The sequence below is a fragment of the Copadichromis virginalis genome, linkage group LG11 (genome assembly GCF_057382275.1).
Source record: "Copadichromis virginalis isolate Kocher_CV1m ecotype Utaka linkage group LG11, C_Virginalis_male_GT1.1, whole genome shotgun sequence".
Lineage (NCBI taxonomy): Eukaryota > Metazoa > Chordata > Actinopteri > Cichliformes > Cichlidae > Copadichromis > Copadichromis virginalis.
Genome location: NC_140628.1, coordinates 21,923,499 through 22,211,856, shown reverse-complemented (window position 1 = coordinate 22,211,856; position 288,358 = coordinate 21,923,499). Strand labels below are relative to the sequence as shown.

The window sequence follows — 288,358 nt, the reverse complement described above, 5'->3', positions numbered from 1 at the left end:
TAATAATCCAAAAAACAATAACACAGTAACAGTAGAAACAAATTTCAACTTCCTTGGGTAAAGACTTTGTATGACCCTTAAGAGTTTCCAGATGTCAATACAAAGTCAGAGCAGAAATAGTATGAGTAGAGTTCCAACCTCAGTATTTCACTTTATTACCAATGTAATAAAGTGAAATACTAGCTAGATAAGGCTGAATATGAGTTTATTCCCTACAGCTTCCAATCAAGTAGAAGCATTTAGGAATTTGATTTGATTTGATTTTTTAAAATAATACCATTATGTGTCAAAGGTGCTCTATTGGATTGAGATCTGGTGACTTCGGAGGACATTTGAGTGCAGGGATCTCACTGTAGGAGTGGTCTTCTGCTGATGATCTGGGACAATGTTCCACGTTTTTTGCATTCAGAGATCCGATTCTTCATACCTTGGTTGTAACAAGTGGTTATTTTAGTTACTGTCAGCTTCCTTCCTGTCAGCTCAAAGCAGTCTGGTCATTCTCCTCTGACCTCTGCCATTAGTGTAATATTTCCATTCCCTGTAAACCCTAGAGATGGCTGTGTTGCAAACTCCCAGGAGATCAGCAGTTTCTGAAATAGACTCGCTTATCTGGAGCCATCAACCATGTCACACTCAAAGTCACGTAAATTGCTTTTCTTTACCATTCTAACAATTGGCTTGATCTTTAGCACATTTCTTGACTTGGTGCAGTGAGCTGCTGTTATGTGACTGACTAATTAGACATTTGTGTGAGCAGGTGTAGTAGAGGCTGGTGTGTTTTCAACAGCAAGAAAAGACATTAAAATAAGGTCACATAGCTGCTGTCTCAAATGCTGGTTTATTTTGCCAAAATGAAATATTATGCAATGTGGCAATAGAAAATACCCCCAAAAATTCTTGAACAGGAAACATTTGTTGCATTGAAACCAGTTGAGAAAATGAGCCAACCCCCTCTTTGTGTGTGTGCACGAAACCAGCTCTGTCCAATTTGTACATTTGCATGTTTATGCATCTACAAAGAGGTCGGAGACCGCAAGCACCGCTGTTAGATTTGTTTGTGTGTGTGAGACAGAAACCGAGTATAATCTTGCCATGTAGGGTGTTGACTCTACAGGGATGTGCAGTAACATGCTGTCTAATTAACAGTGTCCTCTCTGTGGTGGTGACGGTTCCCACAGCCCCAACGGCCATGATTAAAAGAGATGCTCTCAAAGGATGGAAAGCTCTTCCAATTCACTCCAGATACTTCCTGGATGCCGTCCACACACATTCAACCATCTCATCTTGACCAAAACGGATGCTCTGTCTTACTCTGTGACTGGGGCCCTCTCAAGTATGCACACATGTTTCTGTGACTTTCTATTTCCCTTCATCTGTGTACCACTTTTTTCCTCTCGACTCTTTATTGCCTAAACTCGCTGTGCTTCCTCCTCTCTCGCTGCTCTCACCCTCGCTGTCTGCCAGGCTTCACATCAAAGCTGATGATTGGTTCCTAACTGTTCAGCAGGCAGTATTTTATCTTGCTTTGTGTGAAGAGACCAAAATAATCAGCATGAATATGGAAAAACCTGCTTCTATGGTAATATCCAGCCCAGTAATATCCATATCAGTCAAACTAACTTGGCTTAATTTGACTTACATATAAACGGATGGCAACACTTTACTCCAAAGTCCCCTTGGCTTAGAGTCACATTGTAAACACTGCCTTTGACTTACGATATAAATATACCAACTTGTCAAGGTTGTTGGCAAGTTGCTGAAATTGACTTGTGTTCAGAAAGCAACAATTTACTTCATTTCTGCTGTTTTCTTGGCACCAGAGCCACTTACTGATGTAAATACTCACCTTTGTTTGACTTCTCCATACACTACCAGTATTCAAGGTTGTTGGTGGTTGTTTTCACAAGGGTCTTCAACGAGGCCCCCAATTCTAATTTTACAGTGAGGTTGAATGAGACTAGTCTTCCGTCCTCAGGTTTTTGGTTTTACATGCACAGCATTAAAACCCAGGGCTAATGGTTTTCAAAATAGATGAGAAAAGTCCTATTTGAGCAAATTGTTATTAAATGGTTGCATTGGTACTAAACTCCGTACTTAAACGTCCTTCAAGACATCCATGTTCTCTGTGTCAGGGTGATCTCATACATTACCATTAAGAGAGTGTCTGTTAAGCCTTTTTTAAATTAGAAGCACATATTGTATTGGTGTAAACAGCATATGTGTAAATAGGTTGGAGTTGAGAAATACCTTTGGTAATATACCTACATAATGAAATCTTGATTAGTGCTCATGTTGTGCATGCTAATTAACTGTTAATGGCTGGTTGGAGTAAGACAGAGTGGTGAAAGGCTGTAAGTTTTTAAAGATCCTTCACCTAAAGAGTGAACAGAAAATACATCAGAGTCAAAGTAATAGATGTTATGTGGAAAATAAATAAAAACTCCACAGTAGCTAAAATCATGGACAGTCGTGGTTTTAATGGCTGGTTACTATGGTTATAGGAAAACTACATAGCTTATTTCATATACATATATGAGGCAGGAAATCCAAAGTGTGGGGTTAGGATGAACTTTGGCCAATTCAGTAGCCTAACAGTAGCACCATAGCATGGACACTTGCTCAACCAATAGTCTGCCTGCTGGTTGCTACCACTTCTTCAGATACAGTGATATATGTTCCTATTTTAAATGTTTGTTACTACAGTCGTTTATTTCCTTGCGGTGCACCACAAACTGTTATTATTCGCAGTCCTGGAGCACAAACCATTTTTTGATACTCCTCAAAATTACACGTTTGAATAATTAAATGAATAAAATAAACATGCACCTACAGCAGCAAATGAATGGCAACCACTTAATTAGCAAACCTTTGGGGCTTGCACAGTAAGTTGAATCGATTATTAAACATTGCTGCCCTGACTAGTAAATACCAGTTAGAGTAATTGTTCATATTTTATTAAAATACAACAACTGGCTCTAAGATGTTATGCAGCCACTTAAGGAACAGGAAGCTAAGCATTGGTCAATAATGCCAACCCTCTCTTTACCTATGACAGGAGGGAATGTACAATTGGGTAAATAATAGTTTGAGCCACTGCTGGATTAATAAGTTTGCTCACTTTCAAAGAAATTAACTTTTTAATAGTAGCTTCTTAATGGAGAGAGATTCAGGGGGGAAAAGAACAGAAAAGTTATAAACTGATCTGCATGTCATTGAGTGAATGACATGCTCTCTTTAAATTTTTTAGGTTTCTTCATTGCCGCTTGGAAACTTGAAGGTTCAGCTTCCTCCAGGATTGAGCAACCCAAAGCATAATGTTTCCACCTCTGTGCTGAGATGGTGATCTTTGGGTCATAATCAGCATTTCAATTCCTTTAAACATGTCAGGTTGAGTTGTTGCAAAAGAGCTTGTTTTTGGTTTCATCTGACCACAGCACTTTCCCCCAAGCCCTCTCTGTATTATTTATTGTCCAGTGGCAAACGTGAGACAGACCTGTACTAGACTGGACTGCTCATTTCTCGAAAGTGAAGTGAGCCAACTTATAAATTCACAGGGGTAATTAAGTAAGTATTCCCCCAAATGGCAAATCATAGCTGTCTAAACAAAAATAATTCTGTAATGGTTGGCTGGACAAATGTTTGTTTAGATGTGAGGCATGGGGCCAGTGGCGCAATGGATAAAGCGTCTGACTACGGATCAGAAGATTCTAGGTTTGACTCCTGGCTGGCGCGAAGCAGTTGTTCTTTTTTTTGGGTGGCTGAAGCTCAGGATCTCGAGCAGGTCATCTACTGATCACTACCAGAAGGTAGTGGTTCCACCCCTGCCTCCCCCAGTCTGCATGCCAAATATCCTTGGGCAAGATACTAACACCAAGTTGTGTGAATGTTAGTTAGAAAGTACTTAAAAGCATAGAAGAAAGTGGTGGTGTGAATGGCTGACTGTGGCATGTTGTTTAAAGCGCTATATGACAATCAGGCCCATTTACCATGTAGGCTGTGTCAGCATAAACATGTAGCCACTGTTGTGTAAATGTTAACCTGTAAAAACAGAAAACTTTTGGTGTCATGTACGAACACTTATTCTAATCTCAAATGTACTTTTACAAGACTGTTACAGTTTATGTGTCTGTAAGTATGACAGGTCCACTGCTGTGAATTTTGTCATCAGACTGTGATTACAAGGATCCATGCAGGTGTCCTGTCATTTTTTTTTATAAAGTAAGTACATCTGTTGTGTCTGTAAAGCAATGTAGTAGCTTTTTATTTGGCAAACTATAACTATATTACACACTACAGACAGCTCTTTGAGCTAGGTCACATGCTAACTGATGGCTGCAAACTAAGCTAGCACGGCCGCTTTGTCCCCAGTCTGCGCTGTCCTCAAGGAAAAAAGCTTAGTGTTTGAAAAATATGATTTCAAAAATTACTTTCTCCAAAGGATGATACCGGCCACAGCTGGTTGCATCTATCCCCAATGAGTCACACGTCACAAGAAAGGCTGCAACCTATTCTAGCAAGGAGGCCTGGTTTTAACTAAGTAAAAGCAGGGAAATGTCCTTGAACATTGGAAAAAGGACAAATCACATGTGTAGTTTGCGAGACATTTTATGACTGACGTCAAAACAGTCAAATCAGTATGCAAAAATGGTTACAAAAGTCTGTCTATTTAAAGTTTTCTGTGGTGGTACCTGGTATTGTGTTAAAATACAGCAGCTGGTGGCCCTTCAAATCTGCCACCTGCAGTGCATCGTACAGGCCTCAGATTAGCAGCTACAAATGACACATTTCAGTATATTGCTTGCAGTGCTTGGGCTTTAACTTCAGTCAAAGTCTCCTTCAAACCCCAGCCTCAGTGGGAAGCTATACCCCCGTTAATAAATTGTCAGGTACAGATAACAAACTGTCTGAAAGGAGGGAAGGTATCTGCCATTTAGGGTCTTTACCTCCTGATATAATATGTTCTGAGTAAGCATATTTTGATCCTGCAGTATTAGGAGCAATGCATAATGTTCAGTGGATTAAGAAATGTGACATGATGTGAATCCTCACAATCACTGTCACATTGTCCTTTTTTCCCGTTGCTCAGTGAAATGAATTAAGCAGAAATGCTTTCATGAGACAGGAAAAGAAGGGAGAAATTCAGAGGCGCTGCAAACAGATTGAGGGAGAAAAGGGGGGAGGAGGGACATATTTCTCTCTCCAAGATTGATAAAAGAGATATTTCTGTAACTCCAGGCTAATTCAATGAGTAATGCCAGATCTCGCTGGGGATCTGCAGGCCTGGCTTCAAAACAATTAGCTGGAGAATGGGAGCCGTTTAAAAGACAGGGAGATCTTAATACAGCTGTGGGGATTTCCCCATGGAGGACTAATTTTTACAACCTCGTTCCAGGGTCTCTCTCTCACTCTAATACAGCTAGTCAATCTCTGCTGTCTCATTTCACACAGAAGACAATTTTGTGAGAGTTGCTTTAGGGAAAAGAAAGAGAGCAGTGAGGAAAAGAGAAGGGACAGCAGTGCAGACGGAGACTGCAGGGAGATAAGGAAAAGAAGATATAAGACAGTGTGAGGTCCGAGACAGCGTTAGAGAGAAGAAGAGAGAATGTTATGGAGGCAGAAAGAAATACAAAAAGACAATTTAAGAGGAGAAAGACAGAGGGTGGAAAAGAGAGAAGAGTGAGCCTAAACAGTAAAACAAACAAGAACAAAAAGAGACAGGAAGAGAAAGCAACGCCTGTAGAAATAGATGAGGCTCAGCAGAAGTCAGGATGCAGTTGTCTGGGGAGCTTGAAGATTGAACACCCGCTCTCTTTATGAGGACTTCCTGCATGCTGCCCGCTGCATGCTGTAGGCCACTCAGTGAATCCGTTTGTCCAAAGGGACCAATCAGCCAGAGCACCAAAGAACTTAGTCAGCACGTCCTTGTCCACACATGTAATCAGAGTTACTGTTAAACCCTTACCATTGTAAATCACTCTTCACAGGCTCTTAACCCACAGCGTTTTTCACTCTGTAAAACTAAGTTGCTGCCTAGTTTAGCCTCTGTTTGCAAGGCAGCTGCCATCAGCTGAGGTATTCTAACTTGTTTTGTTAGGACTAAAAAGCCAATGCAGAATCTATTAGCTATAATTACTAATTCCTGAACTACAAGTATTTCATTATACCTCAGAAACTGGCTTTCCCTAAAGTTCTCGGATAAATAAAGTCCTTCCTTATCCTACATATGCTAAATAATACCGAGGCATCAATAGACCAGTGTTCCCCGTTCAGTTTCAATTTCCAAGGGGCATTATTAAGAGATACAACGCAAAATGTTCCTGGATACAATTTGACATATCTACAGCTAATCTGAGCAACAAAATGTGACAAAGAAGAATAAGAAAAATGTCGCACAATGTTGTTTCCTCTCTCTGACACTTTTTATTTTGCTTTCTATGCTAAATGTCTGAAAAATGCTTGAGAAACAAAAAATGCAGGAATAAAACTTCAACAGGAAAAGCCGGACACAGTCACACAGGACTGGAGGCCGGCTTGAAACCACTTGGTAACCACAGGTTGTTAGGAGAAATGCGTAAAGCCTGGCAAGGTTTCGAGTGGTTGCTGGAGGTTGCTCAGCAAGCCTCAGTCATGCAGACCTAGTGACCAGCTAGTGATGCAATTCCGACCACTGGTCGCTAGTGAAAAACATGTCTTCCCTGAACCTTTGGTTTGAGGGTGCTATTAGGAAAGCCAACCAAAGAAGTAAATAAGTAACAGTTGTGCCTTTAAAAAAAGTATTGGTTGCAGTGGTGTGGCACAACTTTTATTTCAAATGTGAACATCCACCATTAACAGTCTCCATTGCACTTTTTGAAGTTCACTACTGCTAGTTAGCAAGAGTTCGCAGAAAAGTGTGCAACTTTCATGCAAATTGAAGGTGACAGATTTCACCTGGCAATAGCCAGCAACTTCCAGAAACACCAAGCTAACTGGACAGGGAATATTCATTTAATATTGATCATCATGCTGGGAGACCTTACATCCTGGCATTCATGTGACACATACCGCCAACTTAAAAAATAAATCCACAAATTTATTTCAGCAAAATCGTTAATTTTAGACATATTTTGCACATCCTGTCAGCAGCACACATACAGCAGCAGTTCTCTACGGTGCAGCAGCTCGTGTCATCAAACTACTCCCACTCACAGCTTCGACTCTCAGTATGATAAATGGACTTTTCCCTCGAGAGTAAACAACAAAGTCATCCAACCTAGACCCTACCAGTCACTGTCATTTCAGGGATAGCAAGTCACAGGTTGCACGGAGCGGAAATACAGTCATTAGGCGCACTGCAGTGAAAGCATGTAGCAAAAGGTGATCATGACCTTAGGCTGCATATGAAATGTTGTGAAGTTTGCTTTCTGTGATATAACAACAGGTTTTTAGACAGCATATGTGTCTTATTTCTGTTCAAGTTCTGGAAAACTTGAGGTTATTTTTTAGTATCATCATCACACTATCACATTCAGAAGCTCTGGCTGGTGGGAAGGTAACTGTAAATATATATATATAACAATCAGAAGAGCTATCTGTTTTAGCTAGTTGCAAATTAACTGCAAATTAAACGTAAAGCCAAGTATTTATTTAACTTTAGCATGTTGCTCCTTTTCATCGTGACTGTTGTTTCTGCTCTTTGTTGTCAAGCTGTCTCCAGCTGATGAAACATTTGTACGAATTTGGCAGGAATCATCAACACCACGAGGAAAAAAACACACGGACACACAGACACACACACCTTTTCTCACATAGCAGACTTCTGGCTTCCTGCTGACTTGAAGAAAATTGAAAACTCTTGAAGCAAGAGTACCACAGTTGTCAGCCACTTGTGCATTCAATAGCTTCTCCGTGTTCCCTGCTTCTAATTCACAGTTTCGGTATTATTTGCATGTTAAGGTGTCTCTCTCACTTGGGACCAATTAAATGATAAAGCAGCGCTGTACAGGTTTATGTAAATGCACCCCGCAAGAAGCTTGTATTGATAAATGGCGTGGAATTACGAAACAGCAAATAACTGCGGGTGGTGTACGTTATTTTGTCTTTTTTAATTGATAAGGCTGCAGCAGAAAATGTTGTCTCGGGGAGGGTAGCAAGCCTTTCTCAAGGGTCGTTATGTTTAAAGAGAAAAGGGAGCAAAATAATAGACGTGCAGTGGGGAGATGAGGAACAAATACATACTGAAAATTAATGCAGGAGCTCAACAGCTTGTTCAGTTCAGGAAATAAGTGAAAAATGGAGTCTACTATTGTTGCAGCCAAGATCATTAAAGCTACATTAAGCAATATTTTTTACATGAACATTGAATCAGATGGCTCCCCGAATCAACATCCCATTTTGCCTTAAGCTACTTTTTCAGCTCATTTTCCTGTTTTGCCTGACCAAAAACACCAAAACAATGCCGGTTCATATAAAACCATGCACAGATGCTCTCAGCCTAGATGCTCACATAAGCTGAGATACACCAGATATTACACAAGGCTGTATTAAAAAGAAGACAGCGGTGAAGGTTTACCATTCAGCAAGCCCAAGAAACTACAAGTGCGATATGTAACATAACATTTTTGCACTGGCCCGGAGGCGGTGATGTACATCTTATTAAAGTTTATCATGACAGCTGTGAGAGATAATATTGCAGATATGGGAATAATTTTTTTTTTTTTTTTTTTTACATTTTTTACACTGTCTTTGACAGATTACATTCCTTCACTGTTATGATTAAACTGACAAACGCTCAAAATGGTGATGTACTCTAACTTGAAACTATCAAGGGAACAAATAAAACTGTATCCTGCATTCATTTAAGCCTTGTTTGCACCACTTAGTGTCTTTCTTGTATGTTTTTCTTCGGTAAAATCTTTTATATCACTGATTTTCAGTATGCAGCAACCAGCTGTATATCTCCTTGCCCATCAAGGTTTGGATGCAAAGGGGAGCAGTACAAGCCTGTAACAAAACAGACTGGTTTTGTGCTTCCCAGACTTTGTGTTATGAATCCTGTAACAGCTGTAACCATTAACACTGGCTCCTTCTCCAATTCAGAGGCAATAAAATTTTGAAGTTTGCAAGATACGTGATTCAGAGAGGGCTATCTCTGAGGGTCTGAACATAACTTCATGTCTTACACATTTCATGTTGTGTTGCATGAGTTTGGGGCAGTTTGGTTGAGACCATGATCAACTAGTCTGCAAGAACTGTCAAGGCCCCCCTTGCCAGCAAATCAATAGAGTGGTTTGACCACTCATGTTCTTGTGTATCTTATAGTAAGTAGAAGAAAGACTACACGGTTTGTAAAGTCAGATGAAGCAATGACATTTTCAATGAAGGCCAGTAGTAAAGCAACAGCAAACATAAAAGCCCCAAAAAGAGAATCACAAAGTTGTTTTTCACAGCAAACATTCTGACACAACACGGTGGGGAAATCACAGGTATAATAAGTAATACAATCAATCACAGCAATACAGTCACAGCTGAAATGTGTTTATCTTCAGTTTTGGGATCCTAATGTTGTTAAAGCAGTCCCACTGTTATGATTTACATGACACAGGAAAGTAGAAGCCATTGTCACACATATATAACACTGCAGGGGTAGTAGCAGAAGCAGTAGTAGTGGTAGTAGTACAGTGCTCTAATACAAATTAACTGGCAACATCTCCAACTAGTATTTTGTCCTTTTTTTTTTACTTAAAACGTGAAATATAGTTTTTATCATATATCAGCACTGGTAATAAATGTACACTCTGTTAGGCTCTTCAAGCACTCAGAAACATTTTCTCTGACATTTAGCAACCCAAACTCCTCAAATCAAATCACTTATCGATTAAAATGCTTGCTAGCTTAGCTACAAAAACCTCATGATGCCACAGTTTTCTGTAGTGATTATGAGTAAATAACATGAGCTCTAAATACAGCAGTGAGATACTATTCAATCCTGTCAAGTGTTATGGCTGCAGTTAGCTAATTGTTAGTTAGTTAAAAGTTGTTGAGCTTTTCAGCTCACAGCCCGACAACACAACAGTAGAGAGAGCACAGACTTTAAGGCGGCGAGGCGTGATTATGCAGCGGCGCTGCAGACCACGCCCCGCCACACACATTAACTAGGTAAAATACATATTTAGGCAGAATTTTGCAAAATATCTATATATTTTTTTAGCAGCATAGTGGTTTTTTTTCCAATTATTTTTTAAAAGTCAGGTCAAGGCTCCAAAAGCCCAAAGGCGATATAAGGGTGGCGGCTCACAACAGTTTTTGTTTGCTACATGGATCATTTTAGTTCAGCTGGGTGTCTTTCCTTTTGTTATATTTCTTTAAGAGTTCAAAATGTGTTAATTACATAAATAAAATGCAATTTTCTCTGTAGCACTTCATGGATTTCACAAGCAACACACCTTAGTTGCTCTGTGGATTCTTTTAAAAAGCAGTTAAAAACTTTTCTGTTCAAACAAACCTTTTGTTGATCTACGTATTTTATATTCTTTACATTATTTACATCTAGGTTCTAGGTTCTAGGTTCTTTATTATTTGTCACATGCATAGTTATACAAGTATAACACACAGTGAAATCTTTTACATTGTGTATAATGTCTATTGATTGTATTGTTTATTTTAATCTTTGTATACTGCGCTTTGTGACTGCCTGTCTGTGAAAAGCGCTTAATAAATAAACTTTACTTACTTACTTTAGTTGTTCACACAAAGCATAAAGATAAAAAAAAAAACAATATATACAGTGTTTTCTTCATTTTAGATGTCAAAAAGTATTTGCGGCTCCCAGTGTTTTCTTTTGCGTGGAAACCCGGTTCAAGTGGCTCTTTGGGTGTTAAAAGTAAGTAAAATGCAAAACGCTTAGCCGTGTCTCTAATAAAACCGCTGTAACTTCAGAGGTAATGTTCATGTGTTGATTAATGGTTTTCTTTCGTTTTTGATGTACTGCAGATTATTTTTATAAAATCCCAGGCCAGGAAAAATCACCTTCATGTTTTTCTGTGTTTTATCTTCAGCTACTTTGACACAAAGGCCTCTGCTGTGATGCTCACACCTTTGATAAAGTCTTGCGTGTGTCAGCTTCCTTTTAATAGATACAAAAATATGTAAATGTACTGATCTGAATTATAATATTTCTGACTGTCAAAATTTCCCAGATTCAAATCGACTCGAATCGAATTAAATCGAATCGTGGATCGAATCGATTCGGGACCTTGTGAATCGGAATTGAATCGATTCTAGAAATCAGTGACGATACCCAGCCCTAATGAAAACAGACCAGTTAATCGACAGTGCGTCTAATAATTCAGTGCGCACAATGGTCTGAAAAATACGGTACTCAGTTCTCAGTGTGCAGTGATACGGTTGTTTTGATTCTTGTGTCGTCTTGGCTTTAAGCACCTTTTACTTGAAAAGGATGTGGACATCTCCATACATCTCTAACTTGTAAAAACAACTGCAGCCTTGTGTTATTCCACAAACTAATGATATAAAATATTTGTGGAATTCTTGCTAAAGAGCTTTTTTTCCACACACTGGAATAGCAAGAATAGCGTGTGCTTATAAACGGTGAAGAATTAATTTTAATTTCTCTTTTAACCCCTCTTCATAGCAAACATTTTTTCGTAAGAAATAATAATTGGATGAACTAAGATACTATAATGGGCTCTGATTAACTCCAAACTGGTCTAAGATCAATAACGCCGCCAAAGCCACACTGAAGGGACACAATTAACTGGTAGGATTGACTTTTTGATAGGATTAGTGTTACATTCCCAAGTAAGTTCAGAGGATGTGAGGAGGTAACAATAAAAGTGTCTGTGTGAAAAAGTAGACTGGGAGGCAAAATTGGGAATGAAGTTTTTTTTTCTTTTTATCAAAAAGCTTAAAGACACAGAAAAGCCAATGTTATAACTTCAAAGAAAAAGTTGGTCACAAACAGAAGAGTGAGTCAAAAGGTTAATGCAATAAATGCTTCTACCTAAAAACTAGGAGGCCACAAACACATAGTTCAGACGCTGTCAAGAGATTGGCAACTTTGGCACAGTAGCTCTACTCTCCCTCAGCTTAAACACTCTCTCGCCTAATTGCTGATGAGCTAGGAGTCAGCAGCACAGAGGGCCTACCAGGACCTTTAAAATTGGATCAGTGTATTAGTCCCTACAATGACAGCAGATGTGGATCAACACATCGACATTCCTCTTTGGACAGAACTGCAAGATGGTACCGCATCACTTATTAAGGACAGTTATCTTTGGTACTCGAGTGTCAAAAAAAGCAGACATGGTTCAAATATGTACACAGGAGTCTGACCCTCTGATAAATCCAAGAACAGTATATTGTTGTGTGTAGGAACAAAAACTAAAGAAGTGGAGAAACGCTTCAACAATGTCACGTCAAGAAAAATCTGCAAGGGTGGGTGGTAAGTGGAGATTGCTGTGATAAGCTGCCACAAAGCTCTACACTGACACTCTACCCATGCAGGAGGAATTCAGTGAGGAAAATGTGACATACAGTACAGTATCGTATGTAGAGACCTTGCAGCTTTGGCAACACAAATTGTATTATGAGTTTCAGACTGGACTGTTTCTCCCCAAACACTTATAAATGGATAATACATATAGAAAAGTGCTTTTTGAAGAATATTGCAAACATTTCTTGCCCAGGGCATTACCACCAGCATATTTCCTGGTAAAGAGACTGACAGAGGAGAGAAGTGATGATTGAATTCTCAATCAGAACATTCAGAGGGAATATGTATACTTACATATATATGTATACTTACTCCTTTAAGGCCTATCTTATGAAAAAAAATTCCCATCTCATTTCACCTCACCACATGGACTTTGCTCACTTTTCAAGAAATATATGTATAATGTATATTATATATGTATAATATAATAATGACCAGTCCTGGCATATGCTGCATGTAAAGGACACTGTTTCATGCTCGTTCACTACAGTTAAAACAGCACTCTTAACAGATATTCCTTACAATTCAGGAGACGCCCTGCATTTCTATCATTCTAACTGTTAGAGACACTCTGCCACTCAGGCTTGAAGTTAGCTTCTGTGTGCCTGCGTATGTTGGCTTCAGCATACGTCTATTGGGAATGGGTTGTGGGAGCTGAGTCTGAGTCTGCATCTGTGTGTGTGGTCCAGGTATTACTCATATTGTGGGGACACAATCGCATTATGGGATGATGGCTTCCTTACAGGGAGAGAAAGCAAATCATTAGACACGTGTTACAAGGTTAGGTTAAGGTTACAATTAGAAGATGTTATGGTAAAGGTGAGGATAAATCCCCAGGAAACTGATGTCAGCCAGTGGAAGGTACTCTCAATTCATGGATACACAACTCAGTGTGTGTGTGTCTGTGAATGTATGTGTGAGTGTGTGTGTCTAGCAAAGAAGGAAACTCAGGGAGACAGTTGCCACCACCGTTTCAGCACCCAGCAGTAAAGTATTGATCTCTTATTTCTGTGGCTCTCTTTTCTATCCCCATCATCAGTCTTCCTGGTCCTTCCTTTTTTCACTCTCTAGCTCTTTCCAACCATTTCATTGTCAGCATATTTTTTAAACGCATATGTATACTTTTTATGTATTTTATTTCTTCTATATAATTAGCATTTACTCAGCTTTTTTTCCTGATATTTTCTACCGATATCATTGTATCTTCACCTTCTTTTCTATTTCTCTGCTCTTTTCTGATATTCTCCCCAATTTTTTTATCCTCCATCCTCTTTTCCTCATTGCACTTTTCCTCTGCCGCCTTCCCTCTCTTCCTGACTCCTACAGATGTTAACCTTGTAGCGCAGTTTCTTCAGGTTGCAGAGACAGATGGAGAGAAGGCATTGTAGAGCTCAATACCTCCACCCTCAGGTGATGAAGTGAACTTTTGTTTGCACTGCGTTGACTGTAATAAAATCAAACCCTGATGATTTGTGGATTTTTACAGCAGTGCTTTAGAGGGCTGTAAATCACTTTAAGAAATTGTCCTCATAAACTCTGGCAGAGAATCATCATCCCTATGCAGACAGAGATGTATAGCGATGGGGTGCTGTTTTCATGAGTCCCCGTTGTTCACCTGAACACTTTGAAGGGAACTTTAAAACATGTTACTCAAGCTATTATTTTCAATATAGAGCTTGAATGCGATGCAGTTTTATCCTGCAGGTAGTTTAAGACTATAATGAAACAGACATGAAAAAGAAAGTGGAGCCTTAAAGAGGATAACTGTCGGTTTAATATATACTTACATATTAGTGGTTGCAACGTAAATGACTTAGAGGTTAAAAAAAAATCACAGAGACAAATGAAAAGGTAAGAAAATGCTTTCAAACCTATAAATAAGGCATCGATGTAGACCTTTAACAACTGGGCATGTAGCATTGTTGTCGCTTCTATCGGTGAGGCTTAGAAGGGAGGTGTTAGAGATAAGAGAAATGAGAAGCAATAATGGAAGGGGACAGTGGGAGGATGAAGAGGAGACGGGAAGAGAACTGAGTAAAAGAGGAAATGACTGGAGTGATGAGGAATACATGACTTTTGTCAGTCTTATTGCTGTTTCTGCTCAACTACTGCCCAGCATCGTTAAAACACAAACAACTAGCATTGTCCCTGGGACAACGCACGCATCTACAAAACTATTTGGGCTTACAAACACAAAAGCACACAAAGAAGAAAAGAAAGCCATGAATGCACACTGAAAATCTCCATGTTTTCTCTCTATAAAACAGGGCTTGCAAACATACAGCTGCATTTTCACTGTTGCTCGTCTCCTTTCCTTTTCTTCTGCAATAATACATGCACCTATGCCAGTTTGAGTCCTCATTATTCTGAACACCCACATTGACATAAAGTGTGATTCTTCCATTTACATATTAATTTCCTGCACCTCCCAGGACAAATTTAAATGACTGAGGTCTTACATAGATTTTTCAATGGCTATTATTTAAAAAAAAAATCTAATGTATATTACCATAATTACTTTATTCGGTTTATATTTCCTTTTGTAACTGGGTTATATTTAATGCCACACAAGCTAATGAAAGTCAGAAAGAAATTAAATTCCTGCAGATATAAAACAGTTAGCTATACTGTCACTACAATCAACTAACCCGTCTTAATCAGGCTAATCCCTGCAATGTCCCTGGTAGCTCTTCTTCAAATAGCTGAAACACACATGCACGCACACGTGCACACACACATACAGTGCAGATAAATACATACACAATACAGACACACATTTGAATATAAAGGGATAAACAAACACGCACATAAAACACACATAGAAGATTTCATGCACGCACCTTTTCTGGCAGCAGAAGAAAGCTTGTGTATCTGTGTGTGTGTGTGTGAGGCCGTGTGCTTCTCTGTATTGTGTATTTGCTTGTATGGAGACTCAAAAGAACGGCTTCTTGGACAAATCCAGTCTAAATAATCATCATATCCTGGCTGTCCAGATACCAACACTGTGTCCCATGTGGCTTCATTACGGTTGCTGCTAATTAAGCAGCTCCAAATAAACACCATCTTCTGCCTTCATTAACACAAACACAGCAGAATCATCACATGCTTAAACTGGATGCATTTGTTGTTCCTGATATGGAGAAGTATGGAACTACATGGCACGCTGTTAATAGTGTAGACAATTAGTATTATATCATATAATATGATATACAATTCCTGTGTGTACACATTGACTTTTTTTGCACTGTCTCACTTGTTAGTAGTATATGGCTACTAGCTTAATGTGGTTGCCAGACATTTGCTGATTTGAATTTGTGGAATATGAATCGGTTTAGTAAAACTGTAAACAAGTTTAAAAACATACAATTAATTAAAATAAAATATGCAACAGTGAAAAGATTTGAACTATTTTGCCTTTTTATTAGAATGATTCTATTGAAAAAATTGCTAATAATAACTTTGAACCAGTTTAAGTCTGGTCTGATAATTGCTTGACTGTTTAAATTATTTTTATTGCAATGAGAATTTTCCCTATTAACACAACACATAAATAGAGTTTGTGTTTATTGGAGCTGTTTGGACAATGTTCAGTTTTAATACAGTTGACTTTTGTTTATGTAGCTCATTTTGGTGACAGTGGAAAGGAAAAACTCCCTTTTAACAGGAAGAAACCTGCCGCAGAACCAGGCTCAGGCGGGGGTGGCCATCTGCCCCGATTGGTTGGGGAGCTGATAGCGTGTGTTATGCACTTCTTGAGTGCACTTCTTTTTGTTTCATAAAGATATTTCATCCAAAAAACTTCTTCAGTTCTAAAACAGCAGATAGAAAGTCCAAATATTGAAGTCCTAGTGTGGATGCCTCCCTAGATGTGGTCCTCAGATGAAACATCTTCATCTTCATGTCATTTTCAGACTTCTGTTCAATGATGATCAGTCACAGATGTCCCTTTTTACTCTTCTCTAAATCCCCATACTTTATTAAGTATCCCCATACTTTATTAATCTTGCAGGAACCCTGCAGGATTAATAAAGTTTCATCTAATCTAAATACAAACAATTCAGCAAAAAAGAAAAACAACTAAATAAACATTTGGTACAGTTATTTGAGAAATTTAAGGGTAAATTAAACAACCACACAATCTGGGGATTAACTAATCATTAAATTTTAGTAGGCAGACATTTTTTTTGAGGTAGAGTTTGTTACTATAATGAATAAATGCAGTTAGAGCCACAGTAACAACCCACTACGCTCTTCTTTATTGGAAGATAAAGCTGCCCTAAACCCATTTATTAACTCCATGACCGCTTACTCACTGTATGGATAATGAAAGAGTCACAAAATATCCACCTCCTTTACTGCATCAGAGGAGAATACTGGATGGTTATGTGATTTATCACCAGCCGGCAAGAGGGCAGACAACAACTGAAGATCTAGATTAATTAATTGGAGTCTGTAGTTAAAAGTGTGTAATAACAGAAGAGCTGAGTGTGGAGAAATCATCACATTGGGGAAAATTGCATCAGAACTGCTTGAACAAAATGCTTTAGAGTGTCTTAAGGAAAGGATGCACATGTTTAAAACTGTGTTTCTAGACAGCATTTGTGTTGTGCTCTTTATGTCCTTCTGCATCCATACTCTGTGTCTGCATGTGTAGATCTGTGTGTAAGATAATGAGCAGGAGATAAAACAAAATTGTATGCTGAAATCTCAGCACTTCAATTTATTCCTCTATCACAGCTCAGAGTTCAACACGGTGCAGGAAGAGAAAAGCCTTTGATTATGAAGCTGTTAAAAACTAGAACACAATGTAAACAACAGCAGACCGCCAGACTGAACCGGTGCTTTTCCCCTCATCAAAAGAGAATTGATCCCAGATTTGCATAAAAAGATAATTTGGCTACAAAATGCTTGGGGATGTATTAATGTTTGAGGCATTTGTTTGAAGACTGCAGTGTTGCTGTTTTTTCACAGAGTTTTGCTGTCACAAAGTGCGAAGTTGATAATGTCAGAGGAGCTGCAGAGTCAGAAAAAAGCTGTGATAAAATGCTTCATAACCCCGTGACTAAAGGACACCTCGCCTCTCTTCTTGTAACCCTTCAAATCTCCATCTTTCCCATTTCAACCGTTTACCCTTGTGCACGCTCTAAGGTAAGAAAACAGTTGTATTACTGCCCTGTTTAGAAGTAACAGGAGATCAGAGAGAGCTCTGGAGCTAAAGGGTGCTATGTTATACTGCTATACCTTTACAGAGGCTCAATTTAGCATGAACATCTCATTTTTTACACTGAGCACATTTAAACATGAAGATTCGGGGAAATTATTTAAGCTGAAGCTATTTGGAGTTTTCCTACTGCTTTCCTAAACAAACAAATTAATATGTTGTGTGGAATTTGGTGTTGCTAATGACTTTTCCATTGACAATTATCTCAAGTTGACAAATTCGTTGGAGTGTTGTTTGTTCCCTGATAGTTTCTAAGAAGCTCTGAAGCAAATGTTAAACTAGCTCAAAGCTGAACTTACATTTTAATATAAATTAAGTTCATACACTATTAAAAAGGGGCATCTAAAATTAACACAGTTTTCCATGCATTTATCAAATCACGTTAAATATATTCGTGCATACATTCCTCAAATGTCTCTGTGAGCTGGAGTATATGCACACAGACTTAAGCTGGTTTTCCACCCTGAATGAAAATTCTTGAAACCTCAAATGGGTATCTTGACATTTTGAATTCAAATCTGTTTTCATCACCTCAAACTTTTTTTTCCAGCTGTCTAGCTGCATTAAAAACGATTCATTTGCTTGCGTCTACCTGCAGAATACTTACTTACTGTATTTTTATTCATGGATACTAAATCTAATTTGGTGAATATTTTTCCAGAAAAGAGTGTTGATCACAGCGACAGATTAAAAAAAACACACTTTTGTGATGTGCATGTTTTAAAAACTTCTACAGTTAAAAGTAAAATCGAAAAAAATGACATAAATTAATCAAATCTGTTGCTTGCTGTTTAGACTTTTGTGCCTACTTTATTATGATACCATAATGTCATGCTGTATTGAAAATTCATGAGTAAGAATTAATGAGTGCAGAGAGTGTCACCTCCAACAAATCATCATGCTGACATATTTCTGGGTAGCATGTGTGAGATGAATATTATTCATTTCCAGTCATAAAACAGCTACTGCTGACACGCAACAAGAGGGGTGACAAAAAAATCAGACCAACTGGAGGGATATTTTAACGGCCATGCGAAACAAAGACTGCACATACAAGCTGGCTGGAGTGTTGGAGCTCTCTTATCCTACTGATATACAAATGGCATTTTCCTTATTAGAAAACTTTTTGATAAAGCTTGGGATGCTGTGTGAAACCCTGGAACACCTTACAGCTAATTAGGTTAACTGGCAACAGTTCAGTAACACAACTAAGCAAACTTCAAAAGAAGACGTGAATTCCATCACCTACTATGCACAGTGCTGGGGAAAACAGTGGTTAGAGACCACGGCATGACCAAAGTTACTGTCACTGTGAGAAATGAAATTGTGATCTTGTGAATTGTGAACACAGGGACTGTGAGTCAAGGCAACTTTGTTGCATCAAGATGGGCTACAAAACAGCAATAAGATGGAGTCAGTCTGCTATGAGTTGTGAATGAGTGGCATCAAGCTGATAATTGCATGCAAACTGTTTGTGATGAATCACTGTTGCAATCTACATACACAGAAATTTGCATTAACTACTAACATACATTCAGGATCTGGCCAAAACATATAAATCTAAAAGAGAAATTTGCAGTTGCAACATGACATAGGCACGCGGTATCCTTGCTTTTGTATTAATATATAACCCAGTGTTTCCCAACCACTATGTGCCGCGAGAAATGATCAGGTGTGCCGCGGAAGATTATCTGGTTCCACCTGATTAGTACTCTCAATTACATTCTCTTCCATTAGAGGGCAGTGCAGCTACCTTCTCTAATTAAATGGGTTGCCAACTGTCAGTAAAACAAAAGAAGATGAAGAAAAAATTACATAATAGTCAAGCTGTGAGACGGCGCAGCGCGTAATAGCAATAGATAAATTGTTGAAAAGAAAAAGTTGTCAATCTGATCTGGGTCCTGAAGAAAATGCCAACGCGGATGAAGCCCCTAGCATGAGTAGTGATCGGAAAAATGCAAAAAAGGTATACTGGGGACAAACTGCGCCAATTCTGCTATGCCTGATGCATCACAAAAAGCAAATTATCAATATGCTTTTTGTGACATTTCTGTTTGGTGGTGCGATTTTTCAAATGTGAAATATGTGCTGTGGCTCCAAAAGGTTGGGAAACACTGACATAACCAATATAGTCAGAAAAGTGCCAGTTGGAAAGCAGCTGAGTTGAGTCCCCTATTCCAAAGAGATGCATCGTAGATGAGCTGCGTTCATCGTTGCAGACTGACTCAGATTGATTGCAACATGTTGACGTTCTGCCTGCGTTTAAAAAGTAGACAGCAGTTATTTGCAAACCTTTCCCAATCAATCTGAATGTGACTGCAGTCAGCCAGAATCAGTCACACCTGTTTGGAGACAGTCTGCCTTCCACCAATCACCTAGTGGTCTAAAGGGGTCTCTGTAACAACTTGCAATCTGTCACCGACTGTAAAAAAAATTCAGTGCACTCACTGGGCACCTTTGGGCCCTCGAGTGGCACTGCAATAAAAACAGGCACGATTCTGTGGCAGGAGACACTAAAAAGCTCTCAGTAACATTTCTGACGACTGTTTCAACATGGGTTGACGCCACTTCCACCAATTCAAATTAATACAATAGATGACAACAGACCTGTCACCTACTGAAAACATTTGAGACACTACTGAATGAAAAATATGTCAAGACTGAACTATCGAGCAGCTAAACTTTGATATGGAGTAGAGATAAATCCAGCAGGAGAAAAAAACTTTGATTTCAAACCTACAGCAATTGGTCTCCTCAGTTCTTAAAAGCTGACAGAATTTTGTTAAAAGATGTGATGCAACACCATTGTAAACATGCGTCTGTCCCCAACCTTTTCTGGCATTCAAAAGTAGCACCTATTCAAGAAAAGCCAGTTTTTTTGGTGCCAACATTTGATATTGTGTTTCTGTAAATGAATTATAGGCTATGAATAATTTGCTGATAACTGCAACTCACCAAAGATTGCTCCCAGCTGCTCCCAACAGGCTTTAATGCCCTTCCAATGAGTTCTGATCTAAAGATATTTTTTAAGGCAAGAACAACAAAATTACCTGTTTCACAGTAGGGCAAACACTGAGGCTACAAAGAAAACAGATAAAATGCTGTTCCATCAGTCCCATCTAAAATAACTTCCCTTTTACATCACCTCATGTAGCAAGTGGTGAATGACATTTCCCCGGGCCAACTGTTAAACATGGTCTGCTTCACATTCACACGCACAGATAAAATGGATGCTTATGAAAACAAACTGTCTTGTGCCTCTCAGCTTTTTCTCGCAATCTAACTCCCACTTGTGCCCTTTAATAGGCAAGTCAAACCGTGTTAGGCGGCATTAAACTCTTCCTGCTGCTTGTGTTTTTGATGCATATCACAACAGGAGAAAACTGCTCTGACGGTAACCTTCCACATGATATAATTATCTTTGAGTTTAGATTCAATATTTTGAAATCTTTTTCCATAACACAGAAGGCTGAATGAACGTGGCATCTGACAGGCCTTGATTCAGAGTAAAAGTGACAACTATGTCAACATGAAGCATGTGTTTGCAGACAAAAATACACAGGTACTCATCAAAACATCAAAATGCACTGCTGATTATGGTAAAAGGTAAAAATTAAATATATTTTGAGAAAAGTAATGCATTACACATTGCTTGTAACGTTTTTTTTTTAAACATAATGCGTTATTTTACTTATTTGCTCCCTGTAGAAAATAATTCCTCGCATTACCTTTGCATTACTCTGCACTAAGGTCTAAGATGCACTGTTACTTAATTACCAGATAACAACATAAACCTCAGGCTACAGTACTGCACACTGATACAATTTCCTATCAACACAAAACTCTTATTTTAGCTTCAGCATTAATAGAAAGCCAAAAGACCACTTAACTGTAGAAACCGCTACTAGCTGACTGCCCATCTCTGCTTTTGTTACCTGCTGAAAATCAAGCTTTGGCTGCTCGGTTGGGCTTGGCAGACACTCAGCTTTAACATCACTCTGGGTACTTCACTGCGAGCTTTGTACTCACATGCTGTCTGTGCAGTCGCTGCATGGTAGCTGGTTGTGGCCTGGGTGCAGTTTACACTTTACTGTCATTTTTGTGTGCTTTTTGTGGAATAAAAATGTAATCCATGTTCATGTATCTGCTCCTCAAATATTGTTGATTGCTCTGCTATATTTCTCTTGTCTCTGTGGGAATAAGCGCACAGGAAAAGGACATCTTTAGCAAGGAGGGGGGGATAAGTAACAAAGGACAGTTGAATAATAGAAAATCCATCGTGGACATCAATATAATGAATATTAAATAATGATGTAAAAAAGTAAAGATGCAAAAAAGCTAGGTTGAGTAACTACACAATATGGCCTACATCCAGGAAGGCACACATCAGGTTACGGCATAGGTTACTGTCCCGCGTTTCAGAGGGATTTGCAGTTATGATTAGTTATGATATTTCACACAGTTTAAATCCCTGTTACACCTAAGACTGATCAGGATTGCATCCCATCCACTACCAATAACTCACACAAATGTATTATTGCAGGGTCTTTATCTTACAATATAAAGCCCCTTGTTGTGATTTGCCGCTATTTAAATAAAATTGAAGTGAACTGAATAAACATCCAAAGAGTCAGGGTCACAGTTCTCAGGTAGGAGATTTCATGTTTCTGCAGTAATAGTAACATAAGCTAGTATGTACTAAGAATAAAATACAGTAGCTATCTAAAGACAAAACAACTGTTAGTGTGTTGTGACTCTATGAAGAAGGCTTCTTTAAAGAACAAGAGCTCTTACTCTGTGGTTCTGACTATCATAGCAAGGTTATGAAACTATAGAAAACCCCAAAAAGCAAAGACTCTGTCAGCAAGAAGGGTTCATTTTTCTACAGGAAAAGGTGAACTAAGTACTCAGTAACTCAGCATCCTTCAATGGCTAAAAAAATTAAGCTGGACTATGATTGGGTCAGAAAAGGGCGCGGCTTGTTTGGCAGTCGTACAAGTGGATCTATTGCAAGGTATTTGAGCAAACAAAGTTTGGAATCAGTCATTCCTTCATCCACCCATTTCATATTCTCTTCCCGATTCCAGCCATCTATTAGACAGTGCATTCATCTTTTCCCTCTTCCTCTCTCTCCCCCTCTCCCTTTCCCTCCATCAGAATTGTGGAGACGGATGGACAAAGTGTGCACGAGTCCTTGGCTGAACTGCAGAAGTGCTGACGTGGCGCCAAGCCCTCTAACTGCGTGGTGACGCCTCTATCTGTCTCTCTATGATGCAGTCGCTCGTACAGACACACAAGCGCGTTCATACAGAAACACACTTGCAGGTGCATGCTTATGCTGGCACTTGCAAAAAACACTGAACTTACACGCAGAAAAATGCCCGTGTTGTATCGGCACACAGAGTTATACTGCATGGTAAAAAAAAAAACAACTCACACACACAAGGGCTATGTGCACACTCCAACCGTGGAACACATCCACTCTCTATCTTTGTCTGTCTATCTAATGACACCTTTATCACTCCATTCAGTCTCCCATGCAATCAGCATTAGTCTCTATTGTCACACACACGCACACAATCTGGCCACACTCCTACCATCACCACCACAAATACACAGGATCTCATATTAAATGCACCCACACACAAACACTCTCAGGTCAGCTGAGTGATGTTGGATTGTGTATTTCTCTTCTGCCTGTGTTAAAGTGAGTCATCTATCCTTCCACAGCTTCATTACAACCTGCAAGGGCAAACACTATCTTTTGCTCGCTCTGCCTCTCCAGATGAAGGGAGAGAGAGAACGAGAGATACAGTATGTAGTAAGTGAAATTCCTCTCTCTCTTTATATCCACCCATCTCCTTTCTCTCTTGTTCCCTTGTCTCTAAATTTATCATCTATCTCCATACCTATCACCTTATACCGTTTCTTTTTTCCCCTCCAAGTCACACAGTGTTTCACTCTTCCTTTTCCATGTACCTTTAAGCAAGCACCAGAATGGTTAAAGAGCTTGATGTAAACATTTGATGGATGTGATGCAAGAGAGAGCATGTCTAGGTAGATATAACCAAGAGCATGTGGACTCCATTTTCCTGCTATTTCTACTTTGGGGCACTTTAATGGTCTTGGAAAGGCTCGTTCTACCTTGTCCAGTTAAGGAAACGTTGAAGCAGCAACAAACAACACTTTAGATTATAGTGTGCCTCCAACTTGCTTGCAACAATTTAGAAAATGCTTTTTTCTGATTCAGTATAATTCCCCTGTGCAATGCCCATGACGGAGTGAAGTTCATGTTGACGAAAAATCTGCAAAGAGCCCCAACTCCCAGAAGCACATTAAAGCCCTTGCTTGGTTTTTTTTGGAGTCCAAAATGTTGCACATGGGTTTATTTTTCATATTCAGATAGATAAGAGATTAAAAATAATCATGCTTCTATAGCAAGACAAGAACAAGAAGAGAGTCATTGAGAGGAGAAATTTGTTGTGTTTCTACCTGCCTCTCTCAGCTCTGAGTTTTTCAGGGCCCTACAGAAACCATGAATAATTCATGGATAAAACCTCTTATTCTCTAAATTTTAAATGGCTGGCTGTTATCAAAAATAACTTGATCTGTGTAGCATTAGTCAACTTGCACGCAACAGAGTGGCTTCAGTGCACTACAGGAAAGAGAGGGCATTGGGTCCAAGCTAAACAAGTTCCATATTTCTCACCATGCTTACAAAGCCCTCCTTGTGATGTTTCAAGAAGGGGAAAAAAATCATCTCTCTTACAATCATTCATGCATTTTGAATAAACAAATACTGTTTGACTCACTAACACAGCATAAAATTGATATTTTAGTGCTGAGTTTAACATGTACGTTTTCACAAATCTCAGCCTTAAACTGGAACCCTCAAATAAGCTTCTGACTCACCACAGTACAGAGACGGGATTAAAGCCTTGGACTCCCTCTACTGGTTTATATGACAGGCTGATAGAAAAGGCTGTGGACTTTCTAAGACTGTTGAGATGTCCCCTTAGAAAGAGCATTCCCCGTGGAAGATTATTACAAGTCATTAGGAAAGACACTCAGTGGAAGCAATGGGGATTTGTGCTTATAATCCACAAACAGGGCAGCTTTTGATATTTTTACAGTCACTCCAAGGGAAAAAAAAAGGTCTATGACAAATTCGTCCAGGAGTTTGAGAGTTAAAACAATTAGTCATAAGTTTCTTATTGATCTTTCCCCAAGGTCTCTTATCCCGCCAACTGCAGGCGGGCTCATTACTCTAAAAGACAACCTTAAGGACTGATAAAGCCGAATCAATGCCACTGATCAGCTCTCACCTTAGTATGGATAAACACACTGAACTAGAACAGACAGAAAGGGCATTCTCATTAAAAAAAAAAGCTTTCAAACAGTCTTTTACATCAAGAGTACAGTAACTTACAGGGTACAAGAAAAGTTGGTGCAGTTTCCATGACATAAAAAAATCAGTGTGGACAGAAGCACTTGATCACTTGCACCCTGATATAAGTGGCTACAACTTCTGGCCCAGCTATTTTGTGGTGTCGGTGGCAAGTTGCAGCCTTTTGGCATTTTTTTCCCAGTAGGAATGCGTGAAACCGGTTCTAGATTAGGCATCGGTGCCACATCACTGAAAAGAGATATTCATCACTTTAACAATTACAGCTTGAAACAATGGCATGCCTATGGATAGGCCTTGGACACCCAAAGGAATCATCTAGCCACTGTATTTAATAAAAGAAAGCATGGCTGCACTTATTCAGTGCTTCTTCATTTTATAGTCAATCACAGCACTTTTTTCACCCATATGGCACAGACATGGTTAAATGAACTGTTCTCCACGGTCCAATTAAATTGGTTAATGCCTTTGATTTTCACTCGCTCTTTCTTTGGTTCTTAAAAGTTGCATTAGGGGTCTTGTGCACTCTGGTTTCACAGCTGAGCTTGTACATGTTGCAAGCTGTGTTTCTTTGAAGTTACTCAATCCTAGTTTACCACAGAAACAACTGCGCTGAAGTATTGTTTAATTTTACTGTTGTAGTTCCCCATTGACATTGATGATTTTAGCGGTAAACTCAGCATTCAGCCTTCACATGGGTCTGTCCTTGGCAGAAGTAGTTTAGTTCATCACACAGATGGACACCATACAGGCACAGCTTTGGAGTATGAATGTGTGTAAATGTTAGTTAGAAAGCACTCAGGTGTAGAAAAAAGTACTCATATGGATCGGTTTATGAGGCATGTTGTATAAAGTGAGTGCTCAAGTAGAGTAGAAAAGCACTATATAAGAACCAGTCCATTTACCAGAACCAGTGCTGATTCTCTGTTTTCTGTTCATCATACAGTCTAACTCTTAGCATGTATCGCTGTGCTGAAGGAAGGATTTGGACTCATAGTACAGGATGCAGGAGACAGGACATGAAAGCATTTGACTTTTATTACTGCTAATTTACAAAGACACAAAAATAAACACAGAGCCAGGTCAGAGCTACCACATACACAACGGGTATGAGGGGACAACGCAACAAGGAATACAGACAATCAAACGGTTGTCTAAACAAAAGGGAATAGGGCAAAGTGGAAACATCTGGCAAGAAACTGAATACACTTAAAAGAGGGCACAGACCAACATGGGGATAGAACGGGATCAAGCAAGACATAGCTAGCAGAAAGCAAAAAATCACCATAATAAACAGAAGACTAAATAACTATAATTAAAGATAGATAGATAGCTAGATAGCTAGATAGATAGATAGATGTGGATGCTATTGTCCCACCTCGCCAGCCCCTTCTCAAAATGAATTTCTAGACACTTGCTTAGTCTACTCTTAATCCAAATGCCCATCAAAACATGACACCCCTGGCTTGAAATTAATCAACCTCAGCCGCGTGTTTGGCACTTAAACTTGCAATAAAAGTTCATTTACATCTTTAGCTGATACTTAATTATTTTGGAACTCAACTTTTAATTGCCCAACATGAACTACAAGAAAATTACACTGATCCTCTAATTAACATCTTCTAATAATAAAGCCTCGAGAGTGGTGAATGGGAATGAACTGATGGACTATTTTGTCAACTTGTTATTCTGCTGGTCTTCCGTCTTGCTGGCGTTTAGTATGCATCACATGTCTTTATTATTGCTCAAACCCCGCATTTCTGCGCTGTGTTGTCTCTAACATGCTTACATGCTGTTTGGGACCCGGATAATAGCTCATTACGCCTCTTCCATGAACCGCCTAAGCCCTCAGAGTAGACTCTGACTCACCTGCCACACAGTGTGCAACAGTCAAACAAGTTACAGTGCTTTCACCATCAGCGTTATGAATACACTCCTACCTCTGTGTGTGTGTGTGAACTGTACTGAAATCTGAGCTTTGGGCGGATTGTTTTGCAACCCTTTTACTTCCCCTTCTCTGTACTACTACGCCTGGGTGTCACCGTTGCTACAAGCATGCTATTATCCGCAGTGAACGGTTGAAGTGGACTTCTGTGAGTTATTACTTGGTTTTTCTATACCATCGCTGTCTCTCTGTCATCATGGGTGACTACAAGCCAGCCGAAGCATTAACCCACAGGAGAAGAGCGACTCTCGCAGTGGCGAGAGCTGCGACTCTCCAGCCGATGAACAGGAGGTTTGAAGGGGATCGTCAGAGCTTGGTGGCCGCAGACATTAGCTTTGAAAATGAACATAACAAACATGACCATTCACTGGAAATAAGCCGGAATAAAACGAAGAACGATAAGAAGAAACGCAGGAATGATATAAGTGACATGTTGAGGTGAGCTGGATAAACTTACTGAAGTGTTGCCCAGTTTGAGGAAAGTGGGAAGAGTTTTTTGTTTTTCCTTCAGGAAAGATATGACAACATGCTGCCCGTAGCTAACGGCTAATGTTGTATCTAGCGTTTCTTAATGCTAGATACGTGTCCTTGTTATTCATTGTCGGTAACGACTTGGTTCAGGGTCGTGGGGGGACGATCTGGACCAGAGCCTGTTTATTTTTCCACAGTTGTCACTCATTCATTCATACTTACACTCCCGCTCTTCTTTAGTGCTGCTGGGCCGAGTTCCAGGAACTTTAAGATCGGGTATATGTGTCTCCAATAAATAAAATGCACAATGTGGGTTGTTTCGTGGGAGGCTGTGTAAAGGGGAACCCTATGAATAGGCGTGAATTAACTTAATCTTCTCAGACCAGTTATGTAACACAAACAGCCGATATAACACTGTTTGGTTTGCAAAAGTTTCGCATATTCGTTTATATTGCTGATTGCTGAAGCCTCATCAGAAATGGCCTGGGTGGAAGGGTGTAGTCAAAAAGCAGTTTTTAATATAGGGAAACAGGGAGGATAAAAGTCTGAGGAATGCCAAACTACACAAGAACTCCATTGAAAATCAGTGGCAACAGTTTCAATTAAGTGATGAATCCAAATTTGAAATTCAAATTATCACCAGTATGTACAGAGGAGGTCAGGAGAGATGCACAACAGTGAGTGTCTACAGCCATCGGTAAAAGAGATCTGTGCACATATGAATGTCTACAAACCTCAAGCAATTGAAGCAGTGCTGTAAAGAAGAGTGGGACAACATTTCCCCACAGTGATGTGAGATAATAATAAAAACAGACAGGAAGTGATTACTTAAAGCTCTTGTTTCTAAAGGTGGTTCTACAAGCTGTTGATTGGGTTTTACTTAGTTTTACACAGGACATGTTTGTTGCAGGACTATAAAAACCTTCACAGAGCTCCTAGCGCATCTCACTGTGTATTTAACTTTGTCCTATTGTTGCAGCTAGAGTTCGAATGAAAATCAATGCAACATAAATACATTCATTTTTAATTGTCTCACTCATTTACTGTATCCATCTGATTTATTTCAGTAACTGTCACAAGACACAGGAGTCCCTGCTGAGTTCAGCCAGTGGTTATAAAAACTACAGAGGAGTCCTCAACTGGTGTGTGGTAATGCTGGTAAGACACAGACAAAAGGAAACATGTGTTACCATGAAAATCCTAAAAAAAAAAGCATTTGACAATCTTGTTTTGTTGTTTGAGCACATAAGATGATATTTTTGTTGATATTTCAATGAATTTCCAAACATGGCCAACATGTATCCAGTGACATAAAGCCAAGCGTCTTTCCCATCTCTATTTCCCACTCATGTTTTTTCTTTAATTTTAATTCCAGCAGCTCTTAGTGTGGGTGTAATTGTCAGTTTTTGTGTTTTTGACAGATGTATTGTATGAAATTATGATTTTTATGATTACAATGTACATGGAAGTAAATGGAAGTCAGGATAAGCAGTCGAAAGAAAACTGGTTATCAGCTTGCTTTCAGCTGCAGCCCCGATGGTGTTAGGGTTGCAGCATAAGTTACCACGGTGATGTACCCCAGTAAGATGGGAACCACCTTCATAATACAAAAACCCAGTGTTAGCCCCCAACTGACCTGTATACAATGATATCCTGCTTCGCAGTACAGGCCTGTCAGGTGGACACCTCCAAGCTATTAGTAGAACAATCTGTCTAACCACACTTCCTGTAATTAGACTTTTTGATTATTGATTTTTTTCAGTAAGATAAATCTTATTTTATTGCATATGACTTAATATCAGTTTAGCAATTAGTATAGATAGTAATGGACTTTTGTGATACAGACCATCCACTGTCATAGACTAATACACTGAGATAATTCAATATTGCATTAAATAGTAAACAAAACGATTGTCCGGATTAAGACCCTGATTAACTTATCTTCTGATATATGGGCATGACCTCCGACACTTCTGCTGACCCTTGTTTGTACTAATGGTGATTGTATAAAAATGTCACCAGCGTTTCAGCCAACATTCATCCTGATAAAATGCAGAGTTTTCACTGCATTTCATCCAAGTGAAGAGGAAAAAAATATGCAGAGTCACGTTTTGCTGTCATTACTGTTGTGCTGCTTCTGTCCACTCATTTCCTCTTTGTGCAGAGTTTCCTCTCAGGCGGGGCTCAGCAGCTTTACCACAGACACACACACAGACACACAAGACTCTAAAGTATTTTGTTCAAGTTAAATAGTTCAGGCAGATAATTTTTCACTCATCAATAAAAAAAACCCTATGAGCTTTAGCCATAGTCAGGAATCTGTTGTTCATCTATTCCCCATTCACAAGAATGGCTGCTTCTCCAAGAGTATTGGTCAGATTTTTAGTGAAACCTCAAACAGTTCTTCATTGAAACTGTTCACAAGATGAAGATCACATTTGTTATTTTGCGTTGCAACGCTAACTGCATTGTGATGAAGTGTGAACAGATGAGCTAACTAGCTAATGTGTATTTTCTAGAGATGTCGAATAGTGTACATCCACCATAAAATAACTGACCTGTTAGTGTCAAGCTTAGCACATTTTGCAGTTCTTTCTCGCCCGTGCTTGGGAGAATGGGCCAATTATAGCAGGAAACGAGGAGATTCAGGTGGTGAACCCCGCTAATCCAACAAATCATTGTGTTCATTATAGGAGGTTTTTCCTTCATTCTGACAGAGCCAGAGATTTTGTGTTTGGTAATAAGATATTACAATCCATTTAGCTGAGGAGAGCAAACGGACAGGATACAGCAAGGAGTGCAAAAGAGGGGAGCAAGAGAAGGAGATGACCATGGAGGAGAGAGTGATACAGAACGATGAGGCAATTCAATTAAAGCTGAAGGCTTTAAAATGAGAACCATGAAATAAATGTACATGTGGAGAACAGTGTAAGGAGGATTGTTGTGCAAGAAATATTTATCATTGTCTGTCTTTTTGTTACAGGTACTGAGCAACGCGCGCCTCTTCTTAGAAAACCTCTTACGGTGAGAATGTTTTATTAGCTATTATTTCAAAAGGCTTCATGGACTACTTTTACCCAATGTGCCATTCTTAACATTAATGAGGGTGGTGTTTTAAATGTGACACGAGGTTCATGTAACTCATCTCGTCATAATGTCATTTGTTACACTTGTGGGGGTTTTTTCCTCTCAGAAGTTAAAATAACCGCTGTGGAAAATATTATATATGAAGCAGAAAACTGAGCCAGCGCTCAGTTTTCTGCTGCATCAGTTGTTACTTACATTGAAGCTCAGATCTGTAAAAACACACCTGTCTTAATTTGGATCCTGGCTTTTCTTTTGGCCATCGTTCTTTGTTTTGTTTTTTTTAGGTACGGTGTTTTGGTCGATCCTGTTCAGGTGGTTTCCTTGTTTCTGAATGATCCCTACAGCTGGCCAGCAGCTTGCCTAGTGATTGGTAGGTATATTTTCTGTGTAACACTTCAAAATAATGGAAATGATTCAATATTATTTTACACTGATTATATTATTTCTGGGTTTAAAAAAACATAAAAATCTCAGCTACAAAACGTGCACGAAATGCTTGTATAACCAAGACCAGGATGACCAATTTTAAGTGATCTTAAGCAGTAGTATTCCAGGTTGTATGAAGGTTGGTGACTTTTTTCACTCATTTTCAGTCCACTCCTTGTACCTGAACATGTTCTGGGGAAAGTTTTAATTTAGCAAAGAACCAGTTTTAAAATAAAATCCTTAGAAACGTAATAACATCCTATCACCAAAACAAGTGGGGGACAAAAGTGTGATATGTAAGTGTAAATGTCAGGTCATGCAAAAAAAGTTACCTACAGTAAATGAACAATGTTTGAAAGTCTTGCCCTTAAGCTATAGGACAAAAACAGAAACTGATAGATCCATCTGGACCTTAAGTTTATTGATCTACTGCTTATTAGAAAAGGTCTCACGGGAAGGGTGTCTGCCAAGAAGTCAGTCATAAGGAGGAGAAACTGGGAGACAAGGCTGTGGCACGCCACATTGCACAAGAACTGGATAGAAAATCAGTGGCAACGAACTAATGGATTGGCTTAAATTATTATCACTATGTGTGGAGAAGGTAAGGAGAGAGGTACAACAGCGAGTGTCTGCAGCCATCTGTAAAACACAGTAGAGGCTCTGTGATTGTTTGGGGCTGAATTCAGTCAGTGGTGTTGGGGATCTTGATGGATTTCTGTATACAGAAGAGTACCGTACCACCAGATTATCATCCACCATGCAGTACCATCGTGAAAGTGTCTGATTGGCAACAGCTTCATTGTTTTCACCATGAGAATGATTCCAAACCCACTGCCAGAGCAGTCAAACACACAACGGAACAATTTTAAAACAAAAGGCAGCTAACGTTCAAGAGCTTTGAATGTCCTCAAGAAGCCTGGAGAACTATTCCTGAATGACTGCTTAAAGAAATTGAAAGGACTCTTGTTTAAGAGAGGAATAAAAATGATAAAGAATAAACAAAATATTGACTTTCAAGCTTGTTAGAATTATACAGACTCTGTTTTTGCCTTATGTACTGTATTTTCTTTTATGTTTCAGTAATTCGTTGCGATTTGCGAACGACCTAGCAAGAACGTTTCAGAAAACTAGGTGGAAAAAACATTTAAAACTGATTATAGAGCCACTTCCTTTAAGGCCTACCCTGCTATAAGACGAACACATGCAGTTTTTTTGTTTTCCGAGTACTTACTTTTATAGTATATATTGCAGTGAAGGTCTGCAGTAGTGCAGCTTTCAGTGTCTCTAGAGGGACACTCACCTGCCCTATATACTGCACACTGGTGTTCTCCTGCAGAGAGGAGGAGGGAGTAAGAGAGAGGGATGAAGAAGAGAAGTAAGGAGGAAGGATTTAATGGAAGCCAAGTTAAGTAAGTAAATTTGTATAGATGGTTGGAAAACAGGACAAGAACAGGCAGAGAGAGACGGGGTAGAAAGAGCAGGAGAGTGGTGGAGTAAAGTGCTGCATCAACTCGGGACCGGAGAAGGGAAAGGGAGGGAGGAGGAGAGAAATGGATGGAGTTAAGGCAAATGACTGCACAGACAATAGGTAAGAGGCAGGTGAGGATGGGAGTCTGTTTACAGTGGCATGGACTGTAAAGCAGCCTATCCCCCGAGGGCATTCAGAGAGTCACTGCAGTAACTTACGCACACTCCCACACACACAAACACAGTCTACACTTCATGAAGCCTACCAGCAAAATGGGCAAACTTTGGAAAGAAAGTTAGACATTAAGAAAACTCTATTGTGAGTGATAAATGTTATTTTACTTTGCTGTAGTAAGTGCATTGCTTCTACAATATATACCTGAAGGCACCAGATAAAAGGTTTGTGTGTCTAACAGGTGCTAAATTGAGTTGTTTGTTCCAGTTTCATGCAGTTTGGGCACAATACAGTAGTTGGTATTTGGCAAAGAGGCTCAACAGATGCTTTGCAAAAGAAAAAGCAGTAGGGAATAAGATTTGGGCTCTTCTCAGATGTTCTTTTGTCTGGTTTCTCTTCTTTGCATTTAAAAGTCTCTTATTCTGTGAATTGTTCTTATTATTATACAACGACAACGATGGCAATAATAAAATTGTCAAAGAAAACTGTCCTAGCAATAAAGATCCTTATTTAAATGTATTAAATTGTTTAACTTTTTTATAATTTAGCACCAATGATCTTGATACACTCACAGTACTTTGTAAAATTTGCTGTGTTATCCTTTGCGACACTCTCCTTTGCATATTTGCTGAAAGCGTGAGTTGTCCTTATGTTAAACGCAGCCTAGTTAGAAGACAGGTTTCCTGACTCCATACTTTTCTTTTTCCTTCCTATAGGTGCATTTAAAGATGAGTATAATGGGAGTGTATTGTGAGGTCTGATGAAGTGATGCCTACAGGCTGATTAATTGCTTTCGTTTGTGCACAGTAATCTTACTGTATAGACTCTGCTGTGCCTGCAGCGCATTTCCTCCTTCCTGTCTTTGATGTGCCGTGTATACCACGAACTCGAAAACAACCATGTGACTGAATGACTAAAGACATTGATTCATAATGGCAGTTATCAAGGGTGACACTGTTGATGATCACATGATGAACCCCCCCAAAAACAGAGTTTATACAATTCTAACAAGCTTGAAAGTCAATATTTTAGCATGACCAACGTGATCTTCATCACTGCCTGAACTCTCTTAGACAAGATTTCTTGTCATTTCTTTAAGTAGTCTTCAGGAATAGTTCACCAGATTTGTTGAAGTCCATTCAGAGCTCGTCTGTGGATGTTGGCTGCCCTTTATTCAGTTTTCTGTCAAGATGATCCCACACTGCTTCAGTAATGTTGAGGTCTGAGCTCTGAGGAGGCCAGTCCATGATTGATATTGTTTCATTTTGTGTTTTGGATCATTGTCTCCACCACTGGCTGAAATGCAGCCCCAAACCATGACAGAGCCTCCTCTGTATTATGACTATAGACCAGGGGTAGGCAACTCCAGGCCTCGAGTTCCGGTGTCCTGGACGTTTTAGATGTGTCCATGATCCATCACAGCTGATTTAAAGGGCTAAATGACTCCTCAGCATTTCTTGAAGTTCTCCAGAGGCCTGGTAATGAACTAATCATTTGATTCAGGTGTGTTAACCCAGGGTGTGATCTAAAACCTGCAGGACACTGGCACTTGAGGCCTGGAGTTGCCTACCCCTGCTATAGACAGTCAGTGATGTACCTTGGTCCTGATCTGTACATACTGACAACAATTTGAACCAGAAAATTTACATTTGGACTCATCGCTCCGTAAACCCCATTGTCACCAATTTTCAGTCCAGTTCTTGTGTAATTTGTCATACCTCAGCCATTTCTCCCCATTTCCCTCCTTAAAAATGTCTTCTTGATGGTCACCCTCCCACTGAAACCATTTCTGAGGCTTCAACAAACAGATGGATTATCTGAAGGTCCAGATGTACCTCGCAGGTCCTCTGTCAAGTCTTTGCTGGATGTTTTTTTTTTTCCCCATTTCTTAACATAACTTTTAGATACTGAAACAGATATTGATACAGGTAGATGCAGAGACAGAAGTAGATTTTCATCTGATGTAAGTGATATGAAACACTGTATATCATCCAAGATTTTGGTTGGTAGCTCTTTGGGAATCACCTCGTTGCTGCAAAAATATTATGTTATGCCTGTTAAACCATGTTATCCTTGTAATTTTGCATAGTTTCACCTAATAAAATTGGAACAAATGGTGTGATTTTTGTGAGAGGCTGCAAGTAATAAAAGGCCTAAAGATATAATTTTTCTAATTTTTCTATGTTGAAACAACACTGGTTTAGCCCTTGAGTTAGGTGCTTTTTTACGGTATAAACAAAAAAAGAATAACCTTCCTCTGATGGACTGAAAAGGAGTGAAAAAGCAGACAGTATCCAAAGGAAGACTTTCAAAGACTCTCAGAAAGCCTTGAGAACTATTGCTCAACACCACTTTAAAAATTACAAGAAGTCTAGTTCCTTGGAAGCAAAGTAAAAAAGAAATGAGGTGTTGCTCAAGACTTTTGCACAGTACCATACATCCCAAAATTAGACCTGTCTTTCTGAAGTCTTGATATGAAATCATACTGTAGAATATCTTCTTTTTTATTTTATTTTATTTTCTAAAGCTTCACTAAAGAATCTTCTTGATTATGTTACTTGATTGATTCACTTGGGATTTTTCTGTCACAGTCATTTGCTCCATGGCCTTTTTGATCTTACATATTCAAGTAAACAGTTTAAAGTACACTCATTTATTTGATAACCTCCACATCATACAAGTTGTCAAAAGAGCAGCAGACACTGAATATGGAGATGGATATACTGTGCAGGAAACAAAAGATAAAGAATAAAAAATGATGTGATTCTTTGTGTGTGTGTGTGTGTGTGTGTGTGTGTGTGTGTGTGTGTGTGTGTGTGTGAGAGAGAGAGCTTTTCCACACACATCGACTGGTCTAGTCACTCAGCTGTCTAGCAGTTGGTATATGCTGTGAAACACATATGCTCTGTTATTGCCGGTTCATTTCTTTCATCAGGTGTTGCTATTTAATCATGTGAAAGTCTGTGTGTGTCTGTGTGTGAGAGACACCATGTTGCTCAGGTTTCAGGAAATTTTCAGTCAAAACATGAAATTGGTATATTCTCTCAGCACTGCTTTTAAAACGTAGAAGTCACTGACTAAAATGATGGAGTTCTGCTGAATACCAGTGTTTTCGGAGCCAAAATGTCTTCAGTTCATGAGCTCCCTAGTGTAAATACAGGCTGAAAAAATGATCACTGAGCATCAGCACTGACATGGTTCATTTTGTCCGACAGTGTCCAATGTGTTCATTCTGGTGGCTCTCTATACCGAAAGGCAGCTGTCGAAGGTGAGGAGAGAAACCCTGCTTGCACTAAAACGTGAGAGCAGTGTGAATTTTAACCGGACTGCTGAATTCAGAGCACTTTCCCAAGTCTCGGGTGGGATTATTTTCCTAAAACTGTTCTCTAAAGCTGACTGTGGAGCTGACCCTCCCCAGTTGCATCTGCAAATGTGAAATGGTAAAATGAGAAATTAGTTTCACCATCTACATTTGGGCCACATTCAGTTATGCTCTGCCTGTTTGGCACGAATTGGAACAGTTTTTTGTTGTTTTTTAACTTAACTAGGCCAGAATAACTTAAAATGTGATCTGTGGTGGGGTGAGAAGTAAAAAATGGTTAAAACATTTAGTTTCTGTAATAATTGGCAGTGTTTTAGAATTAGGTCACCAGTAAATACCCAAGGCTAAAAGCATGCGACCAAAACGGAGGCAGTTTTGTAGAAATGGATACATTGTTAAGATAAAAAACTCCTGCTGTTCCTATGTTTGTTTGTTTTTTGGACACAGGGTTCATTCAGTGAACTTGTGGGATTTCTGGTCCATTTCATTAACATGGCCGTTCTGCTAACGTTCCCTGCAGCAGTGGTCCTATTGGTTCCCTCCATGACCTCAGGTAAAATGTGTTTCCCTATTATTCAACTGTCCTCCCTGCAATCTTGTTCCTAACAACTGTACATTACTGCGACAAATAATTTACTAAAATGGTCTCATCTCTTATGCAGCCAAAACATTATCCGTTCACTCGTAGTTTACAATGTAGAAAATAATTTAAGGGTAATAAAGATTAAGAGAACATCCACTTCCTTGCCCTTCACAGAAACACGCAGCCAGTTCGGCAGTGCAGTAAAAGGCATCTCTGATACAGAGTCATAATTGGAGTCGGTTAGTGGTAATGGACCAGTTGGTCATGACTGGATTGTTTCCAGCTGGCTCTGAGGAGAGGAGAGGGGAGGAAAGGAGAAGAAAGGATAGGAAAGGAATGGAAAGGGGTGTGGCTTGCTGTGCAGGGTTATTCAAGGTTCACTACCTTCTGTCTTCATCATACACGCAACATGATTGACCCATGATGAACTGGGAATACAGCACGCCGTATTTTTACAGGAAAGACAAGTAGACAGAAGTCCTCATAAATTTAATGAGAAATACTCTTTAAGCACCTTTTTTTTTTTTTCTTTTACCATGAAACAATCACATTAATGTGCATTACTCTGTATAAAAACAATAGATTATTGCATCTACTGAAATGTTATTGCTTGATGACAATAATTTGCTGTGTCATCGCAAATTTCTTGATGGTGGTGGTGGTTATCCAAATTTCACTGTTTCCGCCGACTGACTGGTTTATACTACGGTAAAATCTTAGCCTGTACCGGGGTGTAGAGTTTTAGCTGGAACACGTAACGAACTTGACAAATATTTCACCGACAAGGTCATATTTGTCACTTAATCCACAAATGTTCCACGGTAGGAGTGTTTTATGTCATGGACTTGATAAATGTATTTAGTTCAGTTGTTTTGGCACAGCACCAGTCCTTTTCTCTTCAAGCTTTAGTAAGCACACCTCTGACTTTAAATCAATCAAAGGACATCCATGTTGGGAGTTTCCTATGTAAGGCTGGTTTATTTTATCCCAGAAAGTCATTGTTTCCCCTTTTGGGTTATTTTTTTCTCTCCTCTTCTCCTCCCTCATCTCATCTGTTCTCTCACTGGGAGGTGTAGAAGTAAAGGAGTCGGTCCATCTGTCTGTCTGTTTTCTCTGCACTGCTGTTCGCACAGGAAGGACAATTGACAGAGGGCAGGTGTGTGTATGTACGAATATGTGTGCGTACTGATATTAGGTTTTGGGGGCATATATTAGGGATGTTTTCATAGTCACATTGTCAATTATCATGTAAATGCAACGTCCTGTTACAAAACACAGCTAATTTTGTGTGTCTGTGTGACAGACGGAGAAAAAGAACACATTTATAGATATTCAATCAAATTTGGTAACATACTACTAAACTTTACTGTTATCTGCTGACATCATTTCATTATTTCCAAAGCTTTGGATTGGTCCTTTAATGCATCATGGCTTTAAGTGTGTGCACCTGGGTTTGAGTGTCCTTACAGCAGTGTTTCTGATAACAGTGCGAATTTGAAAAACTGAAAAATAAAAATCACACAGATATTCAGACGTCCACATAGATGGTGTAAAGTGCAGTGCCACATACATTGTGTATTTTTATAAGCAGGTGTAAACCACCCTCTAATATTCTAAAGCACGCTCTTACTCAGCTTATCAAACGACGACTCAGAAACTGCATGCATAAAGCTGTCAAAGCTTTCTTTGCATAGTGTAGTACAGCGTTAGGCGACACCACATCTGAGAGGGGGCTGGTTTTGGCATGTTTTTCCCCACTCAGGCTCGCCTCTGTGTGCTTATTATTTATTTATTTTTTTACGATTCCTATCTCTTGAGTCACTGTCTTGAAGAAAATCTAGCAGTTTAGGAGCCACACTGAGCCAGAGAGACAGATGGTTAATGGATAAGATCTGGTATGGTTTGCTGCCAGGTGTGCTGACCTCCTCCTCACCCTGCTGGCACAACAGGCAGTTTTTGTTTGTGCGTTTCTGAGTGTTTGTGCACATATACGTGTGCGTGTTTGTTCTCTGTCCGGCTTGATCCCTTTCTATCAAGCATATGGTGACTATTGATAAAGCCCTGGTAGGCAAGCTGGTGTAAGCGTGCGCTTGCAATTTACTAAATATGTTTATTGATCTCCTTTCAAATCAGCTTTTCCTCATTGGCCAATTAGCACAAACTTTGGCACGGGTTTCTGAGTGCACATTCTCTCAAAAAAACAACAACAACATGGTGACTATGTAATAATGTCCTTGGCATAGTTAGACTGCTTTTATACTTTGTGTTGAGATGATTTATTCAGCTGTTTGTTCCAGATCAAATGACAGCCTCTCATTGTCTGTCTCCTTTCCTTTTTCACTCTCCTACCTCTCTGCTCTGTTTTCCATCCTGTCCCTGGCTCTGCTTCTAACGTACATCCCATAATTTTTTTTTCCTCGCATTGTTCTTTTAGTTTTTATGTCCTCATCCATTCTTCTTCGCTAATTTTTCCTTACTGTTAGCATCCCCTCATATCTTCCTCCTCATCTTCTTCTTAGATCACATATGAGCTAATTACATGTTTCTGCATTAGTTTATCCACAGTGCTAATCCTTACCTCTTTTTCTCCCTCTCCCCATGACAGTTGGTGGTTTATTCGTACTTGGTACTTACACCATTATCTTACTTAAACTGTACTCCTATAAGGATGTCAACTTGTGGTGCAGAGAGCTGAGCACTATGAAGGCAAAGAAACTGTCCAGGTCACTGTCTTGTAAGTCACACATACGCATGCTTATTTAGATTTATATTTTACACTCACTGACATCATAAGAAAGTAAGCAATATACATTATCATTTTGTTTTTATACTCGAAATGGCTTTTAATGTGATTTAGTTTCTACCCAGAAAGAGGTTTCAGTATATCGCTTGTGCTGTTATGGTGACATCTACTGGCAGATAGTTGACATCACAGCTTTCTGATGAAACTTACATGAGTGGTGTAAATTTTATTTATGTTTGGTACAGGCCCGTCAGAACAGCGTTTCTATGAAGGTGAACGCAAAGTGTGCTATCCTGGCAACCTCACCCTCCGAGGTACTCAGAGCTTTTATTATCATTACTGTTTGCTGGGATGTGAGTTGATCGTGTTTCTGTGATGCACCACTGTTTCTGTTTTACTGTGTCACATGTTCTGATTAACACACTGACTTTCTCTCCACCTCTGTAGACATGTACTACTTCATCTTTGCACCAACTCTGTGCTATGAGCTCAACTTCCCCCGCTCTCCAAACATTCGCATGAGCTTCCTGCTAAGGAGACTCTTTGAGATGGTGAGGAAATATCTCATGTCAGCATCACCCATTAAACACCTTTAGTGTAGCTGTGTGTTCAAAGTAAGCACAGACACACACTCAGACGATTAGAAGTATCACCTAAGAGTGCTTAAGTGCTAGATCACAGTATAAAGGTGGCATATTTCTGCAGAAATATTGGGTTATGGATACGATGCAGTGTATGTACAAGTTTGATCAACAACACCGGGCACAATCCCAACATGTCACACAAACAGGTGCATCCTTTAAGAGTGGAACTGAAAAAAGGCCATTTATATCACTGAAATAATGTCACTCTATCAATTTGTGCCTTTCTCCTCAGCTTTTTTTCACCCAGCTGTTAGTTGGACTCACTCAGCAGGTACAGTCGGATAAACCTAAACATCACCGTTTAAAATGTGTACATTGCAGCTCATGTCTTAAAGTAGCTTGAGTATTTTTTTCTCTTTCTGTCAGTGGATGATTCCCATCATTCAGAGCTCAATGAAACCACTAGAGGTAAGTCAGGCAAAATGAGACAGACGCTACAAGGGTGAAGTGGTTTTAAACCAGATGTGTAAAATCTGTTCAAGTATTTTGTGCCTTAAAAATAAATTCTGTAACGTTCACACCAGCTGCATAATTTTGCAAATTTTCAACCTTATTTGCAACCAAGCTCAATTTTCCGCTCAGATCTGACCAATCAGACCACAGCATTTGGCAACAAGTGCGCTCTAGGCTCAAAGCTCCCACAAGTGTTGAATTTACAAAAACATGTAAATAGTAAACTATAATATATTATTATTTTTACCTCAGACAACGTTCCAGATCAGTCGGCTCAGTGGAGGAAATCCTCCTTGCTGCTGCATTCTCGTGATAATTGCATGAAATTGAAGTTATGCAACAAGTTCGGATTTAAAAATGCATGAATTTCTTCTCACTTTTTAGGAATGTGCTTGGTGTGTAACGACCTTTACTGTGTGTTTGTCAATTCACGCCTCGTGTTTTCTCTCCTGTAGGACATGGATCTGTCCAGGATGACTGAGAGACTCCTGCGACTGGCTGTGCGTAAACACTATAACATTAAGCACCGTGACATCAAAACAGAGCTCCAGTTTTGATAAAAATGTGAAGCAAGAGATCAGAACTGTTAATTTCCAGTTCTTGTACTTGTCAGTGTTTTGGACTTGCAGTATAAAGCTACAGTTTATTTATGACCAGAGATCATGCTACAACTGTAGTGCAACTTCTCAGTCATCATTAAAGCAAATACATGCATGTAGTGTGCGCGCATATGCCAATTTATATTTAAGCTGTAAACAGTTACTGCGTATACTGAGCATGCAGCAGCATGTTGGGTGAGGGTCATGTGTTGTTCTTGTTCACGAGACTTGAACTTGTCTTTCCAGGTTCCTAATCACTTGCTTTGGCTGATGTTTTTCTATTGGTTCTTCCACTCATCTTTGAACTTCACAGCTGAGCTGCTGCGCTTTGGTGACAGACAGTTTTACAAAGACTGGTGGTAAGTTTTTGTCTGTGTTGTTTGTGATTTTTATGAGGTGTGGTGGACTGTGCTCAAACACTTTTTCAGAGTAGCTCCATGCGCTAATAACTGCATGTGTGCATAAGAGAGCGGATTTATGTGCATTCTCATGAATGTATTTGGTTTATATCAATGCCATTTGTATAATCAAAGCAGTAAACTTATGAATCAGTTTGTGTATTTCTAATATTTGTAAATAGGTGTCAGTCAGTGGACTGTGGAATAATTGCTTTTATTTCCTCCTTTCTCATGAAAACAGATTTCCTTATGTCTATCAATATTAATCAAGCTGCTTTAAATTCATTATTTAGAGGCTGTAATCCAGCACACTGTTTGATGGCTTTTTATTATTATTTTATTTTTTTTATAGGAATTCGGAGTCGGTGACATATTTCTGGCAGAACTGGAACATCCCAGTGCACAAGTGGTGTCTACGGTAAAGTGAATTATTCACACAGTAGGACATTAGAAGGGAGGAATTAAATTATAGGACTCGGCACAGGAGACGGCGGTGAATTTGATGCAGCGGGATGCGCTTAACAAGGCACACTGATGTATTTAGGAAGTGGATTCATCTGGCTATAATTGAATAAGCAGCGGTGGTAAATACAGCAACAGGAGCAAATACATTTCTATTAAACAAGATGAAGTGAACGCGGTGCTTTCTAAAGTGTATTTTCTCTTAGAGAGACAGAATTACAGCAGGTCTACTGTAGTACACACGGTAAACAAATTCTAGTTTACTGAAAAAATATAATTTGTTCTCAGAATAATCTCTGTGATTTGAATGTAGGTATTCACACATTTTTATATCTGTTCTTCTGTGTCTTGCAGCCACTTTTACAAGCCGCTTCTGAGGAGAGGATTCAGCAAAATGTTCAGCCAATCAGCTGTCTTCTTCTTGTCAGCCTTTTTCCATGAGGTAAGAATAGAGACCAGAACTGCTTTTTCTGCTGAGCTTTCACTGTCATTCAAAAAGGGAAAAAAGTAGCAACCAGGTGCTGCTAATCAAATGCACTGATTGGTTAACTAGTAAAGAAGTGTTAGCACCTCTATGAGAGCAGAAATTTTTCCTCTTCGCTCATCCGGAGCATTTACTGATGTTCAGGACATTACAGAAGTTTTGTGGTTCAGACCACAAAACTTTTGGAACAATGTTGTTTAGACAGATGAGACCAAAGTGACCAGAACAAGAACACAGCATATCAGCACAAACTCTTCATACTAAATATAAAGCACAGTGGTGGAGGGGTGATGATTTGGGCTTGTTTTGCAGCCACAGGACATGAGCGCTTGCATTCAGTGACCTGACCGTGACCAGTGTCTGGGTCATGCAACAGGACAATGGTCCCAAGCACAGCAGCAAATCTACAACAGAATGGCTGAAAAAGAAATGAATGAAGGTGTCAAAGTCCAGACCTCAATGAACTGAAACAATGTTGTAAATAAGTGTGGCTCAAAATGCCTCCATGACTGATAAAGTCATACAGAAATTATCTGCTTCAAGTTATGAATCATTGGGTGTGTTTTGTTTTTCACAGGATTGCATACAGTGCTGTGAAAAACATTCTTTCTTACATGGCCGCACGTTGACCTGGACAAAATACAATGTACACAGTGTTGTACCTCTTTATCAGTGTGGTGCAAGTTGTCAAGCATATTTCTAGAAATTATAGCTGAATATTGATGATTCTGATCTGATTTCTTTCCCTGTGTGTTTCCCTATCTGCCAGTACTTAGTGAGTGTTCCCCTCAGGATGTTCAGGTTATGGGCTTTTATGGGCATGATGGCACAGGTAAGACAATAAATATACAGCTACAGTTGACACAAACTGCCGTGTACTGAAATTTTTAATGTAACATGGGTGCGAATTCCTGCTCAGTGTTTAAAAATGCTAAAAGAAAAACAAAGCTATATGGAGACCAGATGTCATCATTGTATATAACTAAGTCATACAGAGGGTCAAAATACAGACGTTTTTATGATATTTCTTTGAACTGTTGATGGACATCTTGCGGTGTTGTCAGTGTTTGACCCCGAAATAATTAACTTAATAAATAGCCTTATTAATGTAGCGGGGGATGTTTGATGTACCAATGATAATCGGCTATCATGGGCTGTCTCTCTGGGTTTAATATTTACAAACAAAAAGAAATAAGAAGTTAAATAAATTAGAGTTAGGTTAATTAGGGCTGTCATTAGTGATATGTCATGATTACTCCTTGTGGGCTTTTTTTAATGATGTTTTATTCGCTCACCAGCTTCCGTTAGCCTGGTTCGTTGGCTGTTTCCTGCGTGGTAACTACGGCAACGCTGCAGTTTGGATTTCCATCATTATCGGTCAGCCGTTTGCTGTCCTCATGTACGTCCACGACTACTATGTCATTCACTACAGACAGGAGGGAGACTAATACACATGTATATTCACACAACTTGCAACACATCTTTCTTACTCAAGTGTAAATACCACTAAACTAAAGCACTGGTAACACATATTGTCCGCTACTCCTACATGTCAGGATGAGCGGGTCACATCGACTGTGTTGTGGTTGTAGTGTGTTTACATTAGACACACTAACTTTTGTGTCTTCCTGCTGGAAAAGCTGAGAATACAGTGGGGGAAAAGCAGAAATAGTTAAATGTCCATCTTGAAACACTACTGTAACATAAGGAGAAAGGTGATGTAGCATACAGCATCATACTCAGGGGATTTTTTTATTTCAGTGCCTTGTAAAAACCTGATGGTTAGTTTGGGGATTCATGTTTATGGTGAGTTTGTCGTTATTGGTACTGTGAGAACAGCAGACACAGGGTCTTCTTTACTCTATTTCCATAAAGGGTTTACTTATCTTTAGCATGTGAATCACAGTGGAGACACTGTGCTTGAACACTATGAAATGCTAATATGACACCATGATTCAAAGGGTTGTTGTTGGTTAGGAAAGAGATCTATGATCCAATCATTTTTCACTTTGTGACCGAAGGGGCCTTAAACTGTTTGGTTTTACTGTGAGGGGAGGATCATAAGAAGAATGTATACTTCTAGGATTTTATTAATGTAACTTTCTCTTTCAAATTGTGGTTATTGGTTATAAAGTCTGTGTGTGTATGTTTGGGGTGTTTTTTAACTGAGAAGCTGCCATGTATCAATTGCGGCACCACTTTTTTTTGTACTGACTTTTTTAAAATTTTGTATGACAACAAAAACGACTAATGTGGTAAAAACAATTACAGAATGTGCTGTATTAAACACCAGACTAGTGCCAAGTAACGTCTAATGATAATTCAAACTACATTTTGTGTCTGAAAATAAAGTTTTAATTTAAGTCTTATGAAGTGTGTGTTATTTAGATTTTTTTCCCATTTTGGCATGAACATGGTCTTTCTCATTTTAGTTTAAAAGTAAAAAAAAAAGATTAAAAGTAAATAGACAATATTTGGTATTGAAAGTGAAATATACAGAAAACAAGAAGACAAGTGCAGCGTTCTCATAGCCTTCATGTATTTTCTTTCCTCCGTGCGGCCATATGTAAATATATTGCTAGAAAGGGAAGTTGAGATTTTAACTTTGTAAAAAATTTCTTTTGCACATCCTGTTTACACTCGAAAAGCCTTGATAGCATTGGTTTGGACTCCTTTTTGCACTCAGAGCTGCTTTCATTCTTTGTGGCAAATACTCAACAAGGTGCTCAGAGATTTTTGACACAGATTTGTCAGCTGCACATCAATGATGTGAATCTCCTGTTCCTCCACAATCCAGAGGTGCTCTGTTGGTAACTGGAGGCCAAATGAGTGAACTGATTGTAATTTTTAAAAAACAGTCTGAGGTGACCGGAGCTTTGTGTCAAGGGTGCGTTACCTGCTAAAAGCAGCCTTCGGTATCTGTGTGCACTGTTCTCATAATTTGGTTGTATAGTCAACAATGCTTAGGTAGGCTGTGGTATTTAAATGGTGCTTGCCTTGTACTAAGGCGTCCAAAGTGTGCAGAGAAAATTTATCCCATGTCATTACACCACCAGCAGCCTGAACCTTTAATACAAAATATGAGGGATCCATGCTTTCATATTGTTAAAGCCCAAATTCTGACTGTCATCCACATGGAAATCGGAAATCCAGACTTGAATTACAGCCTCAGTTTCCTATTTTTAGGTGACTGGAGTGATACCTAGTGTCAGATCAGCTGAAACACTCAGTTTATTTAAATCCAGGTTGAAGACTCACCTGTTCTCAGCTGCATTTGAATAAAGCACCAAATCCACACTTTAAGCTTAAATTTCAAAACTTACATTAAACTACTGATTTTATCTACTGTTCTGATTTTATCTGTTTTGATTTTATATACTGTTGTTTGTTTGTTTGTTTGTTAATTAGTTAGTTTATTTGCTTGTTTTAATCAATTTTAAATCATGCTTTTTATTTGTTCTTGTTTCTAATGTCTCTGTAAAGCACTTTGAATCACCTTGTTGTTGAATTGTGCTATACAAATAAACTTGCCTTGCCTTGCCTGTGATCTGCTGCTGCTGTAGCCCATCTGCTTTCAGTTTTGTTAAGGTTGTTTTAACTATGTCAAGCCTAAATGTGCTGCTGTGTGTTGACTCATACATACTTGCATTCATCTTCAGTTGAATGGTTGTATGTAACAAAGTGAGTGTATATTTTAGAGGCCCAACTTAAAGTAGATCATTTAAGATCAATTATAACTTTCACTCAGCTTCTCGCTGTTAAACTTTCCACAATGGTGGAAATTTTTGCAAATATCTGAACTTGAAGCAGCTTTTGGAAGACGATGTTTCAGAGCTGTACTAATTTACTGTGGAACTGTATTGCCTTATCTCCTTAGATTTCTGTAGACTAGGCAGATATTTAAGTCTATGAGAAAAGACAATCTCCGAGTTGGTGACTAATTTCTCTTTCACCTGTTAGTGTACAATTTGAAGGTTTGTAATAATTAGATTAGGAGACAGTAATTTAACATTTACCAAATTAGAAGGCATACAGTGGGGCAAAAAAGTATTCAGTCAGCCACCGATTATGCAAGTTCCCCCACCTAAAATGATGACAGAGGTCAGTAATTTGCACCAGAGGTACACTTCAACTGTGAGAGACAGAATGTGAAAAAAAAAAATCCATGAATTCACATGGTAGGATTTGTAAAGAATTTATTCGTAAATCAGGGTGGAAAATAAGTATTTGGTCAATAACAAAAATACAACTCAATACTTTGTAACATAACCTTTGTTGGCAATAACAGAGGTCAAACGTTTACTATAGGTCTTTACCAGGTTTGCACACACAGTAGCTGGTATTTTGGCCCATTCCTCCATGCAGATCTTCTCGAGAGCAGTGATGTTTTGGGGCTGTCGCCGAGCAACACGGACTTTCAACTCCCGCCACAGATTCTCTATGGGGTTGAGGTCTGGAGACTGGCTAGGCCACTCCAGGACTTTCAAATGCTTCTTACGGAGCCACTCCTTTGTTGCCCGGGCGGTGTGTTTTGGATCATTGTCATGTTGGAAGACCCAGCCTCGTTTCATCTTCAAAGTTCTCACTGATGGAAGGAGGTTTTGGCTCAAAATCTCACGATACATGGCCCCATTCATTCTGTCCTTAACACGGATCAGTCGTCCTGTCCCCTTGGCAGAAAAACAGCCCCATAGCATGATGTTTCCACCCCCATGCTTCACAGTAGGTATGGTGTTCTTGGGATGCAACTCAGTATTCTTCTTCCTCCAAACACGACGAGTTGAGTTTATACCAAAAAGTTCTACTTTGGTTTCATCTGACCACATGACATTCTCCCAATCCTCTGCTGTATCATCCATGTGCTCTCTGGCAAACTTCAGACGGGCCTGGACATGCACTGGCTTCAGCAGCGGAACACGTCTGGCACTGCGGGATTTGATTCCCTGCCGTTGTAGTGTGTTACTGATGGTGACCTTTGTTACTTTGGTCCCAGCTCTCTGCAGGTCATTCACCAGGTCCCCCCGTGTGGTTCTGGGATCTTTGCTCACCGTTCTCATGATCATTTTGACCCCACGGGATGAGATCTTGCGTGGAGCCCCAGATCGAGGGAGATTATCAGTGGTCTTGTATGTCTTCCATTTTCTGATGATTGCTCCCACAGTTGATTTCTTCACACCAAGCTGCTTGCCTATTGTAGATTCACTCTTCCCAGTCTGGTGCAGGTCTACAATACTTTTCCTGGTGTCCTTCGAAAGCTCTTTGGTCTTGGCCATGGCGGAGTTTGGAGTCTGACTGTTTGAGGCTGTGGACAGGTGTCTTTTATACAGATGATGAGTTCAAACAGGTGCCATTCATACAGGTAACGAGTGGGGGACAGAAAAGCTTCTTACAAAAGACGTTACAAGTCTGTGAGAGCCAGAGATTTTCCTTGTTTGAGGTGACCAAATACTTATTTTCCACCCTAATTTACGAATAAATTCTTTACAAATCCTACCATGTGAATTCATGGATTTTTTTTTTCACATTCTGTCTCTCACAGTTGAAGTGTACCTCTGGTGCAAATTACTGACCTCTGTCATCATTTTAGGTGGGGGAACTTGCACAATCGGTGGCTGACTAAATACTTTTTTGCCCCACTGTATCTAATGGCTCACATGGCTCACGAGTTGGGAGTTCGTCTTGTAATCGGAAGGTTGCCGGTTCGAGCCCCGGCTTGGACAGTCTTGGTCATTGTGTCCTTGGGTAAGACACTTCACCCGTTGCCTACTGGTGGTGGTCAGAGGGCCCGGTGGCGCCAGTGTCCAGCAGCCTCGCCTCGCCCAGGCTGTGGCTACAATGTAGCTTGCCATCACCAGTGTGTGAATGGCTTTTGGGGTCCTTAGGGACTAGGGACTATACAAATACAGGCCATTTCCCATAATTGCCACTGTATAAGATCACACTGCTGATAAAAGTTACTCTATTAAAGGATTACTTTTTTCTCAAACTACCACCCTACCGAGACTTCACCATTCAGAGAATCATACCTCAAAGAACATTGAGGAAAAAGACAACTACTGCAGTTTCCTTCCAGCTTTCTCCTAAGCACTCCTTTCACCCCTTAACAGTGTTCGATGTACAGCAGTGCATAGTAATTTTACACCTGTATGTACCGCCAGTGGCTCCTGTCATTAAATTCAAGACCCTGTTGTCTGAGGCTCTGAAGTAATCAAATATTAATACCTCCAGGCAGTGGTATAAATCTGTAATCAAGATGATGATGATGATGTCTGTGACACTCACCACTTAGCTCTTCTTTCAGCTCCTTTATCAAGATTAGAACGATCGTGTGATGCATTCAGAAAAGCAAATTTACTTCCATCCTTGGATGATGGGTTAATGCTTCACTTCACCTGCATCCCAAATTACAGTGAGAGTCATATACATCATGTATTTTCCAAAATAACCTCAAATCTTACTCTCCTATTTCTTTTACCAGTTTATTTTTAATGGTTACTATTTAATGTGTGTTTGGATGATAGCAAGGTAAAAGCAGAAACTGCAAAGATATAATAATACATCCAGACACAGTCATTAATACTCATACACTTCAATCTTTAGTCACAGACATTTACCAAACCAGGGTTTAAGGACTGATAGTCATGATGATCAGGCTCACTGCCTACCTGGCTAAATATTCAGTGTAAGACAGTGAGAGTTTATTTTAGTTTTTTATTTTATCCAAGGGCACAAAACCAGATCACATTCTCACTTTCTCTCCATGTGCTAGTAGATTAGTCATCCATAGGTGTGAGGACAGGGCTGTGAACCTGCATTTTGTCAGGTTGACAGAGAGTTAAACATGAAGTCTGGGACAAATCATAAAGTTTCTCAAGTGTGACATTTGGTTAAACAATCATCACGGGTGATTAGACTGTAGATAAGACAGGGGACTTTGGATATGTGAGGCAATCCCTTCAAAACAAAAATAAACAGGTATAATTTTTTCTTTAAGGACTTGGTAGGAAATTGTACAAGGCTAGTTTGGTTCCTGTCTTTAAGGATATTATTGTTTCTGTAGAGACTCCACAAGTAAGTTCACGTTTTCCTCTTGTGCTTGTTGTCATGAGGGATACATGTAGTTGTTTACAGAATAATTTAAAAAATCTCCTCATTCCCGTTAAACAAGGAAGGCAGGAGACTTTACTTTTTTGCTGCAGATGGCTGCACCAATGTAAGAAATGCAAAAAATGTCAACATCTGTTACGAATCATCGGTGTTCAGAATGATATAAACCACACCTTCCAGATCCTCTTACCCACAGATTGATGCACCATCTCTATAACAGCCTTCATTCACAAAGACATTATATACTGTAACGGTCTGTCTTCTGTTTACCCACATGTGCAGACATATATATTTACTCCATGTTTTTCTCTGAGTATTTCTCTAAAATGTTCCCGTGCCCTTGCTCCATGCACTTCTTTCCATTCTGTTCTTACCCTGCTCGTTCTAACAGGTTGATCCATGGCGCTTCTCTTGGCATCCGTTATTCCGGATCTTTTCTAGCTAGCCTGACAAGTTATGAGTGATGATGATTCTCCTGCCAGGAAACCAGGAGACCTAAACCTGTCCCATTCTGCAAGACTGATGGATGCTTGAACCAGGACTAGTTATCAAGAGACAGCCCGAGTTTTACATTTGAATGTGATTTTTAGTCAGACCAGTGTATTTACTTCCTGTATTTAGGTTATGGATAAAAAATATAAGATATGCTAAATGCTGCACATTACAGGAGACATGATGACAATAATTAAGCATCCATCAATTTGAGTACATTACATTACATGAGTTTTTCAAAGTTTGTAATGTAATTGTTGCTTGTAAATACATGTAAAGCAATCTAATCATGTCTTTATACATTTATCAACACATTTAAGAAATGTCTACAAAATACAGTAGATGTGTCTAACACACACATGTGCGTGTGCATATCCACACAAATTTTCACACATTTTTAAAAAATCCAGTGAAGAAAAACAGCAAACAATATTTAGCCTCTAATTTTCCTTCATACAAGTTCACCAATATTTTTTATTTCGATTGTAGTAAAGTGCAGATGAGCCAAATTTATATGTATCTTACACTATGTCTCTTTGCATGCCCTTAGTTCATTTTTCTGAAACATCTGCCTTTCCTGATTGGCCACTCAGCTCAAACAAAGGGTTTGAACAGCAGATGTATGTAACTCTTGTGCTTGAGAGGACTATGTTAAAGATACTCCTTCTGTTTGACATCATGGAGAGCCAAGTCTGAAGCCTGAGCTTTTGGTTCACAGGAATGACTTCAAACACTGACTAAGCTTTTGAAACTTTGGCCATGTTTGATATAAGAATCCATCACTGCGCACTCTGTTTATATGAAAGAAAGTCACAAAATCAGAAAGAAAAACCCCTAGAAAATGCACAACATTTGTTACAGAATATGTTTTATGTGTGCATGCTTGTGCTTTACACTGGTGTGTGTGTGCATAGTGTATATGGGCACATGCATGTTCCCGGGAATGTAAACACATTTTAAGACTTCCTGTCCGGGGATGAAACTGAAGAGAGCTTTAGAGAGTGAGGGAGGAAGGTATTAAGCCCGAGCCGCTGAATGAAGAGAGAGACTAAAAATGATGGAAAAAGAAGGAGAAATAGGAAAAGAGAAAAATAAGAACACACTGACACAGGTGAGATTTACAAACACAGATGGAGAGGCCAATAGACAGGAGGGTGTTTGAAAAATTTGGAGATATTCAGAATGGGCAAGTACATCTCGTTCACAGATTTACGCACAAAACAGAAATGGAATTCTACCTGATGATGAACTGCTTAACGCAGAAAGACGACTTCCAGAAACGGGGATGAAGATACAAAGTTGCAAAGGTCACTGAAAGCTGAAGTATCCTTGGACAACGATGAAGGAATTTTGGATTAGGATTTAAAGACACCCCAGTTTCATCATAGTTGACTTCAGAGTTACTCATTTGACTGATCTCCTTTTTCTCAGCAGGTATGTCATATAAAATTTCTATTTTATTAAAAAATTGAAAACTTAATGAAGTGTTTCACCAAGTTAGATTTTTGTGAACTGTTTCTTAATCAGGGTGTGCTGAAACACCAACGGCAAGCTTTTAGTCCAATCGCGAGTACATATGTCTCTAAAATCAGAGTTGTCTTGAAGGGTTTAAGTAAAACTAGGAAAAAACATAATATATCACTGTCACACTCCATAATTTTGCCTTATTTGTTTTCTTGAATGCTGTCTTTTAGATGATCAGTAGCACACACACACACAAACACACACACATAAAGCCAGACTCCCACGCTGCTAGGATTTATTTGCACAGTGTTATTTTGGATCTTCCTCTGAGCCCTCTCTTTTCCTCCCAGTATCATTTTACAGTTATTGCATCATGACTGTCTTTGATTTCGGAAGAAGAGGAGCAACAATAAAATGGAAACAGCGATGCATTAGATTACATCTGGGTTGCCAAATGTTGCGGTATTACAGTACAGTTACACTAGGCAGTATTTACAGTTTATAGCAGATAGAGAGTCATTTGGATCCCGTGAAGACACGGTTTATGAACAGTGTGTAAGGGCAAACTAAATGCAACTGGCTGTAGTTACGGGTGTCACAGGAAAATGTCTGACTACATTTCTAAGAGTGAAATCTAAGTGGAAAAACTTTAACAAACTGAAAAGAAAAATTCTCAAAGAATGTTTGGGAACAGTTTTTAAGTAACTCTTAAATGCACAAGTTATTAGAAATAAAGAAGAAATGACAACAGGGCTAACTTTTTTGCCATTCTGCTGAAACTTACACATAGTTCATGGGTTGCTTAGGATGAATAACATTCATATTTGTGCATATATCATAAAAGAGAGAGAAAGAAGCAAGTGCCTAAATAAAAACATTCCTCAGAGTGCTCCACTATAACGCTTGTAAGCACTGTTAATAATGATGAACTAGGTCAAATAAGCTGACTAATATCAGAGGGCGTCACTGTGAAAACACTCATTTATTTCCTTCAGTGCTCTTAATGTTGTGTGGCTAGACTGCTCCGGTTCATGCAGATGAATCACATTATTCATGCCTCACCCTCAGTTGAGCATGTTATTCCCATTAGCATGAATAGACTACATTTTTCATCAGCCGGATGATTATTTTGCTAAGAGATTTGTTGTAAGCAAGGAGCACAAAACACAAACTCCGGGCATCACATACACTGGGCTTCTTAAACCTTCCCAGTGTGGCACTCACAGGAGCAATTAAACTGCATTTGTCATGGAAGACAAAGGATGCAGGAGTGAAATCCAGCTCATTTATGCGAAACATCACGCGACTTTGGCCTTTTTTAGTGCTTTAAATGCCAGTAGATTCTCCATGAGATTGATTCTGTAACCTAAGCTTTTGTGAGCTATTTAAATGGAAAAGAAAACAAATGATCTATCTCTTTTTTATTATGATTAAATGAAAAGGTCCCTGGATGTCCAGAGTAATGACATGTTGTTTCTGTACTTTGTGAGAGGGTTATATCTTGGCCAATAAGAGCAAAAGTATTTATTTTTTATTTGTAATAATAGCTGGAATGAGAATTAATCCTAGCCCCTCAGGGAGTATTGCTGTAGTGATAAATAAATATAGTTACATTATAAATATATGGGTTCAACAAGCCAGATATTGGTTTAAAATAGCCATGCCAGTGTATCTGTGACAACAGCAACAGCCAGTATGAGGTCAGAGACAGAGAGAGTGAGCATCAGAGAAAAGGAGGACAGTGTGTGTCCCTATGTTTCTCTGTAGATGCTGAAGTCAAACATAGAAAAGAGGAAGTAACATAGTACAGCAAGGCAGGCCTTTAGAGATGATGTAACTGTAAAACTGCAGGTTTCTGTTTAAACATGAAAACTAATGCAACTAATGCGTGGATCTGTCAGTAAATGTGGTGTATATATCTCTCTATAAAACTTGTATTATTCTCTCTGACAGTTTCCACTTTATCATCCGTGTCATCCTCACAATCCTCATCAGCATCATTAAGGCGGCTTATCACCTCATCGCACATCATCATGATGATGAACATTAATGGTACAGAGTCCTGGCTTTTCATCAACACTTCCTTTAATACACCTCAAATATCGGGTCCAGCAAACACAAGTGGTATGGAAAGATATCTTCAAAGACTGGCACATTTAGATGAGGGGCTCTACAATGACTTCTATGGCCTTTGGATTGCACTGGTGGTCATAAACTCCCTTATTTTCCTGGTAAGGTGTTTTGACGAAGGCTTTTTAATGTTGCACATAATTTCTATGTTGAAATTTAGTACCTCTTACTAATTTTCCTCGCATCTATCTTTTAACTCTTTTGGTTTTTCAGGTGGGCATGGTGCTCAACATAGTTGCACTTTATGTTTTCTGTTTCCGCACCAAGCAAAAGACCACCTCAGTCATCTACACCATCAACCTGGCCGTGAGTGACCTCTTGGTGAATCTCTCTCTACCGACTCGCATCCTGCTCTACTACAGTGGAGGAGCTTGTATCACCTGCTCATATCTGCACATCTTCAGCTACTTTGTCAACATGTACTGCAGTATCCTGTTTCTAACCTGCATATGCGTCGACCGGTACCTTGCCATTGTGCAGGTGAGTGTCGTCTGTAGCTTGGTTACACAGTCGTGCTTTTGAAAATGCTAGACACTTACAAGGCTGCACATTCTGCTCTGTCTTTGTAGGCTGAAGCCTCTCGTCGCTGGAGGAACTCCAGTGTGGCCAAATGTGTTTGCATTTCTGTATGGCTGTTTGCCATTGTGGTTACCTACTCCTTTCTTTCCACCGCTTTTCAGCACACAGGCTGCTGTCTCTCAAAGCTCCTCTTTCTCACCATCACTGAGTTCTTTCTACCACTTGTCATCATTGTGGTCTTCACTTTGCGCATTATGTGGGCCTTAACAGACCGTCGTCTGATGCAACAGAGCAGGTAGGTAGAACTAATATTACACTGACAGATGGCGGGAAAGAAAACTAAAGTTGTTTTTCTTGTATTGAAGAAAATAAAGTGCATCCACAAAATATTCAGAGGAAATCACACACTGGCTCTGAATACTTATATACATGTTATGTTTTTGTTTTTTGTTTTAAATTTGCAAGAATTTCAAGCAAACCTTTTTCACATTGTCATTATGGGGCATTGTGTGCAGAATCTCGAGTGAAATGTAAATAAATCGATTTTGGAATAAGGTTGTAACATGACAAAATGTGGAACAAGTGAAGCGCTCTGAATACTTTTAGGATGCACTGCATTAACTGTTTACATGGATTCTCTCCAGTTATTCCAGCTTCACCGTACAGTCCTAAGATGTGCAGGGGGTTTGTTAAATGTTGATTCTGAACTGAAATTGGGTTTGAATGTGAGCCTCTTTGTTCCATGTGTGTATGTGAGCCGTCTGTCTGTCTTTGACTCACTGACACATAGGATAGTTTATATCCCATAAAAATATGCAGATAATGGTATCTTTAACTTTATTTTCTCAGGGATAGGAGAAGGAAAGCTGTCCAGCTGTTGACAACTGTGCTGATCATCTTCACAGTCTGTTTCACACCCTTTCATGTTAGACAGGTGAGCAACAAGTATTTGAACAAGTAAAAGGCCAAGTAGTATTAATGATTGTATTCTCCCTTATGAAACTGTGGATGCTTTCAACTTTATCCTCTAAAAGGATTACAAATGAACAAATGTGAGGCAGAAAACCAGCCTTTGCTTGAACTGCTCATAAATTATGTCCATGCTTGGGTGAACCTTGACCCTGCATTGTGGGTCACCGGTAGGTTCAGGACAATTTTGATTAGACAATATTACCAGGTGATAAAGCAACAAAAGAAAAATCTATATATATATATATAACATAAATATATAGACAAAAATACATGTACAATATTTCAAACCAATATTGACATGTATTAAAAAGACAGAAAGTTTATGTATACACACACATACAGTATACACACAGTACACAGTCCTCCATTTTCAGCAGCTCAAATATAATTGGACAACTTCCTGATAAATAATTTTATGGTCAGATGAAGCCTGTTTCCTCACTAACACTCTCCAGGAGGTTCATGTATCATTGTCAGAGTCTGCAATCAATGTAAACACAAAGGGTTTACAGCAAGGTGCAAATCCACTGGTTAAACTTAAGGACAGGAAGGGCAGATTAGACTTTGTCAGAAACCATCTAAAAGAGCCTGAACAGTGCAGGAAAAGATTATTTGGACAGATGACACAAAGATTAACTTGTACCTGAATTGTGGGAAGAGAAAAGTATGGAGAAGCAAAGAAAAAGCTCATGATCCAAAGCATACCACGTTATACGTCAAACATGGTTGGAGCCAGTGATATCGCATGGGCATGTATGGCTGCCAGTATAACAGGGTCATTAGTATTTATTGATGATGCAACTGCTAACAGAAGCAGCACCAAACACTTCATGGTGACAAAAACCTTACTGCAGAAGCAACCAGAGCGTTTCCCAAGACAAAGAAATCGGACAATGTTCAATGCCCAAGTCAGTCAACCCAGTAGAGCAGGCTTTTCAGTTACCAAAGACAAAACTGAATTCAGAAAGATCCACAAACAGACAGCTACTGAAGATGACTGCAGTAAAGTCCTGGCAGAGGAGAAAACTGAGCATTTGGATATAAATGGCTTCTAGATTTCAGGCAGTCATTGACTGCAAAGTTAACATAAAATACTAAACTAAAATACAATAGAATGTTATTTTAAAAAAGCTGAATACAAAAGTAGGGAAAATAGTAAGGATCTCAAAGTTATAATTTTAATAAAATACAACAAAGATAAAAACAGTAAACAGTGAAACACAATAAACATATTAATGAAATGAACGTTTTTGTTTGACTTAATGAGAAAAATGTATTTGCTTTTATGGGAACATTTGGCATTGCCTGTTTGTGCTGCAGGTGGTGGTATACTTCTACCCTGACATGCCTCACCATGTGATAGTGTACCATCTAACTGTCACCCTCAGCAGTTTGAATAGCTGTATGGATCCTGTTGTCTACTGTTTTGTTACAAATAATTTCCAGGTAAGACTGAAGCACTTTTCCTATTCTCTTCCTCCACGTTCTTTAACTTAACTTGACATTTTTCTTCTTTTCTCCACATCCACCTGTCCCTTCAGGTGTGATATGCCCATCATCATTTTTTTACTCATTGATTCTCCAAATAATTTACTTCTCCTGCTGTCTCCAGGCCACTATGAGACATCTTTTCCGCCGCGCAGAGCCCAAGCAGACCAGTGGTGACATTGTCAGTATGCAGCACAGCTCTAAAGCCTCAGCAGGGACGGACAACGCCATGACTAATAATGTTATATTGATGACCAAGATTCTCAGATCACTGCAGAGCAGCAACACAGGAAAGGACCGCACACTGTAAAATATTTTACAAAGGGTGCATAAAACTATAAGTTATAGGGATGGCACAGTTAAAGTTCTGAGTTCTGCAACTTGCTGACCAGCAGAACTCAACACAGACACTCAGTGCTGCCATTGTTTTTTTCAATGATGAGCGCCAACACAATAACATGCAGATATTCACATGTATATGATATTCACACCAAGAAACATTGCCATCACTCTGGACTGACTTTTCATTTGTCAATGTCTATAGACACTTGGTCAATTTAGCCAACTGCCCTCTGGATATTATTAGAAACTACACAAGAAAATGTCTCAATAAAATGGTAAATATTCCAGTGTTGTCTGTTTTCCTTTTATTTCTGCCATTCAATTTGGCAGAAATAAGATGCATATTCATCAGTGGCGCGGTGTCACTCTTACAGAAAGGTGAGACTCTTTAACAAGACGAACTGGACCAGATTAAAACAGTGTGCTCGCAGCCTCTTGCTGGACTCTTCCTGGCTGAAAAATTGTAAAATGTTATTCTTTCTATAGTTTTCATTTAAATACACTGCTAAACAAAATGTGTTTGGCCTCTGACATTTTTCCCTCATCTTTTCTGGCTGTTTTTTTTTTTCATCAGTTTTGCATGTGACTAGACTCAGTGTCATTGCTGGTAGCATACGACAATACCTGGACCCTACAGAGGTTGCACGGGTAGTCCAATCCTCCAGGATGCCAGAAGGTTTGCTGTGTCTTCCAGCAGAGACTCAAGAGCATGGAGTAGATTCTAGGAGACAGACAGTTACATTAGAAGAGCTGGAAAGTGTTTTAAAAAGTATTTAACCCATCAGCAGAACTGGTATCTGCTCCTTTGTGCAAAAAGCAGATATCAGGAAGAAGACTGCCAGAGCCCTACAAAATGACCACTAGCAGGCGTCCAGTATGAATGTCTCTGACCAATCATTCACAGACAAACTTAATGAGGGTAGCTTTACTCAGTGGGCCCTGTGCTTACTGTCAGGACATTGGAGCCTAATTGATGTTTACTGTATAATATCAAAATTTGCCACTGCGGCCCTGAACTTTTCGTGCAGGGTCACCTTGAGGATTAACCCTGAGGCATGAAAGGTTCTCGAAAAGCCATGGAGAACGTTATACTGGCTTTAACATTGTTCAGCACGACTGGTTTGGGGATGGGTCAGGGATGAAAAGGCTTATGGAGGGATGCACAGACCTCTACAGGCTAGGTTACCCACCCTGACTGATATTTGGTATCAAAATGAAATCTTACGCTCACCTGACTTAAATTCAATGGAACGCCTCTGGGATATTATGTCCATCCAAGTTGTCCTGTCCTGTCGAGTAGCTCAGTGATGCCTTCGTCCAGATCTGGGAGGAGATCCTCCAAGGCACCATAAGTTTCCTCATCCTTGTTAGGCATGCATGCAAACAGGCCATACATAAAGCCATACAACATACTGAGTAACATTTGAAATTGTTGCAATGAAATTTCTGAAAAACGGACTAGGCTGCTATATCATTTTTTCAATTTGGTTTTCAGGGCGTCTTTAAATTCAGTTCTCTGTTGGTTGATCGTTTTCATTTCTGTCAAACAATGTGGGATCCTTTCTTTCCTAACACATTACCCAGTCCACATCAGTACAGGCAAACTTTTGAGCAGTGTCGTTACCATTTATAGAACTATTAGTTTAGCAAATGAAGCAATAAAACACTTAGAAAATACCTGACTGCCCATTAAACTGTATCAATGGAAAACTGTACATTAGGTGTGTCAAAAGTAAAAGTACTCACCCTGCACCAAAAAAATTCCCCATCAGTGATATATGGATCAGTATTGCTGCTCCTGATATTTAAGGTGGAGCTCATTTTAAACACTTGTTCTCTTGACTGTTCACTTTATAGGTTGACAAAGTGGATCATCTGCCTCCATCTCACCCTATATCTAACATCCTCTTCTGTCTGCATTTCCTCCTTCACTACATCCACGAAACTCTTCTGATGTCTTCCTCTTTTCCTCCTGCTGGCAGCTCCATTTTCAGCATTGTTTGTCCAGTATATCCATCATTTCTGCCCGCCATGTGTCCAAATCATCTCAGCCTTGCCTCTCTAACTTTGTCCCCAAACAGCTCAACTTGTGCTGTTCCTCTGATACATACTAATTTCTAATCCCATGCAATCTTTAACCAGCTCAGAAACTGAGATGTGAATTTAAAAAGTATATTAAATACGTTTTCTCTTCTTGTCTTTCTTTAATAGTGAGGGCATTTTCCTCCTCAATCCCCAAACAAGTAATATAATCAGAACATATTAGAGAATAATAACTACTGATGTACACCAGGGAGCAGCATTGCCTATTCTTTGAAAAAACCAATGGAGAACGAGCCCGAAGGAAACTTCAGCGCATTGGAAACCGCTTGGACGAATGATTCTGTGAATGTAAGCACAGGGTTGTTTGTTTGTTTATGTATTTATTTATTTTTTACAACAGAGTATAATATTATGCGATTTTTAAATAGCCTGAAGAACTGATGGCTTCTAATTAATCAATCTTCAGAGCCTGTTTTTGAAGCTCTAGATCGCAATAAATGTATATTGGAGCAGGGAGGAAATTAACCGAATTAATGGTCAAGTTAGTCAAAGTCAATGATTTAGGAACAACATATAGGAACATATATAGAGCTATAGGACCAAGTTCTAGGAAGAGTCGAAAGCGTGCTAGCTAATAAACAAAAGAGTAAATGAATTAATGAATTATGAATAAATAAATAAATATCCTCCATTATGACTTTGTGAATTGTCTTTTTTTTCCAGTTCTTGAGGTCCATTATTGTTGACATATTTTCATTTCTTTATGTTATCAATCCATGCAATTTTCCATGCAGTTGGTTCCACTTATATCATGCTAGCTAGTTGCCCTTTCACCGTCGTCCATAGGTGAGGCGTTCGCTGACGTCACGAAGGTTTTCTGATGGCCACGCCCCGCTGTGTTAATGTGGAAACCATTGAAATTGGTGAGTGTAGTAAACCCTATGGTCATCCAGTTAGCTTGCAAAGGTTTTGCAAACCTAAAGAAGTGAGAGGGTTTTTTTTCTTATTATTATTTTTTTTTTTGTGCTAACACGTCATAGAAGTTTTCCACAACGCGGAACTGGCTGAGCTTTACCACAGCGCTGTAAAATCTCAGGTACGTTACACGTTCCTGTCTGTCATGAAAGTGGGTTTCTCCGCTATTAACTCGCTAACGTAAGCTGCTTAATATCAGCCAAGCCTAGCTTGCTAAGGTAACTTTTTGCGTCAGTCAAAGTCAGGTTAACGGTAATGCGCCTGAATTCTGGTGTTTTTCCTCTCAGTCCAGACGAGAATACACTTTTATCGCTGTGCGCCTTATTCGCATAAAACGGCAAATAATTTTTAATATATTAATTTATTATTTATAGACTGGCAGGTAGTTCAGGTGAGGCAAAACATGTCATAACTGGTCCAACGAGCCCCTCGGACCTTCACGTGTACACACAGTCCTGTGAGAATTCAGCTCACACACCTCGATGAAGTTTAAAAAAAAGTTACCTTTCTACATTAATTTGTTCGGATTACTAACTAAACACAAAAACACTTTGATCTGTCTCTTTGTGAAAATGACAGAAAACTGCACAAAGCTCTCATTAAACATCAACTTATACATGATCTAAGCTTTTTTTTCATATTGCTCAACTCAGAAGAGCCAGGCAGAAAATGAATAAGTAAAGAATAGAAGAATGGTCTTTGCCATGCTCTCTTGTAAGGTATGTGTCAATAGGATCTGCTTGCTTTCTGCTCCACTTACGCAACAGCAATAGTGGTGTAATAATGGTTTATTTTTTAATGTGGCTCTTGTCTATGAGTCTGATTTTGCTATTATGACTTCAAGGTTCTAGATAGTGGCGATGTCACTGGATTTAACAGAGCAATCTTGGGTTAATTCAGTCTAATTTTTTTGATCGTTTGGCCCTTTATTTGAGTCTATGATGCTTATACTTATTGTAAATTATTTGTTATGTCTTACGGCTTAATTTATAAAAACCCATTATGGGGTGAACCTCTCAAACCCTAGACTAAGGGAATCAGGTGTCTCTGTTCGAACTCTTAGGCCTTTTGTTGGCAGTGTCTGGTTCCACTTATTCCCCTTGAAAAGAGAGTTGTAAGATAAGAAAATTAAATCCTAAGGGCACTGATCTCTTCCAGGATGATGATAGATATGAGAGTGCTAGGAGTCTATGACCTTCACTGTCACCAGATCTGAACCAAACTGGATACCTGTGCATTGGTATGGGTTGATCTGATTGACCACTCTCTCCATCAACATCATCTTATCATTAAGGGAGGTATTATCTCTTTGAGTAGTGGCTCTGGGAGTTATACAATTAATATAATGTATTGTATTCTAATTTTTGCTACATAACTTTTGTTTTGTCCACTTCCTGCTGTGACAAAACAAATTTCCCACGTGTGGGACTAATAAAGGTTATCTTATCTTATAAGGAGGGAATAAAGCAATTCTGGGGGAAGATGTTGCTACAGCACCCTTCTAGGACAGTGGTGTATTTTGTTTTGTTTTTTCATTCACACTAGAATTTACTTGCAGAAATAACAGTTCATTAAAAAATCTACTTAATAATAATAAGACTTCTGTATCAGCATTTGGAGACTGAACAGATTTTCTGGAAAATGCACTAACAGGTTTCCCTGTTTAAATCAAGGCAAAGCTACATCCTGTGTTGTCATAGCTTTAGCTTTTTGCACAGCTGGTATCTGTTTTTCTTGTTTGTTTTGTTTTTGCAGGTTAATTTGTAACATTATTAGTAGGAGTTTACTGAGAAATCTCAAGATATTTTAACCCGGACTTGCCTGACTAGCACTAACTTTCTTAGTTGGACTTGCCCAAACTTCATGCACACAGCCACTTCTATTCAGGAGTTCACTGCAGGTCACCACCACAAACATCTGCTGGAGACCATAAAACACTTATCACCCCACCTCGCCTCTCTTACACTCTTCCCTACCCATCACCATTAAATACTTTTGGAGATGTGCTAAAACTGTGATTGTTCTCGCCTCTGTGTTTCTTTTGCTTTGACCTTAGTAGTGACTTGTTAGTCTTCTGAAATAGCTTTATCTTCTCATGAGCTATAAAAAATCAAGGTGAAAACTATGCCTATTACACTTTTTGACAGTGATAAGATGGTAAGATTGTGCTTGCATTTATAGGAAAAACTGTGGCACAAAGACATATATACTGATCTATAACAGCCACAACAAATGGTTCCCCTGAAGTCAAACCAGACTGAAATGGAGATGGCAGCTGAGGGTGGAGATGCTTCTCGTCTTCCAGAGATCAGAAGACCCAAAGAAGAAGAAGCATATGACAGTGAGAGTGAGACAGACATGGACGAGGAAGGCAGAGGAGTACGAATCCCTCTGCATCGCTGGGTAATGCACGGGACAGTGATGTTTGGACGTGAGTTTTGCTATGCCATGGAAACCGCTCTGGTAACACCAGTTCTGCTGCAAATAGGTAGGAGACACAACACAGTTTTTTCCTTATCCACTAGTTAGTTATCTTAGTGACACATTTGTGGCAGCATTCTCCTAATCACTGTCAAAAAACTTGAAGATTGGTTGCAGTGTAGCAGCGATTATGCTGTGTTTGGTTCACTATCTATATAACAATAGCTGGATTTGATTTGCAGTGAAGCTAACCACTGTTATCCAAACCAGATGCACATCAGTCTGTGGTTGTGGTAGTAGTCAGGTAACAGTGGTGACTTTGTGGAATTTGATTGTTGTCACAATTCATTGGTTTCAGGGCTGCTCTTCTGTATCATGTAGCCCGTGTCTCTACTCAAGCGGGGAGCTTTGTGGTTTGATGTCAAGTTAGCAACCATAACAGACCTGGAACAAAAGCATTTTTACTGGTTAGGTATGAGAAGAATGTTTAACACAGCACATTTCACTTTTCTGCTCCATTAACAACATGATAAGACTGACTGATTCTAATTAACGTGTCTGATTGGGTAGTTATTTTTTCATATGCCAATAAAGTTTATTGCTAAACCTGTTGAATGTAAATGATCTACCAAGTGATATTGGTTATAGATGACAACGGATTATTGACATAGGATTTTTTTTAAAGTTATTGAACTGAATCAGCCTCACTTATTTTTTGGAATGGATACGTTTTAAGCTAATTACATTAGAAAAGGAGAAATCTTTATGCTTTTTCTTTGCTTTTTAAAGCTTCAGGACTTGCAAACGATTGTGTTAAGACTGAAAGACACTGCTGAGCTGGTGAAACATCAGGATTTGTTTTGTCTTACCACTCATACTCTTGCTTACTTTGCCATAGCCAACACCTTTAAAACAAACATTCAGCAAGTGCAGTGCAGTTCATTTTATGCTGGGACAGGTTGTAATTTTGAACTTACCTTTGATTATTGCCAAATAAATGCATCCATAGCTTGTTGAAATCCCAGGGTTCTTGACTGAACATGTGTTTAGAAAACTGTTTGACATTGCCTTTAAGCACAGTAAATGTGTTTTATTAACTTGTTGCAGATACACAACTTTGTTCATGTTTCTTTGTTCACAGTGCACAAGGTATGTTTGTAACCTAAAACTCAAGTGAAGTATAGACACGATTTTTCTTGTCTCATGGGTTTATCATGCTTTTACTTACCGTATGTGTATTCTTTAGCTCAGACAAACATTTAGAGTTTTCTTCCCCATGTACTTGTATTGGACACACAGAGACACACTCATGTATAACTACTTCATTAGTGAAAAGTGTATAAAGCATCTCTGAGCTTTGCTGCATAAGTCTGTTGAAGAGGAAATAAGCAGTAATGGAAAAGACAGATGGAGAGAGAGATATTTTTCATGCTGTGAGAAAGTTATATTCGCTTTTGTTGACTTAAGGGAGAAGGAAGGCAGGAACAGAGCATAATGTTCCCTTGAGAATTATCCAGCTCAGTCAGCCTGCTGACATAATTCATCAGATTTTAAACCTAAAAGTCCACTTCTTTTAGAGTTGATGTACACTAAAAATGGAAATGCCTCTCCGGTTTGGAAATGGGTAAAAACAACTGAAGAGTAGTGTTTTGAGATTTGCAGACATGCTGTAACATAGTTTTGTCTTCGACATGCACAACTACAGGTTTCACCACTTTCCTGTTTGTAGCATATTTTTGACTGTGTTGATGTAACTGGCCGCCATATTACCAAAAATGCTTCTGCTAAGTTAAAAACCACTGATAATGGAAAAGCACTAGTGGTTCTTCAGCTGTGGAATGCAAGTCATGTGATATTATTAAAACATGGGAAAACTTGCCCTTTGTGTATTGAAATCATAATGAAAACGTTCTGTGCCTGTTCCTGCATCTAAATTTGGCTTAACTTTGACTTAACTTATTCAAAACAGAGCCTGGTAGATAAGTAACTTATTACAAAACAATCATCAGCTTTTTGTCAGCATTTTTATTTTATTTTAGTGAAAGCTAAAAACTGGTTTGCAAACGAGTCAAAATACAAATATCTAATGCAAAAGAGTCAAAATACAAATATCTAATGCCAAAGCCTGATAGATCTCAATATTTAAAAGAATAGACAATGGACAAATACTGCCTTGCATCAAAATAAAAATAACAGATAAAGGTATTAAATTCTGCAGAGTATGTTTTATTCCCACCACCGCCTAAATAAAATGACAAATATGAGACATTTACTTACATTTGGTTGTAATACATTAAGTATTAAGTTTTGTGGCCTGTCAGAAAACAAAAACACTTGCTCTTAGATCAGATCAGATCAGATTGCTGTTTTGCAATTTGTCTTTAAAGCTCTCTGTGGCTTTGCTCCAGGTTACATTTCAGATCTCCTTAGCCTGCACCTAACCACTCCAACTCTGCGTCCTCCAGTCAAATACTTATGTGGGTCCCATGCTCCCATTTAAAATCTAAAGGTGACAGGGCTTTCTCTGTTGCTGCTCCAAGACTCTGCAAGTCTTCCCTCTTTTATATAGTTCTCCTTCTCATTGGAAATTTTCAACTCAACTTGAAGACCTACCTATTTTCACAGGCTTTTAGATCACTTGGAAACACACAGTCTATTCCGTCTCATTTATTTTGTTTTTTTATGTTATTTGATGATGTATGCGTGTGTGTGTGTTAGTGTGTGTGTGTGTGTGTATATATATATATATATATACATATATATATATATATATATATATATATATATATATATATATATATATATATATACACACACTTCACTATGCTGTGGTTGTTTTTTAATTCTTATATTAGCTTTAGTGTAATTGAAAATACTTGAATGAATCAATTGTGTTTATTTTCCAGGTCTTCCTGAAAAGTATTACAGTTTAACCTGGTTTCTCAGTCCTATCCTGGGTCTCCTCTTCACACCTCTGATTGGCACAGCCAGTGACCGCTGTAGCCTGCGATGGGGCAGGAGAAGACCGTTCATTCTGGGTCTTTGTGTAGGTGTACTGCTGGGAGTGGCACTGTTTTTAAATGGTTCATTAATAGGTGAGTGCAAGGCTTCAAGGGAGATAATCTGCTAACAAATCATAAAAAATGCAGTTCAGCAAATCCGGTCTGTGTATATTTTGTGGTATTCTCTTCAGGCCTTTCCGTCGGCGACACTCCCAATAAGCATACTATCGGCATCGTTCTTACTGTGCTGGGCGTGGTGGTGCTGGACTTCTGCGCTGATGCCTCAGAGGGACCAATCAGAGCTTATCTGCTGGATGTTGCAGACACAGATGAGCAAGATATTGCGCTGAACATTCATGCATTCTCTGCTGGTAAGTCTATGTAGATTTTTGGAGGTTTCGTTCTCAACATTCACAAGACTGTGAACCTGGAATTCATTCAGCGGGGATCAGACTGTCAACATTCTTAGATATCTGGACACCAACACACAGTTCACCACGCATACTACAGCTACTTCGTCCTCTTTCCCAGAATGAAATTTAAGTTGAAGGCTCACCTCTTTGACACAGTGGAGGAAAGACATGGACCGTGTAATTTGAATGTTCACATGGATGCAGAAAGCGAATGTTCTGAATATTATCAAATCTGAATATATGCATAATGTTAGGATTACAGTTGCACAACCCTCCATACATATTTACAAATAATAATGCTACACTAATCCCCTTATACCTGTCTCTTTAGGGCTTGGTGGAGCAATAGGATACATGCTTGGAGGTCTAGACTGGACTGGCACAGCTCTGGGCCAAGCATTTCAATCACAGGAGCAGGTTCTCTTCATGTTTGCAGCCATCGTCTTTATTATCTCTGTCACACTGCACATGTTCAGTATCCCTGAGCAGCCCTTCAGTCCATCAAACCAGGTTAAAGACACAGAAAATGGGGATTCTACTGGCCAGGTATCTTTGAAGCCAGCTGGCCGCACACTGGATGTAATTACAGAAGAGGATGCTTCTGCTCGAGCTCGATCCAGAGACGACCCTGAATCAGATCCTAAGGAAGTGGAAATTGACTTTCTTGCTGTGGAGCCAGTAAGGAGTAAAAGTGATTCAGTCTTAGCCATGCCAGATGCTACAATTGAGTTAGATGCAGACCTTGACCCAGACACACAAAATTTCTTGCCAGAGACACACTTTCAACCTGAAATGCAAGAAGAGCTTGAAGATGTTTTCAAACTATCAGATTCCAGTGCTGAAGCCCCACCTTCTTTCGGACCACAACCCCCTCCTGATGGGATGGCCGACGTGACGCCTATAAGTTCAGTTTTATCTGAACTTAAAGATTCAGCAAATGGTCATCCGTCCTTCCAGCAGACCAACTGGGGCTCAGAGGATTCCCAGTTGAAACTGGTAAAATGGCTGCTGTGATCAAATATGGTTTTTGTTTGTTTTTTAGCTTATGGTAACTTTGAGACAAACAGTGTTCCTTCAGTAATTTGTACCACACTGCCTCTCTCTTCTGTCCTAGCAGGCCAAACCTGCCAATGGTTCTGAGTTCCCCAGTGTTATGAAAACCCATGGCACCAAGCCGGGAAACCATACATCCAGTACACGGCCAGGCAGACCCACCTACTACAGACAAGTATGGTTTAATTTATTGTTTAATCTTTAATTGACAACATAGGTTATTTTGCAGATGTATAAAAACTGATTTTGGTGGGTTTTTTCTCTTCAGCCCTCATTTACCTTTTCATATTATGGTCGAGTTGGAGCACAACGGCATCGAATGCGACACACAGGACATTTCACCCCTCGGCCAATCACCACGTCCCAAAGTTTGAATGATTTAAGCATCATCCAGCGGCATACAGACAGACGACGGTTGCAGCTTTCAGCCAGCAGTGTGTCATCTGAGGGCTCAAGCAGTGAGGGAGGAACAGACAAGGGTGGGCGTGTACGGCTGCTGTGGTTGTCCATGTTGAAGGTGAATTTCTTCTTCATTCTCCTACTACAGCACTGGATTATGTCAACAGAGATGATTGATGTTCCAGTAATAAATACTGCCTGTATTACTTTCACTCTAGATGCCCAGTCAGCTCTGGAGATTATGTGTGTGTCACCTGCTCACATGGTTCTCCATTATAGCTGAAGCTGTGTTTTATACAGATTTCATGGGGCAGGTTATTTTCCAAGGAGACCCCAAGGTATACACACAAGCACACACATACAGATACCTTCCAAATCCCATCTGTATTGTTGTTGAAGCACTACCTGACATCATTTGGTATTTTGTATTCCTTGGAAACCACACAGTAGTGCAGTGGACTTAGCACATTTTACAATTTATGAGTATGAGGCACTAAAATGTCAGTGGAAGTCAAATCGTCAGTGTTTCTACTTTTTTTCTTTTTTCTTTAAGGCACCAGCCAATTCCACAGAGCTACAAAATTATCACAAAGGAGTACAGATGGGCTGCTGGGGACTGGTGGTTTATGCTGCTACTGCTGCTGTCTGCTCTGGTAAAACTCAAACAGCTTCATTTTTTTATAGAACTATTCAGCTAACTACTCAGTGAATGACAGTTTTTCTCCACCCAGCCATCCTTCAGAAGTATCTGGATCATTTTGATCTCAGCATTAGGGTCATCTACATTCTTGGGACTCTGGGATTCTCAGTAGGTGAGCTGACTTATTAGAATAGTTGAAATATGAGTATAAATGTTGTTAGCCTCTGTAAAGTTACTTACGGATTGGATTCCCTCTCATCTTAGGTACTGCAGTCATGGCAATCATCCCTAATGTTTATGTTGCGATGGTGATGATCAGTACCATGGGCATCATCTCCATGAGTATCTCCTACTGTCCCTATGCATTACTTGGCCAGTACCATGAAATAAAAGAGGTATGATCACACTTATGTTCCTGGTGCATACTAAAACCATTATGGTCAAGTCTGAGGTTGTTTGACCAAATGTGCTGTAATTCAGTTCAATTCAGTTTTATTTATATAGTGTCAAATCACAAAAATTAAAAACAATCCTTATATTTAAAATTATGTTAATATCCCCAATTACTTTTGAAAATGATTGATGTGTCTATAAATGGCTCCAGTTTTTATAGTTTCTAAACAGTTAATGCAATAATTCAATTAAACCACTTTAATTAACTAGAAAGTGCATTTTCTGAAGAAACTGCAGTGTGAATGCTTGAATCTGAATGTATGCATTGAAATGAAATAATTACTGAATTTAAGTTAAAAATTTTGAATGAGATAAAAAAAAAAAACCCGAATTTAACCTGAAAACAAAAGTGCTGAACTGCTAAAAGCTGAAGGTTACACAGAAGAAGAAGTTGGAAAAAAGCTGAAAATGTTTTAATTGTAAATTAGAAAAACCTAAGAAATGAGAAAAGAACATTTAGAGTCAGAAAACATCTGAAAGAATATTAAAAGGTCATATTCTTTGAATCACTGAATGACTAAAATGTGATCCCTCCACTTGGACCCACACAGTTTAAAAAGTTTACATCTCTGAGCTTTGAAAGACAAGATGTTGGAAAAAGAACAACGATGGCGACGTTTTGAGGGTAAAATGATGGCTTTAACACTGTGGACACAGCAGCAGTTGAAAGAGAAGTGTTTAAGATTAATTTTGGCAGAGTGGCAGAGAGAGCTCGTTAAGCAGGCAGGTGTGAGCCTGGTTGCTATAGTGACCGCACCCAATGGCTCCATACACACGGACACAGACATGCACCTCACTTTTGCTGCTTAAAATGAACAGAAAAGTCAGGCCGAAACAAATCGTTCCCAAATGAAAAGTAAAAGTCGTATTGACAAAATTCTTTCACTGTGAGCGACAGCAATGTCTAGTCTACCAAATTCTCAGTTTTCATGTCTGTGGAGTTTATTATATGGACGTGGTGACAGTGGAAAGACACCATGCTCTTCTGATTTTCAAACGAACCTTCTGAGCCATTTTAACATTAGAGTCTATGGAAGAGTTGGAGGTAGGAGGCTGTGCATTGGTGACATTTATGAAAGAACCATAACACCTAGTACAATAGTAAACACATTGGATGAAAGAGGACAGCCATGGCTACGTTTTGAGGGTAAAATCATACCTGTAGAGCAAACGCTGCGGACACAGCAGCAGTTTTAAAAAAGATTTTAAGATTATTTTTTTTGCTCCTCTCACTCTAGCAGTTGAGCTGCCTCACTCTAGCCCCAACATTCCGTCCCATACACACCCATTATAAACTCTGAAACGGGTGAAAAAACATCATGAAACTTAAACTGGAACTGAAGAAAAAGTATAATAGATATTGAAAAGATAAATGCAAGTTGAATAGTTGAATGTCTTGTCTTCGTTTTAAAGTTTGAATGGTGGCTCTATGTCAATGTATGTGGAAGTAGTAAGAGTTTAAAAATGAGTAAGTTGAATGAGGATTTGAAGGGTCTCCCCATTGAAATACATTATAAATTTTTGTTGAATAAAGTTGAATAAAATTAAAAATATAAATGTTAAAAATATGAAAAATGGAAGCAGTGTTGTCCAAAAGAATAGGAATCTAACGGTGTTTGAATGGTTTTTCTAAGTTGAACGGTTTTGAAGGAGTAGGATTACAAAAAACGTACGGAATACAGAATAAAATATAATAATAACTAGAAAGTGCATTTTCTGAAGAAACTGCAGTGTGAATGCTTGAATCTGAATGTATGCATTGAAATGAAATAATTACTGAATTTAAGTTAAAAATTTTGAATGAGATAAAAAAAAAAACGAATTTAACCTGAAAACAAAAGTGCTGAACTGCTAAAAGCTGAAGGTTACACAGAAGAAGAAGTTGGAAAAAAGCTGAAAATGTTTTAAATGTAAATTAGAAAACCCTAAGAAATGAGAAAAGAACATTTAGAGTCAGAAAACATCTGAATGAATATTAAAAGGTCATATTCTTTGAATCACTGAATGACTCAAATGTGATCCCTCCACTTTGATCCACACAGTTTAAAAAGTTTAAATGCCTGAGCTTTGAAAGACACGGTGTTGGAAAGAGAACAATAATGGCGACGTTTTGAGGGTAAAATGATGGCTGTAACACTGTGGACACAGCAGCAGTTGAAAGAGAAGTGCTAAAGATGAATCTTGGTACAGTGGCAGGCAGAGCTCGTTAAGCAGGCAGGTGTGAGCCTGGTTGCTATAGTGACTGCACCCAATGGCTCCATACACACGTACACAGACATGCGCCTCACTTTTGCTGCTTAAAATGAACAGAAAAGTCAGGGCGAAACAAATCGTTCCCAAATGAAAAGTAAAAGTCGTATTGACAAAATTCTTTCACCGTGAGTGACAGCAATGTCTAGTCTACTGAATTCTCAGTTTTCATGCCTGTGGAGTTTATTATATGGACGTGGTGACAGTGGAAAGACACCATGCTCTTCTGATTTTCAAACGAACCTTCTGAGAAAGTTTAACATTAGAGTCTATGGAAGAGTTGGAGGGAGGAGGCTGTGCATTGGTGACATTTACGAAAGAACCATAACACCTAGGACAATAGTAAACACATTGGATGAAAGAGGACAGCGATGGCTACGTTTTGAGGGTAAAATCATACCTGTAGAGCAAACGCTGCGGACACAGCAGCAGTTTTAAAAAAGATTTTAAGATTAATTTTTTTGCTCCTCTCACTCTAGCAGTTGAGCTGCCTCACTCTAGCCCCAACATTCCGTCCCATACACACCCATTATAAACTCTGAAACGGGTGAAAAAACATCATGAAACTTAAACTGGAACTGAAGAAAAAGTATAATAGATATTGAAAAGATAAATACAAGTTGAATAGTTGAATGTCTTGTCTTCATTTTAAAGTTTGAATGGTGGCTCTATGTCAATGTATGTGGAAGTAGTAAGAGTTTAAAAATGAATAAGTTGAATGAGGATTTGAAGGGTCTCCCCATTGAAATACATTATAAATTTTTGTTGAATAAAGTTGAATAAAATTAAAAATATAAATGTTAAAAATATGAAATTTAGAAGCAGTGTTGTCCAAAAGAATAGGAATCTAACGGTGTTTGAATGGTTTTTCTAAGTTGAACGGTTTTGAAGGAGTAGGATTACAAAAAACGTACGGAATACAGAATAAAATATAATAATAACTAGAAAGTGCATTTTCTGAAGAAACTGCAGTGTGAATGCTTGAATCTGAATGTATGGACTGAAATGAATTAATTGCTGAATTTTGAGTTAAAAATATTGAATGAGATTTAAAAAAAAACAACAACAAAAAAACGAATTTAACCTGAAAACAAAGGTGCTGAACTGCTAAAAGCTGAAGGTTACACAGAAGAAGAAGTTGGAAAAAAGCTGAAAATGTTTTAATTGTAAATTAGAAAAACCTAAGAAATGAGAAAAGAACATTTAGAGTCAGAAAACATCTGAAAGAATATTAAAAGGTCATATTCTTTGAATCACTGAATGACTAAAATGTGATCCCTCCACTTGGACCCACACAGTTTAAAAAGTTTACATCTCTGAGCTTTGAAAGACAAGATGTTGGAAAAAGAACAACGATGGCGACGTTTTGAGGGTAAAATGATGGCTGTAACACTGTGGACACAGCAGCAGTTGAAAGAGAAGTGCTTAAGATGAATCTTGGTACAGTGGCAGGCAGAGCTCGTTAAGCAGGCAGGTGTGAGCCTGGTTGCTATAGTGACCGCACCCAATGGCTCCATACACACGTACACAGACATGCGCCTCACTTTTGCTGCTTAAAATGAACAGAAAAGTCAGGCCGAAACAAATCGCTCCCAAATGAAAAGTATAGGTCGTATTGACGAAATTCTTTCACCGTGAGCGGCAGCAATGTCCAGTCTACCTAATTCTCAGTTTTCATGCCTGTGGAGTTTATTATATGGACGTGGTGACAGTGTAAAAACACCATGCTCTTCTGATTTTCAAACGAACCTTCTGAGCCGTTTTAACATTAGAGTCTATGGAAGAGTTGGAGGGAGGAGGCTGTGCATTGGTGACATTTATGAAAGAACCATAACACCTAGTACAATAGTAAACACATTGGATGAAAGAGGACAGCGATGGCTACGTTTTGAGGGTAAAATCATACCTGTAGAGCAAACGCTGTGGACACAGCAGCAGTTTTAAAAAAGATTTTAAGATTAATTTTTTTGCTCCTCTCACTCTAGCAGTTGAGCTGTCTCACTCTAGCGGCAACATTCCGTCCCATACACACCCATTATAAACTCTGAAACGGGTGAAAAAACATCATGAAACTTAAACTGGAACTGAAGAAAAAGTATAATAGATATTGAAAAGATAAATACAAGTTGAATAGTTGAATGTCTTGTCTTTGTTTTAAAGTTTGAATGGTGGCTCTATGTCAACGTATGTGGAAGTAGTAGGAGTTTAAAAATGAGTAAGTTGAATGAGAATTTGAAGGGTCTCCCCATTGAAATACATGGGAAATTTTTGTTGAATAAAGTTGAATAAAATTAAAAATATAAATGTTAAAAATGAGAAAAGTAGAAGCAGTCATGTCCAAAAGAATAGGAATCTAATGGTGTTTGAATGGTTTTTCTAAGTTGAACGGTTTTGAAGGAGATAGATTACAAAAAACGTACGGAATAGATAATAATAAAATAGAACTAGAAAGTGCATTTTCTGAAGAAACTGCAGTGTGAATGCTTGAATCTGAATGTATGGACTGAAATGAATTAATTGCTGAATTTTGAGTTAAAAATATTGAATGAAATTAAAAAAAAACAAAAAAACAAATTTAACCTGAAAACAAAAGTGCTGAACTGCTAAAAGCTGAAGGTTACACAGAAGAAGAAGTTGGAAAAAAGCTGAAAATGTTTTAATTTTAAATTAGAAAAACCTAAGAAATGAGAAAAGAACATTTAGAGTCAGAAAACATCTGAATGAATATTAAAAGGTCATATTCTTTGAATCACTGAATGACTCAAATGTGATCCCTCCACTTGGACCCACACAGTTTAAAAAGTTTACATCTCTGAGCTTTGAAAGACAAGATGTTGGAAAAAGAACAACGATGGCGACGTTTTGAGCGTAAAATGATGGCTTTAACACTGTGGACACAGCAGCAGTTGAAAGAGAAGTGTTTAAGATGAATCTTGGCAGAGTGAGAGAGAGAGCTCGTTAAGCAGGCAGGTGTGAGCCTGGTTGCTATAGTGACCGCACCCAATGGCTCCATACACACGTACACAGACATGCGCCTCACTTTTGCTGCTTAAAATGAACAGAAAAGTCAGGCCGAAACAAATCGCTCCCAAATGAAAAGTAAAAGTCGTATTGACAAAATTCTTTCACCGTGAGCGACAGCAATGTCTAGTCTACCTAATTCTCAGTTTTCATGCCTGTGGAGCTTATTATATGGACGTGGTGACAGTGGAAAGACACCATGCTCTTCTGATTTTCAAACGAACCTTCTGAGCCATTTTAACATTAGAGTCTATGGAAGAGTTGGAGGGAGGAGGCTGTGCATTGGTGACATTTATGAAAGAACCACAACACCTAGTACAATAGTAAACACATTGGATGAAAGAGGACAGCCATGGCTACGTTTTGAGGGTAAAATCATACCTGTAGAGCAAACGCTGCGGACACAGCAGCAGTTTTAAAAAAGATTTTAAGATTAATTTTTTTGCTCCTCTCACTCTAGCAGTTGAGCTGCCTCACTCTAGCCCCAACATTCCGTCCCATACACACCCATTATAAACTCTGAAACGGGTGAAAAAACATCATGAAACTTAAACTGGAACTGAAGAAAAAGTATAATAGATATTGAAAAGATAAATACAAGTTGAATAGTTGAATGTCTTGTCTTCGTTTTAAAGTTTGAATGGTGGCTCTATGTCAATGTATGTGGAAGTAGTAAGAGTTTAAAAATGAGTAAGTTGAATGAGGATTTGAAGGGTCTCCCCATTGAAATACATTATAAATTTTTGTTGAATAAAGTTGAATAAAATTAAAAATATAAATGTTAAAAATATGAAAAATAGAAGCAGTGTTGTCCAAAAGAATAGGAATCTAACGGTGTTTGAATGGTTTTTCTAAGTTGAACGGTTTTGAAGTTATAGGATTACAAAAAACGTACGGAATAGATAAAATATAATAATAATAATAACTAGAAAGTGCATTTTCTGAAGAAACTGCAGTGTGAATGCTTGAATCTGAATGTATGCACTGAAATGAATTAATTGCTGAATTTTGAGTTAAAAATATTGAATGAGATTAAAAAAAAAAAAAAAAACGAATTTAACCTGAAAACAAAGGTGCTGAACTGCTAAAAGCTGAAGGTTACACAGAAGAAGGAGTTGGAAAAAAACTGAAAATGTTTTAAATGTAAATTAGAAAACCCTAAGAAATGAGAAAAGAACATTTAGAGTCAGAAAACATCTGAATGAATATTAAAAGGTCATATTCTTTGAATCACTGAATGACTCAAATGTGATCCCTCCACTTTGATCCACACAGTTTAAAAAGTTTAAATGCCTGAGCTTTGAAAGATACGGTGTTGGAAAGAGAACAATAATGGCGACAATTTGAGGGTAAAATGATGGCTGTAACACTGTGGACACAGCAGCAGTTGAAAGAGAAGTGCTTAAGATGAATCTTGGTACAGTGGCAGGCAGAGCTCGTTAAGCAGGCAGGTGTGAGCCTGGTTGCTATAGTGACCGCACCCAATGGCTCCATACACACGTACACAGACATGCGCCTCACTTTTGCTGCTTAAAATGAACAGAAAAGTCAGGCCGAAACAAATCGTTCCCAAATGAAAAGTAAAAGTCGTATTGACAAAATTCTTTCACCGTGAGTGACAGCAATGTCTAGTCTACTGAATTCTCAGTTTTCATGCCTGTGGAGTTTATTATATGGACGTGGTGACAGTGGAAAGACACCATGCTCTTCTGATTTTCAAACGAACCTTCTGAGCCATTTTAACATTAGAGTCTATGGAAGAGTTGGAGGGAGGAGGCTGTGCATTGGTGACATTTATGAAAGAACCATAACACCTAGTACAATAGTAAACACATTGGATGAAAGAGGACAGCCATGGCTACGTTTTGAGGGTAAAATCATACCTGTAGAGCAAACGCTGCGGACACAGCAGCAGTTTTAAAAAAGATTTTAAGATTATTTTTTTTGCTCCTCTCACTCTAGCAGTTGAGCTGCCTCACTCTAGCCCCAACATTCCGTCCCATACACACCCATTATAAACTCTGAAACGGGTGAAAAAACATCATGAAACTTAAACTGGAACTGAAGAAAAAGTATAATAGATATTGAAAAGATAAATACAAGTTGAATAGTTGAATGTCTTGTCTTCGTTTTAAAGTTTGAATGGTGGCTCTATGTGAACGTATGTTGAAGTAGTAAGAGTTTAAAAATGAGTAAGTTGAATGAGAATTTGAAGGGTCTCCCCATTGAAATACATGGGAAATTTTTGTTGAATAAAGTTGAATAAAATTAAAAATATAAATGTTAAAAATGAGAAAAATACAAGCAATCATGTCCAAAAGAATAGGAATCTAATGGTGTTTGAATGGTTTTTCTAAGTTGAACGGTTTTGAAGGAGTAGGCTTTCAAAAAACGTACGGAATAGATAATAAAATATAAGAATAAAGATTAGAAGAACAATACTGTGAATGCTTTTCAAGCATTCACACTAATAATAAAGATTCGAATAACAATACTGTGAATGCTTTTCAAGCATTCACACTAATAAAGATTAGAAGAACAATACTGTGAATGCTTTTCAAGCATTCACACTAATAACTAGAAAGTGCATTTTCTGAAGAAACTGCAGTGTGAATGCTTGAATCTGAATGTATGCACTGAAATGAATTAATTGCTGAATTTTGAGTTAAAACTTTTTTAATGAGATAAAAAAAAACAACCAAATTTAACCTGAAAACAAAAGTGCTGAACTGCTAAAAGCTGAAGGTTACACAGAAGAAGAAGTTGGAAAAAAGCTGAAAATGTTTTAATTGTAAATTAGAAAAACCTAAGAAATGAGAAAAGAACATTTAGAGTCAGAAAACATCTGAAAGAATATTAAAAGGTCATATTCTTTGAATCACTGAATGACTAAAATGTGATCCCTCCACTTGGACCCACACAGTTTAAAAAGTTTACATCTCTGAGCTTTGAAAGACAAGATGTTGGAAAAAGAACAACGATGGCGACGTTTTGAGGGTAAAATGATGGCTGTGACACTGTGGACACAGCAGCAGTTGAAAGAGAAGTGTTTAAGATGAATCTTGGCACAGTGGCAGGCAGAGCTCGTTAAGCAGGCAGGTGTGAGCCTGGTTGCTATAGTGACCGCACCCAATGGCTCCATACACACGTACACAGACATGCGCCTCACTTTTGCTGCTTAAAATGAACAGAAAAGTCAGGCCGAAACAAATCGTTCCCAAATGAAAAGTAAAAGTCGTATTGACAAAATTCTTTCACTGTGAGCGACAGCAATGTCTAGTCTACTGAATTCTCAGTTTTCATGTCTGTGGAGTTTATTATATGGACGTGGTGACAGTGGAAAGACACCATGCTCTTCTGATTTTCAAACGAACCTTCTGAGCCATTTTAACATTAGAGTCTATGGAAGAGTTGGAGGGAGGAGGCTGTGCATTGGTGACATTTATGAAAGAACCATAACACCTAGTACAATAGTAAACACATTGGATGAAAGAGGACAGCCATGGCTACGTTTTGAGGGTAAAATCATACCTGTAGAGCAAACGCTGCGGACACAGCAGCAGTTTTAAAAAAGATTTTAAGATTAATTTTTTTGCTCCTCTCACTCTAGCAGTTAAGCTGCCTCACTCTAGCCCCAACATTCCGTCCCATACACACCCATTATAAACTCTGAAACGGGTGAAAAAACATCATGAAACTTAAACTGGAACTGAAGAAAAAGTATAAAAGATATTGAAAAGATAAATACAAGTTGAATAGTTGAATGTCTTGTCTTCGTTTTAAAGTTTGAATGGTGGCTCTATGTCAATGTATGTGGAAGTAGTAAGAGTTTAAAAATGAGTAAGTTGAATGAGGATTTGAAGGGTCTCCCCATTGAAATACATTATAAATTTTCTGTTGAATAAAGTTGAACAAAATTAAAAATATAAATGTTAAAAATATGAAAAATAGAAGCAGTGTTGTCCAAAAGAATAGGAATCTAACGGTGTTTGAATGGTTTTTCTAAGTTGAACGGTTTTGAAGGAGTAGGCTTACAAAAAACGTACGGAAAAATAAAATATAACTAGAAAGTGCATTTTCTGAAGAAACTGCAGTGTGAATGCTTGAATCTGAATGTATGCACTGAAATGAATTAATTGCTGAATTTTGAGTTAAAAATATTGAATGAGATTAAAAAAAACCAAAAAAACCCCGAATTTAACCTGAAAACAAAGGTGCTGAACTGCTAAAAGCTGAAGGTTACACAGAAGAAGGAGTTGGAAAAAAACTGAAAATGTTTTAAATGTAAATTAGAAAACCCTAAGAAATGAGAAAAGAACATTTAGAGTCAGAAAACATCTGAATGAATATTAAAAGGTCATATTCTTTGAATCACTGAATGACTCAAATGTGATCCCTCCACTTTGATCCACACAGTTTAAAAAGTTTAAATGCCTGAGCTTTGAAAGATACGGTGTTGGAAAGAGAACAATAATGGCGACAATTTGAGGGTAAAATGATGGCTGTAACACTGTGGACACAGCAGCAGTTGAAAGAGAAGTGTTTAATATGAATCTTGGTACAGTGGCAGGCAGAGCTCGTTAAGCAGGCAGGTGTGAGCCTGGTTGCTATAGTGACCGCACCCAAAGGCTCCATACACACGTACACAGACATGCGCCTCACTTTTGCTGCTTAAAATGAACAGAAAAGTCAGGCCGAAACAAATCGTTCCCAAATGAAAAGTAAAAGTCGCATTGAAAAAATTCTTTCACCGTGAGCGACAGCAGCTTCTAGTCTACTGAATTCTCAGTTTTCATGCCTGTGGAGTTTATTATATGGACGTGGTGACAGTGGAAAGACACCATGCTCTTCTGATTTTCAAACGAACCTTCTGAGCCATTTTAACATTAGAGTCTATGGAAGAGTTGGAGGGAGGAGGCTGTGCATTGGTGACATTTATGAAAGAACCATAACACCTAGTACAATAGTAAACACATTGGATGAAAGAGGACAGCCATGGCTACGTTTTGAGGGTAAAATCATACCTGTAGAGCAAACGCTGCGGACACAGCAGCAGTTTTAAAAAATATTTTAAGATTAATTTTTTTGCTCCTCTCACTCTAGCAGTTGAGCTGTCTCACTCTAGCCCCAACATTCCGTCCCATACACACCCATTATAAATTTTGAAACGGGTGAAAAAACATCATGAAACTTAAACTGGAACTGAAGAAAAAGTATAATAGATATTGAAAAGATAAATACAAGTTGAATAGTTGAATGTCTTGTCTTCGTTTTAAAGTTTGAATGGTGGCTCTATGTCAATGTATGTGGAAGTAGTAAGAGTTTAAAAATGAGTAAGTTGAATGAGAATTTGAAGGGTCTCCCCATTGAAATACATGGGAAATTTTTGTTGAATAAAGTTGAATAAAATTAAAAATATAAATGTTAAAAATGAGAAAAGTAGAAGCAGTCATGTCCAAAAGAATAGGAATCTAACGATGTTTGAATGGTTTTTCTAAGTTGAACGGTTTTGAAGGAGTTAGATGCCAAAAAACGTACGGAATATATAATAATAAAGATTCGAAGAACAATACTGTGAATGCTTTTCAAGCATTCACACTAATAACTAGAAAGTGCATTTTCTGAAGAAACTGCAGTGTGAATGCTTGAATCTGAATGTATGCACTGAAATGAATTAATTGCTGAATTTTGAGTTAAAAATATTGAATGAAATTAAAAAAAAAACAAAAAAACAAATTTAACCTGAAAACAAAGGTGCTGAACTGCTAAAAGCTGAAGGTTACACAGAAGCAGAAGTTGGAAAAAAGCTGAAAATGTTTTAATTGTAAATTAGAAAAACCTAAGAAATGAGAAAAGAACATTTAGAGTCAGAAAACATCTGAAAGAATATTAAAAGGTCATATTCTTTGAATCACTGAATGACTAAAATGTGATCCCTCCACTTGGATCCACACAGTTTAAAAAGTTTAAATGTCTGAGCTTTGAAAGACAAGATGTTGGAAAGAGAACAACGATGGCGACGTTTTGAGGGTAAAATGATGGCTTTAACACTGTGGACACAGCAGCAGTTGAAAGAGAAGTGTTTAAGATGAATCTTGGCAGAGTGGCAGAGAGAGCTCGTTAAGCAGGCAGGTGTGAGCCTGGTTGCTATAGTGACCGCACCCAATGGCTCCATACACACGACACAGACATGCACCTCACTTTTGCTGCTTAAAATGAACAGAAAAGTCAGGCCGAAACAAATCGTTCCCAAATGAAAAGTACATGTCGTACTGACAAAATTCTTTCACCGTGAGCGACAGCCATGTCTAGTCTACCTAATTCTCAGTTTTCATGCCTGTGGAGCTTATTATATGGACGTGGTGACAGTGTAAAGACACCATGCTCTTCTGATTTTCAAACGAACCTTCTGAGCCATTTTAACATTAGAGTCTATGGAAGAGTTGGAGGGAGGAGGCTGTGCATTGGTGACATTTATGAAAGAACCATAACACCTAGGACAATAGTAAACACATTGGATGAAAGAGGACAGCCATGGCTACGTTTTGAGGGTAAAATCATACCTGTAGAGCAAACGCTGCGGACACAGCAGCAGTTTTAAAAAAGATTTTAAGATTAATTTTTTTGCTCCTCTCACTCTAGCAGTTGAGCTGCCTCACTCTAGCCCCAACATTCCGTCCCATACACACCCATTATAAACTCTGAAACGGGTGAAAAAACATCATGAAACTTAAACTGGAACTGAAGAAAAAGTATAATAGATATTGAAAAGATAAATACAAGTTGAATAGTTGAATGTCTTGTCTTCGTTTTAAAGTTTGAATGGTGGCTCTATGTCAATGTATGTGGAAGTAGTAAGAGTTTAAAAATGAGTAAGTTGAATGAGGATTTGAAGGGTCTCCCCATTGAAATACATTATAAATTTTTGTTGAATAAAGTTGAATAAAATTAAAAATATAAATGTTAAAAATATGAAAAATAGAAGCAGTGTTGTCCAAAAGAATAGGAATCTAACGGTGTTTGAATGGTTTTTCTAAGTTGAACGGTTTTGAAGTTATAGGATTACAAAAAACGTACGGAATAGATAAAATATAATAATAATAATAACTAGAAAGTGCATTTTCTGAAGAAACTGCAGTGTGAATGCTTGAATCTGAATGTATGGACTGAAATGAATTAATTGCTGAATTTTGAGTTAAAAATTTTGAATGAGATAAAAAAAAAAAAAAAACAACCTGAATTTAACCTGAAAACAACAGTGCTGAACTGCTAAAAGCTGAAGGTTACACAGAAGAAGAAGTTGGAAAAAAGCTGAAAATGTTTTAATTGTAAATTAGAAAAACCTAAGAAATGAGAAAAGAACTTTTAGAGTCAGAAAACATATGAAAGACTATTAAAAGGTCATATTCTTTGAATCACTGAATGACTAAAATGTGATCCCTCCACTTGGACCCACACAGTTTAAAAAGTTTACATCTCTGAGCTTTGAAAGACAAGATGTTGGAAAAAGAACAACGATGGCGACGTTTTGAGGGTAAAATGATGGCTGTGACACTGTGGACACAGCAGCAGTTGAAAGAGAAGTGCTTAAGATGAATCTTGGCACAGTGGCAGGCAGAGCTCGTTAAGCAGGCAGGTGTGAGCCTGGTTGCTATAGTGACCGCACCCAATGGCTCCATACACACGTACACAGACATGCGCCTCACTTTTGCTGCTTAAAATGAACAGAAAAGTCAGGCCGAAACAAATCGTTCCCAAATGAAAAGTAAAAGTCGTATTGACAAAATTCTTTCACCGTGAGCGACAGCAATGTCTAGTCTACCAAATTCTCAGTTTTCATGCCTGTGGAGTTTATTATATGGGCGTGGTGACAGTGGAAAGACACCATGCTCTTCTGATTTTCAAACGAACCTTCTGAGCCATTTTAACATTAGAGTCTATGGAAGAGTTGGAGGGAGGAGGCTGTGCATTGGTGACATTTACGAAAGAACCATAACACCTAGGACAATAGTAAACACATTGGATGAAAGAGGACAGCGATGGCTACGTTTTGAGGGTAAAATCATACCTGTAGAGCAAACGCTGCGGACACAGCAGCAGTTTTAAAAAAGATTTTAAGATTAATTTTTTTGCTCCTCTCACTCTAGCAGTTGAGCTGCCTCACTCTAGCCCCAACATTCCGTCCCATACACACCCATTATAAACTCTGAAACGGGTGAAAAAACATCATGAAACTTAAACTGGAACTGAAGAAAAAGTATAATAGATATTGAAAAGATAAATACAAGTTGAATAGTTGAATGTCTTGTCTTCGTTTTAAAGTTTGAATGGTGGCTCTATGTCAATGTATGTGGAAGTAGATACAGTTTAAAGAGGAGGAATTTGAATGAGAATTTTAAGGGTCTCCCCATTAAAATACATTATAAATTTTTGTTGAATAAAGTTGAATAAAATTAAAAATATAAATGTTAAAAATGAGAAAAATAGAAGCAGTCTTGTCCAAAAGAAGAGGAATCTGAAGGTGTTTGAATGGTTTTTCTAAGTTGAACGGTTTTGAAGGAGTTAGATGCCAAAAAACGTACGGAATATGGAATAATAGATAATAAGAAAGATTAGAATAACAATACTGTGAATGCTTTTCAAGCATTCACACTAATAATAATAAAGATTAGAATAACAATACTGTGAATGCTTTTCAAGCATTCACACTAACTAGAAAGTGCATTTTCTGAAGAAACTGCAGTGTGAATGCTTGAATCTGAATGTATGCACTGAAATGAATTAATTACTGAATTTAAGTTAAAAATCTTGAATGAGATAAAAAAAAAAAAACCCGAATTTAACCTGAAAACAAAAGTGCTGAACTGCTAAAAGCTGAAGGTTACACAGAAGAAGAAGTTGGAAAAAAGCTGAAAATGTTTTAATTGTAAATTAGAAAAACCTAAGAAATGAGAAAAGAACATTTAGAGTCAGAAAACATCTGAAAAAATATTAAAAGGTCATATTCTTTGAATCACTGAATGACTAAAATGTGATCCCTCCACTTGGACCCACACAGTTTAAAAAGTTTACATCTCTGAGCTTTGAAAGACAAGATGTTGGAAAAAGAACAACGATGGCGACGTTTTGAGGGTAAAATGATGGCTTTAACACTGTGGACACAGCAGCAGTTGAAAGAGAAGTGTTTAAGATGAATCTTGGCAGAGTGAGAGAGAGAGCTCGTTAAGCAGGCAGGTGTGAGCCTGGTTGCTATAGTGACCGCACCCAATGGCTCCATACACACGTACACAGACATGCGCCTCACTTTTGCTGCTTAAAATGAACAGAAAAGTCAGGCCGAAACAAATCGCTCCCAAATGAAAAGTAAAAGTCGTATTGACAAAATTCTTTCACCGTGAGCGACAGCAATGTCTAGTCTACCTAATTCTCAGTTTTCATGCCTGTGGAGCTTATTATATGGACGTGGTGACAGTGGAAAGACACCATGCTCTTCTGATTTTCAAACGAACCTTCTGAGCCATTTTAACATTAGAGTCTATGGAAGAGTTGGAGGGAGGAGGCTGTGCATTGGTGACATTTATGAAAGAACCATAACACCTAATACAATAGTAAACACATTGGATGAAAGAGGACAGCCATGGCTACGTTTTGAGGGTAAAATCATACCTGTAGAGCAAACGCTGCGGACACAGCAGCAGTTTTAAAAAAGATTTTAAGATTAATTTTTTTGCTCCTCTCACTCTAGCAGTTGAGCTGCCTCACTCTAGCCCCAACATTCCGTCCCATACACACCCATTATAAACTCTGAAACGGGTGAAAAAACATCATGAAACTTAAACTGGAACTGAAGAAAAAGTATAATAGATATTGAAAAGATAAATACAAGTTGAATAGTTGAATGTCTTGTCTTCGTTTTAAAGTTTGAATGGTGGCTCTATGTCAATGTATGTGGAAGTAGTAAGAGTTTAAAAATGAGTAAGTTGAATGAGGATTTGAAGGGTCTCCCCATTGAAATACATTATAAATTTTTGTTGAATAAAGTTGAATAAAATTAAAAATATAAATGTTAAAAATATGAAAAATAGAAGCAGTGTTGTCCAAAAGAATAGGAATCTAACGGTGTTTGAATGGTTTTTCTAAGTTGAACGGTTTTGAAGTTATAGGATTACAAAAAACGTACGGAATAGATAAAATATAATAATAATAATAACTAGAAAGTGCATTTTCTGAAGAAACTGCAGTGTGAATGCTTGAATCTGAATGTATGCACTGAAATGAATTAATTGCTGAATTTTGAGTTAAAAATATTGAATGAGATTAAAAAAAACCAAAAAAAACCCGAATTTAACCTGAAAACAAAGGTGCTGAACTGCTAAAAGCTGAAGGTTACACAGAAGAAGGAGTTGGAAAAAAACTGAAAATGTTTTAAATGTAAATTAGAAAACCCTAAGAAATGAGAAAAGAACATTTAGAGTCAGAAAACATCTGAATGAATATTAAAAGGTCATATTCTTTGAATCACTGAATGACTCAAATGTGATCCCTCCACTTTGATCCACACAGTTTAAAAAGTTTAAATGCCTGAGCTTTGAAAGATACGGTGTTGGAAAAAGAACAATAATGGCGACAATTTGAGGGTAAAATGATGGCTGTAACACTGTGGACACAGCAGCAGTTGAAAGAGAAGTGTTTAAGATGAATCTTGGTACAGTGGCAGGCAGAGCTCGTTAAGCAGGCAGGTGTGAGCCTGGTTGCTATAGTGACCGCACCCAATGGCTCCATACACACGTACACAGACATGCGCCTCACTTTTGCTGCTTAAAATGAACAGAAAAGTCAGGCCGAAACAAATCGTTCCCAAATGAAAAGTAAAAGTCGCATTGAAAAAATTCTTTCACCGTGAGCGACAGCAGCTTCTAGTCTACTGAATTCTCAGTTTTCATGCCTGTGGAGTTTATTATATGGACGTGGTGACAGTGGAAAGACACCATGCTCTTCTGATTTTCAAACGAACCTTCTGAGCCATTTTAACATTAGAGTCTATGGAAGAGTTGGAGGGAGGAGGCTGTGCATTGGTGACATTTATGAAAGAACCATAACACCTAGTACAATAGTAAACACATTGGATGAAAGAGGACAGCCATGGCTACGTTTTGAGGGTAAAATCATACCTGTAGAGCAAACGCTGCGGACACAGCAGCAGTTTTAAAAAAGATTTTAAGATTAATTTTTTTGCTCCTCTCACTCTAGCAGTTGAGCTGCCTCACTCTAGCCCCAACATTCCGTCCCATACACACCCATTATAAACTCTGAAACGGGTGAAAAAACATCATGAAACTTAAACTGGAACTGAAGAAAAAGTATAATAGATATTGAAAAGATAAATACAAGTTGAATAGTTGAATGTCTTGTCTTCGTTTTAAAGTTTGAATGGTGGCTCTATGTCAACGTATGTGGAAGTAGTAAGAGTTTAAAAATGAGTAAGTTGAATGAGAATTTGAAGGGTCTCCCCATTGAAATACATGGGAAATTTTTGTTGAATAAAGTTGAATAAAATTAAAAATATAAATGTTAAAAATGAGAAAAGTAGAAGCAGTCATGTCCAAAAGAATAGGAATCTAATGGTGTTTGAATGGTTTTTCTAAGTTGAACGGTTTTGAAGGAGTAGGAGTACAAAAAACGTACGGAATAGATAAAATATAATAATAATAAAGATTAGAAGAACAATACTGTGAATGCTTTTCAAGCATTCACACTAATAAAATAGAATAAAGATTAGAAGAACAATACTGTGAATGCTTTTCAAGCATTCACACTAATAAAGATTAGAAGAACAATACTGTGAATGCTTTTCAAGCATTCACACTAACTAGAAAGTGCATTTTCTGAAGAAACTGCAGTGTGAATGCTTGAATCTGAATGTATGCACTGAAATGAATTAATTGCTGAATTTTGAGTTAAAACTTTTTTAATGAGATAAAAAAAAAAAACCCCAAATTTAACCTGAAAACAAAAGTGCTGAACTGCTAAAAGCTGAAGGTTACACAGAAGAAGAAGTTGGAAAAAAGCTGAAAATGTTTTAAATGTAAATTAGAAAACCCTAAGAAATGAGAAAAGAACATTTAGAGTCAGAAAACATCTGAATGAATATTAAAAGGTCATATTCTTTGAATCACTGAATGAAGAAAATGTGATCCCTCCACTTTGATCCACACAGTTTAAAAAGTTTAAATGTCTGAGCTTTGAAAGACACTGTGTTGGAAAGAGAACAATAATGGCGACATTTTGAGGGTAAAATGATGGCTGTAACACTGTGGACACAGCAGCAGTTGAAAGAGAAGTGTTTAAGATGAATCTTGGCACAGTGGCAGGCAGAGCTCGTTAAGCAGGCAGGTGTGAGCCTGGTTGCTATAGTGACTGCACCCAATGGCTCCATACACACGTACACAGACATGCGCCTCACTTTTGCTCCTTAAAATGAACAGAAAAGTCAGGCCGAAACAAATCGTTCCCAAATGAAAAGTACATGTCGTACTGACAAAATTCTTTCACCGTGAGCGACAGCCATGTCTAGTCTACCAAATTCTCAGTTTTCATGCCTGTGGAGTTTATTATATGGACGTGGTGACAGTGGAAAGACACCATGCTCTTCTGATTTTCAAACGAACCTTCTGAGCCATTTTAACATTAGAGTCTATGGAAGAGTTGGAAGGAGGAGGCTGTGCATTGGTGACATTTATGAAAGAACCGTAACACCTAGGACAATAGTAAACACATTGGATGAAAGAGGACAGCCATGGCTACGTTTTGAGGGTAAAATCATACCTGTAGAGCAAACGCTGAGGACACAGCAGCAGTTTTAAAAAAGATTTTAAGATTAATTTTTTTGCTCCTCTCACTCTAGCAGTTGAGCTGCCTCACTCTAGCCCCAACATTCCGTCCCATACACACCCATTATAAACTCTGAAACGGGTGAAAAAACATCATGAAACTTAAACTGGAACTGAAGAAAAAGTATAATAGATATTGAAAAGATAAATACAAGTTGAATAGTTGAATGTCTTGTCTTCGTTTTAAAGTTTGAATGGTGGCTCTATGTGAACGTATGTTGAAGTAGTAAGAGTTTAAAAATGAGTAAGTTGAATGAGAATTTGAAGGGTCTCCCCATTGAAATACATGGGAAATTTTTGTTGAATAAAGTTGAATAAAATTAAAAATATAAATGTTAAAAATGAGAAAAATAGAAGCAATGTTGTCCAAAATAATAGGAATCTAACGATGTTTGAATGGTTTTTCTAAGTGGAACGGTTTTGAAGGAGTAGGCTTTCAAAAAACGTACGGAAAAATAAAATATAACTAGAAAAATTTGCATTTCCTGCGAAAATGCAGTGTGGATGCTTAAAGCTGAAGCTGTATGCAAAAAGTAGCTGAAAAAGCTGAAATGTTGCAGAAATTGTAAAAACTTTGCAGAAGCAAAAGAACTTTTCTAAAATGTAATAACTTAGCAGAACTGCAATCACTTAGAGGAAACTGTAAAGCTGAAGCTGTCTGCTGAAAATACTTGAAAATAGCTGAAGAAGCTGAAGAAATCAAAGTCAGTGTTTAAAAAGTTGTTGAAATTTTAATAACTTTGCAGAACAACATCAAGTTAGCAAAAATGTAATAACTTAGCAGAAATGCAATAACTTAGAAGAAACATAACAATTCAGCAGAAATGTTGTAATTTACCAGAAGCTACAACTTAGCAGAAATGTAATAATTTAGTCAAAAATTAATAACTTGGCAGAAATATTACAACTTACCAGAACTGCTATAATTTTGCAGAAATGTAATTATTAGGAAAAAAATGTATACAGATAACAGCTGAAAACGATGACGTAACCTCAAAGTTACTTGTTTAACTGTGAAAAATGACCAGAAACATTAGAAAAGAAAGAAAACCAATTCAATTCAATTTATATAGCACCAAATCACAACAAAAGTCACCTTAAGGCGCTTCATAGATACAGAGAAAAACCCAACAATCATATGACATATGACCCCCCCTATGAGCAAGCACTTTGGCGACAGTGGGAAGGAAAAACTCCCTATTAACAGGAAGAAACCTCCAGCAGAACCAGGCTCAGGGAGGGGCGGCCATCTGCTGCGACCGGTTGGGGTGAGAGAAGGAAGACAGGAATACCAGCCAGCAGATAAACTGATGTGAAACAAAACCAAGGTAAAATTGCAGAATTTACACAGTTGGTGAAAGGTAAAAATGGCAACAACAACCCCCAAACAAACAAACAAAAAAACAAAAACAAACAACATTTAGTTAATAAGTGCACAAGATGATTCGATGATAAATATGGTACCAATCTACAAAATACTGTCGAAATGAAGTCCACATTGTGATATATTTCAGGTGTGGAGAGTCACAGAGCTAAAACAATCGATGTGCATATTTAAAGAATCAAATAAAGAACATTGTTGTGGAATAAATTACAGTGAATAATAATCACTGCCCTGCGTTAGAGAGTGACTTATGATGATGTATTAATTGGCTTAACTTTACCTCTAACAGCTTTTCACATAGTGCTGTGACCAGGGTGAAATCCATCATAAAGTAACTGTAAACAGTAGAACCATTAGCATGAATGTTATGCTTCTACTCTGATCAAAACTCAAGTCAGCTGTGTGACCTGATATAAAATGATAAAGAGGAACACATATAAATGACCTTTATGAACTTTTCAAAATGACTTTATATGTCTGACCCATTATCTATATATATTAGAGCAGATGTGGAAAACCATTGTTAGACCTACTCTATACTAACACAAACAAAGTCAAAAATTCATTGCTAGTGTGACATGTGGTCCTTTTTGCCTTTGACCAATGATATGCTGGTTACTTGGACCAGTTTAGTATTTGCTGTCACAGAGGAATGTTAACCATAAATCCAAAAGACAAAACTGAAAAAACATGTTAATTGCAAACATGTTTTTGCTTAGTAAAAGGATTGAAATTACATGGAAACTGTCACCTTAAAGCCTCATTGTAAATATCATCACAAACAGATGTTTTCCACACGGTTAACAAAGCTCCACCACATCCAATCACTGCATATAAATCTAAAAGAAAACAACAACAAATAAAATGTAATTAACACAAGTGAAGTCTAAGGAGCTTGGAAAGAAAAGCGTCTGGACTTCTTTGAGTTCCTTGAAGACGTTTCACCTCTCATCCGAGAAGCTTCTTCAGTTCTAAGGGTCAATGGTGGAGAGTCCCAGATTTAAACCCAGTGGGAGTTTCCCCCCAAAGAGGGACAAAGAACCCCCTGATGATCCTCTACCTAATCACATGAGCCAAGGTGTGAAAGTGGGTGTGGGTCCCAATCAGCCAGGGTTTCGGGTGAGCTCATTGTGAAACCTGGCCCCACCCTATCATGTGATTTCCTGAGGTCAGGAAATCACCCACGCCCACTCCCAGGATGTGAGTGGACGTTACGGTGTCTGGAGAGGGAACTCAAAACTGGATTATAGATGGCAGACAGTTGGTGTCGTAAACCACCGCCTCTGTTCAAAGATGGTCGCTCACAGTGGACGTAAATGGCTTCTTTCACTCCTCCATCTGTCCAAAATGTGAACATTGGCATCCTCAAAGAGTGACCTTTGTCCTTTAGATGCAGATGAACTGCTGAGTCTTGTCCTGTGGAGGTGGCTCTTCTATGTTGTGCCATGCGCTGGTGAAGTGGCTGTTTGGTCTCTCCGATGTAGAAGTCTGGGCATTCCTCGCTGCACTGTACAGCGTACACCACATTGTTAAGTTTGTGTTTAGGAGTTTTGTCTTTCGGGTGAACCAGTTTCTGTCTGAGTGTGTTACTGGGTCTGAAGTACACTGGGATGTCGTATTTGGAGAAAACTCTCCTGAGTTTTTCTGATACACCGGCTACATAGGGGATGACAATGTTGTTGTGTCTGTCTTTCTTATCCTCCCTCGCTGGTGTCTGATGTTCTTTTCTGTGAAGCTGGAATGCAGGCACACTGGACGAGCTTGTTCTAAAAAATACAGAAAAAGGAACATTTTATTTGTGTTAAGGCCTAAAAACTACAAATAAGTTATACAATGAACAATATTGAAATACCTTATAGGTGCTGTGGGCCACATAACCAGAATCCAGAGCAATCTCACACTCCCATGATGGTGAGGAAAGACATGAGCTCTGCAGGGAGGTTTGAATGTCTCAGTTGGGACACTGAAGAACTCAGAAGACAGCAATACCTGCACAGAGAGACAGAGTAGAAAAAGCATAGATATGTAATCTATAATGTCAATTAAAACTCAAAAAGTGTCAACAAGTATAATCATTTGAGTGTGGAATTATTTATGCAATAAACAGGATTTTAATTAATTGAATTAAAAACACTGACATTTTTTATCAAAGATAAAGAATCATACCTCTCTCTGCTCTGAGGATCACTGAGCATCTCTGACAGGAAATACAGTTTCCTCAGTATGAGTCATCATTGATGGTCTCAGAGGTTGTAGTGTGGCAGCATGATCAGGCAGGAGGTCAGGTGATGGGTGTGTCATCTTCTCCATTGAAGACACACTGGTATGGCAGTTCATAACACAGCAGTCTCCTTGTGGCATGTGGTTATCTGTGCAGTCCAGCACTGATGGATCAGGTTTGGCTCAGCAGTTTATGAAGATGGTGTTAAGATGTTGTTGTTTCAGCTGAGGATGGTGAAGTTTGAAGGTTTTGCCACAAAGGAGACTGTGCCGTTTCTGAAAAAATATATCTAACAAAACAAGTGCTTTTAACACCACCCACCCAGCTCAGCCCCCAAGTGTCTATGTAATGCTGGTATGGGGTGTCGGTTACTAAGTCTAATTAGTACATGGGGGATGACAATGTTGTTGCATCTGTCTTTCTTATCCTCCCTCGCTGGTGTCTGGTCTTCTTTTCTGTGCATCTTTGCTGACTTTATAAACGCCCAATTAGGATAGCCACATGTTTTAAGTGCTTCATTTACATGTTTGTGTTCCTTCTTTTTCCCTTCAGGCTTAGAGGGAACATGTTCTGCCCGGGGGGGTGTCCTAATTACTCCAAGTTTGTGTTCCAGAGGGTGATGGGAGTCAAAGAGGAGGTACTGGTCCGTGTGTGTGGGCTTCCAATAAACTTCAATGTTGAGGTTGCCGTTCTCTTCAATGTGCACAGCACAGTCCAGGAAAAGCAAACAGTCGTCCTTTGTGTCTTCCCTGGTGAACTTGATGTTTTTATCCACGGCGTTAATGTGCGCAGTGAAGGATTCCACTTCTTGAGTTTTGATTTTGACCCAGGTGTCGTCTACATATCTGTACCAGTGGCTGGGTACTCTTCCTTTGAAAGAGCCAAGAGCCTTCCTTTCCACTTCCTCCATGCAAAGGTTGGCTACAATAGGTGACACGGGGGAGCCCATGGCACAGCCATGTTTTTGTCTGTAGAAACCCTCGTTGTATTTGAAATATGTAGTGGTAAGGCAGAGGTCTAACAGTGTGCAAATCTGATCGGGTGTGAAGTTGGTCCTGTCTTCCAAGGAGCTGTCTTCTTGTAGTCGTTTTCTGACAGTCTCCACGGCCTCCGTAGTGGGTATGCAAGTAAAGAGAGAGACTACATCAAAGGACACCATGAGAACCTTCACAGACATAACACAAGAGAAGACTTTTGATTTAATAACTAAGCTTAAAATAAATGTTACCTTTGAATATTTGTGGGAAAAATCTGATGCTACCCCAAGAATACAAAGCCACACTGGAAATGATGACAGGCTTGCAGCCCTCTGTCTTCCTGGATGAAGTGCCTGATCAGTAGCAGTGAGTTGACAGAAGTCAGTGTCTGTAAGAGTGGTCAAACACTGATACTCTGTCCACTTGCGTAGAGTCTAAGAAGCTGGAATGCAGGCACACTGGACGAGCTTGTTCTAAAAAATACAGAAAAAGGAACATTTTATTTGTCTGTACAAACCCTAAAAACTACAAATAAGTTATACAATGAACAATATTGAAATACCTTATAGGTGCTGTGGGCCACATAACCAGAATCCAGAGCAATCTCACACTCGCATGATGGTGAGGAAAGACATGAGCTCTGCAGGGAGGTTTGAATGTCTCAGTTGGGACACTGAAGAACTCAGAAGACAGCAATACCTGCACAGAGAGACAGAGTAGAAAAAGCATAGATTTGTAATCCATAATGTCAATTAAAACTCAAAAAGTGTCAACAAGTATAATCATTTGAGTGTGGAATTATTTATGCAATAAACAAGATTTTAATTAATTAATTGAATTAAAAACACTGACATTTTTTATCAAAGATAAAGAATCATACCTCTCTCTGCTCTGAGGATCACTGAGCATCTCTGACAGGAAATACAGTTTCCTCAGTATGAGTCATCATTGATGGTCTCAGAGGTTGTAGTGTGGCAGCATGATCAGGCAGGAGGTCAGGTGATGGGTGTGTCATCTTCTCCATTGAAGACACACTGGTATGGCAGTTCATAACACAGCAGTCTCCTTGTGGCATGTAGTTATCTGTGCAGTCCAGCACTGATGGATCAGGTTTGGCTCAGCAGTTCATGAAGATGGTGTTAAGATGTTGTTGTTTCAGCTGAGGATGGTGAAGTTTGAAGGTTTTCCCACAAAGGAGACTGTGCCCTATCTGAAAAAATATATCTAACAAAACACGTGCTTATAACACCACCCACCCAGCTCAGCCCCCAAGTGTCTATGTAATGCTGGTATGGGGTGTCGGTTACTAAGTTTAATTAGTGCATCAGAAAGCGGGGGCTACACCTAAAGCCCACACTTTCTGATGTCTTTGTTTATTAGCAGCTTTTTCCAGCTGCTCAGAGCATTCTGACTTGGCCTTTATCCACCCAAACCCAAACCCACCCGGATAAAGGCCAAGTCAAACTCACACACCATACCAGCATTACATAGACACTTGGGGGCTGAGCTGGGTGGGTGGTGTTAAACTGTAGTCGGGAACTTTCAGAAAACTATCCATTTACTTCTACATCAGTTTTTATACACATTCTGTAAGCTGTACTAATGTTTTTCTCTACATAATGTATCATTATAGACATCTCTGGTAGCCTAAAGATAGTTTAAAACTTTTGACATTTTTTACCTGTAAAACATGATAAGCAAAAACTCATTCATCACAAAAACTTTTGATTCTACAAAATCTACTATAATCAAGAAAATATAATTGTCTGTATTTATTCGTGTATGTCATCATAATATATACCTGCATTTATCTGGGATTTATTTATTTACTATTTCATATTTTAAAGCCCTTGGAGGGGAAGATCTCGTTTGTTGAGCTACATACGTCATAGTAAAAAGATTTAGTCATTTAAAACATGATGTTGGTTTATCAAATGTTGCAGCACATTTCAGATCAGAGGTGCATGATAGCAGATGTTCTCTGCTCTGCATGAAGTTCAGCAATAATTTGGTGAAATGATTAATAACATTGCAATAAGAAAGGGTCTTCTGACAGACAGAGTAGGGAAGACCCTTTTTTCAATGAAAAATCTTTTTCATGCTCTACAATCAGTAAACTCTGTAACAAACATGATCTGTAATTGTTTCAAAACTCACCAGACGACTTCATGATTGGCTCGAGGACAGGACACAAAAGACAGGGTTGTGGTAACTGTAATATGATCTCAGAACACCTGAATACAGACATTTCTGTGGCTGAGAAATAAAAATGAGGTCAAGCAGGGTGTTCTTGTCTGTAGTGGCAGAAGTGATCAGCTGTGAATACCCTCTCGACTGAAACTGCTCCAGAATCTGTTTTCTTCCACTCTGCAACTGGTTCTCATTAAAATCTCCACACACAATTATTGGGTGACAGTCCATTATTTCAAGTGAATCTAAAAGACTTACCAGGTTTTGCATGAATGGTGTCAAACTGTAGTCAGGGGGTCTGTACACAACAGCAATGAGTGCAGGGAATGGAGCCTGAACCTTCAACACTAAAAACTCAAGATCAGTGACATTATGCAGATACTGTTTTACCTGAACCTGAAAATGATTCCTCAAATACACAACAACTCCCCCACCACTTCTGCTGGCCATGTGAGGAAAGTTTGTGTAGGACACATGTCTGTTGCGTTTGAACATGGTGTAGCCGTCCAAATGAAGACTGTCTGCAACAAAGGAGCCTTGAAGGTGAGACTCAGTGAGACACAAAACATCTGCTAAACACATTTCATGATGACTCTTGATGTCACTGATGTGAGATGGCAAACCCTCTGTATTGTGATGGATCAGTGTAAGAGTGTCAAGTCTGCTGGCTGTTTCTCTGACCTGAAGAAGAGGCATCATTTCCTCAACACTGGCTTGTCTCATGGTTTGGAGTGCTGCAGTTACCTCGGGATTGGCGTAAATCTTTTTCTCATCCAAGTCCTGCAAATAGAGTCCACTGAGAGACGTCACCCTGCTGAGAGCAACGTAAGCCATACCTGGTTCAAAAATGTTCTTCATTGAAACTACAGCTGTCTGTGTTGTAAGACCCTGAGTTTTGTGAATTGTGCAGGCGAATGCTAGCTTTACAGGAAACTGTCTGCGTACTGCTCCTTTAAACTTCAGACTCTCCTCTGCTCTCTCAATGTAAACAAGATCATCAGATGCTGCATTAGCACTGCGGTTGTGTCTCATAGGCTGCCGGTTGTCCATCCTGAGCCCCAGTTTAATTATGTGTCCATCATTTTCAGATCTCACCACCTTTACCAGTATACCAAAAGCACCGTTGACTAAACCGTTTAGTGTGTCCAAGTTTCTGGTCAGCATGACTCGAGCTCCTTCAGCAACATTCAGAGTGTCAGGTAAATCATTTCGCCCACCTGTAAATGGTTTGTCTCTTCGTTCCATTCTGCCTGTACATTTATCCTTCTGGAAATCGTCTGCATTGATTATTATGATGTTTGAATGAAGCTTCTTCAGGGTATCTGTGTTGTGGGATTCCACATTCTTGTTGGTGGCATAAATGTGTAAGACCTCAGTTGGACATTCTTCTGGTGCAGTCACAGCCTGTGACAACAAATCTCTGTCGCACTGAGAAAGTTCATCCGTCTTTTCTTTGACTCTAATCCTGTTCAGCATCTCTGCAAAGGCCACATCATCTTTCTGACGCATGATCTCGGTTAGAGTGATCATCTGAAAATGTTCCTGCCATAGGTCAATCTGTTCTGGATCGTAAACACAGAGAGGTTTAGACTGTCGCACTGGTGGCAGCTGGTAAAAATCTCCAACAGCTAAAACTGACATTCCACCAAAAGGTCTCTGAGTGCCTTTGATTTGTTTCAGTCTTGCATCCACATAAGCAAAAAGGGGTTTTGAAACCATTGAAATCTCATCAATAACAATAATTTCAGCATTCATCAGCTCAGATCTGACTTCATCCAGTTGGTTACCAAGTCCTTGAATGGGTGGTTTCAGACTCCTGGGTAGTTTCAGTAGAGAATGTAACGTAGAGCCACTGATAGAAAAAGCTGCTGTCCCGGTAAATGAAGTCAGTAAAACAGTTGGATTTGATATGTCAGCTTCTTCTGCATTAGCAGGCAGTCTGCTCAGGATCTTTGATGCTTCAGAATGAATACACTTAATCAGATGTGACTTTCCAGTTCCTGCACCACCGTTGATATAGAAGAAAAATGGATCTGGGTTCAAACCACAAACTCGCTGAATACACCAGTCTCTTATGGCATAGAACACGCAGGCCTGCTTCTGGTTCAGATTCTGATACATTACACGTACCACGGCTGGATCTACTGCAGGTTGTTCTCTGATGGCTCTGATCTTTGTTACAGCATCAGACTGACGACTGTAGTCGGGAACATTCTCCTGTTCGTTCTCATCATCAGAATGTCTCTCAGGAAGATTCTCATCACATTGCAGCCTCACAACTTCAGATTCAGGAGCAAGATTACACCATTCATCAATCACAACATCCCTATTTTGTTCAAACTCTTCCAGTGCACTCTCAATATCCTCAGAGTTCTTCTCATACTTGTCTTTATTTCTTTTCACAACCCTTTTCACAGACTCACTGTGGTCTGAACATGGAAGTCGTACAAAACCTGAGTTGTAGAAGGACTGATAGGTTTGGAACCCTTGTGGTTTCAGTTCCTGCTCTGATCTGTGTGGAAGGTAAAGTCTCAACAGTCGACCATAATATTGCTCAGGATCTTTTTCCTGTGAACAGTGGTAATACCTGATTATAGCTGGTTTATCATTCTTTCGCCTTTGTACAAATCCAAGCTGGTTTAGAAGAGGAAGCACATCTTTTCCTTCATTTGGACCACTCACCAACCTGCACAAGGCAGCAAAATCAGCCAGTGACATTTCCTCATATTCTGGGGTCTCAGGTCTGCATTTGTATTTATCACTCAAACTTGTCATCCAAATATTACAACTGTCATGTGTTGTGCTTTCCAGGAAGCTCATGGGGCGACTCATTTTTACTGGGTTATCATCTGTTGGTACAAATACAACACTGCGGGAACATTTTTTCATTTTTAGGCCACAGACTCGAGTCACACACTCCTGTGCGCTGATTTCTCTCTTTTTTGAGTAAGCCTGCATCACAGCTCTCATTTCATCACATTCATTGACGGTGTTCTTATCAGAGTTGTCAATAACTGTCTTCAGGTATTCAGAGAGGCCAGATTCTTTCTTTGTTATATATTTACAGAGGTATTCTATACATGAATAGGCATTCAAAATGAATGAGACATCTAAATTAGAGTTCCAGGCTTCAAGCAGGTCTGGGTTGTAATTGTTGATCCAACACTCATTTGGGTCACGTTTCAGAATCAGAGCTGTTTTCTTGTTTATGTCTTGGAGGCACTGTTCATACTCATTCATTGTCAAGTTGCATCGTGACAGAATCTGCTCTATGGTGAGGGAAGCAGCTTCAGGTTCCTTCAGCAGGTTCAACAAAGGTCTGAGTTTGGCTTTTGCAGCTTCAGTGTCTGAATCCTCATCCTGTCTCACAATCATTGTTCTTGTGGCTGGTGGTTTGGGAAACCCAAATCTACAACCAGAGTTCACACTCTTAAAGCATGTCTTTGTGTGGTTTTTGCTGTGCTTTTGTAGCTCAGTGACTTTTTTGTGCAGTTCAGGTTGTTTTTCTGGATCAGGGAGTTGAGCTGAGATGTATCTGTCCACAAAGTCACAGACAGTTTGGTCATCATCCACATCTGCTTCTACCTTTTCTCGAATCCACAGCAACATGTGTATATGTGGACTACCTCTGTGCTGGAACTCAACTCTGTAAAAGTAATCAATGATCTCACCAAGGGGCTGTGCAGGAGAAAAAAGCAAATCTCTGAACAAAGCCTCAACACGTTTATCAAACATTCGCATGGTGGTTACTGGATTTGATCTTAGAATTTCACACTTTTCTGACCAGTCCAGGGCTTCAAAATCAACCTCTTCACCTTGCTGTCTCTTTATTGCTTGAATCACTTCAGGCCATCTCATCTCAGCAGCAGAGAAAGTGACAAAGAACTGAGGTGTTCCTATTTGGCGAACCATGCTGAATAGATCTCTGGTAGTTTTCTGCCAGTAAGCTGGAGTTCCTCTGAGTGGCTGCATAAATCTGATTGCATCTTTATTTCTTACCAGCTTCTCTACTTCTGTCTTACTTTGTAACATTCCTGATGTGATTTTGCGTCCATCTTTGGTCATAGTTTTACCTTTCCTTAGCTGTATTGTCATGCTGGAATTAGCCAAGTGTATTTCAGTGACAAACTGTGAGAAAAACAGGTAATTTGTGTCTTTAGCAAATCTTGCATCGATGTTGAAAAGCCTTGACTTGAAGTAAGCACTTGGTGTGAGTTTAAGACGTCTCTTTTCATCCAGTGTATTCTGACCAGTAGGAAACTGCACAGGAAATGCCATGGCTTCCAAATGAGGAGTTCTGAAGAAGCTAACAGGATTGTTTCTTTCTGCAGGAGCCACACAATATGTGTTATCAGTGAAACAGAGAATCTCTTCTGAAATGTCTACAGGCTGCAGACAACTTTCTAGAGCAAAACCTCCATTGTTCAAATCACTTTCTGGTTCATCTGGATTTTGTTCCTCTGGTTGTTCATCACAGGATTGCATATTAATATCTTGGTCACTTTGAGACTCACTTTCACACAAAAGGGCATCTTTTTCATAGTTGTCAATTTCCATTAAATCTGCTTCATTATAATCATCACTTGCCATGCTGGCTTCATCACTGCTGTCATCATCAGGTAACGTTGGATCACAAAGCAATGCATCATCTCTGATAACAATATCTGTGTACTGTGGATGAATTTGTTTCAGTTTACGCAGAGCTTGAATGAGTTTAGACCAGGTGACAGTCTGGAACAGCTGATGGCCTTTGTAGCACAGTCGTCTTTTCAGCTTTATCCTCATGATCTGTGATTGGCTTCTGATCCTCGGTAAACTGTCAACTGTTTGTTGGACTTCAGATGGTACACACACCACATTACCACGTATGAGTCTCTGTCTCCCCTTTGGAAGAGGAATAATCTTAGCAAATGGTATGCATTTGGCAATCAGATGTCTCTCCAGAATGTTGAGATCACAAAGTTCAGCTGGAATATCCTGCAGTTCTAAACCATTAACAGCAGCAAGCCTGGGCATGCATCCACTTTTGAGGGAACTGTGACACGTGTGACAGATATACTCTTTTTTTCTCTCAACAGGAAAGCTGCAGTGATCATTACATGCTTCATCACACACATGAACATATTTACCAGTTAGACACTGATGAGCTACAGTCTGGTGTTTTGAGTAATTTTGTCTTTTGCAGATTTTTACCTGATTAGGAAAAGAAGCTTTTAGACAAACAGTACAAACATAAGATGGTGCTGACTTAATGTTTGATCTGAAACGAGATATGGCCTCATTCATTAAAGTGTTCTCTGGATGACACTGTAAAGTCTCAGCTGGTCGATGCATCTGGCGATATTTCCGTTTTATATTCATTGCACATCTGATATTATGCATCTGTCTGAAAGAAAAACCGTTCCAATATTTTACTCTCATTCGTTCTCTCATATTGTCCTTGTGTTGTTGCTGAAATTGTTTTTCTTCTCCATACCGCTTAGTCATATAAGATCGTTTTTTCTGTTTAAAATCTTCGCTTTTTTTATATAGGTTATATACATATGACCTCATGTAAGCTTTATGTTTCTCTCTGAATCCAGCACAAGTTCTGTATATTCTTCTTATACGCTCTTTCTGCTTATCTCTGAATATGGGAGATTCTCTATACGTTCTTGTTATACGTTCCTTCTGCTTATCTCTGAATATGGGAGATTCTCTATACGTTCTTGTTATACGTTCCTTCTGCTTATCTCTGAATAGGGGATTGTCTCTATATGTCCTTATGACACGTTCTCTTTTTCTCTCTCTAATTTTAGCACTTTCTCTATACATCTTTCTCAAATGTTCTCTGTGTTTCTCCTTATAGGTAGCATTTAATTTATACAGCTCATTTTTGTACAGACTCTTTTTCTGTCTGTGATCAGGATCATTACACTTCTTAGTTGAGTTTTTTTTCTTTGTCTTGAAGCTTTCATCAAACCTGTACATCTGCCTTTCTTTCGTCTTCTGATTTTCCTTTCTCTGTGGTAGCTTTTGTTGGGTCAATAATCTTCTCCTCATTTTTTGCCTTTCATGTTTACTATATTTCAGCAGTTTATCTGAGAGTTCCTCTGTTATCTTAGTTGAACTGGAGGCACTGTTTGAATCATTCTGAGGAACAGAATCTGATGTTACCTGAGTGTCTCTTACAGAAGATGCAGAGGTTTCTATTTCTAAATACTCAGAAGGAAGATGGTTGTTTTCAGTAGCAGCTGTCTCATTTGAATAATCCACTCTGGATGATGTCACTTCAGTCGTTAAAGTGTCTCTCACAGTCTTCTGTGTCTGGTCAGTAGATCTTTGGGAGTTTATTTCATGAACGGCTTCATTTAAAGCTGGTGCTGTAACAGTTGTAGCTGTTGGTCTGTATTCGGTGGTTTGATTAGCATCTCTTTGGTCAGCAGCGTTTTCACTGTGAAACTCGATGGGCTGTAGTTCATAAGTGCAGCTTGGTGCGATGCTGAACATTCTGTACAAACGTTTGATCCTGTCAATCATGTCATTAAGACGTGTGAATTTCAACATAACTGCAGTTCCACCACTTACACTTAGCGACAATGGCATACCAGTAGACTTACGTGGGTGAGGGTCAAAATATGCATATTCACCTGAAGTCAGCCTGCTAACAGCGATGACTGTTCCTCCCATGACTAGCAAAGCATAGCGAACGTCTGAAGCCAAACACTGTAATCCCTGTTCAAGGCTCGGAAAGTGATCTGTACCATCAAATGTGCCGTAATGAGCAAACTGAGACATGTCGACTTGATACTCGTGTCTGCGGCTGGTAACAACTGAGGGAAGTTCATCGCAGGCTAGAAACACACTGTTCACAAACCTCAGTCTGGCATCTGAATAGACGGCATGGCCTTTGTCCAACACACGGTTTAGATCTGCTCTGGTAATAAATTCATCCTCATGTAAGAATGACAGGAAAACCAAACTGTTAGCCATGCATTGCTGATTCCGGTACTTTCCATACCTAGGAGCGGCCTGGCTTCGGGAAGCACAGACGCTACTCACTCGTGGACTTTCACTGTTTGTAACCTGTACATGAGACTGTACTGGAGCGTGTCCATCATGCTGTGTTTGTACAGTTAGCTGGGGTTTAGTCTGGATTACCTGCATAACTTCAGGCTCTGGGACAGACACTGAGGGAACACTTCTCTTTACCACATCTGCATAAGACACTGTGGCTGTCTCTTCATCATGCTGTGTTTGTACAGTTAGCTGGGGTTCAGTCTGGATTAGCTGCATAACTTCAGGCTCTGGGACAGACACTGAGGGAACACCTTTCTTTACCACATCTGCATAAGACACTGTGGCTGTCTGAACACTGCTCTGCACTTCAGTGCTGGGAAAAGTTGAAACACACACCTTTACCTGCTCACTGCTCTGAGAAACATTCAGCTGTTCTTTCTCCTTCTGACGTCTAAGCTTCTGAGACTGAGACCTTTGACCTTTTCTTGGCATTTTGCTGAAGTACAACCTGGAGCTTATATGTGGTTATACACAAATGTAAACAAAACTGAACCTTGAAACACAGAAAAACGTATAACTCCTCAAATTACTGTTAAATCTGAGAAATGTACTATTATATATAAAAAGCTGATTTTCTACTCCAAACTCAAAATAAAGGAAATTCAAAGTTCTCTGGAAACAATTTGATCCGTTTTATTGTAGCTCTTTTTGAAACTGTATAATTTTACTTATATTTTTTTAACCAGACTGATAAATAATTACAACTTCTGTAAAATGATATGCAGAATAAATCTCAACAATCAACAGGCTATATTAAAAGTCTTAGCTCTTAGGGGAGTTTATGTAAATCTTTCAGATATCTAAAATTGAAATCAAATATATGGAGCTTTGGTGGTGTGGTGATAAGATGACTGGTGATGAGGATTCTCCAGCTGGATTTTCTGCAGCAGTCAGGAAACAGGAAGTCCTCAGGCGCTTCTCGATGACAATACTAACTGAATACTTACACTGAGTGACAAAATGGGTTTGTCCTTAAATAATAGTACTATAAACTTGCAGTCAAATGTTATAGCCAATGAAACAGACTAACAGACTGGATCTAATTTATTATTTATCTGAATGTATGTATTACAAAATAACCAGATTATCTTATTACAAATAAACTTATAAAAAGGTGATATTTTATACAATTGATCAAAGTAAGCCAAACTAGCAGTCCAAACTAAAGTCTAATGCAAAATTAAAATGACAAATGTAGGGCTGTGTAAGTAGTTTCTACTATAAGTTCTACTGTACTGTAATTCTACTACTGTATATTCAACTTGTAATTTCCAGCAAAATGACTGAATGTGAGAGAGTTTAAAGACAGGAAAGAAAGAGCAGTGAGAGCAGAGATCTCTCAGAATTCTGTAACAGATAGATCAAGTTCTGGTAACTTGGATTTCTGAAAATTGGATTCTGAAAGGATTCTCAAAACTTGGATTCTCAAATTAGATAGAGCAGTAGAGATAGAGGGATACAAGATGGAATGGCTTTCAAATTAGATAGAGCGGTAGAGATAGAGGGATACAAGATAGAATGGCTTTCAAATTAGATAGAGCGGTAGAGATAGAGGGATACAAGATAGAATGGCTTTCAAATTAGATAGAGTTGGGAGAGTGATAGGATAGACAGAATTGCTTATAATGATAGAGAGAGAGAGGATCTTCTGCAGCAGGTCACCTGTAAGACACAAAAGGACTGGAATTAGTCGTATTTCCAATATGCTTGGATTTACCATATTCTTCAGACTATATGGCACACCTAAAATCCTGTCATTTTCTCAAAAATATACAATGTGCCTAGTGTATCGATTCTGGTTATGCTTACTGACCTCAAACGGGATTTCTGTGGTACACAGCGCTCAAAATTCTGTGAAATATTTTAGTAATACTTCGGTAAGCTACAAAGCTGCGCTGCTTGATGTATTGTCAGAGCATTATGGCTACCATAGTCAGGACCCTCGCAGAGTAATTCGTACGGTGCTTCAACATAACATTATGGTGTGTGTACAAGGACCTGGCACGTGCTAAGAGACATGCTTATGAAGCAGATTTCAAACTGATCAACCCATGAAGAGTTTGATGGATTTGTAGATGAGGAATGAACTGAAAAAGTGAGTGTATTGTTCTGTATTTTATGTGTTACAACTGAACAGTGTTGAGAGTTGTTGTGAATGACTTGAATAAAGTTGGACTTATCTGACTGTTTGTTCGGCTTAATCTGCCTTAAAAACAGGCTTGTTTATTGACATTATGCCTTATAATCTCAAAAATACAGTACATGTAGGGCTTTAAATACTAAAGACTTCTACAGTAAATTATTCGAGTGAACAGAATGACAATGTTTAACAAATGATGGTGGAACTGTTATAAGGACATTTTTACGTTCTATTAAAACAATAAACTAAGTCTAAACTCAAACCAAGACGTGCTGCTACAGTAACTTACTGTAAATATTATATGGTCCAACAAAACCAACACACTGAGGTTAGAGCAGACAGTTTCAGGCCACTCTGTATGAATTTTGGCAAAATGAGAAATTTGGAGACAGCTAGTTTCTACACAGCAGTTTCTACATATTTCAGTCACATTTGGGGCATGTTTGATACACAGCAATAAGCACTACACTAAATCTATAATAAACTTATCATAGCTGATATAAAGGCCTAATTACCATAATTTAGTATGATGATAATTTCTTTGTAGATCATTTCATGATAAAAAGAACAGAAGTGAGTGCTGTATCTGAGCTGTTGCATGTAAGATCTTTGCTGGACATTCCCACATTTCTTAAACAAACAAACAAACAAACAAACATGACTTTCAGACAGTTCATCTTTTGTAAATTAGGGCAGGATTATTTTCAAAAAACAGCCTTGATAAAAATATCAGGCCACTATAAAATGTCTTATGTTTATGTTTTCATCCCACCTATATTTTGCAAGTCATTATGACAAATTACAAAAAGCAGTTTTTAGGCAGTGATTTAAGGGAAGAAGCTTTTGAAATCCACCATGCCCTACCACCAGTGGTCTCAAACTCTGGTCGTTAAGGCCTGGTGTCCAGAAACTTTTCTATGTGTCCCTGTTGCAACACACCTGAATAACATTAGTAGGTCATTAGCAAAACTCTACAGAACGTGACTGCATGCTGAGGTGGTAATTCAGCCATTTGATTCATGTTATAGCAGCTCATGAGTGAATGAACATGATGCAATGAAAGTACTTTTAGAAGTACATTTTTCCAAACACTTAAATTACTTAAATTTGAACAGTCTTCGGGGATGCCACTTCAACACAGTCAAATTCTATACTCTCACTAATGACCTACAAATGTTATTCAGGTGTTTTGTAACAGGGACACGTGGAAAAGCTTCAGGACACCGGCCCTTGAAGAGTGGAGTTTGAGACCCCTGCCCTATGTGAATATTTAATTGTCCCTAAACTGCTAGTCGTGAGCTGCTCTAATGTGAAACAAACACATATAGTTCTGTAAAGGTTTACAAAGAGATTTCTAAGGATCTGGAGACCCCAGAAAACAGAAACCCTCCCAGACGTTGTAGCTGAACAGGCAAAAACAAGTTGCCTAATAATATCTCAATGATAACCAAGAGCTGTGCTGACTAACTGCACTAAACTGAATCATCTATAGTGAGAGAAAAACACCAGCATTAAAGTCAAACATGGTGCTGTTACTGTGATGTCCCAGAGTTCCTTTACTACTTCAGGACCTACATCAACTCATCAGGTCCTGGGCTTAAGTTTAATCACACTTAGGATCTGAAGCACACAAGCAAGTCCAATTGAATGAATGAAACAAAACACTTGGTGTAAACGAATCAGTCTGGACTTTAATGAAATTAAGATACTTGGTATGACTTGAAAACCCTATCCATCCATCCATCCATCCATCCATCCATCCATTCGCTTCCGCTTATCCTTTTCAGGGGGCACTGGAGCCTATCCCACCTGTCATAGGGCGAGAGGCAGGGTACACCCTGGACAGGTCGCCAGTCTGTCGCAGGGCCAACACACAGGGACAGACAACCATTCGCACTCACATTCATTCGCAGATACACACCTAGTGACAATTTGGATTATTCAATTAACCTATCCCCACAAGCTGCATGTCTTTGGACGGTGGGAGGAAGCCGGAGTACCCGGAGGGAACCCACGCAAACACCGGGAGAACATGCAAACTCCACACAGAAAGACCCCGGCCTGATGTTGGAATTAAACTCAGGACCTTCTTGCTGTGCGGCAACAGTGCTAACCACCGTGGTACTTGGTATGACTTGAAAACCCTATATTGGGCCTTAATTAAGACTTTTTTCTTTTCTTTTTTTGCCTGTCCTGTTTGGATCTAATTAAGACAATTCTGAAATTATAGTGGACCAAAATCAACCAGTGATGTAAACCAGTCATTACCAGTTACTGTAAATGCTTGATGGTAATTGTTGCTATCAGGGCATCCACAGCTGGGTATTAGAGACCAATATGTTTTTACATTAGACCAGGTTGTTCTGGTTCAAAAATGAAATCATCACTTTAAAACTGCTTTTTGTATTTATCCAGGTCATCCTTGTTAGATGATTTGAAACATGTGAAAAAAAGCATAAACAAAATAAATCTGCAAAGAAGAAAGACCTTTCTCAGCACTGTACCGCAGACAAAACCTTTACTTACCAGACTTGCGACGATCAGATCAGTATCCTAGAGAAAGGAAACAACACATCAGATCACTGTTTAATGACTTACACTGTTGAACCTCTTCACACACAATCCAATTTACTGTGACATGAAATAACTAGTAAGATCCTCAATTTCTTCAAGCCTTTATGAACTCACTGTAGTCTAAAGAGGACAAACTTCAGTTACAGAGTCTCACAAGACGATAACATGTGTAATAAAGGCATGCATACTACAGAAGTGCAAAGAAGAGGCACCAATATTTGTTGGTACAGATTATGGCTTTTTAGCTCCATCATTTTCTATCACAAGTCAGTGCTTAATAAAGTGTGGAAAAACCACAACTGTTAGAATCAACGGAAAACCTCATTAGGTTTTAGTTCTGATCTGAATATGTAAATCCTAAAATACATGTCAATTCTGACATGTTATAGTAACAACAGTGGCACGCCATTTTTGCAATTAATTTCTTAAAAATTATAATAAAAAGTCCTTCCATTGTACCTGTTGGCAGGAATCTTTTTGTATTTTGCAATATTTCCCTTTTATATATAATTTTCAAACACATTGTATCAAGCAACTTATTAAGAAACTGATTTAAACTTAGTGTACATAAATTACACACAGGCTTTAACATACACAACATTGCCTACTCACAACTCTGGTTCTCTTAGTCTTTTATTATTGCTTAAATGTTTAACCTACCACTTCTGTTCACTCAGGCAAAAATACTTCTATAGTGGTCTGACTTTAATGTAATACATAAGCAGAATATGAGTGAAGATATAAATCAACAACTGTGGTGCTCTTAAGTGTTTAAGCTACCACTTACACTAACTCACCTAAAATGCGTTCATAGTTATGTCTGCTAGGTAAATCCATAAACAAACGGAGAACATGAACAACTGTATAAAAACAGTTGTTTGTGTTCAAACATAAAAATCAGACACAAATGGCCTGTTAAACTTCAGGGACAGTCAGAGGTCATGTGTGGGGCCTTTGCTGCTACAAGGTATAAATTCTGACCATTTGTTTTTGCCCATCAGTAAATGGTAATGTCACAAAAACCAAACTACGTTAGGTAAGTTGCTAAACATGTTACACAGTGACAATGTCATATTACTGCAGTTACAATTGCTGCTTACTTACCAGCAAAGGCAAAACCGAAGTTCTGTTTCACTCTGTAACAAAAGAACAAAAATACAGAATCAGACAACTGAAATCAGCATCAGAGTCAATACTGCATCACAATCTGTAGTGAAAAAAAAAATCTGTTAAATTCTTTGTTTACAACAGCTTTACTATAAACACCCCATCTTCTCTTTCTGCACCTTATTAAAGATTTCTGTCTTTATTAAGGTGATGTGTCGTTTTATCCATCTGCAATTCCACAGAAATTCCTCATGAACGTAAAGCTCTAATACTTTGGTGCTATTACATAACACAGCAGATACCACAAGCAATGATTTGCTCGCACTGCACACTTGATCAAATGATAACATCACAGTTTCAAAGCGTGCAACAATCACAAATAATACTTGATACTATAAATGCTTGATGGTAGTTCTTCGTATCAGGGCTTCCACAGCTGGGTATTAGAGACCAGCATGTTCTCACATTAGAACAGATAGCTCTGGTTTGGTTTTCTCTGCTTCATACGTGAAATCATCACTTTAAAATGCTTTTTTGTATTTATTCATATCATCCCTGTTAGATGATTTGAAACATGTGACAAAAAAGCATAAACAAAATAAATCTGCAAGGAAGAAAGACTTTTCCCAGCACTGTACCTCAGACAAAATGAACTCACTTTAGTCTAAAGAGGGCAAAATTTAATTGCAGAGTCTCAAATGGCCTTAACATGTGTAATAAAAACAATAATTACTACAGAAATGCTTTGATAAGCCTTTAAAATTAGACATAAATGGCCTATTAAACTTCAGGGACATTTTTAGGGACACTCAGAGATCTAGTGGGGGGGGGGCTTTACTGCTTATAAATCCTAAATGTGTTTTTGCCCATGAGCAAATGGCAAGATATCACAAAAAGCCAAACTATTGTATGTAAATTGCTAAAAATGTTACACAATCCCAATTTCATATTGCTTCAGTTACAATCACTGTTTACTTACCAGCAAAGGCAAAACCAAGCTTTATTTCACTCTGTGTAACAAAAGACAAAGAACAAAAATACAGGATCAGAAAACTCAAATCAGCATCAATACTGCATCACTCTCTGTTGTCAAAAAGATTCACTAAACTTCTTTGTTTACTACAGCTGGAATACAAACAACAACTCTCCTCTGTTTTCTTTGGTCTACATCTCATTTAAGATTGCAAAACACTCATACATGAAAAACTGCACGACATATTTTTAAGGCTTTAATATTTGAGGTGGTCTGCATTCAAATTCTACTTCCTAAAATATTACCAACTGCACATAGTATCATAGTAAATATGCTGTAGTTTTAAAATAAATATCTATGTACCATACTAATAATAATATACTGCCATATTTTATTTATGTGAAGGTGGGCTGTTGTTTATTTCATTAATTTCCCACAAAGTGAGAATTTAAACTGTGCTGCAGATTTAGGTTGGCACAAACAAGCCTTTGTTAAACAGTTCTTAAAAATTAAAGTCTACATATTAGGAGTTCTTATTATTCTTGGGCTATGTCCACACGTACACAGGTACTTTTGAAAATGGAGATTTTTCTATCCGTTTGCACCTTTCGTCCACACTTAAACGGCGTTTTCGGTCACTGAAAAACTAAAAACGCTTGCCAGAATATTTTCGAAAACTCCGTTTTTGCATTTATGTGTGGACAGGGAAACGGAGAAAACGCAGCGCCTTTTTTGACGTCACACTGTGCGCCACGTTATTGTTTCGGTGAAATGCATTTCTACAATACGGTTACTGTTAATTGTTCTCTCTGCAGTGTTTAAATGCTTACATATGCGCACACAGTTACTGTCCCCACACAGATATGACTCGGTTCTGCTTCTATGCCCCATCTTTGTTTACCATTTCCCACCGAGGCTTCTAGACTTCTGATTGGCCAACATTTCTACACGGTTAGGAATATAGCGCCACCTGCTGCTTTGGCATGTTCCTAGCAGCGTTCTCCTTCATTTCTGCATTTATGTGTGGACGGGATTGTTTTTTAAAACAGAAACGGAAAATCTCCGTTTTCAAAAATACCCGTGTATGTGGGGACATAGCCTATGTTTAATCCTCAGTTTCTCCCCCCCTCCTTTGTCTTAATTAACCCACAAGACCTGCACACACGTGACTCTTTTTCTCCCGTGTTCGGTCAGAGGCGGTAAAATGGCTCCTTTGATCTTGCCGACAGCTGACACTGAATCTAAGATGGCGGTTCGTTAAAAACTTTACAGCATAAAGAATGAGGCTGTTTTAACCAACTGATTTGTGAAGAGAACTAACTGCACCTTATGTAACAGACTGACAAACACGAACACACCAAATGTAATTAATAAAACAACACAATAACCGTGGTTTACCGTCAAATCTTCATTTCACACTGGGCTCAAAGGAGCGCTAGGCATTAGCATCGGGTTGTTAGCTCATCAAACACTCCTTTTACATACAAAAATGACAAAGTTTCACTAAGAAAAAGCAACCACTGTGTTACTCTAATATGAGTTATACCTCGGTTGGCTTTATAAATCACTAAAAGAACTCGTTAAATCGCACAAACAGACTATAAACATTTAGGAGAGAAGAGGAGAAGCAGAGCAGCTGCACTCACCCAGAGCGGACTCAGCGAAGTGTGCGGAAAGGCGGATGTCCGGCAGTCAGGTAAAAGATGAGGCGTTCACGGGTAGTAGGAAATTCCAGTATTACACACAATGGGCATTGTAAACATCAAAAATGTAGGTGATTTTAAATATTCTATACAATATTTATTTGCTACAGAAAAAACTCGCAGAACTTTAAATCTATAACTTGAATAAATATTATTAGAAGGCTCTACTCCTGAACACCAACACCAAAGAGCTGAGTTCACCAGACCTGAAAAAAACAAAACAACAGCCAGTCCAGGACAGTCAGTCTGCAAAGATGTTTTAAAGACAAATATATATATATAAACATTATCCATTAAGGATTCCCCTCAAAACAAATGACTATAATTTCCTAACCGTAAGGGCTAGAACGGTCACTGCACCGTTTTGTTCAGAAGAGATGGGGGAATCTTCAAGCGTTGACAATTTATCATTAAAATGTGAATTTTTAGAGATATATGACATGGATGACTTGTTGACTTAGAAGCCACGAATTCCCCAATATGCAAATAGTATGATTAAGCATTAGTAGAAATACTATGTTTTAGCACAAATAGTATAAAAAGCAGAAATACTGTAATTTAGCAGAAATACTATATTAGGCACAAATTCTATGAAAAGCAGAAATAGTATGATTTAGCAGAATAGTAATATATAGAAATAGTATGATTAAGCATAAATACTACATTTAGTAGAAATACTATGTTTTAGCACAAATCCTATAAAAAGCAGAAATACTATAATTTAGCAGAAATACTATATTAAAATTAAAAATGCAAAAGACAATAAATGTCCCTAAGGACCTCTGAAGGTTAAACACAAATCCTATAAAAAGCAGAAATACTATATTAGGCACAAACAGTATAAAAAGCAGAAATACTATAATTTAGCAGAAATACTATGTTAGGCACAAATAGTATAAAAAGCAGAAATACAATTATATAGCAGAAATGCTGTATTTAGAAAGAAAAATATAACATAGTAGAAATAGTATGATTTGGCAGAAATACTATATTTAGCACATATACTGTAACATGACAGAAATTCCTCCAATTAGTAGTAATACTTTAACATAACACAAATGTTATGATTTGGCACAAAAATCATGATTTGGCAAAAATACTATGATTTAGCAGAAATACTATGATTGAGCAGAAGTACTAAGATGTAGTAAAAGTACTTTGATTGAACAGAAATACAATTATGGAGGAGTAATACTTTAAAATGGGAGAAATATTGATACACACACACACATACACAGAGCCTAAAGGGAAGAGTATTTGTGCCATGGAGTGTTAACAAGAATGTGAGGTCCATATTATCAAAAGCTGGTAAAATCATAAAAGTTTGCAGAATTGTAATAAATGATGAATATGAATTACTGGTCTGTGACAGTGTATTAATTTGTAGGGAAAAAAAACATGTTGACCAAGGTGGAATCGAACCCACGATCTTTGGCTTGCAGAGCCGTGTCATTACCAACTGCGCCACTGGGAAAGAGAGCGGCCGCTTTGGAAAAACAGGCTGATGAGGAGTCAGAATTAGATCGCGGTGAGAGGCGAAAAACACCGTTTTTTGGAGTTACAAAACGTTGTGTAACTCAAAAACTAGGTGGACTAGAAGCATAATTCTTCTACTGGGTGAATCAGCGGTGTACTTTGAGTGCGATTTTCATTGCTCTCTGTACATCTATCGCTGAGATATGACGAGAGAGGAAACGGGAGACCTCAGATATGATTGGCTGGCTGGGAAGCCGTGCAGGCTGTGATCTGTATACTTGAATGTCTGAGTCCTCACAGAGGATTGGCTGCCTGGGGACCTGGCAGAAATATATAGAAATAGTATGATTAAGCATAAATTCTATAAAAAGCAGAAATAGTATATTAAGCACAAATCCTATAAAAAGCAGAAATAGTATATTAAGCAGAAATCTTATGAAATAGCAGAAATTGTATGATTTAGCACAATAGTAATAAGTTAAACAGAAAAATTGGAAAAGCAAAAAGGAAAGCTGAAAAAATGCTGAACATGCTGAGGGTCCCTCAAATATACTTGTTAAATGAAAAAAATCAGCAAAAAAACCTATAACAGCCACACAATCACAAATATGTACACATGAGGAAACACACATGCACAGAGAGACACACACACAAGATCCAATTCAGTCAACCAGTCTAAATATACTGAATTTGAAGCTTAGAATGAGGTCATGCCATAAAAAGGCTCTCTCTCTCTCTCTCTCTCTGTCACACACACACACACACACACACACACACACACACACACACACACACACACACACACACACAGGGAGAGAGAAGTAAGTTTCTAGGTCAGCCTGGGAGCTGCTGAATTTGAATCCACCAATCAGAGAGGCTGTGCACTTTTTCCCGCCAAAACAGGTGCATCTTTTTACACACGCAGCACGGAGAGGCACAGGATTATTGCAGCCTATTTCTCATAGTGAGGACTCCCCTCAAACAAATGACCATAATTTCCAAACCGTAGGGGCTAGAGCGGTCATTCTTACACCGTTTTGTTCAGAAGAGATGGGGGAATCTTCCAGTGTTAACAATTTATCATTAAAATGTGAATTTTTAGAGATATACGACATGGATGACTTGTTGACTTAGAAGCCACGAATTCCCCCAATATGCAAATTTGAATGCCTGAGGCCACATATATGATTGGCTGCCTGGGAAGCCGTGCAGGCCCTGATTTGTGGATTTGAATTCCTCAGCCCTCAGATATGATTGGCTGGCTTAGAAGCCATGAAGGCCCCAATATGCAAATTTGAATGCCTCAGGACACATATATGATTGGCTGGGAAACCGTGCAGGCCCTGATTTGAAAATTTGAATGTCTAAGTCCTCACAGAGGATTGGCTGCCTGGGGACCTGGCAGAAATATATAGAAATACTATGATTAAGCATAAATACTACATTTAGTAGAAATACTATGTTTTAGCACAAATACTATAAAAAGCAGAAATACTATAATTTAGCAGAAATACTATATTAAGCACAAATCCTATAAAAAGCAGAAATACTATATTAAGCACAAATTCTATAAAAAGCAGAAATACTATATTAAGCACAAATCCTATTAAAAGCAGAAATACTATATTAAGCACAAATCTTATAAAATAGCAGAAACAGTATGATTTAGCACAATAGTAATAAGTTAAACAGAAAAATTGGAAAAGCAAAATGGACAGCTGAAAAAATGCTGAACATGCTGAGGTTCCCTCAAATATACTTGTTAAATGAAAACATCAGCAAAAAAATGCACAGGGAGAGAGAAGTAAGTTTCTAGGTCAGCCTGGGAGCTGCTGAATTTGAATCCACCAATCAGAGAGCCTGTGTACTTTTTCCCGCCAAAACAGGTGCATCTTTTTACACACGCAGCAGAGAGGCACAGGATTATTGCAGCCTATTTCTCATAGTGAGGACTCCCCTCAAACAAATGACCATTATTTCCTAACCGTAGGGGCTAGAGCGGTCATTCTTACACCGTTTTGTTCAGAAGAGATGGGGGAATCTTCCAGTGTTAACAATTTATCATTAAAATGTGAATTTTTAGAGATATACGACATGGATGACTTGTTGACTTAGAAGCCACGAATTCCCCCAATATGCAAATTTGAATGCCTGAGGCCACATATATGATTGGCTGGCTGGGAAGCCGTGCAGGCCCTGATTTGTGAATTTGAATTCCTCAGCCCTCAGATATGATTGGCTGGCTTAGAAGCCATGAAGGCCCCAATATGCAAATTTGAATGCCTCAGGACACATATATGATTGGCTGGGAAACCGTGCAGGCCCTGATTTGAAAATTTGAATGTCTAAGTCCTCACAGAGGATTGGCTGCCTGGGGACCTGGCAGAAATATATAGAAATACTATGATTAAGCATAAATACTACATTTAGTAGAAATACTATGTTTTAGCACAAATAGTATAAAAAGCAGAAATATTATAATTTAGCAGAAATACTATATTAGGCACAAATCCTATAAAAAGCAGAAATAGTATGATTAAGCATAAATACTACATTTAGTAGAAATACTATGTTTTAGCACAAATAGTATAAAAAGCAGAAATATTATAATTTAGCAGAAATACTATATTAGGCACAAATCCTATAAAAAGCAGAAATAGTATGATTAAGCATAAATACTACATTTAGTAGAAATACTATGTTTTAGCACAAATAGTATAAAAAGCAGAAATACTATAATTTAGCAGAAATACTATATTAGGCACAAATCCTATAAAAAGCAGAAATAGTATGATTAAGCATAAATACTACATTTAGTAGAAATACTATGTTTTAGCACAAATAGTATAAAAAGCAGAAATATTATAATTTAGCACAAATAGTATAAAAAGCAGAAATATTATAATTTAGCACAAATAGTATAAAAAGCAGAAATATTATAATTTAGCACAAATAGTATAAAAAGCAGAAATACTACATTTAGTAGAAATACTATGTTTTAGCACAAATACTATAAAAAGCAGAAATACTATAATTTAGTAGAAATACTATATTAAGCACAAATCCTATAAAAAGCAGAAATACTATATTAGGCACAAATCCTATAAAAAGCAGAAATACTATATTAGGCACAAATCCTATAAAAAGCAGAAATACTATGTTAGGCACAAATCCTATAAAAAGCAGAAATACTATATTTAGCAGAAATACTATATTAGGCACAAATCCTATGAAAAGCAGAAATAGTATGATTTAGCAGAATAGTAATAACTTACAAAATTACAAATATGGAGGCATATTGGAACACAAATGCACAGAGGGACACACAAACACAGGCTCTAATCCAGTCAACCAGTCTAACTATATTCAATTTAAATCCTACAATGACATGCTGCCAAATAAGGGCAGGGTCCTCTCTCTCCCACTAAACACACACACACACACACACACACACACACACACACACACACACACACACACACACACACACACACAGACAGACACAGAGGGAGAGAGCTGCTGAATTTAAATCCACCAATCAGAGTGGCTGTTTACGTTTTCCCGCCAAAACAGGTGCATCTTTTTACACACGCAGGACAGAGAGGCACAGGATTATTGCAGCCTATTTCTCATAGTGAGGACTCCCCTCAAACAAATGACCATAATTTCCTAACCGTAGGGGCTAGAGCGGTCATTCTTACACCGTTTTGTTCAGAAGAGATGGGGGAATCTTCCAGTGTTAACAATTTATCATTAAAATATGAATTATTAAAGATATTAGACTTCTAATGCACCATAACTGAGCAGAGCGAAGCAAAAACTGCCTTGACTTGCCCTCAAACAACGCTTTCTAACTCTAAATCTATTTGGAGTATCGATATCATTCTTTCACAGTAAGAGACAGCAGGCTTTGGTGAACAGTCATAGAAATTTTCAGGTCTCTGTGGAAATCCAACAAAAAGTTATGACGAGAGAAAAAAGTGGTTCATTTCCACAGTTTGAAATCTGAAGAAATCTGAGCGAAGGACAAATTTCCTACCCTCAAACAAGTCCAACTCATTTCAGAACGGTAATAGGTGAGAAAGAAATTCTTGAATTGTGAGCGTCAGGGGTGTCTGAAGATATTCGGGGACAAGCCTCATGTCTTAACTTTGCTTTGTTAAGGAGATATGACGATTCGAATATGCCTCTCATTACAGAAATCCAGCGGTGATTTTGAACAAGCTCTCCATTCACTTTATATGGAGAGTTTTCTGACATTGTGTTGGTCTGAGGAGATTTGCCAAAATTCTATAAATCCCACAACAATGATGGTGACATTTTCTGAAAGCCAGCAAAAATACCTACATTTTGATGTATAATTTGTGGAAGTTGAGTGAAAATTGAGCAAGTAGCAAACAGTTGTTCGGACATGAAGTGAAAATTGCAAAACCTTCAGTGGCACACTGGAAGCCAAGAGCATAGCAACCATAACAACGCATGTATTTTGTGAAAAATCACAATTTTGCAACTCAAAACTTTAAGAGGCATAAAAGTAAAACAGTAAAAGATTTGAAAAAGCTGAATTATACCTGAATAGCCCAATAATTTGTGAACATTTTAAAATTTGAATGGTTGTTCTAGGTGAAAGTATGAGGAAGTAGTTAAGTTTCAAAAACAAGCAAATTTTAGCAGAATTGCTGAAGTTTCCCATTCATTTCAATGGGACAAATTAAAGGAAAAAAGTGGAATATTTTAAAAAGTATAATAGTTAAAAATACCAAAAGATATAGCAGGAATTAGCAAAAATAGCTGAATAGTTTAAAGTTTGAACGGTGAAAATAGCACAAAAATTGTGGAAGTAGTTAAACGGCGAAAAGTGTACGGAAGTCCTAAGAATAATAATAATAAAGAATAAAGAGAAACAGGAAAACAATAGTGTGGATGCTTAAAGCATCCACACAATAATAATAATAAAGATTCGAATAACAATACTGTGAATGCTTTTCAAGCATTCACACTAATAATAATAAAGATTAGAATAACAATACTGTGAATGCTTTTCAAGCATTCACACTAATAACTAGAAAGTGCATTTTCTGAAGAAACTGCAGTGTGAATGCTTGAATCTGAATGTATGCACTGAAATGAATTAATTGCTGAATTTTGAGTTAAAAATATTGAATGAGATTAAAAAAAAACAAAAAAAAAAAAAACGAATTTAACCTGAAAACAAAGGTGCTGAACTGCTAAAATCTGAAGGTTACACAGAAGGAGTTGGAAAAAAACTGAAAATGTTTTAAATGTAAATTAGAAAACCCTAAGAAATGAGAAAAGAACATTTAGAGTCAGAAAACATCTGAAAGAATATTAAAAGGTCATATTCTTTGAATCACTGAATGACTCAAATGTGATCCCTCCACTTTGATCCACACAGTTTAAAAAGTTTAAATGCCTGAGCTTTGAAAGATACGGTGTTGGAAAGAGAACAATAATGGCGACAATTTGAGGGTAAAATGATGGCTGTAACACTGTGGACACAGCAGCAGTTGAAAGAGAAGTGCTTAAGATGAATCTTGGTACAGTGGCAGGCAGAGCTCGTTAAGCAGGCAGGTGTGAGCCTGGTTGCTATAGTGACCGCACCCAATGGCTCCATACACACGTACACAGACATGCGCCTCACTTTTGCTGCTTAAAATGAACAGAAAAGTCAGGCCGAAACAAATCGTTCCCAAATGAAAAGTAAAAGTCGTATTGACAAAATTCTTTCACCGTGAGCGACAGCAGCTTCTAGTCTACTGAATTCTCAGTTTTCATGCCTGTGGAGTTTATTATATGGACGTGGTGACAGTGGAAAGACACCATGCTCTTCTGATTTTCAAACGAACCTTCTGAGCCATTTTAACATTAGAGTCTATGGAAGAGTTGGAGGGAGGAGGCTGTGCATTGGTGACATTTATGAAAGAACCATAACACCTAGTACAATAGTAAACACATTGGATGAAAGAGGACAGCCATGGCTACGTTTTGAGGGTAAAATCATACCTGTAGAGCAAACGCTGCGGACACAGCAGCAGTTTTAAAAAATATTTTAAGATTAATTTTTTTGCTCCTCTCACTCTAGCAGTTGAGCTGCCTCACTCTAGCCCCAACATTCCGTCCCATACACACCCATTATAAACTCTGAAACGGGTGAAAAAACATCATGAAACTTAAACTGGAACTGAAGAAAAAGTATAATAGATATTGAAAAGATAAATACAAGTTGAATAGTTGAATGTCTTGTCTTCGTTTTAAAGTTTGAATGGTGGCTCTATGTCAACGTATGTTGAAGTAGTAAGAGTTTAAAAATGAGTAAGTTGAATGAGAATTTGAAGGGTCTCCCCATTGAAATACATGGGAAATTTTTGTTGAATAAAGTTGAATAAAATTAAAAATATAAATGTTAAAAATGAGAAAAATAGAAGCAATGTTGTCCAAAATAATAGGAATCTAACGATGTTTGAATGGTTTTTCTAAGTTGAACGGTTTTGAAGGAGTAGGCTTTCAAAAAACGTACGGAATACAGAATAAAATATAACTAGAAAGTGCATTTTCTGAAGAAACTGCAGTGTGAATGCTTGAATCTGAATGTATGCATTGAAATGAATTAATTACTGAATTTAAGTTAAAAATCTTGAATGAGATAAAAAAAAAACAACCCGAATTTAACCTGAAAACAAAAGTGCTGAACTGCTAAAAGCTGAAGGTTACACAGAAGAAGAAGTTGGAAAAAAGCTGAAAATGTTTTAATTGTAAATTAGAAAAACCTAAGAAATGAGAAAAGAACATTTAGAGTCAGAAAACATCTGAAAGAATATTAAAAGGTCATATTCTTTGAATCACTGAATGACTAAAATGTGATCCCTCCACTTGGATCCACACAGTTTAAAAAGTTTACATCTCTGAGCTTTGAAAGACAAGATGTTGGAAAGAGAACAACGATGGCGACGTTTTGAGGGTAAAATGATGGCTGTAACACTGTGGAGACAGCAGCACTTGAAAGAGAAGTGTTTCAGATGAATCTTGGCAGAGTGAGAGAGAGAGCTCGTTAAGCAGGCAGGTGTGAGCCTGGTTGCTATAGTGACCGCACCCAATGGCTCCATACACACGGACACAGACATGCACCTCACTTTTGCTGCTTAAAATGAACAGAAAAGTCAGGCCGAAACAAATCGTTCCCATATGAAAAGTACAAGTCGTATTGACGAAATTCTTTCACCGTGAGCGACAGCAATGTCTAGTCTACTGAATTCTCAGTTTTCATGCCTGTGGAGTTTATTATATGGACGTGGTGACAGTGTAAAGACACCATGCTCTTCTGATTTTCAAACGAACCTTCTGAGCCATTTTAACATTAGAGTCTATGGAAGAGTTGGAGGGAGGAGGCTGTGCATTGGTGACATTTATGAAAGAACCATAACACCTAGGACAATAGTAAACACATTGGATGAAAGAGGACAGCGATGGCTACGTTTTGAGGGTAAAATGGTGGCTGTAGAGCAAACGCTGTGGACACAGCAGCAGTTTTAAAAAAGATTTTAAGATTAATTTTTTTGCTCCTCTCACTCTAGCAGTTGAGCTCTCTCACTCTAGCCCCAACATTCCGTCCCATACACACCCATTATAAACTCTGAAAGGGGTGAAAAAACATCATGAAACTTAAACTGGAACTGAAGAAAAAGTATAATAGGTATTGAAAAGATAAATACAAGTTGAATAGTTGAATGTCTTGTCTTCGTTTTAAAGTTTGAATGGTGGCTCTATGTCAATGTATGTGGAAGTAGTAAGAGTTTAAAAATGAGTAAGTTGAATGAGGATTTGAAGGGTCTCCCCATTGAAATACATTATAAATTTTTGTTGAATAAAGTTGAATAAAATTAAAAATATAAATGTTAAAAATATGAAAAATAGAAGCAGTGTTGTCCAAAAGAATAGGAATCTAACGGTGTTTGAATGGTTTTTCTAAGTTGAACGGTTTTGAAGGAGTAGGATTACAAAAAACGTACGGAATAGATAAAATATAATAACTAGAAAGTGCATTTTCTGAAGAAACTGCAGTGTGAATGCTTGAATCTGAATGTATGCATTGAAATGAAATAATTACTGAATTTAAGTTAAAAATTTTGAATGAGATAAAAAAAAAACCCCGAATTTAACCTGAAAACAAAAGTGCTGAACTGCTAAAAGCTGAAGGTTACACAGAAGAAGAAGTTGGAAAAAAGCTGAAAATGTTTTAATTGTAAATTAGAAAAACCTAAGAAATGAGAAAAGAACATTTAGAGTCAGAAAACATCTGAAAGAATATTAAAAGGTCATATTCTTTGAATCACTGAATGACTAAAATGTGATCCCTCCACTTGGACCCACACAGTTTAAAAAGTTTACATCTCTGAGCTTTGAAAGACAAGATGTTGGAAAAAGAACAACGATGGCGACGTTTTGAGGGTAAAATGATGGCTGTAACACTGTGGACACAGCAGCAGTTGAAAGAGAAGTGTTTAAGATTAATTTTGGCAGAGTGGCAGAGAGAGCTCGTTAAGCAGGCAGGTGTGAGCCTGGTTGCTATAGTGACCGCACCCAATGGCTCCATACACACGGACACAGACATGCACCTCACTTTTGCTGCTTAAAATGAACAGAAAAGTCAGGCCGAAACAAATCGTTCCCAAATGAAAAGTAAAAGTCGTATTGACAAAATTCTTTCACTGTGAGCGACAGCAATGTCTAGTCTACCAAATTCTCAGTTTTCATGTCTGTGGAGTTTATTATATGGACGTGGTGACAGTGGAAAGACACCATGCTCTTCTGATTTTCAAACGAACCTTCTGAGCCATTTTAACATTAGAGTCTATGGAAGAGTTGGAGGGAGGAGGCTGTGCATTGGTGACATTTATGAAAGAACCATAACACCTAGTACAATAGTAAACACATTGGATGAAAGAGGACAGCCATGGCTACGTTTTGAGGGTAAAATCATACCTGTAGAGCAAACGCTGCGGACACAGCAGCAGTTTTAAAAAAGATTTTAAGATTATTTTTTTTGCTCCTCTCACTCTAGCAGTTGAGCTGCCTCACTCTAGCCCCAACATTCCGTCCCATACACACCCATTATAAACTCTGAAACGGGTGAAAAAACATCATGAAACTTAAACTGGAACTGAAGAAAAAGTATAATAGATATTGAAAAGATAAATGCAAGTTGAATAGTTGAATGTCTTGTCTTCGTTTTAAAGTTTGAATGGTGGCTCTATGTCAATGTATGTGGAAGTAGTAAGAGTTTAAAAATGAGTAAGTTGAATGAGGATTTGAAGGGTCTCCCCATTGAAATACATTATAAATTTTTGTTGAATAAAGTTGAATAAAATTAAAAATATAAATGTTAAAAATATGAAAAATGGAAGCAGTGTTGTCCAAAAGAATAGGAATCTAACGGTGTTGGAATGGTTTTTCTAAGTTGAACGGTTTTGAAGGAGTAGGAGTACAAAAAACGTACGGAATACAGAATAAAATATAATAATAATAATAATAAAGATTAGAAGAACAATACTGTGAATGCTTTTCAAGCATTCACACTAATAACTAGAAAGTGCATTTTCTGAAGAAACTGCAGTGTGAATGCTTGAATCTGAATGTATGCACTGAAATGAATTAATTGCTGAATTTTGAGTTAAAAATATTGAATGAGATTAAAAAAAAACAAAAAAAAAACGAATTTAACCTGAAAACAAAGGTGCTGAACTGCTAAAAGCTGAAGGTTACACAGAAGAAGGAGTTGGAAAAAAACTGAAAATGTTTTAAATGTAAATTAGAAAACCCTAAGAAATGAGAAAAGAACATTTAGAGTCAGAAAACATCTGAAAGAATATTAAAAGGTCATATTCTTTGAATCACTGAATGACTCAAATGTGATCCCTCCACTTTGATCCACACAGTTTAAAAAGTTTAAATGCCTGAGCTTTGAAAGATACGGTGTTGGAAAGAGAACAATAATGGCGACAATTTGAGGGTAAAATGGTGGCTGTGACACTGTGGACACAGCAGCAGTTGAAAGAGAAGTGCTTAAGATGAATCTTGGTACAGTGGCAGGCAGAGCTCGTTAAGCAGGCAGGTGTGAGCCTGGTTGCTATAGTGACCGCACCCAATGGCTCCATACACACGTACACAGACATGCACCTCACTTTTGCTGCTTAAAATGAACAGAAAAGTCAGGCCGAAACAAATCGTTCCCATATGAAAAGTAAAAGTCGTATTGACGAAATTCTTTCACCGTGAGCGACAGCAGCTTCTAGTCTACTGAATTCTCAGTTTTCATGTCTGTGGAGTTTATTATATGGACGTGGTGACAGTGGAAAGACACCATGCTCTTCTGATTTTCAAACGAACCTTCTGAGCCATTTTAACATTAGAGTCTATGGAAGAGTTGGAGGGAGGAGGCTGTGCATTGGTGACATTTATGAAAGAACCATAACACCTAGGACAATAGTAAACACATTGGATGAAAGAGGACAGCCATGGCTACATTTTGAGGGTAAAATCATACCTGTAGAGCAAACGCTGTGGACACAGCAGCAGTTTTAAAAAAGATTTTAAGATTAATTTTTTTGCTCCTCTCACTCTAGCAGTTGAGCTGCCTCACTCTAGCCCCAACATTCCGTCCCATACACACCCATTATAAACTTTGAAACGGGTGAAAAAACATCATGAAACTTAAACTGGAACTGAAGAAAAAGTATAATAGATATTGAAAAGATAAATACAAGTTGAATAGTTGAATGTCTTGTCTTCGTTTTAAAGTTTGAATGGTGGCTCTATGTCAATGTATGTGGAAGTAGTAAGAGTTTAAAAATGAGTAAGTTGAATGAGAATTTGAAGGGTCTCCCCATTGAAATACATGGGAAATTTTTGTTGAATAAAGTTGAATAAAATTAAAAATATAAATGTTAGAAATGAGAAAAATAGAAGCAGTCATGTCCAAAAGAATAGGAATCTAACGGTGTTTGAATGGTTTTTCTAAGTTGAACGGTTTTGAAGGAGTTAGATGCCAAAAAACGTACGGAATATATAATAATAACTAGAAAGTGCATTTTCTGAAGAAACTGCAGTGTGAATGCTTGAATCTGAATGTATGCACTGAAATGAATTAATTGCTGAATTTTGAGTTAAAAATATTGAATGAGATTTAAAAAAAACAAAAAAAACCCCAAATTTAACCTGAAAACAAAGGTGCTGAACTGCTAAAAGCTGAAGGTTACACAGAAGAAGGAGTTGGAAAAAAACTGAAAATGTTTTAAATGTAAATTAGAAAACCCTAAGAAATGAGAAAAGAACATTTAGAGTCAGAAAACATCTGAATGAATATTAAAAGGTCATATTCTTTGAATCACTGAATGACTCAAATGTGATCCCTCCACTTTGATCCACGCAGTTTAAAAAGTTTAAATGCCTGAGCTTTGAAAGATACGGTGTTGGAAAGAGAACAATAATGGCGACAATTTGAGGGTAAAATGATGGCTGTAACACTGTGGACACAGCAGCAGTTGAAAGAGAAGTGCTTAAGATGAATCTTGGTACAGTGGCAGGCAGAGCTCGTTAAGCAGGCAGGTGTGAGCCTGGTTGCTATAGTGACCGCACCCAATGGCTCCATACACACGTACACAGACATGCGCCTCACTTTTGCTGCTTAAAATGAACAGAAAAGTCAGGCCGAAACAAATCGTTCCCAAATGAAAAGTAAAAGTCGTATTGACAAAATTCTTTCACCGTGAGTGACAGCAATGTCTAGTCTACTGAATTCTCAGTTTTCATGCCTGTGGAGTTTATTATATGGACGTGGTGACAGTGGAAAGACACCATGCTCTTCTGATTTTCAAACGAACCTTCTGAGCCATTTTAACATTAGAGTCTATGGAAGAGTTGGAGGGAGGAGGCTGTGCATTGGTGACATTTACGAAAGAACCATAACACCTAGGACAATAGTAAACACATTGGATGAAAGAGGACAGCCATGGCTACGTTTTGAGGGTAAAATCATACCTGTAGAGCAAACGCTGCGGACACAGCAGCAGTTTTAAAAAAGATTTTAAGATTAATTTTTTTGCTCCTCTCACTCTAGCAGTTGAGCTGCCTCACTCTAGCCCCAACATTCCGTCCCATACACACCCATTATAAACTCTGAAACGGGTGAAAAAACATCATGAAACTTAAACTGGAACTGAAGAAAAAGTATAATAGATATTGAAAAGATAAATACAAGTTGAATAGTTGAATGTCTTGTCTTCGTTTTAAAGTTTGAATGGTGGCTCTATGTCAATGTATGTGGAAGTAGTAAGAGTTTAAAAATGAATAAGTTGAATGAGGATTTGAAGGGTCTCTCCATTGAAATACATTATAAATTTTTGTTAAATAAAGTTGAATAAAATTAAAAATATAAATGTTAAAAATGAGAAAAGTAGAAGCATTCATGTCCAAAAGAATAGGAATCTAACGGTGTTTGAATGGTTTTTCTAAGTTGAGCGGTTTTGAAGGAGTGAGATGCCAAAAAACGTACGGAATATATAATAATAATAATAATAATAATAAAGATTCGAATAACAATACTGTGAATGCTTTTCAAGCATTCACACTAACTAGAAAGTGCATTTTCTGAAGAAACTGCAGTGTGAATGCTTGAATCTGAATGTATGCATTGAAATGAAATAATTACTGAATTTAAGTTAAAAATTTTGAATGAGATTAAAAAAAAACCCCGAATTTAACCTGAAAACAAAAGTGCTGAACTGCTAAAAGCTGAAAGTTACACAGAAGAAGAAGTTGGAAAAAAACTGAAAATGTTTTAATTGTAAATTAGAAAACCCTAAGAAATGAGAAAAGAACATTTAGAGTCAGAAAACATCTGAATGAATATTAAAAGGTCATATTCTTTGAATCACTGAATGACTCAAATGTGATCCCTCCACTTTGATCCACACAGTTTAAAAATTTAAATGCCTGAGCTTTGAAAGACACGGTGTTGGAAAGAGAACAATAATGGCGACAATTTGAGGGTAAAATGATGGCTGTAACACTGTGGACACAGCAGCAGTTGAAAGAGAAGTGCTTAAGATGAATCTTGGCACAGTGGCAGGCAGAGCTCGTTAAGCAGGCAGGTGTGAGCCTGGTTGCTATAGTGACTGCACCCAATGGCTCCATACACACGTACACAGACATGCACCTCACTTTTGCTGCTTAAAATGAACAGAAAAGTCAGGCCCAAACAAATTCTTCCCAAATGAAAAGTACATGTCGTATTGACAAAATTCTTTCACCGTGAGCGACAGCCATGTCTAGTCTACCTAATTCTCAGTTTTCATGCCTGTGGAGTTTATTATATGGACGTGGTGACAGTGTAAAGACACCATGCTCTTCTGATTTTCAAACGAACCTTCTGAGCCATTTTAACATTAGAGTCTATGGAAGAGTTGGAGGGAGGAGGCTGTGCATTGGTGACATTTATGAAAGAACCGTAACACCTAGGACAATAGTAAACACATTGGATGAAAGAGGACAGCCATGGCTACGTTTTGAGGGTAAAATCATACCTGTAGAGCAAACGCTGCGGACACAGCAGCAGTTTTAAAAAAGATTTTAAGATTAATTTTTTTGCTCCTCTCACTCTAGCAGTTGAGCTGCCTCACTCTAGCCCCAACATTCCGTCCCATACACACCCATTATAAACTCTGAAACGGGTGAAAAAACATCATGAAACTTAAACTGGAACTGAAGAAAAAGTATAATAGATATTGAAAAGATAAATACAAGTTGAATAGTTGAATGTCTTGTCTTCGTTTTAAAGTTTGAATGGTGGCTCTATGTCAATGTATGTGGAAGTAGTAAGAGTTTAAAAATGAGTAAGTTGAATGAGAATTTGAAGGGTCTCCCCATTGAAATACATGGGAAATTTTTGTTGAATAAAGTTGAATAAAATTAAAAATATAAATGTTAAAAATGAGAAAAATAGAAGCAGTCATGTCCAAAATAATAGGAATCTAACGATGTTTGAATGGTTTTTCTAAGTTGAACGGTTTTGAAGGAGTAGGCTTTCAAAAAACGTACGGAAAAAGAAAATATAATAATAAAGATTAGAAGAACAATACTGTGAATGCTTTTCAAGCATTCACACTAACTAGAAAGTGCATTTTCTGAAGAAACTGCAGTGTGAATGCTTGAATCTGAATGTATGCATTGAAATGAAATAATTACTGAATTTAAGTTAAAAATTTTGAATGAGATAAAAAAAAAAACCCCGAATTTAACCTGAAAACAAAAGTGCTGAACTGCTAAAAGCTGAAGGTTACACAGAAGAAGAAGTTGGAAAAAAGCTGAAAATGTTTTAATTGTAAATTAGAAAAACCTAAGAAATGAGAAAAGAACATTTAGAGTCAGAAAACATCTGAAAGAATATTAAAAGGTCATATTCTTTGAATCACTGAATGACTAAAATGTGATCCCTCCACTTGGACCCACACAGTTTAAAAAGTTTACATCTCTGAGCTTTGAAAGACAAGATGTTGGAAAAAGAACAACGATGGCGACGTTTTGAGGGTAAAATGATGGCTTTAACACTGTGGACACAGCAGCAGTTGAAAGAGAAGTGTTTAAGATGAATCTTGGCAGAGTGAGAGAGAGAGCTCGTTAAGCAGGCAGGTGTGAGCCTGGTTGCTATAGTGACTGCACCCAAGGGCTCCATACACACGTACACAGACATGCGCCTCACTTTTGCTGCTTAAAATGAACAGAAAAGTCAGGCCGAAACAAATCGCTCCCAAATGAAAAGTAAAAGTCGTATTGACAAAATTCTTTCACCGTGAGCGACAGCAATGTCTAGTCTACCTAATTCTCAGTTTTCATGCCTGTGGAGCTTATTATATGGACGTGGTGACAGTGGAAAGACACCATGCTCTTCTGATTTTCAAACGAACCTTCTGAGCCATTTTAACATTAGAGTCTATGGAAGAGTTGGAGGGAGGAGGCTGTGCATTGGTGACATTTATGAAAGAACCATAACACCTAGGACAATAGTAAACACATTGGATGAAAGAGGACAGCGATGGCTACGTTTTGAGGGTAAAATCATACCTGTAGAGCAAACGCTGCGGACACAGCAGCAGTTTTAAAAAATATTTTAAGATTAATTTTTTTGCTCCTCTCACTCTAGCAGTTGAGCTGCCTCACTCTAGCCCCAACATTCCGTCCCATACACACCCATTATAAACTCTGAAACGGGTGAAAAAACATCATGAAACTTAAACTGGAACTGAAGAAAAAGTATAATAGATATTGAAAAGATAAATACAAGTTGAATAGTTGAATGTCTTGTCTTCGTTTTAAAGTTTGAATGGTGGCTCTATGTCAATGTATGTGGAAGTAGTAAGAGTTTAAAAATGAGTAAGTTGAATGAGAATTTGAAGGGTCTCCCCATTGAAATACATGGGAAATTTTTGTTGAATAAAGTTGAATAAAATTAAAAATATAAATGTTAAAAATGAGAAAAATAGAAGCAGTCATGTCCAAAATAATAGGAATCTAACGATGTTTGAATGGTTTTTCTAAGTTGAACGGTTTTGAAGGAGTTAGATGCCAAAAAACGTACGGAATATGGAATAATAATAAAGATTTGAAGAACAATACTGTGAATGCTTTTCAAGCATTCACACTAATAAAGATTCGAATAACAATACTGTGAATGCTTTTCAAGCATTCACACTAATAATAAAGATTAGAAGAACAATACTGTGAATGCTTTTCAAGCATTCACACTAACTAGAAAGTGCATTTTCTGAAGAAACTGCAGTGTGAATGCTTGAATCTGAATGTATGCACTGAAATGAATTAATTGCTGAATTTTGAGTTAAAAATATTGAATGAGATTAAAAAAAACCAAAAAAAAAAACCGAATTTAACCTGAAAACAAAGGTGCTGAACTGCTAAAAGCTGAAGGTTACACAGAAGAAGGAGTTGGAAAAAAACTGAAAATGTTTTAAATGTAAATTAGAAAACCCTAAGAAATGAGAAAAGAACATTTAGAGTCAGAAAACATCTGAATGAATATTAAAAGGTCATATTCTTTGAATCACTGAATGACTCAAATGTGATCCCTCCACTTTGATCCACACAGTTTAAAAAGTTTAAATGCCTGAGCTTTGAAAGATACGGTGTTGGAAAGAGAACAATAATGGCGACAATTTGAGGGTAAAATGATGGCTGTAACACTGTGGACACAGCAGCAGTTGAAAGAGAAGTGCTTGAGATGAATCTTGGTACAGTGGCAGGCAGAGCTCGTTAAGCAGGCAGGTGTGAGCCTGGTTGCTATAGTGACCGCACCCAATGGCTCCATACACACGTACACAGACATGCGCCTCACTTTTGCTGCTTAAAATGAACAGAAAAGTCAGGCCGAAACAAATCGTTCCCAAATGAAAAGTAAAAGTCGTATTGACAAAATTCTTTCACCGTGAGTGACAGCAATGTCTAGTCTACTGAATTCTCAGTTTTCATGCCTGTGGAGTTTATTATATGGACGTGGTGACAGTGGAAAGACACCATGCTCTTCTGATTTTCAAACGAACCTTCTGAGCCATTTTAACATTAGAGTCTATGGAAGAGTTGGAAGGAGGAGGCTGTGCATTGGTGACATTTATGAAAGAACCGTAACACCTAGGACAATAGTAAACACATTGGATGAAAGAGGACAGCCATGGCTACGTTTTGAGGGTAAAATCATACCTGTAGAGCAAACGCTGAGGACACAGCAGCAGTTTTAAAAAAGATTTTAAGATTAATTTTTTTGCTCCTCTCACTCTAGCAGTTGAGCTGCCTCACTCTAGCCCCAACATTCCGTCCCATACACACCCATTATAAACTCTGAAACGGCTGAAAAAACATCATGAAACTTAAACTGGAACTGAAGAAAAAGTATAATAGATATTGAAAAGATAAATACAAGTTGAATAGTTGAATGTCTTGTCTTCGTTTTAAAGTTTGAATGGTGGCTCTATGTGAACGTATGTTGAAGTAGTAAGAGTTTAAAAATGAGTAAGTTGAATGAGAATTTGAAGGGTCTCCCCATTGAAATACATGGGAAATTTTTGTTGAATAAAGTTGAATAAAATTAAAAATATAAATGTTAAAAATGAGAAAAATAGAAGCAATGTTGTCCAAAATAATAGGAATCTAACGATGTTTGAATGGTTTTTCTAAGTTGAACGGTTTTGAAGGAGTAGGCTTTCAAAAAACGTACGGAAAAATAAAATATAACTAGAAAGTGCATTTTCTGAAGAAACTGCAGTGTGAATGCTTGAATCTGAATGTATGCATTGAAATGAAATAATTACTGAATTTAAGTTAAAAATTTTGAATGAGATAAAAAAAAAAAAACCGAATTTAACCTGAAAACAAAAGTGCTGAACTGCTAAAAGCTGAAGGTTACACAGAAGAAGAAGTTGGAAAAAAGCTGAAAATGTTTTAATTGTAAATTAGAAAAACCTAAGAAATGAGAAAAGAACATTTAGAGTCAGAAAACATCTGAAAGAATATTAAAAGGTCATATTCTTTGAATCACTGAATGACTAAAATGTGATCCCTCCACTTGGACCCACACAGTTTAAAAAGTTTACATCTCTGAGCTTTGAAAGACAAGATGTTGGAAAGAGAACAACGATGGCGACGTTTTGAGGGTAAAATGATGGCTTTAACACTGTGGACACAGCAGCAGTTGAAAGAGAAGTGTTTAAGATGAATTTTGGCAGAGTGGCAGAGAGAGCTCGTTAAGCAGGCAGGTGTGAGCCTGGTTGCTATAGTGACCGCACCCAATGGCTCCATACACACGGACACAGACATGCGCCTCACTTTTGCTGCTTAAAATGAACAGAAAAGTCAGGCCGAAACAAATCGTTCCCAAATGAAAAGTAAAAGTCGTATTGACAAAATTCTTTCACTGTGAGCGACAGCAATGTCTAGTCTACCAAATTCTCAGTTTTCATGCCTGTGGAGTTTATTATATGGACGTGGTGACAGTGGAAAGACACCATGCTCTTCTGATTTTCAAACGAACCTTCTGAGCCATTTTAACATTAGAGTCTATGGAAGAGTTGGAGGGAGGAGGCTGTGCATTGGTGACATTTATGAAAGAACCATAACACCTAGTACAATAGTAAACACATTGGATGAAAGAGGACAGCCATGGCTACGTTTTGAGGGTAAAATCATACCTGTAGAGCAAACGCTGCGGACACAGCAGCAGTTTTAAAAAAGATTTTAAGATTATTTTTTTTGCTCCTCTCACTCTAGCAGTTGAGCTGCCTCACTCTAGCCCCAACATTCCGTCCCATACACACCCATTATAAACTCTGAAACGGGTGAAAAAACATCATGAAACTTAAACTGGAACTGAAGAAAAAGTATAATAGATATTGAAAAGATAAATACAAGTTGAATAGTTGAATGTCTTGTCTTCGTTTTAAAGTTTGAATGGTGGCTCTATGTGAACGTATGTTGAAGTAGTAAGAGTTTAAAAATGAGTAAGTTGAATGAGAATTTGAAGGGTCTCCCCATTGAAATACATGGGAAATTTTTGTTGAATAAAGTTGAATAAAATTAAAAATATAAATGTTAAAAATGAGAAAAATACAAGCAATCATGTCCAAAAGAATAGGAATCTAATGGTGTTTGAATGGTTTTTCTAAGTTGAACGGTTTTGAAGGAGTAGGCTTTCAAAAAACGTACGGAATAGATAATAAAATACTAGAAAGTGCATTTTCTGAAGAAACTGCAGTGTGAATGCTTGAATCTGAATGTATGCATTGAAATGAAATAATTACTGAATTTAAGTTAAAAATTTTGAATGAGATAAAAAAAAACAAACCCGAATTTAACCTGAAAACAAAAGTGCTGAACTGCTAAAAGCTGAAGGTTACACAGAAGAAGAAGTTGGAAAAAAGCTGAAAATGTTTTAATTGTAAATTAGAAAAACCTAAGAAATGAGAAAAGAACATTTAGAGTCAGAAAACATCTGAAAGAATATTAAAAGGTCATATTCTTTGAATCACTGAATGACTAAAATGTGATCCCTCCACTTGGACCCACACAGTTTAAAAAGTTTACATCTCTGAGCTTTGAAAGACAAGATGTTGGAAAAAGAACAACGATGGCGACGTTTTGAGGGTAAAATGATGGCTTTAACACTGTGGACACAGCAGCAGTTGAAAGAGAAGTGTTTAAGATGAATCTTGGCAGAGTGGCAGAGAGAGCTCGTTAAGCAGGCAGGTGTGAGCCTGGTTGCTATAGTGACCGCACCCAATGGCTCCATACACACGGACACAGACATGCACCTCACTTTTGCTGCTTAAAATGAACAGAAAAGTCAGGCCGAAACAAATCGTTCCCAAATGAAAAGTAAAAGTCGTATTGACAAAATTCTTTCACTGTGAGCGACAGCAATGTCTAGTCTACCAAATTCTCAGTTTTCATGTCTGTGGAGTTTATTATATGGACGTGGTGACAGTGGAAAGACACCATGCGGTTCTGATTTTCAAACGAACCTTCTGAGCCATTTTAACATTAGAGTCTATGGAAGAGTTGGAGGGAGGAGGCTGTGCATTGGTGACATTTATGAAAGAACCATAACACCTAGTACAATAGTAAACACATTGGATGAAAGAGGACAGCCATGGCTACGTTTTGAGGGTAAAATCATACCTGTAGAGCAAACGCTGCGGACACAGCAGCAGTTTTAAAAAAGATTTTAAGATTATTTTTTTTGCTCCTCTCACTCTAGCAGTTGAGCTGCCTCACTCTAGCCCCAACATTCCGTCCCATACACACCCATTATAAACTCTGAAACGGGTGAAAAAACATCATGAAACTTAAACTGGAACTGAAGAAAAAGTATAATAGATATTGAAAAGATAAATACAAGTTGAATAGTTGAATGTCTTGTCTTCGTTTTAAAGTTTGAATGGTGGCTCTATGTGAACGTATGTTGAAGTAGTAAGAGTTTAAAAATGAGTAAGTTGAATGAGAATTTGAAGGGTCTCCCCATTGAAATACATGGGAAATTTTTGTTGAATAAAGTTGAATAAAATTAAAAATATAAATGTTAAAAATGAGAAAAATACAAGCAATCATGTCCAAAAGAATAGGAATCTAATGGTGTTTGAATGGTTTTTCTAAGTTGAACGGTTTTGAAGGAGTAGGCTTTCAAAAAACGTACGGAATAGATAATAATAAAATGGAATAATAAAGATTAGAAGAACAATACTGTGAATGCTTTTCAAGCATTCACACTAATAATAAAGATTAGAAGAACAATACTGTGAATGCTTTTCAAGCATTCACACTAATAATAATAATAAAGATTAGAAGAACAATACTGTGAATGCTTTTCAAGCATTCACACTAATAATAAAGATTACAACAACAATACTGTGAATGCTTTTCAAGCATTCACACTAATTACTATTTGTTTTGAGCCTCTTCCCCATTTATTCAATTAGAAACATCGGTCGTTTCAGTATAGTTACAGTCTTTCCTGTCATGCTTCTTTTCTCAGTACATTAACCACAGCCCAGAAAACACTCGAAGAGGTTTTGGGATTGATTGCGCTATTTTAACCTGCCAGGTAAGTACTGTACCAAATTAAGCTGACCCTGATGCATAAATTCAGGTTACACTGAGCAAAATGAGAAACGTTCAAAAGTGAAACGGCATGTTTAGGTTTTTGTAAATAGTCTGGTTACAGTATTTCCTCTTTCAGGTTTACATCAGCCAGATTTTGGTTGCATCAGCACTTGGATCTGTGGTAGAGGCAGTTGGCAGTGTGCGTGTCATTCCCATTGTGGCCTCTGGAGGTTCTTTCCTTGGCTTTCTTGCAGCTTGTTTCCTTCTCATTTATCCTGATTTGGAGCCCAGCAGCTCAGAGCAGGACGAGGATTCGGTGGGTTTTCCTGGAGTAGAAGACCAGAATGCAGAAAATACCAGTGAGCAGACACAGGCTCTGCTGAAACTCACAAACACAGATACAGAAACGGAGAGTTTGAATAAGATGGAAAACCACTCTTCTACCTGAGCATGACCATACAAAGACTTGCTTAGGATTATGCTCATCAAGCAGAAATCACAGGATGTGAGGTTTTTACCAAATGCATCTACCTGATTTACAGATTTTACATTCTGGACCTTTCTGAAGGAAAGATCAGAAAAAGAAAAAAAAGACATGGCGGAAAGTTAGGTCCATATTAAGATATCAAGGTGGAGCTGAGCTGGAACAATTATTTGCTTTGTGTACTAACAGAAATAAGTATTTCAGTTTTGATATGTTTCATTTGTCGTACTACCTCAGCTCTAATGCAAATAAATTTCCAGCTGCTTAGATTTAAAGAAGCCATTAGAATACCAAAAGACAAATGACAGCTATCTGTTGTGACTGTTGAAAGTAAATTAGATGGTACTACTGAAACAAACTTTATTGAAAAATGGATTTAAGAAGCACACAGGGCACTTTCTGTCTCTCTTCTGAATGCTGATGCTGCAGAGTAAAGTAATGTCTGACACTTTACATCATAGAAGCTGTTCTATAACTGCTTAATAGACAATCACGATGCTGTAAAAATTATGTGTATTCCTGCATTACCTGCAGGCTAAATACAGATGCAGAAAACATTTTCCAATTTCTTGCTGAAGTGCCTTGAGATATTAATGTTGCTGGCTTTAATGCAATGGGATTCTGTCATTTAGACATAGGTCACTTTAGCTCACTCAGTATTTTGTCATGTGTGCATAAGGTTTGTTGCATTTGTGAAAACTGTTGTTGTCAGTATTGTCTCTGGCAGATAATTGGAATTCTCTTTGGGCATCTGAGAGGTTCCATAATGCATAATGTGTGTCTGTTGTTGACCACACAGAGACTTTCAGAGTTGTGGAGACTTTTTTGTGTTTACTTGAACGAAAGCATTTTTTTTAGTCGCACCATTGAGATTTTATCCTCAGTTTTTCAATTCTGCAAACGAAATCTAGGCTGTTTTGAACTTGAGTAAGTTCATGAAAATCAGGTTCTGTGGCAGAGTTAAAAATGTGAAGGAAAGCAGACAAGTGATCATTGCTGAAAGAGGTTGTTTATCTTTATTTGTTAAATGTCAGGACTGAGAATGTTTGTAAAAAACATCTCTTTATGTGTGGAAGGCTATCCTCTTTGAAGAATAAAAGAATAAAAATCCAGCAGTCACACTGACTTCAAGTGAAAGTGTAACAAAGTGAGTCAGCGCTCTTACCCTGATGAAGTTAGCTATTTTAGCCGAAACATCAACAGCATAGTTAATTTTTAGCAGTGACTTACACAACACCTTCTGGTGTATTTAATAGTGCAAAAAATGCCAATTTCAGTTCTAGGTTCATTTCTCTCACTTTATACTGTATCTGATTCAAAAGTCAGATGTTTTTTCCTTTCAGATTTGGACAGCCATCGCTTTTAACACCTGCCAGTTTGTCCCAATTTAGCCCCCAGCTTATCAATTCATGCAGTTACCTCCGTGAACAAGTAACTCCCTGTCACAGTCCCTTTCATAGAGTGCATTTCTGCCAGCTCCTTTGTAATCTCACACTCTTTTGTTATCCCACGTACAAAGATGAGAAACTGGGCTGTGTTGCGGACCTAACAGCGCTCATCCCGAACTGAAGTGAAAAGTTAAAATTGTCTGGCTAAAGCCTCACATTTTTCACAGTGTCCTTGATCTGTCTTGTTACTATTTGCATATTTTCAAATACTTCTTTTATCTCAGGGCTAATTAGCCAGGCAGAGTCCACCAAATACTCTTTGATAAACTCCTCATCTGAGAACATCCTACTAGTGATGGGTAGACGAGGCCTCGTGAAGCGTTTCAGCACATTCCCCAAACTGTATCGATACTATGTCGACACAGTGTTGTTGTTTTGCTCCATACTGACACCTGCTGGACCTTAAATATCATTGCAGGCAACTTACTTGAGACTCACAACAGACACTGATTCAATGACCTACTCATACTTGTATACTCTGTAAGGTATTGTACTTTCCATGGAATCATTTTATATCTTTTACATTTCAAATATTGTAGGCATCTTTAAAATATATTGTGAATGACATTAAGTGAAAATTAAAATGAAAGTATTGTGAATGTAATATTACCCATTTAAATGTAATTGACTCAGCGTTTATTATAAATTTCTATTCAGAAAAATACGTTTATCCAATGTTTTTCCATTCAGTCTATTGCGTTTTTTTGACACCATTTCCCCAGCTTTGGAAAACACACGCTCACGGGGCACAGATGAAACTGGGGTACACAAAAACTGTAAAGCCAGGTGGAAAAGGTTCGGATAAGACGTCTTCCTATTCCCCCAGTACGTTAAAGGATCCTCTGATCTTGGAATGTTTCTCTCTGCCAAGTAGCTGGACCTCAGTGATGGAGTCCGCTGTTGCATTGTTGGTTTGTCTGCCAACTTCTTCATCGAGCTGCAGGTTTTCTGAAATAATAAAAAATGCATGGCCATTTTCGTTTTTGTCATCTACCCCAAATTAGTACACATTAGCATCAAAATAAATGTAAGAATAAGCTGATAATACTGAACTTGTCTGGAACAGGTGACTGCTCTGATGAAGGTCCAGGCTGTGGCTCAGATGCTGTGCGGGACTGCAGCACACTCCATTTTCAGGCGACTGACTGCCTCACTACACTTGGAGGAACTACGAAATCCGAGTGTTTTAAATCTGGGGTCTAAAAGGGTTGATAGGGTCAACACACTTAATGACTCCAGGTTAGAAGCAGTATCTGTGACATGACGCCTAAGTTGGTCATGGAGATGGGTGGCTGTTTGTGTGCATAGATGTAAAGAGTTCCGGTCAAGTGCACAATAAAGCATTTTCATCATCGGGATGATCTTTGATCCTGAAACTCTCCTCAGACAACTCCACTGTGGCCTGATGGAAAGGGGCCAGCACAAGAAGTGCTTCCCTTATGATGTTACACTCATCAGCCGTAAGTGGAGTTAAATCTGTTGAAGAGAAGCAACAGATACCCAGACTGGTTCTTTCTCATCATGTAGCCGTGACAGCATCTGATATGTGCTGTTCCAATGTGTTGGTACCTCGTTGATAAGTTTCAAGATGGGCCGTCCCATCTGCTGCTGCACTTTGGCAAGCTTTTCTTTGGCTGTAGTGCTGGATCTGAAGAATGATACGATTTGTCTAGATTTGTCTCTTATGGATGAAAGTTCAGGGATTTGATCACATGATTTCTTGACTAATAAATTTATTTTGTGTGCAATGCAAACTGAATGTCGACTTTGGAGAGTTCTTGTTGCTGCAATCATGTTTGGTGCTGTCGGTCAGTGGACATCTTACCTTATTTGTGATGGCCCAGTCATCCATCATGCCTGTTTTGAATTGGGCCAAATTGTCTGCAGTGTGACTTTGTGGAAAGTGTTTCACACCCAACACAGATGTACACAACTGCATATTCTCATTAATGTAGTGACAGGTAAGAGCCAAGTAAGCCTCCATGTTCAAAGAGGTCCACATGTCAGCTGTTATACTCACTGCCACAGCTTGCTTTACTTCCATTTTCACTCGTTCAAGTTTCTCCGCATGTTTTTTGGCTATCAATTCCTTGATGGTCTGAAGATGAAACAAAATTAAATCAGTATGCAGTACTTAACATCAGCTACCTGATGAGACGTTGTCTATACAAACCTTTCTGGTTGGCAAAACGTATGATGGATCACCTGAACCAGCCCCCTGAACCCCTCACTCTCCACAATACTAAGGGGTTGGCAGGCCTTTATAATAAAATTCAGGACTACCTGGCCCAGAACAGTCTTCCTAGATGCTTGATTTCAAAATAATAAAACATTAATTAATAAAAAAAATTATGATAAAGCTGCTCAATGTCTATATAAGCCTACCTGTGTTTGTCTCTTCCTTTTCATGTTTGGCTCTGTAATGCCTAAACATTGAGGAGGTGCTTTTGTTTGTGTAAGAAAGCTCCGCAGAACAGATGCGACATTTAACCTGCATAAAATGAAAAACATAATTTACACTGCAGGTCACACTGTTGTTTTTCCTATTCTGATAGATTACACTGAAACAAAGACAGACAAACAGTTAAAATATCGAAATGATCCCACACAGCAGAAACGTTTCTTTTTCTTTCCTTTCGGGCTCCATTTTGTTATATAGAGATATGTATTTTTTTTTTTTTTTTTATCTTTGCGAGAGTAATTTATTTTCTTTTTTGGGGGGGGGGGACCTCATTCCGTTGACAGATGCGGACAGGATGCTGAAAAAAGGAAACTTACTATTTATCGAAAATCATAAATTTTCCGTGAAAAGTCAGACACGTAGATATCTCCTGAGCGGTTAATCCACTCAGATAGGGCTCTTTGTAATGGGTGTAACCTTTTACATTGAATTCATGTAATAAAAAATCACCACAGTAAGTCCCAAGATTGTATTTGTGTTTAATATGAGCGTTTTGTAAATATAATACATTAGAATAAACACGTGTTTCGTTAATTGTTAAAGATTGTTCCAGTCATTCATACAGAGCCCAGTTACGCTTTATGCACTCTTTAAACCTAACGTGTGTTGAAGTCCATAAAAGCTTTTTGCGCTTCCTCAAATATTCAGTGCGCATGTTTGAACCGCTACAATAGCGAAACGGGAAACAGACCGCGTTAAAGGGAACTATCTGGGATGAGTTTGTTTCATTCAGCAGCTCAGGACATGGTTGCGCACTGCTCAGCTCCGCATCGGCGTTATTAATGTGAGAGCGGAAAAATAAGAAGGAGCTGCGAAGCCTGTGAGTGAGGAGGTTAGTGACAAGTCAAAGAAACTTTAAAACACATTTGTGTGTGTGTGTGTGTGTGTGTGTGTGTGTGTGTGTGTGTGTGTGTGTGTGTGTGTGTGCTGTGCAAACAGAAGCGTCTCACCCGTTTAGCGTGTGACTCGGAATCACATGTCACAACATCTATACAACAGTTATTGCTAAACTTAAAGTGTGGCACTTTAATGTTCTCTAGGAATGCAAGTGTCGATATACAACTATACATTGTGACCTTTATACAGAAAAAAGCATATGCTACCTTCCATCATAACAGTGGCAATGATCTGACTTGGACATTATGTTTCAGGGGCTGCATAGTTTTAAGGCAGCTTAGGATGGCCCCAGCAGTAAAACAATAAAAAGAACAGTAAAAATTAAAACAGTAAAAAGAATCATTGTTAGATCTCAGTGAGCCGTTTTGACTGCACTTTAACCTCATCTCGATCGTTGGTAACAGTGCCACTGTTCAAGCTGAACCCTGTTTGATGCACTTTTCACAATTAGTATGGGAGCAGATCAAAGGAGACATCATATTTTAGGCATCAGGCAACTTCAGGGCATTTTCCACTAAACTGATAGTAAAAATCACAATGTTCCTTTTTAAATCATGTTTACGTCTGGCTGCTATCAAGCACTTGTATCAAAGATACAAGTGTTCATGTAAACGATTGTGTTGTGGCGGTATCAGAACATGTTACACTTGGCTTGATATGTGCTGTGGTGGTTTTGTATGGAATTTACCCTTTTTTCTCCAGGGGTCATGTGACTGTACTGCATAAAATGATAATCACATCACTGAAAGAAGCCGTCTGCATGTGTATGCAGCATGCTTTTGCAATAATACTTTATTTATTCTTAACATTCTTGGTGTTGTCCAGTAGCTGTTAATTTAGACTAAACAAGGGGAGTCTCACCCTGTTCCCATGGTTACTTGGTCAAGGTTAAGATATTGTTAGAATGAGTTGATTGAAGTGCTCATGTCCCTGTGAGAGCATTTAAAGTACTTTTGTGCCGCTCAGATTCTAAGAAAGTCCTTTTAGTCTTTTAACTATATCAAAGCCAGCTGGTAGTATATCAACTCATGTAGCCCTCATGTAGAACTTGTGGCCTACTTCTAAGTAATCTCTGCTTTCTGTGCATGTTTCCATCTTCCTCTGCACACATGATCCCAATTTTCCAGGAAAAGACTAGACTGTCTGGACCATCAGGGAAATGTGATGTGGTGATTAAGCTCTAAGGAAAAAGAAGCAGATGATAAAGGGAATAGGATGCCTATTGATAGGATTTACAATACTAATACTACTACTACTAATACTACTAATAATAATAATGCTCTGTACAGCCAAAGATAATAATACAACGTAGACAGAATTGTGGAAACTGTGCTACAGGAAATATATGCGGTGCAATGACATATACTGTCCATACTTTCCACATGTAATCGTGTAAAGTATGGCCTCACTTTGGATTTGCTTTATGGTTGCCTTCAGATTAAAGCTGCAAGGCAACATTTTCTCAATATTATTGGCCATTTATTGTTGTTCATTTTACAGGCCACAACATATTAATATGCTTGTTTCATTAACAAGTCTGAGAGTTAAACAACAAACATTAAAGGTTTAGCTGATGAATAAATTGTAGTGAAAAATTTGGACTGTCCACATCAACTGTGTTTATAACGCACTTACAAAGTGATGTACGGTGCTGTGACAACCAGAGGGCTGTTAGTCATCATGGCGAGGTTCATTTTATATTCTCACAGAGCTCTTTGAGCACTCAGTCAGCAGCTTTAAACTTATGATGTCAACACCATGTCTCAGGAGTTTTGTTTTTTGTCACGAAAATGGAAAAATTATGCTTTTATTTGGCAAATCCTACCATTCTTTAGTGGTATCAATATGTAAAATCAGTCAGACAGTGATGGTTTCACATGTTAAAGTATGAAAGGGAGAAATGTTGTGATATAATTTTATATGAAGTTAAAGCCCTGTGCATTTAAGAAGAGTAACAAGAGATGCTTTGCTCTGTATCGATACTTTTCTCTTTGAATTAATTTCAACCGACTATGGAGGGAAGTGCAAAAACAAGTGCACAACAGAATCATTCAGCATGTTTTATGCAAATAAAATGCGTGGTGTTGTCTCACTGGTTTCTGAGAAGTTTTCATCTGAGCCATTTTTCTTATGATGCTAACAAAAACAGCGACTCTAATAATGAGCTGGAACAGCCGCTCGGTCATGTGTTATAGCTTTATTTAGCTGAGAAGTGTTGTTTTTAAAGAGAAGGATGACGATCAGAGAGCTTAGACAACTGTCTGATTTATTACTACACAAACAAGTTTAAGTGTATTTTTTGTCTTCTATCTTTACCTCCTAATGTGTATCTAATTTCTGGCTCATTTTACTCTAGCCTGCCTCTCTATTTCTCTAGATCCAGCACATCTGAGTAGACCCTTGGTCAGGTGTATTCACCCAGGTCGTGGATTGGTTTCAGAGATGGCAGACTCTTTGCTGCCTGCTCTGCTGGAAGCCTGCGTGGTGGTTGGAGCATCCAGTGACAAACTCCAGGAAATCTGCCAGGTTTTTGCCTTAAAATACACTCCGATACACAAATGTTTGACATAAGTAATTTACTATAAACTGATAAAAGGGTGATGGTAATGATAAACAGAAACCTTTACTGGTTATATCAGCAAAGTTCCAGTTTAGGTACAGTATGAGAAAGGACTCTCCTCCCCCTTCCCACCCTCTTAAATCTTTCCCATCTTCTGCCCCACTCAGACCATTAACGATGATGAAACTCTCAAACACCTCCTGTTGGAGCCGGAGGTTCTTTCAGTCTTGGCGCCACCTTTTGTTAGCAGAACACAGGCTGAAAGTGAAATGCTGAGATCACATGGGAAGCTGCGGCGCTCTTTTATCAGGAAAAAGAGAGAACTGCCTCCTTCAGCTGCACCAACACCCAGTCAAGGTCTGGTACATTTGACCCATAAATACACCAGTTGGAACATGAGAAAAAAACACTTTATTATTAAATACAAAACAGTTATTGATCTTTAATATCGTATTTCTTCATTTTACCTATCTTACCATAGATTTTTTGTGTCTTGGAGTTTTTATGTCTCTCCAACCAGCTGCCTTTTTGCAGGTGGAGATGAGGCAGGTCGAAGAGGAGGAATAGAAGATGTCAGTGTACCTAAAAACATCGATCTCATGGCTTTACCTCAGCTCTGCTTCCCCGGTAAAAGGTTTTCCATAGCACACACAACGTCAGACACAAAGACACACTAAGACAACTCACTCACACGTATAGTACATGTACACATGCACAATGCACGATGAAAGCTCATGTTACTGACGTCCACTGGAACATGGTAATGGTTCTTTTAATGGGGATGAAACATTCAGATGGCGGACATTGGCAAACTTACAACAAACATTTGTATATGGTGTTGAGCATATGCTACTGGCAGGATCAACCAGGTAGCCCCTCGGGCGGCGGCGGTACCGCTGCGTGCGTGCGAGAGTGCTCGCTCGGGGCTACTGAGTCCTGTTGACCAGGGTGAGGCTTTCTGGATGCAAATATGGACCGTGGTGAGGGTTTGAGAAACCGTGTTTTCCAGACAGAGCCCCGTTGACTTTGGGGGAGCAAACTCTGGGTTTACCTACCCCTCTGACAAGGCCACCGTGGTATCTATCTCACCGAACCTACCCAGGGTGTACCCTGCCTCTCGCCCTATGACAGCTGGGATAGGCTCCAGTGCCCCCCGCGACCCTGAAAAGGATAAGTGGAAGTGAATGAATGAATGGCTGGATGGATGGACAAGTGGAGTACAAAAGAAGCGGTAGACCTAAAAACAATCTACAGCATATGAAAGTCACATCCTTATGAAATAAGAAAAAATCCACCAAAGACCTGACACACGGACTCAGAGATGCATCTGACCTTTCAGCTGGTCCATCTACTGTTCACTGAAGCCTCATCAGAAATGGTCTCTGTGGAAGGGTGGCTGTTATGAAGCCTTTCTTCAGGAAAGGAAACAGGGAGAAAAGCCTCAGGTATGTCAAATTACTCAAGAACTGGAGCGAAAATCAGTGGCAACCGCCCTGATAGAGTGAATCTACAGAGGAGAACAGGAGAGAAGTACAACAGTGAGTGTCTACAGGCATCGGTAAAAATGGTGGAGGTGCTTTCGTTGTTTCTAACTGCATGTTATTTTGAGCCACCATGCAACACCAGATCATTAGAATAGTGCAAACTCTGTTTTTGCCTTATATACTGTATGTCCATTCATGTTTGCATGTTTCAATATATTTCTGCACCTGTTCCCTGTTTTTCTAGCAAAATATAAGGAATGAAGAAATATGGGTGGCTCAAGACTTTTGCACTGTACTGTATATACTGCACCTAAATACCATCAAAAAACACCAACAGTCTTCTCTTAAATATATTTTAATTATAGAGTTTTTCAGAGATTTTGTACATGTGCCTTCTGGCTGTGTGTGCTGTAGCGGTACTATAATGACACATTGTGTTCATAAAACACAATGCACATGTACATTTTCATTTTTTAACCAGGTGGCCTCCAAGTAACCAGTGAACAGAAAGAGGAACAATTCCACTTCCTGGTTTTCACAGACATCCTTGGCAACAAGACCCATGGAGTAGTAATGCAGTGCTACCGTCCAATACTGGTACGAATTACTTACACATAATACTGCATATGATAGTATAATAATAAGATAAGCAGTCAGCATGTGTGCAGTGTACTGTAATGTTTCATGAAACTAACAAAACCCTTAAAAGAAAATAAGTCCCTGTTGGATTATCTGTGTTTCCACAGGAAGGGATGTCTCTCTATCGAAATGGTAGAGGGTCTTCAAAGTGTCCTAAACTCTTCTGTGCCTACAGCATCTGTGTCATATCCAAGCATCCTTACTTCACTGCACTCAAAGACTGTCTTTCATGGTAAGAAACCCGAGAACTGAACCTAATTACTCAGCAAATTAAATTGCTAAGATCAAAAAGGGGTTTTTGTGACATTTTTGACTCTTGAGTTTAAAAATAGCTGTAAGAAATCTGACTTTCAGAAGTGTGGTTATGGCAGGTTAGAGAGCCTTCTTCTCGTCTGACTCTTTCTGTTGATTTGCTAGTCTTTTAATCCAGCTGAGAACCTGTCGATTGTCAGACATGGAAGAGAGAGTGAAGGAGTTTGCGGCCAAACTGACACTTGTGCCAATTCCACCTCCTGGACAGCTGCACTTGGTTTGTGTGTGTTTGTAATCGGCTTAAATAAAGACTTTGAAATTTGTCTTTAAGAGACTTCAAAATCTGGAGCTCAGAGTAGGCCAGTGTATCCAGCACAGTGCACTACATTCATATCCACATGTTTTACAGATGTTTACAATACGTCCTCTGACCATCATACTGCCCTCCAGAGAAGACAAGGACCACCCGGTTATAGATTTAGACCTCCACCTGCCCTTCCTTTGCTTCAGGCCACAGCAGCTGCTGCAGGTAACACACACATTGTTTTGTGTTTGTGTTAATCGAACGAGTGGAGACTCACATTCATTTCCACTTCCCTCCCTCTGTTTCTGTTCTTCTGTCTCCCGCCCTGTAGGTGCTGTCTTGTCTCTTGCAGGAGCAGCGGGTGGTGTTATTTTCTGCTGACTGGGCAAGACTCACGCTGATGGCAGAGAGCTTGTTGTTGTTTCTGCAGGTTAGATCAAAATCCACAGCATATCTTCAAGGGTCTAGAGTTAGTATAAGCATGCAATACTTATTAATTCCATCCTTTAAAAAAAAAAAAAAGTATTGAGAGTTACAATCAAAGTCTTAAAGGGTCAGTGCCACAGTTAAAAGGAAGGGTGCAGCTGGAAACCTTGGGAATATGGGTATTTCATAAAATTTGCCAAAATGAAATTCCTCTTATGTAAATGAGTGTGTCTGGATGATGGATGTTAATTGGTATTAATGTTACACCAAATTACAGTAAGGGATATAAAAATGGATAACTCAATTATTAATTTCCCTTTAAGCATTAAAAAAGTCACATATATTAAACTTTAGAGCTTCTGTATAGAAAACCTAAATTATTATGTCTAAAAAGTGCCAACACTAGTGGGCGATGGACCCCCTCAGTCCACAATAAAGCCATCCGCTCCTTAATCTTTGGTCCATTCATTTCTTCCTTGCCTGTCTAATAACTCTTCCAGCCTCTGCTGTGGCAGCACCCATATGTTCCTGTCCTGGCTAAAGGCATGCTGGACTTTCTAATGGCTCCTACAGCCTTTCTTATGGGCTGCCATCTCAGTCATTTTGCAGACGTATCAGCTGTAAGTACATAACCTTCTACTTTAAATTTCCCATTAATTCGCCCACCTCTTGTAAAGGATAAGGTTAAGAAATGGAGTTACCCCCCAAGCTCAAATATAAGTTAGTAGTTCTATAATTGTTTGAACCTGGTTCATGTTACTGTGTTCTACAGGAAACAGATGATCTGATCTTAATTAACATTGATAATGGAAGTCTCAGCACTTCTACTTTTGATACTGTTAACCTGCCGGACATTCCTCCAGTTGCTGCACACTGCTTCACACAGAGGTACTTTATTTTACTGCCAAAAAACTGTTAAAGTAAATACTATGCTGTAATACCAGGTAATGATTAAAAAGTCAGAGTCTTACAGTCATGTGAAAACCAAAGTACACCCTCTTTTTATTGTAACACTTTAAATTTAAATACATCATTAAAAAACAAATCATCTCATCCTAAGTAGGTCTTACAGTTATTTAGTTACAACCTCAGATGAACAAGAACATATTACACTGTGTCATCATTTATTACAAACTAAGCCAAGATCCAGAAGCAGTGAGTAAAAGCTAAGTACACCTTATGATTCAAAAACTTGTAGAACCATCTTTAGCTATTGGGCAGCTAAAGGTTGGCCTCACATTTGACGCTCGAATGCTTCGGTATACAGAGGAGTTCAGCTCAGTGACTGCAAGATGCTCAGTTCCTGTGGGTGCAAAATAATCCCAAAGCATCACCCCTCCACCACCGTGCTTGATCGTTGTTTTAGGGTGTTTGTGCTAATATGCTCAATTTGGTTTTCATCAAATATTAATCTGCATTATGGTCAAACATTTCCTCTTTGGTAATTTGTCCAAAGGACACTGCCAGAAACCTTGTGGAGACTGTGCTGCCTTATTTTTCTAAATAGAAAAAGAGTCTTTATATTGAAACCTCTGTTCAGTCTTTTTCTAATTTTGCTGTCATGAACTTTAACATCTAACCTGAGTTTGAGATGCAGCGCTTGAGTTATTGGCACTTTCTTTGAGCACTGCTCATGTGACAATGGGGTGAATTTGCTGGGATGTCAACTCCTGAGAAGATTGGCAACTGTCTTGAAAGTTTTTCACTTATAAATAATCTTTCTTCCTGTAGGATGATGGACTTTAAATTGTTTGGAAATTGCTTTAAACCCTTCTGTGACTGATGGGTAGTAGCAGGCGCTTCTTTAAGATCATTGCTGTAGCCTTTCCTTTAGCATTTTAATAACATACAGCTGAGTACTCCAGACCTGCAAACTGCCAAAACATCTGCTTTTATAGAGATGCTCATATTTGTTGATGATCTTGGAAGTGCATTAGATTAGCAGCAACTGGCTGCTACTTAAGAAGTAAGGGTGTACTTAGTTTTTCACACACTGCTTCTGCATTCTGGATTAGGTAAATAAGTAGCAACATGGTGTAGACCTTGATAAGAACCTGATGAGGGTTTGAGGGCGTACTTTCACTTAACTTGAATTTATTTTGCAGGTGTAAGTTATTACGAATACATTTAGACTTGGATCAGTGCCACCATGCAAGTTGCACTGACATCAGTGAACAGCGGGCACAGAGGCGAACATGGCAACGCAGCCTTAACAACGACATCCAGAGGATTGCACTGGAATTAATTGTCAACATTTTCAGGTTCTGAATTTACTAATCAGTCCACTATTGGTGGGATGCTTCTTTTAGATATGTGTTAATATTTTGCTGATGTGTGTGTGTGTGTGTGTAACAGGGATGTGAGCAGTCATCTGAATTATGAACATCGAGTGTTTCACAGTGAAGAGTTCCTGAAAACCAGAGAGCCAGCTGAGCAACTTTTTTATAAGAAGGTAAAGGCTGACTCGGTGCGGCTTTGCTTAGAAGGGCGACAGATCAGCCGGCATCTTTCAACAGACACTGATGCTGGAGAGGTTACGCATAATTAAAAGAACTGACAGGACTGTGTTGCAGGTGCTGGAGACGCATATCTTCCATTCATTTCTCAAGGATCGTCTCAACAGGAAAATGGATAGCTTTGCACGAATGGAGCTCAGCACTCGTTCTGAGATGCAAAAGTATGTCCATTTTTTTAACCTAATGAGCTCGAGGTAACTGATAATATTAAAAGAGGCACAAATCTGGTGGTCAAACCGCTCTTGGAAAAACTCAGAAGCACCACAACCTTCATCAAGTTAGGATCTGTTACAGGGATGTCGCGTTTGGCTGTATCAGCTTTACTTACATGTACCTGTTAAGCCGGAAAGTAAAAATATATTCAGATATAAAGTTATGATGGATATGCTTATGTTGGTATATGACAACTACGCTGCTGGTAAATGTTCAGGTGAACACTTTTTCTGCAGCACTCTTTTGTCTCTATCCTCCATCCTTTAGGATGAAGGCCATGGTTGAAGCCCCACACAGACCCACCATGCAGCAGATTCAAGCCAGGAGAAAGGGCTCCATCACAGAGACGAGGCTGAGTAAGAGACTGGGCATGAGTCTCCCTAACTTGAGAGAAGATAAGATTATCGGCTTCCAAAGAAACACACCGCTCTCCAAGATCCTCCTATCTGACCCCGGTGAGACCCCAGGGGTTAATACCCAGTTAGATATAATACTTGATTGACTGATTTAATGAAGGAAACACTGTCAAGACAAAGAAAATCTGTCTAATCTGCCTTCCTCCCCTTTGTGTTTTTTGTCTCTACCAGCACCAAACACAACTCCAAAACCTATAAAGGTGTTCAAGCTTCCAGACTTCCCAGCATCTCTGTCCTTCCACTCTGTCCAAAGTTATTACATTGAGCTCATCCAGCAGCTCGGAAAAGCCATTTTCTCTGTCCAAAGTGAGAACCCTGCCATGCTGGCCAGGTATTCTCTTGTTATTCTTTATACGCACCTATATATTATATTATATACACCTATATCTATATTTATGTGCTTCCCGCTGCTTAGAATCAGCTTTCCCTGCGCTTTATTCTTTTATAAAGCTTTTCAGTGCTGTTGCTGACACCAGTGACCTGAGACATGAATAAAATAAGTTTTCTCCTGCAGATACTACTACTTGCGTGGTTTAATCAACACACTGTGTTCGCGGCGACTGGACGCACTGAGCGACTTCCAAAACCTCAATAAGACCGACACTGCAATTTTTCCCACTAGCTTGGTCACATGGCTCGTAGACTCGCTGCAAAGAGATGAGAGACAACAAGCTCAAAGGCGGCCTGAACTCAAGAGACTCATCCTCAAGGTTGGTTCACGCACGTTTTCATCGTGGTTGAAGTTCTGCACCTGCTGGTGATGAAGCAGTGATGTTGTCTTTTTTTTCTGCCTTAGGTTAAGACAGACAATGAGAAGCCGCTGGTGGAGCCTGATGACCATGTAAAGAAGTTTCAGCTTCCCTGTAAGCCTCTGTATCAGGAGGAGTTTATGCGATGCGTTCAAGAGTGTAGGATTGTTAGAGATGTGGCGACCATACAGCGTTTATTTGATGCTCTCACTGACAGTAAGTCAAACAGAAAAGCTGTCTTCTGCTTTTTGAAGCTTTCTCTTATGAGCTGTGTGTAACCTCAAGATCCCTCAGAATTAAAACTGTTACGTGTGTATTTGTAATCAGGAGTGCAAGCCAAGGGAACTCACTAAAATGCTGCGGTGCACAATTGGCTTGTGAATGTCCAAGACATTTTTCAAGTCATTTTATTAGATGACCTGATAAGATGGACACAGAAGTTACTTACACTAATTATTTTCTCCATTAACGCTCCAGAGTTGCCATTATGATTAACTTAAGCAGCTATCAGATGATCTAGTATAATCCTTTATCTATAGATTACAGCTTAACGAAGAAATTATAATTTCTGATTTGCATATCTGTCTCAGATTGAGTCTTTCAGGCCATAGTTTGGGTTTGTACAACCAAGACTAATAGTTTAAGATCATTCTCTTTACTCTTATCAACTGCTGAAATTAAAAACTGTACGCTAATGCATATAAAAAGAAACTCTGTGAACAAACCAAAGCTTCCCATTTATCAGTTTTTTAACTGCTTAGTGATTTCAGGGTTGTGGGCAGCTGGATGCTGGGCAAGAAGCAATGCTAGCAAAACCCAGGGGGCTAGCAAACAACAACAACAAAAACAACAAAATAGCTAAAAGGGCAGTAAATATTGGCCTTTAATTCACTCTGTGGTGGAAGAACATGACTCCAAATGCTAACTGTTTCAGTGCTGAGTGTGAAAATTTATTGCTCATGGTGTAGTATTATGCCGGTCGTCTTTAGAACAGCTGTTTTCAGCTGTGCACCAAAGCAGTGGACCTTAGCATGGGTATGTTTTTGGTCTGCCTCATTTATCCACAGCTCTTGGTAAAGCTGTGGATAAACGGACAAAGGAAAAACCACTGACATTTTGGTTTGGATCACTTTAAGATTGTAAGATTGGGTGTCTTTGTCTTCTATATCTCTGTCTGTTTGCATCTAGTTGCGTATGCACACCCCTCTGTCCGAGGTCAGCCAAAGCAGGTGGACCCTGAACTTTTCAGAGTCTTCTACACATTCTGGAAAGAGATGGAAGCTGAAGCACAAGATGTCAACCTGCCCTCTGATGTCATTGACCGACTTGACAATAATGAGTGTGTCTACAAGTTGTCCTCCTGTGTCAAGACTTCCCACGGCGTTGGTAAAATCGCCATGACGCAGAAACGGCTGTTTTTGCTCACTGAAGGACGGCCCGGTTTCTTGGAAATCACAAAGTTCAGAGATATACAGGTCAAGTAGCATCTTTAAGACTATTTTTGATAATTGTGCCTTGTGTGTTCTCATTCTCGTCTGTTAATAAATAAACAATCTCTTACAGGAGGTAAAAATTACCTCAGTTCCCTTTCTGCTCGTTCGTATTCCATCCCTTCGTATCCAGACATCCCGCAGGCCTGAAGTGTTTGAGGCCAACCTAAAAACAGAGACTGAGCTTTGGAACCTCATGATCAAAGAGATGTGGGCTGGACGCAAGATGGCAGATCAACACAAGGTGCAGAAAACTCAAATGATCTTAAAACAGTTTAACAGATGTGATTTTATTAGACGTACCTTCCCAGTCCACATCTATGTAATGCTGAGGATCGAGGATTTACTGTCCTTCAAGTTGTCAGCCGTAGACGTTTGGCTGCTGCTTGCATGCTGCGTCTAAATTATACTTTTTACCTGTCAGCCATAAAAGGCTGATGGGGTATTGTCATCACCATGCCTGGCGAGTGGGCAGGCGATGTGGACACCCAAGTTTGTTAGTTTGATAACTCAAGAACAAAGTGGGGTAGGACTTTGAATTTGATTCCACACCTGTATCTACTAAAAATCTCTCATGAGTTTGAATCTCAGTGACGCTGACCTCAAACTTTTCTAAAAATCTTGTAACAACTCAAGAAATAGGTCGCCTAACATTTTAAAATTTATACCATAGGTGTATCTACTAGGAGGCTGATGGGTACCACTGGTCACCAGTATTTTTATAGCTTTTGCTGCAGTGTTACTGATTTAGCTACTCTGTTGGTTTGCCATAACTTTTCTGTTCTTAAGTACAACCTGCCTTACCCCTTCTTTTAATCCTTTTGTTATTATTTTAGGTTTTTAATCTCACTTTGTGTCTCTAGGACCCTCAGTACATGACTCAGGCTCTGACCAACGTTCTGCTAATAGATGCTGTCACAGGCTGCCTGCAGAATCAGAGATCCATCACTGCTGCTTCAAAGCTGGCTTACTTTGATAAAATCAGACAAGAAGGTCTGGGCTCAGAGTTTGTTGTTTTGTTTTGTTTTTGACTGTTTCTGTCAAATCGTGTAATTTTGATCAAAGAAAAAATAAATAAATATAGAAGAGTATGTTCAGTATATGCTGTTTATATTTGTTTATCGTGTTCTTGTTTCTGGCCAGTGCCTATGATAGTGCCTAAAACTACCTCAGAGACTCTCAAACACAAGATCAACCCATCATTGGACCTGGCTGAGCCACAGACCGTACATGTGCTGCTTTACACTCCAGGTATCATTGAAATGAGGGGGAGGCTACTTACCTTTACAACAGAATATCACTAAACCTATTTATATTTTGTCAATATCAACATTGGTTATCCATACACACTATTTTGAAGAGGATCTGATATTTGTACAACTATATAAAACAGCTATTACCACGTGATATAGTTATGTAAAAAAACTATGTATGGAAAATGTGAAATAAGCGTTAATTAATGAATTTAAAATCAGTGTTAACTGACTGCTGTTATCCTTTTTTTTATGTATTTAGAACACTTTTTCTTATTTTTTGCACGTTTCTTTCTCATTTCAGGTCAGCTGACTGGTACTGGCAAAGTGGGTGATATGAACCCAAAGCTGTGGGTGGCTCTCAGTGGGGGTAAGGTGGTTGTATTTGATGCGGCGAGTTGGTCAATGCTGCAGGACTGTATCCAGCTTGGACAGTCGCAGCTGGTGAGAGGAAGCGTGCTTTTACTATTTGAGCTATGAGCTATTTAATGTATCTCTCCACTGATTTTGTCCATGAAAATGAAACATGCTTATAGATCTCAAACAACATGTGTATAAAGTGTCATGGCTGTTTGACTTAGTTATTCGTATACTGAAAATGCAATAAGTTTTTGCATTGCTAGATTGTTACAGTACTCAGTGATTCAAACTTTAGACCATCTTGCAATATTATCGCACAAGCTGCCAGTTTTTAGACCACAGGTGTAGCCAGAAATATCATGCTGAGTTACAAATACATGGCAAGTGTAAAGCTGGGTCATGTCTGTCCCTTCTGCTGAGAGGGGGTCTGGGACATTTCCACATTAGTTTCACTTTTCAGACCCAGAGGCTACATCCAATTGTTTATCCACAGTCTATGTTTACCACACCATGCAGAGGATGTGAAGGGACACAGGAAGCGTGGTCGATGGACACATTTGTTTTGGTCGAGGGCTTTCGTGCAACATTCAGTTGTTTTCAGTATTGTTGTTCTCTGTGTTGTTCTCTGTATTTATTATTCAAAAAGAGCAGGTTTATAGTAGGGCTGCCACGATTTGTCGACTAGTCACGATTACGTCGACTATCAAAATCGTCGACGACTGATTTAATAGTCGACGTGTCGTTTGAAGCTTTGTAAGATCGCAAAAGACGCAGGAATAATAGCAGGATTTAAGAGTGTAATAACGGACTGAAACAGAAGATGGCAGCACAGCATGTACAAGGATGCCAGCTGCCGTTAAACCCCGAAGAAGAAGAAGAAGCTGTGTCCCAGAATTCATAGCGCGGCCCAGCTTAGTTTCCAACAATGGCGGTAGCTAGTTAGTTTTAATATTACTCTTATTATTCTTTCTGGGTCACAAAATAAACGTTTAACATATTTTCAGGCGAGAATGTAGCTGTGTAAACCTCAAATATCTGCTCAGTTTATCAGGACACCACATATTTTCAAAAGCGCTCCGACGTTTTCGGAGACGTCTGTTACCCACTAGCTCGATAGCTAGCCGGGGGCTAGGTCACTAGCGCCGTGAGAACACCGGACTCCCGGCAAATTGTTTTCAAACCCACCGCCGTCTTTCGCGACTCAGGTTAAATATATATGAGTCACTTAGATAAATTAAAAATGTTATTGTTTGGCTTTTTTTTAGTATTTTATTTGTTCCTGAGTAAATCGGTTTGGCTGAGATTAAAGTTATAGTTTTTACACAGCTGAATAAACGTCAAGCAGACAGCTGATTATCAGAAGTGTGAGATGCTGGAGAATATACTCCGGTGTCCTGTTATATTTTAGATAGCAAGGAGTTTATTAAACTTTACCGAAACAATCTGCAAATTTCATTAAAATTGAATAAACTATCATCTTGTCTTTATTTTTAGTTAGCACCTTAAAAGCTTAAAGCTGTAAGCTAATGATAGTTATATAAGAGCAGATGCTGCTGGTGCAATAAGCTGTAGTTTTACGTCCAGTGGATGATGATCTGATTAGTCGACTAATCGCATAAATAATCGGTGACTAGTCGACTATCAAAATAATCGTTTGTGGCAGCCCTAGTTTATAGTAATAGAAGTAAAACAGATACCAATATTTCAACATTGTATTGCCTTTGTGTTCTAAGATATAGTGATTTTCATTAAGCTACATTAAGCTACATACATCAAGTTCCCATCACATTTTTACTTTTATCTATTATTATTTAAGATTCTAATTTATATTCATACTTAATTTGAACATTTGTTTCTTCTCTAATTTCTTATTAGTTTTTACCTTTAGACATATGTAGTGTATTTGATTGAGCTACATACTCATCTTCTTATTTAAACTATTTGTTATTTGTTTGTTCTGCTTAACTGTTGTAAAAAATAGAAATTTGGCAGCTTTGTGATGAATAAAATACATCTTATCTTATCCTTTGTGTAGAACTGTATGATAGGACTGGTCCAGGAGCAGGTGTGGATTGGTTCTCAGGACTCTGTAATCTACATTATCGACACTCACAGCATGTCCAGCAACAAACAGCTGACCGAACACAGACATGAAGTGACTGGCCTCACAGTGGACTCCAGCAACCAAGCCAACAGGTAGAGACGTGTTAATCTGTAGTTCGTACAAAGCATAAAAACCAACACACGCGCAAAAATGAGAGCAGTCTTATTACAGTGAGTCTCAATGTGTTAATGAACATGTTGTGATGCTGTATTAAATGAGCCTTCTTTCCCAGCCTGCTGACATACTCCTGCAGCCGCGATGGGATGATCCTGCAATGGGACTCATCCAGTCTTAAAGTGAAGCGGCAGTTTTTACTCAGCTGTGATTATCTCTCCTCCATACAGATCCACAACAGTGCTCTGTGGTGCTGTGAGTACACGCTCTCTCCTCTTTCTCCCTCATTTAATCAATGTTTCTGATTATGTGTTTCGGAGTAATGAGTTCTCTCTCAAGAGCTTCATGTCACAGAGCGGGCGTGAGACAGGCAATAACAGAGCAGAGTTGATGGTAATTTACAAACGCAAAAGCAGACTGAGAAAAGCTTACACACAATGAGGGCGATGCTGACAATACATACAGGTGAAGAGGAAACAGGTGGGAGCACAGCTGCCAATCAAAGACATGGCAAGTTAAACCAAACATATTGCACAAGAGACGACGGAGTGTCAAAATAAAACAGGAAGCATAAGCACTGAGGCAGAGACTAAGACATACCTGCTTGATCAAGACGAAAGGCTTATAAAAACAGAGACTTAACAGACTTTAAGGGGACACAAAAAGGATGAACACAGGGTGAAACACAGAGAGATGACTACAGGGACAGGATGGGACAAACACGGGGATCAGGGCTTAAGATGTAACAACTTGGCAAGACAGGGAAACCATACAGCCACAGAGACAGGACACAGGGAGACCAGACCGGGGAGAAAAAAGGGTAACAAAACACAGAGACAAGACACGGAGACGAGACTAGGGTGAAGTGGACACAAAAGGGAACTAACATAAACAAGAACCAAGAATTCCATCCATCCATCCATCCATCCATCTTCATCCGCTTATCCGAGGTCGGGTCGCGGGGGTAGCAGCCTAAGCAAAGAGGTCCAGACCTCCCTCTCCCCAGCCACCTCCTCCAGCTTGTCCGGGGGAATACCAAGGCGTTCCCAGGCCAGCCGAGAGATATAATCTCTCCAGCGTGTCCTGGGTCTGCCCCGGGGCCTCCTCCCGGTGGGACATGCCTGGAACACCTCGCCCAGGAGGCGCCCAGGGGGCATCCTTGCCAGATGCCCGAACCACCTCAGCTGGCTCCTTTCGATGTGGAGCAGCAGCTGCTCTACTCTGAGCCCCTCCCGGATGGCCGAACTTCTCACCCTATCTCTAAGGGAGAGGCCAGCCACCCTTCGGAGGAAGCTCATTTCCGCCGCTTGTATCCGCGATCTCGTTCTTTCGGTCATCTTTCGGCTTTTGCCCCCTGGTAGGGTCTCCCATGGCAAACTGGTCCTGGGTGAGGGACCAGACAAAGAGCGATTCAGAAGACCCCCATGAAAAGAATATCGAGGGAACAGTTTACCCTGCCCGGGATAGGGTTACCGGGGCCCCGCCCTGGAGCCAGGCCCGGGGAGGGTGCCCGAGGGCGAGCGTCTGGTGGCCGGGCCTTAGTCCATGGGGCCCGGCCGGGCACAGCCCGAAGAGGAGACATGGGCCCATCCTCCCGCAGGCCCACCACCCGCAGGAGGCGCCATAGGGGTCGGGTGCATTGTGAGCCGGGTGGCGGCCAGGAGCGGAGGCCCTGGCGGACCGACCCCCGGCTGCCAAGACTGGCAATAGGGACATGGAATGTCACCTCTCTGGTGGGGAAGGAGCCTGAGTTGGTGCGTGAGGTTGAGAGGTACCGGCTAGATATAGTTGGGCTCACCTCTACGCATTGTCTGGGCTCTGGAACCAGTCTCCTGGAGAGGGGCTGGACTCTGTCTCAGTCTGGAGTTGCCCCTGGTGAGAGGCGGCGGGCTGGGGTGGGTATTCTTATATCCCCTCGGCTTGCTGCCGGTACGTTGGGGTTTTTCCCGGTGGACGAGAGGGTTTGTTCCCTGCGCCTTAGGGTCGGGGAACGGGTCCTGACTGTCATCTGCGCTTATGCGCCGAGTGGCAGTTCGGAGTACCCAGCCTTCTTAGAGTCCCTGGGGGGGGTGCTGGAAGGTGCTCCACCTGGAGACTCTGTTGTCCTACTGGGAGACTTCAATGCTCACGTGGGTAACGACAGCGAGACCTGGAGGGGCGTGATTGGGAGGAACGGCCTCCCTGATCTGAACCCGAGCGGTGCTTTGTTATTGGACTTCTGTGCTAATCACAGTTTGGCCATAACGAACACCCTGTTCGAACATAAGAGTGTCCATAAGTGCACGTGGCACCAGGATGCTCTAGGCCGTAGGTCGATGATCGATTTTGTAATCGTATCACCAGACCTGCGACCATATGTTCTGGACACTCGGGTAAAGAGAGGGGCTGAGCTGTCAACTGATCACCACCTGGTGGTGAGTTGGATCAGGTGGCGGGGGAGGACGCTGGACAGACCTGGTGCACCTAAACGCGTAGTGAGGGTGTGCTGGGAACGTCTAGCAGAGGCCCCAGTCCGCGAGATCTTCAACGCACACCTCCGGCAGAGCTTCAACAGCATTCCGAGGGAGACTGGGGACATTGAGTCCGAATGGACCATGTTCAGCGTCTCCATTGCCGAAGCTGCTGCATTGAGCTGCGGCCGCAAGGTGGTTGGTGCCTGCCGTGGTGGTAATCCCCGAACCAAATGGTGGACACCAGAGGTGAAGGGAGCCACCAGGCTGAAGAAGGAGGCCTATCGGGCTTGGTTAGCCTGTGGGACTCCGGAGGCAGCCGACAGGTATCGACAGGCCAAGCGGAATGCGGCTCGGGCAGTGGCTGAAGCAAAAACTCGGGTGTGGGAGGAGTTCGGAGAGGCCATGGAAAAAGACTTTCGGACTGCCTCGAAGAGATTCTGGCAAACCGTCAGGCGTCTCAGGAGGGGAAAGCGGTGCTCTACCTGCACTGTGTATAGTGCTGGCGGAGCGCTGTTGACGTCGACTGAGAAAATTGTCGGGCGGTGGAAGGAATACTTCGAGGACCTCCTTAATCCCACTGACACGTCTTCCGGGGAGGAAGCAGAGTCTGGGGATGAGGGGTGTGACCCACCGATTTCCGGGGGCGAGGTCACTGAGGCAGTTAAACAACTCCTTGGTGGCAGAGCCCCTGGTGTCGATGAGGTCCGCCCCGAGTTCCTGAAGGCTCTGGACGTTGTAGGGCTGTCTTGGTTGACACGTCTCTGCAATGTTGCGTGGAGATCAGGGGCAGTACCTGTGGACTGGCAGACCGGGGTGGTGGTCCCCATCTTCAAGAAGGGGGACCGGAGGGTGTGTTCCAACTACAGGGGGATCACACTCCTCAGCCTCCCCGGGAAAGTCTATGCCAGGGTGCTGGAGAGGAGGGTTCGTCCGCTAGTCGAACCTCGGATACAGGAGGAACAATGCGGTTTTCGTCCTGGTCGCGGAACACTGGACCAGCTCTTTGTCCTCTCGAGGATACTTGAGGGTGCATGGGAGTTTGCCCAACCAGTCTACATGTGTTTTGTGGACCTGGAGAAGGCATTCGACCGTGTCCCTCGGGGTGTCCTGTGGGAGGTGTTGCGCGAGTATGGGGTGTCTGGCCCATTGCTACGGGCCATTCAATCCCTATACAACCGTTGCAAGAGCTTGGTTCGCATTGCCGGCAATAAGTCGGACTCGTTCCCGGTGGGTGATGGGCTCCGCCAGGGCTGCCCTTTGTCTCCGGTTCTGTTCATAATTTTTATGGACAGGATTTCTAGGCGCAGCCAAGTGGCGGAGGGCTTTCGCTTTGGTGGCCTCAGAATCTCATCTCTGATTTTTGCGGATGATGTGGTTCTGTTGGCTTCATCGGGTGAGGGCCTCCAGCTCGCACTGGAGCGGTTCGCAGCCGAGTGTAACGCAGCGGGAATGAGGATCAGCACCTCCAAATCTGAGGCCATGGTTCTCAGCCGGAAAAGGGTGGAGTGCCCACTCCGGGTCGGGGATGAGTTCCTGCCCCAAGTGGAGGAGTTCAAGTATCTCGGGGTCTTGTTCGCGAGTGATGGGAGAAGGGAGCTGGAGATCGACAGACGGATTGGGGCTGCGGCTGCAGTAATGCGGACGCTGCACCGGTCGGTCGTGGTGAAGAGGGAGCTGAGTGTAAAAGCGAAGCTCTCAATTTACCGGTCGATCTACGTCCCTACCCTCACCTATGGCCACGAGAACCAAGAATTAACTATATAAATAACAAAAGTGCAGTGGTACTAGGGAATACTGAACTCCAGACTCAGTAATACATAGCTTGAATTTGCATATTTCTTAAATCCAAGGAAGTTTATAATAAGTGCAGAAAAAACAAAACAAAACACTGGGCTGGAGGCCCAGGAGCATGACAGTCCACTTGTTCTCATTGCTTACATACATTGCCCAGAGGTATCTGGGACAATGCCTAACATTTTTTTCTTGGTGGTCTAAGTAGATCAATTATGTCTACACATTAAGCCACCTTAAGCCAAATGTGTTTGGATGATGATTTGAGGATGTGTGTTCGTGCAGGTTGTGGTGACGGCATTGTGGAAGTGAAAAAGAGTGGGACACCACAAAGAAAGATAACACTTCATAAGGACCTACAGAGCATGCCCAGTAGTTTCAGCAGCTTCATTTATATACCAGAGGTGACTTTACAATCCTTGCTTATATGTCTGTTAATTAAGAACGCTAGTGGTGATTCATTGTGTCAATCCATGTCTCAGTCAGTAGGTGGCATGCAGTCACAGTGTACACAGCAAATTCAAAAGTGTTAAATGTTTTGGTGTTAATAGTCTTCTTGCAAAAGTAGAGTTAATTTTACTCTAAGCAGAGTCACATTCTTTTAATGTAACTCTGAGGTGTAAAATGATAGTAGTTAAAACCGAGTGTTAAAAATGAGTGTTTCTCTGTCAAATCTGGAGGTGTTACAATGGAAACATTAACTCTTGACCTCTTAACTCTGAACTCCTACAGTTACAGGATTGTTCATGTGTTTTGTGTGTTTGTTTCAGCGAGGACAGCTGTGGACAGGCTGTGCAGACTCAGTAGAGTTGTGTCTCTGGCACACAAACAATCACAGGCATCCGTTTAAAATAATCTCCCTGCCTGGAAGTTCAGGGGTCACATGTATGATTCGTGTCAAAGACCAGGTGAGCTGTGATTAGCATGTCAGGTCACGAAATGATCTTATGTTTGCTGCTTTGTATTGATATTTTTACTATTGTTGTCAGCATGTCTTGTGAGGTTTACACAAACATGTCAACCATTCAGTTGTTTTAATCATTCAAAACATTTTCATTTATCCAATGAAACCTTTCATTGATGTCCTTTTGTATTCTTAGATCTGGGTTGGAAGGAGTGATGCTGGGGGTCAGTGTAATGGTCAGCTGAGTAGCCAAGTGTTGGTAGTGGACATAGAGAGCCACACGGTAGCAAAGGAGCTGCAGGCCCATTCAGACAGCATTCAGACGCTCTGCTCTGCCGAGGATCGATATGTCCTCAGTGGCTCTGCGTGTCGTGACGGCAAGATCGCCATCTGGAAGGTCGAATAGAGTCCAAAAAAGAAGAAGGATCCAAAGAGATGGAAGAAGAAGAGAAAAAAGAACTACTAGAATTACTATTTTTGAACAGTTTTGTTAGTCTGAAAGCCAATGCATGTCTTAAACCAGCATTATTATTACATTTGTTTTTGTAAAAAAAAAAAGAAAACGAAAAAGCAGGGTGCAACTCATCTGGCTGAAAAAAGAATGTGTGGAAGAAAAATGACCCTACGTCTCATTTATTCACACCATCAGTAAACACTTGTCTAAAATATTTATGGTTTAAGTCGTTACTCAAGTCGTATTTAAGCGTGACGTTCACTAAATAATGGCAAAATAGACTTTAATGCAAAGTTTACCTCTGTGAAAGGAAAAAGTGGAAACTCCTAAAAGGAGTCCTCAAAAGAGCTGCAACACTTTTCTTTTTTAATGAAACAGCAAAATATCACAGGAAATGAATTCATATCTCATGTTTGAAGACACATTATCTGTTACTGTACACAGATCATTTGTGATAGTAATACAACAAAGTTGAAAAGGCTGAAGACTAAAAAAGGGGAAAACATTTGTACCAATATTTCAAATGTAAATGATATCTAAGAACAAAAAACCCCTAATCTCAAAAAGCCCTTAAACATGGCATTTTGAGATTTTAATTTTTGCATATTCACAACATGTAAAAAGATTCAATCTGCCACATGATTGTGTGATTTTAAACTTTAATTCATATGCTTCCCATCCTTTAAATATCAGTTCTACATGGAATTGTTGTCAGTTTATTGGTGTTTTTCAAAAACAACTGAAATCAAATTTCTCTTGGAGAAATTCTTTTGCACACAGTGCTTAACAAATGTATTAGACCACCTCCCAGTGTAAGGGTTATGTCACAGCTGCTGCAAATTAACAGTATTCGTAGTTATCAAAATCATTTTTTTATGTTTTTAATCGTCAATACACCAATGTGTGCAAGGTCTTTAATCAAAGTTATATTTGTAATGCCAAAATATCATTGTTAGTCAAAAATTTGCAAATGTACTGTTTTGCAAAAAATCATTAATTTTGTTTTTTGATTAAGATCCTAAATCAAAAAATTATTTTAATTTGAATAGAAGTCCAATGTGCCAGCTCAAATTTGGGTGTAAAAATCCAAATTGTTTATTATTTGTTTAATAAACGATATAATTTTAGTTTAAATAATTTTTTGACAAATTTCTAAAATATCTGTGTGTGTTTGTATTTATGACAGTTGCACTGCATATTAGCTATAAAGACCTCTGCCAAATTAATTTAAAAAGGTTATCCTTAACCATTAAAACTGATAACCCAAAATCTGAATCACATGTGCAGTGTTAACATTTGTGAAACACATTGTAGGTTGGAAAAGGTCAGCACACATGAAGCATATTTTATTAAAAAGACACGTAATTGATTTGACAGTCATAAAATTCATTATTAATATAAATACAATGCAATCAGTCAAAGATTTGCAAAAACACACATCTGTGAAGTTTTGAAATAGCGATTAACCCTTTTTTATTTTGTCAAAAGCATTTAGGAAGTTTTGAAAATTCATAAATTTCTGAAATTAAATTAAATACATAAATCTCAGTGAAATGTAGATAATTGTTGAATTGGGTGACATTCTCCTGGTTTGTCATGTTCTGTGAATAAAGGATGCTTTCATGCATGTCACTGGACAAAAGGCTGAAATTTCTTCTATGATCTCAGTAGTATAATTCCTGATCCCACCAACCTGTGAAATAGCAAGAGATAGATTCATCGTCATGGAATGAGAATGGTTAATTTAATGATGATTGAAGAAGAAGAAGATTTTTAAACTTACTTCCTGGGTGTCTTCTCACTCCCAACTTCCTGATCTCATCATAGACAAAGATTAAAATACCAAATGGAACTGGAACAAACCACCACTGAACCCTGAAGAGAAAATAACCCAATGTGTTAACATTTAAAGAACCTTTTGGTTTTTAACAAGCAAAAATGATTGTGTAAGTTAGTAAGTATAATATTAAACATTTTCTACCTATTGTCTCAATATTATGTTTTAATAAAAAATGTGTTCTGTAGATTACTGACAATTTGTTTTCCAATCCAGTCTGAACTATGATTTTAAGATGGTGACCATGTAAATGAGGACCTGTGTTTTTACCTGATGGGCATAAAATTGAAGATGTTGGGCATTCCAGGGCAGTAGCAAAGCAGATTACCCAGGCAGAGCTGGAAGACTATGGCGGACACCAGGACTCGGTTCCTGCACACGAAAACATAAAATCTCCCAGTTGGATCTTGTTACAGTCACTTATTAGACCAAACACATGGGAAATTTCCCAGATAAATGTATCAAACTTGTGTTTTGTGTTTAGGAATTGCAAAATTAGTGTTTAACAAAGACTCTGTAGTCAGCTGTAGCTCTTAAGAAAAGTGGCTATACAAGCATCTAATGTTGCCACTTTTCTGACTCTAGTTTCATGTGTTGCACTTTAAGCTCTTTTTGCTTAATTTCAAGACAATCAGCAGGGTTAGCCATCTTGGATAACAGTTAAACACTCAGACAGGAATTATGCTGGTTTTCTACTTTATCCTGGTTTCACAGTTATTGACAAACTAGAAATGTTTCCGCTTCACATTTAGCTAGTAGCAAGTCATGGTATAGACGGGTCTTTGCTGACCTGAAGAAGCCTTGCTGGAATGCAGAGAGACGTCGTGTTTTCCTGATGAGCACATCTGAGATCTGGCAAATCTCTATACTGACGAAAAACACGGTGTAGCACGTATATTCTTGATACAGCCTCTGACTGTAGGTCTGCACACAGAGAAGAGGAAATGAGAGAGTAAGTCCTTCCATAAAGAAATTACAAATATCCCTATTACCAAAAACACTTATAGTAACACTGAAAGTAAAACAGAAGGTCTAAGCTAACCCATTCTTGTCCATAGCTGTCTTGTAAGTCTTGAAGTTTGACGTCTTCCCACTGACCCCGCAGGCCAACGCATAAGAGTGGAAACCAACCCTCCTGAGCCATGGCGGTGAAATAATCAGTAAAACCTGCGTAAGACTGAATGGCTCCTAAAACATACATAGAATAAAAAGGGTCAGAAGTTTCTAAACAGTATGTAGATGCAGAGAGACAAAAATAGATATTCTAAGTATTAGCAGTACCATCTCATCTGCTGCACTTTACAGGATGGACTGAGATAGTTTTGTGTTTGTCATTCAGTTAAGGGTAACTGGGATAAGCAATTCCAATAGTAAAACTGTACTGCATGTATATTTTAATGACACAAACACTTATAGCCACACCTATCTGGAAGTACGAATACACAGCCAGGGCTTCGTTCACTAGGCGATCACGCCGGGGGTTCCTAGGTTTAAGGTGCATGATGTCACTCTCTGCTTTCTCGTATGCCAGAGAAACCGAGGGGAACTACACCAGAGAGAAATAAACATACGAGATATCAGTCCAAAGCACATATGAGAGTGAAGAATATATTAATATCACTAAATCACCCACTGTTAAGGGCTAAACTGTGTGTGAGTGGTGCAAGCAAATATAGGATAACAGCAATCATCACTAGTTAAACCAAATTATCAGCGTAATGACTGTAATTAAGCAATTTTCTTCCTTAAGGAACTGGTACTAATGACATAGTTACTCACAATGTCAGTGGCCAGTTCAATGAACAGGATGGTGATGCAGCCGAGAGGAAGAGGCACGCTGACGGTGATGTAGACCAGATATGGAGTCAGCTCAGGAATGTTCTTTGTTAGCGTGTAGGCAATAGACTTCTTCAGGTTGTCAAAGATAAGACGGCCTACAGACACACATACACAGGTGTGACAACAAAAGGACTCAATGTGCTTTAGCTTTAACTGTTCATTGCTTAGTACAAGCAACTGCAGGATGTTTATAATTACCACAGGTTTTACCTCAAAATCAATAGTACTTTAAGTAGGAAAATATAAATTCACTCTACATACGACCACTTTTAATACACAGCAGAGTTTCTTCTCAAGTCTCACCCTGCTCCACTCCGGTGACAATAGAAGCAAAGTTGTCGTCCAGTAAGATCATGTCTGCTGCGTTCTTCGCAGCATCTGAGCCAGCGATCCCCATGGCGACGCCAATATCGGCCTTCTTAAGAGCGGGAGAGTCGTTCACGCCATCACCTGTCACAGCCACAATGGAGCCCTGGGGTGGTGAAAGATGAAAACAGTCATTAACCTGAACACACTGGGTAAAATGATATGAGCAAACCAATCTCTTCCCCTGCTGCTTCTTCATTCACTGTCCTCACAGGGGGGCCATAGTAAGGTCTAATATCTAATATCTTACTGTAAGGGGACCGTAAGATATTAGCATATGCTTTTATGAAACATGTGCACAACAAGTTTAAAAGTCAGGCCGCGAGTTATGAGGTGGAGGCAGGGTAGTGAGAGATCACAGTGTATTTGTATTTACCAAACGCTGACAGCTCTCCACAATAATCAGTTTCTGCTGAGGGGATGTTCTTGCAAACACCATCTCAGGATGGTTGCGCAGCGCCTCGTCCAATTCGTCGCTGCTCATGTCTTTCAGCTGGCCACCGCTGATCACACAAGCACGAGCTTCACTGTGCAGACACATACATATACATCGTTTATTTATTTGTCACAACATATGCTGAATGATTGTGAGAAATAAACATTAGACTCAAATGTACAGACAGTCAAATGTAGAAGCCACTGAAATGGGAATTGTTTAAACTGTGGTCTGAAGCGATGCAGTCACCTCTTGTTGACTTGTTCCACAGGTATGCGCTTCCTCTGGGCAATATCCTCAACTGTTTCACTGCCTTCTGAGATGATGCCAACATTAGCTGCTATTGCCTTTGCAGTAATTGGATGGTCTCCAGTTACCATGATAACCTAAAGTTATGAGAAAAAAAATTGCATTACGTGAGTAAAAACTATTTTTTAGAACTCAAACCATCTAAAAAAACAAGCCGTTTAAGTGTGGCCATAGTAACGCACCCTGATACCAGCAGTACGGCATTTCATCACTGCATCGGGTACAGTGGCTCTTGGTGGGTCAATCATTGAGATGAGGCCAGCAAAGCACAATCCAGATGTGGGGAAATTCATGTCATCCGTTTCAAATTGATAGCCACGAGGAAACTCTTTCTCATTTAGATAAAGGTGACAGAAACCTGGGAGCGCAGGGAAGGATGGTTAAAAACACAAAACCCAAAGCGCCACCAAAATTAATTATGTACTATCAATTATTACGGGCCATAAAACAAAGCTGATTACAGTGAAAATGTTTTGAAAGATTTGCTCAAACCTCCAACAGTGTGTGGCGGGAAAAACAAACAACTCTAGCAACATTTTAATGAGAAGCACTCTAACCCAGTACTCTTTCTCCCAGCCCTCCCAGGTCCATGTAAGCCGTCTGAAAGGATTCGCTCCACTGCTCGTCCAGCGGCAGCTCCTGGCCTTTTACCAAAATGGTGGAGCAGCGTTCCAAAATACGTTCTGGTGCTCCCTTCATCACCAGCAGATAACGCAGGTCCAGCGGATCCTCTAGTTCATGGATAGACAGCTAAGGATCAGACAAGACAATTAAGTAATGTAAAGCTCCAGGTGACCACAAAATGATCTTTTTTTTTTATCATTAAGAATGCAGGGATTCATCAAGCATGACAAAATATCTCTGTTGCTACCTGAAACTTGTTGGTAGAGTTGAAAGGCACTTCCACAATTTTCTTAAAGCGGTTTCGGTAGTCCATGGTGTTTCCTACAGTGAGCTCAGTGAACTTGAGCAGAGCGGTCTCAGATGCATCTCCAACCACAATCCGCTATGAGAGGCGGTAAAAGCAATGTGATGAGAACAAATCTTTTCATGAAAGAGTTAGATAATGGGCCACCGAGCTACTATAACTTTATATAATGTTTATAATAAAGCAAGACTAAATGCAACATTTTGCAGGGCCAGAGTTGCACTATATGCAAGCTGACTCCAAATCAAGTCAAACCAAGTTTAATTAAATAGCACAGAGTTCACGTAATTACGTACATATGAGACAGTAACACCAGAGATCATCCTGTACCTTAGGAATGGGTATTCCTTCCTGGTCCGGTTTGAATATAGCTCTGTTGCAGAGGGCTGCAACTCTCGCCAGGGAACGCCATGTCTCTGATGACTGATCGAAACTTTGACCTATGCATATTTGATTATTGTTATAGAACTGTTTACAGCAATACAACTGGGTGATTTCAAAAGGCACTGCTTTAAATGTGCTTATTTACCAGACTGATCTTCTGTGGTATCAGCAGCGTGAACGTGGTTGTCAAACCAAAGGTGAGCTACAGTCATCCTGTTCTGGGTCAGTGTGCCCGTCTTATCCGAACAGATCACTGAAGTGGAGCCTAAGCACACAAGGGTCAAAGGTTACACACGCGTCTTCTAAACGTACGAGAGACTGGATTTTATGAGGACATTTTTACGATGTTATGAATTGCATACGTGATAAACTTTTTGATGAATGGCAATGACAGTTTTTATTCATAAGACATTTCATTACATAAGCTTCATATGAAAGAGAAAACATAAAAAATGTAGGTTTATTATAACTTGAGACAATAAAACAGCCAAAAAAACCCAAAACAATTTAACACACAGACAGATATAAACTGTCAAGCCTGTGGAAAACCACTCAGCACATTATTATTAACTAATATCTAAATATTGCCAAACTTGCAATGATTTTATCACCACAATTGAACTCAGTGAGACTTTAAATAATCTAATTATAAATAAAATGATCCCTTTCATCATGAAGTGATTTTATAATAAGCTGTCTCCGCTGAGTAACAGTCTGATATGCTGACCTAATGTCTCCACGGCCTCCAGGTTCTTCACAACACAGTTCTTCCTGGCAAGTCGCTTAGCAGTGAGAGACAGACAAACCTGTCCAAAAGAAACAGTTTGTTATGGGCTGGTGTGTTACTACAAAGAAGAACCACAGAGAAAACGAGTAACTGTGTACTAATACACAACACGTGATTCTTCAAAATGAGCACTTGTAAAGCTGGGTTCTCTTATTATAAGACAGACAGGTATTTGACACACACAGATGTTATAGTAGATGTGAAACTTACGGTTACTGTAGCAAGTAGCCCTTCTGGCACATAAGCCACCACAATAGCCATGAAGAAGATCATGGCTTCCAGGAAGGCATATCCAATAAACATGGCAACCACAAAGAAGGTAAACCCAAAAAAGATCGCAAGACCAGCAATGATGTCCACAAAATGCTCAATCTCGATAGCGATAGGCGTCTTCTCGTTTCCTACACCACTTGCTAAGCTGGCAATCCGACCGATGATAGTACGATCGCCTGTGTTAATGATCACGCCAGTGGCCACACCTGGAGGGGAGAGGAGATACTGTATGTTTGTTTACCGTGTTTAGTTACTGCTTCTGCTTCACAACAAACTGAAAAATATTAGCAGAAGCCATCATAGACCTATTTTAGGCAAAGATAATGTGTTAAAGAGTACAAAAGCCAACCCTGTTATCTAATGTACCTTCCAGACAGGTTGTGGAGAAGAAAGCAATGTTCCTGGTCTCCAGGGGATTCTCGTGAGTACATTCGGGGCTCCTGGTTTGTGGTTCAGACTCCCCAGTCAAGGACGAGTTGTCAACCTGGCACACAAAGTATATTTACAAAAGATTTCCTACATATCTGCATGTTGAAATCGAGATAAGAAACAGAGGTGTGCGATAATGGACCGAGCTCTTTCATGTTTTTAATTCCATTAGCCAAGTAAATGTGAACCTTTTAGTGTCCCTCCATTATTCAAATCATCAACTCGTGTTATTTAAAGAAATTTTACTTTTTAAACTTTGACCATAGGCCTGCATTATAACATAGCATTATAACATTTCTAATAAAGTATCCAATGCTATAGGACAGTATCCTGTCCACAGTGCACTGCAGTATGTGTGTATTTTACCTTGCAGCCCTGACTAGTGATGATGCGAATATCAGCAGGGACTCTGTCTCCTCCTTTGATCTCCACCAGATCCCCCACCACTAGTTCGTTAGCATTGATCTGGTTCTTCTGACCATCACGGATTACTAGGGCTTGCTAATGTTGGAGAGTGGGTTGCCAGATTAGACAAGATGAAAGAGGATTAAAACATGAAGGCCAGAGAGATATAACAGACGTCATTAATAATATAGGCCAACATTTGGTAACATTTTGACACCTGCATTTGTGCAACTTACTTGTGGAACTAGGTTTTTGAAGCTGGCAATGATGTTAGTACTCTTGAATTCTTGGTAGTAACCAAAACAACCGGTTACCACGACAACAGCAATAAGGACAATGGCCAAGTACAGCTGGAGTGAGAGAGAGAGAGACAGAGGATGTTAAAATAGGACGTCGTTGCCCTCCTTCCCACAGTCTCTCTTCATTTGCCTCCCAGTTCTCTCCGATACTTCCTGCTCAAATCAATTTACATGAGCCATAATGCATTCGGTTCAGTTGTACACTAAAGGAGAAGCAAGAGAAAGGGAAGAGTGCTGACTCACATCATCAAAGCTTGTGAGGTTCCCTCTTCCAAGTTCAATTCCAAAGGCGATGAAGCAGATAACAGCGGCAACCCACATGAGACACTGAAGGCCTCCAGCCAGCTGCCTGGCAAACTTCACATACTCAGGAGTTCCTTTAGGAGGCTTCAGCTCATTAAGACCATCTCTCTCCAAGACCTCTCGGGCGAATGAGGAGGTCAAGCCCTGTGGATGGAGTACAGAGCAAGACACATGAAAAAAAGTGAACTTTAAAAAAGGACAGAGGCACTGCCTTTGTCTTGTTTAATGTTGCATAATAAAGAATAAATAAACAAGACTGAAATAAAAGATGAGAAATGTCTTACTTTATCGACACTGGTGGTGTACCTCATTTCAAGCTCTTCAATTGTTATTTCATGGTCATCCTGCAGAAGGAGACAGACAAAATTACAGATTCAGAAATCTTCCAAAGGGGAGTGAGCTAAGGTTATGTACTCATATCTAAATTGATGCATTTGGTCAGATCTCAACAGCAGCTGGAATAAGTCATAAAAGTAACGTGGAAAGTGATAGAGCCTTTATTCAACTAATGCCCAATCCTTTCTACATGATTAAAAGTGATAAAAGAACAGAGCTTTCTTAAAATCACTCACTATATCCATTTCTTTTTTCATGCCCTCCAGCTTTTCCTTCTTCTTCATCTTTTTCTTCTTCTTCTTGTCCATGTCGCCATTCATTTCGAACATGTCGTATGAGTCCTGAATGCAGGTAGATATGGAAACAATACTTAAGTCCATATATTTTTGATGGTGAAGAGACCAAAACAAAAATAATTTCATACATTTGGTATACACAGCACCCTTCAATGTGACCTTTGTATTGCTAACATTAAATGCTTCTTAAATGAGTTTTTTGTTAAATTATTTTTTTACCACTTCATTACAAAACCCACAGATGAACTGTACAGTTAGATAAATAATACTTATGTATTTATGTATATATCTGAAATTATGTATTGCTATTTCAACTGAGGCATTTCTGTATACTGCACAGTTATTTATAGACATCTATAAACATATACGCTTTTTTGAACCCATTCCCAAATATACCAGAAACTACAAAACAGGTCCATTTTATTTTTATATTAGATCGACCTGCTGCTCTTTTTCACGCTTAATTCATAATATTCTGTGTCACCTACTTTCATGGTTGCAGGTGTGACACGGGAAGGTTCTCCCAAATCAATGGAGGTCCACACCACTCTGTCCTTCTTTGCCCCCGAAATGTTGTCACTTAAGGTACAGTCCCGAACACGCGCCCTGTTTCTCACTCTCTCTCTCACACACACGCGATCTTACACACACACACACAATGGTCTGAGACACAACAAATTTTCTGGGAAAGGTTTTTATACCTCAAAAAGTCCTTTTAATTTGCACATGCGCACTCCCACTGCTGGAAACAGACTCGTGTTTATCAAGCAGCCTGCGTAAAATGTCACCTCTAGTCAGGTTACAGGGAACACACACACACACACACACACACACACACACACACACACACACACACACACACACACACACACACAAGCTTATGATACGAGTGAAACTGTATTGTGTATCTCTTATCTAACCTTAGCATGTTTTTCCTGATAAACTGAATGAAATTAAAAGCAAGGAACAGTGAAGGTTAATAGAGACCAATGTCATTCCAACCACATAATCTTAACATTGCAGTGCACCCACTACCTCTCAATATTGAACAACAATCTACTTTACATTGATAGATTCTGATAAATTCAGACATCTAATTGACTGAATTATTGAAAATAATTCACTGATTATTACTAATTATATAAGTATATAATAAAATGTAGTTCTGATGGAAAAGATGTGAAAAAACAGACATAACTAAAATTCACACCCTAACAGCTGTGCCACAGGACCAGACAGCCAATGACGGCCTGCAGCTCCACAAAGCAAAATACAAACAAAAACATCAGAGGGGAAATTGCCTGCAGCTTGTGTTAATCAGCTGTCACACCTGCTGCCAATCTCAGCTTATCCGCGGTGCTGGAGCAGGTTACCTCGACCACAGAGGAAGGTTAATGGTGTCAGCGTGTTCACTGATGTCGCTTGCCTCCCGCTGCAAGCTGAGTGTCGCAGAGACTGGCACTGTGACAGCTCATACTCGTTCGGTCTAAGCCCATATCCTCCTCCGTTTACAGCATTAACCCCAAACTACAAATTAATTTTACCAGTTCCTTCTACCTTATTCTGAATCTCCACCTTTACTGGCTATTTGATTTTTAAACATTAGCAATTGCAAATCAATCGATTTAATCCAAATCAAAAAACTGTAATGATGAATAGGCTATTTGGTTAATAAGTACAAAAAAAGATTTAGCTTGTATAGAGACCGTCGTGTTGAGGGACAAAACGTTTAGTAGTTTTGACTCAGTTTGGACTTTGCTTATCAGATATTAGATTGGAAAGACGCAAAGAAGAAAAAATATGTAATTTTTAGAAATACATTTAAAAATAATAAATGGACAGTTCAGAGTTGATTTATGTATCAACATATACTTTAACTATAATAGCCCGTGGTTATGTACCAAACGGAGTTAAGGTCATACTGTCCCTTACCTGTTCCTACGTAGAACTCTTTGCATGCTGTGTAAATAAAAAGATAAATAGCAGGTACGATAAGCTGTGAGAGTCAATATTATACCACACTGTATAATAGTCTGTACAGTGGTTAGATAATCAAAGTACTTTTATCAGCTCTAAGAACGCAGTGCTGGAGGGTGGATAGGTGAGGGGAAACTCTCTGCTCAGATTGTCGTCTGCAGGGCCCAAACATGACAGAGCCTCTGCCGTGTTTTTACAGATGTCTGCAGACACTCATTGTTGTAACCACTCTCCCTTCCTCATTTATACATACTGACAATGGCTTGAACGCAAAATTTCAAATTTTTAAATATTGCTCCATCAGACCTCTCGCCACTGATTTTTGTTCAGTTTATGTAATTTGACATATATCAGCCTTTTCTCCCCGTTTCTCTTCCTTAAGCATGTCTTCATTACAGCCAACCTTGCACAGAGACCATTTCTGATGAGGCTCAAGCAAACAGTAGATGGGTAGAATAAAGGTCCAGATGCATATCTCATGTTCTGTATCAGGACTTTGCTTAATTGTTTCCAATTTCATGAAAACATGACTTTCAGATACTATTCATCTGTTGTAAATAGTGTTTTGGGCTGCTACTTATTCTTTTGTCCTCCATCCAGGGCTGAACTCTTAGTCGAGGTGGCTCACCATGATTACTCAGTATATATTTGTTATTGAAACTGACACAAGTTTTAGTCAGTTGGTACTATAAGCAGTGGCCATTCACTGGTCAAGTAGCCATTCATTTTGCCTGAACCCTTGAACTTCTCCCTTCCTTATTATGTCCCTCCATCTATTTTCTTACCGAGTTAATTTAACCCCTCCTTTGTCTCTTCCTCACTCTGTTGTTGGGGCTGCTGTCCCGCCTCCTGCACTTCTCCATGACTAATGCTAACAACAGCAGCCTCCTGTGACTGTGAGAAAGTCACCATAAAAGGCTTGTATTTTGTTTGATTTTGCTGGTACTGTGTGTGTGTGTGTGTGTGTGTGTGTGTGTGTGTGTGTGTGTGTGTGTTTGTTTGTTTGTTTGTTTGTTTTTCTCTCTCTCTCAGCTTTTCAGCTCTACCTTTTCACCACTTTCATTAGACTTTCCATTGGCCCATTAAATCCAGGTATGCCACATTCAGACAGTCCAGCCCTGCCTCCACCGCTCTGGTTTCCCCAAGTTTTTGTTTTTGCTGTAGCTCTTTGGAAATCACTTTGCCTGTCAAAATGGTAACCTACAATAATATGGAAAATAAAATGGGAACTAGTGATGGGTTTTTGTGCCTAAAGATAGAATTTAAAATTAGTTCTTTGCTAAGTTGTCTGTTATGTGTAGACACAGCACTGGTTCGCCCCTTTTTTAATGATTCTTTGGTCAATGTTAAGTGGCTGATCAAAAACAAAAAAAGAAGAAGAAGAAGAAAAAGAGAAAGCCCAATTCCTGTGAAAATGGCCAGGTACAAGGACAGTGCTGACGAATGAAAAAGCAGCCAATGTCGAAAGATTGACTGACCCTCAGAAAATCTGTAGAACTATTGCTCAAGAAGAAAAAAAAATGTAAGCAAAATATAACAAAGTAATGCAATGGGTGGTTCAAGAGTTTTGCACAGTGCTTTCTCCTGTCAAGTGTGATGAGAGCGTTCACACCAACTGTGACGGTAAACTAAGTAGCTTGCAAATAAGACAGATTTGCCCTGAATGTGAGCTTCATTTCATTCATGAACTGGCGAACGTTTGGATTTGGTTTATATAGAAATGCATTACATTATAAAATAGATTCAAACACACACTATTGAACGCGACCTGGACTCTCGATTCTTGTCGGGCGACTCCAGCCAATGACAGCGACATCCGCTGATCACGTGACAGCGTCCGACGACGTCAATTTTCTGCGACCACCTCTCCTAGACACTTTCCATGTGAACAACTTTCGCCAAAATGATCGTAAATTAAAGGTAAGCCTTTGGTTATTTGGGTAGCCGGTGAAACCGTGCAGTGAGTCTGCTCTCCGACGCACAGACACGAGTATTATGAGGGGAGGTAGATGGCAGACCGGCGTTTCACTGCGCCTCTTCCTCTCTACAAGGTCAGGATTCAACGTTACATGACAAGACCAGCGTGTTCTCTCTTGCTGCCGGGTTCCGTGTAAAGAAGATGGGTTTTAATCAGCGTTACAGTGGCATGTACTGCAGAGCTAGGCTTAGATGCATTATTGACGAAGAAAAACTGCGTACCACTGGTTACACAACCACTTTTATCACCATTAGCGACGCTGTTCAGGAAATCTGTATCACAAGTAGAAGATGAAACATGGCTAAAGCATTTGGCGGACTTGAAAATGTGTTAACTTGTAGTGAGATTTAAAAGGCGACCCTTTTCTTATAGCCACACTTAATGTTGAATTCTTTACTGCCCCCTCAGGTTTAAAGTGGGATGGTGACACCAGCTGCTGAGCCGTGAGAAAGCTCTTCTTTCCTGTCTTTAGCCACTCTCTGTCTCTCAGACTCCATGGCTGGCCGCCTCCTGGGCAGATGTGCCCGTCTGCTCTGCAGGTCCTCCTCTCAGGCCTCAGCTGCTGCTGCTGCTCGCCTACCTCTATCTGCTGCTGGGCCTGCAGAGTATCAAAGAGCCAAGGGCTGGCCATGGCTCACAGAGAGGTCAATGTGTGAAAGAACAGCAGTTACCAAAGAAGACCACTATTCAGTGAGCCCTACTCGCACACAGCTGGACGAATCGGTGGACAAGGCAACAGTGCCAGAGGACATCCTGTCTGCTTGGGAAAAGTATGGAGGTAATGGTAATCAAGCTGCCACCGCCCTCATGAAGTGGGCCCAGCTGGTACTAAAAACCAAGGGAAAGTTTAAGGAACAACAACCAGAACTGATGATGGATTCAAGGCTCCTGGATATGATGAATACTTTATCTCGGCAGGTACATGAGTGAAGTGCACTAGCTCTGCCCTCATCTATTAAAGTTATCAACATTCAAAAGAACTTTAAGCTTGTCTGTTGAGATAAATATCTCATTTATCTTTGTGTATTCAAGGTGGCCTCTGTGTGGAACAGCAGTCTAGTGTCTGTCTTGCGAACTCTCTGGATTATGGGTGTTTCCCCCGGTGATCCGGTGCTCAGTTCTGTCCAGACAGAAGTCCTGTGGAGAATTCGAAGGCTGACGTACAGACAGCTGGGCTACTTGGTAGACTGGGGAGCAGGCAGGAAAGCTCAGCAGGATGTGGAACTAGTGAACGCTACGCTTAAACAACTTGAACTGCGCTGGACTGAGATTGATGATACGAAAACTGTCAGTGCGCTGATATCCAAAGGAGAACGCATGTCGCCAAGCTTGATGGACAGACTGGAGGACAAGGTATCAGACTTCAAACAACGGTCACCTTTAAAACACGGTTAAAGTTCCAGTTTTGAAGTTTAAAGTTTTAATGTCAGTGTTTTAGGCAGATTTCTGTGTTTAAAAGTTTGGCCCTTCTCACTGGGTTAAAGTCATTTACATGCAATCCCTTGAGATTGCTAAATGGAGAAAGCATGTGTGAAATTTTATATATATATTATAGAAAAAGTTGAAATATTAATGTGTTGATTAGAAATGATAAAAATGATTGTGTCTGTAGTGGCAGCACAGTGAAAGTAACTTAGAGTTAGACACTGTGTCCATATACATAAAACTCTGTACAGAGATTTTACCTAGTATTTAAGGCAGCGATACAGTCATCTTCTTCTTTTGGAGTATAAATATAACCTAAGCTTACTGTCATTTTCCTCTGTGCATTTATTCTAATATCATTTTACTGTTTTCATCTACCGTAACTCACTATTATCATTTTTATATTATTACTCCATTCCCTAATTATTATTATTATTATTGTTTTTATTCTTCTTTAATTACTTGTGTTGTTTCTTTGTTAATTTTAATTGCTTATGCAGCTGGGCAAGATCAGTTGTGTTTAATGTGCTATATGAATACACTGATTTGACTTGACATATATTGAAATCATATGAAGGATCCTCTTTCTCCACTTTTAGGCTTTGGAGCTTGCAGAGGGCTTTTCAGGAGAAGATATTCGCAAAGTCTTTGTATCTTTGGCAGCTCAGAGTCGCAGAAGCGTCCCACTTCTCAGGGCTCTGTCCTACCACCTTCTCCAGAAACCCTCGGCGGAGTTCACCACACCTTTGATAATGGACATGGCCTTTGCATACGGTAATAACACCATAAATAATAGGCTATGTATGTGTTATCATCACAAGTCTTTATATTAGGTTTGATAAACCTGATGAATGAGGTTTTGTTGTGTTTTGTATATGACTGTCTGCTCACACGCTCTGCGCTGCTAACAACAGAACCTTTATCATTGCTTTTAGGGAAGCTGAGTTTCCACCATTCTCAGGTATTTCAGCGAATGGCCTCGGAGTTATTACCCAGAGTCCCTGAGCTCAGTTCTGCTGACATCACACGCTGTGCTAAGTCACTTGGTTTTCTCAAATGGCTCCATATGCCTCTATTTGAAGCCTTTGCTGAGGTGAGTAATCAGCCCCTGATAAAAGTCATTTTCAAAACATTGTGCATCTGTGATTTCAAATTCTCTCTCTATACATTTTGTTTTATCAGCACTACACAGCAAACAGCGACAAGTATACTACTTCTCAGCTGTGTAATCTGCTCATGACTTTTGCCAGACTGGGCTTTCAGCCCAGCAAAGGAGAAGAGTTCTTTAACAAGGTGCTAATGTCATTAAAGGCTTTTTGTTGATTGTGCACATTTCGTTCTTCTTCCTAACTGAAACGATTGCTCTCTGTGCTGTTTTGATTAAAGGTGCACTCTGTGTTGGAGAAGGCTGTCTCAGGCCTGGAACCCTTTCTGAAAACGGATGTGGTTTGGTCTCTGTGTGTGCTACAGCAGGCCAAACCCCACTATCTCATTCCCCTCATACAGCAAAATCACGTTTCCAAACTTTCAGGTAAGAATCGGTACTGTGTGTGCGTTTATCCTCAATTCTCAGTTCTGCAGATATGCGCTTTATGTGACACAGCAGGCTCACACAAGTAAATCAGGTTTCCTCTAAATTGTCAGACGTTCAGGGTGAAATACACGGCCTGCTCCTTTAAAGTAGGAGAGGCTGGTGAATGTGCTTCAGGTAACTGATAAGGAAGCCCCTAGCACATTACCAAAATTCCTGGTATGCGTTGAGGCAGAAACAACAGATGATAACAGCAGGACATCCAATCAGACCCAGAAAACCAGCACAAAGATTGTTTTGCCAAATAAAATAAAAGACTTGAAAAACATCCCTCCCACAATTCAGAGCTGAATCCCCACACAGCACCTATGTGATACCACAGGCTGAAAGTTTTACAAGCTGAAACATGGAGGAAATGTTCACCACAGTTGTCATGGAGACCGATACATAAAGCAGCTCAAAGATTGTAAACTAAATAGTCATACCAGAATAAAGAGCTGACAGGAACATGTTGGCATGGGATACTTTTTTAGTGCAGTTGATTCATTTTATTCTGACTTTATGTGCATTACAATAATCTAATGCTTGTTTTACCTTTAGTGCAAACTTCTTAAAGTATATTTAAAAGAAAATGGAATTTAGATACAAAATATGATACTGTTCCGTTTAAAATAAATACTGAGCTGCCTTGGTGGTGGTCTGCGTTCTCTGAGTGTCTCTTGCATTTTATGTTGTATTTGTTCAGTTTTTGAGAGATTTTGAGTTTGTTCGGTTGCTACCTTTGCAAGGTCTCCCGTGTAAAACCAGATTTGATCTCAGTGGCACTTCCTTGTTAAATAAAGGGAATAGATAAATGAAAATAAATTGGCCCCGTAGTTTTCTTAATCACAGGTTTTAGCCCTAACTGTGGTTGGTGTGCACAAACAAAGACAATTGTATAGACCTCTTACCACTCACAGTAGCTGGTGAAGTAGAGCTGAGTGACTGAATCAATGTAACTGCAATGCAGGGATGCTAACCACGAAACTGTCTGGGCTATATAGGCAAGACAGGAAGGAAACTTTTAAGGAAAAAAAGAAAAAAAAAATATATATATAAAAGACCTCAGATTTCTCTGATTCCCATCTTTTTTTCTCTTTTTTTAACGTTGTGTTGTAGTGTCTTTCTGGGCATTTATGGTTAACTACCTAAATACCATTCCTGCTCAGCAGATGGCAGTACCACACCACTATACTTCTGACTGGACAAGATTGATCATCAGTCCCATTTTCCTGTAGAGACAAAAAATTGCTTTGTTTCCTCAAACCTTCTTGTAAGGGTTTTGGAAGCCCTGTTGCCAGTGAGTTGTCGTCACTCCTTCTCTTTCCTTTGTGTTGTTGTTTTTTTTTTTTCCCTCACTATAGAAGGAAGTCCAGCTCGAGCAGAGAACTACAAACTGAAGCTCTTGCATATCGCTGCTACTCTCAGCTTGGAGCATCCTGGTTCTTTGGATACTCTGTCCTCTCAGAGTGTCCCGTCTTTCCCGGCCAGCAGCTCCCCCCTGTCCCCTCTGCAGAGAACCCTGAGAGAAACATTACTGAAGTTTGTGGGCGGGAGGTCAGAAGCCCTTCGCATTGGTGCTGACACAGTGTATGGATGGACTATTGGTAAGGAGATATAATAAGCCTGGAGATATAATATGAGATTACATGCTTCATCACTACTAGAGCGGTTTTGTTTTTTATGTTCTCAGATGGTGAGCTCGTCGTGGATGCTGACAACAAACCAGTTGACATGGTAACAATAAAAGCCCCTCATCTACCAAGCGGAGGAGGAGATCAGGCTTTACCCACAGGAGCACGACGGTGAGTCATAGGGAAGAGTCATGTGGGTTTGGGTACTTTAAGATTTATTTTGAGCTTTTTAATGTTGCAGCATCTTTTGCTCCAGGAATCTAAATATATTTGTCCTCCTGTTTCCCCACATATGTTTTTTTTCTTTTTTTTAGGGTAGCTTTCCTATCTTGGGAATTTCCCAACTTTGGCTCAAAGAGTAAAGACCTTCTGGGACGTTTTGTCATGATGAAGCGACATCTTCAGTTGGCTGGCTTCATCACAGTAGAGGTGAGTAGAAGCCAGCGTTGTAGCAGTGCCTGAGATGGTGGTGTTTCCCCCCCCCCCCCACAGTGACTGAATAATTTTCTCTATATAGGCTGAACAGCTCTGTTTGTTCTTTAGATTAGTTTTTTTTATTGCCCAAACTCAAACACACACTAAAGCCAACTGAAATAGAGATCTTCTGTTTTTTTTCTCTGCTCGTGAGCAATATTTCAAAGAAAAGAAGCAGAGAACCAGCACCGCCGCTGCTGCTGTTTCTGTCAGGCTGATTGTGTGCAAACAATGGAGCTAATACTTGTAGAGCTGAGAGTCAGGTGGGCCCCGCTGCAGTCTGTGGTATAAATAGAGCTCCAGCCACAGCTCTGCCTCATCTAGGCCAATCCAAGCTCTGTCTCTTCTCTCATCTAGGACAATCTCCTTAGCCAACTGTATACTCACTTGCTTGTCGGGTTGCAGTGTTTCAGACTGTATTAACTGACCAACTATATGAATCTAAGAGTGAAAACCAACATTTTATTTTAAATATACATCTTTAATGGTGACAGATGGTCATCAGCTCTGTAAACACATGCTTTGTCTGTTTTATTTTCTTTCAGGTGCCGTATTACGAGTGGCTGGAGCTCAAGACAGAGTGGCAGAAATTAGCCTACCTCAAAGATAAAATGGGGAAGGCTGTGGCCGAGGACATGGCCAAGTGAACTGGGCAACATTTGCAGGCTCAGCTAAATCGGAGCTTTCCCAATCAAATGTGGGACCACCGGGAATACACACACCCACGTTCACACACTCAGAACAGAGCAGCATTGCAGAGAAGCTCTCATATACTGGCACGAAAAAAAGAAAAGGAAAAAAAAAAAGCATATAATTTCCATCTGGTTCCCTTGGAAACGTGTGGGGCTTTCCCTGTTTCCATGGTGACAGTGATAGAGTTTTGGAGCCAGAGAGAGGCTGAAATGAACACAAGGCTTCTGCAGAAATTTTATGATCGAGGACTAAGTCATCAGTGGTGACAAGGCAAAACCGAAGCAGCACGGCTGTGTTTCAATTTGTTCCTAATGTGCTCAGCGTCAGGGTGTGAATATACTGAAATAACTTATCTCTGAATGTGTGTCATCTTGTGATGGAATAAATTGTTTTATTTAATTTTCTTTTACCTCCCTTTGTGTTTTAATGCTGTTGCATTCGTTTGCTTTGAGTGGCACTCAGATACAAGATGCTCAATTCTGTGTTTCGCAACTGGTTTGCACATCGTGTGTGTGTGTATGTGTATGTGTATGTGTGTGTGTGTGTGTGTGTGTGGGGATCTTCTCACTGCTATGTCAGATAAAATGACGAGTCATTTGATGCCCAGATTTTCTGTATTGAGCGGCAACATGAATTTTGTGAATGCGTTATCTCTTAAATAACTCCACCGCATTTGAAGTAATTTTTCCAAACTTCATATGCATGTGCATTAATGTGCATGTTTACTGAAGCCCAGCAGTACTGCCACGATGAAACATGCTAGGGTAAACTTCACTGATAAAACACGTTGCTCACTTGAAACTGCTTACACATCATCATGGACAGCTGCAGCAGCTCTCAGTTGTGGCGTATAAAGGAAGACTGACAACTGCAAACCAGGGCAGAGGAGAGAACTTAACGATGGTTAAAGCACTGCGTGGATAAAACCAGAGCCAAGAATGAGGCAGCAAGAAAGAAAATATTACTTAACTCGAATGCACTTTCCAAAAAAATCGATTTGAGATTGCTGCTTCTTCTCTCCTTTGTTTCCTGCTGTTTAAAAGTTGCAGCTTAGTGGTGTTAAGCTAAATTTCATGATAAAAGTAAGATAGGGTTAAAGTTAAATCATGACCTGAACAGTATTTCTGGTAAAAAACAAAAACATGAAATGTGTAACTTTTTGTGTTGCGTGTCTCACATGAACAAGCTATGGTGGCACTGTGACAATACACAAAATTAAATGTGTGTTTATGGTCCACGCTTTTGACTCCCACTTTCTGCATGTTATTAATCACAAATATTGGCAGATTTGACAAAATTAGCTGATAACACCTTCCTGTGACTGCTTAGTGGGATTGCTGATGTTAAAGTAAGTGAAATCAAATAAGGAAAAGTGTGGCATCTTGATATTAAAGAACACTTTCTCTGATGGTCAATCAGTGACTTGGGCAGGACTGCAGGCATTTTCAAGCTCTGTACCTGAATCAAGGAGTAATAACAGAACAGAAGAAGTGTAATGGGAACACTGGTGATGGCTATGCTGACAGCATGTACTCTGGAAATCTGCTACATTTCTATTTTGCTCAGCTCCACTCTTTAACCTCCATCAAGACCAGGAAGTTAACAGAGCTTCACACAAGCACTGACGTAAAATGAGATTAGATCTGTTGGCCTCACGTCACTGATGAGGGAAAGCTGAGTTTCCACCATCCCTCAAAGCACGTCATAATATATGATGCAATGTCCAAATGCAGATTAAGAGAAGTCATTAATTTAGTATTATATAGTATGATATCAGGCACAGCACAGAGACAAGAAAAACCGTTACATGCTTGGTGAAAAATTCATCCAAAATATTCTGTCTGTTGTCAGCTTCTCCCGCTCCAGCTGTTAGTGTATTGAACCACAAAGCAAGCCATATTATTTGTTATATATGTTTTTTGCTTTTGTTTTTTAAATCCCCTTTGCTCCTAGCACATGGCTTCAGGTGCAGATTTAATGGGCACAGCAGCACTTTCACATGAAACTCACAATCTGAGAGGACAATCTGGGAGCTGAAAACCCAGAAATACATTTTTCTTTCAGTTTTTTAAGCTTTGAAGGTTGAGGTAAACTGTTTTGCACAGAGTCTATCAGACTTTATCGGACCAGTGAAGCATTAATTACTTGTGCTGAGCTGGCACTCCATCATGGGAAGTTTTGGGTTGCCATGGAAACTACCACTGCTGTTTATTTTGCTCACTGCTGCCACCCCCTCTCGTGCTTTCTATTTCTGGCTAGATTTCCTTCGCTAGTTGTCTATAAAAGAGGAGGGAAAAAACCCAGTGATTGATAGGCAGTTGATTATTTAAAGAGTCATAATCTGAGACAAATGATTGACAAAAATCACTGAGAGGCTTTCATCTTTTGTCTCACATTTTTATTTATTTATTTATTTATTTATTCACAACAATAAAGAGAAAACTGCTGAGGACTTCTGAGGTAAGCCGAGCTGTTGGAACCCACACATGCACTCAAGGCCACAGGGTGGTTTTCTTTTTGGGGAAAAAAGAAGATATTTTAAGCAATGTTGTTAACGCCTTTCTGACAGCTTCAGTGTTTTCAGTAGTTTGCTGTTTTCTGCTGTTATAATGGTTATGCTAGAGTTCTTTCTGTGGCACTTACATCAATGAGACACCAAATTTTTACTCTTGCAATTTTATGAGAAAAGGTAAAAGAACATTTTTGAAAATCAGGAAGCAGCTCCACTGAAGAGGAAAACGCATTCAGATTGAGTATGACACAAGAAGACATTAGTTTGACATAAATGAGGAAAAACAAGAGTTTTTTTGACACGGTCAGCAGGAATAAATTATTGTTTATCACTGCTTGGGCTCTGACTAATCCCCAACACAGTTACCCTTGACTTCTTATCTCTCAGTAAATGTAATGAGTTTGCACCATTTTTTAATTGAAAACATGAGAGTGGCCATAAATTGCTCCATGTTGAACAATGGAACAAGGGTTCCTGCTCTAGGTGTGCAGAAAATGAACTGGCTACACTGTACAGCCAACAAAGTCGAAACTCTGGAGGACATAATGGAGCATTTTAATTCATCCACCTGCTGTTCTGACCTTGACGCCATTGTTTCTTGAATTATTAATTTAATACAGACCCATTATTAAATCCTCTGGCTGAAATGTGACCAAAAGGGCATTTGCATTTCTGGAGGCAAGTTATTCAAAATAGCTTTCTCAACATGTTTTCCTAAAGGAAAATGCAAATGCCCTTTTGGTCACATTTCAGCCAGAGTGATTGAAAATGACACTGAGAATGCTGTTTGGCTGTTTAAAAAAAATATTGACATAAAACATCTTTTATGGTACTGATTGGTCCTAATATCGTCTTTGCGCATACCGTTGGATCATATTCATGTTGAATGAAATGAGGAAAGTGCAGATGCATATGTGAGAGGTTCTAGCCATAAACTTATCTTCTTTTTGGTCCTGCTGTTTGTAAGGAGCAGCCAATCAAGTAACAAAGTTGGCCTAAAGGCAGGGTAAAGGGAGATAACATGACCATGGAGCTGGGGATGGGTATAATCCCTACCATTTAGGTGAGAAAAACTTCTGGGCAGACTGGAAAACTGACAGATATTATCTTTCACAGTCCTGAAATCTAAGCAGACTACTACAACATTTTGGAGTTTTCCAGGTTTTAATGCTTTCATTGGTAAAAATCTTATCTGAGAATAATTTTAATCACAGCTTTGCATGACACGCTCAAGCTCTATTATCTCGAAGAAAGACATTAAAGGTCACGTATCCTGCCAAGAGGAGCTCATTCGTGGTTTCATTTTCAGGAGTAACTATTTTAATACTTTAATACCCCAAGAGTGTAACACAGCATTAGCTTATGCTAAAGTGCTGCTGTATATTAATGTAATGTTAATAAGCAGGGGTGGCTGTGGCTCAGGTGGTAGATCAGCTACTGATTGGAAGGTTGGTGGTTCGATCCTTTGCTTCCCCAGTCTGCATGTCAAGTATCCTTGAGCGAGATACTAACCCCAAGTTGCTCTCTGATGTGTTCATCAGAGTGTGAATGTAGATTAGTTTGCACTTGTGTTTAGAACTGGGTGTGAATGAGGCATGTTGTATACAGTGCTTTGAGTACTCTGGGAGAGTAGAAAAGCGCTATATAAGAATCAGTCCATTTACCATTTAAGCAGTCTTGGCTCTAAACACATTTCTCATGAAGAATAAACCTAGTATCGAGAGCTCTTAGGTCATTATGGAGTCTGAAGCAAACAAACAGAAGCTTTTTTAACTGCACACGCATGAAATCACCTCCATGATTATTCACATCTGATCTAATTATAGCAGCTTCAGTCCCAATGAAAATCTTTATTCTTCTTCTGTGGTTTTGATTGATGAGTTTCTTTGTTCTACTGTTACTTTGTTTCTTGTTGCAATTTGAGGCTGTTATTATCAATTATAGCTTCACTGAAACAGTATTGCCACTCTGTTTCTGGCCTGCTGTTATTTTATTTTTCCCCTTTAGATGAGAAATATTTGGCATATCACTTAAATATACAAAAGAATTAGCCCATCAACCATATCAACAACAGACTTTGGTCTATCAGGTATCTTAGAACTAGATTACTTGAGCATTATAAAGTACAAAAGCTCAAAAGAGTGTCATACTTGATCATCACAGTATAACACAAAGTCACCTCAACTTAAGCAATATCAGTCCATTCAGAATGGAGGCATAAACCACTGTAAGCCAGGTGAACAAGACGACCCTCCTGAAAATTGATGGTTTTGCAGGTGGTGGCTACGGGTCATTGCTATCTCCTTATCCCCCCTGACTGATTTTACTCCAGTTTTGCTTGTTGCAAGTGTCCACTGCATGTCGTATGATATTGTACCTGCAGCCCATTCAAGTTACAGCTAAACCAACTCCTTGCAAGAAGGTTTTCTGTATCTCCCAGCAGAGTCTGAAGAGAGATACCAGGAGAATGGCTGTTACACAAGGATAGGGCCTTAGGAGGGAATCAGCCTGGCAGCAGGACTTGTATCTGCGCCTTTGTAGGAGGAGGAACAGGAGGAGTGCTCCTAGAGCCCTACAAAATGACCCCAACAGAATACTCATGTGCATGTTCCTCATCTAACTATCAGAGTGAGCCGCTATAAGCATAGCTTGAGGTCCCAAAATCCTTTGCTCAAAGATTAACACCATCTATTACCCACTTAGTCTTTGTAAGGCACTTTGAATTGGCTTTTTAAATGATGCTGTCTTAATGAGAGATGAAGATGGAGGGCAGAAGCAGATGTTTTAGTGGCCCTTGGGGCAAATATCTCCTTCCTGATTCCTGTTGGATCAAATCAGAGCAGGAGGCAGAGGGTGTAATCAGCAGTATACTTTCAGGATTCATTTCTGCGCATTCGATTCTCTGTGTTCCAGGTTTCTCTTTCCACTGTCTGTTTTGTTTTCCATTTGATTTATCCATTTCACTCTTGTTTTTGCAGTACCGCTTCTTTCCTTTAAGGTTGGGGGCAGCACTGAGAGATCAGCAGAAATGTGCTGACATCATCTCCAAAGATCCAGTCATAGCTTGGATGGGCGTGAAGGGAAGGGTGGGGGACCAGGGAGGAGAGGAGGGAGAGAGATACACGGAGGATGGAAGATGCGAGGAAGAGGAGGAGGGAGGAAAGCAGGAACTGGGCATCAAGAGAGAATACTGCAGCTCCCTCTCAGATTCTACACACACACACACACCACGCACACACCGATGAACTGGATCATGAGGCTCTGAAGCACACGCCCACAACAGCAGCATCACTGTGCTGCACCACAGAGAGAGACCAGCCTATACTCCCATCTCTGACTCTCCCTCTTTCATTCTCTGTTTGCCTCATTCTCTTTCACACACAAACACACACACACACACACATAGAGGCAGACACGTGCTGCAGGGAAGATCTGAGTGTTGGGTCGCTGAGCATTCATATCCCCCTCCCCTTCTTCTTCTTTCTCACTCTCACTCTCTCTCCTCGTTCACCTTGTCTGTTCTGGCTGTATGGTTTATCGTTGCGTCAGAGTCAAAGACAGCCAGCGAGAAGCATGCCGGGGGAGAGCACTCACAGATCCGTGCCCAGCGACAAGCATCCAGGGCAGGAACCTGAGGAAACAGGGCTCCCTGGACCAGGTAGGACCACTGGGCTTGAGCACTGGGAAAGGAGAGGGTTTCCATTGATACTAATTGAGACAGAGACCAGGGCGTAATCGAGAAGAAAGGCTCAAGACTGTGTTGAGCAAGTAGTATTTAACAGATAGGATAGGAAGGACTGAAGTATTAGCAGGAAGAAAAGCAAAGGTAAAGGATTATTTGACAAGCACTAACTGCTCAAAAGTACCTGGGAGATCTCACTTTAGACCTGGGTGATTTCTGTGTGTCTGACATGTGCAGGCTGAGTAAGCTGTGATTCAGTTGCATGTTTGCTTCCTCTGTAAACTGCATGTTGCCTCTCCTTCCCCCTTGCAGCTATTAGCAGCCTCCCAAGAGATTCCACCCCTAGACATCAACTCTTACCTCGTCTCCTTTTACTCCCCATTACAGAATCCAAATTAGCAATCTGTTCCTTTCAGCTACCACAGTATTGTATGTACCGACTAATTTCATTGTGTAACTGCCCCCCCCCCCCCCCCCCCCCCCCCCCCCCCCCAGCATCCAGCCCCAGTCCTCATCGGATTCCCAGTGCTCTTACCCCCACCCTAAATCTGGCCCCCGTAGTCTCTATCACTCCTCCCACTGCCCCATGTTCATGCCACATCCGCATCCCCATCTCTACATCAGTTTTATGCAAGCTGTAAGTGCAGAGCAGTGTGGCGTAGCTCCTCCCTACCCCCCAGCTTCAACAGGAACATGACACAGCAGCATGGCAGAGCACAGTTTAACACAAAAACACAACCTCACAGGTACAAGAGCTTTCATTATTTTTGTTGTTTATTGTTTACTATATAAGATCATTAAATATGGTTATAGGTTATAGTGAAAGTTTTACCTTAAACTTTATAATCATTCTATTGTATTATATTATACATTATATTGTTATATATTATAATTATAAATTACTTTGATCTTATTAGAGTATAGATAGATAGATAGATAGATAGATAGATAGATAGATAGATAGATAGATAGATAGATAGATAGATAGATAGATAGATAGATAGATAGATAGATAGATAGATAGATAGATAGATAGATAGATAGATAGATCAGAGACTCGCTCTTGGGGGTGGCAAATCCAGCACTGCATCCACTGTGACGCAGCTTTAGTCTGCTCAACTGCGGCCTGTTCTTCATACAGCAAGCTAGGTGCTCAGATTAACTGCATTCCCTGAGACCAGGCTCCAAGGCCAGGCAGTCGTATTATGTCACTGACTTATTTAGCAGCCTAGCCAAACAGTTTTTATGTACTTCCTATGATTGTCACTAAAGCACGATAGAGCATTTCTAGATGTGTTTTCAAGGTATATATTGCTTGATTTTCTTGAACTCAGATATGCTGTTGAAAACCAGTGCTATATTAGCCTTTGTCACCGTAGCATAGTGAGGTTTTGTTGAGCTCCTGCAGGAGAAGACAATCAGAATCAGCCTGTTTATGTTCCGTTGAGACTAGGCTGTGCTGTAGCAGAAGAGTTGTCTTTTGTGTATTATGTATTGTGCATCTCTCTGACCTAACAGCAGCTTTTAGTCTATGTGGCGTGACTCAGCACACACACAAACACACCTTCATCTTAATATTGGAGCAGTGATCGGGAAGAGCTTCTAAGTGCTGATGCTTGCATCTGCCACCTCCCCAGGGAGGGCAGGACAGTAGCGAGGGAGGAGAAGAAAAGAGCATGTGCTTAGTTACTACTACGCCCTGCTAGATACATCTGCGTACAAAGCAGAGCCAAAGCGAGGATCAGCTAGGAAAAGGCTAAGGAGTAATATAAGGGAGTGATAGAAAGAATGAGCTACATAACAGTAAGTGAATGTGATATCTATGCTCCATGGAGAACAAAACACGTGCATGTGTCAGTGAGGGTGTACATGTGGCTGGCACTGAGCTGAGCCACTTGTGTGTTGTAATGACCAATCAGCATGTGAATTGAGGTCACCCTACAAATGGCCCAGTTAAATGAGGTTTCTGTTCTCGGTGTGTGGATGACAAAGAGCTTAGAGCATATCTTCTGAGGGATATTTTGAAAAAAGTACAATTTTGCATTGTAGTAATCAAAGAGCATCAAAGAACTGATTTAAGATGACAAATAGAATTTTAAATTTTTTTTATCTTCTTGCTTTTTACTTTCTTACTCATACCCAAGACTTCCTCTACTCCCTCTTGATTCATTTCCTTCATTCAGCCTGACATTTCATCTCAGTGATTTCTCCATTCCCAATGACAGGTGAGGATACAAAATGATAACAAGGTCCAGAAGGACAAGAGGACAGAGAACGCTGTAATAGAATAACAGCTTATTTTGCCTCTGGCTAATTGTGCTAATTGTGAAAGAGACGTGCAGAGGTAAAGATTCTTGTGTATGTGAAGAAACATTGTTTCTGACTTCCATCTATAGAGACCAAGCTTTTGGAGGATTGCCGCACGCATTACAAAAATAATAATAATAAATACATTAAAACAGTCTTGTTTTAAGTCTCAGTACTCTTTTTTTTCTACTGAAAGCCATTTGCTGTGTCATGAGAGCTGAGGGGTATTTGTTTACTGACTGGCATTTTGGTGTAATTTTCTTTTGCTCTTTCTGAACTAATGTGTGGGCTAAGATAAGTGAAACTCAAACACAGAAATCTAAAGTCTAATATTATACAATAAAAGAGGCATGACTTTCCACATCACGTCTAGTGCCGTGGTACTAAGGTGATTTAGTCAGCTTGCTTATATGATATTTTTGTTAATTCCTCAGAGTTCAAATGTATTAATATCCGAACTCTTAACCTCCTAGGACCTGGTGTCCACATATGTGGACATCACATTTTGGGTTATTTAGACCAAAATATTCAATTTTGCTCAACAAGGGTCTGATATCCACTTATGAGGACATTATACTTCTACTGTGCTATTGAAATTTTAAACAAATATCCGTATATGCGTCTCTCATTTTTTTTAGAAACAAAAATCAGGTAAAAAAAAAATCTGGTAATTCTTTGTTTTTACATTCATCTGGCCCCAGTCAGCCCAAATATCAAAGAGAAATCAAAAATGCATGTCGTGGAAGAGTTCGGGTCATAGGAGGTTAATATTTGTTTTGATATTTTTTTCTTTTACTTATGAAGTTGATTTATTTTCATTTCTCTTTTTCAGACATGACCAGACACCCATCTACTGACTCCACACCAAGTGACAGTGGTTCATCCCCGAGTGACAGTGGTTCTAGTCCCTCTCCCAGTACTCCACAAAAGCTGCTCCCAGCATGCACTTCTCCATTTGGACCACGACTATTTCATGTGTCCCCTAGCTCTTCTGGTACCCCAAGACCTCAACCTGAAGGCTCCGATCATCGCAACAACAGCACACCCAGACTGTCTGGAAAATTAGGTGGCCATGGACCATGTGGCCGCCATGTCCCTGTTAAGATGGAGCGAATCAAGGTGCGTGTCTTGTGTGTGCGTGCATGTATGTGTGTTTGATCATGTTGTAGCTTCATAGCACTTAGGATACCATTATGAACATTTGTAATTGTGTATGTAAAATGTTTTATTCCCAGGTCTTAACTGGTTCTGAGGTGGAGAGTGACTACCAGGAGCCACAAACTATTGATACAAGGGTGGTGATGGGTGAAGAAACACTGCTGAAAACAACAGAGATCAAGAAAGGGAATCCCTTTACTGCCCCAAGTGATCAGGCTGTACCTTTACCAGATATTCAAAGCTTTTCAGATCCTCAGGCACAGGCAAAAGAGACTCAGTTGGAAACAAGAAAAGAGGAAAATCAATCCCCAAAACAGGAGGCTCAGCAAAAAGACCGTGCAGACCCCTCAGCGACTCTCCCTATGCCTTTTCACAACTCCCTGCTCCCTCCCTCTACCTCCCCAGGGTCACTCACGACAGATGACAGCTTGATGGAGAAAAAAGAAGAGTGTCAAAGCCTCTCTCAAGATGAAGTGCCTTCCCACTCTTTTTCTGAGCCTTCCTGTCCAGTTGCTTTGTCCTTTTCTGAGCCAGTCTGTGCTGTTGACCCACTACGAGTGGGTGTCCCCTCATGTCTTGACCCTGACCTTTACTACACTGCTCCTTCTACCCCAATTAAAATGGCATCTCGCTCTTCACACCTGAAACATCATTCATATCCTGGCTCCCCTGTCTCTCCACTGTCCCCTGGTTCTCCCTCTGACAGTGAGGACCTCTGTTCCCCTCTCACTTCTCCTTCTGGCTCTTACATCACAGCAGAGGGAGGCAGCTGGACCTCCTCTTACACATCTTCCACCTCCCCCTCCACATCTCCAAATCCACTCCTCACAGAAGAAACACAGGAGGCTCCTGCTTGTTTTGTGGGGTCCTTGTCTGAAATTGGAGATGAAGTTGGGGAGGAAAAGGGAAGAATAGTTCCAGAACGCGAGGAAGAAAGGGCAGGGGACTTCTGTCTGTACCATGAGGGGGATTTTGTTTTGAATTCCCCAACAGGTATAACAGACACAGTCATAGTTGAGGAGGAAGAAATTTTAAAAGGGGACGAGGTCAGTGTTTCTAGAGAAAGCTGTCGCCCCTGCTGGGTAACTGAGGACACATCCCCTCTGAGGAGCAGTAGCAGTAGTGACTCCCAGGAGGATGGAGGGGGTTATGAAAGTTCACTCTGCCCTCTAGATGAGGACAGTATAGAAAGAGCTGAGTCGTCTAGACCTATCCAGTCGGGACTGAGACTGCAACTTGAGGCATGCGTATCAGAGGAACATTATGGACAGATGGATGTCCACCAAGAGCCTCCTTCAACCGCCTTGACTCCTGACACAGAGAACATGACCATGGCCTCATCAAGCCTTAGCCCTGACTCACCTGTCCTCTCCCTGGATGCCTTCTTTCCTGGAGCGTTTGATAGGCTTGGTCCCAGTTCCTTCATACTATCCCAGGCAGCCTGTGCTGATGATATACCAGAGGAGGAGAGGATGATCCCTGCCTCCCTCATCTCCTTTCCCCTTCACACCAGCCTTATCTTTAAGGCTGATTCAATGGAAATCACTCTCTTCCCCACTGAAGAAGAGAATGAAATAGAAGTTAATGACAGAAACGAAGAAAAGGACGTTGATGCCTATGCAGCGGGAGAAGAGGAGGCAGATGTAGAAGATGACGATGAAGACGAAGAGGATGACGATTATGATTATGATGATGATTTTGATGGTAATGCTAATGGTGCTGTCAGCTGTGATGAATATGAGAAAACTAATAAAGATGATGGCAGTGATGACCGTAAAGAGTCAGGCGAGGAAGCTAAGGTGGAAGTGAAAGTGGTAGAAGAGGACGAAGAGGAGGAGGAGGAAGAAGAAGAAGATGAGGACGACGATGATGAATGTCATAGCAGAGCAGTGGAGGATCCCACAGATGAGGATAGCTCAGCATCCTTCCTTCATTCGCTTTCAGAAACTTCTCTTAATGAGGGGTTGGATGAGTCTTTTTGTTTCCAAGACGATACAGAGGAGTCATCAGATTCTGCCTCCTACAACGGGGAGGAAGACGAACGTCTGTACAGCACTGAGAGGCATGCACAATCATTAGAGCCCACATCAGTAGATGGACCTGATCCAGGTCAAATACAATCAGAACCTGAACGGGCAACTGTCAGTGACACAGTACAAAATGAACCTTTGCCCTCACAGCAGAGCATGGATGAACTAGCGGATCGCTGCAAAACCACCTGTCTGTCTGAAGCCACTGCCCACCCTAAAGGAAACAATGTAGATCCCAGTCCTGTGGATGCATGTAAAATCCCTGAGACCCAATCAGACCCTGAACTAGAATCTACCAGCGAAACAGGTCAGGCAAAACATTTCCCTCTACAAGCAAGCACAGACAAACCACTGGATCACCAGAAACTATCCTGTCCTGCAGAAGCGAATTCTTCTCTGTCAGACTCCGACGACCCGAATAAGAGTGCAAATGAGAGTGAAATGACTTATCTTGATTTTTTCTCCAATCCTCTTGAGGGGCCTAAGCCCAGTCCCTTTTTTAACCCTTCCTCCACTCCTGATACCAGCCATGTGTCACCTTCTTTTGCAACAGAGTCCCACATGTCCCACATTCCTCCCTCTGCTACTTCTGTGCAGGAAACAACAGACCAGAACATTTCAGTTTTTCCAGAAGAAGATCACCAGGGCAAAGATGTTGATTTCAAATTGCCCAGTAATAGTGGCACAGTGGAAAAAGAACCAGAAAGAGACTCTTTGAAATTACACAGTGATAACTCAGTAACTGAGCCCATAAATGGGCCAGAAAGAGATTCTTTCAAATTGCTCATCAAGCCTCGCCACTATCACTCTGAAAGCCAAAGGACTGTGGGAGCAAGTAGACGTGTGTTGTCAAAGTCTTTCTGCAGTAAATATGATGTGCCTGTAGGGGCAGAGGCCATGTGCAGAACCAGTATTCACAGTGAGTCTGATATTGACCTTGACCAGAAGAATGGGAATGCTTCAGCAGAGTCAGTGAGTGTGGAGTGTAGAATCAGTGATTCTGGTCCGTCTCTGAACAATGTCATTGCTACTAATGACTTGAATAAAGGTGTTCCTCTTCTATCTTGTCCTAAAGACCCTAGTCCCAATCCCAGTAATATCCCTGTTTCGACCTCTCCAGAAGTCATCTCAGAACTAGCTGACAATCTGGCCCTAACACCTGAACACTGCCCTGGTGACTCTTCCCAGGAGAACCTAAGGGAAAACACCCTCAGTACTGATGAGGGAGTACTGGGAGCTGTTGGTTCCCCACACTCACCTTTTGCCATCTCTCCGAAAAGGGAAAATTCAGAAATGGACACAAGCAGAGAGATGGGTTCTGTAGCAGGGGCATGGTGTGACACCAGGGTGGGAATGGGGTTCAGTCTTGGATTAGGAGCAGAGGCTGAGTTTGGTGTCTGGGGAGCAGGGGAATCTCTATCATTGTCTCTGGGGAAGAGGTATGAGTTAGAGGCGGAAAGTTTGCTCATGTGTGATGCAGAAGGCCAAAGCAAGCAGACGGCCATGGTTTCTAACATGAACAGTGAAGAATGCAGAAATTATGATAATGTTCTCGGGTCTATGCTAGATGAAGACGATAACAACAGTTTGCATGGAGAGAAGCGCCAAACAGATACCGAAGAACTGGTTGGAGAGGGAGTTTCTGAGTCCAACTTGGCACGCTGTAAGTCCACTGAGGAGATTTCAGTAGAAGGAGGGGGAGAAGACGGGAACGCCAGCTTCCTGGAGGATGATATCAGTAATCTAAATCCACACAATGACGGCGATAACACAGAAACACAAATACAAAACACTTGGAAGAATTGTAACAATAACAGTGAGTCTGCATTTGGCTCTGCTCATGGGAGTCTCAATGCTCTGTCAGAGGAAGTCAGACACCAGAGTGTGAGTGTCAGTGTTAGAGACTCTGTCTCTAATATTCCACTTGAGGAGATGCCACCTCAGGTTTCGGACATGATTCCTGATGGAGACAGGAAATCAACAGATAGTTTGATAAACCAGACACCAGAAACAACACAGACACCATTCCCCGAGAAAGGTGGCTCCAGCATCTCTGTGCCATTAACTGAAACTCACTCAGATGCAGCTGCAACAAACAAACACTTTGATTTAAAAAATGAAACCAACTTAAGAAGTCATACAGGCCCAGAGTGTCAGACAATCACTCCAGAGAGTGACACATCATTTTCTTTGGTACAGGGCTCCTTTGGATCATTCACTCCTAAATGCAAATCCGATGATTCCAAACCAAGTAAAGCTTGTCAAGAGAAGGTCAATACTGGTTCTTTGTCAGAAACAGAGATAATGGAGTCTCAGACAGAAAGCCAAAGAAAATGTGATGGCAGTCCCCTCATGGACAAAGTTGTCGATGAACCAAAGACTAAAGATGCCTTTAGAGAACAACAGCATGTTGTTTATAACTCAGGGGAAGACAATGAAGAAGACAAAGTGGAAGAGAAAGCAAAAGAGAGAGGTGCAAAAAAAGATAAGAAGAAGAAACAGGAAAGGAAATCCCGTTCTGCACAAAATGACTCAGAGCACTTTCCCTGTGACAGCCCCAAGGAGGGACATTGCACAGATACATCATTTGATGCAAAGAAAGGAAGGAGAGGAAGGCAGAAACAGAGGGCACCTCTGACAGACAGTCAAGGTGCCTCTAGCCCCGAATCTGTTGTTGATCCAGAGAAACCTGCTGTTCCTTTAAATAACACACCAGGGGTACGGTCAAAGGGGAATGCAGAAACATCCAAATCTAAGACAGGACATAATGCAAGCAACAAGTTTTCATCACTGGATTGTCAACAGAAGACGCCTGGGACAGACAAGGTTGAATCTGGTTCACAGCTCCAGGTAGAAAACAATCCGAGTCCTGATGTCTCTACCACACACACAACAGACAACCTAAATATTGTTGTGGCGATGAACCAAGACGTACAGCAGGAAGTTCTTGATAATAGACCGCTACCTGATAATCAGAGAGGACTTACAGTGGACATTAATGATAACAACATAGATATTACCCACAATACCATACCATACTCTCTGAATCCACTTTGCTTCTCAGCATCTCCTGTTTCCTCTTCCTCTTCCTCCTGCTCTCTACCTTGTGCCTCAACAGACCCAGAGCATGATCTTTCCACACCAGTGCAGGAATCCCAACCTGACCTCTCAGCCCAACAACGGCAAGAACCTTCACTGTTCACGTGCCACACCACCCCTGTCCGTTTGTCAACCTCCCCTACAACACAGAACACCCCTAATTCCCAGTTCCTTCCTACCACTAACCTCCAAGAGATTACTGATGTCCTCAGTACATCAACTGTGTCTGCCACAACTGTCTCTTCACCCTTATTCTCCACTGCCATGCCATTAAGTCTGTTTCAGTCTGCCCAGGAGTCATCTTTACCCGAGCTGGGGAATTTAGATGCAGTCTGTATTCCAGACTCTAGTTCCCATCCCCAGTCTCAGTCATACTCCCAGTCTCATGCTAACGCAAGAGTACAGTCTCACAAACAAGTCAGTCAAGGTCACACATGGAGCACACAAGACAGGTGCAAAGGTGAGTAAAGTCATGATTACCTCAAACCAAACATTCCCTCTCTAATCCAAACATTTGAGTTAGCGAGTTTGTCAAAGAAAAGGTAAACACTTCCTAACACTGTTATCATAAAAGCTGTGATAATCATTGTGTGTTTTGTAAGGTCCTAGTTTGGCTGAGGAAGAGACAGACAGTGAGGGCGATGGAGGTAAAACATCCCAGCCCAAAGGAGTTCAAGGAAGCAGAAATGGATCACTACAGAAAACCTCTGGTTCAGCCAATCAAAGGGAAATTCAGCCCTTCTCTACCCACCAACTTACAGGCAGGCGGCCCAGCTGTCCTATGAAACACAGCCACAACATTTGTGAAGAGACTGACCTATCATTCCAGAGCAATTGTAAGTGGTTTCATACCTCCTCTGGGGCACTGAAATCCCCCAAAATTTCTTTAGCTATGTGTTATACAACCCACCCTTCTCTCTTTCTCTTTCTCTTTCTCTTTGATTCTCTCTTTGAGGTTATGCAACGTGATAACGCTCTCTCCATCTTACATTTATAAGTTTACTGACAGAGAGGATATTTTAAACTGTTTCAAAGTTTGTAACCTAAATTATGGATGAAGTGTTATTACCCAGCAAGGAAAGTGCACTTATCAATGTGTGCCAGCATTCTGTCATTTTCATGTTTATTCAGGCTGGAGTTGAGCACACTGCTACGTTGTGTTACATACTATTGTGAAGCCACATTGCAAAAGACGTGAATATCACATAGTGATTTTTTATTATATTTTTAATCAAAATAAGCTAATTAAAGTCTCTGGTACTGATTAGATATCAGATATAGATTATTCATGTACATAATTGGTACATAATTAATCTATCTATCATTAAAATAGGCTAATTATGTACTAATTAGGAAGATCATTCGATAGATAGACAAATTATTTTTACTCTAGTTTTCCTATGGACTTATTTTATATATGTGTGCTTTGAATTTGTTTTTGTGAAGGTTCAGTGCTGGCTTCATGTAATGAGTCTGAGAGTGAGGGTTCAGTTCCTGAGCTGGAAGAACTGGAACCACTGAGACCATCAGAGCCACAGGTGAGTTTGTCTATGGGATTTTAAAGGTGACCATCTTTCCATATATATGTATATGTATAGTATATAGTATATAGTATATATACATATATATATAGTATATATATTTTACACAATGTACTTCTGGCCAAGCATGTTGTTTAACATGTTGTTCAACTAGCATTGCATTTTAAACTCATAAAATCTAATATTCATCAGATGTTAGCCTTTTTGCTATTTAGCCAGTAGCAGTGGCAGCCCTGATTTCCAGCTACTCTTTAAGGCAAACTTTAATCAAAATGTTGCTGCTATTGCAAAAAGCAAAAAAACAAAACAAAACAGAAGCATCATGAGTTATATTTAGGTATATTAGCATAAACATATTAGCAACATTTGCATATTAAAAGCATAATGGATTATTTCATAAACTTAACTGTTTTTTCTCTAGTCTATCTCCTCTGCGGATGAAGGGTTAAACAGGCCAAAGCAGAGCCGTAGTGAAAAGAAGGCCCGCAAGGTTGGACTACTATATGCTACTACATAAACTTAATAAGTGGTCAAATATAATATTAAAAGTGATACGATTCTTTTTCTTTCATTTCAATCCCTAATTCTTGTTTTCTCTATTGTGCATTTAGGCCATGTCTAAGCTGGGTTTGAAGCCAGTCCACGGTGTGACCAGAATCACTATTAGGAAGTCCAAGAGCATCTTGTTTGTCATCAGCAGACCAGATGTATTCAAAAGCCCCGTATCAGACATTTATATTGTGTTCGGAGAGGCAAAGGTGAGTACTGTTTGTCTATTTGGTTACTCAAGTTTCAGCTTTCAGTTTTAGCTTACTTATCCGGTCCTTTTCTCTCCTCAGATTGAGGACCTGTCTCAGCAGGCTCACAAAGCAGCCGCAGAGAAATTCAAGGTGCCTGTGACCTCTTCTCCCTTAGCCCCACCTGTCCCACCCAGCCTCACCATCAAGGAGGAGAGTGAAGAGGAAGAAGAAGAGGTATTTTCTGAACTATTGTTTCTGAATACCTATTTCAACAACCGTTAAAACGTATGTTCTGAAATCTCTCTTTATCCTTGCTTCTTTCTTTCTTTCTATACATCAGGTGGATGAGGGAGGCCTTGAGCAGAGAGACATTGAGCTGGTGATGGCTCAGGCCAATGTGTCACGAGCCAAAGCCGTCCGTGCGCTGAAACACAACAAGAATGACATTGTGAATGCTATCATGGTGAGAAACGATGAGGCTGAAGGCGGGAAAGAGAGGGGAAGACAGAGAGTGTGGAGGGAGGGCAGATGGTGAATAAAATAATGAGTCACAGCCAGTGAGCAGGGAGGGGGTGAGATGAAAGAGCAGAGGACAAATGACAAGTAGAATTTCTCCCCAGTAACTGAATAACCTCCACTGTTCTGTAGGTCATCAGTACAGTCTCATGGCCACTAGATGGCAGCAAGTGCTCTCATAAGAACTGGAGCTGTTCAAGTGACGCAGATGTTTTGTTTCTTGATGCAGGATAAAATACTATTAAGATAACTGGGAAATGAAGCCTCACATAATGAGTATCCCTTTTAATTATATACAAAGAGAGATATGTTCCACAGTGGCACATCTTTTTCATTGGGTAGAAGTGAAGATAGTATTTTTGTTGTTTTCATTTATCTTGAATTCAATTTTCCACCTTTTCTCTTTCTCACCTTCACTTTTCTCCCCTGCATTTCCACAGGAGCTGACCATGTGAGCGGTGAAGACGATTCAACTCCTGACCCCTTTATTCCAGCCTATAAAGCCTAAACACCTGACTCTTCTATATCGCTGCTACTATATGTTGCATCCCCAATATCTGCTAAATAAAGTCTGTTCCAACGTGGGCTCTGACTGGACCCTGAAACTGATCTTACTGAAAAGATTAGTCTTTCACATTCATTAAATCAAACATGCTATATTGATCCTTTACGCCAACTTTCACTTCAGGAGAAGTTGAAAATATTTAAATGAAAGAAGAGGCGAAATGTTTCTGATTGGTTATCGGAAGCAAAATCTGTGCTATTCGATTCCATGCTAGAGTTACGTCCTTAATTTATTGGACAAAAACATCATTCTTGCAGTTTTGCATCTGTACACCACCACAGGGGATTTTAAATCAAACAATTTTAAATCCCATGTTTGAAAAGCTCAAAAATAATGAGAAAAATCGAGTGGAAAACAGTTTCATAGCCAGTTGAGGCTCAGTCTCTTGTAATTTCATTACAAATGAAGCAGGAATGAAGCAGTGTTTTATAGCATTTTACTGTAATTTAAAAATATGAAGTTAAACGATATCAGTGCAAGTGAGGAAGGTCGTCAGTTGGCTGAAAAACCAAATCCACCAAGTGACTAAATCAACAATTTGTTAGATTATTAAAAAGAAAGAATGCGCTGACCAGCTAAGCAACAGCAAAGAGTCTGACAGATCACAGACGACAAGTAAATGATTGCAGAATTATTTCCATGGTTAAGAAAAACCACTTCACAGAATTTAACTAAGGCAAGAATTATATTGAAAAGGTTTATTGCCAAAGTCTATAATCAAGAGATGCCGTCACAAATGCAGAAAATATGAATACAGACATTTTACAACAAGGTGCAAAAGACCAGTTACAAGCAAGAACAAGAAATCCAAATTAGACTTTTCCAGAAAACAGATGAAAGAGGATTCATTAGCTGGGCCCACATCCTCAGTTTAGGTTTTGCAGCGTTATTTAGTAGATAAAGGTGAATAAAGGCACATGAACTAATGAAAAGTGAAGAAGTGAAGGAATTGAAAAAAGGGCAAGGAGGGTGGGGCATGGAAATAAGAACGAACAGCCCTTAGAACTGGGGGTGTCATATATAGATAAGACCCAGAAGGGGCATGTTTGGAGTCGTGGTCCTGCTCCTGGAATTCAGATATTTTATCTCCAATATATAGTACTAGAATGGTGGAAGAAATAAGTATGAAGAAGGAAAGAAACAGCTCATGATCCAAAGCGTACCACATCATCTGTCAAATATGGATATAATGCCTGTTTATTGATGATGTGACTGCTTTTTTTTTTTTTTTTTTTACTTTTTGTGTCCCGTTTGGATCTTTAGCCATCAGAATTGTTGTCTTGAGGCCAAGAAAGATGCCAAGCGATTTATTTTACCAAGTGGATCATCATGGCCTTGCCATATTGGTCCATTTGATTGACCTTTATTATAATTATGAATTTATTTTATTTTCAGTTGCTACAAACGGGACAGACATGACTGGGGGATAGGACAGGGAGAAAGAATGAAAGAAAGAGAGGGAGAGAAAGAAAACCAAAGGGGAGAAGAGATGGTGAGAAGGGGGGGGGGGGGGGGGGGGGGGAAGAAAAAAAAAAGAAAAACAAACAAAACACCTGGATCACCTGTATGGAGAAAAAAAAACAGAAGAGAATGATGATGTGACTGCTGATAGAAGCAGCAGGATGAACTGTGCAGTGTACAGGGCTGTACTCTGACTGACCCAGACAAAGCGATTAGGTAAGAAGCAAAAGCAAACAGCAAAGGCAGCCCAAGAAGCAAACAAATGGGATGTTCTGTAAAAAGTCAGTTGCCTAATCTTAGTTCAGCAGAGCAGCCTTTCAGTTATTGAAGATAAAACTTAATGCAGAAAGACCCACAAAGAAGGTGGTTGCAGTAAAGGCTCAGAAGAACAGAGCATTTGACTTTCATTTGGTTTAGATATCAGGCAGTCATTGGGCGCAAACAATATTTATCCAAATATTAAAAACCATGTTAATGTTAATTGATTTGAGCCTATGAAAATGAGTGAGGTGGATGTATAAAAATGTCAGTAATTCCAAAATAGTTAATGCAGTTTTTTTCTAAAATCCCTTGAATTACAGCTGAAAGTCTGCACGCATACATATTTATGATCAGTCAATTTCCAATGCGCTGTGGTCATGTACAAAGGCAAAACTGCAAAAAACTGTCTTGTCTTGTGGCCTAAATGTGTGAGATAAATGAAGACTGTATAAAATATGCTTGGCACAATATATTGTATATCGATGACCTTTATTTAACTGGCCGCAGGTTGTATCTTAAACAAACATTACAAGTAATTGTTTTAATGTTTTTGGAAGGCAATCTTAAGTGTATGTGACCTAAACTGAAAATTCACCCTCACAACTTACATATAACAATGCCACAAAAAAGAAAAAAAAAAAAAAAAAAAAAACAATCACAGAGAGATGCCAAATGATTTTTTTTATTGTACAAAAGTGGTTAAAATACAAGGCATAGATGAGGAAATGCTGGGTCTGTTTTGACAAGTAGAGGCAAGAGCACAATGACTGATCACTGGTTAATCATTTAAACTTAAACACAACTATAAAAAAAATAAGGGAAAATAATACGTACTATGTATATGTGTCACTGACACTAAAGTGCAGTGTTCTGTTGCATAACATTTTTGGTACAAATATCTACTTGCTAGTGTGGGTGATCTACCTACATTTGACATTTACTGGGTGCTTTGTTAAAAAAAAAAAAGCCTGCACACTGATCCAGATGAATCATCAAATTACAAGCAATGACCACTGTTAATGAGTATTGCCTGTTCCTTTGACTGAATTAACTCCCACATGTAAAAGCAGCATCAAAAGCAGATGTGAAGGACAGTATGTCTGTTTCAGTCTGTGATCGTATTAAAAGGAAAATGATGCCATAGGGGGGGAAAAACCCCAACAACTATAAAATAAGATTAGTCACCATGGTCAGTGGAAATGTACTGTTAGCAAACATCAAACAGTGGTAAATCTTTCATTATGAACACACACAGTTCCTTCCAAAATATAAACATAGGACTTAAAGCCTGCTTTGTATCATCAAAATTCATCCAAAATTGTAGTACAGCAAAAAGTGGTTATCACCTCAATGTGCTCCACAGCAGTTCGAGCAGCAACTTCTCTTCTGGAAAACTGAATAAATACCTTTTCTGGCCCGAGTCAGGCCAGGAGATCAATATCTCTTTAAGAGCTGCTTTTGGCTGGGAGGACATTATTCTCAAAGTGTCCCTGGTTGGTGATGTTCCCTGCTGGGTAGTATCTGGCCACCACAAAGGAAGAACCATCTGATGCAATGGCTTTACCGACACCCAGCTGTTTAGTGCTCTTCCACACCATTGCTGTGAAATGGCCTAGGCGACATATAAAAGGAGAAATGATGAATAGAAAGAAATTAGAAAGGCAAAATCTGGACCACGTAAGAGAGAGAGAAACGTGCTTTTACTGTAGTGAACAGTTGAGGCTAAGTTCACACGCTCTTCAGTTTATCCAAATATTTGCAGACACAGGAATTTTAATTCCTCTCTCATTCATCGCTTCGAAATCTCTCCTCTTGCCTCGACCGCTTTAGTCCTTTCTTAAGGGAACTTTGCATGACTCAGTGTGAATCACTGCGATGGCCTACTAGTGATCTGCTTCATGTGTGATTAAGTTACACCAGCTCATGTACACTGGTGTCTGAGGCTATGGGAAACCATCTGGAGGAATTAAGGCACAGTGGATGTGACATGCAGGGTTAGAAGTGATGCATAGGATTGTAATTTCCCCTCAGTTTCTCCTTGGCTGGTCACAGTCAAGCAGTTGCACGTTGTCTGAGGTGTGACATCAGCACAAGAATAACAACAACCTTCTCCATGCCTGAATAAATGTGACACTGAGAGGGAGAAACTGACATCGAGTAAACAAAAAAACGACAAAGAAACAGAGAAAACAACAAACTGGAAAAAAAGAAGATGAAAAAAGACAGTTAGAGATAGATGTGCATGAATCTCACCGGTGCCAGAGGAGAAACCGGGACGGTTGAAGTTGTACTGTTTCACTTCATCATACCAGCGGTCTGCCACATCCTTACCTGCACATGCAAACAACTGGCTTGAACTTAAAGGAAAATCAAATTAGCCTTGTGTCACACAGTAAGCAGAAAGCACTCTACAAATCCTCCTTAAGCTCCTGCTTACAGTGCTGCACTTTTTGTCACGCTGTTCCTCACTGTGTGTGTATCTTGTGAAATACACCGGTCTGTGCTGACATATTTCTGCACTGAGTCATAGTATCTGAAGTGGAAGGGAAATGGATCCCAGCTGTTCACTTGCAGGGTTTGGCAGACACCACAGAGGATCTAATTTAGGCTTCACAGGCTAAAATAATGCATCTGTGGAAGAAGGTGTCTTATTAGATTTTCCTGCCACATTCTCACAGAAACCTACATGTACAGGACATCTGAATTACTGTAAAGTTTAGACAAATTCAAATGCAGAAAATAACCTGTCTGGTCATACGAGGCCCAAGCCAGGTTTTCGCCACAGCTCCCTCTACTGGACTCCACGCTGTGTTTTAGGATCCGTGTGCTGGCCAGACTTTCAGCATAACTGTAAAGAGAGACAAAGAAAATTGTACAGTGTACTGCTTGAGTTAATTCCCATTTATACTTTGGGTGATGCATGTGTGGATGCACACTTTAAAAAGTCCAAGTCTTCATCAGTAAATTGAAGAGCTAGGAAAAAAGGAAAGAAATTTCGCTTGTCATGTCAGAGACTTCTTCAGTTCTAAAAACAAACAGTGAACAGTCTCCAGATATTTTGGAGATGGCCGTTGTCAGGCAAGGTGTGAGTGGGGGTTGAAGCACCTGGTAAGGGATCTCAAGACTGGACTATCAGTCTCTTCCTAGGTGCTTCGACCCCCCCCCCCCCTCAAAATATCTGCAATACTCCAGCTTTTGCTTTAAAAACTGAAGGAGCCTGTTGGATGAAAGGTCTTAGACGAGATGTTTTCTTCTTAAATAAGTCTAGTTTCTTTCTTTTTGAAAAGCTCAAAGGACTACCTGGATGATTGGGAACTTATACAGACATATTTCATCAAGAATAATTTCAAGAGCTTTCACATTTTTAAAGCTTGCTGCAATATCCTGCTCTCCACTTCTACAAGAAACAGAACAACAACCTTAAACCTGTGGGGCAGAAACAGAAACCATTTCCTCTGTAAACAATCTGGGTTAGCCCAACCCTTGGATCATTTCAAGGGGTCAAAATAAATTTTCATAGACTAATTTGATGTTGTAAAGTCATAAAGTTAACTCACTACAAACATATAGGAGTAACTGCTGTCCTATGAACTTTGTAGTGATATAATTCAGGAGTAGTGTCCAGATTATTCTAATTTATAATCAATTCCAAGGTAGTTTCTACAGTTTTCACATGTTAGCATAGCTGTTCATATAGGTGTGCAGTGGCCTGATTGACCCACACAATGTGCTGTGGATCCAGAATACATGTTAAATTCTTCCTTGTCGAGGTCATTTGGGGTTTTTGGATGAAAAGAAAAACATATGTTGTGGAAGCAGTGAGATCTGCTATCCATTTTGGCTGAACTGTGCTTTAAACTTAGTTTATTTATGTTTTTCATACACAAATCATGTCCAAGACACACAGCATGTAAGAGCTGTGTGCCCAGTCAGTTTACACAAAGAGTGAGACAGACCCCATTCGTCGAGTTCCAGTGAACTGAGTTTTCCATGCAAGCATCAGATTATCTCAAAATTCCAATACTGATATTGGAATACTGATAGATATTACAGTTAAGTTCATACATGGCTTTTAAAATAATACTGTCATTTTAATTGTGCTTCAAATGTTCCTGTGAGGGATCACACAACTGAAGAGGTTTTTAGCGCCATGTTATTGTTGCTTTGCACCATCACACATGTTCAAGAAAATGGAGAAAGACTTTTATGACAGCTGCCTCGGTCCTTCCTGACAGCGGTGGACAAGCTGACATACTCGAGAGATTTAACTCTCTTGTGGAGCTTCTCTAAGAGTCTAGTGGAAATGAAGCTTTATTCAAACTTCATTTGAATAAAATGCTAATGCAGCTGCAATTAGTGACAACAAATTGTCAACAAAACCTGTAATTACAATGAAAACAAACCAAACACCCAAGATATATTTTTTATAATTTGTGGTTATTGCATCTGACAGGCTACGCTGGAACTGTCACTGTTATCTGGAGCAGTTTGACAGTGACTAGTATGTGCAGTTCTTGCTAATTAGGTTTCTAATTTGATCTGTTTGTGCATTAACCCACCGGGCAGCCTCTTTGCTCAACTTGCTGCTCAACTTTAGCGGAGGAGCCTGGTGCTTCATCCTGTAGTCGTTGTGGCACCGCAGCACCTCCTCAGCAAACTGCTTTGAGGCTGGGAGACAAACAGGACAGACAGGAAGACTAAGTCAGCCTCTGACAAAACAGACGTAATGATGCAACATGAAGACTCTGGGAAGGTTGTAGAATACAAACTCAAGCTGAAACCTACAGCCTGAGTGACCTCAGATAGCGAGTACCAACTTGGTGACAGGTGATGAAGTAGAAAACATCATCTGGATCAGCCCCCTCCCCCATACCACCACCACCACCACTGGTGCCTATCACTCATGGGGCTTTTCATGAGTCTCACAGTCTCTTGAGCACTCACACAATAGGCACATTGAAACAGCCCCGCAGAAACAACAAGGCTGAGAGAAAGCATGCAGCACCACTATTAATCTTACCTTACAATTTAGTGCCATCAAAGAGGACAGTAAATTAATAACGGAAAAGGACATCGGACAGAAATTAGATTTAGACTTCTGTATGTGGTCTGTTCTAATTTTAAAAGAGCATTGCCCACAAATGCAGACAGTAAACAAACATGGCTCTTGTACAGCTACATGGGGACAAAGTTCAGCCAACAATAAACATCAAAAGCTTCAGGGTGTAATATCTGCTTACCTGATTTTCCCATGTTGCTGACACAGGAAGCCTTCAAGTAAGATCAGGAACAAGCTTAGAGCAAACTAGAAGCAGCCTCTCCTCTGTGCTGTTTTCAGACTCAACTCTCTCACTGTTACTTTCTCTTTCTTAAGTGCAGTGTAATGCTGGCACTCTGACAGTGCTTCTAATGCATTTATTTCTTGGTTTTTCCTGTCTCATTCTACCGTGAACTCACATAAACTTTTGCAGTCTTCCCCTTTAGCTCTATCGGGATGTAACAATTATTGCTCAACTATTCCTCTTTTTCATTTGTCCCTCCTTTGGCCACACACCATACTATCTGCATGCCCTACTTCTTCCTTTCTGGCCTAGAGAAGCACACACCCAAGCAGGGGAGCCCTTGCAGTCACTGGTGACATCATCTCTGTGAGACACATGCCCATATATGGCTCTGAACTCCTAATATTCAGGAAAACATTGCCCCTGGTAGCCCTGTACTTCTTTTCTCACAATCTACATGTTCATGATGAAGAATTAAGCTAAATAGTGTGCACTAAGGACAATAAATGTCTTTCACTTTCACTACTGGGAACTCGTTTAATACCCCGAGGATCAATATGTTCCATTGTTATTCCCAGTGCACCCAAATGAAAATGAGCGATTCCTTAATTCCCTCCCTGGATTGAAATTAGTAACTGACAAATTTCCCCTTGAAACAAAGTGATTCAATATTCATCATGCTACAGAAAAGCTGCAGAGCTTTTGCTATGTTACCCACCACACTTTATCCATGTCTTCTACCAAAGATATTTGTCATTTCAAAATAAATAATAAAAGCAGGGCTGGCTTGCAGCAAAACCTCACATAGAATTACCTCATATTTTATCACACATCTGTCTGACTCTGCTTTGGAAATCGTGTCTGGAGTATTTTCTTCATGTTACAGCTTGTGTAAAGAATACTTTAGAAAACAAAACACTCTTACAGCTTTCTTACTGCCATCAATAGGATTTCATTGTGTCAGCACCAAAGTGCTCTGAGGAAACTGCTTAATGTTTAAAAGCAGATGATGCAGAGTCTTTACTGGCTAATTTCCCAGTTGTTCAGCCACAGTTTGCTGGGCTTGAATAAATCAAGGCCAATGAGGACACGCAGCACGGAATATGAATGCACGTAGGATCAAGATATTTAAACGTCTTGCAAATATGCAGATATTTTAAAGACTGATGGATGCACGCCATAAAATCTTGACAGTCTATTTATAATGACATAAATACAAAACTAATCATGTCTTCAGCTGTATTTTGCATTTGGCAGTAATGCTGACATGCTCAACAACTGAACAGAATAAACAGTTGTATATTTCGTGAGCCTACTGCTGTGCTAGTGTTATCGTGTAGTTTAGAGGACCGCTGTAAAACCTCTCAGACTTAAAAGGATTTATATTTGACTACGTAGGGCAGCGGTTTACACACTTGCCTAACAAGTGAAAGATCCCTGTTTTGATCCCAGACGGATACACAAATCCCTTTGGGGTTGTGTCAGGAAGGACATCTGGTGTAAAAATCTGCTAAATCAAATATGTTGAACTACCTGCAGAGGCGACCCCTTGTGAATAAGGGGGTAGATGAAAGTAGCTCTGTACTGAGGCTATGCTCTCTGCAACGGTTTGTAATTTTTGCTGTTCTGGCAACTGATGCAGCAGTTCATGCCGTGAATACAATACATGGTAATCCCAAAGACAACTTCGTAAATGAGTCAGCTGAATGTTAATTTGCAGTATAGGCTTCAGGTGTTGGTCTCTAATGAGATGCAATGAAAACGAAATGATTCAGCATTTAAAAATGTGAAATTTGGAAAAGTGGGGAAAATGGGTCCTTGTTTTGTCAGACGACGTATGTGCTGTTCTCTGGGCCAAAAATTCAAGAACAAATCCAGAAATGGTGGTTAAATAAGTGTGAGACATAGCTAAAGTTAGTTATATATCCTACTGAGGCAATCATCCACTCATCTTTAATAAATGAAAATAAGACTTTACTGACAAACTCTGTGATGCTTTGAATTGTAATTATTTCATTTGCCACAAGGTGGGTCTGTTAGCAAAGGTACTCAGTGTGGCCATTAGTCACACTAAGTGCAACTAATGGCATCCTGGTTTCATAATACGAGTGGACATGATGGGATTCATGTGAAAAGTCAAGCCACTTGATTTCTCATTAGCTGGATAGTGCTATCTTAACAAATAGATTTCCTCCCTGCTACCATCTGCAGAGTGATGGGACTGGACAGCTGGAAGAAGACATTTACGTAGTGCTCTCGACACGCCGGAACTTTACAGCAATATATCTTAATTCGTACTAATTGAGATAGTTGTTGAGTGTGTAATATCAAAGAGTATACGCAGTGCGAAAGTGTGTGTTTGTATGCATGTGGTAACAGGGATAGCACAATTTATAAGGAGAGCCCCTTTTAGAGGGACAGTACAGACATTGATCCATGCAGATATTAGATCATTTATCTCTGCACACTGTCCTTATCTGCTGTAGATATTGCTTGGCTCTCCTCCCTGTCAGCTGTGACATCATTCCTTAACTTCTCTCCCCATCCCTATCTCTTTCTCCAGGTCTCGTATCCCGGACCACCACACCGTCAACCTGTAATTTTCATTTTTTTTTTCCCACTTGAAACCTCCGAGGAATCTTCCCGCAGGTCTTGTCCTAAAGAGAAGAGAAAACCAAATTCTTTCTTGAACAGAACAGGTTTTCCACTCCTGTCATGACTGCAGTGGATGTGGATTTATGAGAACAGAAATATGAAATAACTCATACTGGGGCTGTAAGTGCACTTAGTTTCATATAATTCCTCTTTAGCGGTCCCAGGAGGAAGGTGAGGACTTTTTAATAACTCCTTCCATTCACCTCCATCCTTATTAAGGGGTCTAGTTGAGTGAAAATGGAGACATCTACTGAGGGGGTGTTGAGAGGATTGATCTCGGCTGAGAAAAAAAAAAAAGAAAGTGAGGGGGCTGCACTTTTTTTTTTCCAGGCAGTTGTTGGATTCTCTCTCTCCAGAGCTCCGCTCCAGAATTTGACACATGAAGAAGTCTTTTATGGTGTCATTAGTGCAACTGTTCCATGGAGGACAAATGATTCTGTGGGTTAAGAGGAGTTAATCACCTGCCAGTCAAACCTCATCAAGCCGCCTCTACGGATGAGGCGCTATACAAATCTCATCATATTTATGGAGCCTCAATTAAGCCGATACAGGCAAGGAGACACATGCATAAAGAAGAGAGTGACAGGGGTAGGAGAGGGAAGGCTTGGAGTGGGAAAGAAAGAAAACGAGATAGTGGGAGACAGTAAGAGCTGGACGACGCTTGTCTGACACTAAGCAGCAGAAATGTAATGTCTTAAAAGGCCATCACAGTCAATAAAGTTCCTAATGTGCTTAAAGCAATTACTGTGTCCGGAGAGGAACAGAGTGCATGCAGGATATTAACCCCAGTAACCCACTCTATCTGGACCATAATTAAATTATCCTCACATCCTCATTCTCATACAGACACACATGCACGCACTCAAACCACACACTTCAGCAAGCGTGCATTCATTTATGCATGTTCACAGGAAGTGTGTGGAGAACTGTGTGTCAGCTGATACCTTGAACTGTGAAAAGAGGAGAAAGTAACATAGATGTGGATCTATGGGAGCAGCACTAAAAAGTATTATTTGACCTTGACATTGATTGATGTGTCATGTTTTGATTAAAACAAGGAGACTGCCAGTCTCTCAGAAAACTGCAGGCTCTCACGCATCAATTGTCAGTCGACGGGTTGGTGATGTCTCCGACAGCATATAATAATCTTCAGTAATTACTTATTTCAAGGGCCCTTTAGTTCCATTTAAAAGTGATGTGTGTAATAATTGACAGGTTCCAGCAAAGGTATTTATAATTTAGTATTAAGTCTAAGGGGGTCATGACTAATTGATATCAAGGAAGAAAGTGAATTCAATCAACTTTTTCCCACTCGTCCATCTGTTTGTACATAATTTCAATTTCCTTCTAGCTCTTAGTGTTTAAAGAGGCTTTCTAACTCTTTTTAGCATTTGGATCTGCTGCCCGTTCCTTCTGCTCTGCTTCTTTTCACCCGGCATTATGCATATTCAAGTTTAAATAGTTATGCCCAAGTAACATAGCTAATATGCTTCTTGGGCTGATTTAATGCCATTTAATAGTTGTCATACAAAATAATATTTGCAGAGCCAGGGAGAATTCTTGACACTACAGACCCTAATTATTGCCTCTGAAAATAACAACCCAGCCTTAAGCATTCTGCATGGGCTCCCGAAGGCGCTTTTCTCAGCATCTAGGACAGCTTTTGTGGCTGGGCTTGGCGGCTTGCTAATTTTGTATTTCTAGATGGTGCCTCTTTGGTTTATTTTGGGCTGTGCTTGTATCATTAAGTACTTTTTCATGACCTTGCTTTGGGAATGCTAAGGTGTTTCTTCAGGTTAGCGTTAAATAAAGTTCCCTTAAACGCCACAATTAGGTTTGCACGTATTTGCACAGCGACACAATTGTTGTAGTTTTGCCTCAGTACAGCACTGCAGTGCATGATTTCAGCTTTAATACAAGGGGTAAACAAAAGCATCACCTCAGCTGTTTAGGAGTTAAAATCATTTTCATACATATCCCCTCATTTTCAGAATCTCAAAGTTAATTAGACAATTGACTGACAAGCAGTTTCGCAGAAAGATGAGTCTTTTTCTCTATTTTATGACAAATTAAGCAGATAAAAAAAATGCATATTAAACTTTCATTTGGTAGCTGGTCACTGGAACTCTTAATATGAAGGCCTGGACCGTGGTGTAACCTGCCTTTGCGCTATGGTAGCTGTGACAGGCTCTAGACGCCCCATCCCTGATAAGAATAAGCCAAAGAGAATGGATACATGTATGAACCAATCAGAGAACTAGCAAAAAACTTGAAGTGGCCAAATTGAAAATCCGGTACATTTTAAAAAAGAATGAATGCACTTACCAGGTCAGCAACACCAAAAAAAAACCCCTTAAGGTCCACAGAATATGACTAAAGTGGATGATCGTGAAATTCTTTCCTTGGTGAAGAAGAAGAAAATCTTCTAGCCCAGGGGTGGGCAATCTCAGTCCACGAGGGCTGGTGTCTCTGCAGGTTTTAGATGTGTCCTCGAACCAACACAGCTGATTTAAATGGCTAAATTAGCTCCTCAACATGTCCTGAAGTTCTCCAGAGGCCTGGTAATGAACTAATCATGTGATTCAGGTGTGTTGACCCAAGGTGAGATCTAAAACCTGCAGGGACACCGGCCCTTGTGGACTGAGATTGCCCACCCCTGTTCTAGCCTCTAAATGTCTAGCCAACTCAAGAACACTCTGGGGGAGGTAGGTGTATCATTGTCAAAATCTGGGGGAGGTAAGTGTATTATTGTCAAAGTCTAGAGCTTGTCAAGTGATTTCTTGCTGAATGGAATACAGAACGTTTACAACAGGGGTGTCAAAAACGAGGCCCCGGGGCCCGACAAAGACTCCAATCTAGTCCACTGGACAGTGTTGGAAAATTTGTTGACCTTGAGCTATATTTGGATCATTTTAACAGCTTTTCCTGCTGACAAAGTCCTCCCCTATTAGCAATTACGCTACACTAAAATAAACAAGCAATAGACAAACAGTGAAATTAAAATTCTTTCATCGTTTCTCTAAAAATATCATTTGTTTTTACAATGAGCCCACAATTTAAAATAATAATAAAAATTAATGATAATACCTGTGAATTAAAATTAACAGCCTGCATTATATTTAAAGGACAGTCTTTTTTGTAATTTTTCACATTTATGTTTTATTTCTTGCATTTTAAGCCCCAGGAGTCACACTGACAGCATTTTTTTTAATCACACTGAAAGAAAATTGAGATTTGCTGTTGAAATTGTGTGCTTTGTTTTTCTTCTTCTTATATTAAATATCACAGACATCAAATGTGTAATTACACTTCTTCACACTTGTAGAAAGCAAAGTTTCACTGGAATGACTCACTTACCATCAAAGAGGGCTGTGTGTGCCCCCTGATGTGAAACGAGTTTGACATCTTTGGTTTACAACAAGATGCAAACCCCTGGTTACATTTAAGAACAAGAAGGAAAGATTGTCAGTGTTACGCATGGGCATGTATGGATGCCAGTGGAACCAGGTCACTAGCTTTTATTGATAATGTGAGTGGAGATGGAAGTAGCAGGATCTGAAGCGTACAGGGCTATGCTCTCTGCTCAGATTCAGCCAAATGCTGAAAAACTGACAAGTGGATAATGACCCAAAGCATACTACAAAAGCAACCAAAGAGTTTGTCAAACCAAAGAATTGGCATATTTTTAATGAAAAAGTCAGTCACCTTGTGTCAACCCAACAGAGAATGATTTTCAGTTATGAAGGACAAAACAAAAGCATGAGACACCCACAAACAAATAACACCTTAAGCCGGCTGCAGTAAAAGCCTACCAAATCATTTCAGCAAAGGGGACATGGCATTTAGTGATGTCCACTGGCTCATGGCTATGCAGGCATCGAGGGAAAATGATTTTCATCATTTATCTTCATATTTAAAATTTGGTCCTGTGTATAAAATGTATGTAATTCCCAAACAGTTAATCCCAAAATGTTGTTAAAACCGCTTGAATTAAGCTGAAAATTTGCACTTCAATCACATGTTGATCATTGTGATGGACAGAGGACGAAAACTACTAGGACAATTTTTGGATTGTCCGAATACTTACAGACTTAATTGCATGCTTGTGAATATAGAGATAGATGGATCTGAGGGACATTTATTATGCTGAATGGGTCTCCAAAGCTCTAGTGAGAGGGAAAAAAGGTGTTAGTCCATCAGCAGACTGTCAACCACACCCACCCCCCCACACACACACACATAGAAAAACATAGAAAGAAAGAGAGAGAGGGAGAGAGACATGAATAATATTCAGCCATCAACTCTTGAACGATAGGAAGGATATTTTTTGCCAGTGGTCACCTGCAGTCTGTTGCATCCACCAGTAGGCATGCATATCCAAGAACTGCTTATGCATATGGATATGCAGGCCTTTTCATATGAGCAACAATTTGTCACCCTGCTGTGTTTAAGCTGACACAATGATCAGAGTGTGAGTATTATGAACTGAGTTCGTGCATGGAATTTAATCAAACCAACTGCTGCAAACCCAGCAGGAATTACATCTTAAACCACATTACAGCAAGTAAGCACTCTTCAAATATTCATACATACGTCCTTGGGGTATTTGACTATCACATGTTAATGAATATTTCATGATAAAAATAGTAACTCCTGAGCGGACTAGATTTTCAAACATGCTTTAGAGCAGATTTAAGGAACTTTCTCAGTGTGTTAGCAGATAGGAAATTATGATATTAATCAGTACATGCAGAACTGTATCTGTGCTTCAATCTGCTGCTCCTCCAGTGCTGTGAACTGATTGCCTCCTCACTGCACTGAAGAGTCGAATGTGAATGAGCATTGTTGCATTACTACACATAGAATAAGATATTTGGCACCATTGTGCCCCTCTCAAATACAAATATAAGCATAGTCTTCCTGACTGTCACACATGGCTGTAAGTCATGATTGGAATTAATACATCCAGCCCATTGCAGTCTAATTTCATTAACTTTTACGAAGGTCATGTTCGATAGAGATGCAGTGCGTACAAGCAACAGCCTCCATGTCTGGAAAATTAAAACAGCCTCAAAGTGGCAAAAACCGCACTAACATGAGTGGCCACTTGAAGCTGGCTCCAAATGAGAATTTGATTAGACTCCCATATTAAAATGTGCAACTTTACAGCAGAAATAAACATGGTTATAATGTGGTAGAGATGATGTGTCCAAGTTTCCCAGCTTTTATAAGATGTTTAAATTATATTACTTAAAGGCTGTATAATTAAGAGTCTGACAGCCTGGACTGACACTTGTAACACATGTGGCCAGTAGCTGTATGCTGGTCTTCACCTCTGCTAATTCCACTCACTAAACCTGAACAATTATCTGACAAATAGTATGGCTTGCTTTGTGATTAGAAAAGAGTACATCAGAGTGACTGTTAGGTTTATATTGTGGATTGTCATTTATGCTTAGAAATATATAACCATATATTCTTAGAGGTGTATAATCGATTGTGTAGTGATAGGATGTGTGATCCTTAGTGGTCTGCAAAGACTGTATGCATCACATCTATGTCCGTTTAGGTATAAGTGCCTTTTGTTTAGCAGGTGACTCGTTCATGGGGTCACCCCCCCCCCCACATACACACACACGCATACTTACACATACACACAGATGGTACTCTTTGTTCACATGTACACCTATGTAAGATGTCATATCTTAATGAGACTATGCATATTCATGTAACCTCAATAAACAACAGTGCTACGGGGGGGCTGACTGAGAGTGACTGGGGTTCGAGCATCAGGAACAGCACTCGTCACAGTTCTGTCCCTCGTGCACGTGATTACCAAAGAACTTTGGTGACTTGCGTCTTGCTTTTGCCATTGTAGTAGAATTGTCTCGTTCCAGCGGTGGGTCTGTGCCAGACAAACCCATCAGTGACCGCTCAGGTTGAGCGAGTTGGAGACTAAATAAAAGAGGCAAGGTTGAGATGGTGGATTTACTACGAATCGGATGTTGAAGATGGCGCTGCCAAAGCTGGAGGAAAAGAGGAAGGCCACAGAAAAGATTCATGGATGTAAGGAGGACATGCAGACAGTTGGCGTGACAGCAAAGGATGCAAGAGATGGAGTGAGATGGAGATACCTGAGGCTGTGCCCTGAAAGGAGCAGCTGAAAGAAGAAGAAGAAGCCTGTAACAGGAGCTTTTGCACGCACTGTCCAGCTTTCACTAGTGTAATTCTAATTTATTTGCATACCTCTTCTCAGGTATCTGTATCTGTGGGATTTACCAATAAATAGTCAACTTCAACTACATGCATCTTCGGAAACTAATTTAGCCTAAGGATGCTGAAGTCAGAAATTCTTGTGACAAGTGCAAGAATCTACTTCTACCGCTCAAAATCGGCTAATCTTATAGTGCAAATATGTGAGTATAAATGTAAGTTACTGTCGATACGGAGAAAACTCAAAAGTTCAGAAAGCATTTTTGTTTGCCTTGAGAAGTGCAAGCAAATATTTCAGTGAGCGATAAGGCCACTGGACAGCTCAATCCTGCATGTCTGTACCGCTAATATTCATTTTGTTTGCCCTCACTGCTCATTCTCTCTTCTTGTGGTCATGAATCACAGAAGGCCAGGAAGTACAAATAAAAAAAATTAATATGAAGTGAAAATGCATGACCGTAGCCTTGGGGAATAGAAGGACAGCAGGGTAGAGACCATTTGTGAGAATGTGTCTGTATACGTGCATGTGCGAGAGGCATCAAGAAAAGGAACATTTCTCTCAGAGCAAAAATGAGATTGGGGAATTGGATAGAACGCTCCTCCACCCCTCCAATGAAAGGGGCTTTCTCATATCGCAGGAGGACGTATGAGGTGTGAAGCAAAGGCATTGGATCACGACCGGGTTCCCAAGCATCTCGAAGACTTGATAAGAAAAAAAAGTACTGCAGCAGAATTAAGAGCTCATCATTTGGAGAAATTGCTTGGGAAACATCCAGAATTGTACCAATGCAAACGCTGATAAGGAAACTTCCTGCGAGAGCGAGCGTCAGTGTTTCAGCCTGAGAAACAAACGCTGATGGGCCGTACAGCATGTTTTAACACCGCAGTGCACAATATACAGTATCCAGCTCAACTCAACTCACTCACTCTATCACTGTGAATGTGCTTAGGGTGGCACATGTACAGCTATACCCACACAACAAGCACCCACACACACACACACACACACACACACACACACACACACACACACACACACACACACAAGCCAAGGTAGTAGACAGCCAGTGTGGAGATAGATGGAAGAGGTAAATAGGGGTGTCATGGCAGTGTGATGGAATGAGGCAAAGGAGAATTCATCCTGTGTTTCCTCTAGCCTCTGTCCCCCTGCTGACAGCATCCTGAAATAGGGCCCGCTGTGTCTGTATATAAGTGACCGTGTGTGTCTGTGTATGTTTGTGTGTGAGCATCTCTCTTTTCTATATGCTTCCTCCTCTTGCTGTGTGTATGGTTTTTTATTTATTTATTTATTTATTTTAATTTTGTGTGTCTCCCTGTGTTGTGTATCATCTCAGTTCTGGAAACAGGATGAAAGCAGCCAATGTGAGGAGAGATAACAGTAGGGAATGAGCTAAAAGAGGGAGATAGCCCCCTGGGGGAAGATGAAACATCCTTACTGTTTCGTTTTTATGTTCAGATCTGGTTTGAACGGAAATCCCATCGGGCCAGTGGTCAGTAAAGTGTTATTAGATCCCACAGAGAATCTGTCTTTTGGATTGGCAATACAGCAGATAATCCTTTAAATGTTGTTGCTTTAAGGTACAAAGGACATAGTTGTAAATGTGGTAGGTATTTAGTGCATTCTGGGACAGGTTTGGGTCAATCGAAAGGCATTTGTATTTATAAAAGAGCGAGAAAACAATCCTAATGGTTAGCCTGGCAGATAAGAACACTTTAACCTTCTGCTGCTCGTTTTTTAACAGTGCCAAAAGAACAGTGACTTAATTATGCACAGCATTTAAATTCACCAATCACTGACTAATTTGGTAGATATAATGTCTAAACGTCTCATTAACACAAATATCTAATCAGCCAATCAAATGGCAGAAATACAATGCATTTAGGCATTTACACATCAATTCGATTCCATTCAAATTTCTTTATTATGGCAATAAACAGATGCCAACATTTGCCTCAAGCCACTTTATACTGTAAGGTAAAGACCCTACAATAATACAGAGGAAACTTCAATAACCAGACAGAATGAGCAATCTGTTGGCGAAAGTGGGACAGAAAAACTGAGTTTTAACAGGAAGAAACCTCTGGGAGAACCAGGCTTAGGGAGAGGCAGCCATCTGCTGTGACCAGCTGGGGGTAAGGAGAGTAAGACACTCAGCCTACCTTTATGACCACACTGTACAGCGTATCCATCTTCTGATTGCTGTTTCCAGTAGGATAATACGCCATGTCAAAAAGGTCAAATCATCTTAAACTAGTTTCTTGACCATGACAATGAATTGACAGTAATCAAATGGCCTCCATGGTCACCAGATTGCAATCTGATAGAGGACCTTTGGGATGTGGTGGAACAGGTAAATCACATCAATGATGCACTGCCGAGAAATCCGCAACAATGTTTCATGTTATCATGAACGATAATGTTTATGACGTGAAGAATTGAGGCAATTCTGAAGGCAAAAGGGAGTCTAAATAAAGTTGCTGGTGAATACATTTTTAATCAGGCAATTGACCAAAATGAAGCTTTTTCTCATCTTTCTGCCACATTTTGGACCATGACTGACTTTTGTGTTATTAAATAAGTGCTCTTTGGCAGATATAACGACGCCCTCTCGGGAACATACGCACCAAAAACACTATCAGTGAAGCAGGAGAAAAAATTCTGCAGAAGCAGTGGCAAAACCTGGCTTTAGGCGCTCCTTTGCAAATCAGCAAGAAATCATTTTTTTAATGCATTTGAATATATACTGTCTCCAGGTAGGTTCGGATTAAAAACTTCTTCAATATTACAGAACCTTTCTTTGGGCTCACCTACTCGTTCTTAAATGGCACATTTGTATTTTTGCTGCCATTTACCTCATCAAATAAAATATACCTTTAAGTCGTTGTTGGAGTGCTGTGGGCTGGCCCTGCCATTTATAAATCGAAGTGGTTTTAAGCCAGCCTTCAATGAAATAGTGGAGCGCAAAGTAGTACTCTTATCCCCACTTGTTTAGTTCTCCCCATTTTTTCACTTTCAACTGTCTGTTTCTTTTTTCGCTCTCATTTTCTGGCTCCGTCTGGCTTTGTTTCCTACAGTCTCTCCTTCTTTCTGTCCCAAGGGATAAAGACCCTCCCAGCCTAGAGCTCGTTGTGCGTGTGTTTAGTAATTAGAATTAAAGTATTAGAGTTAAAAAGGAGGATTTCAGTCTGATTATGATGAAGGAAAAAATAATCCAAACTCTCCCTCATTGAAAAGAAAAAAAAAATTCAGTGCAATACCACCTTTCAAGTGAACAGAGCTAAACAGACCAAACATGATTTGCTTTTAAGTAAAGCTGTCAGCGGGTTTGTGCATGTTTTCTCTGGGTGTGCATGAAAATGTTTGAGTGTTTGTAGGTGTGTGGATAAAGTGTGTCTCTTTGTGAGTGGCTATAAGTGAATGGGTCTCATCCGTCTGCCTTTCTTCTTCTTTTTTGCGGTGACTTTTCTTCTCGATTAAAAATGAATGCCTCCCCTTCTGCTCTCTGTCACTTTTCCCTGCTTCTGCACCCACTCCCTCTCTTTTTCACTATTATCCCCTCTATATCCTCTCTATTTTCTTCAAGCTATCTCTATATATCACTCCGCGCACACATGCGTGCACACACACAGTGACACTTTCTTCCCTCCTTGCTCCTCGTAGCTCTCTCTTCCCATCTCATTCTCTGAGACCCCCCCTCTCTCTCTCTTTCTGAACATATTTCATCAAAGGCCCTGCACACAGGTAACACTCACCCTGATCTCATTAACTGCTGCTAAGCGCGCAAGACTTGAAAGAGCACACTGTTTCAAACACACACATGTGCACACAAACACACATACATGTGCACAGACACACACACACACACAGCTTGTATAACCCTAACAGTTGCATAGGACAAGAAAATCAAAGCTGGAACCTTCCAGAGGGCTCATGTATAATTCTTAAACTGAGAAGTGTTATAACAATCTAATGATTTCAGGCTGAGGTGCGAATGCTGAGATAGGCCTTTATATTGGGTGTGTGTGTGTGTGTGTGTGTGTGTGTGTGTGTGTGTGTGTGTGTATACCCCCCTCACTCAGTCTCTGTCCTGTTAGTAGCGGTATTAACCTGGGGTCTCTCTGCTCTCCTGATCAGTGTAACCCCATTAACTCCCATTAAGTCTCATTACTTCCCTCGTGAGGGTCGTTACAGCTTCCTTTATCTCATTACCTAAACACCACAGTATGCATTCTGTGGATTTCTGCTCAGTGCCACATAATTTTTGCAAGTAACTGCGACTCCTTATGTGTTTCATTGGCGGTAGGACCAGGTATGAATGGTGGTTTGTAAGCCTGCGATTGACAGTAATTGAGCAATCCACTTCCTCCCAAAGACGAGAAGGCAGCCCACACGGCCAAGGAAACAGTTTTTTGGTTTTTTTTTTTGAGGCCTGAAGGGCTGTGTGGAGAAACTACCAGAGAGGGGGCAGTAGAGTGACAGCTTGACACAGAGTCATAATTATACATGACTGTCAGAGTGAAATATTCAGCAGCGTGTGGTCATGGGGATGAATTATATATTCACTACTGTGAGGACTTCTGTTCCAGAGTGGGATTTGATGTTGTAGGTGCTGAGAAGGAACGGCTTCTGGAGTCAAATGGAGGGGAAAAACACAGAAACGGAGTGAGCGGTGTGATTAAAAGACATGAAGGGTGGCCACATTAGGTCAGATGTGGAGGAAGTGAAGTTTTACTCAACAGCTCGCAGATCTCTGCAATACTCTAGGTGCATGAAACATGTATGCCAGGCACAAGCAACTTAGAGCCTTACACAGTTTTTTTTTTTATTGTTGTTTTCACTCTAACATATGCTGTTCACAAACTTGCAGTTTAAACACTGAGTAAACGTCCTTCTGGTCATTTGTAGTTAGAGATAATTCACTGAAGCATAATACATACATATTTACAAAAGTGATGAGCGGTTCATTCTGCTTCCACTTTATACCGTTTCACTTCTTGTTTTTAGTGTGTTGGGAAAGAGGTGTTTTTGGCAAATCATAAAACTTATTGCAATAGCAGTAAAATTTTAGAATAGGTTGCTTTTCACTCCCTATAGCATGTTTGTCAGAATACACAAAGAATAAATCCTAAATGGCATAAATGGAGCAAAGCCTACAAAGCTAGTTCAGGCAGACAATTTGCACAGCACTTCCAGACTCTCATGTGACACAGTATTTGCTGCAACATCCAACTGAGTCTTTGTAATAAGGTGGTGTATTTAAGCTGTCAAAAGCCCCGGTTACACTCCTGCTCTGCCAGTGTAGCTGCTTTTATGGCTCACTTTGCAACTCGTGCTGCCACGGTTACCGCTGCTTCTGCTGCTGCTAAATTTCATCAACAGCTGGTACCTGACCCACACACAGGGCTCATAAGATAGAAGTTTATCTTGGGAGATGGTTGCTCAAGGTCGTAAAATAGTCAAAGATGACGGAAAAAGTCCCGCATAATACAGCACATATGACAGACGTGTCTGCCTCTGATGTTGCTCCCGGATTTATACACCGCATCATTCAAACTGCATGCCTAAAAACCTTGCTATTGTAATATTTATTATCACATATGAGGCTTTCAAATGCAGGCATTATTTATTAAGATCTTAACTCCAAAATGTGATTTAATCCAGCTGACTAAAACCCAGTGGCTGTTGTCAGATTCTGTACATAAACATTTGAAACATCAGATCATTTAACTGGGCTCCATTGCTCATAAAAAAAAAATAGAAATTCAATGCCTAAAATATCTTTGAGCAGAGCGATGAAGGAGCCAGCTAAGAGAATTGGCAAAAAACAAACAAACAAATCCTCTTAGAAGTCATTTACTTTACAAGAGCAAAGACAGAAGCTAAAACATTTCATATTTCATTTTCACTTGTGAGTTAAGTATGTGGTTAGTGTTGTCATGCCTGGACCAAAATAATAAATCAATCCCAAAATCCGATTCCATGCAAGTCCACCTATTTGTGCAAAGCACCAGAGAGATAATACTGTAGGCTATGTGTTGATATAGAAAGTACCAGATTACAAATTAATTTGGTCACTGTGTTCTTCTGCCGGGAAAGTCCGTATTACAAAACACACAAAAAGGAACTAATGGAAAAGACTGAAAACTGAGTTACAAAAGTGCAAAAACGTAATACACTAATCCCCGCACATACAAACGTACAGGTGTAGTACCACAACAGACATACAATTAGTCCTAAACAGAAAGAAATAGATTTAGTTAGGTCAAATGGTGTGCACTAAAGTGTACTTGGTAGTGTGCACTCAAAAAATAGTTTACTCCAGTAAACATGGAGTAATAATTTTGAGTAAAATGCAACTGAAACATACAAAATCAAAGGTTTATTTATTCAGATAATTAATCATGAAGGAAAATGAGCTTGGTTTAAACAGAATGTTCCAGAATGACCAGATTCCATTAAGGTTATCATTTTATATGTAAATAGATCATATGTAAAGGTTTTACAAGTTGTCAAATTGCTTAATGTCAGAATTTGGGGCATAAATACTTCATTGATTGTGTGAGCTCTCTGCTGCTCCCCATATTTGTGTCTCTCTAACTTTGGCTCTCTAACCTTTGCATTCAAGGATATTAAAGTTATTAAATAACTTTGCACACACATTAATTGAAATAAAACAGAGGTTACACCAAAGTAGGTTGTAGCTACATCTGTGGTGGCTCCATCTGCGGTTCTATAGTTGTATTTACTTTTAAACCTTTCACTTTTCCCTTATTATAGGATGACTAATCTACATAATACCCGTAAAAGAGCAGCAGACGTTTGAAGCACATGTACCCTTGTTTTGCAGACACTGCGCAGGGACAGTCCATCACGTTCTTGCTTGCTATGTTATCACTGATCAAGCTGACTGTTCACGGCAGGCCACGAGGAAATGTTCCCCACCAACATGTTTTCAATTACTCTGGATTTTTGGTATAGTAAGCTTCACTTTGGTGGTTTTATGCAGGATACTACATGATGAATGATAACAGAAGGAACTGCACTGCCTCCAACCCAAACCAGTTTGGACAAGCAGTCCCGAGTAAAGGTCTAACCAGGCAAGCAGATACCTGTGAGTGTTTGTAGAAGCTTTAGGGGCCCAACGTCTCCACATAATTTTAGTGTTATTTTGAGGGGGCAGAATGGGCCGAGTCAACAGCACACACTAAGTAGACCCAATATCCAGAGTCTCAGGTCCCCTCCAGTATTGCATACATCAGTGTTACCAAGACAACCGTTCAATCTTTTAGTCAGGTTTTATAACCACTGTGATTAGGGCTCATAAAGCTGAGACCATAGCCTGATGTTGTTCTGCATTGTAAGAGATAGAGAGACAGATATATGAGCGGAGGCGAGGGAGCACATGTGTGTGTGCGGATGTGCGTGTGGAGTGAAGTGTGTTACAAGGAAAGATTGGATCTGACCCATTAACTTTACAGATCACTCATTGAGCTCCAGAGCACTAGGGGTCAGGAGGGAGATTTCACTGTAAATCTCTAAAACGATCAAAATGATAGACCAGAGAGCTGAGGGACAGCGAGAGGGAGGGAGGGAGAAAGAGAGGGAGAGTAGCAGAGCAACGAGCAAGCACAGCTTGCAGCAGTGTTTCTGACTCTGTCCAAAGCCAAGATAAGTTTCACTATGGATGTCATCTGCGTCCAAAACAGCCAGCTGGACTTTATTTTCCTCTGTTACTCGTGTAAACAATTTGCAAAAGGGAGGTTTTGACAGCTTTGCTATTTTCAGTGTAAATGGTGAAAAAGTACCTTTGGCAAAAAAAATAAAAGAGTTCATAAACCCTCCTGAATTATGAGGATTAGGCAAACCTAATCAGACTAAACTAGTAATGCACAAACAGTTGTACTTCTCGTCTGTTTATTGAGCACATTTAATCAAGTAACTGCAAACTGTGTTGGGTTGTGTCTAAAAAAACAGCTTATTGCGGCAGCGACATTCCTCACATGTTTTTGTTTGTGAGATTTGGACGTTGAGGAGGAAGAGGAGGAGGGATTTTGGACACTTATGTAACTGTGTCTGGTTCTCAACATTTCCAGGACATCTTGATCAACAGTTCTCTGCAGTTCATATTAAATCATCATGGGTGGGTTAAGGTTGGGTTCTGAGTTGGGTTTTCTCACAAACAAATACTGGGTCAGGCAGAAAAACATCCCTCAGCCAGTGACATATTCCTCATCATATTTCAGAGTTGCGCTTTTCCTTCACACATATTGTGCTTTTTTTTTTTTTTTGCTTTTTTTTGCCAAAAACTTCAACTTTTGTCCCATCTGTCCACAAATGGTTTCTGGATGGTCTTTGATAGGTGTTGGCTGCTGGTGTTTTTCTGCTGCACACAGGTTATTTTCACCTATTTTCGGCACTCCACGTTGTGCTGCAGATGGAATTTTTGTAGGGAGCCCGCTGCAGCAGCAGTTCTGAATTTTCTCCATGTATTGAAAGTTTCCCTTATTGAGGACTGGTGAACCCCCAAAATTTCATAAAGGTTTTGTAGCTTATTACTATACTATTACTATCACTGTGATCCAACCTTTTACGAGAGCTGATTTTGTTCCTAATCAGCTTAAATACACCATATTGTTTTAAGCCGGTACTGATCTGGAGCCCACAAATCAAATCTTATTTTTAAAGTTTTGATGAAGTCATTAGTACAGAGCACAGTGATTATTTTTTCAAAGTTTGTCACACAAACACAAACTTTGTCTTATTAGTTTTTTCAAACTCTGTCTGTAATTTTGAATCAGATTTTATGTACAATCAATGCACAAATCCTGGTGAATGTTCAAAAACATTTTCTTGCAACTAGCCCTGGGTTATTTTTCCTTCTGGGTCTCTCATATTTCTGCCTTAACCTCCTAAGACCCGAACTCTTCCAAAGCATGCTTTTTTAATTCCTCTTTGATATTTGGGCATATTGGCACCCGATGAATTATAAAAACAAAGAATTACCCGATTTTTTTTTTTAGCCTTATTTTTGTTTCTAAGAAAAACGAGAGCCACATATGAGGATATTTGTTTAAAATTTCATTAGAACAGTGGCAGTATAATGTCCTCAAGTGGATATAAGGCCCTTGTGTAGAGCAAAATTTAGTATTTTGGTCTAAATAACCCAAAATGTGATGTCCACATATGTGGACGCCAGGTCCTAGGGTGTTTTTAGATGTGGTCTCTGGCTGTGTTGGGTCATAGCCTGCAACCCAAAACATTACTTCAAAAAGATAGCTAAGGAGGTTCACATGAGGACATTCAGCGCCTTAAGGTAAACACAAACAGCAGATGTGTCATGTAGAGGAGGTGAAGCGAGAAGAGGGAAAAGTCACTGTACTAAACTCTAGCCTCAGACCAGGATGTTTTTTTGCCCTTCTCTTTTGCCCAGTGGCACAGGAGCTTGTTTGCTTGGTCACACCTCAGATCCAATGACCTCTACCCGTCAAACCTCTACAATATTGTGGAACCATTATCTAGAATGACTTCTAACAAACCAACCACCTCTTTGTATTATCGACCTTGATTTTAGACATCCAATCACAATCTACAGGAAATTTTTCTGCTGTGTGTCACTATCACTACAACCGACCATCACACTCAGATAATCTATAACCTGGTGTCCATCTCATCCAGTAACACATGATCACGGTCTAAGTTCTTCTGCGATCAACGTTCTTCATGTATGTATGCACCGAAACCTTGAACAGCGTGACTAAAAGTCTCTCTTTTTCACTATAACACCAAAGAAAGCTGGATGTTACTCTCTCTATAAGCCTCATTTCACGCAGAAAAATCTATTGACATACTATGGGGCTGTAATGCAGTCTGGCTTTTGCTTAGACACTCATATATTGCAGAGTGTAAAGCCAATCATGGTAATGGCTTTAGCCTGGGAATACTGGAAGGCCCAATCATCAGCCTGAGAGTGCCTTTTTTCAGACTTGACATTTGATATGTGATTGCCGCTTCCATTCAGTTTTGTTTTGATCATCAGAAATCCACCCACACTGTTTTAAGCTAAATTGTTTGGTGCATAGAGCTCAGAAGTACTTAAGTGCAGCTCTTGTGCTCACTGAGGTCTAGCTCTGCGCTTTTGTGCCTGGGCTTTTACTGATTGAACTCTGAACTTTTGTCTAAGAGGCTAAGGGACTCCTGGTTAGTTATAACTGACCGCTTGATATGGGAAAAAACAAACACTGTATCATATAAATAACACTGACCTGCTAGATTTACATAAACTTTAACTATTTTTTTCACCCAGCAGACATTCATTTGTTTACTTTTCTTCTTACTGTATTTACTGATCTGATCAAGCCAGATGCTTTCTCTTGAACACTGCTTTTCCTCTGACCTTGGTATCTTGTGGGAGGAAGAGCAAGTGAGTAATTGTTTACCAAGTAGGAGATTAATTGCAGTTAAGGTCTCTGGCTTATTATGGGCCAAGAACCCAGATCAGCAACAAATTTCATTACTTTTTTTGTTTCTTTGTGCATATATGCATATATACTCGTGTGTGTGTGTGTGTGTGTGTGTGTGTGTGTGTGTGTGTGTGTGTGTGTGTCTGTTTGCATTAGTAAAGTATAGTTATATTTGTGCACAATACATCCACACGCCAACCACTTAGTGATGCAGCACAGCAGAGGGAGTAATTACAGATTAGGACAGGTCACTAGGCCTGAGGTTCACCTCAGCCCTGAACGGTGGAGCTATTTTGGACCTCTGGGAAAATAGGAAGGGCTGCACTCAGAGGCCAGCTTAAGTTATGAGGCTAAGAACATTAATTACTCACTGGGACAACACATGAGTGCAGCTTAGACTGTAATTGGTGGGTTTGCCTACAAACTCCATGAATCAGGGTGCACCTCTTCTGACCACTGTATCCCTGACTGATTATGAGGATTGTATTCTTTGACTCCCAGTGAACCACAATTATCCTTATGATATTAAAATAAGTGTTATTTGTTTTGCACTCAAGACCAAGCAATTATGTAGGTACAGGACGTGGGAATTTTACATGTAATATGAGGTGACTGTGATTTTGTCTATGAAGTTTTTTGTGTGTGTTTAATTTGAGGCACGGTTTCCATCTACATGTATGAACCTGTTATGGTGAGCTTGTCTGAGCAGAAACATTCCACACGTTGATTCTTAACTGCGCATTTCCTTCATGTCCTCATATCAACAACTTTCATCTATTGCATAATCTGGGTTTCTTGTGCTGTGACTTTATGTGATAAATTGGGGAAAATATTTTTTTCCAGCTATAGTACATTGAAGTCTTGTTTTCCAGTGTTGCATAATATGTGTGGTTTCCCAGAAGCCTGCCATAATTCTTTACTTTGCCACAGTTTTCCTGGCAAAGCAAAGCACAGAGAGACAGAGAGGCTCAGATAGAAAACTAGGGCTCTCTGAAACCTGCCTCCAACCTTTTGCCATGGAGTTTCCCAGATTAAACAGACTTCAGTCTGAGCCAATCCTAAAATGGGAGGGGATAGACCAATACAAAAACTGACTCAGGATTGAAAAATCTGTCAGTCTAGAAAATGACAGAACAGACACATGAACTTGAGAGGCAGTCAGATGGTCCACTGGCACTTTTTCCAGAAGATTTCCTTATTTGAAGTAACAGTAATTTAGTTACAACTGTCTTGAACTTGGACACATTACCCAGCTGTCACTGGGCTTGCAGAAGACCTGGTAGAGCGTTTTGTTCTTTCAGAACCACAGGAGGTATTCTCCCTTTTTGTGTCAGACTGTGGCCGTATTGTGTGACAGACTGAGCAGCATGTCAAAGGAGGTGAATTCAGAGAGCGTATCGCTGTGTCCTTTGAGCACACCAGCAGCCACTGAGCAGGAGATGCTATGTATCTTTGGGACAGGGGACTTAGGGCGCTCTCTGGGCCAACGTTTGTTCCAGACTGGCTACAAGGTGGTGTACGGCAGCCGCAGACCCCACAGCTGTGGCCCATTGCCTCCGGGAACTCAGGTACAGAGCATGATGTCTGTTGTTTTTGTTGTTCTTGTTCTTATTTGACAGCTGATATCACAACATGTGAACTGAAGGATAGTCCTTAACCAAAACAAATACCCCGTATTCAAAGTGCATAGTTAATGCTGTGAGAAAAGCAGCTCTTCTAATCAGACTTGACCTTGTTTAGCTAAACATGTTTGCTGATAATTTGTGGACATGCAAGCATCTCTCCAGATGTTGCTGTTTTTGTTTGTGCTCTACATTGTGCATTGGTTTGTTTCTTGTCCCGACTGAACTAGAATGTCAAAGTAAATGAAACCATTTGTCAGCGGTCGTGTTACTATGTGTCATGGCCGTGCATGACAGTTCTCCTGTGTTTATGTCTTGTGCAGGCGATGAGTCATGTGGCTGCAGCCCAATCAGCCAGGCTGGTTTTTGTTTGTATTCACAGAGAAAACTACAACTTCCTGGAGACGCTTGCACCTCAGCTCAAGGGGAAGGTACCTTGTTGCACAGTGAGATGACTTTGTGTGACAAAGCACTTGGATCATTTCTAACTTTTCATCCACTGTATTTATTTAATTGATTGGAAGGTTCTGGTGGATGTCAGCAACAACCTCAAGAAGAATATGTACCCCGAGGCCAATGCTGAATATCTGCAGAGGTAAGAGGAAACTAGGGCAGTAATGTAATAATATGAAATATTGGGATATCTCATGGACCATGTGGGTTGAATCACCTAAAAAAATGTAAGAACATGAGGCAAATGATTGTTGTTTAATAACCAGGCTAATCCCTGGAGCTCAGGTGGTGAAGGGATTTAACACCTTGTCTGCATGGGCCCTTCAGAATGGACCTTCAGATGCCAACAGACAGGTAAAAGCTACATCTGCTTGTTGTGTTACAATCTCCTTGCTTGCATGAATACTAGGGGTCATGTAAAAGGCCTTATAGTAAAAACTATTACGTATTTGCATGCAGAACCACATGCATTTGACAGTCTCTGATATGTTCACACAGCAACTGCTGACCAAGAAGTTAAAAATAATAATCTCTTTCCTAAAGGAAAATATTTCCAACCAAATTATATTATTAACTCATTTTGAAGTTTTGATCAAACCAAAGCCAAGCGAAAGAGGAGAGGAGTCAGCCTCATGTCTTTCCTGAGAATGCTGTCTCTGTGGTATCCTTGAATCAATTAACTCCACACTCTCTCTTAGATCTAAGCATCCCGTCATGTGTTTTGCTCTCTCACTGCAGCATGTGTGTATTTTTCTGCTCATTTTGATCCAGTTTCGGAGTCCCAGTGGACAATAAATAAAAAATAAAAACCACAGGAGAACGCGTGTGTTGTGGGGAGTACATGTTTATGCACTGGACTATGTTTAATTTTGAGCACCATCAGCAACATTGCATAGGTGTTGAGCATTCCTATGACCACATTGACTGTCAGTGTGTCTCTGTTGGTTGATCATCATGTGTGTGAGATTCATAAACATAAATGTGTAAATGTAGAATGATGAAAACCTGCACTTCTCACATGGGGCGCTTCTTGAGCGTTAAAAAATATAGATTGTTTTTCTTACCTCTCCAGGTGTACGTGTGTGGGAACAGTCTTGAGGCAAAGCAGGCAGTAATAGAGGTGGCTACCAAATTAGGCTTCACTGTTCTGGACAGGGGGTCTCTGACTGCCGCCAGAGAGCTGGAGGATTTCCCTCTGCAGCTCTTCCCAGAGTGGAGGCTGCCCTTGCAATTGGCCACTGGCCTCACTGCCTTCTTCTTCTTCTATCTACTCATCAGAGATGTCATCTATTCGTATGTGGTGAATGATAAAGACATCTCCTTTAGAATCATGGCATCCTTGGCCAACAAGGTAAATCCTGTTTATTACCTTACAAATTAGCACATGGTACACTTTGAAAAGTCACCGCCAAATGTATCCCATAAAAAATGACTGAACAAATAAAAAGTTTTCACTTAAAACTCATGGTTTTTATCCTCAAAACAACTTCCTGTCTCCTTCTTTCAGGTGTTCCCCATCGTGTCGCTCATTATGCTGTCTTTGTGTTACTTGCCTGGAGTCATAGCTGCCTTCCTTCAGCTCTACAGAGGAACTAAATACAAGTCAGTAATCAAAATAGGATGCAATTATATTTAATCCCAGCAGAGAGGTGTGCAATTTTCTAATCATTTTTGTGCCATACTACTCAAACCCATGTTTCAGGCGTTTCCCCGACTGGTTGGATCGTTGGATGTTGTGCAGGAAACAGCTGGGACTCGTAGCTCTTGCTTTGGCTTCTCTGCATGTGCTCTACACTCTTATCATCCCTATCAGGTGTGTAAGAGCTGCGCATCTTCATGCCTCTTCATTAAACATATCTGGGACTGTTTATAACTGCTCACTAGAATAACATTGTTTGGGAAGATGTACATGGTCCCAAATATCATTGACTTTCTTTTGGTCTCTGGTCGCCACATCGTTGACAAATGCTTCATGTGTGGATTCAACTTTAAGCACTAGTTTTAGACTACCCATAGATGACATGTCAGGGTCTGGTTGCCTAGGTAACCCTTTCACATATATACAGCTATAATGATAAGGCTAAATCATGCTTTAATAAACTTGTGAATAATGTTAATTCAGCAATTCTTGTGAAGTCTTCATCTAGGTTTTATTTCAGATCTTAAAGAGTTATGCCCATCTGAATTGTCCACATGATTTTTCTCTAAATAATCATTTTTGCCCTCAGATATTATGTGAGATACAGACTGGCAGCACATACTATCTCACAGGTAAGACTTGGAAACATTATTAATCATACCTAGTTCCACCACTCCGTAAACAGCTGGTAAAAATGTTTACTGTGATTTTAAGATCAAGGAGAACAAAACGTCACCGTTTGACACCACCATGGCCTGGCGTACTGACTCGTACTACGTTATTGGGATTCTGGGATTTGGCCTGTATCTCCTTTTGGGAATAACTTCCCTCCCTTCTGTCAGCAATGTGCTCAGCTGGAGAGAGTTCAGCTTTATACAGGTAAGACGGATATAAAATGTAGTATCTAAAGTGATGTATCTCTAGCAGAAGGGGATTGATCTTTGAATTTGTTAGAAGTCTGGCAGCCAAGTTTTCAATGAGCTGGAAGCAGAAGAGGAGGGATTTATAGCAGCCCAAACATCATGAGATGAAAGCATGGAGCACTTTAGCAAGACCTGCTAGACAGTAAAGAAAAGAAAGTAATAAAAACGTTAACTGGAGAAAGCTTAGACCCAACGTTGCCTTGTAAACCTGTCCTAACAAGTTAATAGAATTGACCTGCTCATCCACTTATTTAGAAAATATAGCTGACTTAAAATGTTCTTATTGAATAAAAGAGGCCAGAATTATATACTGTACCCTGCTAACTTAAGTTGTGATTCAAAGACATCTACAGGGAGTGCAGAATTATTAGGCAAGTTGTATTTTTGAGGAATAATTTTATTATTGAACAACAACCATGTTCTCAATGAACCCAAAAAACTCATTAATATCAAAGCTGAATGTTCTTGGAAGTAGTTTTTAGTTTGTTTTTAGTTTTAGCTATTTTAGGGGGATATCTGTGTGTGCAGGTGACTATTACTGTGCATAATTATTAGGCAACTTAACAAAAAACAAATATATACCCATTTCAATTATTTATTTTTACCAGTGAAACCAATATAACATCTCCACATTCACAAATATACATTTCTGACATTCAAAAACAAAACAAAAACAAATCAGCGACCAATATAGCCACCTTTCTTTGCAAGGACACTCAAAAGCCTGCCATCCATGGATTCTGTCAGTGTTTTGATCTGTTCACCATCAACATTGCATGCAGCAGCAACCACAGCCTCCCAGTCAGACACTGTTCAGAGAGGTGTACTGTTTTCCCTCCTTGTAAATCTCACATTTGATGATGGACCACAGGTTCTCAATGGGGTTCAGATCAAGTGAACAAGGAGGCCATGTCATTAGTTTTTCTTCTTTTATACCCTTTCTTGCCAGCCACACTGTGGAGTACTTGGACGCGTGTGATGGAGCATTGTCCTGCATGAAAATCATGTTTTTCTTGAAGGATGCAGACTTCTTCCTGTACCACTGCTTGAAGAAGGTGTCTTCCAGAAACTGGCAGTAGGACTGGGAGTTGAGCTTGACTCCATCCTCAACCCGAAAAGGCCCCACAAGCTCATCTTTGTATGATACCAGCCCAAACCAGTACTCCACCTCCACCTTGCTGGCGTCTGAGTCGGACTGGAGCTCTCTGCCCTTTACCAATCCAGCCACGGGCCCATCCATCTGGCCCATCAAGACTCACTCTCATTTCATCAGTCCATAAAACCTTAGAAAAATCAGTCTCAAGATATTTCTTGGCCCAGTCTTGACGTTTCAGCTTGTGTGTCTTGTTCAGTGGTGGTCGTCTTTCAGCCTTTCTTACCTTGGCCATGTCTCTGAGTATTGCACACCTTGTGCTTTTGGGCACTCCAGTGATGTTGCAGCTCTGAAATATGGCCAAACTGGTGGCAAGTGGCATCTTGGCAGCTGCACGCTTGACTTTTCTCAGTTCATGGGCAGTTATTTTGCGCCTTGGTTTTTCCACACGCTTCTTGCGACCCTGTTGACTATTTTGAATGAAACGCTTGATTGTTCGATGATCACGCTTCAGAAGCTTTGCAATTTTGAGACTGCTGCATCCCTCTGCAAGATATCTCACTATTTTTGACTTTTCTGAGCCTGTCAAGTCCTTCTTTTGACCCATTTTGCCAAAGGAAAGGACGTTGCCTAATAATTATGCACACCTGATATAGGGTGTTGATGTCATTAGACCACACCCCTTCTCATTACAGAGATGCACATCACCTAATATGCTTAATTGGTAGTAGGCTTTCGAGCCTATACAGCTTGGAGTAAGACAACATGCATGAAGAGGATGATGTGGACAAAATACTCATTTGCCTAATAATTCTGCACTCCCTGTATATAATCACACCACTTTTTACAATCAGAGGAACTGTCCTCCGATGGTCACTAAAACAAATGTAGGTTTTCCATCTTTGATTTATAGTATGTGATTCGTGCAAACTCATATTGGCACATCAGCGAAACAAAACTCTTGGCCTGATGAGTGAATCCTGTTTATAAGAAGAAAAACTTCAAGTCACAAGTGGAGGAATGAGAGTGTGGGATTTTTCCCTGGAGCTGGCCCACTGATGTTCCGAGCAATCCATCCAACAGATTTGTGCTTGTACAGAAGTTGGCATCTTTGCTTATTACTGGAATCAATTAATATCAGATAGAAAATGGAAAACATGCTCTCCATCTAGAGCAGGGGTGTCAAACATAAAGCCTGGGGGCCAGAATCAACCCGGTGAAGACTCCAAACCAACCAACTGGATGGTTTTGGAAAACAGAACATTTGGACATTTACATCTGTGTTTTCAAAAGTTTTACAGATTTTCCTGATGATAAAGAGATTCCCCGTGGCTATCCATACAAAGCCAAACTAATTAAGTTATAGATTTCTATAATTTAAAGATGTCACAAAGATAAAATGTGTTTGACATCCCGGATCTACAGTAAATGAGTATTTTTGCTAGTCTCTGGTTTACTCAATCACGCTTAAAAATAAAAACAAAAATAACAGAAGTTTCAAAACACTTTTTTTTTTAAACAAAGAACAAATAAACACAGTGGTAGGAAAGAGCATTTCTGTGATATTTAATCTGTCAATTTCTCATAAAATGAATACAATAAAGCTCATTGGTAAATTTAATTTGTTTCAACTGATCATCTCTTCACTTGGCCAGGAAAAGCTGCAAATGACAACCAGATTTATGATTCAGTTAACACACGGATGCTTTTTATGAAATATCCCTCGTTGGCACTCACTTCTAATATGTCTGCTGGAGATGCTTTCAAGTGCACCCTGAAATTTTCCACGTACTGCTACTCCACTATTGCCCCTATTTATACTCGAAGCTGCTGAGGAGCAGTTAGTGTGAAAATTGACAGAGAGGCTACTGCGCCTTCAAGGAACGATTCTGGCAGAAAAATTGTTTGGTAAATTGTTCACATTGTGTCTAATTTGCAAAGGTACAAACTGTGACTGGCAAGTACAAATGTGGATAGGAAAACACACACATGGGCCAGGCAGCTGTGTTAAAGTTCCCACTGGAAACAAACTGTCAGAAATCTGTTAGTTATATTTCCCTCCTTCTCTTTCTAACTCTGTCTTTACTTAAACAGACACAAATAATGTTTACCTTTGTTCCCACTCTGACCAATCAAAAATGAAATGGGACACACTACAGGGAACAAACTCATTCATAAATGTATCTGGGTCATGTCAAGCTCATATTCTTATTCCACCCCTCCCTTTACTCCAGCCCAAATTAGAGCAGAGATTTAAATGTTAAGTTATGCATCAGATGTAATTTGGGGGCATATATTATCCTGGGCCTCAGTCCTAAGGCTTTGTTCATGTGTATATAATGTATTTAAATGTGCATAAGTATGTATGTGTACCTTTATGTATATGAGTACACAAAGTCAAAGAGTGCATGCGTTGCACATATGGAGCTATGTCTCTATTAAGGTCAGCTTGTCACTGCAGTTTTTGACTTCATATAAAAGAAAAGAAATTGTCTTTTATCTTTATTCTTTTTTTTTATTTTATTCACATTTATCCTTCAGCACCTCTCTCCTCTGAGTAGCTGAGGCATTCACACACAGACGACATGTTCCTTATGCATAGATGCAAACAAGTCTGCCAGAAAGAAAACTGACTGCACATCATAACATCAGTGCTTTCTGAAAATAAATGGGTGAATGAAATGTAACATGATGAACCTGTTTCATTGTTTTACTGTCTTTCAGTCTAAGCTGGGCTACCTGACACTGTTCTTCTGTACATTTCACACCTACCTGTACGGCTGGGATGAGTTTCTTCAGCCTTCATCCTACAAATGGTTTATGCTCCCTGGCTACATGCTTAGTCTGGTGGTGCCTTCCATGGTGTTAGTGCTCAAGCTGCTTCTCCTCCTGCCTTGCGTGGACAGCACTCTCACCCGGATTCGACAGGGCTGGGAGAGAACTGATCCCGAGCAAGAACGCAAAAAATTACTCCTAACATAAGGCAATGGCACTGCAGGTACAAATGAATTATAAACACAGACGCAAAGGCATAGATGTCATAGAGCCAGGATTATATGTTTACAAGAAAACTGTTCAGTGTTGTAAACGTGGTACATGTAAAAGCAGCTTTCCTTTGCCTTTGTGTTCGCCTCCATTGAAGCTCAATAATTTCCACATCCAGAAGTGTTACACAATGTAATCTGAGATTCTGTGTTGTGTCCTCTATGACATCCTTATAAAAAATAAAGAAAAAAGAAAAAAAACTATCAATCTGAACTTGCAGTGTGTAGTGGGTTATGTTTATTGCATTTATAGTTACGTATTTGGTTCTCACTGCTTTTCCTTTGTTCTTTATTGTTAAACACCCATTATGTTAATTGTAACCACTGTAAATACTCTTTAAAATAAACAGCAGTGTAACAGACCAAGATTGTCTTGTCTTGTCTCTCTTTCTATATCTCTTTCTATCCAGAAGCTCAAACTTTGGGAGATTTCCCTGCTGAGTTGGCTGTGTCTCGTTTAGTCGTCTCGATCTGATCCCTCTCCAGGGTTCATCCCTCTGGCTGATCAGATAGCGTTCTCTCAGAAACATTTGGCCTGAAAACCAGCCTTCTCCCCAGTCACCGCTGGATCTCATCACTAGGAAAGAGGAATTTAAGACTCCTCCATCACCGTCGTCTGTTGAAAGAATCTATTGTTGGGTTGTCACAGTTCAGATAGCCCCGTGATGTTGCGCTGCATCAAGTCATTTCCTGAAGTGAGTAACACGTAAACACGTAAACGTCATTTTATTAGTAGCTGTAAATGAAATCTAATCATGACAAGTACAGGCGTAGATGTGAAAGAATGTATTCAAAGTAAAGGATACACCATTCCTGTGACTCCTGCTGAGTGTGATGGACGCGCAGTGAAGGAAACTTAGGCACAGGTTAAAGTCCAAAAAAAAGATTTTTTATTTAACCCAAAAAACATAATTGGTTAACTCGTGCAAAAAGAATCAAAATCTTGGGCCCATAAAAGAGGTCAAAATAACAGAACTCTTCTCAAAGTTGACAGCACTACTGATAACTCAAACAAACTGACCTAACTTAACGAGACAAAGGGGAAACTTAAATAGTGGCTGACCAGCCCACAAAAAACACGAGAAGGGATAAAACACACAAAACCTAACTAAACCTAGCATAATGAACTCCAATTCCCCCCCATGGTCCCGAGTTATGGCATGAACCAATTTGTAGTCTTCCTTTAAAGCTCGCTCCGCCCCTTTTCCACCTCTTGGCTCCTTAATCAAGGGACTGGAACAGCTGCAACTAAGGTAACTCAGAAAACAAAAGATTAATCATACATAACAGTGTAAACTAAAATGTGCGCACTTATTTTAGAATGCAGTGTTATGTGGATATGTGAATTAATTCTAAACCAAAACCAGTAATTTATTGTTCTGTAAATAAATTCCCATATGTAAAGAAAGACAAATGTGAATGCAATGTTACTTATAAGCCTCTACACTAACATGGTGGGTATTACCACTGTGTGGCTGTAAGTGCAGCCATCACACTGAGATAAAAACCTTCCGGTCTCATAAAGTTGCCTTTTAAATGGGCCTTATCAGTTAAAGATCTATACCACTGCTGGTGGTGTCAGTCAAAGTTGAACTTTTTGCCCTATCCATAAACGGGTGAAGTGATAACAACTAACTTGAGCCAGTTAGGATATGAAGGAGTGCCCTTATAACGGCATCTAATAAGGACAGTCCAAGGAATGCTATCTCCTGGTAATGATAACACTTAATAAAGCAATTAAAGGACTCCAGAGACAAAATATAAACTAAGAGGCAGTTTTATTGCTGGGAGTTACAAATGAAAATACAAAATACAACGTCTTGACGTGGCAAGACATGAACCACATACACAGAACTTCAAGCTAGACACAAGAAATGAAACAGGGCACACAGCGCAGAGAAAACTCAGCGGCAAGACTGACATGAAGACTGACGACATGACAAGAAACAGAAGGAAACTGAGGACTTAAATACACGGGGGAGGCAAAACAAAACATAACACACGCAGGACAAGAGACTATCAAAATAAGACAGGAAGTAACACACAGTAAGACCCAGACTAAGACATGTGAACTAGACAGTGGGATATGACCGGGCTGAGGAACAGAGAAGGAGAGAGGGACACATGGGGAAACATAGGTAAACATGGAGACGAGGCCGACTTTCACAGAAGTCAATGAGGACAAAACAAAAAACATCAAAAGCAACCTAACAATGTCAAACAAGACTAGAGACTCAAGAGTAAACCGCACAAAGCTCAAACGTAAATCATCTTCTTAAGGTAAAAATGCACAATAAAAATCAAAATGCTGGGTCAAAAATTCAGGACCATGACCATGATGCTTTCCAAGCAAATACTCAAAACACCAATTACCTTCTGTTTTGCAAGATGCTAGAAATAAAGCAAGTGCTTGTTGGCACTGATGTGTGATGTCCATGTGAGGGATTGTGTGTTTTTGTTTGTTTTATTGTGACATCCACAAGAAAATAGCTACACACCTGGGAATACCATCAGCTGGAGGGCACTGGAGTTACAGACTTTAGAAAGAGTGCTGAACAGGCACATGCACAGATAGACCCCAGGTGGTGCTCAAGCACCTGACCCTTTGGACAGGAAAGTTTTTTCTCCCACGTGTGTCTATTTTATAATTTTACATTTTAATTTCAAAGTAGTCCCATGGCATCAATTCCTAATTGAAAGCATGTAATGCCCAACAATTGTGTTTTTATAATTCTGCAATGCCGTACACCCCCTGGCCCCTGCATCGCCTTTCCTTGTTGTCACAATCAGTTGCTCGTGCCATTGAAGAGCTCTGAGGAGCAGCGTCACATCTCAGACCTGCTTTTACTGATTACAGACAGGTAACATTAGTGTCTGCACTGGCCTCATCCACATTTGTTATTGCTATGTAATTAAAAACCTCTAAAACACATCAATTTAGGCAGTTAAACATTAGCAATTATACCGCAAAATTAGCTTATCAAATGCAAGGTACTTTAAAATGCACAAGAGAAGTCACTTTCACTCTTTGTATGACAGCAGAAATAATTACATGATCATTAGTCTAATATTTTGGAATGTTCAAAACTGAACTATTATCAGTACCATTGTTCATTACATTATTATTATCATTATGAATGCCTTAGTGTAATACAGAATAACCATTAATTATCATGTACAACGTTAACTTTGAATTTACCGATGACAGCTCTATGCGAACAAAGGACATGTTATAAAACAGCAAGACAGAGATCGACAGCAGGCGTCCCTCTTCTGTCCACGATCACGCCATCAAACAGTGAGGAAGATGAAAGAACAAGTAGCTTATATAAGCAAGTAATAGCTGTGGTCCTGGATACCATTCGATTTTTTAATATATATGCCACCAAAATTTGGCCTTTATTGTGTTGTTAGCTATACAATGTAGCATCAGCTACAACTCTTAGGCATCACTTTGAGAATTTTCCATAATAATTTCATATCTCACTGTTTTATTTCCCTTAGTCAAACGTTTTGAGCTCATTAGTCTCCCGTTTATCAGTTCATGGTTTAGTTGAGTAGTAGTACAAACCAAGGAAGTTTCAACTGAACTGACCTTCACCACTGTAGAATTATCATCATACTGCAGATTACAGCAAAAAAGAAAAAAGTAGGAAAAAAGAAGAAGTGGATGAAGGAAGTGAACACACTGACACAGACAAACCGCCAGAAATGGGGAAGAAGTATATAAAACTCAAACTTTCACAGCATTCACAACTGCTGCACAGACAGTACCAGACACAGATTTCAAGGTAAGTTGAGACATTCAAAACTGGCATGTGTAAGAACGTAACCTTCATTCTGTTATATACAAAACTTCATTTTGTTTTTACAACGAGCAATACAGGTGAAGTAGATAATTTACGCCTCTATTGTTTATTGTAGGAATCCAAAGCAAGCAGTAAACTGGTGTCACTAGTCTTGAGAATAATTCGAAAAAACTCCATTTATATAATTAAGTATAATTTGTGCTTGTATTAGATGAAGCTGTTCCCTGTACTGGTGATGCTGACAGCATGTGCTGCAAGACCTCAAGGTATTTTGGTTTTTTCTGAACAAAGTGAATATAACAGCAGATTTCTACGATGTTCATGTATTTTGTTATTCACTTTTAATGATACTTTGTTTTTTAATGACGTTATTAAAATTTCTAGCCAATCTTTGTAACAAGACTGAGAAACAAAAAGGATTTACATACATTTAAAATTTGTATTTTTAATGTTGTTTCTTTCTGGCTTCATGTGAATTTGACTCATTGAAAAAAAATTGTATTTCCTTCTTTTAAGTTTTCTTATTAATCTTATTAATTTCTTATTAAATCTGAGTGTTGGCGGGACCCCGCGCACATGCTTCTCTGTGTTCATAATTTCCTGCATTTTCCTTTTTCGTAAAAAAAGCAAAACCACTTGAAAAGTGTCTTCCGCTTTCTCTCTTCTCAGATTTGTCTGGTAAAATGTTCACTTTCCCACTGGAATCCAACAGAGCTCATGTGAGGCTGAATGCGTCGAGATTGGATTTCAGTTCTTTAACACTCTGTCACAGGTAGCAATGAATATGTATGCATTTCCTATAAGAAGCAACTGTATCTCTGATTGTGAAATAAGTCATCCTTTGCCATGCCTACAGATCATTTACAGACCTTAAAAGAGACCACGTTTTGTTCTCTCTGGCTACACCTGTTCATTCCAATAACTTCCTGATCTTCTGGGATGGTACAAATAAAGAGATTGAGCCCCATATCAAGGACAGGAAAGCTGAATTTGGAGGACGAGACTACAAGCCAAACATGTGGCACTCTATCTGCACCACGTGGGACTCTGAGTCTGGACTGGTGCAGATTTGGTTTAATGGGCTACCTTCGATTAGGAAATTTGTCAACACTGGAACAAACATCGTAGGACCTGTTATAATAATTTTAGGACAGGTACATGTTTTATTGATAAATTATAAATACTTATTTAGATTCAGTCAGACGCTGTATATACTAATAATGTACTATATGTACTATAATATACAATGTAGTTTTAATCTATTGTATCTCAAACACTGCATTCTTTACAGGAGCAAGATTCCCACGGTGGCGGATTTGACATTAAGCAGTCTTTCGTTGGCATGATGTCTGACGTCCACTTGTGGGATCACATCCTTTCCTCCTGTGAAATTCAAAACTATGTGGATGAACTAAACTTCACGCCAGGGAATGTGTTGAACTGGAGCGCACTGGAATTTGAGATCATAGATAGAGTACTGATAGAAAATAAACTCATGACATGTCACTAATCAGAAAATTACAAAGTCAAAAATCTGGTCAAAAAAACTACTTTGTTTTTATGTCCATCATAAAGAATATTTGATGATTTTTTTTAAACCCTTTTACGATAATCATATGAAAGCGTTACACTGGTCGCTGTGATTACGTTACATGTTGGTTAATTCATGAACAACATTGAGAACAAAAACTGGTGAGCATAAATATAAAAAATAAAAAATAATTTTACGAATTTCTAATTGTAAATTTATTGTAAAGTGAACAATTCATCAACTTGTGCTATAAATGTTTTTCTAGTCAGTGCATGACAATAAAATGTATAAAAAAAAAAAAGAAAAGAAGAAGAAGCTTTTTTTTGCCAAAATATCACCATCAGCACTGTGTCACAAAGTGCAATCGACAGAGAAGTCCAAACTTCTCCATTAAATCTGAAAACTCTGCATCTCTACTTAAGTATTTCAACTTAATCTAAAAGGTGGTGTTTTAGATGTCGCCCTCTACTGGCCCAAACTGATAAATGCAGTTTTTTTCCTTGTTTTGGCTTTTTAAAAAATAATCAGATCGTTCGAGTACTATTTGTGTAATTTTATGATTAAATGGACCTATACCATATACACAGAAGACTCTGGGATTTTTATTGTTTATGTGAGTAGTTCCTTTTTCACAGATGCCCCACAGTGGTGCAATCTGTGAAACGCACAGATGAACACACACTGTGTAAGAACACTGAAAGCTGTGTTTGTTTTATTTGTTTAGATCAAACATGACAAAACACATAAAAGTGTTTTTAGATTACCATAGAGCTGTTTAACGCACACATCTATTAAATCTTCATGTATTTACAATACAGAAATGGCATTGCCATGAAAATTGTGTTGCTATGTTCAGTTCAAATGTTCAAACGATCAATGAGTGTAAGTAAACAAGTCCAAGGAGCACATGCAGGAGCAAACAAGTGCTTTGCTAATAAAATGGGGGGAAACGTGCACTCACGTGGACTTTTGATTGCCGTGCAGGTCGTTCTTCAGCCAAACAAATACTAACTGTCAATAAAAGTCAATAAAACTACTTCTGCCTTTCATGCGTCCAAAATCAAAGTGAAAGTACAGAGACTTGATCTGTAAATGACTGCAGAATATCAGCTCTGGTAGAAAAACAACTCACCAATCACCTCTATTTTTGATATTTTTGTTGGGAACTAAAGAGAACCTCTTGAAGGCCCGATTCTTAGTGTTAGTGACCTTCTGCATTTCCACTAAAAAATAAATAAATAAATAAATTCAACAGTAAATTTGCATTTCTTACATGTAACTTAGCACTGGCTGGAATTAAATAGGACACAATAATGCTATAAAGTGCGTAAGATATTTTAGTTTGGACCAAACTGTAATGCAACTGGTGACCAAAGTAGGACTTACAGCTTTATTTACACTCTCCCACTTTCAGAGGCTCAAAGGAAGTTTATCAAACTAATATAAGGATTGTTTTAATATGACAATAGGATGAAAATTCTTTACTGTCTGGAATCCAGAACCCATGAACATCATCCGATGTGTGTTTCCTGGCTTTAGATGCTCTCCAAGGCCTTTATAGCAGCCACATTCACTTGCTGCTTGTTTGTGGGTTTTTCAACCGTCAGTTTTGTCTTTGGAAACTGAAAAACTAATTAAGTCAAGTTAAATTTGGTTTAATCTGTCCAAAGATTTGTTTCCTGTGCATGCTCTTTTACATATTTTCTGGCAAAGCCTACTCAGCCATTTTTGTTCCAAGTGTAACCAGTTGTTAGCACTTTGTAAACTCTCTACATTTACGCTCAGAAAGGTTTAGCTTGATTGCAGACTTTAAAAATAATATATCTGCTTCATTGAGATTGTAGTTTCTTAACAATGGTCTTCCAGGCCTTTAGGCATTTAGTGTGCAGCAGGTTTATTTTATTTTTCACCCTGATGATGGTCATAAGATGCAAGAAAAAGCTACCAAATTACAAGTTTAACACTTTGAATTATCTCCAGATCTTTTATCTGTTAAATCTGACATGAAATATTGAATAAACAGATCTGATTTGGCCATGAAACTACTCATATAGATAATACAATTTTATATAATATATAATATTGTATTATACATTGTCGCAGGATGCCCTGAGCTACAGAAAACTTATTTCTAAGTCAAATATTAAAAATCTAAGCAATGTTTGATTTGTAATATGAGTAGTGTCTTTGTATTAGATGGCACTGTGGCTTCTATTGTTGATGCTGGCATCATTGCTGCCAGTCCTAAAAGTACAGAAGATAAATATTAAAATGAAACTCAAAGAAAATTCATGCTGATGAAAATTGTGTGCAGGATTTAGATGTGTTAAGTTTTAATGCTTGTTATCGCTTAGTGGTTTGATTTAAGGATGAAACTAACATTACTAGATCTTAAACCCATGCCTCCTACAGCAACAGCAATAGATAAATTATACAGGTTGTCCATAATTGTATATCTATTGTCTTATAGACTGTATTTTGACTTTTGGCTGCTCCATAAATTCACTGACTTGTTTTGCACTAACAAGGAGTTCACCAGAGTTCACCAAGTAAACAAGTCCAATGTCCAAAGGCATGTCAGAGATAATGAAGCTTTGAAAAACATAAATTTCAGAGTGGATTAGCGGGAATTTTGGCAGCTCACAAGGACGAAGTTCATATTTTTGGTAGAGCAGCTTTTAAAATGTTTAATGTTTCAGAGAAGACATGCATCTAACTATTATATTCTATCATATACGTCTATAGACTGTTTTAGACTGAGATATGACAACAACACAACTCATTTGTGTGTCTAGAAAGGAGGGGAAAAAATGACGGCCAAGTCCTCACTAAAGCAAAAGTACACTGAACTACTTTTGTTTCACAGGGTAGATAATGCTCATTTCAATGCTCTAAAGTAATATTGTTTTAAAGTAATATTGTTTTAAAGTAATATTGCTACTACAACTGCTTCCTCTTGCCCATAGTGGCCATAAAGAGATCTCAGTTAGACAAAATAACAGGATCTTTCAATGGTGCACTTTTGTACAAAATGCCTCTGTGTTACTGGACTCACTGTCTATGGTCATACAAAGGAGGGAAAAGAACTTTCGAAAATATCAATTTAATCTGACTAACTCAGACTCCTAAGCTTTATGGTAGCATAGAAAGAGGACTATGGAATTCACTTTTCATTGGAGAAGAGACCTCTTCTCAGCCATTATAATTAGAGCAGTAAATACACAATGTCATGTGAAGCATCCTTTCAGAGACTTGAAAATGTGACCCACATGTTTCAGATGTTAGAATGACATCGTAATACATTATTTTTACTATAAATCCTAGTGCAGTCGAGCGCAATAGGTCACCGAGTGCAGTAAACTGATGGATTTTACATTTAACACCTTTTTTTTCCTTCACAAAAATGCAACTATATAGTATTCAATGAGTAAATGACATGGTATATCAAAATGTCTATTAAGTGTTACGGGTCTACTGTTCTGTGGTAGCAAGTTGTTCTTCCATTTAAAATTGGTTGAGAAATTTTGAGACTTTCAGCCTAATGAGAACATTAAATTACTGGTTTTGGCTGCTGGTCCGGGGATCTCCTGCCCAGGCCTCCCCAGTAGTAACAAAACAAGTACAAGCACAATACTTAATTCTTTTTTTAACCAGTGTTTGATAGGATTTTAGAGAATTGACTAGAATTAATTATACGTTTGCTTAAGTGTGCTAAAGCTCTTTCTGAGACGCGTTCTCTTTTTGTAATTCACTGTAAGAGTTTGAGGCCTTAAAGGAAGCAATTATAAAGTAGGTGAAATTGGGGGTCAATTAATCAGAATGGTTAAAATTCCTACAAAGTTAATGCAACACTTTGGAAAAAACCCTTGTATCAAAATCTGTACTCCAGTCATGTTGATTGTTTGATTTAAAATCCAGAGGTTGTTTACAGAGGTAATATTACAAAATGTGCTGTGTTCTTGATCTAAGGGTAGGACAAACCCAGAGTCAATGACCTCAATGAAGGAGACCTATTTTCACCAACAAACACTGCCACTATAAAACTCACTCCCTCGCTGGCCTCATGCAACACAACCTCCTGAGACTGAATTCAAGGTAAGACATGATACACAGGGCAAATTAAATTAATGCTTTCCACACAAAAGTTTTAAAATTTTTCTGCCTGCATTATATATTATAGCAGGTTGCCTTAAGTGACAGACACCTTATTTCCATACTAAAGTTGAAAGGTGAACATTTGAGCAATGTTTGTTTTGAATTATTGTATTTTCTTTGTATCAGATGGCACTGCTGCTTTTACTGGTGACGCTGACAACATGTGCTGCCACTCCTCAAAGTAAATTTATGTATTAAGTCATTAAACACTACAGGGAGTGCAGAATTATTAGGCAAATGAGTATTTTGTCCACATCATCCTCTTCATGCATGTTGTCTTACTCCAAGCTGTATAGGCTCGAAAGCCTACTACCAATTAAGCATATTAGGTGATGTGCATCTCTGTAATGAGAAGGGGTGTGGTCTAATGACATCAACACCCTATATCAGGTGTGCATAAATATTAGGCAACGTCCTTTCCTTTGGCAAAATGGGTCAAAAGAAGGACTTGACAGGCACAGAAAAGTCAAAAATAGTGAGATATCTTGCAGAGGGATGCAGCAGTCTCAATATTGCAAAGCTTCTGAAGCGTGATCATCGAACAATCAAGCGTTTCATTCAAAATAGTCAACAGGGTCGCAAGAAGTGTGTGGAAAAACCATTAAATACCATTCAGCTTTGATATTAATGAGTTTTTTGGGTTCATTGAGAACATGGTTGTTGTTCAATAATAAAATTATTCCTCAAAAATACAACTTGCCTAATAATTCTGCACTCTCTGTAGGTGTGAGAAATCTGGTCTGGTTATCAGCATCACGGAAAGTTACTGATCATTTTATTAATTTATTTCTCTAATTCCTTTAAGACCTGCAAAGTAAAATGTTGACCTTCCCAGAAGCGACAAACACAGCTCACACGAAGCTGTTAACAACAAAACAAGATTTAAGTGCTGTAACTGTCTGTCTCAGGTAATGTTGAATATGCAAAATCAAATAGTAATAATAATAATAATCATCATCATAATCATAAGCATCATCATGTATGTCAGTGTCTTGTCATTGCTTACAGATCCTTTACAGACCTCAGAAGAGGCCACCCTATTTTCTCTTTGGCAACATCGCGTGCTTCCAATGACTTTCTGATATTCAAACTAGATGCAAGTGATTTGTTTGATCTGTGGGTCAGGGACAAAAATGCTGAATTTGCATTGCAAGACTACAAGTTGAACACGTGGAATGCGATTTGTTCCACTTGGGATGCTACCTCTGGAATAATTCAGCTGTGGGTAAATGGAAAGCCTTCCAGCAGGAAATTCGTCAGCTCTGGATTCAACATCAGTGAACCCATGTCTATTGTTTTAGGACAGGTACAGTTCAAACTCACTGTGACTGGTGTACAGTTGCTATATTAGATAAAGTACAGTGATTTGGTCTGAGAGGTTAATTATGTTAGCTTAGCACAGAGCGATGGGGAAACAGAACAGGCTGAAGCTCTGGATCTGTAACCAACATACTAGTGCTTCAAGTTCACTTTATATTAAAGACAAGAATTAAAGTGAAAACCACAATTTTATATTTAACAAAAAGAGTATAAGACCTGACAATACTTGTCTGGAACCTGTGCTGATATCCATAAGGAGTGCAGCTCCAAACTTCCAGTGAAGCATTTTTCCTGGTTTGGTTTTAGTATTTTTGGGATCAGCATTGCTTTAGATTTCCCCATTTCCATTTTATGTAGGTACTATGCTAAGGTGACTCAGACTACTTACAGTGGCTTGCAAAAGTATTCGGCCCCCTTGAACTTTCCCACATGTTGTCACATTACAGCCACAAACATGAATCAATTTTATTGGAATTCCACGTGAAAGACCAACACAAAATGGTGTACATGTGAGAAGTGGAACGAAAATCATACATGATTCCAAACGACAAACACAGCTCACACGTGTTTGTCACGTAATTATTCAGCCCCCTTTGGTCTGAGTGCAGTCAGTTGCCCATAGACATTGCCTGATGAGTGCTAATGACTAAATAGAGTGACAATGTGACAAAATGTGGAAAAGTTTACAAGCCAAACCACTGTACGTTGGACAAACAATACTATTATTATGTTATATAATTAAAATGTTTCGAAATTTCACAGCATTTATTTATTTATGTTTTCCAAATATTCTCATTCTCCTTATTTGTGACATTGTGTCAGTCAGAAACAGTGCAATATAACTGTTAATTCAACTCTTTGCCATTTCTCAGGAACAGGATTCCTATGGTGGAGAATTTGATATTAATCAGTCTTTTATTGGCATGATATCTGATGTCCACATGTGGGACTACACCATGCATTCCTGTGAGATCCAAATCTACTCAGATGAGCTTCACTTCACTCTGGGGAATGTGCTGAACTGGAATGCTCTGGATTTTCAGATAACAGGAAGAGTGTTGATAGAAGACAAGCGATACCATTACTGTTAATACTGTTAATACCAATTTTATGCCCAATGTAAAGAATTTTTCCAATCTATACTATTAATATGTTACACAATAAAAATGGTTTTAAAGCGTATATTGCATTTTTTATTACATAGTTTGGAGTTTTCAAAGCTGGGCTTTGTGTGTAATGTATTGATACGTACCCCTTTTTCTTCTCTGTTTCATTTGTAAGAATGAAATGCACACTTTTGTGTCACTTATAATTGACAAGATTGTCAAAACAGACTCTACTCCGCATACTCTAACTTATTTCTATAACCCAAAGACATGAATGTTAGTGACTGTTGATTCAAACTTCGCTATAGGCGTGAAGGGGAAGTTTTCAGATTCCTCGGATCTAATCCCATAAGTTGTAAACACACGTGCGGGAAGTAGGAACATGGAAATTTACAGAAACAATGACTGCTATAAAAAATTAACCATTTACAGCAGCAGCCATGGTATAAAAGGAACCATTCTGCACTGTTAAAAAACAAACCATTCACAAAAGGACCCAGAGTATAGAAGGCTCTATCCTGACACTGTATCCAAGGTAAGATATGATTTTCATATTGAAACAAAATGTATTGCATGTGCAGAAACCCTTTTACGTGTATTGTGGTGCGGATGATGAAAGTGACATCAGATTTGTTTGTATCACCAGTACCAATAAACAATGTGAATTGGTATGTTTGCATGTCTTTGTAGATGCTGCTGGTGCTTCTACTGGTGATGCTGACATCGTGCACTGCAATCCCTCAAAGTACCTTCTATTTTTTTTTTATCTTAATTATTAAGTATTTAACATATGCAACCAAAATTAATAACAATGAAGGTGTATTAGACTTAGAGTGTGTAGCCTACTGTGTTGATAAATACTAACATTAGAGGTGTCCATGTTTACCATTTTAGATATATACTCCTTCATCCTTATTCAAAAGGAAAGCAGGAATAGATGTCACGGTGCTGGGTCGGTGACCTGGTGTTTCAGTTTTTTGTATTATTATTTTTGGTCTTGGATTTCATCATGGTGGCTTATGACTTCTAGTTTTGTATTTCTAGCACTCAAGTTCTTCTATGTTCTGTAAATTTTTGTTCCTGTGTCCTCGTGTTCAGTGTAGGTTTAGCTCAGTGTTAAGTCTGTGCCTGTCGTGTGCTTCCTGTTTTACTTTGAAAGTCCTATTTCATGTTAGAGTTTCTAGTTTCGCTTCCCTTGGTCTCGTCATGAACTCCCAGTTTAGATCATCCTTCCTAGTTTGAGTTTTGGTTTTATTTTCTAGTGCTCAAGTATTGTGTTTCTCAGTTCCTTTTCTGCCAGTGAATAAAAACTGCCGCCTTCGGGTTTAATACTGCATCTCAGTCCTGCATTTGGGTCCATAGACTGCCTGCTACACAGCTTACGATGACAAGAGACAGAATATGTTTAAACACCACACCTTACGTTCACTTGGCAAAACTTATGGCTAAACCAATTTTCTTTCCTTTCAAATTCTATACCTATTATTGTAAAAAAAAATTTAAAATTCATTTGATACTTAGTGTTAGAGGCAGGGATTAATTCCAAATATGTCAGAAATAATCAAACAATGGCAAATATTAATATGCAGTGATCTGAGTTTCCAGCTAGAATGTTTCAGGGCACACAGATATGGGCAGGTATTATGGAGGGAAAATTCGAGCTTTTAAAGGTTGCATTTAACATTTTCACTACCAATTAAATTTGTATACATTTCATTTGAATGCACATCGGTAATGATAAAATATTGCATAAATGAAAAATCATATTGCATAAATCATTGCATGTCTGCAATATGTTTTCCAAAAAAAGCTCATTATTCTTCTATTAGACTTTTTGTCATCTGTCATAAAAACATAAGAGTGAAATACACCTGCTAATTCATCTCTCGGCCATTTCTCAGGAACAGAATTCCTATAGTTAATATTTAATGTGAATGTGAAGTGTTGTTGTATTGTGAAGCATTAGCTGCACTAGTGCTGTTGCTCTGTGGAGGGCAAACTTTGCTGTAAAGACAAACAGCTTCAACAAAAATCATTCTTCTGTTTTGATTTTAGATTTTCTCAAATATTCTTTTATTAATTCATTTTTATTATAGTATGCTGCTTATTACTTCCTTTTCTATTTGCATTATTCATATGTTTCTCTATTTTTTTAAAGATCTGGCAAATAAAATATTCACCTTCCCACAACAAACCAATACAGCTCATGTGAGGGTGACTACATCAAGACAAGATCTGAAGGCTGTAACCGTGTGTTTCAGGTATTTTTAATTAAACAAAATGAATTAAATTAAAAAAAAAAAACATGTAACTACCACATATCAGACTATTAAATCAATTTTTCACTGCTTTTAGGTCCTTTACTGACCTCAATAGAGGCCATTCCTTGTTCTCTCTGGCTACACCCTCTGCTGACAATAACTTCCTGATATTCAAGGAAGCTGCAAATGGCTTATTTGAACTGTGGGCCAGGGGCAAGTTGAATACAGTTGAAGGGATTGCCTACAAGTTGAACACATGGCATTCTATTTGTTCCACTTGGAACGCTACCTCTGGACTCATGCAGCTGTGGGTCGATGGAGTCCCCTCAAGTAGAAAATTCACCAGCTCTGGATCCAACATCAATGGACCCATTATCATTGTCTTAGGACAGGTACCTTTACAAAGCACCACACATAGAAAGCTTTTACTTTATCTTCAAACAAACAGACACTGACAAATATAATACAAATTCAAAATTTGATCCATTTGTTCATGTTCATGGACATGTGGTTCATTGCGGCATAAGAGCGTTTATATTTAGAGTATGTTTTGTGGGCTACATGCTACATCCAATATATGTATAATATACTCTGGGGCTAGAAGAAATTATACATTTGAATACTAAAACACATAAATGAAATACTCAAAGTTTATTAGATCATACAATTTAAAGATGTGTCAGTGATATCACCAAACTGTTTTTAGCCAGTGATTACGGCTTGACTGATGTCTAACTGTAGATGATTTTGCTTGAGACCATACAGTTAGGTATATCAAAATATAACAATACATCTTCTAATTAAACGCGTTGCTATTTCTCAGGATCAGGATACCCATGGTGGGGGATTTGACATCAATCAGTCCTTTGTTGGCATGATGTCCGATGTCCACATGTGGGACCGCACCCTTTCCTCCTGTGAGATCCAGAACTACTCGAATAATCTGAGCTTCACAGCAGGCAATGTGCTGAACTGGTATGCGTTTGAGTTTCAGACAGTTGGAAGAGTGCTGATAGAAAACAAACAAGAGTTGTGTCAATAGGCAAGAATTCTGAATTCTTATAAGATTTTAAAAATCAATATCTGAAGTTGGATTTTATGTTTAAGTCAAAGGTTTAAATTTTAATTTTCTGAAAAAGTACAAAAACTTTACTGTCTATGTGTTGCAATGTAAATGTATATATCTAAAATCAAGTCTTTTTTTTAAGAATTTTTACTTTTCGACACTGTTTCTTTGTTTTTTTATATTTGTCTGATAACTTTTTGGCGTAACTGCACTGTTTCTTTGATATTTTTGTTGTATAGTGAGTGCTGCATTACTGACGTAAAATTTTACAGCATATTTTTGAAAATGCTCAGTGTTGAAATAATTTTTGACAAATATGTTATCTTTTTATAACAAATTGTGTTACTGTTTTCCATTTCAATTATCTATGTATGGGTTTTTTTTACTAATTGTGTACTGGAGGCATGATCAAAGCAAGAAGTTTTGCTTTTTATAATAACATTTAAATTATATTCAATATGCATTAATTTCATATGTATGTCTTTTGTAATAGTATGATAATTCAACACTTTTACTGGACAATCACAAAAAAAAAGCAGGAGAACTGGGTGGTGTTATAAACACCATATTAGTGGACCATGGCCAGAGGTCTCATTGTTGAAGAGTGTCATGAAATCAATATCCTTAGTATCCTTATTTTCCTATTATATTGTTTTATGTACTTTAATAATGAAGGCTTGTAGAGCACGGCCACTTTTGACTCACAAAGTGCTCAGCCAGACTGAAAAACAGGAAGTTTTAGTGCACAGGCATATTAATAGATAAGACACAGAAAAGAGGAACTTTGCCATATAAGCAATGTTTGAAGCTGTGTGACGTGTAAAGTACCAAAATAAAACCTATATGAGGCACAGTTTATGATTCTAATGTTAGAGATCCTGCAACTGGCATTTGGGCTGTGCAGGGGTCTCTCTCTTCCCAAAGATGATTGAATAAAAAGAAATATAAATGTTTTAACACACTATGAGTCGATTTTCTCTGTTCTATCACGGGGACAAAATAATCGGGGTTAATAAGAGACAGTGAATGCAATGAAAAATGAACCATTTATATCAGCAGCCACAGTATATGTGCACAAAATCCTTCAACCTTTTACCTTTATCGTACTGTGAAAGAATGAGAAGATTAAGTCCAAACTTGCCGGAGATAATCTAACAATACCAAACATCATGCAGTGAGCTCAGTGGAAATTATAATAAAAAATTAAATAAAAAGAATATTAAAATTATAATAATTGAAAAGTAATTCATTACAGTAATCATTACTTTCACATTACTTTGTAAAATGACCTGAAATAAATTGTCACGCAATTACCAGTTAACAATATAAACCTACAGTTCAATACACCAACACAAATCCCTGAGGACCCGCATCAATCTTTGTTCTTTGTTTTAGTTTTTACATGTGAACACAAAATAAACACAATCACCAAGGTGATATTACTGTAGAAACATGTAAAGCTAGAAGTGAAAGCTAAAATGCTGCAAATCGTTCTGCCTTTACTACTTATTGAAGTTTAGGGTCATAAAGGCTGAGGTCATAATGTAATATAAATTTATATATCTACAATTGTTATGTGAAGGCTGTGTGCACGCAGGGGTGGTGATATGAAGGACCCAAAATGCAGACTCACAGAAATCAAAGGTGAACTTAAATACAGCTTTAATGCTGAACTCCAAAAAGTAACAAAACTGAGACTCCAAAGACAGAACACACAGCAAAATAAGGGTAAATCGCAACAATGACAAACTGAAACACAGGGCTTAAATACATAGAGGGAGCAATCAGGGAATGGACAACAGGAGGGAAACACAGCTGGGGCAAATCAGAACTGACGAGACAAGGAAGCGTAAACTGAACACACTGAGATAAGACAGAGACCTTCAAAGTAAAACAGGAAACACATAACACAGACTGAACAAAGACAGACTCACATGTAGGCACTACAACAGAGGGAACAGAGACGTGGGACCAGGGCAGACACAGACACTGAGTGGAAACGGGGATATAGCGGACAGGGGAGACAGCAACTAAGGATTACACATTAAAACAAACCATAAGACATGACTCTAACAAAAACCCAAAGACTAGAAATTATAAATAATATAATAAACTCAAAAACCCTGGGTCAACGACCCAGGCATCCTAACAACAATAGGGAAATAAAAACTCAGGTCTGCCTCATTTTTAAGAACTTTGAAAAGAAAAAACTTCGATTTTCTAAGATGTTTGTTTTTATGTTTGCCTGAAAACAGCCACAAACACAATAGTGCACCCAGGAAATAGGCTGAAATGAATAATAGAAGAATAATTCAATCCAAGTTGGTGCAAAGGGATTGTAAATTGTGTGTGCAGGTAACATTGTTAGATGCTAGATAATGCGATCTCAGTGGCTAAATGTTGAGCTTTGGGCAAAAAAGGTGCTGCATGTATTGTCGTGTAACACCAGACTCCTCTCTCTCTCATCTTCTCTGCACTCAATCATTTGCGTGCAGATTTTGGTCTTTGTGCATATGAGGTTCTCCTTGTGTTTTACAGAAAAAAATAGCAAAAAACCTCCTGTCTTTTCAGTGCGTGGTGAGCTACAAAGACATGAGGTCTCATGTCACAATTCAGGTTGTTTGCGCTAAGTTTCCTCTCACACACACACATGTTGTATAGCCCTGTGAATGTTACAGAAAATAACATGAATCCTGCTTACCTGATGTTGCCTTTGGGCTCTTCCACAGAAGACTGTTATTTGCCCTCTGGCCCACACATGGTGACCAAGCTCTCGACAACAGTGATGATCCTTAACATGATGGCTGAAATTGCAAAAGTGTTTGTGAAACTAGTCATAAAAAAAAGAAAGAAAATGTTTCCAGGGATCCGAATAAAGCAGGTGTGGTGGTAGTGCTGTAGAGGTCCACAGAGAGATTAACTTGAAACAGAAATCAGCCAAATTTAAAAAAGGTATTGTGCATTTTATGGATTGAATTACAAACTTTTTTGATCATTTTGCACACATACTTTATGTGCATTTGCACTAAATATCCACATCTATATGTTTTTCTTTATTTTTTTAATTTGATATAGAACTAAAATATGACACACTGTTAGGCTTTTCATCGCCACTTTACGGTAACATACTGGCGTCACTGTTGCCAGCGTCATACCATGACGCCGTGTTACGGTAGCTTACCGTTCTGCAGGATGATACCGTTTTTTGCTGGTGTGGTACAATACTCTTGGACAAATTATGGTAACGCACCCGTAGCCTTTTTTTATGGTATCTCACTGGCGACAGTGACGCCAATGAGATACCGTTATGTCGTTATGTCGTAAATTACGTCAACAAAGTAACATCATACTGTGATTAAGAAATTGGTATACTACCGTTTATTCACGGTATGTCACTGTAAGCCCGCTGCAAGGTAATAAACTGCAATATATTAACCAGTAACTTACCGTTATCACGCATCATCAGTACCAAAAATATTCATCTCTGCTAGAGGATACCGTGTCCCAACAGGCGGTCGTTTGCTGTTTAACAGGTTGCAATTTACCGTAATTTCAGTTAACAGTAACATACTGTAAGAGACTGGAGGGTTCCAAAAAAATTGGATGGATGGATGGATGGATGGATGGGTGGATGCATGGATGGATGGATAGATAGATAGACACTCACACACAAAATATAATTCATGTGCTTTACACCACTTTATTTCAATTCTGATTTTTCCCTGCTGAAATACACATTTCCAAAATCAAAAACTGAAAAGAACTGAAAACACATTTTCATTGAGGAAGCATTTGTTTTCACTAAACCATGTAATCCATTATTTTCTCAGATGGTTGTACAAACAATAACGATATTATGTCATATCCATATCATGGCAGACAACATATGCTCAAGTGTTGGGTTTTCTTAGTTATATTTTGTAGGGTCTTAAACCTACAATGTGAAGTGCCTTGGCATTCATTTTGTTGGCACCATACAAATAAACTGAATTGTAATGAATATAATATCAAGCCCCACACTTCTGCCTTTATATACACTTTGTCCAAAATACTGGCTCACACTACCAAATCAATGCACAAAACAGGGTCCACAAGGACATGGATGAGCGTGTGTGGTGTGAAGGAACTTGACTGACCTGCACTGAACCCTGATCTTGCTTTGTGGACTGAGTTCATTGATTTGTAGGGTGAGCCAATACATGTGACAATTAAAGTGTAAGTAGCTGAAATAATTTTTAACAAATGGGTAAAAGAAGGGAAAAAAAATCAAAACTGTTGCACTCAAAAAACCTATTGGACAGAGACAGCGTCTTGCAAGATGGCAAGAGAGCTTGTCTTCATTGTTGTTCGTCTTGTGTAAATGTCCAGAAAGCATGGGCCATGGATCATCTGTGGAGACACAGGTAACAACACATTGGATACTTAAATTATACAAGAAATTCACTAAAAATGGCCAAAACACTTACCTAATTTGAAGTTCTCCACTCAAATTCAGTAAGCCGCTGGAGGAAAGTTGTGACATGAGGGTTAATGTGAACAACCTTTCGCTTCAGTCCTTCTGCTTGTCCCAACCTTGGAGGTACATTTTGTTCCCTCTTCAATTCAATTCAATTCAATTCTATTTTATTTATATAGCGCCAAATCACAACAAAAGTCGCCTCAAGGCGCTTCATCAGGGTTTATCCTTACAAAAAACCTTGCACATGCTGACTCCTGGTATTCCAGGTTCAATACATAAAATGAACCAAAGAAGACTGACATTGCATCAGCAAAGATGTTCTCTTTGTCCAGCTCAACAATTACACGCCCCTCTGCACTCACCATCCAGCAGGTGGCGGTCATTGAACTTTGTCCTTAAATGTATAGGGGCAACATGTTGTCATTATGCAACATAAAATAATTTCAGTACTTCACTTCTTCACACTGTCTTGATAGTCATAAAGCAAATAGCTATGTGCAGTTAATTATTAATGGCCTTATGTACATAAGTCCGTTTTAACATATTATAATTGTACATAATTGGGAATTATTCTGCACATTAAACACACCTAACAAAGAGTCAGCCCAGTTAGATTACCGGAGATGAATCAACTGTATGGTTATTTAGGAGTTTATAGTTTGTGCTGCTGTTAAACTTTACAGTATTGAGTTCAGTATTTCTGCTGTTGGTCTAGCTAGACTACTATGTTGATCAGTAATATGAAATGTGAAATTTGATATTGTTACTTTGCTGGATTCACTGAGACACATGTCCAACAACCTTGGTTTATAAAGGAAATTACAGAAATTTGAGCTAACAAAACAGAGACTGGATACCTGTGTCCACGAAAAGCTCCTGTGCCAAACAGAAATTTTAATATGGTCTAATCAGCTCTATTTCATGAATGACTTCTTACCAAGCATAATCAGCCTTGGGGTGCTTGGCAGGCTTTTAACATGCAAACTGAACAATATAAATTTGCGTGCACTGAAGCCACAAAATTTAGAAATACACATAGTTGTAAAAGTTCAGTGACCAATTACCTTTCCTAAATGGCAAAAAATAAGAGTATTGTCAATAGGGACCAATTCCCAGTTTTTACATGATCAAAATTATTGACAAAAGGCTTCAGTAAACAGAAAATGTGTGCCGACAAGAGAACAGTGCAGAAAAATGAAAAGATATTTGAGCTCGATGCTTTAATGGGTTTAACATGACTTAGTCAGCACTCCGCACCGTACAGGTAGTACAAGCACACCTGAAAACACTGACCAGCTAACAGCTTTAAGCATTTGGGCGCAACCTCGGTAGTTCACCTGTTGGAAACGTCCAAGTTTCTATCAATTCTCATAAATCCATCGGCAACTATTACCAAACTAGTCTTTTGACTCTCCACATTCATAGCTATTGACATTTTGTCTTAGCATTTGAATGAAAATATCCGGGTAGGGTAGCTTAAAAGTCAAAACAAACAGTATTAGGAACGCATTTCGGACTTCTCTCGAATAAGTGAAAAAAACACTTGGTTCCGATCAAACTTTAATCAGTCCGTTTTAGGGAAAAAGTGTGAAGTGGTTTCATTTAATTTTGAGATACTCCCGCATGGATGAGCAATTTGGAGTCTAGCAGAGTTATCACGAATAGCATATGATCTTCAGATATAATCCAATCAACCTTGCATTTAACCCGATTGAACATCCAGTTACCTCTGACCAGTGTTGGTCAAGTTACTTGAAAAAAGTAATCAGTAACTAATTACTGATTACTTCCCCAAAAAAGTAATCCCATTACTTTACTGATTACTTATTTTCAAAAGTAATTAATTACTTAGTTACTTAGTTACTTTTTAAAAACACGATTTACAACCTGAATAGGTGATAGAGTGATAGATCTTTCAGCCTAATTCTACTTTTTCTACATACTCCATCATACAAAATGTAATCAAATGGAAAAGTCTCTTTTTTTAACTTGTTTTATCAGTTTTAATCTTTTAACTTTATGCATCAAGCAAAAATTTAATTATATGCAACATTCTGACTTGAATAAATTAGTTTAACATTGAAACCTATTTTCTGCACATTCCAGCACATAAAATAAAATATTTTTTGTGTTTACACTCACTCTTTCAAATAGATGCAAGTAAAACACAGCAGAAAATAAATAAAGTCAAAGACTCTGCGGTGCTGTTGCTCTATTTTCACCTGTAAAGCAGGACTAGGGTAGGCGGAGGTTTACCCTGGTGGAGGTGTGCCGCGGTCAGTTGAAGAATCCGCGAGTTTCTCTGTGAGTTTCCCATTACCTCGTTGTGCACTCGGTGCTTGCTTGGAAGTTTAGGGGTTTTTTTTCGCTGTAAAAAGAAGTTTTCTTCCCACGCACAACGGACGCTAATGTTTTTGTCACTTTTTATGGAATCAAACTCAAAGTAAGGTCAGTACTTCCACGCTTTAAACGCTGCACGCTCATACTCTCTCCCACAATCGATATGTTGATCTGCACACAGCTGTTGTCACTAACGGCGCACTCGCTTATGTCACTGTCGTGAGACATTCTCGTTTTAGTAACGCAGTAACACAGTAACGCAGCGTTCCTACGGGAAAGTAACGGTAATCCAATTACCGTTTTTGCAATAGTAATCCCTTACTGTACTCGTTACTTGAAAAAAGTAATCAGATTACAGTGCCCATCTCTGCCTCTGACTACTTCTAAGTTGCACATGTTAACGGTTTCATCATCACTCTGTGCTGCAGCGAACTGGATCTGTGGCACAGAATAGTTGATGGCCATGTTGTTCTCCTGCTTTGCAGCTTTATTTGAGAATTGCGGCTTAAACGTGCAAAACTAAGAGAAGCAGATCAATATTTTCTTCTTGTTGTTATTTAATGGTGGTTGGCAACCAGCGAAAGGAGCATTAACCACCTCGAGCAATATTTTCTATTTTCTATCCCCATTGTTGACGTGTGCGTCATACGTCACATTGTACGTCAGGTGAAGGTGTGGTGTCGGCTATCGCACCTGTCACATTAAAAAGCTTTAAAAACGTAACAATCGCTTTAAAAACACAACCCAACGCGCTAAACTGTGGTAATGTGTTACATTATCATGTATATCCAGGACATCTCTTCTGAACCAAGACGAAGTGGTGCTACAAAGGAATTATTACTTTAGGACAGTGCATCTAATAGCAGTCTGGCCTGCAACAAAATGCACCGCTAAAAATACAGTTTCTGCTTGTCCCAGAATTTATTAATTTTGAGAGTGAAGTTGTAGTACTGATGCTGGTTAGTGGTGTAGGTTTCATGGATGTGACACCTTAACTTGTGTAAAATGACGACCAGAGCATATTATTAGGTTAGTTCACTGTAGTTAGGCAGAGGTGTCTTAAAAAGTACCACCTTATACAAAACAAATGAAGGTCCAGTATAAGAAAGAATAAGAAGAGAAAAAAAAGGGAACACCCTGCTAAATGAAGTCATTTTTAAACATTACTCTAAATGTAGCCATTAGTTTTTGTTGCTGGCCATACAAAAAATAAGTATACTTCAGTTATATTTCCCAAGTATACCTTACCTAGTACGTATACTAATAATGCTTCTTGGGACTATATTGGCCCCCGTTTTAGTACATAACAGTATTCTTGAAATTAACTTTTAGATGTACTTTTTGTTCACCATAATTGTACTAGCATAATGTCATAATGTCTCTATGACTCTATGACAATGCTAACCTTACAAGTATACTATTAATTAATAGTATTAATAATGTTTCACATTGTTTGAATAAACAAATACATTTATTAATATATGAGGTTCCATTCAGTTCAAGGAATTAAATTTTAGTGTGGCTGCAACTTACTCCTTAAGTTAAAAATTATGCTGTATATTGTAGCTTATATGTTATACTACTTTCACAGTGAATCACATTTTATAGTAATACACTCTGAATGAGGATTTAAGTAATTACTCTTAGATCTACAGTAGAAAACAACAGAAATCCGGATGGTGTAATAGTATAATCTCAGTAACATCACCAATTGTTACATTTGCTGTATTTTACAGCTGTTTCCATGAGTACGATGAGTTACCGTAAAAATAATGTAATCTCATGGAATTTTCCCACAATTACATGCAAATTACAGTACTAAACTGCTAACATCCTTTAGAGTTTTTTACTGTTGATTTTGCAGTACTAAGCTCTGGAAATTACTGCAAAGGCTAACAGTGCACTTAATACAACCAGGGCACCCTTAATTCACTTTAGTGTGCTTATTTCATGTTGAGTGAGGGTGTAAGTACCAGTGCACCACTTGCATCCCTAGCATTTGCATTTGCACTAATCTGGTAAATAGATTTCTGCATATAGAGGTCTAAGAGGGACGTTAAGAGGTCTGAGGGATAATGCAGGAATTGTGGCACTATATCCAAAGAACTGACTGGTCAGATGGTGATTTCATCCCTCACTTGCTCAGCATACACATATCCTTATGTTTTTGGAAATGGCAACATTTTTATACTACAGACTCATTATTTTTTCTTACCTTTAATTATTACTATTCTAATCATTTAATTTTTTTTTTTACTTAATAGTGGCTGTATTCAGCTCTGTGTCAAGGACATTACTGTTTTTAAAAACCCTGATGTAGCCCTGTGCATGTGTATGTGCGCTTGTGGTCTTCATTTCAGTAGTAGTAGTTTTAACTTTTTTCACCCTGTAAAACATCCCACATACAAGACGAACCAGTCATGCAAACGGATTTATTTTACATGGCACAAAAAGGTTTTTAGGATTTTTGTCATTCCCCAGTTTTACTTAAAAATGTTTCCTAGACATAAATGTAATTCACCAGACTTCTGCACGCACAGAGGGAAAATAAAACTATTGTGTGTAGTGAAATCATGATTCCCTTATATGAAGGAATATTACCATCAAGATAATAGGTATAATTAATATTTTGTTCACCGTTTCATCACCATCATGGCTTGTGGTTTTACTGACAGGCTGTTACATTTTATGTTTTTCATTGCCAAATTTCTGCACAGCAGCTCAGTGGTTACAAGGTAAAGTCTGACACTCTGACAGTTGCCTAAGGCTCTTTATGCAGGTCACTGCTTAGTGTTGTCCTCTGCTGCACCATACAAATGCTGTTTTAACAAACTTCTCAGAGAATAACTTGCATCTTGTGCCATTTCCTCTTTATGTCTGTTATGTCACACTATATTGTTGACAGTTGTTTATTCACATTGTTTCATATGAAGTTGAAAAGCAGGTTCACACTTGAAACACTCCTCTTCCCATCATAGGCATGTAAATGCTGGCATATATGTTCGTTCTTGCTCTTCCCTTCCTCATTCTTTATTTGTCATCCTCTCTCACAGATGCCAGGCCTCACTGAGGCCTAATTCAAAATGCAGCCTTTGGCTTAGCTAGTTATTATTATTTATCTGTTATTTTCATTATGATAGTATGGTTCTTGTTGATAAAATACCACACCTCCTACTGCTACCTCTGTAGTATTAGAGTCTTTTTTTACTTTGTGATAACATTTATGAGAATGAAACATTCCCTCTTGTGTTGAGAAACTGATAAGAACACCCATTTTGCATTTAAATCTTGTTAATAACAAATGTTTTACAAATACAGAGTCGATTCCCAGAACCGTCACAGAAAAGTCATTTTCTTCTGTTTTTGTATGTTTATCTTTCTCTTTGTCTTTCAGCAAGATAAGATTGGGGGAAAAATGCTTAGCTAAATTTCCTGAAACTTGATGGAGGTAGAGCATGAGCAATAGATGAAGCCATTAAAATTTGATGCAGACTACAATTGCTTTAGAAAAATATGGAACTTTTTTATGAAGTTATAAATTATGAAAGAGTAGTATTGTAGTAGTTTGATATATTGCATATTCTAAACAGTAGCAATGTCTTGGGCACAGATATATACAAAGATGCTTCAATGTATGAATACCTGAGGACCAGTTACACCTGTTGTTCTGCACTCTCTTGTTAAGAAGGGTAACAAAGAATAATAGTACTCATTTCCTTTCAGTAGTAACACAATATTAAAATAGTACAGCATTTTATATTCACGATTATATCTAAAACCAGCTTCATACCTGAGCGTAAAAAACGTCAAAATGTTCCTCAAACTGATTCAAAAGTTTTGCTCCATTTCTTGCCTGCCAACTACGTCTCATCCTGTCTGGAGGTGAAACTTGGGGAGTCTTTCCCTGCTGAGTTCAGTGTGCTCTGCCTTGTCATTTCAGTCTGATCCCTCTCCAGGGTTCATCCCTCCAGTTCATGATTCTGTTCTCCATGACAGACACATCACAGATGTCCTCTGAAGACATGGTGTAATATTTGGATGTGACAGTACAAATAGGCCCTTGATGTTGTGCTTAGACAAGCCATTTCAGCTAATCAAGAGCAATGATTTTATCAGACCACCGACAGCTGCTTATCACAAGTAATCAACCCTTATTTAATTTAAGTCTAACGGGAAAAGGGTAAGTAAAAAGACCGTAAAGGAAAAAAGAAAGAAATCGGGAAATACTGTCTCGCATATCAAAATGCACACGTTTACAAAAAAGGATGCTCACAAAAGAGCTTCTCACTCTCATCAATGCTAGTTAAATAAAGAAATTCTGGACTTCTGACTAACGAAAAGATCAGATAACTGCAGCATGAAAAACCAGAGGACTGGAGCACGATCCTAAACTTTGGTTGCATTTGTTGAAAAGGTGGCATTAAATTAAAGTACCATATTATGATGGTGGGGTGTGGTCTGTGGATCAGCTGCAGGAGAGGTGCAGTGGGTTCATGAGTAATGCCAGGGGAGGCTGGCCAGCGCAGCTGGTGATAGTTATCTAATCATGCCTCCCCTATTTCTTCTCTATCTCTTCCATCTCTAATATATTGCATCCTTTAGCAGATTGAGGCATCTAACACCACTGACAGTTACATGTAGCTTTCCCAGTGTCTTGGTTTGCACATGGATTTTAAAAAGAAACACTTTGTAAGCTGCTGTAGTCTGTTTTATTTTGACGTCCCATATGACTAGGACTTCAGCCAAATTACCTTTTAGTGGGTCTGCTTGTAGTCCTTATTGCCTCAATTTAATGATGCAAGGGTGTGTTTATCTTTTTTAAATTGCATATACGCTGATTTATTTCCTTGTTTTATTATTATGAGTTTTATCACCCACATTATTGAATTTTTATCATTTTAATTTTTATTTTAACTTTCTCTCACACTGTCCATTCATCCATTTTCTTCTCCTTATCCTCATCAGGGTCACCAGGAGGGGCTGGAGCCAATCCCAGCTACCACTGGGTGAGAGGCAGGGTACACCCTGAACAGATCGCCAGTCTGTTGCAGGGCTAACACAGAGAAACAGGCAACTATTTACACCTATGGGCAATTTAGAATTACTGATCAACCTAATTCCTCTCATCCACTCTCAGCAACTCCATTTAAACATTTTCTAAAATAAAGAGACAATATTTTTAACACCAGCACAGTCCTGACCTTTAAAGTTCATTCTTCTTAAAATGGTCACATTTACAGTAAACCAGTGAAAAACATGTTGCACACTGTTATTTACCAGGACATGGTGTAATCATGAATGCTCCAACTGAATTGCACATCGATTCCAGCTAGAATGGGGAAGCTGTGAAGGCATGAACTCAAAATTACAGTTCATTGTTGATCTTGACAAAGGCTTTTTGTCTAATGGAAAAGAGCCAGAGTGTTAAGGTGGCTGTACTTTGTTTTCCTTCTGAATTGTGTGTGTATATATATATATATATATATATATATATATATATATTAGTTGGTGCAACGATACACAAAATTCACGGTTCGGTTTGATACTTTGGTGTCACGGTTCGATATTTTTTCGATACAAAAAAAAATGTTCATGCCTTTTTAATTTGTCATTTATTAAATTTTCACGGCACATTCCGCACCACATCTCTGTGCGTTCATCATTTGTTTGAAGCCAGCTCACATCCTGCAACTACTTTTCTGAGAATACGTGCTTCTTTTGTGGTTCGGACTCCTTCTGACATTTCTTTGGAGGTGGAGGAACACCAAAGTAATTGCTTAAAGGAGCTTCTTCGACATCTTTAAGAGTTCTAAACAAATGTCTGTCCTCCTGAAAATCTTATGTACGCAAACACGCGTTGCAACTTCTTATCTTGTGCACATTTTTTATTTTGACAGCGAATGCGCACCTGTGGACCACTTATGTGCAGCCCTGGTTATTTAGCTCGTCATATTGCAGCCACAGAAATTCTTTTGTCCATGAAACCATAAAGCTGCACTTTCTTTTTGCCTTATAGTCTGATTTGTCATAACTTTTCCTTTTTGTGGTAAGCTTTTCTTTGGCTGTCACTTCTTCACCCTGACCTGTCTTATTTGGCTCAGCAGAACTAAAATATATATCCTGCTGCTTTTACACACGCACTCACATAATGCTCAGCGATCCTCTGCGCGATCAACCTCTCACATGTTTAAGCTGCCGGAGATTTCACTTGTCATGTTTGCATAGTAAGCTAACGATTGATAAGACGATGTCAGAGGAATTGGTGCGCAAATGATCGTCACTCATCAATCAGTACTGTCGCTCTCTATACACAGTTCGCGCGATTGGAAAGTGAAAGCAAAAAACAAGCGCAAATTCAGCTGGTTTTAGTCACATATTGACAGTGGCTCACCGATGCCAATGACATAATTACCCAGCTACATTTCTGAAAGAATGCAAAAGCATTGACATATAATTTTCCTTCCTGCGATAGCCCAACGGGCAGGGCAGAGAGAGATTTTGGTAGCCCGACTGGAAAAATTTTGCGAGCCCTGTATCTGATTGAGGAATCCCTCATCTTTGGAAAAGAGAGTTTATTACAGAGAAATGGCTCTTTCCAAAATAAAAGCTATACTATACGCTTCTTCTGGGCTATATTCTCAGCAGCATATTGAACATATCAGGTCCCCATAAGGAGAATCATGTGCTAACGGCTGTCTAAATGACTCGGGTAAAGTTTGTAGCATGCGTGCTTGTTGTTTTGGTCGGCTTCCACTTGTCTTTGCACCAGGATGATGTCGGAGTAAATGTGCAGTCATATTCGTTGTGTTCCCACTAGTGCTGTCAGCGTAAATCTCGTTGAAATGACGTTAACGCCACAACACGGCAAATCCCCGTTAACGAGCTACCACGGATCGCCCCGTGCGTGGGGCTGGACACGGCGTCAACACGTTAACGAGCTAACTGCGCTAACACACTAGCTAGTCCATGACGCGCTTACCTTCAGGGTCATACGTCACATGAAAACCAAAATAGTTCCAAACGCCAGATATGAATGAGGGTGGGGGAGGTTCAATTTGCCATGTTGCAAGGAGAGCTTAACTTCTGTCTCGCTAGCTTGCCCTGCGCTCAGTGAATCTGCACTCGACTGCTCCGCCTAGGCTGCACTGTCGAGTGCAGATCCACTGAGCGCTAAACACAGACAGCATCGTCAGAAGGAAAGTTGATAAAATAAATTAAAAAATTTGTATTGTTCGATACATATGCGTACCGAACCGAAAGCACTGTATCGAACGGTTCAATATCGATACGAGTATCGTTGCACCCCTAATATATATACACTCAACAAAAATATAAACGCAACACCTTTGTTACTGCTCCCATTCCCCATGGGATGGACGTAGAGACCTAAAATTCATTCCAGATACACAATATAACCATCCCTCCCAAACAGTGGTCACAAATCAGTCCAAATGTGTGGTAGTGGGCACATCTGCTATATTGAGATAATCCATCCCACCTCACAGGTGTGCCACATCAGGATGCTGATCTGACATCATGAGTAGTGCACAGGTATACCTCAGACTGCCCACAACAAAAGGCCACCCTGGAATGTGCAGTTTTGTCTACAGCAAAATGCCACAGATGCCACAAGCAATGAGGGAGCGTGCAATTGGCATGCTGACAGCAGGAATGTCAACCAGATCTGTCGCCCGTGCATTGAATGTTCATTTCTCAACCATAAGCCATCTCCACAGGCGTTTCAGAGAACATGGCAGCACATCCAACCGGCCTCACAACCGCAGACCTCGTGTAACCACACCAGCCCAGGACCTCCACATCCAGCAGGTTCACCTCCAAGATCGTCTGAGACCAGCCACCCAGACAGCTGCTGGAACAATTGGTTTGCACAACCAAACAATTTCTGCACAAACTGTCAGAAACCGTCTCAGGGACGCTCAACTGCATGCTCATCGTCCTCATCGGGGTCTTGACCTGACTCCAGCTCGTCGCCGTAACAGACTTGTGTGGGCAAATGCTCACATTCGATGGCGTCTGGCACGTTGGAGAGGTGTGCGCTTCACGGATGAATCATGGTTCACATTGTTCAGGGCAGATGGCAGCTGAGAATGTCCCAGTTCTTGCATGGCCAGCATACTCACCGGACATGTCACCCATTGAGCATGTTCGGGATGTGCTTGACCGGCGTATACGACAGCGTGTACCAGTTCCCACGAATATCCAACAGCCTCGCACAGCCATTGAAGTGGAGTGGACCAACATTCCACAGGCCACAATTGACAATCTGATAGACTCCATGCGACGATGTGTTGCACTGCATGAGGCAAATGGTGGTCACACCAGATACTGACCGGTTCTGGGTCCCCAGACCCCCAATAGCGCAAAAAACTGCACATTCCAGGGTGGCCTTTTGTTGTGGGCAGTCTGAGGTACACCTGTGCACTACTCATGCTGTCAGATCAGCATCCTGATGTGGCACACCTGTGAGGTGGGATGGATTATCTCAATATAGCAGATGTGCCCACTACCACACATTTGGACTGATTTGTGACCACTGTTTGGGAGGGATGGTTATATTGTGTATCTGGAATGAATTTTAGGTCTCTACGTCCATCCCATGGGGAATGGGAGCAGTAACAAAGGTGTTGCGTTTATATTTTTGTTGAGTGTATATCCGCTGTGTGTGTGTGTGTGTGTGTGTGTGTGTGTGTGTGTGTATATATACACATACACATACACACATATATATATATATATATATATATATATATATATATATATATATATATATAGTGGGGGGGGGGGGGTGTTATATATATATAGTTAGTGATCGATGTAGCGGTTCCGAATGACAGCAATATCAGGAAGAAGGAACACGAGAAGCTGGAGAAATACCAAGGGCTCAGAGAAGAGCTCGAGAGGATGTGGAGGGTGAAGGTAATGGTGGTCCCCGTGGTAATCGGAGCACTAGGTGCGGTGACTCCCAAGCTAGGCGAGTGGCTCCAGCAGATCCCGGGAATAACATCGGAGATCTCTGTCCAGAAGAGCGCAGTCCTGGGAACAGCTAAGATACTGCGCAGGACCCTCAAGCTCCCAGGCCTCTGGTAGAGGACCCGAGCTTGAAGGATAAACCGCCCGCAGGGGCGTGCTGGGTGTTTTTTATATATATATATATATATATATATATATATATATATATATATATATATATATATATATATATATGAGGATCGCAAGTTCGTCGATTCCTGCCTGGGGCGTCTGTATCTAGTAAGGGTCCTAAGGCTAGACCCCCTATGCTAAGCAAGCCTACCGCAGACATGAGCGAGACAGATAAATATGAAGGCATGCCGGCTCGGACGTCGCCCGGATCCGCGTCAGGTGTTGAGGAACCAGGGCACCCTGACGAAAAGTGGGCTACTGGAACAAGAAGGCATCGGTGGGCAAGAGACGAAAACAGGGTGTTGTTGGAATGCTACTACGCAAGTAACCCCGGTGGAAGGGGCTACATGAATAGGATGAGGGACCTATGGATTCTTCGATACCCAACATCCACAATGACGGCAAAACAACTAGTAGCTCAGTGTTCCAACATTCGAAAGAAGGGACTGCTCTCACACCTAGAGATTGACGAGGTACAACACAAATGCTACGGCAAGGAGGAGTCAGGACGCCAGGTCAGGGGGGAGATATCATCGCCCCCACCCGAGATTGGGTACATAGCCCCAAGTGCGATAGGAGAAGGATCGTTGAGTGCGAGAGAAACTGACCTGAAAAATAGGATCATGGCCAAGCTTGAAACCTGGATCCCCCGTAGCCGGTTACCAAGATTACGTGAAGTACCCTCAGAAGGTCTGCTAGATGATGTTAATGCAGCACTACGGGCAATACCTACAACCACGATTACCGACACTAACAAGCTGATCTACAATACGGCAGCAGTGATCAGTGAGATGCTTGGCTACAAGTTGAACAGCGACAAGGGGCAGTACCCTCCATGGAGAAGGAGGCTAGAGGGCAAGATCAAAGTGGCACAGAGGGAGGTTAGCCAACTAACGGAGTTGCAGAAAGGTGTGGCAAAGAAGGTGCCTAAGAAATACAGCAAGCTGTCCATACCTGAGGCCTTGGAAACTGCCAAGCAAAGACTCATAGCCTTGGCCAGCCGCTTGAGGAGGTACACCAGAGAGATAGAAGGCAGGAGAATAAACCAGCTGTTCTCCACAGAACCAGCAAAGGTGTACTCGTAGTGGCAAGGGAACAATAAGAGAACAGCACCACCAAGGCTGGAGACGGAGCAATACTGGAAGAGCATATGGGAGAAGGACGCAACCCATAACGGCAATGCTCAGTGGCTAGTGGATCTGAGGGCAGACCACAGCGACCTCCCTGAACAGGGTCCAGTAACCATCACAGTGGCAGATATCCAAGAAAGGGTCTCCAGTATGAAGAGTTGGACAGCACCAGGGCCCGACATGGTTCACGCCTACTGGCTAAAGAAGCTGACTGCACTCCACGAGCGTCTGGCAGCACAAATGAACCAGCTGCTAGTTAACGAGAGACACCCGGAATGGCTAATGGTTGGACGGTCCTGATCCCCAAGGACCCCAAGAAGGGACCGGTCCCCTCCAACTACCGACCAATAACCTGCCTCAGTACTACATGGAAGCTCCTGTCAGGCATCATATCGGCTAAGATGAACAGGCACATGGGTCAATACATGAGCGGGACACAGAAAGGAATTGGCAAGAATACCAGAGGCGCAAAACACCAGCTACTGGTAGACAGAACAGTCAGCCGAGACTGCAAGACCAGACTGACCAACCTGTGCACTGCCTGGATTGATTACAAGAAGGCCTATGACTCAATGCCCCACAGCTGGATACTGGAATGCCTAGAATTGTACAAGATCAATGGGACCCTAAGAGCCTTCATCAGGAACTCAATGGGGATGTGGCGCACAACACTAGAGGCCATCTCCAAGCCCATAGCACAAGTCACCATCAAGTGCGGGATCTACCAAGGAGATGCTCTGTCCCCACTGCTGTTCTGCATAGGCCTGAACCCCCTCAGTGAGATCATTAACAAGACTGGCTACGGATACCGACTACGGAACGGAGCAGTTGTCAGCCACCTCCTGTACATGGATGACATCAAGCTGTATGCCAAGAGTGAACGAGACATCGATTCACTGATCCACACTACCAGGCTATACAGCAATGACATTGGAATGTCGTTCGGACTGGAGAAGTGTAGTCGGATGGTAACAAAGAGAGGGAAGGTCGTCAGAACTGAGGGGATTGAACTACCAGAAGGCAACATTGCAGACATAGAGGACAGTTACAAGTACCTGGGGATCCCGCAGGCGAATGGGAACCATGAAGAGGCCGCTAGAAAAACTGCAACCACCAAGTACCTGCAGAGTGTCAGGCAAGTCCTGAGGAGTCAGCTGAATGGTAAGAACAAGATCTGGGCCATCAACACGTACGCCCTGCCCGTGATCAGGTACCCTGCTGGGGTAATAGGCTGGCCAAAGGAGGAGATAGAAGCCACTGACATAAAGACAAGAAAGCTCCTCACCATGCATGGAGGGTTTCACCCCAAGTCCAGCACCCTGAGGCTGTACGCTAAGCGGAAGGAAGGGGGCCGGGGACTGGTGAGTGTCAGCACCACAGTCCAGGATGAGACAACGAACATCCAAGAATACATTGGGAAGATGGCCCCAACTGACCGAGTGCTCAGTGAATACCTCAGGCAGCAGAAACCCAAGAAAGAGGAGGGAGACGAGGAACCATCATGGAAGGACAGGCCCCTGCACGGTATGTACCACCGGCAGATAGAGGAGGTGGCTGATATCCAGAAATCCTACCAGTGGCTGGACAAAGCTAGACTGAAAGACAGCACAGAGGCACTAATCATGGCAGCACAAGAACAAGCTCTGAGCACAAGATCCATAGAGGCTGGGGTCTATCACACCAGGCAAGACCCCAGGTGCAGGCTGTGTAAAGATGCCCCAGAGACAATCCAGCACATAACAGCAGGGTGCAAGATGCTAGCAGGCAAGGCATACATGGAACGCCATAACCAAGTGGCCGGCATAGTGTACAGGAACATCTGTGTCGAGTATAACCTGGAAGTCCCGAGGTCAAAATGGGAGATGCCCCCAAGGGTGGTGGAGAATGACCGAGCTAAGATCCTGTGGGACTTCCAGATACAGACGGACAAAATGGTGGTGGCTAACCAACCGGACATAGTGGTGGTAGACAAACAGAAGCAGACGGCCGTAGTGATCGATGTAGCGGTTCCGAATGACAGCAATATCAGGAAGAAGGAACACGAGAAGCTGGAGAAATACCAAGGGCTCAGAGAAGAGCTCGAGAGGATGTGGAGGGTGAAGGTAATGGTGGTCCCCGTGGTAATCGGAGCACTAGGTGCGGTGACTCCCAAGCTAGGCGAGTGGCTCCAGCAGATCCCGGGAACGACATCGGAGATCTCTGTCCAGAAGAGCGCAGTCCTGGGAACAGCTAAGATACTGCGCAGGACCCTCAAGCTCCCAGGCCTCTGGTAGAGGACCCAAGCTTGAAGGATAAACCGCCCGCAGGGGCGTGCTGGGTGTTTTTTTTATATATTAGGGGTGCAACGATACTCGTATCGATATTGAACCGTTCGATACAGTGCTTTCGGTTCGGTACGCATATGTATCGAACAATACACATTTTCTTATTTATTTTTATCAACTTTTCTTCTGACGATGCTGTCTGTGTTGAGCACTCAGTGAATCTGTGTTCGACTACTCTGCCTAGGCTGCACTGTCGAGTGCAGATCCACTGAGCGCAGCGCAAGCTAGCAAGACAGATGCTAAGCTCGTTGCAACATGGCAACTGCCTCAACGCTACCCGAAATTGAACCTCCACCACCCTCATTCAGATCTGGCGTTTGGAACTATCTTGGTTTTCATGTGAAGCATGACCCTGATGGTAAGAACGTCATGGACAAAAGTAAAACAGTATGTTGGATGTGCTACGCAATCTCAATTACATTGGTGGGAACTAGTGCGTTAGCACAGTTAGCTCGTTAACGTGTTGACGCCGTGTCCAGCCCCACACACGGGGCGATCCGCGGTAACTCGTTAATGGAGATTTGCCGCGTTATGGCATTAATGTCATTTTAACGAGATTAACGCTGACAGCACTAGTGGGAACATAACGAATATGACTGCACATTTATGCCGACATCATCCTAGTGCAAAGACAAGTGGAAGCAGACAAAAACAACAAGCACGGATGCTACAAATTTTACCCGAGTCATTTAGACAGCCGTTAGCACATGATTCTCCTTATGGGGACCTGATATGTTCAATATGCTGCTGAGAATATAGCCCAGAAGAAGCGTATAGTATAGCTTTTATTTTGGAAAGAGCCATTTCTCTGTAATAAACTCTCTTTTCCAAAGATGAGTGATTCCTCAATCAGATAGATTTATTTATGTTTTATTATTTTGTTGTTTCAGCAACATTAAATTTAAAAACTGTACTTTTGAGTTAAAATATATATTTATAATTTTTTTTTTCTTTTCTTTTTTCTCTTTTTCTTCTCTATTACATTTTCAACAAAACAGGACGCTCTCACATGAACATATAAACTATTTAGTTTAGTTTAAAATGTAGCAACAACTCAGGGTCCTTTCTAGTCCATCTTTAGATTTATTTACAAGCTAGTGATACAGATACTGATATTATAATTTTAATAAATGACAAATTAAAAAGGCATGAACATTTTTTGTATCGAAAAAATATTGAACCGTGACAACAAAGTATCGAACCGAACCGAACCGTGAATTTTGTGCATTGTTGCACCCCTTATACATATATAAATATATATGTATATATATATTTATATATATATTTATATATGTATATATAGGATATGCATATATAGGAAGGCTAGAGGGAACATGTTCCCTCTAAGCCTGAAGGGAAAAAGAAGGAACACACATGTAAAGGAAGCACTTAAAACATGCGGTTATCCTAATTGGGCGTTTATAAAGTCAGCAAAGATGCACAGAAAAGAAGATCAGACACCAGCGAGGGAGGATAAGAAAGTCAGACGCAACAACATTGTCATCCCCTATGTAGCTGGTGTATCAGAAAAACTAAGGAGGGTTCTCTCCAAGCATGACATCCCAGTGTACTTCAGACCCAGCAACACACTCAGACAGAAACTGGTTCACCCGAAAGACAAAAAAACCCTAAACACAAACTTAACAACATGGTATATGCTGTACAGTGCAGCGAGGAATGCCCAGACCTCCACATCGGAGAGACCAAACAGCCACTTCACAAGCGCATGGCACAACATAGAAGAGCCACCTCCACGGAACAAGCCTCAGCTGTCCATCTGCATCTAAAGGACAAAGGTCACTCTTTCAAGGATGCCAATGTTCACATTTTGGACAGAGAGGACAGATGGTTTGAAAGAGGAGTGAAAGAAGCTATCTATGTCCCCTGTGAACGACCATCTTTGAACAGAGTCGGTGGCTTAAGACACCAACTCTCTGCCATCTATAATCCAGTTTTGAGATCCCTTCCCAGACACCTTAACACCCACTCACATCCTGGGCCATCTGACCTCAGGAAATCACATGATAGGGTGGGGCCAGGTTTCACAATGAGCTCACCCAAAACCCTGGCTGATTGTGACCCACACCCACTTTCACACTTTGGCTCATGTGATTAGGTAGAGGATCATCAGGGGGTCCTTTGTCCCTCTTTGGGGGGAAACGCCCACTGGGTTTAAATCTGGGACTCTCCACCATTTGACCTTAGAACTGAAGAAGCTTCCCGAAAAAAAGTTGAAATGTCTTCAAGCAACTCAAAGAAGTCCAGACGCTTTTCTTTCCAAGGTCCTAAGACTACGATGACCTGGATGACTGAGAACCTTCACAGACACACTTTAATAATTAGGTTATTTAATAACATGGTTGACTTTTAAAAAGACCCACCCAGAATAAGTACGAAGGAAATAAGAAGAGCAACTACTACTAAAGCTACTTGGAAAAGAAAGCTTGTCTCAGGGAGTTCAGGCTGTGTGGTCATATTAAGTGTAGTTTGGTATGATCATCTGGTTGTATAAACTGTGTTTTTGCCCTCGCATGCTTCAGCAAATTGCTGGACATGTTTTCCTAGCAAAAAATAAAAGGGTGGATCAAGAGTTTTGCACATGCTGTACATCATTAAATCTTGTATTAAATAATAGTTCAATTTATATTTATATACTGAATGGCTAATGGGGCCATGAAAATAATAATAATGGATTGCATTTATATAGCGCTTTTCGGGACCCTCAAAGCGCTTTACAATTCCACAATTCATTCACTCTCACATTCACACACTGGTGGAGGCAAGCTACAGTTGTAGCCACAGCTGCCCTGGGGCAGACTGACAGAAGCGAGGGTGCCATATCGCGCCATCGGCCCCTCTGGCCAACACCAGTAGGCAGTAGGTGAAGTGTCTTGCGCAAGGACACAACAACCGAGACTGTCCGAGTCGGGGCTCAAATCGGCAACCTTCCGATTACAAGACGAACTATTTGCACCACTTGGGATTCCGAATCTGAACTGGTGCAGCTGTGGCTTAACGGAAAGCCCTCAATAAAGAAATTCATTGGGGGATTGGTCATCACTGATCCAGTTGTTATCATAGGATAGGTAAATTCATACTTTCTGGGTATTCTGGAGAATTTATTTATTGTATGAATATATTTCTGTGAGAACTCATCCTAACTCTCTGCAATTTATACAGGAGCAGGATTCCCATGGCGGGGGATTTGACATCAATCAGTGTTTTGTTGGGATGATGTCTGATGTCCGCATGTGGAACTATGACAGGGGCAGGGATAGCTCAGTAGGTAAAGTGGTCGCCCCATGATCGGAAGGTCGGCGGTTCGAATCCACTTAACGGCTACCCTGAGGTACCCCTGAGCAAGGTACCGTCCCTACACACTGCTCCCCGGGCGCCTGCTTAGTGGGCTGCCCACTGCTTCACTGAGTGAATGGGTCAAATGCAGAGAAAAACAAGTAATTTCCCCATGGGGATCAATAAAGTATCCATTATTATTATTATTATTATTATGACCTTTCCCCTTGTGAGATCCAGCTTAGAAGATCTGAACTTCACTCCTGGGAATGTGATAAACTGGAGGGCGCTAGAGTTCGAGGCCACAGGCAGAGTGCTAGTAGAAAATAAGCTGACTTGTGAATAAAGTTACACTATAAATAAATCAAGTCATTCAGAAGAAGCTTGAAAACATCTGCAGCTGGTCTTTGGGTAGGGTAATGTCATTAATCAGTTTCATTTCTATGAAAAAAACAATCTCATGCTTAATCAGAATAATCAATTTAAAGAAAAACATGTTAATTAATTGCTTTGTATGTGTATAATAGTTTGGGGTTTCTCTTTTACACCAGCTCCTGTCATCAATAATAATAAATAGTTTCCTCAGTATAAATACTCTTCCCTGTGTTTTCTGCCAGATTGTCTTGGTGCAGCGAAGCATTACGATGTGTGATCATGTGTCATTTTATTTCTCTAATGTTCTTCTTCATAGTTCATTAAAAACAATCATTTTGAACTGCAGTCTTGTGTCCAGTGTCCTTTATGACTATACTGACAAACCATTTATAACACTGTAGTATAAAGCAAGGGTTCCCTGGACTTTTTGACCTCTGAACATAATTCAGTTCCCCTTTATGTGTTATCATCCATGTTTATGAAGACTGAGTCAGCTCTTGGCTCTCCTTGTGGAGCTCATCTCTACACATTCATCTAAATGTGAGTAAATTCTGCTTTATATTATCTTTATGATTGTAGCCCTTGAAGGCAGGATAGGAGGAATACTTGGACTCCTGCACGAGTGTGCTCGTGAAGTCATGTTGATTTATTCACTGTAAAACTGCACAGCTCACATTAGGATCAAATTAGGACAAAACCCGAGGAAAGGCAGAATATCAGTGCTTTAAAAGAATTTCCTCTATGTCACATAGACAGTCACAAAACTACATTCAATTTTCCACCTACATTTTTACAACCATTAATCCATCTAATGCTCTATGATTTAATGGTTCATATCAGAACTAGTGTTACTTAGTTCAATGCCTGGATATTAAACTGAGCAGCTTGTAATTATTCTATATTTCTCCTCTTTTTATGGCTTCTTAATTCAACTTTAATGACCGTATTTTTAAGCCTTTTTTTTTTTTTTTAGATATGAATGCTTGGTATTACTTTATAGAAGACCAAAAACTTTAGTGATTTCTGTCTTTGAGTAACTCCTTGGCAGAGCTTACCAAGAAAAGATAGCAGGTAAAGTGGAAATATCCATTTTAAATCACATTAAATCTCCTAGAGTGGTTATTGTTGCAAAACGCATTCTTGTAATATTTTTAAAGAGGATTCACCCAGTTACAGACACAGAAGCTTGCAGGTTTGTACCACCTTCAACATGCGCTTGGAATTAACCAAAACATCGAGTTATTCATCATCACATATTTTTGCCCAGGTTGAGCTCGTTTTCTGAAGGAATTGCAACATTTCCTCAAACCATGGCACTGGTGATGCTGTAGCCTACTTGCAAACCTCCAGGGGCTTCCACAATAAATTAGGCTGCAAGACTGGAGCTGCAGCAGTAACCCTGCTCACTTTAAACACTTCACTTTTGACATTTGTGCTGAATCAATTAAGCATATGTGCTGTGTGAAAACTCAGAAAAGCCCCTTGTGATAGGCTAGCTGCTTCCTGATGTAATGGAGGGCAACTTTTACCTCAACAGAGTGAGGGAGATGAGAATTTCTAAAGGTCCAATCCTCCAGACAATGGGAAACACTTTTTGCTTGAAGTACCATTTGCTCCACTGATGTGCTCGGCCACAGTGAGTGCACCTCATGCTGCGCTGAAAATGTAAGTCTTTAATGCAATCCTGAAGCTTACACAGTTTGCTTGCATGAAAAACAAATAAATGTGAAGATGGCATATGGCAAAATTTATTTTAAACAACACTGCTTTTTAAAAAAAAATTTTTTTTTCTTTTTATTGAACCTGAAGACCTTAAAATTTAATAGTTCAGGGAAAGCAGAAATATTGAAACTGTGAAGTGGAAAAAAAACTTAAGTAGATCCTTCTTTGAGCACTGTGTTTATTTGGGTTTTAATAAGAGTTCAGTGAATACTTCTTAAGACCCTTTTCTGAATGTTGAATGTCTGCAAAGCCTTGGATTTCTCTGAGAGAAACCATGTGAAACAGGACAAAACAAAGAAAGAACATCACAGTTTTTACCATCTATTCTTCATAAAAATGCAGAAAAGCATTCAAGGCTCAACACTCAAATCTAAACTAAATATAAATTAATAATCAGGCTAAGTATGCAGAGGCATATTTCACATGAATCTTAGTTTAGAATATTTTTAACTTTACAAAATTAAAGACATTTGTCTGTGTAGTCTGTGATTTCAAAAGCACTTTTACACAACAGATGTGATACTATGAGGCCTTACCCAGTGTTGGGAATGTTACTCAAAAAAGTAATATATCACACAGTACCCATAAAAGTATTGCAGTACTTCATTTACTTGCCAGTGAAAGTCATTAGTTACAGTACATGTTGCTTTACTCTATAAATTACCTGAAACACATTATCTTATTATTTCCTGTTACCAACATAAACCTTAGGCTACTATTCCACAGTGACGCAAATCCCTGAGGATAAAGGTCTTTCTTTTAGTTTTTTATGAAAGCTGAGCAACCCCAAGAGTCTTCAAAGTGCAGATTGAAATGCAAAAACACAAACAGCAACAAGCCTGAGTGCTCATCACTGCGTTTATTACCCGTTGAAGTTCAGGTTCTGACTGCTGGGCAGAAGTCAACATACGCTTTAACATCACTCTGGGTTCATGGATAGCTTTATGTTAGCATGCTGTCTGTGCAAAGACATCCAAAGATCCAACGTTCTGTTAGCAGCTTAATGCAGTTGTTTCTGTCCTGGACACAGTTTGTATTTTACCATTGTGCTCTTGTCCTTTTGTGCAATAAAAATAAAAGTCATGTCTATATTTCCACTGAAATCAGCAGATTGCAGCACAAGTCCACAGGAAAAACAGCAAAACAAAAAAAAGTCTTTTTGTTTGAATTTTTTTTAAATGCCCAGAGTGCAGATATAACTGAGCCTTACCAAACCTTTACCAAAATTTTTTTTTCTTTTGCAAAATATTTTACCATTAGAGGGACATTAGTACGGTACAATCTCAAAAAAGGTTTGAAATCTTACAAATCCAATTCCCAAAAATAAAGAATAAAAAAATGGGATACTGTGTAAAATGTAAATAAAAACAGAATGCAATGATTTGGAAATGTCATAAGCCCATATTTTATTCACAAGCAAACACAGAAAACATCAAATCTTTCAACTGAAAAATGTACAATTTTAAGAAAAGCATATTTGCTCATTTTGAATTTGATGGCAGCAGTGCATTTCAAAAGATTTGGGACAGGGCCCAGAGGCTTTTCTATACCACGATTTGGCATCCTCTCCTCTTTTAACGGCAGGCCGTAAACGTCTGAGGGCTGAGGAGACCAGTTGCTGATTTTTTGGGAGAAAGTTGTCCCGTTCTTGTCTGATATATGATTCTAGCTGTTCAGCAGTTCGTTTTTGTTGTATTTTGCAGGCAGACCAGTTCAGCATCAGATTCTTTTACTACAAAGCCATGCTGTTATAATAGTAGCAGTACGCGATTTATCCTTGTCTTGCTGAAATATGCAAGCGCTTGCCTGAAAAAGACATAATGTGGATGAGAGCAGATGTTTCTCTCAAACCTGTATATACTTTTTAACACTGATGGGACCTTTCCAGATGTGCAAGCCGCCAGTTCCACAGGCACTAATGCACCCTCAAACCATCAGAGCCATCTGACCACAGAACACTTTTCCGCTTTGCTTGAGTCCATTTTAAATTAGCTTTAGCTTAGTGAAGACAATGGCATTTCTTGATCATGTTCGCATATGGCTTCTTCTTCGGATGACAGATCTTTGACCTGCGTTTGTGGATGACACAGTGAACTTTGTTCACAGTAAATGATTTCTGGAAATGTTCCTGAGCCCGTGCAGTGATTTCCATGACAGAATCATAGCTGTTTTTAATGCAGTGTTGCCTGATCATCACAGGCAACCAGTACTGAATTTTAGGCTTATCTCTTGCTCTGACAGATTTCCCCAGATTCCCTGAATCTTATAATGAAAGGAACATTCTGAAAATGTTCCAAAATTTGTAGATGCAGTTTTTTTGTAGACAGGTGAACCTCTGAAGCTATTCACAGCTTTTAGCGAATTTGCCGTAAAACTGAATGCCTGTGGAAAGCCACAAAACGTGAGGTTCATAAGCTCCACTTAAAAGAAGTATTATCTACCTTCAACAACATGGTGAAAGATGCGAGAGCCACTTATTTCTCTAAACTACTCGCAGCAGGGAAAAGAAACAACATAGTAAATAACATAGTGTCCCCCCCAACTCCGTGTGTACCTGCCTTTTCAGATAAGGGCTGCAATGACTTTCTAAGATTTTTCCAAGGTGAAATCAGTAACCTAAGAGGAAACATAGCTCCCTCAGATAGTCCTTTCAACCATGATCTTCCACACCCTGTAATTATGGAATCCTTTCACCCAGTTTCTGTAGAAGACCTATCAGAAATAGTGACCCAAATGAAACCCTCAATGAGTCCAGTTGATGTCCTACCTACTTCGTCATTTTGCAAAGTTTTTGACACCATTGAGCCCTCTGTGGTCACACTGATAAACTGTTTTCTGCTGTCTGGCTCTGTCCCCAGGTGCTTTAAACAGGGTGTTATTCAACCTCTGCTGAAAAAGCTGAACCTGGATTCGACTCTTCAGTCAAGCTACAGACCCATCTCAAAACGTCCTTTCCTTTCTAAAATATTAGAAAAAGTCATTTGGTCCCAAGTAAAAAAGGCACTGGGGAAACATAACATTCTTGATAACCTTCAGTCAGGATTTAGAAAATCACACTACACAGAAACTGCTCTCCTCAAAGTCACAAATGACCTTTTGATGGCCGCAGACAGAGGTGATTGCTCAGTCCTCGTCCTATTGGACCTTAGCTCGGCCTTCGATACCGTTGATCATCAGATCCTAATCCACCGCTTAAATCACATGGTAGGGATATCTGGATCTGTTCTGAAATGGCTCACCTCATTTCTGACAGAAAGAACAATCTTAGTTTCAGTGGGAAACTTTCGCTCAGCTGTTGCTAAATTGTCATGGGGAGTGCCGCAAGGTTCGTGTCACGGTTCTGGGTCATGTTGACCCAGCTTTCTGTTTTTCATGCTTTGGTGTTTTTCTAGATTATGATTTATGATTTATCAGTGATACTGTTTTGATTATGATGATTACTTAGTAGACTTTGGTCAGTGTCAAGTCTGTCTCTCTCTGTCTAGTCCGTGTCTTAGTAAAGTGTGTTTTGTTTCCTGTTTTACTTTGAAGGTTCCTGTTCCCGTCTGATGTCAGTGTTCCGGCTTTGCTCTCCCTGTCTCGTTAGGTCTTATTTCTCCCAGCTGTGTAGCCATCAGAATTGTTGTCTGAAGACCAACATGGATACCCAGTGGATTTACTTTGCCAAACGGATCACCACGGCTCATCATCCAGGGTCCAGACACCCAGAGGCCCCAGAGTGCGAGAGCCCAAGGAGGACCACCGGAGGGGCATCCGTGCCACCCTCCTGGAAAGAGCTGAGGAGAGCCCCAGATGAGAGGTCACCCAGTAGCCACGGAGAAGAAGCCAGAGGGGGCTGCAGTGGCGTGCACGCCGGCTCTGCCAGCAGCCAGCTGTGCCAGAGTGAGCTGAGCCGCAGGCCCGGAGGCCTGAGGGCCCCTTTTGCCCCGGAAGAGGCCTGACCGAGCAACAGGCACCAGGCCCCGCCAAGAGTGTTTAATTTTTGCCCCAGAGAGCATCAAGTCCCAAATTAGTCCACGTCTGGGTCCTTTCTCATCCTCAATAAAAGCTACCGCTCGGAATCTTGGGATCATTTTTGATCAATCTCTGTCTTTTGACGCTCATATCAAGTCCTTGACCCGCTCCTGTTTTTTTCATCTAAGAAACATTGCCAAACTCAAGACTATTGTATCCAAAGGCGAATAGGAGATGCTTGTCCATGCTTTCATCTCCTCTCATTTAGATTACTGTAACGCACTCTTTTCTTGTCTGTCTAAGGCTTCCCTCAATCGCCTCCAAGTGGTCCAAAATGCCACAGCAAGGCTTTTATCCCACAGTCATAAATTCGCCGATATCACCCCTGTGTTAAAATACTTGCACTCGCTTCCGGTTGAGTATAGATATCAGTTTAAAATCCTCACTTTTACATTCATGTCCCTACAAGGTGAGGCTCCCAATTATATCAGAGCTTCTCCAACCCTACTCTCCAAACCGGATCCTTAGATGAACTGATAGTTGTCTTCTAACCATTCCACGGACCCGTTTGAAAACGAAGGGGGATCGCGCTTTTCAAGCCTTGACTCCAATATTATGGAACAGTTTACCTCGCCCACTACGCACCATCAACTCTGTAGCTACTTTTAAAAAACAGCTCAAAACACATTAGTTTAGACAGGCATTTAGGTAATATTCATGTGTAGCAAGCTGTTTTATTGGATGTGCTACTATACCCTATTTATATAGGGAGTGCAGAATTATTAGGCAAGTTGTATTTTTGAGGAATAATTTTATTATTGAACAACAACCATGTTCTCAATGAACCCAAAAAACTCATTAATATCAAAGCTGAATGTTTTTGGAAGTAATTTTTAGTTTGTTTTTAGTTTTAGCTATTTTAGGGGGATATCTGTGTGTGCAGGTGACTATTACTGTGCATAATTATTAGGCAATGTAACAAAAAACAAATATATACCCATTTCAATTATTTATTTTTACCAGTGAAACCAATATAACATCTCCACATTCACAAATATACATTTCTGACATTCAAAAACAAAACAAAAACAAATCAGCGACCAATATAGCCACCTTTCTTTGCAAGGACACTCAAAAGCCTGCCATCCATGGATTCTGTCAGTGTTTTGATCTGTTCACCATCAACATTGCGTGCAGCAGCAACCACAGCCTCCCAGACACTGTTCAGAGAGGTGTACTGTTTTACCTCCTTGTAAATCTCACATTTGATGATGGACCACAGGTTCTCAATGGGGTTCAGATCAGGTGAACAAGGTGGCCATGTCATTAGTTTTTCTTCTTTTATACCCTTTCTTGCCAGCCACGCTGTGGAGTACTTGGACGCGTGTGATGGAGCATTGTCCTGCATGAAAATCATGTTTTTCTTGAAGGATGCAGACTTCTTCCTGTACCACTGCTCGAAGAAGGTGTCTTCCAGAAACTGGCAGTAGGACTGGGAGTTGAGCTTGACTCCATCCTCAACCCGAAAAGGCCCCACAAGCTCATCTTTGATGATACCAGCCCAAACCAGTACTCCACCTCCACCTTGCTGGCGTCTGAGTCTGACTGGAGCGCTCTGCCCTTTACCAATCCAGCCACGGGCCCATCCATCTGGCCCATCAAGACTCACTCTCATTACATCAGTCCATAAAACCTTAGAAAAACCAAAACCAGTCTTGAGATATTTCTTGGCCCAGTCTTGACGTTTCAGCTTGTGTGTCTTGTTCAGTGGTGGTCGTCTTTCAGCCTTTCTTACCTTGGCCATGTCTCTGAGTATTGCACACCTTGTGCTTTTGGGCACTCCAGTGATGTTGCAGCTCTGAAATATGGCCAAACTGGTGGCAAGTGGCATCTTGGCAGCTGCACGCTTGACTTTTCTCAGTTCATGGGCAGTTATTTTGCGCCTTGGTTTTTCCACACACTTCTTGCGACCCTGTTGACTATTTTGAATGAAACGCTTGATTGTTCGATGATCACGCTTCAGAAGCTTTGCAATTTTGAGACTGCTGCATCCCTCTGCAAGATATCTCACTATTTTTGACTTTTCTGTGCCTGTCAAGTCCTTTTTTTGACCCATTTTGGCAAAGGAAAGGACGTTGCCTAATAATTATGCACACCTGATATAGGGTGTTGATGTCATTAGACCACACCCCTTCTCATTACAGAGATGCACATCACCTAATATGCTTAATTGGTAGTAGGCTTTCGAGCCTATACAGCTTGGAGTAAGACAACATGCATGAAGAGGATGATGTGGACAAAATACTCATTTGCCTAATAATTCTGCACTCCCTGTAGTGTTTTATTGTATCGATTGATATGCTTTTATTCCCATGTGAAGCACTTTGAAAAAAGTTCCAGTTTCAAAAAGCGCTATATAAATAAATGTTACTTACTTTACTAACTCTGCCTCTCTAAGATGCTCTTTTAATTTACTGACCTGTTGTTCCATTGTGAATAAAATATGGGTCATTACGTTGTTTGATCTCATTTTACAGTCCCAACGTTTTTGGAACTGTGGCTGTACAAGTCAAAGGCAAACCTCATGATTTATCTGTAAGTATCGGCTCAGTCAAATTATCGTCTTCTGTGAGTTAAAGTTAAAAGTGTTGGTATTGCACACTCCTGTGCGCACAATTTCAAATATCTAATTTCTGTATGTGAATAGTAACTAAAATATAATGACGGCTGAATGTCTGTGGATGTCCAATTTTGCAGAATTTGTCATTTTCCGAAGTGGTTTTAATGAAGAAAAAAGGACCTAATGAATAATAAAAACAAAATCCTTTGCAGAAAAGCTCTCATAAATAAACCATAATTTCTTAATTAAATGCATTTTATTCTGTCACAATTCTGGGATACATAATTTACATTTCTGAAGTTCCCATGCTATTTTGTTATACACCTTTCATTTAATATCTAGTTGTACATTTCACAGGTGGAGCTTGAATGTCAGTGATCTCTGTATTAACCCACAATTTCTGCAGCTTATTTACACTCACACAGGTTTAAGCCTTCAAGGCTAGACACAAATCAAGTTATTATAGGTTTCAGGGCCGTCTAGGTGTGTAAAATTAAAGATGAGAGGAAATGAATTATGTAAGTTAGCTTGTTTCACAGCTATTCTGCTCTGCATGTTGCTACATCTTAATTCTTTCCAGAGGCAATACTGGAATAATGGAATAACTCACACACCAACACACGCACACACCAATGCACACGAACAGCAGGCAGTTTGGTAAAATCGGTTCATTGGTAACAGGAGGCTAATACAATAGGAGAGGATGTAAGGGATTACAGATTGTGTATGCAGATAATGCTGTTAGATGCTAGATAACAGGATGTCTCTGCCTAAATGTTCTGCTTTAGGCGAGAGGCACTGCGTTTTCTTTATATAGCACCAGAATCTGTCATGGCGACAGCTACTCCATCTTCTTCTTTCCTTTTACTGTCTCTGTATCATTAGGGATGTGCATACCAACCTCTTCTAACCATCCTGCACCTGTTCATCAGCCATCACTATTGAGTTTCCCATTTCTGCTCATCATCTGTTCAAATCTAACTGGATCTGCTTTCTCAGCAATTCCTCGGTAGTAGTGGGTATTTTGAGGGCAGCCTGCATGTTTTATTACTACCTACCTGCTTCAGCCGGGTAAATTTGCTGGTGACTGTAACACTGCACTAGACCTATGGTAGTAAAGGTGTTTGTGAATCTGCTTTTGACTACAAAATCTGTTGTTCCGCCCCCAAGTTAAGTGCTTCATTTTTTTTATTTTGTTTTTTCATATAATCTGCATGCAGAAATCCAATTAACTTACTCACCTTCATGCTGTGTATGTGCATCATAAGCATGTGTGTCTTAGTGTGCACTCTGGTGTGCTCTTGAGACGGAGGCAGGTACGGGTAGTGAGATATTTGTGTCAGAAAGCAGGGAGATCAATAACATCCTGAAAAGAGAGCAACCTCAGGGATACAATTGCTCCACTTGAAGGGAAAGGAGAGTGGAATACAGAAACTATTGCCTATGTTTATCAAAACAGTGGATTTCAACAGGGGGATAGCAATCTATTTTTCAGCACATTTGGTGAAAAAGATACAACACAAACATCTGAAATGTGTGGGGGGGTTTCACTCAAAAAGAAAATACACATTAAAAATATTTATATCAACAGAAGCATGTCAATTTGGCATAAACCTAACTTTTCTCTGAGTAAAGTCAGGAACAGGCAGGATCAGACAATAACTCACCACTGGAACCACTGGTCTTTCTTTTTCTTTACTTTGTGCAAAATCGAAACGATTGTTATGCTATTTCATTTTCCCTACTTTATGATTGTCTACAAATGAAAAATAATATAACATGTCATTGAAACATTGAGCAACCCGGGATCACATGTTAGTGGCTTTGAGTTCACCCATCTCATCCTTTAACCGGTTGCGTTCCCAGCCTTGGCGAATGCGCATGAGCGGACGGTTCACGCAGGGGAGGACGAGGACCAGCTTGAGCACCAGTGTTACCGAAGGAACAATTAGACAGAGCATGGAGTCCGGAGGAGTGTACCATTTATACGTAGATTTGCGAAGGAATTTATCCCAGGCATAAATGTAGCAATGTGCAGTGGAGAGAAAAAGAGTCAGGTAGCCCAGCGTCGACTGTGGGGAAAAAGAAACACACACACACACACACACAATGGTAAAAATTAAAGATTAAATACAAAAGAGTTAAACAAGAAGACGATAAGCTTTCTGTTATCTGTTAAATAAACATGAAACTAGTGTTGAGTTTATTAAGTAGGTAATAAAAATTTTATTTCAAGCATTTTGTTATCAACATCACAAAGTGCTTTAAAATAAACTTACAGAGCATAAAAGCAAAAGTTAATCAAACACAAGTAAAAAATATGGGTTTAGCTTAGCTTAGCAAAAATACTGAAAATGTGTGGAACCTTTGTCCAAAGGTAGAAGGTTTTTTTAAAAAAGCAAATTAACTGGTGAGGTTTAGAGGCGCTCAGTTTTGTTGTGACAGTATTTTCTTTCTCCTTTTGTCATGCTACTCTAAGCTAGGATAAGTCAACTCTAGGCTGGTACGAGCAAATTTACCACACAGACAAACTAATGGTATCAACTGTCTCATCTAACTCTGTGGAAGAAAGAGAATGAGAATGAGCTATCTCCCAAATTACCAAACTATCCTTGGAAATGCTTTATGCTGAATTTAAGACTGACATGCACAGACGCAGACATAATAACAAACAACCTAGTGCATAATGTGCCTCCATTTCCATGTTTTAGCATTTGCAATAAGGGCAAACAGCAGAGAAAGCAAACAGTGCTATTGCTATGGCGCAGTAATAAACTGTGCCCCTGTGTGATGACGATAAGGGATCTTGCACCTACTTGCACCTTATTAAACCAGTGGAGAGCAAATATCATATTACACAGTGTCCTAGCATTTTTGGATATTTGCTTGTATTCAGGGCTTTATATTCCCATGTTGACAACAGTGATCACAACTAGAAGGAAAAAGTAAGCTTATGTAAGCATATTATTGTTATTTCATGTCTTATTTCATAACTCTCCTCACTAGATCATAAGAATTAGTTTGACTTTCACCTCCATCTCTGAGTACCATTCGCTGTCTGAGGTCTATCTATGGACCTGACCTTTACACAAATGGGCCTGTGACCTGTATTAAAAATCTTCTCACTGGAGGATTATACCAGGTATCATAATTCTATTTAATGAATAACTTAACATTTAAAATCCTTGGCTAAAGTCTCTCTGTGTGCCTGTGTTAGGCGGCTAGTTAACTAGGCTCTAGGGAGACAAGTGCCAGTGACATATTGCTATATTGCTTTTACAACACTTTAATAACTGATAAAAATCTAAGAAGTTCTAAATGTAGATTATCTAGAAGGCTCTAAAATATGCCTTTACTGATATGAAACACGTGACTGATAAAGCATGAGAATTTAAAGGTGTGCATGAGAAAATGCACATTCACACACAGCACATACATGTGAAGGACTGTGCATTTTTATCTGCACTGACCTGAACAAAGCTGAACTCTCTCCAGCTGAGAGTGCCTCCAACAGAGGGCAAGGATGTTAGCCCCAGCAGGACAAAAAGAAAGAAGCCCAGGATTCCCAGTGCATATAATGAGTCAGTGCGCCATGCGCTTGTATTGTCAAAGTAAAGTGGAGTGGTAGTATTTTTCTTCACCTACAAGGAAGAGAGAAAAGTGGAGGGACTGTTATTGCAGTGAATGTTCTACATGTACATATAAGCTTTATTTAATATTTTTCTTTGTGCAGGATTGCAGAAACACTCCAATCAGTTTGCACCAGCCTGCTGCACTTTACCTCATTCAACACATTGGAGATGACTCTTTGTCTGTCAGAGTAGCGGGCAGGAATGATTAATGTGTAGATAGCATGGAGCAATGCAAAGCCTAGTGCAAGAAGACCCAACTGTTTCCTGCACAGCATCCAGCGATCTAGCCAATTGGGGAAACGCCTGGAACATAGGAAAATGAGTTAGGCACTTTACGCTGCAAAAATCATGCCCTTTTTTTTTTTTTTACATTGTACCAGGAATGAAAATGTTTATGTTTGATGCCTGACCTGTACTTGGTCCCTCTGTAGAGCTGAAGGAACCCAGCTATAGCTCCAGGGAGGTAGCAGAGCGACAGCATAATGAGGGACACAACTGGAGTGATCTGACACATGGAAAATAAAAACACAATGAGAAATGTAAAATACCGTTTTACGAGCAACTAAACAAAGAGGAGCATATCTTTACCTTGTTGGCCAGGGATATCATTATGCGGTAGGAGATATCTTCATCATTTTCCACATATGCATAGATGATATCTCTAATGACCAAATACAAGAAAAAGAAGGCAGAGAGGCCGAAAGCCACGTACAAAGGCATCCTCCACTCTGGGAACAGCTGCAGAAGAAAGTCCTCCACCTCTTTAGCAGCTGACAGGGACCCTTTGTCCACAACAGTGAGGCCTAGTTTGGTGGCCATCTCTGCCACATCCCGTTTTGCTTCTCCATTGTTCCCACACAGGTACACCTAGGGCATAAATAGAAATAGTCTATAAATGTGTATTTCTCCAAAGGCATATAGAGCTTGTCACAAATATAAAATTAAAATTTTTTAAAGGTTTGAAAAATTCTCACTAAGCTTTGCACTGCAGGTTTTATCAAAGACTCCTGAAACAGGAATAAATGATGCTTTTGTTGGGGGCTTTTCAGCCGGCAGTCTGGTTCTCTAATGAGTATTAAGGCAGCAGGACAGCATATGTGCGACTGATTCAAAAACCTACACCTTCTGCATTCATGTCTGCAGGCAGGAGAATTTTTACCAGTGCAACAGCACGGACCATTAATCTGTTCTTAGTCGTTTCTGACCAAAATGGAAGATGATGCGGTTTTAACTGTCTGTGAAGTTTCATCGTGTCACTAATATTATCTTTTCTTTGCAGTTACAAACTGTATTAGTTGGTAAATTGATGAAAGCAGATTCCAAAATAATAATATGAATATTAACATTTATTAAAATTTTTCTCTCAACACTTTCTTATGATCTGTGTTTCTATTACTAATAGATGACTCACCTGATGCGAATATCTAGTGAATGACTGCACAGCTACACCTACATTGTGTGTCCACAGAATTACCCCTGTTTTATCTGTCACCCACCGCTCCTTCAGTTTTTTGGGAAGAAGCCCCTGAAAATGTATTACTAGGTAAGCACATGTGCCTACTTTATATACATATGCTGCTCAATATGTAATCCCATTCTAGATCACAGCATGGTGAAGCTTATTACTGCACTCACAGCTCTGTGATAAGACGATTAACTTGTTTGTAAAAGGCGAGAACTAACGAGAGCTAGAGAGTGTGTGACAGAGAGAGAGCAGTTTGACAGGCATATAGGAGAGTCAGTGGGATTGAGCAGTTTTCCCCAGGTGTGTGTGTGTAAGTGGACCGGGCAGCCAGCCATGTCTCCCTACATTACTGCACCAGTAACAGCAGGGGACAGCCGACAGACTAAATCTCCATCTGAATGTAAATGTGACAGAGCCACAGCCCCGCTGTGGATCTAATCAAATTGCTGGCTGGGGAATAGCACACACTTAAAAGCATGAGTGTGTGTGGATATATACTGTAACTACATATGCGCTGATAAAGAAACACACATTCAAACACACACACCCTCTTTTCTCTCACAGCTACCTGTTTTCAAAGAAATAGAACACTGCAGTGGTTTGTGTGTGTGTGTGTGTGTGTGTGTGTGTGTGTGTGTGTGTGTGTGTGTGTGTGTGTGTGTGTGTGTGTGTGTGTGTTTACGTGCACACGTATGGGGGCTTGTTTGTGTTGAAGAGGATTTGAGGCAGATTCAGGTTTGGTCTCCAGAGGTTCGAGCATGTTTGTGTTTCTCTTTGTAGCCGTGAAACGGAAGCTGCAATAAACACTGGTCTTTCAACTTTGTAAGATCATGAAGTGTGCTTGTTTGTGTATTTTTACAAGCGCTGCCCTCATTTTCTCTCGCATTGTTATGGTAAGACAGCAAAATCAATAATCAGCAGCAACAAAACTGAAATCAATTGCTTCCCTAAATTTTGCACGGCGTATGTTGAAGCAATCTCCTGTTATTAAGCAGTTCAAGAGACATTTTTTCCCATCGTAAAACAGAAAATGCTGAAAGCAGATGTTATTTTGTAGTTTGAAGTCAAACATTTCTCATGGTGATCAGATCAATTTAGTAATCTCTTCTTTCTGTTACTGCTTTGTTTGTATCTTTATTCTTGTCAGCCATAGTCTTCCTTAAGGCTCAGAAGCTTCCTGACTTTGTTTTGTCTTAAGCCAGCTGACATCTTTTTAACAGATCCCTTACTTCTACTCTTGTCTTACCTGTCTTCCTGCTAGAAGTCCATTCTGCAGGGCCCAGGTGGACAGGGTGTTAAGGCCTTTAACAACGGCTGCTTTAGGGACCAGCCTAGAGAACACACAGAAAGGACTTTAGTTGCTATTGTTTCTTTTACAAAGACGCCCAGGGGAAAGAAAAAGTCTCAAAACGATGAGAATCAATGTTTCCACTTCAACCGAATGGATACACAGCAGGCTCACCTGTCAAGGGAGCTGCAACCACTTGATTTGTTTCACTTCTTTAGGATTCAGTTTAGAGTTTTGATCTCTCATTTTCCAAGAGGTCTTTAGGAGCATTTTTCCACAACAATGTCATTCTCACATAGATTTGTAATAGGCACAGTTGCAATGAAAGAAAAAGATATCTTTGACAACAAATAAAGATTGAACAAAAAAAGGTTAGGCTCCCTTGGTGAACAGAAGGAATGACTTGCATGCACAGTGTATTCATGAATGAGAGACTCTTTTTCTTTTCCATACTTTTGAGGGCGTATGTTACCTCTGCAAGTAGACGGCATTTGCTTCCATGTACATGTCTTTCTTCAAGTTGTTACTGAGGTCCGCCAGCACCTTGAAATAAATCCATCAGCATTGATTGAGTAGAGAGAAAAAATAAAGTAGTTAGAATATTTGTCATTTATTTCATGCACATCCTTTTACAAAAATCATGTGAATGATTCCGTTAAGATGTGAACAGCAGAAAACACTGACATTACACACACATAAGGTGTGACTGGATAACGTTGTGTTTTTATGTAGCACCTCTTGTCCACCCTCCTCACTCTGTGTATTCATTTCCCATGATTACATGTCAGTAGCCTCTGGTTCTTTCTCCTGTATTTTATGCTTTCTCCTCTCTCCGTACCTTTCTGGAGATGTGTCTCAATCCATAGCTGCTTGGTTTTGACCTGTGGTTACTGTCCCTGCAAACCTGCTCACTGTTTGTTATTTTTCAAGTGCTCTTTTTTTTTTTCTCTCCACTCTCCTGTCACCCCCGACCGTTTCAGACAGACAGCCCCTCAGCCTGAATTTAGTTCAATCAGAGGTTCTTCCTCAAGAGGGATTTGTTCAGTGTCTTTCTGTAATACTGTAAGGTCTAGAGCCAACTAAACCGTCCTCAGATAACGTCACAACAACACACAAATAAATTACTAATAATTTTGTCTCTGATTTGCTTTCCTTAAAAGTTTTTGTTTCCACTTCAAATATTTCTAAATAATGGGCCATTTTGATCTGCTTGTGTTTTTAATTTCCTGAGTTATTTTTGTTTATCATGGGCTAAAATGTAATATTCCCACATGTAACTTGGCCATTGTTTTAAAATGAGAATAGTTATTATTATTAGTAGTAGTATTACACTGTGCTGTTGCATGGCATTAGTTGTTGTTAAGATTTAATCCTTAATTCATGCTGCAAATAAAAGTTACAAAGTAGCATAATCATCTTAGCAGGATTTAATTGATAAAACAATGCAAACCTAAAAGTAATCGTTTTTTCATGTCTTTTGATCTGTAACAGAACTAAAGTAATGCTAATATTTAATGTTTTCTTAATAATTCAGAACATTTACTGAGGAAAATGTTGTGGTTAATGTCTTGAGGACAAACTGTTCCACAATCCAACTGAGTGCAGAGGTGTCAGAAGATGTTCAAGCGAAGTAATAAACTTCCGAGATCTTGAGATTATTTTATTTAAAAAAAAAATTTCACAAATCACTGTCAAGGATTACCTACATACGCATACAAAAGCCCATTTTCAGACGTCCTCTCTCCTGTCTTACGGCGGCACTTTGCTTTATCCAGTGTGAATGTGTTTAAAGTTTTTTGAGACTGTAATTGAAGCTACGCAGGCTCAGATTGACCAATGTATTGCTTCTTTAATCAGCTGTGCTAACACCAGTTAGACCTTTAACATAATGAACTTGCATTAGGTAATGCTGTTATCAAAATGAGTTACAATTAATCAGTCATTGATTGTCAGACCCATGATTTAGATAACATGTGTCTAAAAATTATTTCCTTGATATATGAATGACACAGCAGTTAATATTTATATGTTCTCTCAAATAACATGAATTATTGCTGACAAATCGCCATGATAATTCCATGAAAATGTCATTTTTAAACCCTTGCTATCATGTTTCACATGTGGGAACAAATGTAATAACCGATGTGTACACAATATGTTAAATATTGTTTCCAGGCCAGCTGGAAAATGAAAATGTAGAAATGTGGATTCACAGAAAGAAAGAGAAAAAAAAGAGTTTAAAGGTGTTTAAAGATTTAAAGGTGTATCTTTTTGATTCCAATTTTAACTTTGGACTAACCTTTCTTTCAAGTTGAGGTGCCATCTTCTCCAGAAATTCATAGTGTTCTCTGTGAACACAAACGAAGATCACCTTGGCAGACCGGGCTGATTCTTCATGGGTCATCACCTCCGCAAAACAAAGGACAGAACATGTTTGAGATACGTACAGTAATGTTTCTAAATTTAAAAACTCTATTCAGTTCAATATAATGCCATAAGTCATACCTGAGCTCCCTCAGGCAAGGGGCCACAGCTGTGAGGTCTGCGGCTGCCATACACCACCCTGTAGCCGGATTGGAGCAGACACAGGCCCAGAGAGCGTCCTAAGTCCCCAGTCCCAAAGATACACATCAGCTCAGGCTCAGGGCCATCTCCCGATGCCAGTGGATGCAGCGTCGCACCTTCTGTCTTCATGTTCTCTGATATTTCTTTTTCCACACTTATGATCACACACTGAGATTGGATGGTCAGTTTTAGCTGTGTATTTATAATGTTTTGGAATCTGACCTATACACTGCCTCTCCCACTTTGTGCGTGATTCTTCTTTTAACCTCTGTGTGACATAAGTGTGTGTAATGAAGTTATTATAGCTGTTTATTACATCTGCAATCAACATCTGAAATTGCATGTGTTGGAATGCAATATAACTCATATCTGTGTTTTGTTTTTTTCGCAATGTGAGTCAGCATTTTATCCATGATTTCTTTTGGATGTATATGTAGTTTATTTTTATATTGCTTGTGCTCATCAGCTATTGGCTGATAGAGCAAGACTTTGAACTCTAAATTAACTGTATGGGGAGCCATCTGCACTCTGCAGCAGTAACATTAACCTCAGATTCGCACTTTTTTAACATTTTATTATTCTTAGAAACGCCGACTGCTTCATCTACCTAGTTCAGCCAGAATTTGACTTTTACATTTGGTAATAATAAAAAAAATCTTTTGCTGCTGCTTTCCAGTGCTGCCTTATTCTATTTCTTCTGTTTCCACTCTAGACATGATGCCATGTGGGAAATCCCGGCCCACAGATTCATTATCATTTCAAAACCCGCTGTTCCAACCAAACAACCGGGAAGAGAATTTCTGCAAATTTAGTGTTCATGTCCCCATGGCTTAAACATCTGCAAAGTTGTGACACAAACAGACTCAGTAGAGCAGAAATGAAGCTTGGCACATATGTAAGTGTTTTGCGTGTGGCTGCTTTGCTTTGTATGAATGCATGGGTCTGTTCGCAACTGTCAGTTGGTGTATATATGTGTGTGTGGTCGAGCGTGTGTGTGTGTATCTGTGCACTGAAATGGGTCAGGAGGATCGGAGCTGAACAGAGTCCCAGCTGTGATGTGAGGTACCAGGGGAGTTGGCTTTGTGTAGACAGAATGACTACCTGGCTATAGAAATGACACACAGCATCACATCAACTTTAACTATTTGCACAAAAATATACTCATCTCCATAAAAGCAGCCTCATTCAAATAACAATATACATACATATAGCCAGAAATATTTATGGCAGACAAGCAGCCTGTTACCTCAGGAGCTTTTACACTCAAGTCCATAACCAAAGCGTTAATGTCTACCAGGGGGTATATCGCAGCAAAATGAGAAATCATTTTATGCCTAACCTTTAAGGCATCCATTCACTTGTAGCACTGTTAGAATAGACCTGATAGCAGATTCACTCCAATGACTCATTTACTAGCTCTGCCTCCAGGACAACTCTCTTTTCACGTCCTGTTCTTTCTTTCTTTTTCTCTTTGCATCACCACTTAGCCCTCTCCTCCAAAGTCTCCGTTCTTTCTGTGCACTCAGTTCCTAGTGCTCTCCCACCTCTTAGCCAAGCTTTCTCTAACTTAATAATTATTGAACCCACCGAGTAAATTAAACCTACGTTGGCTTTAATTATGCTGTCCAAGGCCATGACTGTCTATCCGAGAAAGTTAGGTAACCTTCAAGAATAGTTCTTCCCACCTAACGTGATCAGTTTAAGTTTTTCCCACAACTCTTTCAAGTAAGTATTTCATCATTAGTGACTGTAAATAGCTCTTGATATGTTTGTCTATATATGTGGTTGATTTGCCTATTCATGTTTTATAGATTCCAGAAAAGTGTGAAATTCTCACGTGTCATTCACATGGGGCAGCAAATATGTCCCTGGAATAGAAGAAGAGAAACAGAGCTGAAAGAATTCATCACTTTATACTCTTTTGAAGTGACTAAGCAAAGACAGTTAGTGGCAGTGTTGCCAAGTCCGTAATTTCCCACAGAACTGGGCTACTTTTGAAGTCTTGCCACAGGGTGAATTTATGGTCCACTTGTTGGGTAGACCTAATTTGCATGAAAATTACACGAATATCTATAAATAACCACACATAAGTTACATGAAACAATGAATTCATACTCAGACCCTGCTAAATCAACCGCAGATCAGATCAACATGTAAACAATTCCAGCTACATTCAACCACGCACAGTATGCCATAATTGCCGCACAGTGTGGGCACTAAGCTAGTTTTGTCACAGTCGTGTCTAAGGAAGGGAAATGAAAGAATTAAGCAATTCCAATTGTATTATTGATATCAGTTATCAGTTTGATTACTTATTGATTTTCTTATAGATTCTCAATGAGTTCTCTCACTTTGAGAGTGACCATCAAGCAGCAGATCAAACACATTTGTGCAAATGAATTGCATAATGTGGGTCTTCGCAGCCAGCAGCGGGGAGTTGGCGAAGCCAGCTCGCACCGGCATCTGCAGGAAGAAGACGTGACTGAAGAGGAATTCGCTGTCGTCCTAGGAAGGACAGCATGGGTGGGGGGATGCCGGAAAACGGTTATCACAGGACGGTTGGACAGCGGATCCAGCAAGGCCACCACGTGTTGGTATTTCATGTCGTCAGCTGAAAAGCCACGGGGAGCAAACTGAGCTTCAATGTGCACGAACCACGAAGGAGGGTCATAAAGCCAAAAATCCAGCAGCTTAACTGCCACAGCAAAAATTTAAACGTGCAGCTCTGTAATCACTTTCGACATAAATGAAGACAGAAAACTGAAGTTGGGCTAGCTGGTATATAATGATGTGCTGCGTGGTGGCTGGCTACACAGCTATGGTTAGCACAACATAAACACAGTGAAGCTTGAGGATGAACGCTAAGGTTTTTCCACTCAATAAAAGTTAACCTGAGAGTTCCCGATGATTAGGGACAAATGTAATTGCATGGCAGGATGCTGTAAACGGACCAAACTTCAGTCAGGAGAACAACTGCAATACAAGGTTAGTCATTAATATACTGCTGCATGGGCTGGGCCATAGGTACATTGTAAGGTTTTAAAAACTGAGCTTTAAAAATGAAAACTGATGATAACAACCGAGAGAAGTCGACAGTGGTCACTGACTTTTTTTTTGGGGGGGGGGTTCACATTAAATAAAACAAAATTCAAAGCATTAAACAGGTTAAAAACACAACAGCCTTAATAAATGCAGAGTAGTTTGTATCCGGAAGCAGGGTTCATACGTCATCACTTAAAGATTGGATATTCCAACTGCTGTGGATGTTTTAATGCAGTGCAGTTGTTATTATTAAAACTTGCCACATCCTGTTTATGACAGTTACAATAAACACTGTTCCTTAGTTTGGAACTACAGTGGATACTCATATTACTCACTCATCCATCGCACATTAGCCATGGACATCTGGATTAGAACTCCAAAATTCAAAACCTAAACCATACAAACTCACATTGCTGCTGAGTCTCACTGATATGATGAAATGTCTCAGACATCCATTGGAAGCAGTTAAACTAAACTGTTGTATTGTCTCTGTTGTATGACAAAGCAAGCACACGTAAACTTTTAATTGCATTTTTAAGGACAGTCTTTCTGCTGCAGACAGATTTTCTAACCATGTGAGTATTTTGTGCTTTTTCAAAAACATCTTGCAACATTTAACCGTAATGCGCTCTGGGACATGTTTACATCGAGCATATGCTGAGCCTTCAATTTATAAATGTCAGGGTGGAGTTGCAAATTACAGCACACGTGAGAAAGCACACTCAGATTCTTCCAGTGTTATCTGTCACTCTGCAGTGCATTAAAAACATGCGTATAATAG

General features: G+C 39.5%; 16 protein-coding genes, 1 long non-coding RNA gene and 1 pseudogene across 19 annotated transcripts; 11 read left to right on the top strand and 7 right to left on the bottom strand.

The window, feature by feature from the left end:
* Positions 1-27,109: 27,109 nt before the first annotated feature.
* Positions 27,110-44,747, top strand: dgat1b (diacylglycerol O-acyltransferase 1b). Of its 2 annotated transcripts, XM_085473713.1 has the most exons (17): positions 27,113-27,502; positions 28,603-28,693; positions 30,519-30,559; positions 30,907-30,992; positions 35,906-35,958; positions 36,460-36,565; positions 39,201-39,329; positions 39,584-39,652; positions 39,786-39,889; positions 40,215-40,253; positions 40,349-40,390; positions 40,891-40,935; positions 41,281-41,393; positions 41,785-41,850; positions 42,249-42,336; positions 43,148-43,210; positions 43,677-44,747. In XM_085473713.1, exons 1-17 carry the CDS (start codon positions 27,261-27,263, stop codon positions 43,824-43,826), a joined length of 1,527 nt encoding a protein of 508 aa, XP_085329839.1. In that variant the 5' UTR covers positions 27,113-27,260; the 3' UTR covers positions 43,827-44,747. The 2 variants fall into 2 exon arrangements, with proteins under 2 accessions (XP_085329840.1, XP_085329839.1); XM_085473714.1 differs by lacking the exon at positions 43,677-44,747 and having other exon boundaries at positions 27,110-27,502; positions 42,691-43,204.
* Positions 44,748-53,408: 8,661 nt separating this feature from the next.
* LOC146698555 (G protein-coupled receptor 20-like) lies at positions 53,409-57,171 on the top strand. Its single transcript, XM_085472587.1, has 6 exons — positions 53,409-53,672; positions 53,785-54,051; positions 54,141-54,385; positions 54,934-55,024; positions 56,383-56,508; positions 56,675-57,171. The coding sequence occupies exons 1-6, from the start codon at positions 53,475-53,477 to the stop codon at positions 56,858-56,860; spliced, it is 1,113 nt and encodes a 370-aa protein (XP_085328713.1). The 5' UTR covers positions 53,409-53,474; the 3' UTR covers positions 56,861-57,171.
* Positions 57,172-59,823: 2,652 nt separating this feature from the next.
* On the top strand, positions 59,824-132,532 carry LOC146698551 (polyamine-transporter SLC45A4-like). The gene is made up of 13 exons (XM_085473712.1): positions 59,824-60,031; positions 62,092-62,398; positions 65,238-65,426; positions 65,525-65,704; positions 66,078-66,742; positions 66,861-66,974; positions 67,068-67,316; positions 67,417-67,536; positions 67,752-67,851; positions 67,930-68,010; positions 68,103-68,233; positions 130,862-130,930; positions 131,066-132,532. Exons 2-13 carry the CDS (start codon positions 62,143-62,145, stop codon positions 131,375-131,377), a joined length of 2,466 nt encoding a protein of 821 aa, XP_085329838.1. The 5' UTR covers positions 59,824-60,031; positions 62,092-62,142; the 3' UTR covers positions 131,378-132,532.
* On the bottom strand, positions 87,158-91,249 carry LOC146698554 (uncharacterized). Its single transcript, XM_085473711.1, has 2 exons — positions 90,493-91,249; positions 87,158-89,540 (listed from the first exon to the last, which is right to left on the bottom strand). Exons 1-2 carry the CDS (start codon positions 91,232-91,234, stop codon positions 89,014-89,016), a joined length of 1,269 nt encoding a protein of 422 aa, XP_085329837.1. The 5' UTR covers positions 91,235-91,249; the 3' UTR covers positions 87,158-89,013.
* On the bottom strand, positions 93,561-97,389 carry LOC146698553 (uncharacterized). The gene is made up of 2 exons (XM_085473710.1): positions 93,906-97,389; positions 93,561-93,745 (listed from the first exon to the last, which is right to left on the bottom strand). Exons 1-2 carry the CDS (start codon positions 97,317-97,319, stop codon positions 93,635-93,637), a joined length of 3,525 nt encoding a protein of 1,174 aa, XP_085329836.1. The 5' UTR covers positions 97,320-97,389; the 3' UTR covers positions 93,561-93,634.
* On the bottom strand, positions 101,315-109,133 carry LOC146698552 (uncharacterized). The gene is made up of 5 exons (XR_014923035.1): positions 108,724-109,133; positions 107,084-107,114; positions 106,102-106,133; positions 104,950-104,976; positions 101,315-101,945 (listed from the first exon to the last, which is right to left on the bottom strand). It is a non-coding gene; the product is annotated as an uncharacterized LOC146698552 (long non-coding RNA).
* A 1,397-nt stretch (positions 132,533-133,929) lies between the features above and the next one.
* LOC146698550 (zinc finger BED domain-containing protein 4-like) lies at positions 133,930-134,493 on the bottom strand (annotated as a pseudogene).
* A 1,596-nt stretch (positions 134,494-136,089) lies between these two features.
* Positions 136,090-157,676, top strand: LOC146698549 (DENN domain-containing protein 3-like). The gene is made up of 28 exons (XM_085473709.1): positions 136,090-136,154; positions 138,597-138,745; positions 138,947-139,136; positions 139,314-139,406; positions 140,745-140,860; positions 141,010-141,134; positions 141,320-141,431; positions 141,564-141,683; positions 141,790-141,888; positions 142,385-142,504; positions 142,657-142,772; positions 143,990-144,145; positions 144,240-144,336; positions 144,458-144,561; positions 144,881-145,068; positions 145,201-145,360; positions 145,544-145,739; positions 145,826-145,994; positions 146,967-147,253; positions 147,342-147,512; positions 148,132-148,261; positions 148,412-148,519; positions 148,826-148,965; positions 150,917-151,077; positions 151,218-151,354; positions 155,629-155,747; positions 156,114-156,251; positions 156,444-157,676. Exons 2-28 carry the CDS (start codon positions 138,662-138,664, stop codon positions 156,651-156,653), a joined length of 3,846 nt encoding a protein of 1,281 aa, XP_085329835.1. The 5' UTR covers positions 136,090-136,154; positions 138,597-138,661; the 3' UTR covers positions 156,654-157,676.
* Positions 157,677-158,144: 468 nt separating this feature from the next.
* On the bottom strand, positions 158,145-166,585 carry LOC146698548 (potassium-transporting ATPase alpha chain 1). The gene is made up of 24 exons (XM_085473708.1): positions 166,417-166,585; positions 165,869-165,973; positions 165,581-165,640; positions 165,237-165,440; positions 164,931-165,044; positions 164,656-164,790; positions 164,227-164,344; positions 163,798-164,066; positions 163,528-163,606; positions 162,946-163,065; positions 162,747-162,856; positions 162,360-162,494; positions 162,046-162,238; positions 161,671-161,846; positions 161,429-161,565; positions 161,120-161,270; positions 160,681-160,849; positions 160,318-160,472; positions 159,961-160,084; positions 159,581-159,726; positions 159,329-159,462; positions 158,809-158,910; positions 158,485-158,576; positions 158,145-158,394 (listed from the first exon to the last, which is right to left on the bottom strand). The coding sequence occupies exons 1-24, from the start codon at positions 166,420-166,422 to the stop codon at positions 158,366-158,368; spliced, it is 3,063 nt and encodes a 1,020-aa protein (XP_085329834.1). The 5' UTR covers positions 166,423-166,585; the 3' UTR covers positions 158,145-158,365.
* Positions 166,586-169,750: 3,165 nt separating this feature from the next.
* Positions 169,751-176,083, top strand: tbrg4 (transforming growth factor beta regulator 4). Its single transcript, XM_085473707.1, has 11 exons — positions 169,751-169,825; positions 170,292-170,801; positions 170,916-171,236; positions 171,908-172,082; positions 172,244-172,401; positions 172,491-172,601; positions 172,695-172,839; positions 174,243-174,485; positions 174,572-174,683; positions 174,827-174,941; positions 175,532-176,083. Exons 2-11 carry the CDS (start codon positions 170,379-170,381, stop codon positions 175,631-175,633), a joined length of 1,905 nt encoding a protein of 634 aa, XP_085329833.1. The 5' UTR covers positions 169,751-169,825; positions 170,292-170,378; the 3' UTR covers positions 175,634-176,083.
* A 1,997-nt stretch (positions 176,084-178,080) lies between these two features.
* Positions 178,081-193,849, top strand: nacad (NAC alpha domain containing). Of its 2 annotated transcripts, none has more exons than XM_085473706.1 (10): positions 178,081-178,139; positions 185,013-185,299; positions 185,416-190,927; positions 191,070-191,303; positions 191,914-192,005; positions 192,430-192,498; positions 192,620-192,766; positions 192,848-192,982; positions 193,089-193,211; positions 193,705-193,849. In XM_085473706.1, exons 2-10 carry the CDS (start codon positions 185,015-185,017, stop codon positions 193,717-193,719), a joined length of 6,612 nt encoding a protein of 2,203 aa, XP_085329832.1. In that variant the 5' UTR covers positions 178,081-178,139; positions 185,013-185,014; the 3' UTR covers positions 193,720-193,849. The 2 variants fall into 2 exon arrangements, with proteins under 2 accessions (XP_085329832.1, XP_085329830.1); XM_085473704.1 differs by lacking the exon at positions 178,081-178,139 and adding an exon at positions 181,319-181,849.
* Positions 193,850-196,217: 2,368 nt separating this feature from the next.
* Positions 196,218-201,148, bottom strand: glipr2l (GLI pathogenesis-related 2, like). The gene is made up of 5 exons (XM_085473703.1): positions 200,792-201,148; positions 200,111-200,219; positions 198,296-198,399; positions 197,805-197,882; positions 196,218-197,163 (listed from the first exon to the last, which is right to left on the bottom strand). The coding sequence occupies exons 1-5, from the start codon at positions 200,802-200,804 to the stop codon at positions 196,997-196,999; spliced, it is 471 nt and encodes a 156-aa protein (XP_085329829.1). The 5' UTR covers positions 200,805-201,148; the 3' UTR covers positions 196,218-196,996.
* Positions 201,149-221,223: 20,075 nt separating this feature from the next.
* On the top strand, positions 221,224-229,319 carry LOC146698544 (metalloreductase STEAP4-like). The gene is made up of 10 exons (XM_085473699.1): positions 221,224-221,751; positions 222,129-222,236; positions 222,330-222,400; positions 222,525-222,612; positions 223,331-223,609; positions 223,766-223,860; positions 223,961-224,071; positions 224,487-224,529; positions 224,612-224,776; positions 228,638-229,319. The coding sequence occupies exons 1-10, from the start codon at positions 221,551-221,553 to the stop codon at positions 228,893-228,895; spliced, it is 1,419 nt and encodes a 472-aa protein (XP_085329825.1). The 5' UTR covers positions 221,224-221,550; the 3' UTR covers positions 228,896-229,319.
* A 3,277-nt stretch (positions 229,320-232,596) lies between these two features.
* On the top strand, positions 232,597-234,879 carry LOC146698543 (mucosal pentraxin-like). Its single transcript, XM_085473701.1, has 5 exons — positions 232,597-232,748; positions 232,978-233,032; positions 233,436-233,538; positions 233,623-233,920; positions 234,058-234,879. Exons 2-5 carry the CDS (start codon positions 232,978-232,980, stop codon positions 234,274-234,276), a joined length of 675 nt encoding a protein of 224 aa, XP_085329827.1. The 5' UTR covers positions 232,597-232,748; the 3' UTR covers positions 234,277-234,879.
* Positions 234,880-238,311: 3,432 nt separating this feature from the next.
* On the top strand, positions 238,312-240,954 carry LOC146698542 (jeltraxin-like). Its single transcript, XM_085473700.1, has 5 exons — positions 238,312-238,392; positions 238,579-238,633; positions 239,258-239,360; positions 239,461-239,758; positions 240,645-240,954. The coding sequence occupies exons 2-5, from the start codon at positions 238,579-238,581 to the stop codon at positions 240,861-240,863; spliced, it is 675 nt and encodes a 224-aa protein (XP_085329826.1). The 5' UTR covers positions 238,312-238,392; the 3' UTR covers positions 240,864-240,954.
* Positions 240,955-241,028: 74 nt separating this feature from the next.
* On the top strand, positions 241,029-244,668 carry LOC146698541 (serum amyloid P-component-like). Its single transcript, XM_085473702.1, has 5 exons — positions 241,029-241,413; positions 241,569-241,623; positions 243,037-243,139; positions 243,234-243,531; positions 243,963-244,668. Exons 2-5 carry the CDS (start codon positions 241,569-241,571, stop codon positions 244,179-244,181), a joined length of 675 nt encoding a protein of 224 aa, XP_085329828.1. The 5' UTR covers positions 241,029-241,413; the 3' UTR covers positions 244,182-244,668.
* Positions 244,669-257,251: 12,583 nt separating this feature from the next.
* LOC146698540 (C-reactive protein-like) lies at positions 257,252-267,564 on the top strand. The gene is given in 4 exon segments (XM_085472586.1): positions 257,252-257,266; positions 266,521-266,706; positions 266,801-266,902; positions 267,135-267,564. Coding segments are annotated over 4 exon segments (429 nt in total). The 3' UTR covers positions 267,261-267,564.
* Positions 267,565-277,229: 9,665 nt separating this feature from the next.
* Positions 277,230-284,799, bottom strand: LOC146698539 (metalloreductase STEAP4-like). The gene is made up of 9 exons (XM_085472689.1): positions 284,476-284,799; positions 284,270-284,377; positions 282,443-282,513; positions 281,929-282,013; positions 279,806-280,084; positions 279,628-279,722; positions 279,367-279,520; positions 279,056-279,226; positions 277,230-277,657 (listed from the first exon to the last, which is right to left on the bottom strand). The coding sequence occupies exons 1-9, from the start codon at positions 284,662-284,664 to the stop codon at positions 277,394-277,396; spliced, it is 1,416 nt and encodes a 471-aa protein (XP_085328815.1). The 5' UTR covers positions 284,665-284,799; the 3' UTR covers positions 277,230-277,393.
* Positions 284,800-288,358: the final 3,559 nt, after the last annotated feature.

Bases quoted from the DNA above. Each gene is read 5' to 3' on its own strand.
- dgat1b (XM_085473713.1), top strand. From the start codon at position 27,261: ATGGGTGACTACAAGCCAGCCGAAGCATTAACCCACAGGAGAAGAGCG. The intron at 39,653-39,785 runs GTACTCAGAGCT...CCACCTCTGTAG, and splicing joins TGGCAACCTCACCCTCCGAG to ACATGTACTACTTCATCTTT. The intron at 41,394-41,784 runs GTAAGTTTTTGT...TTTTTTTTATAG, and splicing joins CAGTTTTACAAAGACTGGTG to GAATTCGGAGTCGGTGACAT.
- LOC146698555 (XM_085472587.1), top strand. From the start codon at position 53,475: ATGATGATGAACATTAATGGTACAGAGTCCTGGCTTTTCATCAACACT. The intron at 53,673-53,784 runs GTAAGGTGTTTT...TTGGTTTTTCAG, and splicing joins TAAACTCCCTTATTTTCCTG to GTGGGCATGGTGCTCAACAT. The intron at 56,509-56,674 runs GTAAGACTGAAG...TGCTGTCTCCAG, and splicing joins TTGTTACAAATAATTTCCAG to GCCACTATGAGACATCTTTT.
- LOC146698551 (XM_085473712.1), top strand. From the start codon at position 62,143: ATGGTTCCCCTGAAGTCAAACCAGACTGAAATGGAGATGGCAGCTGAG. The intron at 62,399-65,237 runs GTAGGAGACACA...TTTATTTTCCAG, and splicing joins ACCAGTTCTGCTGCAAATAG to GTCTTCCTGAAAAGTATTAC. The intron at 67,317-67,416 runs GTGAATTTCTTC...CTTTCACTCTAG, and splicing joins TGTGGTTGTCCATGTTGAAG to ATGCCCAGTCAGCTCTGGAG.
- LOC146698554 (XM_085473711.1), bottom strand. From the start codon at position 91,234: ATGTCTGTGAAGGTTCTCATGGTGTCCTTTGATGTAGTCTCTCTCTTT. The intron at 89,541-90,492 runs CGAGGGAGGATA...AGACACCAGCGA, and splicing joins AAAAGAAGACCAGACACCAG to GGGAGGATAAGAAAGACAGA.
- LOC146698553 (XM_085473710.1), bottom strand. From the start codon at position 97,319: ATGACAATACAGCTAAGGAAAGGTAAAACTATGACCAAAGATGGACGC. The intron at 93,746-93,905 runs GTCAGAGAAACA...CCTTTGTTGCAG, and splicing joins AAATGATGCCTCTTCTTCAG to ACAGTCTTCATTTGGACGGC.
- LOC146698549 (XM_085473709.1), top strand. From the start codon at position 138,662: ATGGCAGACTCTTTGCTGCCTGCTCTGCTGGAAGCCTGCGTGGTGGTT. The intron at 139,137-139,313 runs GTCTGGTACATT...GCCTTTTTGCAG, and splicing joins TGCACCAACACCCAGTCAAG to GTGGAGATGAGGCAGGTCGA. The intron at 144,146-144,239 runs GTTCTGAATTTA...TGTGTGTAACAG, and splicing joins TTAATTGTCAACATTTTCAG to GGATGTGAGCAGTCATCTGA.
- LOC146698548 (XM_085473708.1), bottom strand. The intron at 165,641-165,868 runs GTGAGTGATTTT...CTCCTTCTGCAG, and splicing joins TGAAAAAAGAAATGGATATA to GATGACCATGAAATAACAAT. The intron at 160,473-160,680 runs GTGAGACTTGAG...GTGTGTCTGTAG, and splicing joins TGTCACCGGAGTGGAGCAGG to GCCGTCTTATCTTTGACAAC.
- tbrg4 (XM_085473707.1), top strand. From the start codon at position 170,379: ATGGCTGGCCGCCTCCTGGGCAGATGTGCCCGTCTGCTCTGCAGGTCC. The intron at 171,237-171,907 runs GTATCAGACTTC...CTCCACTTTTAG, and splicing joins TGGACAGACTGGAGGACAAG to GCTTTGGAGCTTGCAGAGGG. The intron at 174,684-174,826 runs GTGAGTCATAGG...TCTTTTTTTTAG, and splicing joins TTACCCACAGGAGCACGACG to GGTAGCTTTCCTATCTTGGG.
- nacad (XM_085473704.1), top strand. From the start codon at position 181,321: ATGGAAGATGCGAGGAAGAGGAGGAGGGAGGAAAGCAGGAACTGGGCA. The intron at 191,304-191,913 runs GTAAGTGGTTTC...GTTTTTGTGAAG, and splicing joins CCTATCATTCCAGAGCAATT to GTTCAGTGCTGGCTTCATGT. The intron at 192,983-193,088 runs GTATTTTCTGAA...TCTATACATCAG, and splicing joins GTGAAGAGGAAGAAGAAGAG to GTGGATGAGGGAGGCCTTGA.
- glipr2l (XM_085473703.1), bottom strand. The intron at 197,883-198,295 runs GTTATTTTCTGC...TTGCATGTGCAG, and splicing joins GGCCTCGTATGACCAGACAG to GTAAGGATGTGGCAGACCGC. The intron at 197,164-197,804 runs GTGAGATTCATG...TATGTCGCCTAG, and splicing joins CGGTTTCTCCTCTGGCACCG to GCCATTTCACAGCAATGGTG.
- LOC146698544 (XM_085473699.1), top strand. From the start codon at position 221,551: ATGTCAAAGGAGGTGAATTCAGAGAGCGTATCGCTGTGTCCTTTGAGC. The intron at 222,401-222,524 runs GTAAGAGGAAAC...TTTAATAACCAG, and splicing joins AATGCTGAATATCTGCAGAG to GCTAATCCCTGGAGCTCAGG. The intron at 224,777-228,637 runs GTAAGACGGATA...ACTGTCTTTCAG, and splicing joins GAGAGTTCAGCTTTATACAG to TCTAAGCTGGGCTACCTGAC.
- LOC146698543 (XM_085473701.1), top strand. From the start codon at position 232,978: ATGAAGCTGTTCCCTGTACTGGTGATGCTGACAGCATGTGCTGCAAGA. The intron at 233,033-233,435 runs GTATTTTGGTTT...CTCTCTTCTCAG, and splicing joins ATGTGCTGCAAGACCTCAAG to ATTTGTCTGGTAAAATGTTC. The intron at 233,539-233,622 runs GTAGCAATGAAT...CCATGCCTACAG, and splicing joins TCTTTAACACTCTGTCACAG to ATCATTTACAGACCTTAAAA.
- LOC146698542 (XM_085473700.1), top strand. From the start codon at position 238,579: ATGGCACTGCTGCTTTTACTGGTGACGCTGACAACATGTGCTGCCACT. The intron at 238,634-239,257 runs GTAAATTTATGT...AATTCCTTTAAG, and splicing joins ATGTGCTGCCACTCCTCAAA to ACCTGCAAAGTAAAATGTTG. The intron at 239,759-240,644 runs GTACAGTTCAAA...GCCATTTCTCAG, and splicing joins TGTCTATTGTTTTAGGACAG to GAACAGGATTCCTATGGTGG.
- LOC146698541 (XM_085473702.1), top strand. From the start codon at position 241,569: ATGCTGCTGGTGCTTCTACTGGTGATGCTGACATCGTGCACTGCAATC. The intron at 241,624-243,036 runs GTACCTTCTATT...ATTTTTTTAAAG, and splicing joins GTGCACTGCAATCCCTCAAA to ATCTGGCAAATAAAATATTC. The intron at 243,140-243,233 runs GTATTTTTAATT...CACTGCTTTTAG, and splicing joins GCTGTAACCGTGTGTTTCAG to GTCCTTTACTGACCTCAATA.
- LOC146698539 (XM_085472689.1), bottom strand. From the start codon at position 284,664: ATGAAGACAGAAGGTGCGACGCTGCATCCACTGGCATCGGGAGATGGC. The intron at 280,085-281,928 runs GTAAGACAAGAG...TTTATGCCCTAG, and splicing joins GACTTCTAGCAGGAAGACAG to GTGTACCTGTGTGGGAACAA. The intron at 279,723-279,805 runs GTAAAGATATGC...TCCATGTGTCAG, and splicing joins TGATATCCCTGGCCAACAAG to ATCACTCCAGTTGTGTCCCT.